This window comes from Podarcis raffonei, chromosome 4 (assembly GCF_027172205.1).
Source record: "Podarcis raffonei isolate rPodRaf1 chromosome 4, rPodRaf1.pri, whole genome shotgun sequence".
Classification (NCBI taxonomy): domain Eukaryota; kingdom Metazoa; phylum Chordata; class Lepidosauria; order Squamata; family Lacertidae; genus Podarcis; species Podarcis raffonei.
The window spans coordinates 79,041,455-79,282,223 of NC_070605.1; the positions used below are offsets into that span (position 1 = coordinate 79,041,455).

A 240,769-nucleotide genomic window follows, 5' to 3' on the forward strand; every position below is an offset into this window, starting at 1 on the left:
ACCTCTCAGGTGGGTGCCGTTGCCATTCTGTTTTTTTATTTTTATTCTAAGACAACAAGCCAGGTGTTCACAGTGAGTTCCAGCACCTCTTTTTCTAGAAAAATAGCACTGGGGAGGACCAAAATATTTCCTCTTCATGCATGGTCTGAAACACAGAGGGGAAACTTAAGGAAAGTTATTAAATTAGTGAAGGCCTTCAGATCTATATGCTGTATCTTCCATTAGCAAGGTTCTGTTGTTGTAACAAGATTGTATTTTTTAATATATACAGTGGAACCTTGGTTCCTGGGCAGCTTAGCTGCCGAACAAATCAACTCCCAAACGCCGCAAACCCAGAAGTAAGTGTTCCGGTTTGCAAAGGTTTTTCAGAAGCCGAATGTCTGGTACAGCTTCCGCTTGAGTGCAGGAAGTTCCTGCAGCCAATTGGAAGCCGTGCCTTGGTTTTTGAATTGTTTCGGGAGTTGAACGGACTCCCAGAACGGATTAAGTTCGAGCACCAAGGTACCACTGTATAATAGAAAAAAACCCAGCTGAGTTTATGGCCCAATGCTTCATATCAGTGTAGTGTATGCATGAATCCATATAAAACCACGCAAGTAAACTCATTATCTGCTTTGAAGCAACCCACAGAGTCTGAGGATATTCCATTGTTTATGAAACTGTGGTATTGAAATAATTGCTGGGCACCTTTATTGCTGTAAAGTGCAAGTAAGATGTTTATTAGAACAATTGCCTGTCATCAGGGTTTTTGAATACAGTGCTGTGCAGATCTATGGGGAAATGCATGTGACAGAAGTGCCTGGTATAAGTTTACTAAGAATGTCAGCCATTAATTATGGCAGGCTGCCTTTTCAGCGCTCCTCATTGTTGGTTCAACAATATTGGGAGTCACCTGTCCTGTTGAGCACAGAACCTGATTGTTTACCCCTTGATCTTTCCTTGGAGAGCCGGCTTTGTAGCTATTTTTAAAACTTCACAAGAGACCAATCACTTTAACCCACCGCAGTTTTTTACTGCTTTCAGCTCTACGTTCAGAATGTACTGTGTGTGATCAATGGGAAAGTAAAAACCATTGTGCTTCATGTTTCAATCTTAGCTTGATTTTGCTTGGGTGGAAGAACAACGGGGATGGTGGGGAGACGAATTCTTCACATTTCTAACAAGACTAAAGGTGGACAGCTGTTTGCTTTGTGGCTTCCCAGAAGCCCACCGAATTTATATGTGGATAACACTGCTTTGTTTTGTTTTTATTGTGTGCTCTCATCTGGGACAGTGGTTTCCAACTGGTGGTCCATAACCCCAGCCAGGGGGTTCATGGCACCATTCACATAACAAAAACTACCATAGAGATAAAAAAAAATTCAGAAGTATCATTCCCCCTGTCCCTCTTTAACTTTCTGTTTACCTCCCTCCCTCTTTCTCTTTCTTCTTCGCTTCCAAGTGAAAATCACGCTGCCATACCCGCCAACATTCCTCCAATGAAAACAGGGACAACCTATTCCATAATATTATTAATTAAAAATTCATTATTTATACCCCACCCATCTGACTAGGTTGCTCCGAACACTCTGGGTGGCTTCCAACATATATGAAAACATAAACATTAAATAACTTCCCTATACAGGGCTGCCTTCAGATGTCTTCAAAAGGTTATATAGTTAGTTATCTCCATGGCTCAGGAGTTGCATTAACTCCATACCCTCCAACATTTCTCTGATGAAAATAGGGACATCCTAAGGAAAAGTGGGACATTCTGGGATCAAATCAGAAACAAGGATGCCTTCTGTAAATCTGGGACTGTCCCTGGAAAATAGGAACACTTGGGGGGCGGGTCTGAGAAACTGTCCTAGGTGACACACAGACACACATACTGCAGCTTGTTCAATTGGCTCCAATAAAGCGCTTCTCTCGAGCCTAATTTCAGTGGGGAAAGTGAACTCTGTGGGCACCAAGAAAGGCTTCTGTGGGTGCATGGACGCCATGTTGGTGACCCCTGACCTACAAGGACCTCTCCAACTTTATGATCACATGGCAAGTGCTAAAAAAGCACATCCAACTGCTAAAATTAGAGCCATCTAGATATGCCCAAAGCTATGTAGCAACGACAAAAGTTAAGTGCTGGTTGTCCAGCTTCAGAGAAGCCAAACAGCAGCCATTAACAGTATGCTTCAAGAATAAAAGGAAATAAATGTGCCCCCTTTGTGGGAGCAAGAAAGAAAATATCACGGGGGGGATCTGAATAAATTAATGAAATGAAGATTTAATTTGGAATGGGTAGCTTGGTATATATAATGCATAAGCCACATGATTGTCAAGATGTTCGTAGCCTGCAAAGCAAACATTTTGAAAAGTGCATTTTATCTTGTGAATGGAGGCTGCCTTTCTTTCTTTTGTATGACATTGGATTTCCTAAGGCACTTTCGGCCTTTTTACACTGAACTTCTAAATTGCCTTTCAGAGAAGGCAATGCTGTTGAAAGCGTGTGATGAAGCAAATAGTAACAGGGTCCAAACCAAGAGAAAGACCATGTAGAAAGAAATGTACTGAAAATGTTAGGTTTTTTTAAGTTTAAGCTGACCTTAAACTACTTAGTATTGAAAAACTGGCAACCCTTTACACACACACACACACACACACACACACACACCACACCCTCCAAATGTCCCTATTTCCAGGGACAACCCCAAATTTACATAAGCTGTCCTGGTTTCTGATTTGATCTCGGAATGTCCCACTTTCCCTTACAAGGTCCCTATTTTCATCGGAAAAACGTTGGAGGGTATGGCACACACACACACATTGGACAGTATCCAATAAAGTAGTTCTGTTGGTGCAAGGACTTCTCTTTGTGCAACAGAACTTCCATTCCCTCCCCAATCCCCCGATACACCTCTCAAAACTGCTCTGGAGGGCAGGGGTAAACCGCAAAACAGATTTAGGAGGTGTGGAGGGCACAGAGAGAGGAGAGGGACCAGAAGGTCCATTGCAAAGCCAGGAGACCTTGAGCTAAGGGGACTCCCTTATTGGATGCTGCTCTTTGCCTCTCTGCAATAATACTAATGATCAGCTGCTTTAGACTAGCCTCCCTGAAGTTGGTAATCTCCAAAGGTTGTTGAAGTACAGCCACCATCATCCCTGCCCATTGCCCTCACTGGCTAGCACTGATTGGAGATGTAGTCCAAAACATTGAAGGGTACTGGGTTGGAAAAGGCTGCTACTGCAAAGCAGTGACTCCCAAACTGTCAAGTGGGTCCCACTTATGCATAGCAAAGCAGAGATCTAGAACTGCTGGTCCTTCGACATGTGGAACATTCTTGGCTATGAACTCATTATTCCATGTTGAATTTGCGGAGGTTATATCACACTCACCACTCTGCTCCTGTGCTCTAATGATGTTTCCCTCATCTGTGGATTTGGGAGAAGATTAGAGATATCCTGTTCTATAACCCTTTTGCATTCACACAAAATATGGTGTTTACAGGCATGGCTGCAGCTATCAGCCTAAGAAAGAAACTGGTTTGACCAGTTCAGCAAGTTCCCTCCACTAAAGGTAAAGGGACCCCTGACCATTAGGTCCAGTCGTGACCGACTCTGGGGTTGCAGCGCTCATCTTGCTTTATTGGCTGAGGGAGCCGGCGTACAGCTTCTGGGTCATGTGGCCAGCATGACTAAGCCGCTTCTGGCGAACCAGAGCAGCGCATGGAAACGCCGTTTACCTTCCCAACAGAGCAGTACCTATTTATCTACTTGCACTTTGACGTGCTTTCGAACGGCTAGGTTGGCAGGAGCAGGGACCAAGCAACGGGAGCTCACCCCATCATGGGGATTCGAACCACCGAACTTCTGATTAGCAAGTCCTAGGCTCTGTAGTTTAACCCACAGCGCCACCCACGTCCCATTCTTCCCTCCACTACTAGATTCTAAACTCACAGATACAGAAGGGACCCACAGCTATCATTCGGATCAACCATCCAGTCCTGTAATAGTAACGGTATTATACAGCAGCTTGATCCTATTGCAAGAATCAGCATGCATGCATAAGCCCACTGACTTCAATTAGGCATATCTAATTTTACATAGAATCAGGCTGCAAAGGTACACAGCTGTAGCTTCCGACTTGGCTACAGAACTGAAGAAAGCGTTATTTAAAAGGCAAAAGACTTTAAGACAGTCACAGCTATCCAGAGAACAATGCTGGAACTTTATGTCACACCTTAACTGTGTAACCCTTGACAGAGTACAAAAGAACTGAGCTGAGAATATACAGAGTTTTTTCTTTTACCTTGAATAACGAGCATACTTGGGATTAAGAGGATTAATGCACAGATCCTATTGTTGTGAAAAGACAAATTAAAAATTCTAAATCACTTTTAAAAATAGAGATTCCTCCTTTACGGCAGTCATTTTTTAGTATTCCCCTCAGTCATTTCAAAGGGTGTGATAACTCACATTTTTAGAAGTCCAAAGCTATAAGTTTCTAACCTTTAAAACTTCCCAGAAAACCAATCTTTGGCATTTCAGTTTGCACACAATGACCTGCCAAGTTTCTAACACACCAAGACAGGTACAGGGCAGCTCTGCATATCATGGTACCCTCCTCGCCTGGAGTCTTGAATTAATTGTGGCAAGTGGGCTCTGCCAAATAAAAAATGAGAGGTTTCGACAGCAGGGTCCAGGCAGGGGGCATAACTGGTGCCAATTGTGAGTCCACTAAGAAGAAACTGTGTGATCTGTAGCACAAACTGGTGTGAGCTACGTGCACAGTTGCGTCACTGTGGTGCACTGAAATTGCCCCACATAACATAATTTGTTTTTAAAGATGTGCATTCTGTCCCTGAACTGTTCATCTTGGCTCAGGGACAATGTCTACACACAGACTTGGCTTGGGGATTCAAGTGTGCTCATTCCACTCAATGTACAACATGGTACACATCCATGTGTCTCTGAAACTGGTCTCTTGCTAGTGTTGCATTGCAGGTGTGGCAAAGAATAGGCTCTGCATAGATGGAGATATTTAAACACCTGTGGGTGCCACAATATAAAGGTAGGTTTTTAGCTTCATTGTGGGAAGAACTTGGCATTAGCCCGGTCACGGTGCTGAGCAAGAGTTTAACAATTAAGAGCTGGTTGTGAGATTTTATGCAGAACATTGAGCTTTCCTTCATCACTGCAAGATCCCTATATCTCCCACTACTTGTTTGTATTGTATGCGACCATCATCATCCAAGGTTAAAACAAAAGTGGATTGGCTCCTAAAGATGTTCCCATCCCTCATTTGGTGCCTAATAACAGGAGGGACATCATGTTGAGTGCAGTGCTAACATGTGTGTGTGTTTCCTTTCTTTTCACTGTATTACTATTAATATTCAATGACATCCAGCTAAGTCATACTCAGAGTGGACCCACTAGAATCAATGGATTTAAGTCCATTGATTTCTATGTATCTACCCTAAGTACAATTAACTTGGAAATCACCCATTAGTTTTTATTGTGTAGATTATTATATTCCAATTTAACCTTGTTATAATATCAGAATTAGCTTATTTTTTAATATTTGGAGGGGCAAAGGGAAGAATTGTTACAGGGCACAAACAAAGAAGACATATGAAGACAAACAATAACCCCCCAAAAATGCTTTTTGCAACTTGCCGTAATATTAGTAATAAAAAATTGCATCCTGGTTTTGATGTATCCTGAAGGTGGAGGTGCCACTAAGATGGTGAAGACAGAGGACATCTGCAATACCCTCAAATCACGAAGCAGGCTTACAGTTTAACCTGGGGAAACACAGCTGAATTTTCATTTGTGCAGGGTAACAGGTATCGCAAGCTTGACTGAAGTTGTTTAGTTTTCCTTCATTTAACTTGTACGCCCTCTGCTGATTCTCTTGCAATAAAGCAACGGAGGAAGTGCAGGGTTTATATAAACAGCAAATAGAGCCTTCAAACAGAATGTGAAAACATATCACCAGTTCCACATTGTGCTATATCAATCAGAGCTTTTTTTCAGCTGAAACTCGTTGGAACTCAGTTCTGGCACTTCTCAGCTGGGCGCCACTGCCATTATAAGAGAACAAGGGAGGCGTTCATGGTGAGTTCCGTGAACTCTTTTCTAGAAAGATAGTGACGCCCTGTGAGTATTTTTTCAGTAGAAAGTCCTTTGTCCTCAGTGGAGATTCCTCCCTAGTAAATACGTTTAGGATCACTTGCTGCCCTAACTGTATATGTACTAAAGGAAAAAGGAAAAGAAGTATGTGTTTGCTTTAGGCAGAAAATTAGCCTTTGAATATGCAGAAAAACAGCCTTTTGTATAACTACATCACATTTGATTATGATACCAGATCACCACTTGTTATTTTGAAAAGAAAAAAAGGTTAATATTTGTATAATCTAAGGTTGCATCCAGACTGTATCTTGTGCAAAGGATTCAACTGTGTGACTTTTGCACAGTTAAAGTGGATTAAAGTGCTCTGTCTCAGCATGTTCATTTTTAAAAATACTGGCTTTTTGCAGATAGGTGAATGGCAGGGGAATTAAGTAGAAAATGTGTGGGATAAACAAGTGATTAATAGGAAGATGTATTAACTGCCCCACAAGCAACTCCAGATGAATTCTCACTGTGGAATAACCTCCCTGCAAAGGAATCGGAACAAATGATTGACACTGCCTCGTAAGCTTTGTACATGCAAATCAGGATAAATGCTTTATAAACAGATCATCTGGAGGAACCCTAAGTTGGATATCACGGCATGTATTAGTCAAAGATGTAGATACACAGTGCACTCTTTGGCCATGACCCAGGGGTGCATATGTGTTATGTACTGAGTTGAATAGGATCCAAACTGCAGCAGTCTGATTGGTCCTAGAACAATAGGATCCAAAAGGCAGCAGTCTGATTGGTCCTAGAACAATAGGATTCAGAATGCAGCAGTCTGATTGGTCCTAGAACAATGCAGCAGTATGATTGGTTGGCAGGAACTACCCAATCATGCTCCAGATAGAAGTGAATCCACAACCTGATTGGCTTACAGTAGAATTCCGGAATTAGCCAATCATGTGCAGCCCATTGTGTAAATAATGTATATAAAGCAGATACTTTGAGGGGACTTTCATTCATTCCTCCTCACCACTATGAGCTGAATAAAGAGCATGAAATCACTTTGCGACTCTGAGTATATTTCAATATGGATCTGTCCGCATGTGCTTTGATGTTTATGGGGCTGTTTCTTCCAAGTGAACTTCTGGGCTTTCTCAAAGCAGGGAATGGCATAAGAAGCTGATGGATGACAACTAACTTCCATAAACAATGACGCACTATTGCTTGTGGATCTACACAGCACCCTGTCGGTTTGGGGAGGCCTGACTGCTCAACAGTGTTGTCGGAAATGACTGAAACCTTGATCTCAGCCTCAGGCTGTCAATGGCAAGAAGATATTTATATTCTGCAGGTTAAATGGCAAGTGTCATGTATTCCGCATAGCTTTAGGAATTCAGTATCTGAGCCAGGAGTCTTCTCCCATTGATTGATGGCCCTTTGTCACTCCGTTTTCTGGGTTGTGACCCCTAGAGACTCCAAAATGAACTTAGCCAAACGTAACAGCATCCCTTGCTCAGTGAAGCAGGGATGCAGGGCTGGGAAAACCAAGCGGCTCTGTCAAATATAAAGTGCTTTGCTCAGAATGATCTGTCAGAGTTTCAAAGCTTCTGACAGGTTCCATATTCAAACCATAAGCGAGAACTGTTGATGAATGCTGACAAAGCTATCTGGGGGCACTTCTTCAGCATTAGAAAACAAATTTACATATTAATACTCTTAAACGCTATTTTATAATAAGCCTCCATCTTCTGAAGTGAACAAAAAGGAAATCCACGAAGCAGCCATATTATCATTACAAGGGAAGGCTAGATAAGTGTACTCTTATAAGCTTAGTGCCTGCTGTCCTCTGAGCAGCTTTAAAAGAGCGGTTTTAATTGTATATAAATTGCTGCCACGTTGATACAGGATATGATAGCAGCAAAGAATGATGCGGGTTGCATTTCTTAGTATACGTTAAACCCATTTCATATGCCAAAATGATTCATTTATGCAGTATGGGTTCACTGACCTCCTCTGAGGATACACAAAGTGCTACCGTGACATAGTGGTCCCATAAGAAACCTAAGGTACCTAAGGAATAAAGCAAATAGCTAGTTAGAAGATCTCTTTATTAACCATGTTTGTTTTCTGGCCTTTCTCCAAAGAGCTTGGTGTATTATTAGCTCCCATTAATATAGCATCCGAACTGGCAACTAAAAAGGCAGGCTTGCTCAAAGGCGAAGGAAAACATGTTGCACTGGTTGAGGAGAAACTGTCAGAAAAAGAGAAAACTGGGTAGTGGACATGAACCCAGAGGAGATGACTGATGTGTGGGATACTGTTAACACAGTGCTAAGAGTCACATCTCTTTGGAGCATCCATTGTTTTGAGGAAGTGGAGATGTGTAAAAGCAGTGTGCTCTGCTCATTTATGTACTTCCACCTGAACTGTCCAGTTCCACATGTAAGGATTGGTGAATGAATGATCACTGAATGACTCCCTGCCCCAAAGTGCTGCCCTGACAGCACCACTGCACTCCTGAAATTTCATCCATATATGCAAACCACCACATAATGGTGCGCATTAAGTGGTGGTCCGTGTGGGTGAATGAACCATTTCAGATCTGAGAAGTAATTTCACCCAGATTTATTTTCAGGCAAGTGTGTACAGGATTGCAACCTTAAATGTTATGAATCGTTGATCTGATACCACAGATAAGCTTGCATATGGCCCAAAGTCACTTTTCCATTCACATATTCAGCTATCTGTCATCGAGTGTTAAAAAATCAAGAGAAGAGGAGGCATGTGCAAACAAGCCTCAACCCATAACAAGCCCAACCTAACTTGGAAAATCCCAATGTTCCTTTTACAAGCCATACTCATGCTACTCTGATATTTTTGCTCCCAGCTGGAACCCCATTAATATATTTTACGACTAGGTAAACTACTTGGGTTGCTGACTTGTTACACTGTTTTGCTATGTGCTCAAGTCTCTTTGAAAACACATTAATCACAATACTGGAACTGTTGCAGCAAAACTCACACAATATCTTGAGCCCAAGGATGCCATAGTAGGCAATGAACAACACTTCAGCACACATACAAAGAATTCATCAACCTTGACCCACTCAAAATAACTTTCCGTGGAATTTCTCGATTACTTCTCTAGAACACAAAAACCTTGCAGGGATGCAGACCCCATCTTTAACCACGTATTTCTTGATTTAAACTCTGCAGCCTGCCATGCTGTACTGTATATACAAATCTTGACACTTGGTGTCAGTTTTTCTTGTACAGTGGTACCTTGGTTTACAATCATAATCCGTTCCGGAGGTCCGGTTGTAAACCAAAACAGGTTGTAACCCAAGGCTAGCACTTTCACCAATGGGGCCTCCCCCCAAAAATTGGTTGTAATCCCTCCAAAAATGGGTTGTAATCCAAAAAATGGGACACACATAACCAAGGTACCCCTGTATTTGAAAAATGTAGTCAGGAAAATGAACTCTGGCATCTATACTTTAATCCAGAAAGACTTATTTCAGTAAAGCATTTTCGTTCATCTCTTCTGACACACAATAGCAGCATGCTGAACTTTCTGTGAGATTCTGAAAATGTTTATTAGCATGTTATTGTTCTACAATAATATGGCATTGAAGCCTTTGATAATTTATCCCTTCTAATCCAGATTGATTTGGGGACAGAAACAGCCTTGGTCACTGTTGGATGGATGACATTCTTGGACAGCCTTTCTCAACCTTGAGTTCCCAGATGTTGTTGAACTACCATTTCCATCATCCCTGACTGCTGCCCCTGCTGTCTATGGATATTGGACTTGCAGTCCAACAATATCTGGGAACCCAAGGTTGAGAAAGGCTATTCTACGAATAGGAGGAACACAACACTGTTGGTTCACCTGGATCTCTCAGCAGCTTCAGTACTGTTGGCCATGGTATCCAACTGAATCATCTCTCTGGGAGGGCACTTAGAGGTTTTGTATTACCATAGGTCTGGACCATCCTGGGGGGAAATAGATCAAGAAGGATGGGACCTTTGTTCTACCACATGGCCTTTCGGTCCTGCTTTCTACTTAAGCCAGAGCCCAAAAGTTACGTTAGTGAGATTGTTTGAACTTGATCTGTGATCTTCATTGGTTAGAAGTGCCACACAAACTATCATTGCCTCATTTGCTTCACTTCACCAGAGAGTTCACGCTTCAACACATGATGCTAAAACAAAAGCTGGCACAGCTCTTGGTTGGGTAAGCAAATGGCTTCCCTATAGAAGCTGGAAGTTTTCATGCAGCGATACAGGAGTATTCCATAAGGAATAACAGATGTGTTTCTTTTTTTAAAGGGGCATTTAACTGTTCCAGATGAAGTAACAATGTTTGCTAAATAGAGATAATGGAGAAGTCTCATCCAGAATGCTAGGAGCAGGGGGAAACAAATAAATTCCTATTTTATCCATGCGCTTGCTCTTTGCCTGTGCATGGATGAGAAACTTGGATACCAAACAGCCATAATTAGTCACAGTGCATACTGTGAATGTATATCTGGAAAAAGAGAGAGAAGTTTTGGAGGGCATTAAGCTATGCTTTCTGGCTGACAGCCAAATAGCCCATTAATCTGGATCCTTTATTTGGAGCGTTTTTAAGCACCTGTTCCAACTAAAGATCAGCATCTGGCATGGAACCTAAAAACAGCAGAGATCTTAATTATGATGGGGGGAGTGGTGTGATTTGTGTCCCTACCACTGAGAGAGCAGTATGAAGCAATTCTGCCCCATCTAATTGTATTTGTGAGGCTGGGGGCAGGTGGACAATGACTAGATACATTTAGAGAATATTCTTCCCCTTTCACTTAATTTTTTTCTGATTAGGACATTCACAAATATAGATGTTTCTCATATATATATATATATATATATATATATATATATATATATATATGTGTGTGTGTGTGTAAAAAAAAATACAGAGAGTGGACACTAGTTAGAAAAAGGTTGAGTTCACTTTTGTGAGGGGTAAGTGGAACTAAAATGTACAGCACATATAATGATCAACCGAAAATCTCTGATCACCTTTTGTTAGTATTCAGATGGGAATATAAAAGGTAAAGGGACCCCTGACCATTAGGTCCAGTCGTGGCCGACTCTGGGGTTGCGGCGCTCATCTTGCTTTAGTAGCCGAGGGAGCCGGCATACAGCTTCCGGGTCATGTGGCCAGCATGACTAAGCCGCTTCTGGTGAACCAGAACAGCGCATGGAAACGCCGTTTACCTTCCCCCCCAGAGCGGTACCTATTTATCTACTTGCACTTTGACGTGCTTTCGAACTGCTAGGTTGGCAGGAGCAGGGACCGAGCAACGGGAGCTCAACCCATCACGGGGATTCGAACCACCGACCCTCTGATCGGCAAGTCCTAGGTTCAGTGGTTTAACCCACAGCACTACCCACGTCCCTTAGATGGGAATATAAACGGACATAAATATATGGAGACATTGGTGACTTATTAACTGTGCATTGCATACTAAATGTTATAAATCTGATCCAGATTTTGTGCTCCGCAATGTTTGGCTCATGGTGAAGGAATGGAAACAGGCAGATTATTTTCACCTATTCCTCCTTTTATTCAGCCCCCTGTGCCCTTCAAAAATCTGCTCCTGAAACTGCAAGACTCTCCAGAATAGTATGAGCATGGGTGGGAGGCAGAAGTGGGGTGAGATCACCATTAAAAATTACTTCCCTTCCTGCAAAAGAAAGCAACCACTGGATTTCAGTGGCTTCCATGAATGGGAGGAGTATTTCCAATTGCAGGAGAGTCACTTTGGACCCAAAACTTTATATTTATAATGTAGTATTTATATATCTATGTAGATGTATATTATGCATGCTACTAATAATAAAATACTTCAATTAAAGTATTTTTAAGAGATGGGAAATCCAGATACCCATATATTTTTTGCAGGGGGGAGTATATTTTTATATTTAAAAAATGAAATGTGTTATTTTTTAAAAGCATTTAAATGCCTTCCACATTAGATGAAAGAAAAATTGCATATTTGCCTCTATTTTAGCTATCATCTGCTAGTTCTGAGTATGTTATACACACTTTTTATTACATAAACTAATCAGAAGCTTTGCATAATCTGCATTGACCAGTATTTTGTTTCCCTCTTTTATTCCTGAACAATTCTATAATTAAGGTGGAAGGGTTTATGCAACTTTCACACAACCACCAGTGAGCAAAACCATTAATAAGTATGTTGAAGATATAAGACATGTTATTCCTGTTGTTATTTGATAGTGCTTAGGTTCCTGGGAAACTGAGAAGAACACCTGCTGTGAAAAACCAGCTTTCTCTTCCTTTATATGAGCTTACCGTGCTTCTGCTGGCTTTAAATCTACTTCACGGGCTGAAAACCACAAAAGTACAGTGGTACCTCGGGTTACATACGCTTCAGGTTACATACGCTTCAGGTTACAGACTCCGCTAACCCAGAAATAGTACCTCAGGTTAAGAACTTTGCTTAACTTTGCTGCTGGCGGGGCGGCAGCAGCAGGAGGCCCCATTAGCTAAAGTGGTGCTTCAGGTTAAGAACAGTTTCAGGTTAAGTACGGACCTCCGGAACGAATTAAGTACTTAACCTGAGGTACCACTGTAGTTTGGGTTCATCAAGGACCTGTGCATGCCCAGTAGGATTTTAGACTCTTTCCCCCTGCCCTTTCTTTTAACAATTTATACTCATGCCTGACCACTATCTGCTTTTGAAGGTCCCCTCACCTTTCTCTGTGATGATGGCCAGTTGCTGTCTGAGAAGCATAATCTCAAATAACTTTGGTGCATAGAACTATGTGCACGGCTCATCGTATCTCAACAGTGCTATGTGTGTGTGTGATACTCATATCTTGAGGAAAGTTTTGTGAGTGGCAGCACAAAATGGCTGCCATGGGCAGCAAAAAAAGGTGTGATGGTACTCCGTACCAATGAGTACTGCCACACACAAAAGCACTGGGTCTTAGTCATGATCTCTTCCCACTTAGTGGTTTCATTTGTATTTGTTATACGTTAATTTGGACTTTTGCATTTGTATTTGTGGGGCTAGGGGATTGTTTAGGGGGCTTTTGTTGGGGAGTGTATTCTTTATTAGTTGGTATACGTTAGAATTGTTAATCATTTTAATTCTTTTTATTATGCGTTTTGTGCTTTTATATTGAAACTTTATATTGTGACCCACCCTGAAACCTGCAGGTATATGGCGGCATACAAATTTAATTTCTTATTCTTATTCTTATGCCAAGCTTATGCACTTATTTATTTATACATACATACATACATACATACATACATACATACATACCCTGCCCATCTGGCACTCTGAGCAGCTCCCAACAGAATATTAAAAACACGATAAAACATCAAACATTAAAAACTTCCCTAAACAGGGCTGCCTTCAGATGTCTTCTAAAAGTAGTTGCTTATTTCCTTGACCTCTGATGGGAGGGCGTTCCACAGGGCAGGTGCCACCACTGAGAAGGCCCTCTGCCTGGTTCCCTGTAACCTCACGTCTCGCAATGAGGGAACCACCAGAAGGCCCTCGGAGCTGAACGATGGGGGTGGAGACGCTCCTTCATGTATACTGGGCCGAGGCCATTTAGGGCTTTAAAGGTCAGCACCAGGTAGGGTGCCAGGTAGGGATGCATCAGCACCCCATGCTTACCTAGTGCTCTATGTGCTCTATGTGCATTCCAAGTGAATGCTTGCAAAGACTGGCAGGTGCTTTAAAAGTGTCCACTCTGATGCTACGTACCACCTGCCCCTGCCCCAAGGCAAAACTGGAGGCAACAGCTGCTGGGGTGTTTCCTAGGTAAACAATTCTCTCTCCCTCTCATACACACACACACACAGCCTCAATTCACTCATCTGCAACAAGGCTGACCTACCTTCAGGGCTGTTGTAAGGATAGCAATGCCATAATTGACATGATAAACTTTGGATGTCTGAAAATCTTCTATAAATGATCAGTATCATGATCATTCAAGGGACCTTCCGTGGCATAGCTGTGAAGTAAAAGACTATTGGGCTGTTTAATCACCTACAGTGTACTACATCCACCTTTTTAGTCCTTTGCCATGGTACAAAGGAACCAAAATACCACCTCAATTAAATCCTTAATTGTGAGGGGCAACCTAAGGGAATAATTTTGTAAAACCACAGCCTGGAACCTCCAGGCAGATGGTGGTGTTTAGAGGATTGCTGGAGGTGGGGAGCTAACTTTAGGCAAAATAATTCCTCTCTCTCTCTCTCTCTCTCTCTCTCTCTCTCTCTCTGTGTGTGTGTGTGTGTGTGTGTGTGATATACACACACACTCAACCTGACCAGCTGCAACTGCTGCAGGCCACCAGGGGCAACAGGATTCCTGAGAGGGCTTTGAGGAAAGTGGAAAGGAATAATCTCATCGCCGTAATGTTTTCCCACATAACGATCCTGGAGGTTTACATGAAAAACTGCTGGGCAGGGAGGAAGTGAGACTACCTTCCTTCTCCCTCATCTCTTGGCCCAGAAGCCCTTCAAGTTCTGCATCCATCGCTTCCATTCCACTCAGTGCTGGCAAAATTTGCTTCTGTCCTCTCAAGCTCCAGCACATAACGGGGGCCTGTCACACGAGGGCTCCCCCGCCCCTCTTGGGGAGGGCACCATATTTGTTACTTTATTAAGGCCATCGCGTTCTCGTGAATGTTTTATTACAAACACTCTTTCATTCCCACCCCCGTCTTCCCAGGTTTCAGAAACAAATTTCATTTTGCTAATGGAAAACTGTTCTCCTACCTGCTGAAGGCCTGACCTTTTGTTTGGATTGTACATTTTTCAAGTAACAATACATTACGGAGGCCGTGTACCGCTGAAGGGAGTGTGATGGGCTGCCACGTTTCACATGCTTAAGTCCTCAGAGAAAGCATTTGGGAAAGCTGTAGGAGCCTAATGAGGTTTATATCACCTGACCACCATGCCACCACCCCTGTTGACTGGAAAGATTGTGTTTTAATGAAGCAGCGCCTCCAACACCTGCAGAGCCTGAGTGAGATTTATTGTGAGTTCTGAGCGCTGACTCTTTATCCTGGCCTAGGGAGGTTGCAGGAGGAAAAAGCCTTGGCAGGAGCACATAGAAAAGGCTAAAACAACTGCCATCACCACCAGCGGTGCTGTCAAGGCAGAATGCGGGGGGGGGGGGTAGTGTGTGTGTAAAAAATTTTTGATTATATATAAAGTAACAGAGTAGTTTAGGGGACATGGGTGGCGCTGTGGGTTAAACCACAGAGCCTAGGGCTTGCCGATCAGAAGGTCAGTGGTTCAAATCCCCACGACAGGGTGAGCTCCCATTGCTTGGTCCCTGCTCCTGCCAGCCTAGCAGTTCGAAAGTACGTCAAAGTGCAAGTAGATAAATAGGTACCACTCCGGCGGGAAGGTAAACGGTGTTTCCGTGCGCTGCTCTGGTTCGCCAGAAGCGTCTTAGTCATGCTGGCCACATGACCTGGAAGCTGTACGCCGGCTCCCTCGGTCAATAAAGCGAGATGAGTGCCGCAACCCCAGAGTCAGTCACGACTGGACCTAATGGTCAGGGGTCCCTTTACCTTTAGCTTTAACAGAGTAGTTTACAGCTAGGAAGCTAAATAACTCTTCTAGGTGAGTTATAACTTCTTTGTAAAGACTATACAATGTCCAGACACTTTATATTCAGAAGAATGTAACTTTCATACACATAACTGAGAAGAATATATTTGCAAACCTCATGCTTATTTACTTCATTCCTTATAGAGAGCTCCTGCACAGGTTTAGGAATGTTCCTCTGTCTGTTTCACCTCAGACAAACCATGACACAACACCATCCTCAGCAGCATCCAGAGAAACCTCTCTCAATAGCCATTCTCCCTCTCTCTCTCTCTCTCTCTCTCACACACACACACACACACAGAGAGAGAGAGAGAGAGAGGAGAGAAAAACAGTTTAAAATGGCAGTTATTGGAATAAGAGTCAAAACAGAATGGAATGCCTAATTAATTAATGTCCTTCACCTCAGGCTGCAAAATGTCCTGGGCCAGCCATGCCACTGCCCACTATCCATGTCCCAACATTTCCTCAAAAGTAGCTCCTCTGTCCTCCAACTGCAACTCAAAAGCCATCTTGTCCTGAGAGAAGAGGGACCGTAGAATGGATTTTCAAAGGTATCCCCCTGCTCTGGCTCATCTTTTCCAATGTATAATTTTTACTGATGCTTGGAAAGCAGTATATACACGCATAAAATAAATGTGTTGGCTCAGCTCGGTTCATCTTCATATGGAGCTGGGAAATTGCATTTAAAGCGATTAAGGCTGCAATCCTATATAAACTTTACATAGGAGTAAGTCTCTTTGAACTAAATGGGAATTGACTAAATAGACATGCCAAGGATTGTCTGTGAGCCAGTCAATAAGGTAAGGAAATGTTAAAAAGAATCAATGGGGATTTCGGGCTGGTCAACTTGGTCAACCTTGCCCTAAACCCACAACTCTCCATTGCACACCCTGGCTTGCCTGTGCATAGGGGAAAATCTTGGTTCATTTGAGTGGCTTTGAGCAGGTCTTAATCTTTTAGTCTAACCTACCTCACAGGCGTGTTGTGAGGATAAATTGACACAATGCCCCATGAGTACTCTGAGCTGTTTGGAAGAAAGTTTGGTACCTCGGGTTACATACGCTTCAGGTTATATACGCTTCAGGTTACAGACTCCGCTAACCCAGAAATATTACCTCAGGTTAAGAACTTTGCTTCAGGGTGAGAACAGAAATCGTGCTCCGGCGGCGCGGCAGCAGGAGTCCCCATTAGCTAAAGTGGTGCTTCAGGTTAAGAACAGTTACAGGTTAAGAATGGACCTCCAGAATGAATTAAGTACTTAACCCGAGGCACCACTGTACAGATGAAGCGTTGATAACTTAAAATGTCACCACTACCTGGTGCTAACAAGTAGTTTAGTTGTGTGATTCCTTCACTGACAATTAATCATGCTTGGCAGTGAAATTCTAGGCAGGTCTACTCAGAAATAAGTGCCACTAATTTCAGCGGGGCTTACTCCTAGAAAAGGTTTTGATTCCAGGAAAGTGAGGAGTTCTGCCGCCGAAATCAACAGAGTGCTTTCAGAAACAGCCACTAGAGGGAGATTGGATAAGTACAGTACAAAACACTGGGTTTGTAAGAAATACATCTCAACGTTTTAAACAAAGTAGATTCTCTTACGCACTGCATATTGGTGAAATTTAATAAAGCAATACAACAAAAACAAAACCAGGTAAATGAAGTTTGGCGGCTGACCAATCTATAAAGAGGGCAACTCTTTTTTCAAATCAATCCCACGGTTTTAATTTTTTTTGTTTGCCGAGATCAGAGAATTAAAACTACAAGATCCTGATTTCCCGATACTTCATAAATTGGAAGCCTGCCCAAGAACATTTTAATTGAATTCATTTAATAAAGAAATAGAAGGTTCTAAGGTCACCTTTTCCCAGTATGTATTACTTTAAAAAGCTAAATATAGCATTCAGAAATGCTGAAACGACATACATACATGTATATATATAGCAGTTTATCAACTTAAACACTGAAAATCAATAGATCTAATTAAAGTAAAAGCTTGCCATGGACGTGATGAGAGCTTTTTGGCATGACAGCACCATCAGTGGCATAAATTTTTACTGCTCTTTCCTTCTCCCTCTGTTTCCATTATATTTATTGCACTTTTGTACTGACTGTTCTGTACAGCCTCTTCTTTGACTATCTAGCTAAAATCCCTGTCAAGCTGTTCTTGTACTTCCACAGAGGTCAACCTGTGCTCAGAATAGCACTGTCAGGGATCCAGGGTACCAGAGCCTGTTAGTGAATGGTAGAAATTACGGTAATAAATGGTAGTATTTAGATAAATTTGGGATATGAGGGGGAAATACAAGCTACAGAACTGAGCCAGGCAATAAATTTCTAGTTTAGCTTGTGTTAGCTATGCTTACATTGTTGAAGCCTTCTGCTATATTTACTGCGATGAAACTGAAAAAATGAGATACTAGATGACAGACTGAAAATCTACAGAAAAAGACAGTCCCATTTCTTAAGTTGGCAAGCACTCCAAAGTTCACAACTTTCATTGAGCACATGTGCAAATATTTACATCTCACTATTGCAGTTTGTATCAAACACTCAGGTTAATTTTGATGAAATTGAACAGCAAGCAAAATTTACTTGGGGTATAAAACTGTCAAAAGAAAGCAGTATGAAAAAACAAAACAATAATAAGACAGGAACTGAGGTCATAGACGAACTTTCTCCAAGAGACAAATTTAGGGTAAATTAATTTACCCCCGTCATGGATATTCTTGCAGCCAACGTAGACAGAAAAGCAACAGCATATAGAAGTGTCGTTGGCAATTTGTCTTTTTGCTGAACCTGCAAGCAACCAAGGAACAGATTCACAATGGCGTCAAGATGTTCATGTAAGAGTTTTCCAAAGGATGTTGAGCTTAGTTTAGTTGATGAACTTTTACACTTCCACCTGTACGTCAAACAAGCTCACCCTGAAAAAGAAAATTTCAGCCACCAAGATATGTACCAAATAATATTCCAGGAGAAAATTCAGATAACTTTTTCAAATGTGGACACAATTTTCAGATAGTCCTTGTGTTTAATGGTTACAAACGGTTTAATGGTTACAAACTGTTCCTGTATTTAATGGTTACAAACTGTACTGATGAAAGATCATTTTTCTAGACTAAAAAGGATAAAGAATGTTCTATGGTCAACAATGTCCCAAGATCAATTGTCTTTATCTAAGCATTCTCAGCACAGAAAATGATTAACTGTGACTTATTGATTTTAATGATACAATTGATAAGTTCACATCCAAAAAGAGTCCAAAAGAAACTGTTCTGACTTTGTATTCAGTCGTACCTTGGAAGTCAACTTCCAAAGCGTTTGTCTTCCAAGGCACGGCTTCTGATTGGCTACAGGAAGTTTCTGCAGCCAATCAGAAGCCACAGAAGCCCCATCAGATGTTCAGCTTCTGAAAGAACATTTGAAAACCAGAACAGTCACTTCTGGGTTTTGATTGTTCAGGAGCCAAAATGTTCAACTAGGCTGTTCGAAAACCAAGGTAAGATTGTAGTGTATAGTGAATGTTATAAGAGAGCTATGTCTCCTGTGAATGTTCTCTGTGAATATCTTTATTAATTCCATACTTTTGTAAACTTATTAAAGGTTATAAATTTATAAACAATCTTTTTATCTATGCTAAAAATTCATCAATGTCATACAGTGGTACCTTGGGTTACAGACGCTTCAGGTTACAGACTTCGCTAACCCAGAAATAGTACCTCGGGTTAAGAACTTTGCTTCAGGATAAGAACAGAAATCGTGAAGCAGCGGCAGCGGGAAGCCCCATTAGCTAAAGTGGTACCTCAGGTTAAGAACAGTTTCAGGTTAAGAACGGACCTCCAGAACGAATTAAGTTCTTAACCCGAGGTACCACTGTACTTTCACTGAGAAGATAAAAAATAGAATGAGGCTTTCTTTCTCGTGATCAGGTGCTATCAAGTCTGGGCTTCCCAAAGTCTCCTAGCTCAGGGTTTCCATTTGCCTTAATCCAGACCTGCTCCCAGGGTATGTGGGGTCTGGTGTGCCTTTCCTCAACAATGAGCAAACAAGGATATCAAACATTATCTTTCTCTTATATTCACGCATTTCCATTCTGTTTAAACTAGGGATTAACGTATTATCTTGATGGTTGCATAACCAAGTATTGGATTTCCTCTTGAAGGTTCCAGGTAGAGAGAGGCAGACTGGCATGTAAAGAGGAAAGGTTTTGTGAAGAAGCAAAATCTGTTTCACCCATAGCACAGGCATTTCATTAGCACAAGCCCTATTTAACTCAATGGAGCTTCATGCTTATTATTCTCTCTCCTCTTTACCCCAGTTCCTTCCCTAATACCTTGGATATCCAACTAACTCTCCATTAGTTAATCATTACACTGTGTAAACACTTTATTTGAGCACAGTATTTCGGTTATCCAGATTAAGTGTTAGGTAAGCAATATACAAGAGGGTCAATGCAAAATGCTGGAGGTCAATATTCACTGAAAATCTCGACAACTTTCTGAACAGAAGGCTCTTAGAGGAATTCTTATACTGAAATGAGATCCTTTTGCTCAAAATGTTTGTGTGTGTGTGGAGTTTCTAAGGGTGCTTCCTCACAACAGTTTATTGAAGCTTGGTGACACTCATACATGCAGTAGCCCACAGAAATTGTATTTTCTGCCCAATCATAACCAGTTTAACTCAAGAAGTTTTGCCACATTCAGTGGGACTTACAGTGCAATCCAGCCAAACATAATAATTTTTAAATGGCATTAATTTCAGAGGAAAAATTCTGCACGTGCTTAAATCTCCCTTGCTGAAATCAACCAAACATTAAGGCTGCAGTCTTGATCTCCCTTATTGGTTAGTTCAGACCATTTAACTTATTGGGATGTCTGAATGAATATTGCTTAGGATTTTGCTGCACAGTGATTGACTTTTGCTGCATCATGCTCTAACTGCCTGCTAAGCAGATTTAGGGTTGCCGTTTTTAGTTAAGAGCACATAAGTTTAAGATCAGTAGTTATATGCTTAAGATGAGAGTGTAAGTTAATTTGAAATTTGCACTATTAGCAATAATTCAATTTGAAATGAAATACTGGCAAGAAATGGAGAGGAGTCTGAAGTCACCATTTGTGTGAAATATTTCCATTTGGGGCGTTAACCCATGAAGATGAAGAGCAAGGTTCAAAAAGCTACAGGACACAACACCTCTGTTGCTATTGGCTCTTTCTGAAACACCTTCTTCTCCACCTCCTGTTCCACCTCCTTTTATTTCCCCATTCGCAAGAGAAATTTAAGTTCTATCCAAATCCTCACACTACTCCTGTGTCCCTGTTGGGAGGTAAGAGTACTGTACTCTATCCCACAGTTGTGCCACCAACAGGCAGTTTCCAAGGACGTGGATTTTTCTTGTAGCTCCAAGGTTCAGAGCAATACCTCGCTTTGAGAAGAAGACTACATCCCCTTTACAGTGCCAAGACATCCAGCTGAGAGGAAAGTGTACAAGGTATTTAAGAGAAACTCCCAGTCCCTCTTCCAATTTGTGTTGTGAGTATCTGGCTGTGGCAGAGACGAGGGGCCATAACGCAGTCTCAGAGAATATGTCTTGTGCGTAGAATGTTTGCTAGGTTCAATATTTGGCATCTCCAGTTAAAGGGATTAAATACTAGATGATGGGAGAGATGCACTGTCTCATTCTCTGGAGGGATGCTGCCAGTCAGATCAGGAAATGCTGGGTTCAATGGACCAACAGTTTGGCGTAAGGCAGTTTCATATATTGTATTTATGCTGTTTCTACCTATGAGGGGAATTCATCTTCATCATACTATTTCTGTTGCTCCATCAACACAACCATTTCTGCATTCCAGGTGGAACAATCCACCTCTCCTCCCCTTGTGTGTTGTTCTGGAGGTTCTCCCAGCCCCCCCAGAGTGAATAAGAGGGAGGCGCTGGGAGGTTAAAGGCCCCATTGCACTAACAGGAGGCATTGGATTGGCTTCACCTAGCACACTGGTTTAGTTAAATCCAGCCCAATGCCTCTGAGTTCTGTGAAGAAACAAACAATGTTCTATATCCACTACTGTCAGAAATGCCCTGGTCTGTTTGATTGGAAAATTAGAAGCATGGTGCTTTGAGGCCCAGGGTATGGCTTGAACTTAGTTGGTGTGGTCTTGGGCAATTTACTTGAGCCTCAGCATTATTCTGCAAAACTGATGTTATACTGCAGTATCAGATGCAGGTGCAAAGGAGTAATTCAGGGGATAAGTCCCGCATGTCTCCACATTAGCCAGCCAATTGACTCAAGCAAAGCACAAAGGCCTGGCCCTGCGCATTGTCCCCAGTGTCTGGTACTCAGCAATATGTTGCCTCAGAGCATGGAGCTCCATTTAATGATCATGGAGGACAGGTGGACTTTGAGGCACAGAATACCAAGGAGCAAGCAGGAGGAGCTTTGAAGGAGTGGAGCTACAGACAGGTGTAGCTACAGACAGGCTAAATAAGGATGGATGGTATTGTAGGAGGAGCTTAAGTGAGGAAGTTGATGCAGCCACACTTCTTGGTGGTTTTGGCTGCCACTTCAGCTGGTTCTTGGCCCAGGTCCCAGGTTTAAAGTAATATTCTTCTTTAAAGGAAAGGAAAGCAATTGCTGAAGTGTGCCTTCTCCATGCCCTTGGAAAAGATGGAAGAACTGAAGCTGGACTGGGTTGTGAAACGATCTGAAGTTGGTGAGGTGGAAGGGATTCCTCTTACAAAGGAGATCTGTGAAAAGTGGCATAAAATCTGGGCTTTCCAAGCCAAGCCTGATGACCTGCTTATAGCAACCTATGCAAAGGCAGGTGAGTATGCAAGCAGGAAAGATAGGGGGTGCTACTTAGGCACCTTTGACTTACCAGGCACATAATGTGACCCAAGACTTGCAGTTGTTTCCACTAGACCTTTGCATCGATTGGATTCAACACACCAGAAAATTATCTTGCTCAAGAAGACCCATAAACATTTTCAAGGAGTTCAGAACCTTCTGGTGGATTGTTCCCATTGTACCATATTTTAAAATCTCTGTTAATGCATTTGTGACTCATGGATTGGCAAACAGGACCTATTGATTATAACGAATGTGGATGTTGCCCATGAAATGCCTGCTTTCAGTAGATGGTAGTATGGTTCATAGTGATACGCCTTGTGATTGCTTGTCACTGAAAGCACATGTTGGACCAACAAACGGTTCAAAAGATAACATTTAATGACCCAAACAAATTCAGGCTGAATATGAAAGAGTTGAGGGTCTGTAAGCCAATGCATAATGCGGAAGCTTTCAAACTTTATAGCCTATACTATTTTTGCAAATGCATGTTTCAGATCCCAACAAAAATCTTCCTCTGCTGCTTTTCCTTCCTCCACCCCATAACCTCTCCCATATAACCTTTTCAACTTTAAAATGGGGGCGTTGGACTGCTGTTATAAATGCAAGTGTGAAATGTGTAGTCTGTCCCTCATGAAGGATATGTGTACATTACATGGACAATATACACAGGAAAATAGCCAGAACTGGATACCAATGGCCGCTACAAGCAGCAGGCATGTGAGGAAGGTCACACCTTCCTGGTGGTAGGTCATAATGTTCATAAGGCTTTTTTTGCATTATAGGGTGGGGGACATAGCTTTAAAGTTAATTTATATTCCTTATGTGTTCTTCACTCTCAGTTAACAAATGTATCCTTGATGCCCCCTGATTTATATTTATCTAAAAGCAACACTTGTTGTTATTTGCTCAACAAAGGTCCATATAGTTAAAGCTATGGTTTTCCCAGTAGTGATGTATGGAAGTGAGAGCTGGACCATAAAGAAGGCCGATTGCCAAAGAACTGATGCTTTTGAATTACGGTGCTGGAGGAGACTCTTGAGAGTCCCATGGACTGCAAGAAGATCATATCTATCCATTCTGAAGGAAATCAGCCCTGAGTGCTCACTGGAAGGACAGATCCTGAAGCTGAGGCTCCAAGACTTTGGCCACCTCATGAGAAGAGAAGACTCCCTGGAAAAGACCCTGATGTTGGGAAAGATCCCACAAGGAGAAGGGAACGGCAGAGGACGAGATGGTTGGACAGTGTTCTCAAAAGTACTAACATGAATTTGACCAAGCTGCGGGAGGCAGTGGAAGACAGGAGTGCCTGGCATGAACTGGTCCATGGGGTCACGGCTAAATGACTAAACAACAACAACAATCAGCATTGAGCTAGCCAAACCATCCGTTGCTTTTAGATGAGAGATGTGTGTAATGTGGACTCTAATATTTTCTGGCTCCAGTCCATGAAAAATTATGAACTCGTAAATCTTTTGCCACAAGACCAAACTCTTCTTTTGTTTCTTATTATGAGGTACAACATGGACACAGGAGATTGTAGACATGATCCAATGTGACGGCGACATTGAGAAATGCCAGCGTGCTTCCACTTACGATCGGCAACCTTTTATCGAATGGGTGCTGCACAAGGATTTGCCCACTGGTAAGCTACAGATCTGCAGGTCAACTTGTGTAAAGTTATCAGATAAAATATTGCTAAGAAATTCAAAATAATATCCATATTATGAAAGTGTTCCTAAAGAAAATGGAGAGGCTAATATGATCTAGGATTATTTACTGGAATGACCGCTCCCTGCATAAAACGGGGGGCGACCTTTGCGTGGACGCGCGCAGCCCCTGGATCTGGAGCAGCTCCATCAGCATAGGCTTGGCTTTGCCTTCCCTCAGGTGGGATACCTGGAGGTCTCTGCCTACCCCAGTCAGTTGTCCAATCCCACCTGGGGGAAGCGTTGCCAAGGAGATCAGGCCAGGTGGGGGAGGGATTACCTGCCCACACAATAGAGGGAGGATCTTACCTGGCAATCGTCACTTGGCTCCAGAGCTTCTCCCACCCTACCCACCCTCAATTAATGCCTTATTTTGCAGGTTAACTTTTCTTCACAGGTTTTGCAGGTTAACTTTCCTTCACAGGTATGCGGGTGCTGCTACGTTAAGGTCGCTGTCAAAGGGCCGGAAAAGAATTTCCCTGCATTGGCAGGTTTCGCCTTTCCCGTAGCTAAACGTCACAACTTTGGCGGTATCAGGCCTTGGGCGGAATCCTTTTGTCCATCTTCCTCTTTGCAGCGGCGATACCAGGGTTCCCTGTTAAAGGGGTTTCTGAAGGGAGGCTTTGACCGTACACCGAAAGGTCATCATTGCTCTCCCCTGCGGCGGCGGCGTAACGGGGGCGGCTATCTCTGCTTGAACATATGTTCTCCATAGCCGGCCCATCCCCCACACAAACACTGGATAACCCTGATGCTCCCTAGGTCCCCAGCTGGGGGCTAGGGAGGGAGAACGCCCAATGCCTGAGCCAAGGTCTACCCACATTTGAAATTTAATAAAGTTGTGGCCAATTTAATCCCATAGCACGTTGTCTTGAGTTGTTATTCCACATGACAGGGGGGGCCGCTCAGGACCTGGGGACTCCGCCTGTCCACGCAATGTCATATTTCATTCTGAAAAAGGCAAAGTGAGTGTCAGAAAAGGACTGTTAGGAAGTCAATGCTTATTTTATTTCATTTTCTTGTCACTCGTCTTAACTGCCAAAAGCAGAAAATTGCTCCATATTCTCCTTCCCAAAGCCGTACTGTTGTTTTTTTGCCTTGAAAAAATTATCAAAAAACAAAATCACCTAAAATATATCATGAAATAGAATAAAAATATGAATGAAAAGAGAAAAATAGAAAAGCATTGAACAAATTGTCCTAAGAGGAGGGTCAAATTAGCCATGAAGTCATCAGTGGCTAGGATGACTCTGAATGTTCCAGACAACATTCTGAGACTATGTGAAGATATGAGATCATTTTTTTTCAAAGCCCCTGAAGGCAAAGCCCCAAGGACACTGAAAGCAGATAAACATTTATGTTTTCCACTAGGCTAAGATCTAGCAACGCATTAGCATTGCACGTGGGTCTTGGAAAGTCTGGTCTGCAGCCCTACAAAATGGTATTGGATGGATAATGTTAAAGCATACTGTTGAATAACAACGGCTTGTTTCTCAGGCTTGGATAAAGCTGAAGCCATGCCCTCACCAAGAACACTGAAAACTCATCTTCCTGTACAACTGGTGCCTCCGTCGTTCTGGGAACAAAACTGTAAGGTAATGGGTTGGGCAGGAAGCTTGGCAAGCAGGTTAGCGTCATACTAGGGTTGGGTTCAGAGATCTCCACACAGTCGTGACGCTTACTGAGTGACCTTGGGGGCAGCTACTGTATCTCAGCCTAACTTACCTCCACAGGGTTGTGTGAGGATAAAATGGAGGAAGAACCACAGATGTCTCCTTGACTTCCTTGGAATTGCAGTGTCCAGTTGAATTGCAGCTGAATAGAATACTGGCAGGTTTCTAGAATATTGTATCCCAATCTATGAGTAGGGAGAGCTTTCAGGGATTCCAGTGCATGCCCTGGAGTCGGTTTCCTTTGAATGAAGTCACTGGACACTGATGCCGTTTCTGTAAAATCAGAATTTATTTACAGATATATACAGAGGCCGAGCATAATTAACACTCCAACATATCCTACTTCTCTGTTAGGTTTTCCAGTACGGCTCCCCAATGCCATAGCACTGGATTCTCATAGAGAGCAGGTCAGGTCTCTGTGTCCCTTTCAATCTCAGTGCTATTGTCCTCTTTTCCTTTCTTTCTTTTTCTTTCTCACATACCCTCCAACATTTCTCCAATGAAAACAGGGATGCCCTATTCAATAACAGCAACAATAACAAGAATAATATTATTTATACCCTGCGCATCTGACTGGGTTGCCCCAGCCATTCTGGGCAGCTTTCAACATACAGTGGTACCTCAGGTTACAAACGCTTCTGGTTACAAACGCTTCAAGTTACAGACTCCGCTAACCCGGAAGTAGTACCTCGTGTTAAGAACTTTACCTCAGGATGAGAACAGAAATTGTGTGGCAGTGGCGCAGAAGCAGCAGCAGTGGGAGGCCACATTAGCTAAAGTGGTACCTCAGGTTAAGAACGGACCTCTGGAACGAATTAAGTTCTTAACCAGAGGTACCACTGTATATAAAACATAATTAAGCATTTAAAAAAAATAAACTTACCTATACAGGGCTGCCTTCACATGTCTTTTAAAGGTTGTATAGTTACTTATCTCCTTGGCTCGGGGGCTGCATACCCTCTGATGAAAATAGGGATGTCCTAAGGAAAAGCAGGACATTCCAGGACCAAATAAGAAATTGGGATGGCTTCTGTAAATCCAGAACTGTCCCTGGAAAATAGGGACACTTGGAGGCAATATAGGGGAACATGAGACAGATACCAGTAAAATGATCTAATTCATGTTTAAGAACATAAGAAGAGCCATGTTGGATCAAACCAAAGGCCTATCTGGTCTAGCATCCTGTTCTCATCCAGATGCCTACAGAAGCCCGAGAACAGGAAATAATAACAATAGTCCTCTCCTGCTGTTGTTCCCCAGAGACAAGTATTCAGAGACATACAGCCTCTAATATGGGATACCATCCATTGATAGCCTAAACCTCCATGAATTTGTCTAGACCCCTTTTAAAGTTGTCAAAGCTGGTGGCCATCACTGCACCTGGTGGGAGCAACTGCCATCATTTAACTATGCACGGTTGTGAAGAGGCATTTTCTTCTGCCTGTCCTCCTGAGTCTTCCAAAATCGAACTTCACTGGACGGTCCTGTGTTCTAGTATTATGAAAGTGCACTTGCACTTTCTCCACTGGCGAATAATGGTCTCTTCTCACTTCTATGCCCACCGCAGGTCATCTACGTGGCAAGAAATGCCAAAGACAATCTAGTGTCTTTTTATCACTTCCACAGAATGAATCAAATGATGCCTGAGCCAGGAACATGGGAGGAATTTTTTCAGAAATACATGGATGGAAAAGGTGAACGGAATGCTTTGTGCCATGATTTCTACATTTCTTTTTTCAAAGAGCTCAATCATTTATTTATGTATTTTAAATTCAAGTAGCAAACTGATAATGGGAAGTTAAAAACTTTTTGCCAAACACTGCACATGGCTCCTTTCTAGTTAGAAGGGGGAAAACAGACTCAAGCTTCGTTCAGACAAGATGCAGCTGCTGCTGCTGCTGCTGCATATAAGACCAGCTTCTGATCTGGGAATAAGAGTGCAATCTGTTTTAGATGGGATTGATTTATGAGCCAAGGGAGGAAGCTGGGATGAGTGGAGCATAAGGCATCCTGTTTAGGAAATCTCCTGCCTGTTCCTCATTCCGGAAGGGAATGTGCCCCTTGGTCCATTTTGCTACAGTCTTGATGTTAAGGCAATTATCTTTTTTATTTAGGAAAAAGTTGCCAAGCTTGAGCACGCTAAATGTTCTGAGTTTGGGTGTGATTTGAGAGTTGTTCCATCACAACAAACTCTGATCATAGCGGTTATCCAGCTTAGTCCCCTGAATCGGTGTTGTCTAACCACAACCTGGGAATAAATTAATTTTTATTTTTTTAAAAATGTATTTCCTGTCATTGTAGTCATGGCCCCAGTGAATTTTCTTCTGTCGTGAACAAGCTGACATATACCGTATTTTTTGCACCATAACACTCACTTTTTTCCTCCTAGAAAGTAAGGGGAAATGTCTGTGCGTGTTATGGAGCGAATGCCTGCGGGCGGCAGGGGGGATCTGCTGCAGTCGTGAGCAGAGGATCCATGGTTCCCCTTCCTTCCCTCCTCCATGGTTACAAAGCATGGATCCACATGGATCCTCAGGATTTTTGCATTGGGCTACTCCAAACTCACTGTCAGATGACATGTCTGTGGCCACAGCATGAACCACAAAAATCATATATCCACTATTTCGTTTAGAATATTTTTTTTCTTGTTTTCCTCCTCTAAAAACTACGTGCGTGTTATGGTTGGGTGCGTGTTATAGAGCGAAAAATACGGTATTTTGTAAATCCGTAACATGGCCTTGTTTAAGTTTATAGTCTCTTTAGTCTGTGATATGAAATTCTTCCTTAAGCTGTTTAATTCATTTTTATCCCTTAGTGCTCTGGGGTTCCTGGTATGATCATGTAAAAGGCTGGTGGGAGGCGAAAAATAAGTACCGGATTCTTTACCTCTTCTATGAAGATATAAAAGAAGTGAGTGTTTGTTTTTAGGCTTCAGACCACAACGAGTTAACACTAGACTACAAGGATTTAAAGCTAAAATTGACTTAGTATAGTAAACATGTGCAGGATTGCATTGTTGGTTAACAATCGGTTTATTTTCCTATTCCTGGTTAATTCCTGGATTTAATTCCCTCCCTTTCCACAGAATCCAAGGTGTGAAATTCAGAAGATCCTGAACTTCCTGGAAAAGGACCTGGAAAAGGAGGTTCTAGATAAAATAATCCATTACACACAATTTGAAGTCATGAAAAATAATCCCATGGCAAACTACACCTTTTTGCCTCCAGAGATTCTGGACCATTCAATCTCCCCATTCATGAGAAAAGGTGCTACTGGGGGCAGGGGTCATTGTTTTTTCTACAGGGGTGCCGCTCAGGGAGCAGAAGGCCTGAGTCTTTTGCACTATGGTCCTGATCTCCTGCCCTTTCCCCTCCTTTTGAAAAACCTTTTTTGGAACGCTTGGCTGGGTGCAGTTCAGTGGGACTCCAATCACAGGTCAGCCTTATCTGTTCTCTAGTGGTGTGTTGATCTGTGCTTGCTGGATATTGTGTATACAGGCAATCCTCTTTTTGCAGGGGGCTTCTGCTCCAGACATCAGCAGAGCATGTGTAAGCCCGTTCCGCCATGCTCCAACCTGTTCTGCCTCTTTTAATTACATCTTTCTGACGTTTGGGGGATACTTTCGGGTTTGGTGCCGTGCAAGTGTTTGTGATCGCCCATCATTTGGACGCTCCTAAATTGAGAGTTTCCTGTGCTGATGGTATTGAATGGGGACAGAAGACTTGTAAGCACATGCAATAGTAGCTAGATGGTGTGGGGAGGCAAGAACTGCACATGAGAGAGCGGAGGCTGTATTCGATGTCTGACAAGACTTGCTTTAGTTTTAATATGTACATAAGCAGCAGTTCTCTCCAAGCATATGAAGATGTGTGTTGGGGACTGTGCCCCGAGTTTTTTTAAAGGCCTAGTAATACTCCTGTTTTCCAGGATTAAATCATTTTTCCTATATGGCGCTGTGGTCTAAACCACTGAGCCTAGGGCTTGCCAATGAGAAGGTCGGCGGTTCGAATCCCCGCGACAGGGTGAGCTCCCATTGCTCGGTCCCTGCTCCTGCCCACCTAGCAGTTCGAAAGCATGTCAAAATGCAAGTGGATAAATAGGTACCGCTCCGGCGGGAAGGTAAACGGCGTTTCTGTGCGCTGCTCTGGTTTTTCCACATAATCCGGAAAAACTGTCTGTGGACAAACACCAGCTCCCTTGGCCAGTAAAGCAAGATGAGCGCTGCAACCCCAAAGTGGTTCGAGACTGGACTTAACTGTCAGGGGACCTTTACCTTTACCTTTAATGGTAGTTTGTTCCCAATAGTTGTGGGGTTTTTTGCTAGTATCTTTCAAATTTGTGACCTTTGAACAGTAGAATTAATTTTTTTAACTGAAACTGAATATTGTCTGTCTTTGGCTTTCTCTGCTCTAGGAACTGTTGGGGACTGGAAGAACCATTTTACTGTGGCACAAAATGAGAAATTCGATGCAGAGTATAAAAAGAACATGGCAGGAACTTCTCTGACTTTCCGCATGGAACTTTAAGCAGGAACAGTGTAAACTCTATTATCCTCTTAGTACGTTACATTATTAAAAACACAACCTTATAGAATACACATTTGCCTGATTAAACTCGGTATAGCTTAATTCTGAGAAGACATGCATAGGATTGCACCGCAAAAGTCTTAATCCATCACACTTTCTTGTACAATTCCTTTTATACTTGCTGGTCTTCATTATCTTCTTCAATATAAAGTATATTGTGGCAATCATTTCAACCTAAAATGTGAATTGAAGATGGAGCTATGTTGATTGACAAAAGGGGCTTCTGCTTGCCTAGTGCCAGTTCCCACCCCACCCTCTCAGTCTCTAACACAGAATTTGGGGAGTAAATTGTGTGTGTGTGTAAAGCAGAAGTTTGGAAAGGTTTGTCCTTGGGGTGAAAAGAGGATCCTTTCATCCCTTCATTCTTTTTCATATTCAAAGTGATTTCTTGCGCCAATTCCTAGGGTTCCCAACTGGTTTATTTCAGGGGAGGGCAGGTAGGGGACTGTCCTGGAGGCAGAATGAAAAACAACGCTGGAATGGGATTGAGAGTTTCCAAATCCAGCATTTTCTTCTCTTCTGCCTCTGAGGCAGCCTTACCTCACCCGTTTCTCCTTGAAATGATCCATTCATTCTCCACTCCACTTCAATGAAATATAGTGGTACCTCGGGTTACATACACTTCAGGTTACAGACTCCGCTAACCCAGAAATAATACCCCGGGTTAAGAACTTTGCTTCAGGATGAGAACAGAAATCGTGCGGCGGCAGCAGGAGGCCCCATTAGCTAAAGTGGTGCTTCAGGTTAAGAACAGTTTCAGGTTAAGAACGGACCTCCGGAATGAATTAAGTATGTAACCAGAGGTACCACTGTAAATATATCCTATGTCCAGTATTCACTCCTGTCTCTCAGCACCCCTGTCTCCCTTGGCCAGTTTTTGTCCTCTCCTCCTCGGACTTGCTCAGGAAGAACAAAAGGTCATACAGGAGTTGCTCCTTGTGGCAGAGATGGCAGGACATGCTCTGTCTGCTCACTTCTGCAGCCCCACATCTCGTGCCAGGTGCACATGAACACTCATAACCCCCTCTCCTCTTGAGCCCCGTCCAGTTCTTTCCCTTTATCTGCACTACCAACACTGAATCCTGGAGATGGAGGTTAAATAGAAGAGGGGAGAACACCCACCACCACCAGTGTCTACACTAAGGTTACCAGATTTTTTTCAATGAATCTGGGGACACTTTTCAACTTCAATGGATTTTGTATGGGTACAGATTTGTAAATCCGGGGACTGTCCCCGGGAAAATCTTGTAACCTTAGTCTACACAAACATTTGCTGAGACATGTGTGGGAGAGGGGAGCTCGACAGGCACATTTGCAGGACATTGTGGGAACCAGGACATTTGCAGGGACCATGTCGGCAAAGCCTAGGGGTAGGCAATGCTGAGCTGTTGTTGTTGTTTAGTCGTTTAGCCGTGTCCGACTCTTCGTGACCCCATGGACCAGAGCACGCCAGGCACTCCTGTCTTCCACTGCCTCCTGCAGTTTGGTCAAACTCATGCTGGTAGCTTCAAGAACACTGTCCAACCATCTCGTCCTCTGTCGTCCCCTTCTTCTTGTGCCCTCCATCTTTCCCAACATCAGGAGGTGGCCAAAGTATTGGAGCCTCAGCTTCAGGAGCTGTCCTTCCAGTGAGCACTCAGGGCTGATTTCCTTAAGAATGGATAGCTTTGATCTTCTTGCAGTCCATGGGACTCTCAAGAGTCTCCTCCAGCACCATAATTCAAAAGCATCAATTCTTCAGTGATCAGCCTTCTTTATGGTCCAGCTCTCACTTCCATACATCACTACTGGGAAAACCATAGCTTTTACTATACGGACCTTAAAAATGCTGAGCTAGGGTACCACAAAAGTCTGTTGAGGTGTGAGGCAGCATCCTGCATTCCTGGCACAAGGCAGCAGGTTTTATCATCATCAACAATCAATACACGGAAGAGAAGATATGCTCAGGATGCGAGCAAGCATTAATATTATACAGTAAAGGTAAAGGGACCCCTGACCGTTAGATCCAGTCATGACTGACTCTGGGGTTGTGGTGCTCATCTCGCTTTATTGGCCAAGGGAGCCGGCGTACAGCTTCCAGGTCATGTGGCCAGCATAACTAAGCCGCTTCTGGCGAACCAGAGCAGCGCACGGAAACGCCGTTTACCTTCCCACCAGCGCGCTACCTATTTATCTACTTGCACTTTGATGTGCTTTCGAACTGCTAGGCTGGCAGGAGCAGGGACTGAGAAACAGGAGCGCACCCCGTTGCACGGATTCGAACCACCAACCTTCTGATCAGCAAGTCCTAGGCTCTGTGGTTTAACCCACAGCGCCACCCATGTCCCTAATAATATATTATACAGTACTGTGGGACAAAGCTCCTTGTAACCCTTTGACCCTTCAAGCTGCGCTTTGACCCTTCTGTGGTCCCATATCCCGCCCCCCGCCCATTATACGCTTTTTAATCTACTGTGCTGTACACTTAACTTGGGCTTTTTTTTTTTTGTTAAGGCGATCATTGCTTCATCTTGTTCCACGGTATGACTGCAACAGCTCATTGTTTATTTTCCACCCGCTTTTACCCAAAGAGCAAGCACGGGCAGCGCACATGTGAACGAACTGCGGGAAAGACTCTAGGAGACGAAAGATGTACCACTTTCCCCCGCTTATTTGTTTGTTTTGCAGCACAGGAAAATCTTTACTAAAAACTTAATAAATTAATTAATAATTGTGTCGCGGTTCTGAGCCATTCCAAGAATCTAAAGGACTTTGAAATAAGCAAATATGAGCAACTGAAGAGGTTGGTGGGAGATTTATTTATTCTTTTAAAAACTGTACAGCCAAGTCTTTCAGGAACGGTGTTGACGCTGCCTTTCCGGCCGCCCTCCTCCTCTCCCCCTGGTATTTCCTCTCCACTCTCATGAAAGAGAAAAAGAACTCGTGGGGGAAAGGGGCGTGGCTTGCGGGCCGGTTGCCAAGGCGACTCAAGAAGAGGCGGGGAGCCGTCATTCTGGTCAAGCCCTTCCTCGTTTCGCTGACGTCAGAAGCGCGCGCGGTGGGAGAGCCGGTGACGAAGGCGGAAGTGCTGCCAGCTGAGGCGCTGAGGGAGCAAACGAGCCTGGCTTTCCCTCCGCCGCAATGGAGGTAAACCGGGGAGAAGGACTCGAGGGGTGGGGGGAAACGGCGGACGTGGGCTCTGGGCTTCCCCCTCCTCAGCCCTCATTCATAGAGGGGCCTCCGCCACTTGTGGGTTCTCCCCGTTTCCCAAGTGAAGGGTTAGCGAGGGGATGAGGCTAACCCGGGGTTTGTGGTTTGGCTTCGTCTCCTGCTTTTACCAGGGGCACGGAATCTCATAGAACCGTAGAATTGGAAGGGACTCCCGAGGGTCATCTAGTCCAACCCTCCTCAGCTAGATCGTGCATGATAGGTGGGCATCTTCCCCAAAACATCCCTGTTCAGACGGGTCTCTTCCCCAACCTCAACACAGGAGTTGCACTAATAATAATAATAATTTATTTATACCCCGCCCATCTGGTTGGGTTTCCCCAGCCACTCTGGACGACTCCCAACAGAATATTAAAAACACAATAAAACACCAAACATTAAAAACTTCCCTAAACAGGGTTGCCTTCAGACGTCTTCTAAAAGTCAGGTACAGTGGACATTCGGGTTGCAAACGTGATCCGTGTGGGAAGCACGTCCACGTCTGCGCCGGTCGTGATTTGGTGCTTATGTGCATGCGCAAAGGGCTATTTAGTGCTTCTGCACAAGTGCCAAAGTTCGCGCAAGTTCGGCATGCTGCGCAACCCAAAGCATCTGTAACCCGAGATATGACTGTAGTTGTTTATTTCCTTGACATCTAATGGGAGGGCGTTCCACAGGGTTGGCACCACTACTGAGAAGGCCCTGTGCCTGGTTCCCTGTAACCTCACTTCTCGCAGTGAGGGAACTGCCAGAAGGTCCTCGGAGCTGGACCTTCAAAAGCTAACAATATTGGTCGGCTGCTAGGACCGGAATCCTGGGAATTCCAGGAATAAGTTCTATTGAACTGCATGGGACTTACCTCTAAGCACACCTGAGTAGAATTGCACCTCTTAATCAGGTTTGATCCCCCCTCCCCCAAATAATAATAATAATAATAATAAATTTTATTTATATCCCGCCCTCCCCAGCCGAAGCCGGGCTCAGGGCGGCTAACAACAATCAAATAATCAAACAATCAAATAAACCAACATTCTAAAAATATTTCATTATAAAAATTAATTAAAATCAAGTTAATGGCAACCATTAAACAAAGCTCTGTGCAGGTTGCCAGAGGAGGGAGTCAGGCTGCGCCCTGACCAAAGGCCTGGTGGAACAACTCTGTCTTGCAGGCCCTGCGGAAAGATGTCAAGTCCCGCAGGGCCCTAGTCTCTTCTGACAGAGCGTTCCACCAGATTGGAGCCGCAGCCGAGAAGGCCCTGGCTCTAGTTGAGGCCAGCCTAACCTCTCTGAGGCCTGGGACCTTCAGGATGTTTTTATTTGCAGACCGTAGGTTTCTTTGTGGGGCATACCAGGAGAGGCGGTCCCGTAGGTACGAGGGTCCTAGGCCGTATAGGGCTTTAAAGGTTAAAACCAGCACCTTAAACCTGATCCTGTACTCCACCGGGAGCCAGTGCAGCTGATATAGCACCGGATGAATGTGGTCTCGCAGCGAAGACCCCATAAGGAGTCTCGCCGCGGCATTCTGCACCCGCTGGAGTTTCTGGGTCAGTCTCAAGGGCAGCCCCACGTAGAGCGAGTTACAATAATCCAGTCTGGAGGTGACCGTCGCATGGATCACAGTGGCTAGGTCAGGGCGAGAGAGATAAGGGGCCAACTGCTTAGCTTGGCGGAGATGAAAAAATGCCGCCTTTGTTATAGCTGTAATCTGCGCCTCCATAGAGAGGGAGGTATCGAAGATTACACCCAAACTCTTAACGGACGGTGCTGGCACTAACTGCACCCCCGCAAGAGATGGGAGTTGCCCCCTCAATCCCATATCGTCCCGTCCCAGCCAGAGGACCTCTGTCTTCGAAGGATTTAACTTCAACCGGCTCCCACGTAACCATCCAGCCACAGCCTCCAGGCATCTGGTCAGTGTGTCTGGGGCCGAGTCAGGATGGCCATCCATCAACAGATAGAGTTGGGTGTCATCGGCATACTGATGGCAACCCAGCCCAAAACTCCGAACAAGCTGGGCGAGGGGGCGCATAAAGATGTTAAAAAGCATCGGGGAGAGAATCGCACCCTGAGGCACTCCACACACCAAGGAGTGGCGCGATGACAATTCCCCCCCAAGCGCCACCCTCTGTCCCCGACCAGAGAGAAACGAGCGCAGCCATTGGAGGACTGTGCCCTGGATCCCCACGTCGGCAAGGCGGTGGTCTAGGAGTTCGTGATCGACCATGTCGAAGGCTGCTGACAGGTCTAAAAGAATCAGCAGCCCTGACCCGCCTCGATCCAGCTGCCTGCGGAGATCATCTGTTAGGGCGACCAGAGCCGTCTCGGTCCCATGACCAGCGCGGAAGCCGGACTGGAATGGATCGAGAGCCGATGTTTCATCCAGAAACCTACCAAGCTGTTCAGCAACCGCTCTCTCAATCACCTTACCCAGGAATGGGAGATTCGAAACCGGGCGGTAATTGGACAGATCTAAGGGATCTAATGATGTTCTCTTTAAGAGCGGACGCACCACTGCCTCCTTCAGTTCCCCTGGGAATATCCCGGTGCCAAGGGACAAATTGATGATATCCCCCAGGGGTATATGTGGTATATGTAAGGCTATGAACTTCGTATTGGCCTTTGCTGCTTCACTTTTAAAGCAGCAGTCTGATATACGCGGAAGTCAAATTGGTCAAGCTGTTACCTGTATGGTACAGCGTCTCAGAGAGTGCAAGTAGAGGAACTTGGTTTAGTGTGTGGTGGTTTTTAAAAATTATTTTGAACCTTAGGTGATTTTAGGTAAGTGTAAAGGCTCTCTTAGCAACAAACAAACACACTCCTATAGATCCACAGTATGGAGAAAAGATTACTGAGGAGATGTGTATGAAGCACAGTGAACACCATAAAGCACTGTATGGATGCTGAGTGTAATTCCCATCACTTTACGTCTGTGCTAGGAACATTTATTTGGTAAGCCTCAGTGTGCCAGACTGCTGTTAAAAGACACAGAATGAGGGCTGAAAAGAGATGGCAGCCCTAAACCAGTGTTGGAAAGTGAGATATGAAAGCTAGGAGCTAAATTCAACCTTAAACCTAGGTTATGGGTGCAGCAACGGAATGTCTAGGCGTGCTTCTTTATAACAAGAATACAAAGCTGAAAATGAATGAACAGCAGCTGAAATATTATGTTCATTTTCCACATAGGCTCGTCCTTCCCTTGCCCACCCCCCTAATATTCTTAAGAGAGTCTCTTCTCCAGTCTTCAGAGAGTAGCTGGAAGTGGGGAGACAGAAAAAGTTCCTTTCCTTCCAGTCCGCAGGTTTAGTCTGAACTCTTAGGCTCAGAAACTGCTTGCACCAATTAAATTCCTGTCACAAAACGCACCTAGAACAATGGGAGTTTCGAACATTGCCCTAAACATCTGCTGGCACTATGAATTCAGCTTTCGAACACTGGAATGAAACAGGGTGGATAAACTACATCTTCTTTTAGCAAAGGTAGCTTTGCAATTGTAGTGACTAGGCCTTGGAAACATTTTTATTCTTCACGTTGTCGTGAAGTATTAGAAAATATGAATGCCATGTTTATATACTGAATGGTTGTTAGTGGTTAGCATAAACGCACAACTATCTGTTTATTCCTGATATTACAAATAAAAAGTATCCCTTTGTGTATGCAAAAATGGATGTTTGTATGCTTTGGAAACATCAATGGTACTGATTACAAGGTAACAAGATTGGCTGGCGATGAAGTGGATGAAAACTAGTAGAAGGTTGAGAAGGTGATCAAAGAAGAATGAAGTGGTAAAATCAGGAATGTAATGGACATATGCTTGCAACAGGAGTGGGAAACTTAATTATTTTTTGAAAAAATGTATTAAATTTAAATAATTTGGATGGATTTGTTAAAATTTGAAAGCTAATAAAAATACTTTTAAAAAGAAATAAAAAGTATCCCTTTAGATTAAGTTGTAAACTATTCTACACATTTTTGCTAATAATCCCAAGCTGTTTAACCTGAACATGAAGCCCCGTGTTGTTAGTCATCTGGCAATTTAGGGTGGTGTTCCATTAACATACTTTTGACACCCACCCAACTCGCCTCCTTTTTACTTGATCCAGGTGAGGCAGAATACCACACTCCCTGTCATCTAGCCTGTCATCAAGAGACGCCTGTCATCTAGCCAATAGCTTATCAGGGCCCAGAAAACTACTAAACACTTAGAAAGGAGTAAGCTCCACTGAAGACTTAATACTTAATGAATTAAGGTATTGAATTGCTCTTTAGGCAATTCTGTGTGTGCTAACCCGGGATTGTCCAGTAGTGGCCTTTTTATTTGCCTATTATGTTCTGCTTTTTTTTATTAATAGCCATTGTATCTGCTTTAATAGTGTTATTGATTTAAATGGTCTCTTTATTGCTGTAAGCTTCTTTGAATACACTTTGGGGGTGGAATAGTAGTGTAGGGATGGAGAAACAAATAACAAAATGGTCTGCATGCATCAGGCTTTTATCTGTAATTTTGTTTGTTTCAGCTGCAAGATAGCGGTCAAGAAATGGCAGCTTCGCCTGCCACATCCACAACAGGCAAGTCAAAGGTAAGGTTTCCTTATAAATATAATTTGTTCCAGTAGTAATAGATCGACAAAAGGAGGTCTGTCTGTAGGTGGCATTAAAAAACGTTGCATTTTCAAATGTAAGAACTGGCTCTACTTTATTTGCAGAAAGTGAAGTCATTGCAGCCATTAAAAAGTAATCTTTGTATGCAGCAAAGGTTTATTTAGCAAGTACAGCTGGCAGTTATTGCAGGAAACAAATGTACCTACCAGCCCTCTGAAAAATGCTTCAAATATTTGGTTTTCATTTCCTCCTTATTGCTCATTTATGTAACAAACCTTTTTAAAGTGTTCTTTCTATAGTGTTCAGCAATTTAGTCTATAGTTCCTCCTGAGCTTCATCTGTTTGGCAAGCCTAATATTTTGGTGTGTCTGAACATGGTCAGCCATTTTTTTATTTGGCATGCCTCCAATATGTTTATATGTAGACTCCTTTTGAAATTACTTCAGATAAACTGAAAATGTGTTTGGAAATCATTGTTCTGCAGTAATTCAGGTTGCGTCTTCCTAACCTTGAGCCTATGAGAGCTGGCATCTCCCCTTGGCTAAAGTGGACTAGTTTTTTTCTTAGCAAATGAGTGCAGGTGATTCTATTGTCACTGCTTTTCGAGCTGTAAAAAGCCAGAATAGTAATTTGAGATACCATCTTTACAGAATAACATAGCAAGTGCACAGTTATTGTGGTACTGTAGGCTGTGTTGCCTAGTGCTTTTCAGGGCTGAGTGCCTAATTCTCTTTTACTGCTTCTGTTCTGAAAGACCACTTTGTAGGTCTGGTGGAGACAAATACATTCAGCCCCTGCTAACGTTGAATCAAACATTTGCAGGATGCTTTGCAAACTGCAGCATATTTCTCCAGAGTTCTATGTGAAGCTTCGTCTGGTGGAATGAAATAGGGCAAGCATTAAAAGTTAGCTTGGTGTTCTGAAGTTCAATACCCTTAACTGCTATTTAGAACATTATTTATTAATTTTGCAGCTGGATACTTTACCCAGAGAAGATCTTATCAAATTTGCAAAGAAGCAAATGATGCATGTACAGAAAGTGAAATCCCGATGTTCAGGTACCTCCCTACCGATGTTGGTTTTCATTTTCATTTATTTTAAAACAGCATAGCAGACTGCATGAAGCATATAGTCCAAAAAAAGGCCCACCAGTACCATTAGCTTCAACAAATAAGAGTCATGAGACCAAAAAAAAGCTTTCAGAAATCCTGGGGAAATGGCGTGAATATCTGCCGGGCTTGGATCTGTTCCTTCTGATGTTAGGCATAATAACGACCATGAATAAACCAAATTAGCTGTATAGAAGAAACTTTGGGGTTGCAGAAAAGTAGAATAGTATATGAAATGAATGAATAATCCTTATTCAGAGAAAACACTGTTTCCCCTTAGAACTGGAGAAAGAGATTGAAGAAATGAAAACAAAACCTGCTGCTGGAGGAACTGATGATATTCTTCAGGTGGGAACGCATAACTTACCAAACAATCCTGAGGCCGGTAGGGTGGCAGAACTGTTGCAGCTTCCCAAGCCCTGCCAGCTCATACCAGTTTGAGTGGAATATGGGGGCAGTTTATTGTAACTTTTTTCACTTAGCCAGCTCCAGGCTGCTGTAATTGGGGAGGAAGCTGAGGACCAGGCCGTTGGGGAATCTGCAGTGCTTTCGATCCTGAAAATGGAACACTTTCTTGGGGCTTTCCATTTGCTACCACTGGCAGGAGGATCCCCAGCAGTAGTTTTCTTCATGTCTGGGTGAAGCTAAGGCAGAGCCTCCATTGGCAGCAGAGAGACAACTACACACAGTTCTTAATGCCCCCAGCCATCAACACAGACTGGCGGTGGTAGGATTGTACTCTTAACGCATCATATATTGTGCAAGGGCTTTTCATTTCCAATAAATACATGTTTTGGTTAAAAGGAAATAAGCTCTGCCTGTGTCATACCACTGAGACTCCTTTTCTCAGCTGTCTGGCAGGTCATTGACCTACGAGTTAAAATGCAGGGCATTGTGTTTTATTGAAAATTATCTTTTTTTGGACTTCCTCCTAAAGTGGGCTGCTTCTCATCTCATGAGATTTGAAAATCAATTTGCTACAAGTGTTCCTCAAACTATAATTGCCTGTTGCAGCATTTACTGGTCATCTTAATGATAGTGAGCAACTGAAAGCTTGGTTTGATCGTAAGCTTAACTGTGGTTTAGCATTACATTCATAAGCCTTGGACTTGTGCACTCCCATCTCCCCTGACCCACACCAGAGGAAATTAGAAGCTTTCAGTTCCATTCCATTAACCACAGTTTAGTGCAATGCTTGAAACCAAACTCTTTCAAGCTGGCTTATTTCAGTAAAGTACCGTTAAGATTAACCACAGTTTAGGGTTTGGACGTACCACTAAACTGTAATTAGCTGAAAATGACAGTGAAAACTTTTAAGTCTTCTCGTGGTTACACCTGAGAAGAGGGGGAAATGGCGAATCTGATGCTCAGTCACATGACTGTAAGCATTAAGCATAGCCAATAAGTAATTACATGATTGTTATAATAATCTCATACCCATGTCTGTTCCCCTCTCCTAGATCAGTGCAGTAAATTCATTAGTTAAGCTTCAGATAAAGGAAATTTCAGAGCATAGTTAGGTTAACCATGTTGTGTATTCAGATATGGATGTGTTTTCAAACAATGTTGTTACTAGATTTTACCAGACTTCTTAGTAGCCCCAGAACTGCCCCAGACAGAACCATGAGCATATCTCTGGTCAGGTTCTGATTGATTTAACAATGCTTTCTGTCTAAGGATGACTTTCCAGACAAGAAATTATATCTCAGTTAACTTTAGAGTGAATATCTCTGTGTGGTTTTAATGTAAATGGAGCCTGAGGATCAAGCCCATGATTCTGACACATGATCAAACTGGGTTTGGTGCTGAAGTGGGTTAATAACTCAGCCCATTGAGTGCAGCTGAAGAACTCTCAGTCTCCATTTATTCTGTGGCACAGGAAGCAAGTGTCAATTAAAAAATGAGACACCTTTCAGCATCTTAAAGAAATACAATTCCTCTTGTGTTTTTGTTTATAGTGAAGTGGGTTCTTCCTTCATGCTCTGTCCTTCTTAAAATTAGGCCCTCACAGAGAGGCTGGATGTTGTTCTTCTGGAGAAAGCTGAAGTCCAGCAGCAGTGTCTAGCTCTGAAAAAAGAAAATGTGAAAAGGCAACAAGAAGCAGAGGTACTCCCTAATTCTAGCTTATTTAATATATTTCTGTCAAAGAGAGCCTTTCCTGTCTTTTAATCCCTTTGGCTCTATTCCAAGTTCACAAGTGCACTGCCCCTTTCCTTGATCCTAAAACAGGGAGGTACAGCAGATACGAGTGTATTCTCTAGGGAAGAGATATTCAATAGACTAGGGATATCTAATGTGGTGCCCTCCAGACGTTGCAGGACTACAACACCCATCAGCCCCAGCCATCACAACCAGTGGCCAGGGATGATAAAGTTGTAGTCCAGCAACTGGAGAGCATCACATTAGCTATCTGTGGGCCAATGGTTCTGTTGCAGTAAGGCTTACTAATCTATCAACCTTTTATTGGAAATTGCTTTAAACATCTTTTTTTTAAAAAAAAACCAACCAGAGCTCTTGCCAGTGCCTAGACATGTGAGGTGGCACAAGTGTTATTTCCAGCAGATGGAGTATTAAGACATTGCCAAAACATTAAACAATTGAAACACTTCTCATTTATCTGGCCTTTCCCATTTTAGAAATCTCTCAGAAGTATATCTTGCCAAAATATGGTTTAAATTCTTTTCGTCTGTAAAATGTGTTCTGCTTTTTCTGGTACGTATGTCAGTTAAGAGATGACAATGATGGGAGACATGAATGGAGTAGTTTCAACAAATATGGACAAAGCACAAAGACAGGTAGTAACAAAAGATGGAAGACTACCAAAGACCTTTTTCGAAATGACTGACAATATGGACTTGATAGATATTTGGAGAACAAAACACCCACTAGAAAGAGAGGGAACCTTCTTCTCTGAAGCCAAAATGACATGGACAAGGATCGACCAAATTTGGGTGACTAGCAGTATGGCGCAGAACATAAAGAGAGTGGAAATCTGCCCAAAAACTTTCTCCGACCACAATGCAGTAAAGATGGTGATGAGACAAACAACAACTGGCTCCTTTAGATGGAGAATGAATGACACTTTACTTAGAGATGAGGAGATTTGCAAGAAGGCCCAAAAAACTCTGAAAGATTATTTTGAAATCAATTTAAGGACTAAAGTAGAAAAAAGAATAGTATGGGACGCAAGCAAAGCCGTGATGAGAGGGTTTTTGATACAACAAAACACATTAAAGAAAAGAAAACAAAAGGAGAGGAAGGAAAAAATTCTGGAAAAGATAAAAGAAGGGGAAAAGAAACTAAGATTGAAGCCAAAATCACAAGAGATTTTAAGAGAAATCAAATTTTATCAAACACAATATATGGAACTGACGAATCAAGAATTAGAGTGGAAAATTAAGCAAATGAGACAAAAGACCTTTGAATCTGCTGACAAATGTGGCAAGTTATTGGCTTGGCAAATAAAGAAGAGACAAAAACTCAACACGGTAACAAACATAGAAGTGGAAGGAAAGAATATAAGCAACCCAGCTGAAATCAGGAACTGTTTTCAGAACTACTTTAGACAACTTTACACACAAGGGCCGCAGAAGGAAATGGACATACAACAATTCCTCGAGGAAAATGGGCTGAAAAAGGTCTCGCAGGAAAGTAAGATGATTTTGAACCAGGAGATATCAGCACAAGAAATAGAAGATGCCATTCAAGGCATGGCGTTGGGCAAATCCCCAGGACCGGATGGACTGACTTCCAAATATTATAAAGTTCTGAAGGAAGGGTTGATACAACCTTTGAAGGAAGTCTGTAACGAGATTATGGAGGGGAAAAGGGCACCCGATACGTGGAGAGAGGCCTACATTACACTTATACCAAAGACAGAGACTGAAAAGACCCAACTTAAAAACTACCGACCCATCTCGTTATTGAATGTGGATTACAAAATCTTTGCTGACATTTTAGCAAAGAGACTGAAAAGAGTTTTGATGGAGGAGATTCATGGGGACCAAGCAGGCTTTCTCCCGAAAAGGCATTTGTCGGATAATGTAAGGAATATAATTGACATTTTGGAAAAGTTGGAAGTGAACATAAACACTAAGGCTGTTTTGATATTTGTGGACGCCGAGAAAGCCTTTGACAACATTTCTTGGAGCTTTATGTTGAAGAACCTCCGGGGGATGGGGGTAGGCCAAGGGTTTGAGAATGGTATAGGTGCAATTTATTCTGAACAGAAAGCAAAATTAATTGTAAATAATGTGGTTACAGAAGAGTTCAAGATTGAAAAAGGGACACGACAGGGGTGCCCTATCTCCCCATTACTTTTTATATCGGTCCTGGAGGTTTTGCTTAATATGATTAGGAGGGACCAGTTGGTTAAAGGGATTCAGGTCGGAGCTAAACAATACAAACTGAGAGCATTTGCAGATGACCTAGTACTTACATTGCAAGAGCCAGAAGCTAGTACGAAAAGAGTTTTGGAAATAATCCAAGAGTTTGGTCAATTGGCAGGATTTAAATTGAATAAGTTAAAAACAAAGGTATTGGAGAAAAATCTAACACAGGTTGAAAAAGAAAGGTTTCAGAATGAGACAGGGTTGACTGTGGTTAAAAAAGTGAAATATTTGGGTATAAACATGACAGCTAAGAATGTGAATTTATTTAAAGATAATTATGAAAAAACTTGGACAGAAGTGAAAAAAGACTTGGAGATTTGGTCAAATTTAAAGCTTTCCTTGTTAGGTCGAATTGCAGTTATAAAGATGAATGTATTGCCAATAATGTTGTTTTTGTTTCAAGCATTGCAAATAATGGACAAAGTGGACTGTTTCAAGAAGTGGCAAAAAGACATATCTAAATTTGTCTGGCAGGGCAAAAAGCCCAGAATTAAATTTAAGATATTAACGGATTCAAAGGAAAGAGGGGGGTTTGCCCTGCCAGACTTCAAACTGTACTATGAAGCGGCAGCTTTCTGCTGGCTGAAAGAATGGCTGCTTCTTGAAAACACAGACATTTTGGATTTGGAAGGTTTTAACAATATTTTTGGGTGGCATGCATATCTGTGGTATGACAAGGTTAAAGCACATAAAAGTTTTAAAAACCATATTGTCAGAAAAGCACTATTAAATGTCTGGGTCAGATATAAAGACTTGCTGGAAAACAAAACTCCAAGGTGGCTATCGCCAATGGAAGCAAAGGCTGTTAAAAAGTCTAATATGGAGTCAAAGTGGCCAAGATACTGGGAAATCTTGGAAAAGGAAGGGGACAAATTGAGATTGCAGAGTTTTGAGAAATTAAAAGGGAAGGTGAGAGATTGGTTGCACTATCATCAAATAAATGAAGTGTTTAAAATGGACAGTAAAATTGGCTTCCAGGTGGAAAAATCAAAATTGGAGACAGAATTGTTAGAACCCAGTACCAAGAATTTGTCAAAAATGTATAATCTGCTGCTGAAATGGAATACACAAGATGAAACGGTTAAATCAGCTATGATTAAATGGGCTCAGGACATTGGTCATAATATTTTGTTTGCTGATTGGGAAAAGTTGTGGACCACCGGGATGAAATTTACGGCATGTAATGCCTTAAGAGAAAATATTATGAAAATGATATATAGGTGGTACATAACCCCAGTCAAGCTTGCAAAGATTTACCATTTGCCTGACAATAAATGTTGGAAATGTAAAGAAAAGGAAGGTACATTTTTTCACCTTTGGTGGACGTGCCCGAAGATTAAGGCATTCTGGGAAATGATCTATAATGAACTTAAAAAGGTATTTAAATATACTTTCACCAAGAAACCAGAGGCCTTTCTCTTGGGTATTGTCGGCCAGGGGGTGTTAAAGACAGATATAACTTTCTTTATGTATGCTACAACAGCAGCTAGAATACTCATTGCGAAGTACTGGAAGACGCAAGACTTACCCACACTGGAAGAATGGCAGATGAAGGTGATAGACTACATGGGCTTGGCAGAAATGACGAGCAGAATCCGAAACCAGGGAAGAGAAGCAGCGCAAGAAGATTGGAAAAAGTTTAAGGACTATTTAAAGAAATACTACAAAATTAATGAGAGTTAGAATGATGTTGGATTGGAAAGTAAATGGTTACTATTAGTAATGGTTAAGACAAGGAGAATAAGGAAGATTAGTTTGAATTTTTATTAAAATAAGGGAAGATTTGCTGAGTAATTGATAAGAACTTGGAATACAGAGAAGGGAGGCATGAGGAAGTCGGGGAAGAAAGGTGTAAGAAACTAAGATTTGAAATGGTACATGTTTTTTGTTTTGATTGTGTTTTTTTGTTTGTTTATGTATTTGTTATATGTTTGTGTTGTTATAAAAATCTGTAATAAAAAATTATTATTTAAAAAAAAACAGTTAAGAGATGACAACTGCCATTAGATATAAGGCACACAGTTACTTAAGTTGGAAGTTGCATGCTCAGTTTTGTGAGTGGAATGGAGAGCAATAAAGTAGATTAAATATATATTATTTAAGAAGACTGAGAGTAAACCTTGGGCAACCTTTGAAATCCTATTTTGTAATAGGTCAGATTTGTATTTTGCCTTTAATTGAAGAAATATGTTTTCAGCTTGGATGGGAAGGCAGATGTTGATGAAGTAACGCCAGTTGTGCAGATCTTCTATACATGTTTTTGTGTCTGTCTTTATTCCTAGATTGTTCCCTCTGTCAGATAGGGTTGGGGAGTGAGGATGGGTATTCGGTGGGTTTCTGTTTGATTTTGATATTTTAAGTGCTGTAAATTGGGCATACACTTACAAAATGATTAAACTATGCATATATGCTCTGAATATTTTATCATTAGGCTGCTCTCGCTAAGGAAGGAGAATTGCAGAAGAAGTTTGCACAGTTGAACACTGACCACCTGAAAGAAATCGAAGGTCTTAAGAATGAAACCATAGCAACACAGTCCAAATATGATGAAACTATTGCCACGTTGCAAAAGGAACTGCTTGCAGAAAGGAGCAAACAAGAGCAGCTCACAGAACAGCTTAATTGTCAGAGTAATAACCACGAAGAAATTAAAAGGCTACAGGAAGAGGTCCATCAAACTAAGGCTGCCTATGAGGAACAAATATTGAATCTGAAGAAACAGTTGGAAGCTTCCATTGAGGGTAAGAAGGAGGAAACTGCCAAACTGCAAGATGTCATTGAAAGTAATTCTCAGTGTTACCAAAGGGAAATGGATAGATTAGATGAAGAGCTAGGCAAACAGAGGACTGCTCACCAAAAGGAGGTGTCTGAGTTGACATGTCAACTTGAAACCGCTGTCAAAGCATGTGAAGAGGAGCAAAATAAGGTAGATCAGCTAAAGCAGAACTTAATAGAGCAATACAGGGTAAAAGAGAAGGACATGCAGGATGAATTGCGTGCTTGTAAAGAGAAATATGAGCGTGAACTGGAATACATAAGGCAAACTCTAACGAAAGATGTAGACAGCCTAGAATCTGGAAATGTGCAGTTGGAAACGGAAATGGCAGAAAAGACCAGACATTTAGAAAATGCTTTAAAAGAACTGGAATCTCAACACAGTATATTACAAGATGAGTTAACCTACATGAACAATGTTAAGATGAAACTGGAAGTGGAAATCCAGCATGCACAGGTTGAATTCTTCCACGAAAAAGAAGATCTGGAGTTCAAAATTAACGAACTGCAGCTTGCCAAAGAGGATCACTGTGGCGTAGTTGAAAAACTAAAATCGGAGTTGAAGGCAGTAACAGAACAACACGAGAAGACTATAAAAGAAAATAGTCTGGAAATTGAAGAACTGTTAGAAAAGCATAGAAGGGAAATTTGTGATCTTAAACAATCAGTATCATTAAGTTTAGAGAGAGAAAATCAGTCATTGGCTCTTGAGATAGTGGATCTTAAAGAACAATGTCAGAAGCACCTACAGGAGAAAGAAGATGCAATTGCTAGTTATGAGAGCTTGCGTGAAACGATGGAAACCTTTCAAACAGAATTGGGGGAATCAGCTGGGAAGATAAGCAGAGAATTTGCATCCATGAAGCAGCAGCAGGCTTCAGATGTTGATGAACTACAGAAAAAGCTTAGAGCTGCTTTCAGTGAAAAGGATGTTCTCCTTGAGACTGTAAATCAGCTCCGGGAACATACAGAACAACTTTCCTCCAAACTTGAGGAGCTGGAAGAACTAAGGCATAAAATAGGGACTCTCCAGGAAGAGAATGAGAAACTTGTTGCTTCTCTTCATCAAAGAGAGGCTGCAGTGAAAGAACTGGAAGAGAAGGAGAGTGAGCTTTCATCACAGAACGATAGCATCCTAGACAAACTGAAATGCTCTGCTGAGACGATAGAAAGCCTCCAGGGGAAATGCAAAGAGGAGAAGGCAGCGGCTGAGGAACATCAGCAACGGGTTGAGGCTCTTAGCCTTTGCAACAGTGAATTGGAGCAACAGGTAGAGGAGTTGATGGCGAAACTGAAAGTGGAAAAAGAAGAGAAGCAAGTGAAGCTGGGGGAATTGGAACAGCAGGTTGAAGTTCTTCGGCAAGATAAAGTGCACCTCTCATCTGAAGTAGCAAGTCTACATGACGAAAATAACAAGCTCAAGGAAGACAGGGACCAAGCAGGGAAAGAGCTGGAAAGCATTGCATCTGAAAAGCGGGGCTGGATTGTGTCTCGAGAGAAAGCAGATAATTTAGAAACGAAATTGCAAATAGTCTGTGAAGAGAAAGACCATTTGACTAAGGTACTTGAGGAAGAAAAGGCTTTCAGATCTCTTGTCATGAGTCAGCTCTGTAGCCTCCTTGAGCAGATGGGCTCCAGAAACCCAGAAGAAAATGAAGGCGAAGATGTAGCCGGTCTGCTGCAAGCTGCGAATGAATTATTTGCAAAAATGAAGCAAGAGATACGAAGTCTGAAAACACAAAAGGATGAAAACGTGCTTCTACAGGAGGAAATGCAGAGGCTGCAGGAAGAAAATGCGGCTCGTTGCATGGAACTCAGATCTCTTTTGGACGATTATGAAAATGAAAAACTCCTGTTAAGAGAAGAGTTGGAAGGGGCTGCTTCTGAAAAAGAAGCCTTGCAGCTAGATATTCAGGAGCTGAAACACGCCAGTGAAAAACTCCGGAATGAGAACCAAGACATTTTAGTTTGTATGGAAGATCTATCTGAAAAGCATGCACTCTGTGAAAGCAAAATAAAAGAGCAAGAAGAGGAGCGGAAAAAATTAAGCTTAATCCTTGAGCAAAAAGAAACGGAAGTGAGAAACGTGCAGGCTGAGCTTTCTTTGCTAAAGGTTAGGGTTTTATTATTGAATTGCTCCCATTTATCCCCCAAGCCTCTTTAGAACAGAATTTGGGAAAGTAGTGGGAATTGTGAAATTCTTTGGTTACAGTCTTTTGCTCTTACATGCAAAAGAAATACCACAAAACATGAACTCTTCATAGCTCTTGTGAGGTTGGTGAGGATGATTTCATACTTTGCGTGATAGACGTATCTACTGCCTGTACAACAGTGTTGTGGTACATGCAGTAAGCACAACTCTTGCGTGAAAGCGTGCTTCCTCCTTTCATCCCCAGATAGAAGCATTTATAGATTTGGAACCTGGGTTACGGGTTGGATTTGTGCTCTGGAGATTAATTATCCCTGAGTTCACAATAACTCTTGAAAACCATTCTTTTAGAGTGGCTGCTAATTTGGTCTTGTTTGAGTGCCACTAAATGCATTTTAAGATTGTGTTAAGTGGTCAGGGGTGAAAATTCTATGTTCTTTATTGATTTCCCCCCCAAAATTCTAGAAAATGAAATTGAGTTAGGGTCTTCAAGACTTTTAGTATTCTTCACTTTGAGACACTTTAGAGGTGATAAAGCAATGAAGCTAGATGGTTGTTGCAAGTGAATAATGCTTCAGGGATGTTCTGTCATTGCCTTATCAAGAAGAAACTTGTTGCCCAAAGAGTTCTGCTCATAGGGCAGTAAAGAAATATTAATAGTAAATAAATAAAATAGCTAGTCTGAGGAGGAAAAGGATCAGGGAGAAACCAATGGTGCCATTTTTAATTAGAAAATACATGTACTGCTGGATCTTAGAAAGTGATATCATTCTTACTGGAGCCTTTCCTAGTTTTATCTGCTTGTCTTTATCCTATAGAAACAAATAGCAGATGTAACTAGGAACTCCTGTTAACACTTAGGAGTCCAGTGTTACACCGAGCAAAGCAGAATGAAGGAATCGGCCTCAACAGCTTCCATTGTGATGTCACAGTGAGACCACAGGTCACTTTGCTTTGTCTCTGGGAACCCCACCACCAAGCAGCAGCAGACACCAGTGTCGCTGCTCTACTGTTTGGAGAGAAAATTGCATCAATAAGTGCTTCTCAGAGGGCATTTCCGGGACAAGCTCAGTCTCTCTTACTTTAGATGAGTTACATTCAGTGATAGGATCAAGCTATCCATCTAATTTATTGTGTTTGCAATGCAGGCCTCTGTCGAGGAGTCTTCTGCTAAAGATGACCAGCAGTTATCAGAAGCAGAAAAAATGGGTATATGTATATATTTCTTTACCAGGTTTGCTGCTGTGTAAATAATTACTGAGTATTTAATGTTTGTTTCCGTCTCATCTCACAAATCTGCAACCTGAGTAAGTTGCATCTTCTGGAGATACTTTGCTCTGATAAAGACAAAATAGGGTGTTCAGTCTGTGAGTCCTCGATTTCCAGGCTGCTTTCGAATCCTGAAATGTATGGCTTCCATTTTAAAAAAGAAAAGAAAACATATGAATGATGTGTGGGTTAATTTGCATGAGGTGGTGTGTAAATAGATCTTGCTATGGGATGTGACCATTTTTATTGTGGTTTTAAAGCATTTCTTAATTGCTTAGTGAATATAATGAAGCTGATACTTATTAATGAATTATTTCTTATTTCCGAAAGATGTTTTTGCCTTCACATTTTAAAATAGGGTTTGTTTGTTCATTCAGTAAATTTGGAAAGACAACTGAAAGAGAAAGAAGAAAAAGGAAATAAAATTAAAGCTGTTGCCGTGAAATTAAGGAAAGAACTGGAATGCAGCAGGAAAGAGGTAACTGGAATTAAGTTCCATATGTTTTGTACCAATTCCTTGTGAGATGTTTGGTAATGTGTTTCTGGGGCCACACAGGTCTTTTTAGGCCTACTTTTAAGTTGTTCCAAGTAGGATGGTTCCAAAGTTTTCTCATTTGTGATTGTTAATGGGTTGGTGGCACTTTGGTAGCCTCCATTTTCATCTAACCACAGTCTTTAGTTTCAGTTTTGACAAAATGTCTGCCTACTATAGAGGACTGGATGCATATGAGCCGGAGAAGATGGAAGTTATAAAGATCAGGGCAGGTAGATTCAGCGTTGACTTGAGAGGTTTTGGTCTTTGACAAATGGTTGTTTCATACATCTCATTTTTTCCTGCATGGCAGTACTGTACTTACATGGGGAAAAGGGGCATGGACACAATTCTACATATGGAGTTGCCATGTCTTTTACAGTGAATACACATGTTTGGAAGCCAATACAACCCACACATTTGGAATTTCTTGTCTGTTCAGTTCTTCCTTGAAAGACAAGCTGCAAGGAAGGTTGGATTTGCTGTTCATCATTCTCTTTATAGCACGAATGACTAACCCACGACCTATGAACTGTATCTTGTCTGCCAAGCCACAGGAAGTGGCCTGATTTAAGCCCCCACTGCTTTATCTCCTGATCTGAGAGGGTTTTATCTCCTGAGATCTATTCAGGATATAAACTACTCTGTCTGATCTCTAAAGAGCAGTGAGTATACCTTTAAGAGTGAAAGGCAGCATTTCCCCCCTCACTGAGTTAAAAAAAGTAGAGTTTCCAGCCACCCCAGCAAAGGGTCAGGAATGCTGGAAGTGCCGATTCTGTATACGTGTGTGTGAAATAATATATCTATGACTAAAGAGACGAATGCTCAGTGGCTGCCACTCTGATGTTTATACAGTGGTACCCCGGGTTAAGAACTTAATTCATTCTGAGTTAATTCAAGTTCGTTCTTAACTTGAAACTGTTCTTAACCTGAAGCACCAATTTAGCTAATGGGACCTCCTGCTACTGCTGCGCCGCCGTGCAATTTCTGTTCTTATCCTGCAGCAAAGTTCTTAACTATTTCTGGGTTAGCGGAGTCTGTAACCTGAAGCGTCTGTAACCCGAGGTACCACTGTATGTGGTAAATGTCCATGTGTGCAGAGTGTATGTTTGTGTATTCATGCAGCAGCCATGCTCATGGCTGCCATATTGCCCTCAGGGGAGTGGCTGACTGAGGGTCAATATAGTCCTCATCGCTGAATAGGGTTGGTCAATGCTTCTCTGTGACAAAGAGCTTCAAATCTACAGTACATGGAACTCAATAGCTTGCTAATGAGGGCTGGAATTTGGTGTTTGGTGAGCTCAGGGAGTGGGTCGCTCTTGGGTCCTGGCTTCACTGCACACTGAAAATCTGCTCCAGAGGCAACAAGGTAGGAGGTAGCGTGGGAAGTTTCAGGGGCGGTGAGAGTTAGTGAAATCCCCCCCCCCTTTTCATTCACAGAAGGTTGTCTTCGGGTCCAATCACTGGTAGAAGTAACAAGACTTCATATCTTTCTTTGCACTTAGGCACAGTCACTTAGAGAAGAGGTGAAGTTATTGCAGTCAGAGAGACAGCAGCTGTCAACTTCAATGGGAGACATCATTCAGACAGCAGAGAGCTATAAGGTAAAGGACAAGTACTTTATCTTCATCACTTCCTGCTGTGCTTGAAGCGCTTAGGGCTTCTCTGAGCTTGTGCCCACATTGTTCCCAAGCACCTGCATTTCAGCTGCTGGGGAGTTATAAGCAGGGGCTGTGTTTGCAGTGGATAGCACTGTGCCCAAAAACCCTCTGCTTACAGCTTTGTTAGTGTGGATTTTTCTAAGGTGTTTCCCTCTTACATCATTTCTTTATTTTTAAATATTTGTTTTAATCCCCTTAAAAATTGCACAAAACTCACAGAGGGATCCTGTAGAACCTATTGTTGCTGTTTATAAGCAGGGCAGTTGAAAAATGGTCAGGATTTGTATCCCAAACTCCATTCTATCTAACAGAGGCAAGGACTCAGTTATAGATCTGGCTACCCATTGCATGCTAACCCTAGTTTCTGTGTGTGAATTGACTCAGCTGTTAGTCCCCACGTGCTTTTGTGCTTTGTTTTACCAGCAACATTTTGCTCTTTTCAAAAAAGGTTTTAGAATATAAGTATGCATCTACTTCCATCTCTTGGATGTTAACCTATTACATTAAATACATAATTCCTTCTCAGATTTTGTTCAAATGATCTTGTTGGACTCACAAGGTCCATGTGATTTTGCTCAATAGGACCAACTCCCAAAATTTCATACACCATTTTCAAAATTAATGGAGTTTTTACTTTGGTTCCCCCATTTGGCATATGTAAGGCACAGTAATGACAGTAGATTATCTTTATTTGAGAGAGTGGAGTCATTAAAATAGGTTACTAAATAAACGCCTGGGTCAGACAGTATATTCACTTGCAGGATATTAAGTATTACTGTTATTTTTCTCTAAAATCTTTTTTATCTTGTAAAGAAACCATTAACAGTGATAAGAATCAGCCCTCTCTACCCCGGCTTCCCACAAAGATCTGTCATCATCTTTATACATTTTAGCCAGTCTAATTGTACAGCGGCATCTAACATTTTAATAGTTTTCTAGTAAGTCGGCTGAAAGGGTATATATTTGAATCTTTGACCAGGTATATATATATATTTTAAAAAAACTTAAGTAGTAGTTATTTCACTTTGCCTGTTTTTAAAGCAGTACGATTCCATGTTAGAACACAACTTCCCAGATATTTTCAGCAAGGATGCTGAAGATTGGCTGCTTGTTGGGCCAGCCCAAGTTCATGTCATAGAGATAAACATAATGTGAACTTTTAATGCCTTCATCTAGCATGCCATTTTGCTTTGCGGTATATAACAGTATAGTTGCAGTCAGATGCACCAGGGCAGATCTTTCAGACAGGTATCCAGGAAGTAAAATCTAGGTTTATTTCCATGTTAAGAAGTAGCTCTGTTTCCTGGTGCTACCCTGACAAAGAATGTGGCTGCTTATGCATATAGAGCATTGTAGGTTCATAAATAAAGGCTTAATAGAATGTGTATGTGCTCCAAGAATCTTTTAACAGAGTTTGACAAGCAAGCAGAGCAGCTGGACATTGAAAAAGAGCGAGCTCGTAAATTTGAACACCAAATAGATGACCTGACGAGACAACTGGAAAACTCTACTAAGCAGGTGCTGGTTATATAAAATCTATACGAATGGAATTTGTTCTTGTTTGGGGGGAGGAGAGCAAAAGTGGGAATTAATGGGAGGAGATTGGGGAGTGAGCAGTCTTGAGACTAGAAAATGAATTTTGCTTTTGCAGGGCTTGAGCCCCTGTTTGTGATCTTGGGCACTTCACTTGTTTTCTAGTTGAGCACTGTTTCTTTCCAAGAGTGGCCAGCCACATGACTCTGAGAAACCTACTGCAGGTCTTGAGAGTAACAGCATCCCCACTCTTCCCCCTGCCCACACCATTTTTAGTTCGCAGCAGTGCTGCCTGCTTTATTTCACTATCATAGCTGATTGCTACCAATCCAAAAGACCGATTTTTTTTGAAATACAAAGGTAGAAAAAGTCTATAACGAAATCTGGCTCTTTATTTTCACAGAGGAACATAAAGGTTTAATCTTGAGTTTCATAAAAAAAAATATTGTTTAGATAGTTTTTAGTGCCTCTGAAGGTGGCACAGATTTATTTTTTAAAGTGGAAATAAGTTTTGTTAGAGACAGGTGATTCTCTATCCCACCCCAATGTATTCTTAAATAATGCAGTTCTTTAAGTATATTATGCAGGTAAGAAATGAGCCAACTTATATTAGATATCTTTGTCCTTCAGGGGGAACTATGAGAAAGTTGCTCTGATCATTAATATCTGTTCCAGCTGACGGAGATTTTATATCATGCAGGGTTGTCTGCAGTAGTTTTCTTGTGCTGTATCATTACCACTAGGGACAATTTGCAGAAAGGAACCAGTTGAATCATACATTTGCTTAGAATCAGGCATATTTAAGCTCTCCTGAGATCAATGTATCCAGGACTCAGGCCATTAAAGTAACAAAAGTGGGTTAAGAGCAATTAATATTTTTCAAGTATGTTTATGTTGGGGGGGGCGTGTTTTGGTAAGAATTCCAGTGCAGTTCAACGTAGAAAATACCAGAATGGTGTATGCCGTAATACTGTAATGCATATACAAAATAAAATTCAGAAAAACAGTATCATATATTTAGTGGCATACAAAGTATGGCTGTTCACACTACATGGCAAGCCTGTGTGAACTGAAGGCTTTTAAGCAAGTTATTGTAAGCCTCACACTGGGGGGGGGGGTCTGGCTTTTGAAAATGGTATCTGGGTGAAATCCCCAGTGTTTTAAGTGGTGTAGCTGAATATTTCCCATCCTGATTTTGCTAATGCTGCTGCTATCCTTTTTAGCAAGACCAGTGGCGTTCTGCTAATGAAGACCTCTTGACTCGTGTTCAGACTTTGCATACTAACACTAAGCTGCTAGAAACACAGCTACTGGAAACTCAGAGGGCCAAAGCAAAAGTCGATAAAGAACTCGAAGCTGAAAAGCTTCTAAAAGAACAAAAGATAAAGGTGAGTGACATGTGTTAGGAGAGCAGAAAGTAGAACAGAGTAAGATAGCTATTTCTGAATGAGTAGCCCTTGCGCTATTTTCTCTGCAGGACCACACTAATGCTGCAAAAGAAGTTGAAGAACTTCAAACACAACTTCAGAAAGAAAAGAAGCATCTCCAGAAAATTCTAGAAGAGCTGGAGTTGGCAAAGAAGGTAGCCTGGTAGTTTATATCTACCTCTCTCTTTTCCCCCCTGTCTTTTCTTTGCATATTTACCATCTTTTCACTCAGAGCCAGCGTGGTGTAGTGGTTAAGAGCAGTAGACTCGTAATCTGGGGAACCGGGTTCGCGTCTCCGCTCCTCCACATGCAGCTGCTGGGTGACCTTGGGCCAGTCACACTTCTCTGAAGTCTCTCAGCCCCACTCACCTCACAGAGTGTTTGTTGCGGGGGAGGAAGGGAAAGAAGATTGTTAGCAGCTTTGAGCCTCCTTATGGTAGTGATAAAGCAGGATATCAAATCCAAACTGTTCTTCTTCTTCTTCTTCAGAAGGTAGAATCCATAAAAGAGCATGCAGAACTACAGAATAGGTCTTTGCTGGGTTTTCCCCCTCCTCCAAGTCTCTTCTAAAGGCCCAAGGGACCTTCTGATTCAGCATGGGGACTCCAGGCCAATTCACGAGTATGTTGGTGATTTATATATAGCAGGGATATCCAACCAGTCGATCGCGATTGACAGGTAGATCGCCACACGATCTTGGTCGATTGCGGACAAGTAATGTCCTCGCCTCCGTCACCTGGCGCTAGTTTCCTGCGTTGGTTCCACAGCATTTGTGAACGTTTTGAAATGCGGAATGCTAAAGCAAACTTATTTGTAGCGCTTTGTGAAAAAAAACTGAACAATTCTGGCCACCCCCACCCCCCAAAAAGTTTGACAACTTTGGCTACCCCCCCCCCCCAAAGCTCAACAGTGGGTAGATCACTGCCATTTATTTTATACTGGGAGTAGATTGCAGTCTCTTTGGAGTTGGATGTGCCTGATATATAGAATCTTGTTTTTTATTTGGGTATTCCACGGCATATTAAACGGGGCTAAAGAATAAATGTTTGGCAGGAATGTTAGGTCTACGGGACCAGCCAAAGCAGCGGTAGAAGTTAAAACTTGCAGGTGCCGTGTGTTTGTAAACCTACAGGATGCACATAAGAGTACAATGATGGACATGGAAATGGCTGATTATGAGCGTTGTGTAAAAGAACTTAATCAAAAGATTACTGACAAAAGCAGCAGAATTGAAGACCTTGAGCAAGAGATTAAAATTCAGAAGCAGAAGCAAGAGACTCTGCAGGAAGAAATCAGTGAGTAGCAGCGCACTAAACTCCTTGTGTCTAAATAACTTTTTGTGGATGTTTCAGTACAGTAAGAGGGTTTTTTATAGGTATGCCTCAGAATAGCAGAGAAGCTACACCCTCCAAACAGAGGTCAATGGCCTCTTATCCAGTAGATAGGAATAACTTTGCAAGAAATTTATTTTGTTAGGATTAACGAAGTGCCATAGTATTTACAAATCAGTGGCAGTATATGCCGCTTCACAAATGTTTAAAGTTCAGTAGGCTGGAAAAGCCAACACCCCTTATTTTTTTCACGTCGATGATAAATCTGTACAGCTGTTCATTCACTCTATTTCTTCTAAGAGGATGTCTAGATTTTTAGTTGTGTTTAAAGCATTTCTTATCTGAAAATAGTATTTTAAAGTGAAAATTGCAACATTCTGGTATAGTTTTAATTCTAGTAAAAAGTTTAAATCAAGGAGCAAGAAGGAAACTTCATTTCTTCTTTCCAAGCCTTTATAGAAAAATCTGGAAGAATTTCATTGAAAGTTCTGCTGCTTGCTTTCTGAATAAATTACCTTCAACGTTTACTTTGTTCACTAGAATCATTCCAGAATACTGTACAAGAGTATGAGGGGAAAAACATGAAGATCAAACAGCTGCTGGTGAAAACGAAAAAGGAATTGGCTGACTCAAAGCAAGCAGTAAGTCCCTGTGCTTTCTAATAATTTGTTCTCTCTTCTGACAAAGTAATAATGATGCTGCTTCATTTCACTCTTCTGCAGCATAGTGCTAAATTATTCAAGATGCTCTTGTTTTGCAGGGAAATGAACTTCTGAGGCTTCAAGCATCTTTAAAAGGGGAGTTGGAAGCAAGTCAGCAGCAAGTCGAAGTTTATAAGGCAAGATCTCCCTCCCCCAATAAAAAGTAGTGAGATGCACAGTCTTGCACCTCCCCAGAGTGGTAGCTAAAGCTGTATGTTAAAAACCGTAACTGCAATCAGTTGCTATCATACATTCTATCTCCTTGAAATACTACATTTTTCAAGATGATATTCTGCTGTTACGTATTTACAAATAAGTTGCATTGAAATCAATAAAACCTTACTAAGTAAGAATGCACTCTTAGACTCAGTTTCCAGAATAAGCACCATTGAGTTCGGTGGTGTTACTTTGGAGTAAAGGTAAAGGGATCCCTGACCGTTAAGTTCAGTCGCGGATGACTTTGGGGTTACGGCAATCATCTCGCTTTACTGGCCGAGGGAGCCGGCGTACAGCTTCTGGGTCATGTGGCCAGCATGACTAAGCTGCTTCTGGCGAACCAGAGCAGCATACGGAAACGCCGTTTACCTTCCCGCCTGAGTGGTACCTATTTATCTACTTGCACTTTGATGTGCTTTCTAACTGCTAGGTTGGCAGGAGCAGGGACCAAGCAACAGGAGCTCACCCCGTCACGGGGATTCAAACCGCTGACCACCTGATCAGCAAGCCCTAGGCTCTGTGGTTTAGACCACAGCGCCACCCGCGTCCCTTTACTTTGGAGTAGTTGTGTACATACTGCTATTACATGCTTTTGGATCTGGATGTCATTGTAGTCACTTTCTGTACCCAGTCCCTCCCCAAAGCCCAGGATAGATTTCAAGTCTGAGAATAAAGAAACTGGGCACAATCCAATCAAAACTGAGCCTTTTTAAGTCCTGTTGATTTCAGTGAAGAGAGTTAGGCGTGTGCGGACAACTCCTATTGAAATCAGTGTGGGGCCCGAAATGCTTGACGGGATTGTTCCAAATATATTCTTCTTAATAAAATTAAAAGCAGCTTGTAAATTGGATTGCCAACGCCAAGCTGCATCCGTTCTCCACTCATGCCACGCCGCTATGTTTTGCGGTCAATGTTATATTCATTTCACGTTTTTCCTACATGAGTGCAGTGAGAAATATACAATGTCACATATGACTAAAGTCTTTGGCCAAAATGGTGTGTCTCATTTTTTCTCCACTTGAATACTTTTTTTGGGAAGCTGCAGGAATTCCAGGCTATAAAGTCCATGACAAAATAGACATACACAGTTTTTACATGCAACTTTATGTGTAAGGATGTTTTTATATCAAGTAGCTCTTGGTTAATTGCAACTACTTGAATTCATCGCTTCATGCCACTTGTTAAACATTTGACCATTTACATATCTTTGAATTTAGCAACAAAACAGTATCCTCTTTCACAACAACCAGACCTAAGCCACTAAGTGGAGCACTTTTGCTATGGAAAAGAGTGAAAAGGCAAAGTAAAGGTATTCCTGTGCCACCCAAATTGTTCCAGAGGGTTCTTGCAAGCTTCAGATTTTGTCAATCCAATATTCCTTATTACTGTCCAATCCAAAATGGAAACTTGTAGCAATAACTTTTCATTTAATGAGAAAACACCATTGGCAACAGCTAAATTCAAATCTTTTGGATCTGTGAATGTCCTTTTACAGATTCAGTTGGCCGATATAACCTCGGAAAAACACAGGATACAGGAACACCTGCGGACTTCACTAGAGCAACACCAAAGGGTGCAGAGTACTTATCAGCAGAAATTAGCAGCTCTTCAAGAAGAATGTAGTACAGCAAAGGTATTTTCTTGTGGGGGAGGGATTCCAAGTCCTAAGGAATGGCTCCTCTATGAAAACGTCCAGTAAGCATCTTAACAGTTGCTTAGAGGTTGGGAGATGCTGCCTGACATTCAGTACTTTGGAAAAATGAATTATTCAGTTGCCTAGCTTTGTGCGCCTCTCAGATCTCCAAGGGGCTTGTGAAGAGCAAATGTTTTTATTAAAGTCAGTCTTAGTTCTAAAGACCAAATGCTCACCATGGCATGCAACAGTTCTTTTAGGAGAATTAATTCGTCATCTTTCCCTATGAGCAAAACTGGTTGGCATCTTAATTTTCTTTCGGTTTTGCCGTATATCCATGACTGGTTGACTTTCCCGGTGTTGCTATGTTGTAGATACAAATGCAGCATAAAAGAGAAAAGTCTGACTTATTGCAAGGAGGTTACAGTTAGAGATGCTAAGCACCACAGTATGTATGTAGATATTATTTTAGGCTTTGCGATATACAGGTTAAATTAATCTGATTGTATAGAAGGTAATTCAGCTGCTTTTAGAACACACGAACTGGCAAAAGTTGGGATTTGTACTTAGTAACAGACTGAGTGGAGTGGAAAAAGCTGTATTTCCCATAAGGATATTTTGGGGAGCAGGAAGGGGAATCAAGTTACAAAGAGTTTTCAATCAGTTGCAAAGAACGTTTGTACTGCTTGAACCTCCCAACCCTTTGTGTTTACTGCACAAAGATAAATGATTGCTGTTTTTGCTTTCTGGGCAGTGTTTTTTTGCATGCTCTTCAGCAGACTTCCAAACTGAACATAGATTTATCTATCTTCTTGGTTGCTTTTACAAAGCAGAATGACTCAGAATCCGTGACAGTTATAACTAGGCGTGTGATTGATGTGTGTGTAGGAGGGGACTGGCTTGTGATGGCAGGATGTGTCATGGAAGAGAAGCGTGGCTTGTGAGGTTTCCGCCCCTGGCTTGCATTGTAATTGTTATTGGTTGTCGTTGGTTACACTTAGATGACAAAATAGCATTGTATTTGGTCATGCATTAAATGTGTGCATTGAAGCTACAAATGATGTGCCTTTGAAACAAAGGTGTTTTGTTTTTTTACTGTCATCATTTAAGAGCAGATTATCCTGTGAAGCTCAAGGGAGGGGTGTAATATTTCTCTAATTAAAAAAAGAAGAAGTGTGTGAATGGATGTGTATATCTACATGGGCACCACAAGTAACTCTTTAGGTTTTGTTCCTTATGCAAATTGAAATAACCTTCTGCCCCCATATGTCATTGCAGGCAGAATACTCCGCTGTAACCTCTGAATTTGAAAGCTACAAAGTCCGCGTTCATAATGTTTTAAAACAGAAGAACAAGTCTTCTCACTCTGAAGCGGATGTGACCAAGCAGGAAAGGTAAGTGTTGCATGGTTGGAAGGTTTTGGTGGATGCTGGTTTAAATCAAAATTCCATTCTCAGTGTGTTTGTTAATATTAGGGCTCAAAGTTTCTCAGTTCACAGATTGCCTCAATGTATTTGCAAAGTAGATCTAGAATCTTACTTAGTCCCAAGTGGAAATAGAGACGAAAAAGGTTCATAGTACACTTAATATTTGTCTGATTCAGATGTAACACTAAAATATACCTCTATTTAACTTCCCTCTCCTCTGATGCAGTCATTGTGATCCTGCCTGTATTTCTCCAGTCCATTCAGCATGCAGCAGCCATACAATGTGGCAAACTTCCACGCTCTTGTTTGTGGAGTTCCGCTTGTTCCAAAGTACAAAAGTTTGATTTGCTTTGGATGTGTATGATGAAATTCAGATCCATTCATCACTTCTTTCATCCTTACATTCTTCAATACTATTATGGATTTGGAACCATGTAGATGCAGTCATGGAAGACTAACAAAGCACAGAAGAATTCCATTTTTTGTGATTTAGGAAGGTACACTTGAAGGTTCAGGAAAAGGTACACGCTTGCCGTGTTTAGTAGTGTGTTTTTCTTTTCTTTAGAGAACACATGGAAAATATAATAGACCAATTGAAGATCAAATTGCAAGACACTCAGCATAACTTACAAATGAATATAACCGAGCTTCAGTCACTGCAGTCTGAACATGACACTCTGCTGGAAAGGCACAATAAAATTCTTCAAGAGACTGTGGCAAAGGAAGCAGAGCTCCGAGAAAAGTACGTTAATACACCTTGTAAATTACATTGTGCTGACAACTAGTGTTTCATCTTTGAATTTTGTGCCCAAGTGGATCTTTGGAGCTAAAAGCCTCCATGCCTTCGGTGTTCCTATGGTGGGAAGATGTTTCAATAAATCTCTATTTTTCTGTCCCCCCCCCTCCCTAAGTTGAAACATCATTAACAGTTCCTTGTTTAACTAACATGGACATTCTTTGGCTGGGTGGAAATACTTTCCAGGCTCTGCACAATCCAGTCTGAGAACATGGTGATGAAGTCGGAGCACGCGCAGATTGTCAGCCAGCTGACAGCCCAGAATGAAGCTCTTCGCAACAGTTTCCGCGATCAAGTCCGGCACCTGCAAGAAGAGCACAGGAAGACTGTGGAGACCTTGCAGCAGCAGCTGTCCAAAGTAGAAGCCCAGCTTTTTCAACTCAAAAGCGAGCCAAACACCAGAAGTAAGTTATCTGATACTCACTGAAGGAATAATGCTGAGCTGAGCTCACCTAGCAACTGTTTCTGTGCTTGTCGAATAAACTCCACTTAGGACTCTATTCCCCAGCTTCATGTAAGGTGAATTGCCAATTCTGTCACAGATCCGAATCTCCTATTACATAATGTCCTGTGGCAGGACTAGTTTTCCTGTTAGGCAGGATGGTAGCAGAGGTTTTTTTTTGAGGGGAGGTGCACCTCTGCAGAGCCAAGCAGTTTTACTCTTACTACTATCAGGGGCGGACTTTGATATTACGGCACCCTGAGCTAGTCCAAAATTTGCCCCTCGCCCAGGTCTCATGCTGTGCGGAGGTGTGAGGGTGCCCACCTCCTTCCTATAGCTGAGCAAGTGCTTGCCGGAGCTTCCCTAAAACCACCTCTGTTACTGTTTTTATAACCAGGTGGTTAGGGATTAGATCATGGGTAGGCAAACTAAGGCCCAGGGGCCGGATCCAGCCCAGTCGCCTTCTCAATCCGGCCCGCGGGCGGTCCGAGGATCAGCGTGTTTTTACATGAGTAGAATGTGTCCTTTTATCTAAAATGCATCTCTGGGTCATTTGTGGGGCCCGCCTGCTGTTTTTACATGAGTAGAATGTATGCTTTTATTTAAGATGCATCTCTGGGTTCTTTGTGGGGCATAGGAATTCGTTCTCCCCCCCCACACACAAAAAATATAGTCCGGCCCCACACAAGGTCTGAAGGACAGTGGACTGGCCCCTGCTGAAAAGGTTTGCTGATCCCTATTCTGCTTCAGGAATGAATCAATGTTTCATTCCTATGTTGTACAGCAGTATGTCTTTTGGTACTTTAAAAAAATATAGGCTGTTAACAATGTTTAGGTAATTCCCTTCCAGATGTTTTGTTTTGTTTTGTTTTGTTTTGTTTTGTCTCGGAATTGCTTTATAATGGCTTATTTTTCCAGGTTCTGCTACGTCCAACCTACCAGCAAAGAACTTGCGAGAGCGGAGGAGCACTGACCTTCCTCTTCTCGATGTGCACACTATAACCAGGGAGGAGGGCGAAGGAATGGAAACCACTGACACAGAGTCTGTATCTTCTGCCAGTACTTACATGCCGTCGTTGGAACAGCTTCTTAATACCCCTGATGCAAAATTTGGTAAGGAAGGCTTGGCCGTGCATTGATGCAGTTCATATTTTAAAGTTCTGTTTTTGGCACAGTGCAGAACTTGGCACAAATTGTAGAACTTCTTTATTGTTGCATTGAGGTCTGTCATACTTTCTTCATGTTTAGCCCTCATGATGATGCACATATGGCCTAGAGAATGTCAAATTCAGCCTAGAGATGCACATTCTTCAAAGCCTGTTGAAGATTCTGTGTATTGTGACAGGATCCCAGGGCAGCAGGTTTACGGAAAACGTACGTGCATGTTCTTCACCGGTTGCCATGCACATAACCTGCTAAACCTGCATTCCCCTTAATATATACACACCTTGCAGCCGTAAGAAATAGTAGAAACATCAATCACATTTGAAACTGGCTTATTGTGAACCATTTTAGAAGCTCCACACTGGGAAGCTGAACTCACCAAAGAAGAGTTGGTGCAGAAGCTGAACACCACGTCGAAGAGTGCGGATCACTTAAATGGACTGCTGCGTGAATCGGAAGCTACCAACGTAATCCTCATGGAACAAATAAAGGTTAGCAGGCATACCCTTCCCAAGCTCTGGTGAACTGCATGGTGCATCAGTTTTTGTTTGCAAAGTCTAAAAATCCTTTTGTGGTTATGTGAGGTCAGTGCTATTCTCGCTCCCACAACTTGCCAGCTTCTCCCCATCAGCTCACAGAAATACTGTCTTCCCCACCTTTGTGATCGTGAGGACTAACAAATCCTCACAGAGTGGAATCTCCTATTGAGGTTTTGGTTCTTCCCTAGGAAAAGGAGTCAGGCAGTGTCAGGAAATGTAAATGAATGTGGGCTAATAGAGTGTTAAAAAGGCAGAATGTGAAGTAATAGGGAAGTCTCCCCAGAGGTCTAGGAAAATCAGGAACTGGAAATTAGCTGAATAGATTTTTGACGGCTAAGAATGTCAGTTGCCTGTCAGTGAGAATACAGTGAAATGTGAAGCAATTGGGACGAGGCGAGGAGACTCCATCACTGTCACCAGAGGAAAGCATTTTTACACAGTCAGTTTCCTGGTGCACAGTCCCATAAGTGATTAGAAAGAGTCGGAAATGGGGCGAGCTTGAGTCAAGCTCCGCTTGCAAGCAGAAGCTTGAGAGCTTCAGTGACTGCTTTTGACTCAGTGGTGAGAAGTGTGAAAGACCAAAGAGGACCTTGTGGTCTCGCATGGGGATGCATCACTGCATGGGAAAAAGTTAATCTGAAATAGGCTGTGCGCATTATTGCCACTGCTAGACAGCTAGACTGGTGACAGGGAGTGGCCACTGAGACTATATAACACCTGAAAGACCTACATTGGCTCCCAGTACGTTTCTGAGCACAATTCAAAATGTTGGTGTTGACCTTTAAAGTCCTAAACAGCCTTGGTTCTGTATACCTGAAGGAGCGTCTCCATCCCTGTTGTTCAGCCCTAACACTGAGGTCCAGCGCCGAGGGTCCCCTCCCTCCCGGCGAGAAGTGAGGTTACAGGGAACCAGGCAGAGGGCCTTCTCAGTAGTGGCACCGGCCCTGTGGAACGCCCTCCCATCAGATGTCAAGGAAATAAACAACTATCTGACTTTTTGAAGTATAGGGAAGTTTTTAATGTTTGATGTTTTATCGTGTTTTTAATATTCTGTTGGGAGCCGCCCAAATCCAGCCAGATGGGCGGAGTATAAATAATATGATGTTGTTGTTGTTGTTGTTGTTATATTATATAGACAAACATGCAGGGGTTGTTCACTCAACCACTTTGCATGACCCTATCTGTTTGTTTTTATTGCGTTGGTTAGTTGCTTTTCTTAAGAATGTAACTCAAAGTGATTTTCACTGAACCAATTAAAAACGACGATAAAAACCTAAGAGTGCAACAGTTCAAATAAAATACTAGAAAGCACTGGTAATAAAAAGGCAGGTCTGCAAATCCCACCCAGCTACGAGGCCACTTGTGTTACCACCCTCCAAACCCCCTGTGGAGGGTGCACCGAAAGAAGGGCCTCGCAAGGTTCAGGGTGGTTCATAAGGTAAGGAAAGTTTATCCTTTCCTTCATTCACTGGTGTATCTGCATATGTGATCATGTTGAAGCAATTTAGCAGTGTGAACTGGCACAAGTTCTATTCTGTTCAATGTATCACAGCATGCTTTCATGCCACGTTCAGTCTGCCCGGGAACTTGGGCCGGTGCAGAAGTGCGCATACCTTTTCCTCGTGCCATTTGTCTTAACATTTGTCACAACGGTGCCCTGTTGGGCTTCTTCACGTCCATGTGTGGTTATCTTAAGAGACCTTTCTTTGATTTTCACCTCCAGCTTCTTAAAAGTGAAATAAGGCGATTGGAAAGGAACCAAGAGCGAGAGAAATCTGTTGCTAATCTGGAATATCTGAAGAATGTTCTGCTCCAGTTTATATTCCTAAAATCGGGCAGTGAAAGAGAGAGGCTTCTGCCAGTCATTGACACCATGCTGCAGCTGAGTCCAGAAGAAAAAGGAAGGCTAGTTGCAATAGCTCAAGGTACATGAAGCTTTTATTTTCATTTTGCTACTGGTGTTATCAGAGAAAGGGAACTGGGACAGTTGCTGTTGGTGGTGAACTTTGCAGCAAGATAGAAATTGAGAGAAATCTGGCTCTCTTCCCATCTGCAAGGGCATGCATACAGTCAGAACTGCAAGGACAGAGAGCGGCTATCTACAGTTTAAACTTCCAACATCTAAGAAACAAGTTACCAGTGACAATTTTAATGTAAACTATAACACGTAACTATAAAATCTGAGTTATTTTTCTTCCTAGAGCAGGGGGTGTGGTTTTTTTGGGGGGGTGCATGTTCAGCAATGTGCTTAATACGACTTTTAATCTGAAAATAATACTAACATGGCTATACTATACATGGCTGAGTCGGTAGAACTTAAACTCAGGGTTGTGGGCTTGATTCCTGCATTCCCTTCCAACTCTACAATTCTGTGATTCTGCATCTATGATTCTGTCATTCCTAGATCCTGCAACAAAGTGTTCCATGGCCGATTCTTGCTTAACTATACTTTTTGTACGGGTAGCTTCTGACTCAAGTCAGGTTCAATATCCACATTTTAAGGCACAATTAATATACTGGCCATTTGGATCATGCTTTTAGTTATGCGATTGAAAACCTGTATTGGCTCGTATTTAAAGGATTTATGTGTGTTTTTCTTAAGGTGAGGAAGAGAGCACATCGCAACCTTCAGGCTGGGCGTCGTACTTGCACAGCTGGTCAGGACTGCGATAAGACTGTGATAAGACTTCTCGTTTGTTCAAACGTTCAGAGTTTGCAATTGCACTGGGAAGAATCTCAGCACTGAAGAATGAAGCATATATATGTGTAGCCCCAGGGTAGCTTGTATCGTTTTCTCTTTTGGCCATTTTAAGCAGGTAACTTGATTTTTGACTAAGGATTGTAGAAGACATGTGGACAACGAATTCTGCTTTCAGGTTTGGGTCCCCTTTACTGCCTTTGGCTACAGGTATGCGAGGTCTTGTACATCTGTTAAGCTCTCCAATCTGAAAGAGCTACTCCACATTTGTGTGTATGTGTCTGTCTGGAGCTGCCCTCTCCCATCACTTGGAGAAATACCTTATGTACACTGGAACTCCGGTTTGGGGTGTCCAACTTCAGCAGACATCTTCATTTTTTATTTATCTGGGGAAAAATGCACTATACAAGTTGGTGAGTATCAGTAAGACTCAAGTTGACAGGTCTGACCATGTGTTTTCCAGTTTTGTTGTTCAAATCGCCATCTCCTTATGACCAGCAGCATCAGAAGCATGCTTTTTCTCGTCAAAGTACTTTAAGACATAGCTTATGAATTGCTTATGTCTTTCAAAAGGAAAGAGGTGCATACAGAAATAATTTTAAAAAAAATCTGGCTGTCTGCCCTACATTCAATTTATTCAATTCTAGGAATCTTGCCAAACTCATTTAGTGATTTCTCAAGCTTAATAAGGTAATATCTAGTGTTCGGGATTTTGCTGTGTGTCATATACCCTCTTGAATTGTGCATTAAAGTCATTAGCTAATGAGCATCAAGAACGAGACGCTTTAGAAAGTGACATTTCAAAAATGAAACGGAAAAAAACTTCATGAAATTAAAAGATTGGGAAATGCATTGTACCGGTTCTTAAGTAGCCCCTGACGTCGATGATTATGCTACTCACGAATTTACTGAGAGGGAAGATCCTAAAATAGGATTGAGTTTGCTGAAGGTTGTGAATTCTAAATATAATTGTCAGTGGTCATCGAAGATGAAGGCTCTCTGGAAAGGGTCAGGTCTGTGTAATTTCTAGCTAGGCTGCTCTTCCAAAGAAAGATGCATTTTTACCACTTAATAATGGGTCCATACTTCACGTTTCCTTGCACATCTGCTTAACACAATTCTAGAAGCAGAACAATTACTTTCTAAAACTAGTCTTGGTAATTGTGAGAATTTGGGTAACTTGTTCTCCCGCAGTGTTTCTACCCTTCTTCTTTTTTTGCCTTTTTTATTTTTGGCCTTCAAATGCTTTCGGCTATTTCGGTTTCTTACAGAACAGCCATGCCAATCTTTGGGGTCCATTTCTTGGTACGTGAGCCCTGCTTCATTATTCATCTGCTCAACCGTCCACTATATGCTACAAGTCCAGTTATTCCCTCTGCTACTAATAAGTGAGAGATGATTTGTGACTTAACTGTGGAAGGAGGTCTGGAGAAGGTTGCTGCATAAGTTCGTCTAAGTTCGTTTCAAACTGCTTTGATGTGTGTGCGATGCGTTCAATATTCATTGATTATGTGCCAACTCATTCAGGCGCTACAAAGAATAGAAGTGGCTGACTTCTTAAGGTAGCTAGCTGCTTCTCTCTCAAGTGTAATTGAAGTTAAAAGAAGACTTCCCGTTTTGTGTTCCAGCCTGCACAAAGGGAAATGTGAAGGGGCTGTGTGCATGGACAAAAGACCCATCCATATTTCAGTTTGTTGAGCCAAGATATGGTTGCCCAAATGTTGTTATGTTCTGTAAAGATAGTAACATGCATTTTCAGACATAGGAGTAAAACAGATGAATGCACCTGTTCTTAAAGGGTAATATGAGAACACAGCTACTCTGCTTAGCTGAAGATATTTTACCACCTACACTGACTACCATCTTTAATGCAGAAAGCAGTTCGACGGCCAGCTCTGTTGTTAGGTATATGAAACACTTGAACCGTTTCTCACCAATAATTACACATAGTTTTCATTCACTATGGCTAATTAGAAATACCTTTGCACCGCTTTAGTAACAGTCTGTTTTCAGAGCACAGCCATGCCTTAATTTTTTAAGTTTTAAATCTGTGGGTGTTAATTTATTTCACTGCAGCAGTGTAAGTGGTACATCATTTCCCCCCTAATGTGAGCTCCTACAGCGATAGTTAAGAGTTGGATGTCTTGTTTTATGTTCTGCCGTGTACGTTCAGATATTTAAACTGAGCAGGAAATTGTCTTTGCATTTTCTGCACCGTTTTCACATTAGCTTGACTGAATGCTCGCTACTGATTGCAGGTAGGAATACAATTTTCAATGTTATTAACAGCTGTGACAAAACACTTTTCCTCATTTTTGAAGTCATTTGAAATTCTGTTTTTATTGTTTCAGACTGTGAATAAATTATGCATATAGTTCATTATTTTTGAAAATTTCAATTGTATGTTAATTAAAATGCTATACTCATGAATGTAACATACTGTTTTCCTGCTCTCAATGTATCAATGTAACCTTTTGCTACAAAGAAAGATTGTGGAGGGTGAACACTGATTAAAATAAGAATTACAAAACATGACGTTTCAGTGTAAATGTGTGTAGTGATTGTGTTTTTATAACCCTTACACAGTCGTATCTTGGTTTTTGAACAGAATGCGTTCCGGAAGTCCATTTGACTTCCGAAACGTTCAGAAACCAAGGCGCGGCTTCCAATTGGCTGCAGGAGCCTCGGAAGCCACATCGGACATTCAGCTTCCAAGGAAAAGTTTGCAAACCTGAACACCTACTTCCGGGTTTGTGAAATTTGAGTTCCAAGTTGTTCTTGAACTAAGCTGTTCGAAAATCAAGGTACAGTGGTACCTCGGGTTAAGAACTTAATTCATTCTGGAGGTCCATTCTTAACCTGAAACTGTTCTTAACCTGAAGCACCACTTTAGCTAATGGGCCTCCTGCTGCTTCTGCGCCGCCACCACACAATTTCTGTTCCCATCCTGAAGCAAAGTTCTTAACCTGAAGCACTATTTCTGGGTTAGCAGAGTCTGTAACCTGAAGTGTCTGTAACCTGAAGCATCTGTAACCCGAGGTACCACTGTACGACTGTATTTAAAGCCACTTCAAGAGAGAGGCGGGAATTAAAATTACATAGATTTATTAAATGCAACTTTTTCCTATTCCATTGTATTTCCTCTATGGCTAACTAGCAACATTTCTACATCATCTTCAGTAATAGTTACACTTCTAAAGCAAGATGTGGGAAATCTCTTGTCCTCTAAATGTTGTTTGTTACAGTTAATTTGGCTGCTGGTACTTCTGGGTCATTCTACACATGTGTGTTCTGTTCTTCCTTCTGCAAGTGAGGAGGAAGCTATCCTTTACCTTCAAAAAAAACCTTCAAAAGAGAATAAATATCACATGTTAAGTCAATGAGTCGTGTATCTAAACAAGATTTATTGCACGTTCTGGGTTCTTGCCTAGAATATATGAATATTTGCAAAAAGATTCCAGAACGACATCCTGATCCAGCAAGGAAACAAAATATTTTCATTGATGAAGGATGAAAGAAATTATGCATAACCTGCTGGTCCTAGGTGGCTGCAATGTCACTGAGGCTATCCTATAAACACTTATCTGAGAGTCCAATTAACCTCAGTAGTGCTTGCTTCTAGATATACATAGATATTGTATACAGAGATCACCAGTGTTGAAGCAATGATTCTTCAACATCAACTTCGCTGGACTGGTCATGTTATGTGGATGCCTGATTATCGTCTTCTAAAGCAACTACTCCATTCTGAACTTAAAAATGGAAAGCATAATGCTGGTGGTCAACAAAAAAGGTTTAACGACTGTCTCAAGGCAAATCTAAAAAAAATGTAGTATAAACACTGGCAACTGGGAAACACTGGCCTGCGAGTGCTCCAAATGGGGAACAGCCTTTACCAAAGGTGTCATGGGATTTGAAGACACTCTAACTCAGGACGCAAGGGAGAAAGGTGCTAAGAGGAAGGCACGCTTGGCAAATCCACACCGTGTACAATTCCTGCCCGGAAACCAATGTCCCCACTAAGGAAGTACGTGTGGATCCAGAATTGGCCTCCACAGTCACTTACGGACTCAATGTTAAAACCGTGTTTATGGAAGACAATCTTACTCAGCTACGAGTGATGGCCAAAGAAGATACTGCATTGTTGGCTGTGAGTGGGAGATAGCTGCCAAAAAGGCAGTTCCTAGGTACATTAGGTGTAGCTCAGTTGGTAGAGCTTGAGACTCACTCTCATGGTTGTAGGTTCAACCTTCACGTTGGGCAAAAGATCCCAGTGGTCCCTTACAATTCCATGAATTCAGCTACAGCCATGGAAGTATTATAATCTTATATAAGGCACCGATGAGGCTTTCACTGGAATGCTGTCTCCAGTTTCTAGTCACCAGCGATAAATCCAGAGTACAGCAGATGCAAAGAATATCAACTAGTGACTGCAGGAGCAGATAACTCATGAATGTTCAGAGCCTAAAAAGGATTAGCTTTGTAGCTAAGAGGGAATGTAGCATTTCTACAGTTAGATCAGAGGATATAAACCCAGTAAAGGACAAGACTTTTTTTATATATAAAGATATTTATTAAGTTTCCAATTTTATACAAACAAAAAGAAAAAAGCAAAAAAGTTTAAAAACACGTACAGTTCACAATACTTAATTTTCAATGACATATTTCCCTGACCTCCTCATACTTCCCCTTCTTGTATTCCAATTCAAATTATTTACTCAGCAAATCCTTATCTCAAAACATTGCAGCTAGAAACCCCTTAATTTCAATCCAACATCATTCAACATTCTTTAATTTTACAATATTTCTGTAAATAGTCCTTAAATTTCTTCCAGTCTTCTTCCGCCGACTCTTCTCCCTGGTCACGGATTCTGCCAGTCATTTCTGCCAATCCCATGCAGTCAATCATCTTCATCTGCCATTCTTCCAGAGTGGGTAAATCTTGCGTCTTCCAATACTTTGCAATAAGTATTCTTGCTGCTGTTGTAGCATACATAAAGAAAGTTCTATCCTTTTTTAACACCAACTGGCCGACCATGCCCAAGAGAAAGGCCTCTGGTTTCTTCAAGAAGGTATATTTAAATACCTTTTTCAATTCATTATATATCATTTCCCAGAAAGCCTTAATCTTAGGGCACGTCCACCAAAGGTGAAAGAATGTACCTTCAGTTTCCTTACATTTCCAACATTTATTATTGGGCAAATGATAGATTTTTGCAAGCTTGACTGGGGTCATGTACCACCTGTATATCATTTTCATAATATTCTCTCTTAAGGCATTACATGCCGTAAACTTCATACCTGTGGTCCATAACTGTTCCCAGTCAGCAAACATAATATTATGTCCAACATCTTGTGCCCATTTAATCATAGCAGATTTAACCGTCTCATCCTGAGTATTCCATTTCAACAGCAAATTATACATTTTTTACAAAGTCTTAGTTTTGGGTTCTAACAGTTCTGTTTCCAATTTAGATTTTTCCACCTGGAAGCCAACTTTCTTATCCAAATTGTAAGCCTCCATTATCTGATAATAATGAAGCCAGTCTCGCACTTTATCTTTTAATTTCTCAAAACTCTGCAATTTCAATTTGTCCCCTTCTTGCTCCAAAATTTCCCAATATTTTGGCCATTTGGCCTCCATGTTAAGTTTTTTCTGAGCCTTAGCCTCCATTGGTGACAACCACCTTGGGGTTTTATTTTCAAGTAAATCTTTGTATCTTATCCAGACATTAAACAATGCTTTCCTGACAATGTGGTTTTTAAATGCCTTATGTGCTTTAACCTTGTCGTACCACAAATATGCATGCCACCCAAACACATTATTAAAACCTTCTAAATCCAAAATGTCTGTGTTCTCAAGAAGCAGCCACTCTTTCAACCAGCAGAACGCTGCTGATTCATAGTAAAGTTTAAAGTCTGGCAGGGCAAATCCACCCCTTTCTTTCATATCCGTTAATATCTTAAATTTTATTCTGGGCTTCTTGCCCTGCCAGACAAATTTAGAAATGTCTTTCTGCCACTTCTTGAAACAGTCCATTTTGTCCAAAATTTGCAATGTTTGAAACAAGAACAACATTCTAGGCAATACATTCATCTTTATAACTGCAATTCGACCCAACAAGGAAAGCTTCAAATTTGACCAAATTTCTAAATCTTTTTTCACTTCCATCCAACATTTTTCATAGTTATCTTTAAACAAATTCCCATTTTTACCTGTCATATTAATCCCCAAGTATTTCACTTTCTTAACCACAGTCAGACCTGTTTCATTCTGAAACTTCTCTCTTTCAATCGGTGTTAAGTTTTTCTCAAGAACCTTAGTTTTTAACTTGTTCAATTTGAATCCTGCAACCTGACCAAATTCTTGAATTAATTCTAAAACTCTTTTAGTACTAGATTCTGGCTCCTGTAACGTCAAAACTAGGTCATCTGCAAATGCTCTCAATTTATACTGTTTAGCTCCGACCTGTATACCTTTAACCATCCGGTCCCTTCTAATCATATTCAACAAGACCTCCAGGACCGATATAAAAAGCAAAGGGGAAATTGGGCATCCCTGTCGTGTCCCTTTTTCTATCTTAAATTGTTCTGTAACCACATTATTTACAATTAATTTGGCCTTTTGTTCAGAATATATTGCACCTATACCATTCTCAAAGCCATGGCCTACCCCCATACCCTGTAAGTTCTTTTTCATAAAACTCCAAGAAATATTGTCAAAGGCCTTCTCCGCATCCACAAATATCAAAACTGCTTTAGTATTTATATTCACTTCTAACTTTTCCAAAATGTCAATTATATTCCTCAGATTATCAGATAAATGTCTTCCCGGTAGAAATCCCGCTTGGTCCTTATGAATCTCTTCAATCAATACTTTTTTCAATCTCTTAGCCAAAATATCAGCAAAAATTTTGTAATCCACATTTAATAAGGATATGGGACGGTAGTTCCTAAGTTGAGTCTTTTCAGTCTCTGTTTTTGGTATTAGTGTAATATAAGCCTCTTTCCACGATTCTGGTGCCCTTTTCCCTTCCATAATTTCATTACAGACTTCCTTCAAAGGTTGTAATAGCCACTCTTTCAAAGATCTGTAGTATCTGGAAGTCAACCCATCCGGTCCTGGAGACTTGCCTAGTTGCATATTTTGAATGGCACCTTCTATCTCCTGGTCAGATATTTTACAATTCAACATTAATTTACTTTCTTGTGAAATTTTTTGTAATCCATTTATCTTCAAAAATCGATCAATGTCCATTTCATTCTGTGGCCCTTGTGCATATAATTGTTTAAAATACTTCTGGAAGCAATTTCTAATCTCAGTTGGATTATGTATGTCTTTTCCTTCTACTTCTAAATTTGTAATAGTATTTAATTTTTGTCTTTTTTTCAATTGCCAAGCCAATAGTTTCCCACATTTATTCGCTGATTCAAATGTCTTTTGTCTCATTTGTTTAATTTTCCATTCTATTTCCTGATTCATCAATTCCATATATTGTACTTGATATAATTTTATTTCTTTCAAAATCTCCTGTGACTTTGGCTTTACTCTCAGTTTTTTCTCTCCTTCTTTTATTTTCTCCAAAATTTTATCTTTTTTCTCATTTCGGCTTCTCTTTTTTATTGCATTCTGTTGGATCAAGAACCCTCTCATCACAGCTTTACTTGCATCCCAGATTACTCTTTTTTCAACATTAGTAGTCATATTTATTTCAAAATAGTCTCTCAAAGTTTTTTGGGCCTTTTTATATCATCTCTTCATCTCTAAATAAGGTATCATTCATCCTCCATCTAAAGGAGCCGGGTGTTATTTGCTTCATCTCCATCTTTACAGCGTTATGGTCTGAGCAAGTTTTAGGGCAGATTTCCACTTTCTTTATCTTTGGTGCCATTCCTCTAGTAATCCAAATTTGGTCAATTCTAGTCCATGTCATCTTAGCTTCAGAGAAGAAAGTTCCCTCTCTCCCCAGGGGGTTCTTAGTTCTCCAGATGGCAATCAAGTCCATATTGTCAGTCAATTCAAATAAAGTTTTTGGTAGTCTACCATCTTTGGACAAGACTTGTTTGACTTGGGAGACAGTTGGGTACATAATGGCTTCAGGACAAATATGACTTTATGAAATGAGCGTTTTCTGCTCTGGTGTTTCAGTGGTGAGCCATTGGGTGGAGGTTTCCTACACAATTTATTCTGAATTCATACCCAACACCGGAACATTGGAGGCTGCCATCACGGGACAACTGCATAGCATTTATTTTTGCTTCCTGTACCAGTTTGCTGCCTTGAATAAATACTCTTAAAGCAAAAGTACTACATTGGAATAACAAAAGTGGTTTTTTGAGTACAGTTGTACCTCGGGCTAAGAACTTAATTCGTTCCGGAGGTCCGTTCTTAACCTGAAACTGTTCTTAACCTGAGACACCACTTTAGCTAATGGGGCCTCCTGCTGCCGCCGGAGCACGATTTCTGTTCTCATCCTGAAGCAAAGTTCTTAACCTGAGATACTATTTCTGGGTTAGCAGAGTCTGTAACCTGAAGCATCTGTAACCCGAGGTACCACCGTATGAGGAATTTGCTGTGCTTTACATAGCACATGGTCAGCAAGATAGTAATGTGATTATTTAGACACTAACCCAGCATTTAAAACAATTTGTTTGAAAATGCGAGTACAGGGGGGGGGGACATAGAAGAATATTTAATTACCAGGCTACTTTGGAGGATTCAATTTTCTGGGTAAACACATAATTTGAATGCATAGATCTTGGACTGTGGCATGATAAATCACATCTCTTATGTTCTGGCTATTTCTTAAGCCAGCTGGCTGAATTCAATACATAAGGTCGGTCTCTAATAAGGATCAGACAGAACCTTGGCAATGAATCAAAAAGGAAGTCGAACAGATCACTGACATAACTCTTGTCAATATACTAAATGTAATCTTGCCCTATTTTTGTACAGCCCATGATAATAAATCATTCTTCAGTACATAGCTTTTATGAGAGCTATTTTTGGGAACTCGCAGATGAGTCTGTCTGAAGAAATCAGTTGGTACATATACAATGAGAGACATTACACTAAATGTAAATAATGGCATGTCGAAATTTATAGCTAATTCTCTGGAGCTTTAGGTGCTGTTTTCATGCTTGCAAGGTTTTGCAGGAACCAGAAAAGTAACAAATATATGCTGGAATTTTTTTCATATGATTAAAAAACTCTTTAAAATCAAAGAGTGTGTCAGTATTATAGAAATGGGATGTGGATCATGCTCCAAATAAAATGTTTTTTCCCCCCAAAGAAATATTGGGGTTGTATATTTGTGGGGATGGGAGAAAATGATTTCTCCCCTCACCCTTTCAGGTTGGATTTTAATTTAAGCTGCAAAAGAGTTGAGGTGTCAGGACCAAAAAAAGAGAAAGCAGACAGCTACACAATGGATATTGCTCCCAATCTGATTTTTAAAAAAAGCTGTCAAGGGAAATTCTTAAAACTTTATTCATAAGAAGAACTTGGGACCTATTTCTGCTACAACTCTCCTAGAAAACCTGCCCCAATCACTTTTTATCAAATAGCATTTTTGTTACTGGGTTTTCCTATGTCTGTTTCTGTTCCTCTCTGTATTTGTGTAACTGTTAGGCAAAGGACCCCTGGATGGTTAAGTCCAGTCAAAAGTGACTACAGGGTGCGGCGCTCATCTCACTTTTCAGACCAAGGAAGCCATTTGTCCACAGACAGCTTTCCGGGTCATGTGGCCAGCATGACTAAACCACTACTGGTGCAACGGGACACCGTGACAAGTGCCAGAGCACACGGAAACACTGTTTACCTTCCCATCACAGCTGTACCTATTTATCTACTTGCGCTGGTGTACTTTCAAACTGCTAGGTTGGCAGGAGCTGGGATAGAGCAACAGTGGGGATTCGAACCGCCAACCTTCCAATCGGCAAGCCCAAGAGGCTCAGTGTAACTGTTTGAACCTACCATTTCAACTCTGTATCTGCACCAGAAATCTGAAGACTCCAGTGGCACCTGCATTCACTACATTACTCCTTGTAACTTTTATCTGTGTGTCAAGATCATTAGTTTTGAACCCTGATAGTTTTCTCGTGTATTTTGTATTTCTCATATTGCATTTTTTTGGTGTGAACCACCCTGGGCTCTTCAGACGAAGAGCGGTATACAAATTTAATAAATAATAATAAAAACATAAATAAATAAGTTGTGCCATCAGCCTCCCCCGGTATAGCTCCCTTCGCGGACGAGTGGCTTGGTTTCAGCTGAACCTTGCATAAACGCTAAGCATGAGTGAGCCAAGATCTCAGGCCTAGCCTAGCCTGTGCATGCCCTACTAGGAGGCACAGAAGGCTCCCATTGCAACACCCATCGCACAGGCATGCAATTGGCACGCTTCTGGTGCAGCAGGGAAACTCCATGTGTGGTGCAGCTCCCAGAGGCTGGTGGGAAATAGCCCTCGGGGTCCTGTTGTTTGTGTAGCAGTCTCTGCATGCAGGACAGTCATGCACATGGAGGGTACAAAAGTTTTAACTTGTAAATAATGCACACAGGAGCCTTTTGTGTGTTTGCACAGAGGAAAGCGAAACCTTCTATCTAATATGCTGGTCCTATTTTAAAGATTAACAAGTTCATGTGGCCAGCATGACTAAGCCGCTTCTGGCGAACCAGAGCAGCGCACGGAAACGCCGTTTACCTTCCCACCGGAGCGGTACCTATTTATCTACTTGCACTGCGTACTTTCAAACTGCTAGGTTGGCAGGAACAGGGACCGAGCAACGGGAGCTCACCCCGTCGCGGGGATTCAAACCACCGACCTTCTGATCGGGAAGTCCTAGGCTCTGTGGTTTAACCCACAGCGCCACCCGCGTCCATGACCCGGAAGCTGTACACCGGTTCCCTCGGCCAATAAAGCGAGATGAGCGCTGCAACCCTAGAGTCGGCCACGACTGGACCTAATGGTTAGGGGTCCCTTTACCTTTAGGCAAATAAGTGCAAAACCCAGTAGAGGGGAAATAAAGGTTGGGAGGGGAAAGAACTTCACCCTCCTCGCCTTATGCTGAATGTCTCACATTTTGACCCTGCCACCACCCGTCTTTGTTCTTTGATGCCATCTCCATCATCTGTTCTCCTGAACAGAACTGGTGACAGCCTGTATCTTTATACTTTGCCTGGCATCTCCTCTTACTGCCCCAAATATTAGCTAAATTTGACCATTTACGAAATCAAGAATTCATAGCGCTATTAAGGAGACGTGCTGGCTATGGGATATGGTGGAAGCCCTAATGTGCTTGCTGGTGGGACACCACTGTTGGTGCATCTGCTGTGTTGGTGAAAATGTGTCAATGGGATGGCCAAAGTGGGGAGCGCATGATGCAGGAAGGCTTGCTGGGTTGCAACTTGGGAGAACACAAAATACTCTCAAAATACTCCATGCTCCCTCTGTTTCCTGTCTGTTGTTGTGGCTGAGTGGATAGGGAATTGCTCTGTATAGTATATGCCATGTGGGTTTGAGTCCTGGGTGCTTCCTCTCTCCTCCTTGTCACATGGCTGTTTTTTGGGCAGGCATGCAAAAGGTGAAAGAGGCCATTTCCTCCTTTTCCCTTGAGGCTGGAACTTGTATCTCCTACTTCCCAACCCTAGGCCTTGTTTACACAGCAAAAAAAGCATTACGGATTCTGACAAGCAAACTGCCTAAATCACTGCAAAGGCTGGTTTAGGAAGCTGTGAATGCATTTACAGTATCCCCAAACTAAGAAATGCAAATTTGTTTTGTGTTCTGGGAAAATGCAATTCTTCCTCCAGAGAGCAAATTCATTATCATTGCAATTTCTATGCAGTAAGCATCTTATAGTGATCTGGATTCTTTCCAGCTGCTGGATTGGATTGTTCTTGTTTTTTATTTTTTTTAATATTGTTCTTGTTTTGATATGGTTTAAGTATGGATTTTATGTTTTTATATTTCTGTATCCTACCACCAACAATTTAATGTACTAAATGAAGGAAACAAAACGTAAAACATTTTGTTGCAGGAGTCATGCATATCCATTTGACATTAGCATGTGATTAGAGTGATGAGTGATTCAACTCCCTGACCAGATATCTTTCAGCATTTTTTGACAGGGCGTCTGACTTTCCAAATTGTGCCAGGAAGTTTTCAGGCTCTGCAATCAGTGCTGCGTATTTTATATTAATCTTGCTAAAAGCTTCATTTTCAGTAAAAATGTGAGCATTTACCAGAACACTACACAGTTCAGGTCCAAGTTTTAATATGGGATACAAATGAAATTTGGAAAACTCAGCAGTGGCCAGAAGATTGGAGAAGATCAGTCTACATCCCAATCCCAAAGAAGGGCAGTGCCAAAGAATGCTCCAACTACCGCACAATTGCACTCATTTCACACGCTAGCAAGGTTATGCTTAAAATTCTACAAGGAAGGCTCAAACAGTATGTGGATCGAGAACTCCCAGAAGTGCAAGCTGGATTTAGAAGAGGCAGAGGAACCAGAGACCAAATTGCAAACATGCGCTGGATTATGGAGAAAGCTAGAGAGTTCCAGAAAGACATCTACTTCTGCTTCATTGACTATGCAAAAGCCTTTGACTGTGTCGACCACAGCAAACTATGGCAAGTTCTTAAAGAAATGGGAGTGCCTGATCACCTCATCTGTCTCCTGAGAAATCTCTATGTGGGACAAGAAGCTACAGTTAGAACTGGATATGGAACAACTGATTGGTTCAAAATTGGGAAAGGCGTACGACAAGGCTGTATTTTGTCTCCCTGCTTATTTAATTTATACGCAGAATACATCATGCGAAAGGCTGGGCTGGATGAATCCCAAACTGGAATTAAGATTGCCGGAAGAAATATCAACAACCTCAGATATGCAGATGACACAACCTTGATGGCAGAAAGTGAGGAGGAATTAAAGAACCTTTTAATGAGGGTGAAAGAGGAGAGCGCAAAATATGGTCTGAGGCTCAACATCAAAAAACGAAGATCATGGCCACTGGTCCCATCACCTCCTGGCAAATAGAAGGGGAAGAAATGGAGGCAGTGAGAGATTTTACTTTCTTGGGCTCCATGATCACTGCAGATGGTGACAGCAGCCACGAAATTAAAAGACGCCTGCTTCTTGGGAGAAGGGCAATGACAGGCCTAGACAGCATCTTGAGAAGTAGAGACGTCACCTTGCCAACAAAGGTCCGTATAGTTAAAGCCATGGTTTTCCCAGTAGTGATGTATGGAAGTGAGAGCTGGACCATAAAGAAGGCTGATCGCCGAAGAATTGATGCTTTTGAATTATGGTGCTGGAGAAGACTCTTGAGAGTCCCATGGACTGCAAGAAGATCAAACGCATCCATTCTTAATGAAATCAGCCCTGAGTGCTCACTGGAAGGACAGATCGTGAAGCTGAGGCTCCAGTACTTTGGCTACCTCATGAGAAGAGAAGACTCCCTGGAGAAGACACTGATGCTGGGAAAGATGGAGGGCACAAGGAGAAGGGGGCGACAGAGGATGAGATGGTTGGATAGTGTTCTCGAAGCCACAAACATGAGTCTGACCAAACTGCGGGAGGTAGTGGAGGACAGGGGTGCCTGGCGTGCTCTGGTCCATGGGGTCACGAAGAGTCGGACACGACTAAACGACTAAACAACAACAACACAAATGAATAAAACATGCAGGAATTTCAACAAGAGGTTCCCCATTCAATTTGAAACCATATTAGACCCTGCTTAGCTTTGCAAATGTACAGCAGTTTTATAGCTGCACTACTAGTCGCAAAACATACACAGGTCATCCACTATTTATCCTCCCAATATTTTAAAAAATGCAAAAATGATTATGTAAAAAAATATTATGAGACCCACTGTTTCTTGCTTACACTGTTTTGCAATCTCTTTCTTAGCAAAGTCACAAAACAAATAAGAGTCGTACCTTGGATCCCGAACGCCTTGCGAGTTGAACGTTTTGGCTTCTGAACGCTGCAAACCCGGAAGTGAGTGTTCCAGTTTGCAAATGTTCTTTGGAACCTGAACATCCAACTGGGCGTCCACGGCTTCCGGTCGGCTGCAGGAGCTTCCTGCAGCCAATTGGAAGCTGTGCCTTGGTTTCTGAATGTTTTGGAAGCCGAACTGACTTCCGGAATGGATTCCATTTGACTTCCGAGGTACCACTGTACTAAAGAAAAAGAAGCTCCTTGGCCTTCGGAAAATAGCTCTGTGCATGTTCTAAACCAATACATGCTCTTGAAAGGCTAATGCTACCACACAGGGATGCTTTTGAAGCAGTCTTGACTCCTCCCACATCTGTTATATGCTAGTCAGACTTCTTAACAACAGATGGAGTAGGAGATTTCCTCCTAGGGTTGACATTCCAATTAGTCACATGGTTTTTTGGGTAGGACACACAAGGGGGATCTCTTTGCTGTAGCTACACATTTGGATTAGGACTGGCTGAGTGGTGCAGAGAGCCAATTCGCCGGACGAGACTGACAAAAAGTCTTCTGTAAATCCAAGCATAAAATGTGGAGGGGGCAGGAAAGAGCACGTGGCTTTGAGATTTTGAGAACAATTTTTTAAAACTGCATTACGTTTTCAGAAGGTGGGCTGGAGCTCAGGAATCCAGCCTCCACTGGGGTCAAGCCTGTCACAGTTAACAGGTCCAAAACCCAAACAGAGTCCAGAATGAATGTGTGAATAATCTGGGCAAGCAACTGCCAGAACATCTGCTGTCTTTGAAACACAGCTAAGAGGTAGGAAATGTGAACTGTAAAAGCAGTGGCGGGGGGGGGGGGGCGGTCATTCTCCAAGGACTAGAGCAGTGGTTCCCAAACTTTTTGGGCCACTGCCCCCCGGTTCCATAAACCCTATAAAACACATTATTCAGAGTAGCGGTTTCCATGACCCACTAAGGAAGATAACAACAGAATAAAACTCAAAATAATAACAATGAATAATTACACATTTACTCAAAATCCACTTAAAATGATTTAGTTTAATTCAAAAAGGTTTAGGGGTACTCTCATTTTGACTCAAGAAAACCACCATTTTATAGTTCAAAAAGGAAAAAATACAGTAAATGGACAAAAGTACAAAGCTTCACGAAATGTTTAGGGGTATGCGTCCCCCCAGACAAAAGCACTGGTTTAATTAAGTCAACAAAACTGATGAGCTGTCTAGTGATACCAGCTTTTCAAAGTTTGGTAGTCATTCACATCTCCAGCGCCCCCTTGCCTTGCCCCCCTAGGTTATCCCACCCCCCACAAGAGATAGTACCGCCCACTTTGGGTAACACTGGACTAGAGAATTGATGGTCACAAGGGGAGGCTACAGAACAGGGCTCAAGCAGTTGAGGAAAGGGCGCCCTTGAAGCGAGGGTCCTGAGAAAAAAAGTGGGGAGCGGGGGAGATTAGGACCAACCAACCTATGACTCAGGGGGAGGCACAGGAGCAGCGTGATGCCCATGTAGATATCCGCCCCCCCGCCTTGTTTCTGATTTCAATTTCCCCTCACCTTTTCCTCCCTGGCAGGGAGCCATTCTGGGGTCCTCCTCAGGTGCCCAAATGTATTGAGCCGGCCCTGAGGGGCGAGCAAAGTAAGGCGGCGGGATTGTCCTCCTCAACGCTAGCCTACCTTTCTTGTGTGTGGCCCGTCTCCAAAGCCATTCACCTCCCCCGTTTCTAAAAACTTATGGACCACACGGCGACTTCCAGCTGTTGCCCGTTGGGCGGTGCGCTCGCTTATATATATATATATATATTAAAAGCACACTGCTAAAAAGGGGGGTCACGTTGCAAAAGAAACTGGGCTTTTGGAATCGGAGCCTCTGGAGAGCCGGAAGCCCCGGGAAGTGGGGCCGAGCGAGCCCGTCCGCGAGCCACCCCCGGCGCGCACCTCTCCCTCTCCTTCCCCGCGGGAGGAAGCGGCGGCGGAGGGGGCTGGAGCAAAGGGTGCTTGGGCCGGTGACGCGCCATTGCCGCCGCTGCCTGGCTCTCTGGCTCCCTCCCTTTCCCCCCGCGTGGCCTTCCTGTGCTGCCTTGCGGGGGCGGCCCCGCCTGCAGCTGCTGCTGCTGCGCGGAACTCGCCAGCGAGAAGGAGGCAAGGAGTGGAGAGGAGAGGAGACGCGGCGCGCTTTCTGCGGGGCTCGCTCGGGGACTCCTCTGCCTCCTCCTCGCCGCCGCGATGTTGGGGGTGGCGGCCGGCGTGACGAACAGGTAAGCCGCCGCTGACAGCCAGCGAGCTCGTTCCCCATTCATTAATGCAAAAGGACTCGGCTGGGGGGCTCCGTGCGCCGCCTTCCCCAGTCTCCTTCCCGCTCTGCCTCCTCTCCCCGAACAACTTCCCCGCAGGCGGGCAAAAGGCATCCCCGCAGGCAGGAAGCCGGGGATGAGCCCGCCGCGCCCTCCTGCAGCAGCGGCGGCGTCGAGAGCGGGACTGTGCGCTCTCTCCAGAGGGCGCGCCGAGGTTGCGGTGGCGGCGGGCTGGCGGGCGCAATTTAAGGGACGGGAACTGGTCGGGGGGGGGGGAGGGGAGCCACGCGGGAAGAGATGCGGGGTGGGGTGGAGAAGAGGGGCTGTCTGGGAAAGAAGCCGCCTGGACTTCAGCGCATCTGGAAGGGAGCTGAGAAGAGTGTTTTGTTTTGTTTCTGGGCGCAAGGGATCATGGAGGAATGGCGGGATGTTGCAAACCGGGGTTGGCAGGACTTTTCCGCGCCGCAGTTGCAGGCGAGTCGAATGTGGGGGGGGGGGGACGCTTTTGCATTCGAAGAAGGAGCCTCCCGTCGGTCGCACGGGGTGGAGCGGGGACTTTCTAAAGTTGAAAAGCAGTTCGGTTAAGGTAGCCTTATCCTGGGAAGTGAGGCGAGGCGTTTCTGGGCTTGTTCTCCCCTCTCCCAATTCAGCGCGGATTGCAAGGCGACATCATTGAAGGCAGCCTTATTGGCTCAGGATTGTATCTATGTTAAGTGTCGAATTAATATGCTTAATTTCACATTGTGAAGATCTAAGGATGTTAATGTGCAAGTTAAATTTTATAAGAACTGTGATTTGGAAAACCGTTAAAAGGACATGCATGGAAATTCAACCAAGGGGAAGCGAGGAAGTCACTTAACAATGTTAACAAGTGTAATTTTCAATAAGGCTATGATTTATGTTTGTTTGTCTTACGCGTTTGTTTGTTTATAATGTTGTGAAAACCAATAAAATAAATTGAAAAAAAACAACATTGAAGGCAGCCTTGCAAGCAACTCCCTTAAAACAAGGACTAGCCTGCATAACTTTTTATCTGCTCACCTAAGCTGGGTGATGATGGTTGGCTTCTCAAGTGATTAGACTTGGAAGAAAGGAGGACATCTGACATGAGGACATTCCATCACAGACCTTCAGATTAGGGTTGGTGAACAACTGCACACTCATAGCTTATCTTGGTGCTTTACAAGTTTACCTTAAATGATACTTATATTTTTCCAAATGCACATTTGTGACACCAAAAAAAGTCCCAACTGCTTAGGTGTACACCTAGCCTTGAAGGGTGCCTCAAATAGTGTGCACCTCCCTCATAGATAATCTACTTCTAATATTTTTATTTTATTTATTACATTAAATGTTACCCATCCTGCCAAATTTCATTGGCTGTTTATCTAGACAATAAAATACAAGTAAACAGCCAAAAACACTTGAAAAAATGGACATAAAACTTTCCCTGCTTTCCAGTTAGTGTGGAGGCAGTTCCTTTTCAGGCAAGTGACTATTTACAAGCCTATTTTTCTGCATGTTGCTGCTAATAAGTGGAGAGTTTCACAAAGGGCTTTCTTGTGGAACTGTGGCATCTATTCCTTGAAATGTTCTGAAACAAGTGGGGTCTGTTGGAACTTGTGGGAAAGTTCATGGCTCAGTTGCTCTTTAAAATAAGGTCATCCTCACCCAGCAGACAGAGACTTCTGACAGTTGGTTCCCATTCCGCTGCTTCACATTTTGTGTAGCGCTCATGTTTGCAGTGGGCACACTGTGAGAAACATTGGTGCTCCCCGCTGCAAATGCCCGCTGTATGTTCTTAAAACATTTGTATGTCGTGGCCTAATCAGGTCTCCTAAGCACCTGCTACCCAGGTTGTCTTGTCTTAATAGTTTTCCATCGTGAAAGTGTGTATGACCCGTCTCCTTTTCCTCGTGAAGTTTACACTTCTGGAAGAAGCTGAAAGGATTGCATACTTTGTGCATTTCTGAATTCCAAAGTTCCCAGGATCCTAAGTAACAGCATTTCCTCTTCTGCAGATGTCATCTGGTCAGGATACTTTCCCATAACATCTGTTCCCGCAAATAATAATAATAACCACAGCTGCCTGTGGTGCATGAGGAAACTCTAGACTGCATGGATAGGGTGTGAAAAGTAGCCTGAAGTTTTCAATTCCCACTTTTGCCATTGCCCTACGCACATGCTCCGGGATTATCACACTAACTGGGTTGTTGCTGGTAAAGATTATTACAAAGTGCATTCTGTCTTGGTTCTGCAGGGCATAATCCAAGATTCTAATTCTTGGATCCTACCAAATTCTTTGGCCTCCTCTCCTAGGGGCCATAATCAGGGACACCAAAAAGTCTTAAAAGATTGGGGAATCAGTCCATAAACACATAATTACATGTGCAAATATGTACCTATAGATGCAGAGTTAGAATTTAAACGTCAAAGGAGGTAAGCCAATCAATTTCCAATCCAAATCAGTACGGTTCAGTTGTTAAATTAGTTTGCAACCTACCACAGGTCAGCCCAAATCAGTAACCTTCCATTGAAACCCTCAGTTCATTTCCTAACAGATCTTACTCCAAATCAGTTGTCCTTCAGTTATCCCCATTCATTACTCTTCAGATATAGTTACCTTAAATTAACTTTTACCTTCAAATTAATATCCTATCAGTAACCCCAATTCAACTTCCCTCAATTCCGTTTCACTCAAATACATTATGTTAACTATATTGTCAGGTGATCCTTTTCCTGTTGCTTGCTGAGGTTGAACTCAAACTGTGTGGCGAAGGAATGCCCCTCAAAGCATCAATGATTAGCTGATGCTTCCGTCATATGAAGCCCCTTGAAAAGTGCTCTGCAAGACCCAGTGACCACCTGACATATTAACCCCTTGCTCTTGTAATGCCGCGTGGTTCAGGTGCATAACGGGGAGTTCTGCTGTGGAGGAGACTGGGGTGGGGAGTATGCAATTCCATAGTCTTCTCTTGATCTCTAGCTGGTCAAAATATTGCCCTTGTTATTTTGGTAATAGCCTACTGAATGGGAGACACTGACTCCAGAGGCAATAATCTCAGTTTTAGTAACCCCAGAAGCTTGCTGTGGAAGCAAAACATTTACTGAAAGGAGAAAGACAGGATCTTCCCAAATATTGTCCTTGGGAAATATTGGTGGACTAACTTGGTTCATTTTCAGAGTGTGAATGACCACTGTATTTGGTATTGGCAAGACATTTCCATCCTAGTCAAATTGCTTACTCTGGACATGTGAGCTTCTTTCATTGCTGGAAAGATCAGTTACTCCTGCTATTGCATGGCACATCTACCATAGCAATTTTTTTTTGCTCTGTTGGTGACTGATCAAACATTTTGGATGTGCCAAGATGAGTAAGCTAGATTGCTTTTTGGTCCTCTAACATAGGGAGCTGCCTTGGATTCACATAATTGTAGAGTTGGAAGGGACCGCAAGGATCATCTAGCTGTCCAAACTTCTACAACGCAGGAATCTTTTGCCCAACGTGGGGCTCAAACACACAACCCGAAGAGTCTCATGATGTACCGACTGAGCTATCCTAGCTATCTTAGCCACTTTATATGGAGTCACACCACTGGTCCATCTCGCTCAATGTTGTCAGTACTGACTGACAGCTGCTCTCCAGGGTTTCGGACAGCAGGCTCCCCCAGACCCCTTACCTGGAGATGTTGACAATTGAATCTGGGGGCCTTCTGCATGCCAGTAGATGCTTTATATTACTAATCTATAGTCATATCCCTGTAATTCCTGGTGGAATTGCATTTCTGCAAGTGTGAGTACAATGGTGCTATACCAGCGCTGTGTAAGCATTCCTATAAAGTGATAATAGTAAAGGTTAATGAGCCAAAGCCTGGGACACAGTGATTAATTCATATTCTCCAGCAGCATTCTAAATTGCATCCTTCACTACTGGTAGAAGCTTGCTTTCTTGTGGGGAGAAAAATCTGGCGTACGGGTACTATGCACATGTTTTGAATGTGAATTGATTTGTTTAGAAATCACTGTCCCTTGAACTGCCCAGTTGAGTCCAGACTTACTTCTGTTTCTCCCCCTTTAAAGTTAGATCGACCCATATGGGGGGTGGGGACAGAGACTGTAGCACAAACCTATAGGAGTTCTGTGGCCCATAAGCTAAACACACTAGCTTTGTGTGGCTCACCTGGTAAAGCAGGGGTGGGAAAACCGCAGCCAGAGGGCCACATTGTCCTCTGAGCAGCCTTAGAGGGGCCACATGCCAAGTCCAGGGGCAAAAAGCGGGTGAATTGTATCTTTGTACAGGAGGCGAGTTTCTACACAAAGTCACATGCCCCTCGGCACAGTGAGTCAGTACATCTTGCTGTTAACCGGAAGGTTGGTGGTTCAAGCCCAACCAGGGATGCCTGTGGGCAGGATTGCTGCATTGCAGGTGGTTGGACTAGATGATCCTTGAGGTACCTCCCAACCCTACACTTCCTCTATGATTCTAAGTCATATTCTGTCTGTAGAATTTCAGAGGATGAGCTTCACTTGTGCAGACCGGTTACGTGTGATGTGTTCAGAATCCTGTGCAAAAATGTTCTTTGGTAAACACTCAGAACAGGCTATAATAAAGATATCTCAAAGAAGGGAGATTGCGTGCCGCCTTGTCTAACATCCAGTTAACAGGAATTAAATGTATGTTTGCCAGTTGCCAAGCCTTTTGCTTCAGTTCTTTGTCGGTTGTTTGTTTCACTTGAATTGAAAGTTGGGGGCAATGTAGGATGCCTCAAAGTGTTCAGCCAGCTTCAATCCACCAGGGTCATGTTGGGACCGTGAGAATGAACGTAAAGGGGGTGGGGATTCCTTGTCACTGATGTTGGAACTAAACATTTATCCCCCACTCCCCTCCCCAATTGGAGAACAGGCCAGTCCTCATGAATACAGTGGTTGTGAATTCAGGCAATGGGAACTCAATGGGTGGGAGAGCTGTTGTCTATTTACTGGAAAAAATAGAAGCTGTGATTTTATTTTATTTTGAAGAATGGAACTAGGAATATCTCCTGTGGAATTGCCTTCACAGAGCTGTAGTTCCTGGCCAATTCAGATGGCAACACCTGAGAGTTGGCCGTTCAGTGTTTGGATATGAGATTATATGGCCAATTTATGTGGTAATTTACCTGAGTGGGTGGCATCTGAAGCCACTGTCACAACTTTGGCTACCCTGGCCCCGAGACAACATATAGACCTTTAAATATAGTATGCAGTTCTCCTATCCAAATCAGTGCATATAGGGTGAAGGCAAGAAGATAACATTCCAAAATAATGAGTTCTATAGAATCTTCATGAATAACACATATATTGCGATTTTCCTTTCATAGCTTCAACACGTACATGCCGTCATCCCCTGCCCCCAGTGGATCTTGTCTGTTTTTATGAATTACAGTCATACCTTGGATCCCGAACGCCTTGCGAGTCAAATGTTTTGACTCCCGAACGCCGCAAACCTGGAAGTGAGTGTTCCAGTTTGCGAACGTTCTTTGGAAGCCGAATGTCCGACGCGGCTTCTGATTGGCTTCAGGAGCTTCCTGCAGCCAATCGGAAGCCGCGCCTTGGTTTCCAACCATTTTGGAAGTCGAACAGACTTCCAGAACAGATTCCGTTCGACTTCCGAGATACCACTGTACTTTGATTAGACTCTAAACTTAGAGGTTTTTGATCTGTTATCATTGAGATATTTATATATGAACAGCCATTTTCTGGTGATCGCAATTCTCAAAAGTACCTTTGGCAGGGAAGATACAATGGTACCTCGGGTTAAGTACTTAATTCGTTCCGGAGGTCCGTTCTTAACCTGAAACTGTTCTTAACCTGAAGCACCACTGTAGCTAATGGGGCCTCCTGCTGCCGCCGCGCTGCTGGAGCACAATTTCTGTTCTCATCCTGAAGCAAAGTTTTTGACCCAAGGTACTATTTATGGGTTAGCAGAGTCTGTAACCTGAAGCGTATGTAACCTGAGGCGTATGTAACCCGAGGTACCACTGTACCAGATAGTATTTGTCTAGTACCTTTCCTAGGCATGGAGAACCTTAACACTGATTCAGATGTTGATTGTTGATGAAGTAAGATTCCCCATGTCAGTGAACCAAGTCAATTAATGTTTGTGGGATAGCATATTTGAATGCATCTTCCTGAATGGGTGAAGCTGTACCGAAAGCTTTTCTGCCTTGGTGGTCTAAGTTCGTGCACACAAAGAGATTTTAATGTGCAGTGCCTTCACACTTGCAATCCTAACATGCGTGTTGGAGATGGTGAAGTCCAATGCCCATGTTGCTTAAAACCTTCCCTGCAAAAAACCATTGCACTTTTCTTAAATGCAGTGTTACTACATTGCCTAATTGGAAGGATGAAATATGGAGTCTCAGTCAGAAAATCTAACCCTGAGATGTCCCAAAATCGAAAAATCTAGAACTGTAAGTCAAACACAAAGGCTAGCTCATCATTGCTGAGTTGTGGTATGCGGCACTGGAGAATAGGTAAATAATGGATTTGAGGTTAGACGTCGCCAAAAGGAAGCCAGTAATAAAACAGTCTAATTGGTAACACATGGCACCCACATACTTGAGAGTTTTCCAGTTCTGATGCACAGCTATATTGGACCTATAGTAGATAATTGAGACTCCATTTTTCTCAGTATGGAAGTTTTCTAAGCATTTCGTATGGATCTATTGTGTAGTAAATATATGAAGAATTGCTGTGCCTCTGCCAATATAGCTATTGCGTTGGAAGGACACCAGAGTAAGAGAAACTTCCAGAGCAGCTGAGAAGGATATTCCTGCATGTTAGAAGAGCAAATATTAACACTGAAGTCTTGCAGCCACTATTGTTTTAAATGACGAAGTGGAAGTTCTTTATTTGGGGCTTGAAAAAGGATTTGTGAGTAGTGAAGTGTTAGCTGAGATTGGATCGCTGCAACCTGGCATTTGCAGAGGAATTCGTTTTAAAACAGCACTTTTCATTCTTTATGTGCTTGTGCTTCGTTTCTTGATTACCTCATCCTTGTCTGGTTTACACCATTTATGGTGACTATTGGAAAGCAGTTGCAAGACTTGTTTGCAGCCTACTGATGGGAGGGTGTGTGTGTGTGTTGCGCACAGCTGGTGGGCAGAGATTGTATGCACTCATCCCTTGTTAGTCTTGCTTTTTCTCTCTGGATTGTAAACTCCTTGGGGCAGGGATCTATCTCCCTTCATGTAAGTTGAAAATAGCATTGCCAATGGCCAAATGAATGGGATGTTCCCATACTGCGTTCCCAGCTTGTTGGAATTCAGTTTGGGGAAAGGGGAGAGAAATAGATTCGGCCTTTACGTCTGTAAGACCAGGCTTGCCACTTCTTGCCCCCTTGAACAACAGTTTAGCTATACAGTGGTACCTCGAGTTAAGTACTTAATTCGTTCTGGAGGTCCGTTCTTAACCTGAAACTGTTCTTAACCTGAAGCACCACTTTAGCTAATGGGGCCTCCCACTGCTGCTGTGCTGCCAGAGCACGATTTCTGTTCTCATCCTGAAGCAAAGTTCTTAACCCGAGGTAATATTTCTGCGTTAGCGGAGTCTGTAACCTGAAGCGTATGTAACCTGAAGCGTACATAACCCGAGGTACCACTGTACGCAGGAATACAATGTTACTCCATTTTAATTGAATTGTACTTGCACAAGGGTGTTGGGGAGATCAATATATTGTTGTTACCACTCAGAAGATGGATAAACATTGTGGCTGAGAGCTGCCCCTTTGTGTTTGTGGTGCTCTTGGGAACACTTTTGCCGTTTACGCAGACACATTACCATACACTTAAAGCTAAGCTGAGAGCCGGGAAGAACAGTACTTTGTTCAAGGCTCAAGCTGCATGGTGATGTTTTTCTAAGATGCTTTTAAAATTTTTATTTCTGTTAGGCTTACCCGCTCCCCCCCCCCATGAGCTCTAAAGTTTGTAGAGTATATTGTCAGAAGAGTGCTGAGTACTGTGCTTAGAAAATGTTGCTGAGAAACCTCCTTGTTTAACTCATGTTAAACAGTTTGTGATTTTAGTGCCAATCTGTGGAGTTGGAACAATTCACTCCAGCATATTTGCCTCCTGTATTCAAGATTTAACTATGTACAGAACTCGGATGCACATAATCTGTGTTCAGGACCGTATCCAGGATCCTTTTTACCAGTTTGTTAAGTGAGAAACCTGGTTAGTTTTAAGCAGATCACAGCTAATGTAAGAACTGATGTGCTGCTTAACTGTAGCTAAGGTAGGAACAGTGAATTCACTCCAGGAAGGGGACAGACTGTGGGGAGGACACAGTCAAATCCAGTGGCTTACTTCCGGTTTCTTATTCAGAATTAAGAGATTAGCAACTGTGTTCCTGTGCTGGCCATTTCAGTAGTGGATCAATAGGTTGTGGGGTTTGTTTTTTTTGGTGCTATAGCCTTTTTAAAAAATGCAAATTGTTCTTAAGATATATTGAAAAGATAGGTAGTCATAAAGAACTTCCTTTTGAAAATTTAACTTGGTGTTCATGAGTCGCTGTGCAAAACTTGTTCCTTTCTAGTCCGCTGCGATTCCTCCTATCGCCCAAACACGCAGCAACAAAACAGGAACTTCTTAGCTGCAGGCCTTGCTCATTTTCAGCTCTTAAACCTCATGCAAATAGTTGATGTGGCAGCATCACAGCATGGTTTGGCTTATGACTAATGGGGGCGAGGTGATGGCGGACCTCTTGCAGACTTCCTTTTGGAAGTAGATCTGTCCTTTGCTAGGGTGGTGCTAGTTGCTATGGGTCTTCAGTGTTTTTATGTTTTAAAAGGGGAAATACAAGAAACATTCTCTGCCCTAGAATCCATTAGTGCAGGAATGAGTTATGCTTACTTAGTGATAAGAGATACCTTCTGCACTCACAGAAGCAATATCTTTTTGTTATTTGTTAACCTGTTTCGTAGCTGAAGTGGTAGCCCTGTGTCAAGACTATACCACTTCAGCCTGCTTGAATGCTTCTCCATACAACAAGAATTGCACACAGTAAAAGCTAAGCTAGAGCTCTTCTTCCTGACACCTAGTTTTCTCTGGAAGATTTTCCTTTTTTGTATGTGCGCTCAGTCAATGTGAACTCTTGCCTGAAGTGGTATGGCCCAGATACATCTTCACCTTGATGAAAACCAAGCTGGAGAGAGGTTTGAGGAATATGTCTAGGCTTAAGAACTACACAGTTTGCAGCACAAGAAGCTGGAAACTATGTTTTGATCTCCTGATCTCCAAAATGGCTTTTGCCACCGGTGTGGTGTTAGTTGCTGCTTAACTCTACTTTTATTGGAGACATTCTGTCTTCTGACTGCGAGGAAAGCTGTTTCATATTTAAATATAAGGATTCTAAGAACATGTTGTCTTTCTCCACCCTCTTCATTCAAGAATTCCTTCCATTGCTACTGTCCAGGGGCTGTTGCTAATACAATGCCAAAAAGAAGGGAGCAACAAAATAGGACCACTTCTTCCTTTTTCTGTTGGTTGTTTTTAAAGTATTCCTCTCCAGCAAATTCCAGAGTGGGTGTTCCCTTCAGGAATGGGATTTTTTTCTTCCAGTACTAGAAGCGATTTTTACACAGTGCCAACAGCCCTGGCTGCCTTCTGAAACACACTGCTGTCCTGAAACTGATCATGGGCAACGCTAGTAGGAGCAAACAGACTCATGGCTGACTGGCTTTAATTTCCAAATTCCAGACTATGTGATAATGATAGAAACAGATTTTGTTTGCTGCTGCTATTTGGCGTCAGATGTGGGTGTCAGGTGTTTCTCTTTTAAAACAAATAAATCACATGAAGCCATCTGGCATTGTAGTTTTTGCACAAGGCTCCCCGGGTGGTGCTGTGGGTTAAACCACAGAGCCTAGGACTTGCTGATCAGAAGGTCGGCGGTTCGAATCCCCGTGACGGGGTGAGCTCCCGTTGCTCGGTCCCTGCTCCTGCCAACCTAGCAGTTCAAAAGCATGTCAAAGTGCAAGTAGATAAATAGGTACCGCTCCGGTGGGAAGGTAAACAGCATTTCCGTGTGCTGCTCTGGTTCGCCAGAAGTGGCTTAGTCATGCTGGCTACGTGACCCAGAAGCTGTACGCCGGCTCCCTTGGCCAGTAAAGCCAGATGAGCGCCGCAACCCGAGTCTTCCGCGACTGGACCTAAAGGTCAGGGGTACCTTTACCTTTCCCTTTACACCAGAATTACTTGCTGTGAAAATTCTAATTCTTGGCCTTTTGTGACATCATCATTCCACAGAAACTGGACCTCTCAGGAGCTTTCGGGATGAAGCTCAGAGTTGCTAGTAAGCTTAGCCTCATTTCATGCACACCCTGCAAGCAGACAAGATACCCTCCCACATCTGAGCAAAGAGCCTAACACTCATGTTCTCATCTTGCATTGTTGCAGGATAGTGGGGTTTCCATTTGGATGAACCTAAGTTTTCATTTCATCCATTTATCTTGGGCCTGCACAATGTACCAACCCGCCAGCAAAATATGGCAGCCCACCAGGGTCTTTCCTGTTTACACTGTCTGCCTAGGGCTGCAAAGAGCAGCTGGTATAATATCATAATACTCTAGTGGTAGTTTGCATTTGACTTGGAAGGTTGCAAGTCTGCAGGCCTGATTTATCTGTCTGCAGCTCATCTTAAGGATTATCTCTTTGGAAGACACTTTGCAATTCATCCAGATGTCTTCATAGCCCTTCTCCATTGCCCAGAGGTGCCACGTCACTTTGAAACAAGTCATCTTTTGATTTTGACAAAAAGAATGTTAGTTTGCATGACGAAGCTGGGAAAGGTAGTTTTGGCTTAAGTATCCCTTCAGGGATGCGGGTGATGCTGTGGGTTAAACCACAGAGCCTAGGACTTGCTGATCAGAAGATCGGCAGTTCGAATCCCCATGATGGGGTGAGCTCCCGTTGTTCGGTCCCTGCTTCTGCCAACCTAGCAGTTCGAAAGCACGTCAAAGTGCAAGCAGATAAATAGGTAGCACTCCGGCGGGAAGGTAAACGGCGTTTCTGTATGCTGCTCTGGTTTGCCAGAAGTGGCTTAGTCATGCTGGCCACATGACCCAGAAGCTGTACGCCGGCTCCCTCGGCCAATAAAGCGAGATGAGCTCTGCAACCCCAGAGTCGGCCACGACTGGACCTAATGGTCAGGGGTCCCTTTACCTTAACCTTTATCCCTTCATCATTCCCCTTTTTTAGAAACAGATGCTGACAGCTCCTTCTCTTCATCTCCCAACTGGGAAAGTTGCTATGCAGAGCGCCAGACTACTTTACTGCTTTTAGGCAAATGTGCACTGTCAGTTAGATAGAATTTGAAAGAAATCCAAGCTACCAAATTGCTGCTTGGGTTACTGCCATGTTTTTTTTAATCTCTACCTGCCTATCTTAGAAGTACAAAGACACACTGACCGCAAAAGAGGTGGTATCTTCTTAGGAGGTTAACCACTGTAAAACATTTCTTGCATTTTTGTAGCAGCTGCTGAAGATGTCTCCTGCATCTATGCCCATTTCAAATCTGTTTGTTAATTCCCTTCCTTTTCAAGCTTTATCCTGTTCTCTTTCTTTTGATCGGTTGCTTTGTCCTTCATATTTTTGCTACTTGGTGGCAGTGCAGGCCTCAGCTTTGGAAAGCTTTCGTGATTTCTCTTGCTGGAGCTCATGGATGAAGAGTGCAGAAGGAATTGGTCCTCTGCATTGATGCTTGCTGTGTTGTGTAATGCAGCATTATAAAGGATATTCTTTCCAAAACCATATTTTAATGGAGACACAGTAGGTAGGACCTTCAATGGTTTTAGGGTTTTCTATACAGTATACCTGAAGGAGCGTCTCCTCCCCCATCGTTCTGCCCGGACACTGAGGTCCAGCTCCGAGGGCCTTCTGGCGGTTCCCTCACTGCGAGAGGCCAAGTTACAGGGAACAAGGCAGAGGGCCTTCTCGGTAGTGGCGCCCGCCATGTGGAATGCCCTCCAATCAGATGTCAAAGCGATAAACATCTACCTGACATTCAGAAGACATCTGAAGGCAGCCCTGTTCAGGGAAGTTTTTAATATGTGAAATTTTAGTGTATATTTCATCTTTGTTGGAAGCCGCCCATAGTGGCTGGGGAAACCCAGCCAGATGGGCGGGGTACAAATAATAAATTATTATTATTATTATTATTATTATTATTATTATTATTTCTTGAAAGGTTGATTAAGGTTACAGAACGATCTAGTGGATGCTGCAAAGACATCATAAGAGACCTTGCCTTTTGTACATGGTGTTTTCATATATTAAATATTTAAAATCTGTAACTGTACGACTTGTATAACAGGGGGGGGTGTGTGGAGAAGTAGCCTAGGAGGAAATGTGGCCTCCAAAGCTAATTCCCTACCCAAATTTCTTTTAAATTGTGACTGATCTTGAGCTGGGGGATTGGGCCAGTGTTTCCCAAGCTTGGGTTTCCAGTTGTTTTCAGACTACAATTCCCATCACCCCTGACCACTGGTCTTGCTAGCTAGGGATGATGGGGGTTGTAGTCCAAAACCAGCTGGAGACCCAAGTTAGGGAAACACTACTCTAGACCCAGTTTCTATTCTCAAGGACCCAAGGTTGAAGGGAAACAAGGGGCAAATGTTTTGCTTTTCTTTAGTTTCCCAGCCCTGGTAAACGCCCCCGTATATCCTGCAACCTGCCCTCCTTGCAATTTGAGGCTCTACACGTAACACACCCATTTTACGATCAGAAGAAGTGATGTACTACCAGATGTTGTTGCAGGTAGTGTAATCATATTGCATCTTTTAAAAAAATTAAAATTGTTGGGCATGTGCTTTCATAGGAGCAATGCTGTTTCCTTTCCACTGACACGATAACACTCTACTGCTATAACACGGTTCTGTCCACCAGCTAGTTAACAAATAACACAGCACTAGGTTGTATGTAGGCGTTTCAACAGTGTGTATGAGACTCTGGTGACATACCATTGACCTTATAGCTCCTAGGCACCCTGTGTGATGCTGGGGCAAGTAATTTCTTCCAACTTAATCTTGCTCTCTTGGGTACTTATGCAACTCCAGCTCAATTCAATACTTCTTGCATAAGATTTCGTATTTCTGAAATCACTTTGTTTCTCATCATTTGGGTTTATTCTCTGTACATTATAAACACAATTAATTCCAAACCCTGAAATAGTCTAGCATGTAATCTTGATTAATTAATTTTATTTACGTCAAACTGTATATCCTGTCCTTTTTGTTGCCTACATACCGCTCAATGCTAACAACAAATGAAATCAGCTATAACATACAGTACAGTGTGATACAGGAGTGTGGAGCAGATTGAAAGCATTGGATGAAAACCTATAAATCTATTAAAACAAGCACCTGCCCAAACATAAAAGAGGAAGCCAACTTGACTTCCCAGGGTAGAGTCCCACAATTTAGGTGCAACTACAGGGGCAACTTTTCTCTATTCCCTGACAACTGAGCCTCTACCGGCGATGAGAAACAGAGAAAGTCTTCTCCAGATATGGACAGGTGGTGGTCCCTAAACTATCCTGAACCTAAGGCTTTTAGGCCTTTAAAAGGTCTTCATCAACACCTTCAGTGATGCCCAGAAGCAAGTTGGTACCAAGTGTAACCCTTGCAGGACAGGTGTGATATGATTTCATTAGTCTTGCTCCTGCGTTCTGGATTAGTTCTGCTTTCTGAAGTCTCTTCAAAGGTGCTGTGTTACTCTGGGGATTTCACAGTGGCTTAAATGATGCTCCCAAGTACTCTCCCAGCCGGACTGACATCAGCTTAGCTATAACAGCATTGTGTGCACTTGGAGCCATTTAGGATTTTTCATCATGGGCATCTCAATAGCTCAGAAGCAGGATTGCAAGTTGTAACAAATGGAGAGTGGCAGGATCTGCACTGAGAACGCTCTCTTTAAAAGCCTTTGCCCCACCTTCTTTGTGCTTAGGGAGTTTTCTGCCAAGCTGGCATGTTGCTGGCATGGCTGTTCTGCTGTTATGATACCACACTGCTACTTGGGTGGGAACTTCAGTGAAATTGCATGTTTGGCTCAAGAAAACCACCAGCCTGTCATTGCCTTCCTACACGCCTGGAGTCCCAAAAACACTCTTATGCATTTTGTGGATTGGAGTAAATGTGGTTGTATTTTCTGCTTGGATTTATGATCGCATAAAGAGTCAGAAGTGTGCAAATAAAACCTTTCTCCCATGCTTTTATTTTTTTTTTTTTTTGGTAGTATTGGTAGTTAAATGCTATGTTCACAGAGAGAGAAATGCTTTGCGGATTATCTTTCCTGTAGTAATTAACTTTCCTTTCCTTTTTGCAATTAGCTTTCAGTGCACAGGAAACAGCTTCCCATAAAGGGATAAAAAGGGAAAAAAAACTGATGTGGAAATGCATTTGTTAGGAATATTAGAATAAATGGGTGTGATTAAGGATGAAATATGTTATAGCCCAAAGGAACGGCATGACTAAGAGAGCATTTACTCATATTAAAGAACTAAATCTATTTTGTTTTGACATTGTAAAGTGAGAAAGGTTTGGGTAGCAGCAGTATAATAGAAGCAAGTTTTCAAGAATAATTGAGTCATACCATGAAGTTATAGTTGGTCATTCCAAATCTGTTATGGGCAGACGGCTTTGGATTCGTCTCTTTTCCATAGAAAATAACCCTTTACCACCACGGTGGTGTTTTAAAAAGGAGATTACTAAGGTTTACAGCCCGCAAAAGAACTCTTCATTTCTAAGTTAAAACCAATTGATTGATTGATTGATTAAATCTCACATAACACTTTTGTCCTACAAAATAGTTCTGCACAAATGGTTATTTGGGAGAGAATTTCTGGCTTTATAGGGATGCGGGCGGCGCTGTGGGTTAAACCACTGAGCCTCTTGGACTTGCCGATCAGAAGGTCAGCAGTTCGAATCCCCGTGATGGGGTGAACTCCCGTTGCTTGGTCCCTGCTCCTGCCAACCTAGCAGTTCGAAAGCACATCAAAGTGCAAGTAGATAAATAGGTACCACTCCGGCGGCATTTCTGTGCGCTGCTCTGGTTCGCCAGAAAGTGGATTAGTCATGCTGGCCACATGACCCAGAAGCTGTCTGCGGACAAACACCGGCTCCCTCGGCCTATAGAGTAAGATGAGCGCCGCAACCCCAGAGTCATCCACGACTCAATCTAACGGTCAGGGGTCCCTTTACCTTTTCCTTTTCTGACTTTATAGATGTATAAGGCAAGGAAAGTGTTCCTTGTTTCCTTTTTTTGGTGGTATATTGTATGAAGCCACTTCTTCTGTAAATACTAGGCAGGTAAACAAAGTGAAGACTGACTCTTGATAACAAAATATTGTTATGCACAGGATGCAATCAGGGTAACTTTGTCAGAGCTACAGGTATAACTTTGCACAGAGAAAAGGCTGACTCCTGGGCAACATCATTTGACACCTCAATGTCTGCCATATACCTTACCTGATGGCAGTTGTGGACAGCTGAGAAGCTGCCAAATCCTAAGACTGGACCTTCAGAGACCGCATCTCTTGAGTTCTAGGCTCTCGCAAATCCTTTTAACTGCAATATCCCCATAGGAAATGGGGCAGTCCTAAAATCACAGAATTGCAAAGTTGGACGGGATCCTGAGAGTCATCTAGTCCAATTTCCTGCAATGCAGGAATCTCAACTAAAGCATCCATGACAGATGACCATCCAGCCTCCGCTTAAAAACCATCTTCCAAGGGAGGCCATTCCACTGCTGAACAGCTCTTGCCACCAGAAAGTCCTTGCTGATATTTAGAAGGAGGCTGGGCGTCCAACTGAGTGCAGTGTGGCTTCAGCGGCCGGCTCCTCCTGAGTGCAAGAGAGGAGGAGCCGCCAGACATGCTGGGCCCCATGCTCAGCCTCTTCCTGATGACACACATGTGCTGCATGCATGACATCCCATGCATTTGACAGCTGTGTGATGTCACGTGTGTGCCACACATGTCAAACCGCACTAACTGCCAGAAAGTTCTCCCCGTTTGTGGAATGCTCTCCCCAGGGAGCTTTGCCTGGTGCCTTCATTATATATATTTTAGGCGCCAGGCCTAAAATATCTTCCACCAGGCCTTGGGCTGATTCATATCCTACAGCTTTTTAAATGTGTCTGTGAGTGAGGTGTGGTGGGGTGTTATTGTTTCGTTGTTTTGGTTTAATGATTTGCTTGTGTTTTATTCTGCGAACCACCCTGTGAGGAAGGGAAGAATATAAAATAAATAAATGCTCAGAATCTCCTTTCTTGTTCTAAGTTTGTGAGAATGGAGAGCACCCCGTGCTATACCTCAGCTGTAAGCTCTCTCCCCTACCCTGACAGAGGCTGTGAGAGGCTTTGATGGCCCAGATATTAGCCAGAGCTGCAGTGAAGCTGCCTCAGGAGAAGTAGTCAGGAGATAAAGAAATGGGGAGAGTGTAGGCTGCCAAGCTAGTGGGAAGAGTGTTGGACTCGGAGGCTGTGTGTCTGGGCTCTGGGAGTCCAGCCAGGAAGCCTTTGGGCACAAGGAAGGAAAGCCTCTAGTGAACCAACTAATCTACTCTTGGCATGACAGTAAGGAAAAGGGGCAAAGGGGATTATTATTGTCTTCCATGAGGTGAAGCTTTTTAAGGTTTAATGTTTTTATAAATGCTGGAAGCTGCCCAGAGTGGCTGGGGCAACCCAGCCGGATAGGCAGGGTACAGATAATAAATTATTGTTCTTGTTGTTGCTGCTGTTATTATATAATCTTGGATGGGGAAGAATTGGGACTAGGAGAGAGGGAGCACTTTGCCTATGCTGCAAACCCATCTGTGGGGGACAAAGTATTCCAGTGAAGTTAACCCCTCCCCTCCCCTCCCCTGCTGTTGCCCTGACAAAAATCACCCTCCTGCAGCTGCTGTTGTCCCTGGAAGGGAAACTCCCATTTGTGCCAGTGGACACTTCCATTAGCAGGGAGGTTGGGATCTGCGGTTTTGGTCACGTCTGTGGTGGAGGAGGAAGGGGTTAACTTGTTGTATTGGGTTCCTTCATTCCCCTTTAAAAGGGTAAATAAATGCCCTCATTTCTGTCATTAGGAAAAGTAGGGATTCTGCAATGTGTTGTTCTAATGAGAGGCTTCCTTTTTATTTAGAAAGAGAGAAACAGCACAAAATTGAGAGGGGGGAGGTGAGTGTGGGTCTCTTCTTTCCAAAAACGCCACCAATCTAGAGAACAGAAAAGGAAACGCTGATTTTGTACTCCACAAATGAATTGTTTCTTATTTTGAAATCTTAAAAGTGACAAAATGGGTATGACATTGATGGGGAGAAGGAGCTTAACATCAAACTATATAAACCACACACTATATAAAGCTCCCACTTTTTGTAGCTTAAATAAAACAGTAATGTACTTGCTAGAAAATTCAGTTCATTTTAAACTTCCTATTGAATGCTGAAAAGAAGTGATTCTGTCTGTGGTGGGATATATAGTCATCCTAGACTGGCAACACTTCTCCTTTCTGCTATGATTCTGTCAGTGACTTCAATGGTTTTCTTAAAAAATTGCTTCTGGAAAGATGATGGTGACGTAATTTAATTTTGCTTTGTTATATGGGTGTCTAGACTTCCAACTATGTGTCTGTTGAGCAAACGTGCTTTGCCTTAAGGCATGCACATATTATTGTTCTTAAAATAGGTTGATCAGCTGGAAAAAAAATATGACAAGCTACATTTGCTGAAATTCCCTTTCTCCTCATGTTGGAGCCCTGCCCTCTTGTGTAATTTGGCCACAGTACCTTAAAGAACTGCAAGGCGAAAATAAAAAAGGGACCCAGATTTGAGAATCAGATTATTAGATAGCATGATCTTAAGCATGTAAATTCAGAAGTAAGCCCCATTCAGTGAGATTTACACTCTAGCATAGGCTTCCTCAACCTTGGCCCTCCAGATGTTTTTGGTCTATAACTCCCATGATCCCTAGCTAGCAGGACCAGTAGTCAGAGATGATGGGAGGACCGAGGTTGAGGAAGCCTGCTTTAGCAAGTGTGTTTAAGATTGCAGACTAAATTTCTGAAATAGTATAAAGGCAACAGATATGATAGACCTCTGGTTCCATCTGCTGGAGAGAGAAGTGCTAGCAAGAAGTAATAGGTTTTCCTTGTTTTGATGTAGAGATCTGCTGCCCCGTTTGACCCCAGAGAAGCTCATTTCTACTCACACATAACAATTTCCTACACAGATACCATTCCCAAGAAAGCCAGGTGTAACCCCAGGCCCAGCATCAGAATTTGGCACCACTGGGCAGCTGGTTATGGCTTGAACATGCTCTGAATAAGTCATGAACGATACCTTATTTCTGACCTGAACAAAATAGGATTTGGAAATTGCCACTTTCCAGGGATGGCAATTAAAAAGGGGAAATTGAGCCTGACCAGACTTTAGCAATGAGGCCAATATAATATGCATTCTTCACACACCAGGTAAGACAGTGTCTTTGTCCTGGCTAACATCTCTTTGTAACAGACAGTTTCTGCAACCTTTTGAATCGTTAAGGCAGAACAGGAAGATGGTTGCAAATGCCGCTCATCATTAGGGAATATACAAGTTATTAATGTATATTTGTTTTGATACATACATTTAGCGTTTACAACACACATGTCATACTTATTGACAGATATTACAAACTAGCATGACAGATCACTATTCATTATGCTTCCTTCCCATTTAGCAAGGTTATAATCTTAAAATTCCCAGGCCTATAGAAGAGATGCTAATTCTGAGCCACATGCAGAACTTGGCTATTCAACAAATGCATATAGTTGCAGTCAATGCAGGTAGTGTCTTAATCAACTAGCATTTAATTCATTCTATACTGTTTGATACGGGATGCGGGTTGTGCTGTGGGTTAATCCACAGAGCCTAGGACTTGCTGATCAGAAGGTCAGTGGTTCGAATCCCCGCGACGGGGTGAGCTGCTGTTGCTTGGTCCCTGCTCCTGCCAACCTAGCAGTTCGAAAGCATGTCAAAGTGCAAGTAGATAAACAGGTACCGCTCCCGCGGGAAGGTAAACGGCATTTCTATGTGCTGCTCTGGTTTGCCAGAAGCGGCTTAGTCATGCTGGCCACATGACCCGGAAGCTGTATGCCAGCTCCCTCGGCCAATAAAGCGAGATGAGCTCTGCAACCCCAGAGTCAGTCACGACTGGACCTAATGGTCAGGGGTCCCTTTACCTTTATACAGTTTGATGTCTAGATTCTTGTAAGAACTTACAAAGCTGAGGCTATTATTTATCTCATTGCTCTTTGTATTTTGTAAGGTTAGTCAGCTTTAATTTACATTTGCATCTTTCGAAAGCGTTAACAGTATTTTCCTTTTAGACTAGAACTAAAAGGTGATACATAATGCTTTTTGAATGTATGAGTCTTTTGTTTTATCCTCTACATTTGCAAAAGTGCAAATAAGCGATCTACAGCTTTGTGCCTCGTAACACAGTTTCAAAGGGAATTTAGAAATATACACAGGAAGTAGATAAGATTTCTAAGTTCTTGTAGACTTCAGCCATGTTTCTGAATGCAGCTGGTTCATTACAAAATACCAAGGCTTTAATCTGCCTCAGAGAGCTGTTGTTGATATATGATGAACAGATAGCATTTGTGTGGCATGGAATTAACTAGGCCGTGATCTGAGTAACACATATTATGCTTGTTGATTCACCAGACCTTAGGATGGCATCAGAGACCTGTGACATTCTCAGTCAGGTCTGTTTCCGTTGCATTCCTTTTCATAGCTTCTGCTGTGATGGCACCCAGTGGCAGGATTGTGGAAGCTACAGTAAAAGTGGATCTATCTGGCATCACAGATTATTTTACCTGTACCTGTGGAAAGACAGCTTTGTTGCAGCAATGCCTTACCATACATCTGGGGTGATTCTCACTTTCCCTTTCATTCTTGGGCGTGCGTACCTCAGTAGTACAAAATATTCAAATATATTGGGAGGGGAAATCTGTGTTAGAATTGGCCACGTATCTCTTTTAGAAACTCAGGAGTAACATCTGAGAAAGGATCGGGCCATTGCTTCCAAGGGAAGCTTTTAAAAGGGAGGGGTGCCTTTCACATTATCGGGGGATGCCTGAATTTTATTTTTTACGAAAAGTAAAGTAAGAATTGGCCCTTGCCTATCGACATGTGGCTTTCTCCCAAGATTCTGTTTATTGAATAGTACAAATCTTTTTCCTGTTGACCTCCGAGCTCTATCTGCTCATCATCCGTATGTGTTTATGGGCTGTAAAAGATACTATATTTCATAACAAAGAGGCAGTTCTATAGTAGGGCAATCCTTATAACCTACATAATCAGAGCTCTTCAGCAAATGTACAGAAGATACCACAGACTGGGCTGGCCACACAATCAAAAGTATGTAGTTGGTGTGAGATTCCTCAGGCTGAAATGTACAGTGGTACCTCGGGTTAAGTACTTAATTCATTCCAGAGGTCCGTTCTTAACCTGAAACTGTTCTTAACCTGAAGCACCACTTAAGCTAATGGGGCCTCCCACTGCTGCCGCGCCGCCGGAGCACGATTTCTGTTCTCATCCTGAAGCAAAGTTCTTAACCTGAAGCACTATTTCTGGGTTAGCGGAGTCTGTAACCTGAAGCGTATGTAACCCGAGGTACCACTGTATATTGTAGTGGTAGTTTCAGAGCTTTGCCAAGCATCCCCCACCAGCCACATCATGGCACCCAAATGAGACACATGATGTCAGGAGTGCGTGCAGGAGCCAGGCCCTGTGACCAGTAGGGCTTCGCAGGACTGGGGCCTTCCTGAGTTTGTTCTGTGGAGGCAAGGCACGGCCACACTGGTGAGGCCGCATGGTAACTCACTGCACCTGCTGGCAAGAGCCGGGAAGGGATATAAAGTCAGCATTTCCCTTCGGCTCTTTGTCACAGCAACTTGTTTCCTGCCTTGCTGCGTTTGGCTTCTTGCGTCCTGATCCTCGGACCTCGGGTTCTTGACTCCTTGCTTCTCGACCCTCGGACCCTTGACTTAATGACTCCCTGCTTCCTGACCCTCGGACCCCTGGCTTCTGGACTCTCGTTCCTGCTCCCACCCCACCATCTTGCCCCTGGTCCCGACGTCCTCAGCCGGGACTTCGACCGCCCGTAAACCGGACTGTGACACATGACTTGCCACATCCTTTGTGTGTCTAAAACTCCACCGCCACACCCGTTTGCATCTTCAGCACAGCTCTTGCAGATGCCATTGTGGATGGCTTAAAAGTGTTTCAGCAGTACAGCGCTCCAAAAGAGTGTTAAAATTAAGCAAATAATTTTGATTCAAGTGGTGGCTGACTATGTGGCCTCACCCTTCTCTGGGTGATAAGGACAGGAATTCATGTCCTTAAGGCAAAGAAAATTTCCTGCATAGGTTGAGTAAGAGGACTATGTCTTTACCGAGAAGAAATATGCTAGCGCAGCCAAGCATGTAATTGAGGGACGGTGTTGCGAAATATGGCTCTTTCCAGTTCTCAGAACAATGTTTTGACAGACTCCTGTTATAAGGAAAAGAGACACGAGTGAGAGCCCGTGTTTGCTGCTGATTTCGCTGCATAAGGCCCTGCTGTGGAAGAAACAAGCTGCTTTTTCAGTTGAGTGGTGGCTTGTCTCTTCAGCAGAGGGAACTCCTGAGGTGAAAACCACAAGTTGCTAGAGTTCTCCTTTGGGTTCTGCTTCAGGCTATGTTGTGTACTGGTCTGATGCTGGAACTCATGGGGTTTGGGGGCAGGCAACTCCCAAAGCTGGACCTCTGGCATCTCTTGAGTGAGCAAGTAGCTTAAACAAAAGCAGGCACAGGTGTTTAATGCATCTGTGTCCAAGGTAATGCCTCTCCTTTGATAAAACTTGGGGAGTTCTTGTCCAACCACCGCATGAGCAGTGGGCCTGGGCCCCACAGTCCTCTCCTTGGCCCAATTCCTTTGCAGCCTCCAATTCTGTATCCAGATCCCTGCTAGATGCAGGGGTCATGACAGGCTGTGGATGATGGGAATTGTAGTTCAGCAACATCTGGAGGGCTAAAGGCCACACCTGCCTTAAGCCAACATAGCAATGCCAATATGCCCTGTGCGAGCTGCTTCATTCGTGCATTTTTGGCAAAGAGATATTCTGAGGCAGAGTTGAGGCAGCCGGACTTTGTACTGTCTTACCAGGCTAAATATTTGCCCTTTCCTGTCTCATACCGCAAAACCAGTCTCGGAGAGCTTGACTTTGTTAGTCTGCATAATCAGCACTGTGATCCTTGAACTTCTTACCGATTATTCCACTGGCTTTAAGGGTGACTCCAAAGCAAATGGCTTGAAGGCTGCCACCTATGAAGCTTTGCAGAACTTGCTCCAGACAGGGTGGGTAAAAATTAATAATAAATAAAATTTAACGGCACTGGTGCCATAGTTGCCTTGCAGTGTAAGTTTGTCTTCATTTTCCTTGAAACCACAAAAATTTGTAGTGTCATTGTGAAGCAACATCCTGTCTTTCTTGCCTGCTTCTGTTGAAACAATTAGAATGGGGCTGGCTTATGAAATTTAGGCACAACAGAACTTTGTATTTTAAAGGAATAGGCTTTTAATAAGCAGCATGTTTGTAAAATTGCGTCTTATGAATTGTGTGGGGAATGCAACCAAAGTAAGGCTGCTTTTAGTCTTGCTGATATCAAAAGTGAAAAGCATATAATTAATTATCCCATGAAAACTAATAAGATTATATGATTTTTTTTAAAAAAGCTACATCATGCTCAAAGATTTTAAAAGTATTGAGTGTTTCATTGAGGGACTGTTCAAGTCCTTATTTAATTAATATTCAGTTAACTTTGTTATTCTGAGGGTAGAAGAGCAATGCAATTCAAAAAGCAAGCTTTTTAACAAACTTAACAAATAAACACATTCCCTGTTTCCTCCACCTAAAAAAAACCCCAAACCCTTTAAAGCACCTCATAATCTTAAATTAAAAGAGTGACATTTCTGCTGTGAAATCCAGCAGAAGCATGATCTATGAAGGACCTTACAGAGGAGTGCCACTATAATTGTTGTGTTTTGGTGTTGCCAACAAGGTCCTATGCTTGCAGTAGTGCCCGCGGGGACTTTCCCTGATGCTTGTGAGAAGCCTCAATTGCTCCCTAGCCATTGCTGCCTTTATCATGACTGTTGCTACCCTCTCTCCCCCTCTCCTTGAAAAGAACATAGAGCTGGAAGAGGAAGTGGGAAGACTGTTGCTCTTTTCCATATCCTCTTTCAGCTCTGTGGTTTACAAGACTCATATCTGCACCTGAGCAGAAAGCAGAATAACCAAGAGTGGAGAAAAGGAGGGAGAGAGGGGTTATCTGGGAGACTAGAGGAAGGAAAACAGAGTCACTGGGGAGAGGGAGATAAGAGGGGAAGAAACTGATGGATCCTTCTGAATTGTTGTAATTCTTACAAGGGATCCCTTCAAAACCACCATCAAACTATAGGTCATATATTTGATGCATAACTACCAGCTCTCACCTGTAGAAAGTTGTCTTTGGGATCTTCTCATAATGAAATATCTGATAGAAAATAGTCTTGTGGATGTTGGTTTCCTCCACTTGGTCAGTCTCAAGAATTAGGCTTGATGGGATATTCTGAGGAGTGGACTTAAAAAAAAAAAAGCTGCCTCACTCAGCTGCAATGCATAGTCAAAAGAAATGTGCCCCCTTCATTGCAAAAGATGTAGGGGACTTAAGATATGAGAACATCCACCGAGACCCGCGTTTAGGGTCACATGTGGCTTCAGTGGAGCTGACCTTGGCTCCCCCTGCCTTTGGGGCTTTGGTTCCTTCTGCCATATTACAGAAGCCACTACCACTTCAGGTTCAGGGGGACCATTTGCCACTGTTCATTTTACGTAACAACATCTATATCCTTCAAGGAACTTAGGGTGGGTGCTGTACATGAAGTTCTTACGTACAAGATGTGGATCTCCAAGCAAGAATACGAAGAAGGAGGCAAACGTTTCCGAGCACAATTCACAGTGTTGGTGCTGACCTTTAAAGCCCTAAACGGCCTCGGCCCACTATACCCGAAGGAGCATTTCCACCCTCATCGTTCAGCCCAGACACTGAGGTCCAGCGCTGAGGGCCTTCTGGCGGTTCCCTCCCTGCGAGAAGGGAACCAGGCAAAAGGCCTTCTCAGTAGTGGCGCCCGCCCTGTGAAACGCCCTCCCATCAGATGTCAAGGAAATAAACAACTATCTGACTTTTAGCAGACATCTGAAGGCAGCCTGTCTAATGTTTTTAATGTTTGATGTTTTATCGTGTTTTTAATATTCTGTTGGGAGCCACCCAGAGCGGCTGGGGAATGAATGAATGAATAAATAAATAAATAAATAAATTATTATTGTTATTGTTATTGTTATTGTTATTGAAAGGAAATGCCCATAAAACCCTGTGATAAAAAAAACATTGCTGCCTTTCCCAGCGCTTCTAATAATTGGATAGCTTTGGCACCAAAAATTTTGTGTTGCTTTTGTAGGAAATGAAGACATTTTTGTGCATTCTGCAATTTCCATTTGGTGTGTTTTAAAATATAATTTTGGTTGGTGGGGGAGGTTTTTTTGTGTGTAGAGAGAAAGAAAAGGCCCATTTTCGTGGAGGAGGAGGCTTTCCTTTGCTCTGGACACGGGGTTTGAAACTAAAGTTTGAAACGTTTCCAATACTACAATAGACGTATTTTGCATCTTTCTTCTAAGGAAAGAAGCTTTCGATGCATATCCATGTTAAAAAAATAATAGGAAGTGGTTTGTCAAGTCATGCTGCCTTTTATCACCACTGCCAGTAATGACCACAGAGAAGCTGTGGAACACAGAATATTCGGCACAAAACTATATGTGGCATTGGTCCAGTTGACAGGTCTTGTGCTGCTGGCAGAGCGACAGCGTGAGTATTGTCGCATTTTATTTATTTCTTTTCATTCAGGGGTGCCATCAGTTTGCTTGCAAACTCTGTACTTGTAAGCTAAATCTTCTTTCAGTTTGCATGCCTGGTGTGTCGTTTAATAATTTCAGAAATAACCGTTAATGAGGCTACACAGGCACACAGTTCTAGACAGAAGTGAGACTAGTTGAATAATGTCCCATTTGAGAGACTTGCTGCCGTTAAGCCCTTTGGGGACTGGAAAGGGAGCTGTTCAACTGCTTTTGTTGGATCTTGTGTCGCTTAGGAATATTATTCAGTTTGCAGGATAGCTTGGGGGGTTGGGATTACTTGGGCTGCCCATAGGCCATCACTTCTGAAAAGCAATGGTATTTACATCCCCTTCCACACCATGCTGGCCATGGGCTTCCATTCAGCCAGTGGTGTGTTGATACCTACAAATGCAATTGGGAGGTAGAGGAGCAGAGGATGCTGTTAGGGTAGCATTAAGTCTTGTGTACAGTGGTACCTCAGGTTAAGAACTTAATTCGTTCTGGAGGTCCGTTCTTAACCTGAAACTGTTCTTAACCTGAGGTATCACTTTAGCTAATGGGGTCTCCCGCTGCCGCCGCGCGATTTCTGTTCTCATCCTGAGGTAAAGTTGTTAACCTGAGGTACTATTTCTGGGTTAGCAGAGTCTGTAACATGAAATCTCTGTAACCTGAAGCGTCTGTAACCCAAGGTACCACTGTACAGCCCTTTCTAGTCCCGCACAAGTTTATTCAGTTTCAATAACAAGGGAAACTAAAACTGGCTGTTTTTCACAGAGCGGGGATTGGGGAAGTATCTATGCACTTCTTTTCGGTGTAGTTCCTTTTTTTTAAGGGCTCCATGCACAGATATATGGACACATGCTTTTCTCCCCCATGTACTTCTGAAGTTTTTTTAATTATTATTTTTTAAAAACCATATTCAAAACTACTCCAGGCATTGGGGATGTGCTACCTGCCCTGGGCATGTGAGCCATTGTCCACTCTAGGCCTCTGAATCATGCCATATATGCATGATTATTTCAGCAGCGTGGTTTGTTTCTTTTAGGAAGCCAGTTTTGGCTTTTCTCTAGTACTGCTTGAAATAATCTTGTGCCCACAGATATGTGTGTTTAAGTCACTGTAACTTCGGTGGAACTTTTAGTGTAAGTTTAGTGTAATTTCCTTGTGACTTTGAGGACACAGCAGATTCAGGATAGTAGGGACTTGCCGCTAAGATAAATTCTCACAGGCAGCAGCTTGTGAAGCGAAAGAAAGTCCTTTCCCGGAGCAATTGCAAAAGGGCATAAATTAAACCGGTTTGGCTTTTCCATGCTGTTGAAAATAGCTTTCTTCCACCCTTGCCTCTGTGTTACCATTTTAATCCTTTTTCGCTAGGCAGTTGTTGCTTACAATGACTTTTTCAAACAAACCACACGTCTACGTTTTTCATCTATTGCAAGAATGGTGTTGTCCTTGCTTGTGAATATTTTATAAAACTTGTCTTAGGTCTTGTACTAAGTTGATTAGTAAGGAACAGAGCCCTACCAAACAGACAATTTTGGGTTTCCAAGGGCTCCTCCACTGCTGCCCTCTACTTTGGATTTACAGCTGAGTGTCCTTTTGACTTTCCTGCTATAATAATAATAATATAATAATAATTTATTATTTGTACCCCGCCCATCTGGCTGGGCTTCCCCAGCCACTCTGGGCGGCTTCAAAAAATATATATTAAAATACTGTAATGCATCAAACATTAAAAGCTTCCCTAAACAGGGCTGCCTTCAGATGTCTTCTAAAAGTCTGGTAGTTGTTGTTCTCTTTGACATCTGGTGGGAGGGCATTCCACAGGGAGGGTGCCACTACCGAGAAGGCCCTCTGCCTGGTTCCCTGTAACTTGGCTTCTCACAGTGAGGGAACTGCCAGAAGGCCCACGGTGCTGGACCTCAGTGTCCGGGTAGAACGATGGGGGTGGAGACGCTCCTTCAGATATACTGGACTGAGGCCGTTTAGGGCTTTAAAGGTCAGCACCAACACTTTGAATTGTGCTCGGAAACATACTGGGAGCCAGTGTAGGTCTTTCAAGACCGGTGTTATATGGTCTCGGCAGCTGCTCCCAGTCACCAGTCTAGCTGCCACATTCTGGATTAGTTGTAGTTTCTGGGTCACCTTCAAAGGTAGCCCCATGTAGAGCGCATAACCTTCCCAGGCCTCTCATCTGTCCTAGGAAGAATCGCTCCCCGTTTCACCCCAAACTTACCCCAGGGGGGGGGCAGAATGTTGTTCACATTAAACAAAATAGACCAGTTTTCCCCTCAAATTTACTCTTGGGGAGATGAGTAAACGTAGACCAACAAAGCAGCCTCTCTGCCCCTCGGTACTGCAAACTTAAATCATTAGTGCAAAAAGTCTCCCTTTGTTAGTGCAGGAGCATTTTGGATCAGGGATGAGAACCTATGGCCACCTAGAAAATGTGGCGGGACTGCAACTCCCCCCAGCAGCCCCAGCCAGCATGCCCAATGGTCAGGGATGATGGGAGATTAATTTGTTTAATCTCTACTGTGTTGTTCTTGCTTGTATATGTTAAACTTGTTTTTTTATAATTGTATATAAACTCTTTTTCTTGTTTTTATTTTGTTTATGCAAATATTTATAAACTACTTTCATTAAAAAAAAATACAGCAAGGAGGTGTGTACTTCACTTAAAATTGCACAAAGTGCAATAAAAATGGTCTGGTTATATTGCTGCCACCCTTCCTGGGACCTTAAAGTGGGCAAGATATCTTATAGATAGCTATTAATTTATAAATGTATCTTATCTGTCCCTGGCAAGGCTTGCATGCAGATCTATGCTAGAAAGAAAGCAACTTTTAATGGGAGGAGGGAAATGGCAAGCTTACATTTCCCTCATTCCCTGGTAATTCCCTTGGGTTAAGTACTTAATTCGTTCCGGAGGTCCGTACTTAACCTGAAACTGTTCTTAACCTGAAGCACCACTTTAGCTAATGGGGCCTCCTGCTGCTGCCGCGACGCTGGAGCACGATTTCTGTTCTCATCCTGAAGCAAAGTGCTTAACCTGAAGCACTATTTCTAGGTTAGCGGAGTCTGTAACCCGAAGCGTATGTAACCCGAGGTACCACTGTATACAGAAATAGTAGTTCTGTGAGCGAATGAATCTCTTAGTCTGTATTCCTACCTCCTCAACCTGTCAGAGTTAAAATTAAGGTTGTCTAATACTCAACAACGTTATATTTATAAAAATAGCAGTAGGCCTCTGCTGGCCAGTTCCTAAATATACACATGGAATAAACCTGTATTCAAAGATGACCAACATGCAAGGTTTTATACAGGCTGGTGAGAATAAGAAAGGAAGCAAATCAGACTAATGTGTTGAATAACCAGAGGATACAGCATATACAGCGTTGACACAGAAAGACAGCACATTAGGCACTCTATCAGCAGAGGGAGATGTTGCAAAACTGATTGCCTGATAGGTAACAGCATGAGCTTTTATTGCAAGTAAAAAAAAAACAACACAAAACCTGGATGGGCTGGAGTCTGCATCTGTGTCCAGCCTTTATGCCAGGGGTCAGCAAAGCTTTTCAGCAGGGGGCTGATCCACTGTCCCTCAGACCTTTTGGGGGGGCGGACTATATTGGGGGGGGGGGAATGAACGAATTCCTATGCCCCACAAATAACCCAGAGATGCATTTTAAATAAAAGGACACATTCTACTCACGTAAAAACACGCTGATTCCCGGACCCAAGGCGATTGGGCCAGATCCAGCCCCTGGGCCTTAGTTTGCCTACCCATGCTTTATGCAGTGGTAAAATCCTATTCAGTTATAGTTCTAGCATAGAAGAAGTCACATGGGAGAATTTATGTGCACTGCTTTATAAGGGAAGTAGAATTTCCAGTAGTTTTTTGGCAAACATGGGTTTTTGAACCACGCATGGGAGAGGAAGTCATATGAGAGGATGATTTGGGGTGGGGAAATGGTTCCGTTTCACCACACCCTACAGACATCTCTGCTCTAAATTCCCCTCTCTCACCACGCCCTGCTCTATATTTCTCTTTCCAAAAGAGACTGGGTTAAATTAAAAAAAAACCATAGACACTATGCCAGGGCATTATAACATATGTTAGAGTATAACATGCAGGTAGCCTGTTAGTCTACAACTGTAAGGAAGAAATACAGCAGCTTGAAATGAGAAATCTCCACTATGAGGACCAAATTTAGTTAATCTTTGTTTTAAAGCCTTTTGCTGATTTTGTTGTTGTGTTTTATTAATAATTACCTTATCTATACAGTGGTATCTCAGGTTAAGTACTTAATTCGTTCCGGAGGTCCGTTCTTAACCTGAAACTGTTCTTAACCTGAAGCACCACTTTAGCTAATGGGGCCTCCTGCTGCTGCCACGCCGCCAGAGCACGATTTCTGTTCTCATCCTGAAGCAAAGTTCTTAACCTGAAGCACTGTTTCTGGGTTAGCGGAGTATGTAACCTGAAGCGTATGTAACCTGAAGTGTATGTAACCCAAGGTACCACTGTACTTGTGTTTGGACCGTTCTGTGTATTTTTGCTTTTTTAAAAATTAATAATGATATTGTCTATGCTGCTTGGAGAGTTTTATTATTAAGCGGTCTATAAATCTTTTTAAAAATAAATTCCTACGTTACCTGGAGGGAAAGTCCCTGTTTACAGCCAGGATAGTGTCCTAATACAACAGTTGACGTGCAAGGGTGGAAATATATCTCTAGTGTGTATTCTCTAACTGTCCTGAATATGAGAGCCAGATAAGGACAAAAGGTTGGGTCTTTCAGATTAGGCTATGCTGGAGCATACAGTTGTACCTTGGTTGTCGAACACCCTGGAACTCAGACGTCTTGGCTCCCAAACGATTGAAAACCGGAAGTGATTGTTTCAGTTTTCAAACTTTTTTTGGAAGCCGAACATCTGACAGGCCTTCTGCAGCTTCCAGTTGGCTGCAGGAGCTTCCTGCAGCCAATCGGAAGCTGCGATTTGGAGGTCGAATGCTTTGGAAGTCGAATGGACTTCCGGAACGGATTCCGTTTGACTTCTGAAGTACGACTGTACAATGAAAACTATGACAGGGTATTCTGTAGTTACTGTTTTTACCCTGGGTGTTTTTTTGTTTTGTTTTGTTTTGTTTTTGTTTGTTTTGCCACACACCAATGCTGTCATCTCTAGAGATTTGGCTAATGGTAGTACAGTGGTACCTCGGGTTAAGAACTTAATTTGTTCTGGAGGTCCATTCTTAACCTGAAACTGTTCTTAACCTGAAGCACCACTTTAGCTAATGGGGCCTCCTGCTGCCACTGCACTGCCGCCGTGCAATTTCTGTTCTCATCCTGAAGCAAAGTTCTTAACCCGAGGTACTATTTCTGGGTTAGCAGACTCTGTAACCTGAAGTGTCTGTAACCCAAGGTACCACCGTAAAATAATTTCAACGGGACACATTTCTTCCTTCCCATACCTACCACATTGGACATATCTGAGCCCTTCCCAATGGTGATTTAATTTGGGTCAAATGGGAGATCGGACAATAGATGGAAGTTATTAGAGGCCTCTGGGCCAATAGATGGAAGTTATTAGAGGCCTCTGGGCTCCTGAGTTCTTTACCCAAGGTAACAAGAGGAGAGAAGGTGGACTAAGGTCTGTGTCAACTGGTTTTTCCAGTAGGCCACTTGGAGATGTAATCCTTGCCAGGTGTGGCACATGAGGAGGACAGAGTGGCAGTGGCACTTCAGTGGTGGTGGGGTGAAGCTGGGGGAGCCCTGGGTTGGTTGCTGCAGCCCCTCAGGATGCTACTGCCAACCTGTTCCTCCTCCAATCTCATCCTAGCAAACATGGTACTGCCAGGAGGGCGCTGTTGCCATTCTACTTCTCACATGCTTCTGCTTGTACTTGCCTTGCTTTCGTAAAATGTATTCTAAGTTGTTGGTTTTTTTGTGGCGGAGGGGAGGGATTCTATTAAGTAATTTGACAGTTCTGTTTCAGATTCATCCAGTATGAGTCAATGAGAACCTATTTTACTACTGCAATTTCTTGTTTACATATGTATTATTTGTATATTTATAGTACCCCCTCCCCAACAGAAGGATTGTTCTAAAATGTGTCAGGCCTGAAATAAATCTTCATTCAAGCAACGGGAGTTTCCTTCTCTTTTTTCCCTCCCACCCGCTTTCCTAGCTTTGTGGTAAAAAACTATTTACTGACCACTGCATCTTGCCGGTTCCTTTTATTAAAATTATATGCTGACGTGTGATCATACAATGTTTTCTATAAATAGGGAAGTAGCCTACACTGACTAGAATTTGTTTGCTGAATCACTATTTCCTTGGGCACAGCCAGGTGGTACAAGTTGTGTGCTTTGTTTTGTTTGTTTGTTTTGGCTTTCAGAGGGAGAGAAGTAACTCTGTTTTCTAGGTAAAATCTCTTGATCTTTGTTATAACAAATGAGTATTCGCTCCCACCTCTTCCCTGTATGGTAAACATGTTCTTCTTAAATTCACTAACTGCCTACCAACTCTTCCCATGTCACTCCCTTCTGCAGCTTAAGAGATGCAGAAATTACTCTGAGGATAAAGGTAAAGGGACCCCTGACCGTTAGGTCCAGTTGCGGACGACTCTGGGGTTGCGGAGCTCATCTTGCTTTACTGGCCGAGGGAGCCAGCGTACAGCTTCCTGGTCATGTGGCCAGTATGACGTAAGTCGCTTCTGGCGAACCAGAGCAGCGCACAGAAACGCCGTTTACCTTCCCACCGGAGCTGTACCTATTTATCTACTTGCACTTTGACGTGCTTTTGAACTGCTAGGTGGGCAGGAGCAGGGACCGAGCAACGGGAGCTCACCCTGTCACGGGGATTCATACCCCTAGGCTCTGTGGTTTAACCCTGTTGTAAGCACAACCCACAACCCACAGCACCACTCACGTCCCTATACTCTGAGGATAGGGAAGTATTATTAGGAAGCCTTCTAGTTTGGCCAGAAAGAGACCCAATTTGAACCATAGTTTTGTGTACAGGAGGGAAATTCCTCAGACTTGCCTTGTTCTCTTTTTGGTGATGGAGTAGGTAGTATCACAGTTGAGACAGAGTGACTTAAAAGGGGGAGGGGAATGAAGATTCTGTTTTAACTACAGGAACATTTTGTATCAAAAGGGGAGAGCACATGATGCACAGACTACCATTTTCACTTTGTTTTTGTTTACAAGAATTATGTTTAAGATTTCCAAAGCGAGTCTTCACTTTTGTTGAATGGCTGTGTCACTGGACGCTCAGAAGCTTTTGCTTAGCTCCACAACGGATTCTAGCTACTTAAACATGCAATTTGAATGCATAGGAAAAGTGAATGGTAGTTTGAAAAGCCGCCTTTTTATTTATTCCAGCTTGAAGAGCCTCTTTCTGCTTGGATGTCACAAAAGTAACTGGGTGCTGTCAGTGGAGATTCTACTTAGTCCCCATTCATGAGTCACCCCAAAAGCAGGAGGACAAGTGTTTGGGTCACCTGGAGAAATTTCTAAGATGGTGACAGGGAGGGGTGTTATGTTTAGCCAAGGTGCTAGTGCATTATGAATGCTGGCTAAGCCAGTGTTTCTGGTCGTGTCCCAGTGTCTCATAACAAGACCCAGCTGCTGTCACATCTGATTTGGTAGTTGACGCTAAGCTAGCAAGTCTTTCCCTGAAGCCAAGGAAAGCAGTCTGTTCTGGATTATATTTCCTTCTGTTGAACATTGCCCTTCTCACCTGGATGCTAAACTTCCCGGCTGTTGCATCCTGTACACACCAAGCTGGCTGTAAAAAACATTTGGGCTGGCTCTGAAAAGTTCTAGCTATACTTCTGTGTAGTGATTGAAATGTGCGGACGCGGATAGTGTGGTATCCATGTCTATCTATACATTTCAGGCACTAGGTGGAAGTTCACTGAAAGCTGACTAGGGAAAAGACAAGTTAAATATTACTGCCGTGTAAGTGTTGCCTGATACCCAGAATTTCTCACAAATCGAGCAAGCGTTGACGATTTTCATCCAGGGCGAAGGAATCTTGATCTGTTCATCAGGTTTATTTTGAAACTGCTTGACAAAGTGGCCAGTCATTTTAGTGATTGTTTCGTATTTCTTTTAAATGTTTTTTGTTGCTGTGCATTCCCCTGATGTTTTGCGAGAGGGTGGTATATTCTGTAAACAATATAAGGTAGCTGAACCACTACAAGTCTGCTAAAGATGGTTTGTACGAAATGCTCATTTACACAACCAGTAATTTTTATAATAACACCCTCACTCCAGTCTCTGACTTGTTTACACACTTAAGAGGTGGTGAATCCCCAGGCTGAAGTGAAATGAAAGTCAGCAAATCTCCCCCTATGTAATTAAGCGGCTATGGATCATTTCTCTATCATTTCAGAATATATGGCCATTTAAACAATAGCACAATCATCATCTTGTGGATATGCAGAGGTGGGCACAAGCAAAGAACTAGCTGGGACTATGCGCAAGAGAGCTTAAAAATAATGAGATTTCCTGTCTGTGTTTACAAGGATTGTTGGCTCAGGAGAACAAGCCTGACTAAATAGCCTCAGGTCCCTAGTTTATATAAACAAACCAAGGGTTAAGAGGCTTATTCACCTACAGTTAGGTGTTACAGGAAAGGAGAAGAAAACCTTTTGCAGAGAATTACAAAGCTGCAGAATTTAGACGTAAAGAGCAACCTATTTATTCAGGGTTCTAAACTGAAGAACATATTGCAAAACTTACCTTGGAAGTAACTAAATCTTCCGTAAAGAGTTGTGCTCCCTCTCCCCCTGCCGGCTCCTCAAGTGTGCATTTCTGGCCTACATTATTTAATTGTTTTAGTTTTCCAAACCAATCTTGCTGTATGATAAATAAATCTCCCATCAGTTGTAACTTCTCCCTGTGACTAGCTGACCTGCCCCACAGGTGAGAGACAGTCTTATGGTTTTCTGGCTGCTATTGAGATGCTACAGAAGAGAAGAGCCTATGAGAAGAGAAATCAAAGAGCAGGGGCCTAGAAAACAAATTGGCTGAGGCCTGAGGAGGTAGCAGGCTAGGGCAGTGGCTTTCCATCAGTGTGCTGTGGCACCCTGGGGTGCCTTGAATGATGGTCAGGTGTCCAACACTGGCCTCTGTCCCTCTCCTTCCCTCCCTCCTCTGATGCCATCCTGCGTCTCTGCTTCCCGAAGGCTTGCACAGCTGTTCATTGCAGCAGCCCTGGCTATAAGCTCCGCAGGCCAATGGTGCCTCTGGGAAACACCTCTCTTTGGGGCGAGGGTGGTGTGCAGTTCAGAGACCAGGGACGGAAGCAGCAGCTGCCCGGAGGACCCCCAAGGGGAGTGGAAAGAAGAGGTGAGGAGGCTGAGGGAACACTCCACAAGGGAGGGTGTTCGAAGAAGGGTGAGGGGCCATGACTCCATATTGAATTTGTGGGGCGGGAACCCAAGATGCTTGTAAGTCAGCAATTGTGGCGTTTGCCTGTTCATTTAGAAAATGTCTGTACAGGGGGGAGAGAAAGGGTTAAAATGTAGACCAATAGGAAAGCTGGAGGCGGAGCCTACCTGTTTATAAAAGGGCTTAGCCCAAGGTTTGAGTTAGTTGTTGGTGGGTAGTTGGTTGGTTTTAGTGGGTTCATTTGTTGGGAAAGGCAGTTGGAAAAGCAGTTGGCAATAGAGGCAGTTAGTGCAGTGGGTTCTTGTGTGAGGGGAGGTAGAAGACATAGAGACAGGATAAAATAAGAATAAGAAGGTAAAGAGTAACAACGTTTGGAATGCAGTTAAAGTTTGTTTCTGTCTGCAATAAACTACACTCTTCTTTGTTAACTTGAGAACCTGACTGAGACTAAGTGATTTACCGGGGAGGACCTGGTTGGTGGCAGCAGATTAGTGGTGTACGGGTCAATAGTCCATAAGACGACTGGGGGCTCCGTACGAACTCCACAGCAATATTACTACTACTGATAGCGCAATACTATACATATATACTCAGGAGTAAGTCCAGTTGATTTCACTGAGGCGTACTATCAAAAGAGTATAGGATTGCACCCTAAGTCTGTGTGTGTGTGTGTGTGTGTGAGAGAGAGAGAGAGACAGACACATATATAGAATAGGACCCGCCCCCCCGCAAGAAAAGCTACTAGCATTTCATTTATCTCTGATTGGGAAATCCTTTCCCAGTTCCATTTAAGCCTTCATAAATTTAGTTGTTAAAATAAAGCCGCTGAAAAGATGGCTGAATGGGTGGAATGGCTTTAGGAACCGTACAAAATGTGCGGTGTTGTGGCAAAATGAGATTGTGCCATGTTGATTGTCATCCGGAGATTAGGCTTCAAAGAAGTTCATGCCTGGATCTGTTTGTGAATTCTTCTACAAGTGCATTACAACCAGGATTCTGACCTTGGAAGAAGCCGTGCTTGATTGGGGCAGATATGGCTACACAAACATCTGCTGACCTCCATTTGGCAGCCATTCATGCAAACAAGCTGTAGGTTCACATCATGTACTTTGGAGCTAGCAAAATACGCTCTCATTTGCAGCAGAAAGGGTGTGTGGTAGCATTTCTCTTGTTTGGATTTTGCCTTATTAGTTTTAAATAGCAAACATTGAAGGATAACCGCAAACAACTCTATTTGAGCAAAACCTCTCTATTTCTCCCTTTACACCCACAGCTTTCAAATGCTGCCCTAGTTTTCTCTTTAATAGATATCTCCTGTGCGTTCACTTTTTTCCTATGACAGAAATGGCAATGCTGACACGTGTACCGATTATGTTCTTGTAAGAGTTACTCCTGCTGATTTCTTTAAGAACAAAACAAAACCCAACAGCCCTGCCACATGAATTGTTAACTGCGAGAGAGTACTAATTGCCTCTTAAAGACCGCTAATGAAAGATTTTAGGAAGCTGTTGCTTACTTATTTTTCACCTGCTGCATGTTGGGAGAGTTAGCTGAAGCTCTCCCACTTGAAAAATGGAATGTTGCATGTTTAGGCAAATATCAGGATCTTCCTCTCGCCCCCCCCAACCCAAATTTCTTACTCTCCAGATGTGCATTCTAAATGAGGGCTGATTTCGAATTTGTCTCTACTTCTTAAAGTGGGTGTGAACATAATCCTGCCCCTTCCAAGCAGGTGTGCAAGGACACACTGCGTAGAAAATTGGTTTCTAAAGCACAGTGGGAGCCATGCTTGGGCAATACGTGGGTTTGTCAGCACACAGCAATTGGACACAGGACCAGCAGCTCTCCGCATGTTCAGTGAATCAGCCCCACCACATGCAATGTTCTTAGCAGAAGCGGATTCTTCATGGCTGGGTCCAAGAAGTCATAACCTACTTACTGGAAACTGAGAAAAGGGAAGGGTTGGGTGGTTTGAAGAGGCCCTTACAGTGCATAGTGTCTTGGTTGCTGGTTATAGTGCTGCCATGTTCCACCTTTGGGTAAGCACACAAGGCCTCCTGTTTAACAAAGACAGTAGAGACCAGCAGTGATGCACTCCCAGTAGCTGTGAACCTGACCTCCGTAATGAAAGGATCCAACAAAAGGACTGTGCCTCATCTCTTTGCAAATTGTATAAAATATAATTCTTAAATACTTGTTTATATCATGGGGTTGCATTCAATCTTCCATGAGCTTAAAGATTTCTGCTTGTGCAATGGAACATAGGGGAGGAGAGCGGGGAAACTCCCATCACACAAGCATTTACCAAGAATAAGGCTGCAATCATAGCCCCACTTACCTGGGATTTAGGTAAAGGTAAAGGGACCCCTGACCATTAGGTCCAGTCGTGGCCGACTCTGGGGTTGCGGCGCTCATCTCACTTTATTGGCTGAGGGAGCCGGCGTACATGTGGCCAGCATGACTAAGCCACTTCTGGCGGACCAGAGCAGTGCCAGGAAACACTGTTTACCTTCCCGCCCGAGCGGTACCTATTTATCTACTTGCACTTTGACGTGCTTTCGAACTGCTAGGTTGGCAAGAGCTGGAACCAAGCAACAAGAGCTCACCCCATCGTGGGGATTCGAACCTCTGACCTTCGGCAAGCCCTAGGCTCTGTGGTTTAACCCACAGCGCCACCTGCGTCCCTTACCTGGGATTTACTCTTATTTAATTCAGTAGGATTTCTAAATAGGCATAGTTGGAATTATTCTGGATCAATTCTCATTAACCTGGATTGCTGAATTGAACCTCCATGTTCAGCCACTGTGTATCTCTTGCATGCCAGTTGGGTAGCTATTGGTGGTGGCTACTAGTAGTTATGGTGGCTACGCTCTGCCTCTGTGGTGGGAGGCAGTAGTACTTCTCAGCACCCACTGCTGGAAACTGCAAGAGGGCAGAATGCTCTTGTGTCTTGATTTTGCTCGTTCGTTTCCCCTAGGCATCTTGGTTGGCTACTGTAAGAACAGAATGCTGGACTAGATGGGCCAGTGGCCAGTTCCAGCAGACTCTTGTGTTCATGTGAAAAAGTGGAGAGAGCAGTTGCTGTTGTGCCTTGTCCGTGGGCTTCCTAGAAACAGCTAGCTGGCCACTGGAAGGAAACCTGATCCCGAATTAGACAGAACTTTGCTTTGATTCCACAGGACTACTGTTCTGTTCTTAATGCTATTCTTAATGGGATGTTCTTCACAAAGCATATGAGCATTACGGATACAGTTGTCTTGTTATCATTTAGTACAATTACAGTGGTACCTCTAGTTAAGAACTTAATTCGTTCCGGAGGTCCGTTCTTAACCTGAAACTGTTCTTAACTTGAAGCACCACTTTAGCTAATGGGGCCTCCCGCTGCTGCCGCGCCACCAGAGCACAATTTGTGTTCTCAACCTGAAGCAAAGTTCTTAACCCGAGGTAATATTTCTGGGTTAGCGGAGTCTGTAACCTGAAGCGTCTGTAACCCAAGGTACCACTGTATCTCCTTGGAGCTCAAGGTGGTTACCACAGTTTTATCTTCACAACAACCTGTGAAGTCGGTTAGGTGGAGAAAGAGAGAGAGCTACTGGCCCAAGATCACCCAACTGAGCTTCATAGCAAGTGGGGTCTTTAACTCTGGTCTCCCAGGTCCTAGTGCAACAGCCTTCCCACTACATTACACCGGCTCTCAACTAAGATACTTTTAAACAAAACCTCAGTCAACATAAATGTAAAAGATCAACCATCACAGACACATTTTCTTTGTGTTATATATGTGTTCATTTTGTTGTTTCTTGTCCTTATTTTAATTCCTGTGGGTGCTATGATACGTGATCGGTTTTTTGGTTATAATGCGAATCATTTTATTCTGCCTAATGCAAATCACACTAGGCTTTTATCACAAGGTTAAATGAGGCATGCATGACTTAGAAATCTCCGGTTTGCCAGCTTCCTCTTTTGCAGGAAAGCCTTTTATATACCCTCCTTGTTTCCCTAGTTTCCAGTGGACCTTGTCCCAAAGCACATTGGAAAGGTGATGAGTGATGAATGACGTAGCCTTTGGTGTTTGCAACCTGGACAGAAAAAATACTCACAATTTTGGACTTTTCTATTTTTGCTCCTCCTACAGCATTGTGTTTCAAAGTTAAGGGAAACTTTCGTGTATTTTTCCTGTCTTACTGTCTTCCACTACTTTTCATTTTTTTGATATATATATATATATATATATATATATATATATATATATATATAGACCACCTTAAACACCGAATTAATTCTTAGGTAGAAAGCCACAGGCCTTCCTTCCCTCATCAACGAAGTGCTAATAGGTTTTGCTTTTGTTAGACTTCATGGTGGTGTAACCGTTTAGTTGGTCCTTAGCTGAAGATTTTCAGCTTCTTGAAACTGGCAGGAAGAGGTTTCTTGTTGTTTGTGGCAGTTTTGTTGCACAGTGAATGGTTCCATTTGCTTCTGGGCGCAGAAACAGCTGAAGCCCTAGCTTCTCACAGAAGCATCCCTTAGGTAGGAGGCTTAACTCGCTAAAGGAAACACAGTGCCGTCGTTCTGGAGGGTGTGTACCTATCTGAAACAGGAAGCAGAGCAGCAAACTGCCTGTGAGGAGAGAGACTTGCAATTCCGTTCAGCGCAGGTGTGCAGTCTCTCTGTGAGAGACGTCTTCCCTCCGAGCATCTTGGCAGTTGTGCTGTTCAACAGGAGCTCTTGTGTGCTCTGGGAGGGGAGCAACTGTTGTGGGTAGAGCAAAAATGACTGCGTTACAGCTGAAAGAATTATCACATTCAGGTCTGTACAGGAGGCGACGGGACCGTCCAGATAGCCTGGGTCTTCAAGGGTTACCTGAGCAGAAGCTGAGGTGAGTGGTGGTGAGGAAATTAATGGTTAACTTAAGACAGCTCTGGGTGTCTTTTGAGTTTAACACTGACGACTGACAGAATCAGTTGCAGAAACAGAATGCGGGGTGGTGGAATTGTAATAACGCTAATTATAAAATGTGCCCAATTGGAAATAGTCCAGAGTTGCCAGGATAATCTAGGAGGAGTTGAGAGGAAGCAGCTGTTTTCCATTTACTTCAATTTCTCAGTGTCACTTACTATCCTAAATGCTGTAATAGCACAAAGAGTGACTGTAAGAAGTGTCAATAATTCCCCTTCCCCAATATTTTTGATCACTACTTAATTTCCCCCAGAACTAACCAATCTCCAGATTACATCTTAAAAATAAGTTTTAGTTTCCAGCACACTTGCATTCAAATAGAACCCCATTGCCTTATAGGAGTCCTGGGCTGTTATATTTGGTTTTTCTGTTCATTTAAAAAAAAGTTGTGATGTGAGACTTGTCAGATCTTGATTTACTCCCCACCCCCCATAGATTTCTACTTATTATTATTGAAATGCCTTGCAACAAAAGAATGCAGTAGAACCACTTTATATGACCTTATGAAGGGAAAGTAACCAAAGAAAAATCTTAAACATTAATGACACTGGTTAGTTTCCAAAAGTTGAGCTCCTTTTAAAATATTGATTTTATAAAAGTGCAGGTCAGTAGATTTTGTGTTGCTTTTCAAAAAAAGGAATGAATGGTGTAATGATAATAGTGATTAATGTAGATCTGGTAACAAATAACTTGCTGTGAAAAATTGCATTTTTGTACGGAACTGTTAAAAAAAAATCCCTGAGCAAATGTCAAAAGTGTTAGTGAAGGGGAAGAGTTTCCTGTCATGCTATGACTAGTGAATGACTAGCTGTTTTAACATAACAATGTAAACCTCCTGTGGAACTCTGGGCTGCTTGCTAGCTGGTGCTGCTGGATAAGAATCTCAGAAATAAGAGAGCAGAAATAAGCATGCCTGCCCCTGGGTATCTGGATCTCTTGGCAGATCTTTGGATAATCTGTAGTAGATGGGCAAGGACTTCTCAATTGTTTAACAATAGCACCAGCAAAAACGTCTCTTCTCCCTGAAAGTGGGGTAGTAGTAAACCAGGAGCATATTTTTGTTTGTAAGGACTGTGAGCTGTGTTCAGTTCTGATTTTCAGAAACTTGATTCCTGGCTCAGAGTACTTCAAATTCATAAGTGTGTATCTTTTTGGCAGCAGAGTCTGGCTTTCAATTAAAAAAGAAACCAAGGAGAAATCTTGCAAGCCTGCCCACCTCTGCTCTGGAACAGTCAACACCCTTTGAAAACAAAGCATACTCTCTATGAAAAAAGGGCCCCTGCCAATTCAGATAAAGGGTAGAAAAGAACAGTTTGCTACCAGTGAAGTCTTGCTCTGTATTCTTCATAATTCCTGGTTTGCTCAAGAAGTGGGCAATAGTCATTTCCTCTGTTAAAGCAATGGACCTCACCTGTTAACTTAATGGTCCATTGGCCCAGTGTTGTTGCTGAAATTTTGTTAGAACAGTGACCAAAATCCCTGATCCCTTCAAGCTTTTATAGCTAACCTCTAAAGAAATTACCATGAGACCGCTTTGCTTTCCTATTCCTGATAATACCATCCTAATGTCATGCCGGGATGCGGGTGACGCTGTGGGTTAAACCACAGAGCCTAGGACTTGCTGATCAGAAGGTCGGCGGTTTGAACCCCCGCGACGGGGTGAGCTCCCGTTGCTCGGTCCCTGCTCCTGCCAACCTAGCAGTTCAAAAGCATGTCAAAGTGCAAGTAGATAAATAGGTACCGCTCCGGCGGGAAGGTAAACGGCGTTTCCGTGCGCTGCTCTGGTTCGCCAGAAGCAGCTTAGTCATGCTGGCCACGTGACCCGGAAGCTGTATGCCGGCTCCCTCGGCCAATAAAGCGAGATGAGCGCCGCAACCCCAGAGTCGGCCACGACTGGACCTAATGGTCAGGGGTCCCCTTTAATGTCATGCCATCCTTTGGGGGGGAGATGCAGCTCAGGACTTTTATATGTTTACAGCCAGCATAATGCAGTTGTCAAGAGTGCTGCACCAAACAGAATTCAAATTGCCACTCAGCTGTGAAGCTCACGAGGTGACTTTGAGGCCATCACTCCTTTTCAGCCTACTCAACCTACCCTTGCTTTAGGAGTATTAGGATAAAACTGTGCTGCCCCAAGTTCTTTAGTGGGACATGGGATTAAAAAAAAAAAGGAACTACTTAAATCTGGGGCCGCCAAGACATGTCACCCCCAAGGTATGTGTGTGCCCACAGAAGCTTTCCCCTGATGCATGCAGGTTCCCTTCTCCCTGCTGAAATCAAGGCTTGGAAGAAAGATGTCATTGGAGCCAATAGAACAGGTTGCGGTGTCTGCTTCGTTACAGTGCTTGGGGGTGCCCATGACAGCTTCTCTAGCTTGAAAATGTGCCAACAGGCAGGTGACCCCTGGCATCAATAAAGAAAACGTGTAGAAGGTGAGCGAAAATCAAACTATAATTTTTGACTGCTAATCAAAATTCTCAGTTGCTGGTGATATTTAAGAGTTCCCATTCCTGGTGCATCTCGGAAGTCGTCTCTAGTCATATTGGCAAGATTTTTATTACTTTGGGACTGCCTTTCCAAGCTCTCTTCGCTTTGCATTATAGGTAAAATGTCAAAGAAAGTTGAAAGTCAGTACTGGACGAGGTATTCACCTTACCCTTTCCACTGCTTAAAGGTCTAAGTTCAGTTTCTAATCCAGATAGCCTGTGTGCTTTCAGATTTCTTACACCCTTGTTCATAAAGAGATTTGTTTGGACCTAGGTCTTGTTGGGTAAAATGCTTTCCAAATAAGACTGGGGCTTCAATCCTGTGCAGACTCTGCTTTGAGTAACCTTATTCAGCTGTGGGCCGATCCACCATCCCTCAGACCATGTGGTGGGCTGGACTATATTTGGGGGGGGGGAATGAACAAATTCCTATACCCCACAAATAACCCAGAGATGCATTTTAAATAAAAAGAACACATTCAACTCATGTAAAAACACGCTGATTCCCGGACTGTCCATGGGCCGGATTGAGAAGGCAATTGGGCCGCATCTGGCCCCCAGGCCTTAGGTTGCCTACTCCTGATTTAGAAGGAAGAGTTTCAAGGGATGGATTTGGGGCATCATTATAGGAATGCCACTTATTTAATTTCGGCTGCTTTAAAAAAAAATGCTGTTGGGGGTGCCATTGACATGAGGCAACTATCTCTCTTAAGCTAAAAGATCTTCAAGATGATGCTTCATAGATGACAGCTGTCAAAATGTCCCCACCCATCTCCAGCCAGCATATATTCTGCAGTCATTCTGGCTTTGTCCAGAAAGCTTTTGAGCAGCTGTGCATTGCAGTGGGGGGTCTATGTAGCTCGGTAGTGCCAACAGGGACAGCTGCTTTGGTACATCATCCCATGCCTTGTTTCTGCACTTCCAGGCAGCGCTTGGAAGTCACCATCTCTGCACCCTAGGCGCTTTGAAGTCTCTAGAATGGATCTGTTGGTGCATCATCCTCAAACTCTTCAGTTTCAAAGTAGCCTCACTAATGGCTTTGGGCCTGAGTTTCAGTAAATGGCTGGTTTTGTTCAGATTCTTTTTTTTAAAAAGAGAAAGCTTTAATGAGATCTTTAATATTACATATTTCCTCTTATCTCATAAGAAGAACTCTTGTACCTCCCCTTCTGACATACATTTATGGCACAACATGAAGGCATTAGATCTCATTTTCCGCCCCCCTCAATAATGTTGCTGCGCTGCAAATTGAATGATCCCTTTTTGAAGTTCCAATACGAGTTGCCACTAGCTCTGGAGTTCAAAGTTAAGACAGTTTTAATGTAGCTTCACCCTGTTATTATTCTTTGAATTATAGCAGTGCCTTCGGGGCCCCAGCCAAGGCGCCTCCATTTTAGATTGTATATGTTCGAAAAAGATAGTTACTACTGTTGTGGATTTTTCTTCCTCTCCATTTCGGGGGTGGGGTGGGGGTGGCGTGGAATAATTGCCACCTCTTATTATATTCAGAAACTATTACTCACATTTTGTCGAACTGTGATATTGCATAAGATGCGGGATATTTCCATTGCTCAAAGCTTTGAATATCTTCAGCACGGCACACCCTGCCCTCTCTCTCCCATTGCCCTCGCCTTTACCCTTAACGCTTTTTTTTGGCGTGCGTGTTGCTTAATCATCCTTCAAGAAATGCCTTTTGATTTACTCACTAGCCCTAGAGTGCAGAATTACTGGATGGGAATGTGCAACAGGCATTGCAAACTCTGGCTACGGGCGCTGCTGTGTACCAGCAACAGATTCTCTGGCTTGTGTTTTGTTTGGCCACGCTTAATGGGGGAAAGTAAGCAGGCAATAACTCACTTTTTTTATTGCAGATGTGAGAGCATATAAGTAAATGTGTGGCAATAACCATTTGATTGGAACCTGCTTATCTCTTCTGTTACATCTAGCTAGTACATTCCATGCGGAGAGCAAAGAGTGACAGGTAGATCAAGCCAAAGACAACTTTTCAGTACAGGGTAGGAATAAGTACATACATACCTGCCTGGCAACGACTTACATAATTGTTCGAGTATTGCCCCCCATAGAAGCAACTCTGTGCCAGATTCTGGTTTTGAGTTCTATATATCAAAGACAACATCTCACTGGCAGGAGCTCAACATATTTAGACCAGCACTGCTAATTTTTTTCGAAAGGAAATAAGGGTTTGCCCATTAACATCTCTCTGCATCTTTATCTTGTCCCCATCCCTCCCAGAGAACAAGTCTCTTGCTGTTCCCACTGTCCTTGAAAGAGTTTAACCTGTTATCTGTCATCTGTATCTGATAAGAATAGTTCTCAACCGGCCTTTTTACATCTTGTTCCTGTAAACAGTTGAGTTTCCCCATTTATTTCAGCCTGATCAATGGGGCATCTCCCATCCTTGCTCTCATTTCAGTAGTTGACATGATGTTAAAAGTACAATGCAAATTCTTTAGTCATTTTTTGTAGGTGCAGAGGCTGATCTTTTAGGTTACAATCCTAATCCCATTTACCTGCAAGTAAGCTACATTGTGTTCTGCGGAATTTACCTCTGGCTAGACATGGTTCGGATTGCAGCCTTAGTATGTCATGATGAAGAATACCTGGTGCATTGAAATAACAACTACTACTAAATTCTGTTATTGGGTGAATGTATTTCAACGTCTTCATTTTGAAATTTTGTGCCAGCAGTACAAGGGTAGACCTGCAGCTTGTGATCATGGTTCAGCAGATTTCCAGTATTGTATGTGAGTGGGGCTGACATTTTAAAAATGCTTACATTTTTTAAAAATATATATCTCTGCAAACAGTAATTTAGCACATCAAGAGTAAGATGAAGCCTTTGATCTGATTGTTTTCTACATACGGGATGTTTTTACATACTGAACATTTATACATTCATAAATGGAATGCACCCCGTAAACCGAAATCTGCTGATTTTGTAAATTTGCTGTAGATTTGACTAGAGTCGATAAATGAACCTACTCAGGGTTTATCTTTCTACTAGGGACAATGGCTAAAGGGACTGTCACATCCCTACTGAATGCAGAAAGAAGCTGCATCACATGGCACCTCTGAAACGGAAGAGGTGCATACATAATATGCATTCAATTACAGGGACCAAGCACTTGTGCACAGTCACCCTTGCTACTCATATATATGAAGTGTTTTTCATCTTGAAATTGGTGCAGAGATTAAAAATCCGGTGCTGTGCTGCCCAATCCCAAACATTCCAGTAGGATGCAAGTTCCTTAGACTTCAGTAAGTTTTGCTCTCTTGTAAGAACATAAAGAATGGCAGCTGTGCAGTGCACTCCTATGCATGTCTACTCGGAAGTAAGCTCTGCTGCGTTCAGTGGGGGCTTATGCCCTAGTGAATATTGAGGATTGCACACTTAGTGTATCTTTGAACACACTAAAATAGGTGACAGTTGGCCCTAACTTCCAGAGTGGCTGGGTACCCATCTTAGTATTTCTCAACAAAACAACAAAAGTCTTGCAGTGCAATACGTGCTAACTGGTGTATTTTGGTACAAATTTCTGCATTTATCTGATGCAGTGGATTAGTTTTCAGGAGTTTTTGCCATAATGCATTTGTTGGACTTTATAAAATGCTACAAAACTCTTAAGATGGGCACCATGTCTCAGAAAAGAGTCTTCAACTGTCCATTCTCCTAAGACTACTTTTTAATGATGAAGCCTTTCAGATCTAATTTTACCAGCAGGGTTGTGCAATTTTTATTTTTTGAAGAAAGGAAAAATCTAAAATTGCAATAAGATGGAAGTGGTGCTCTGCTCCCTGTCTCCGTGTCATTAAAAATGTGCTAAATTCAGATAAATCACAGTCTTTAATCCTGTTAATATAAATGTGAACCTCTTTGTTTACTTGAGAATGGAACTCTGTGGGACTGACATGCGGCCTAGCACAGAAATCCACACCAGTTCCGCCACCTTAGCTGAAGGTCAGTCTTCAGTGTGGTATCTGTGATGGAGTCGTTACTATAATAAGAATGTAGTTTCGAGCCAGAAAGTCTGCTGTTGACAGTTACCCTAACCGTATAAGGAACTTCATGAACATACGAGAAGTCTTTCGTGGCAGTCTGGATGTTTGGTTTGGTCTGGTCAGGGTATTAATTATAGCTACTGCTCGGCTCATTGTCTTAACGTAATAATGAAAAGTTAATATAGTCAGCTGAAGCAGAGTCACTTCTACAGTTTCTTCATGTTTATGAACAAACCGTTATTACAGCAAGTGTGGGAAGTATATTTAGATGTGAGGAACGTTTGCCCTCTAGTTATGGCTGAACTACAACTCCCATGTTCCCTGGCCATTGGCCATTATGGCTGGGGCTGATGGGATTTATAGTTCAGCAACATCTGGATGGACATCTGATTTAGTGTGAGGGTCCCTGTAATCTCTCTTTGAGACTTCTTCTACCTTATAAAGCTTCAGCAGTGCTGCAATATTGAACCTCCCAAGACCTTTCAGTGGACTCACAAAGTTCATGACTGAACTGCATATTATGTTAGCTACTTAACAATATGATTAGGGCCTGCTACTTACCTTAAGAAGTGAGAGCTGGACCATAAAGAAGGCTGATCGCCGAAGGATTGATGCTTTTGAATTATGGTGTTGGAGAAGACTCTTGAGAGTCCCAAGAAGATCAAACCTCTCCATTCTGAAGGAAATCAGCCCTGGGTGCTCACTGGAAGGACAGGTCGTGAAGCTGAGGCTCCAATACTCTGGCCACCTCATGAGAAGAGAAGACTCCCTGGAAAAGACCCTGATGTTGGGAAAGATGGAGGGCACAAGGAGAAGGGGACAGCAGAGGACAAGATGGTTGGACAGTGTTCTCAAAGCTACCAGCATGAGTTTGACCAAACTGCGGGAGGCAGTGGAAGACAGGAGTGCCTGGCGTGCTCTGGTCCATGGGGTTACGAAGAGTCGGACAGGACTAAAGGACTAAACAACAACAACTTACCTTAATGAAAGCAAAAGAGGGTAAGAGCCTGATTGGGACAGAAGGAAGGGAATTAACCCTCTCCATGCCCCCAATGTCTTTTTTCCTGCTGACAATCACCTTGAAAATGCAGTTCCCCCCTGTCAATAGTGTTATTGTATACAGTATTTGCCCCATCGCTTTCTACACAACGTCTCAAAGCAACTTACAAATATTTTAAAATGTGATACAACATATCAGATATTTATAATCCAAAATGCCATGGAATACACACGCCACGTAAACACCTTGAAAGTGTTCACCTACCAACAAGAATGAAAAGGGTGAACCCTGCCCCCAAGCCCACTAAAAATGAACACTGAAACAAGCTATAAATCATACCACACTGTAATCTACACTAAGATGAAAAGCCTGAGTAAACAGAAATGTATCTACACTAAGATGAAAAGCCTGAGTAAACAGAAATGTTTTTGTCTGGCACCTGAAAGTTGATCGTGTTGGCACCAGGCAAGTTTCCCTCAGCAGGGAGTTCCACAATTAGGAAGTGATGTGTTCCACTGAAAAGTATGTGTTTCTTTGCCTCTCTCCCCACTTCCTTCAGAGAAGGGACATGGAGAAAGCCTTTTGATGATAATTGTAGGGTGTGGGTAGGTTCATAGGGGTAGAGGCAGTCCCTGATGTAGTTGAGTCCCAAGCCCTGTAAAGCTTTCTAGATCAAAACGAACACTTTGAATTGAGTCTGCGGCCAACGTGGTTGGGGATTTTCAGGGAATGGGGAAAAAGGTTCCAGGGAATGGGTTGAATTGGCTCACCCTTGCACCACAATCCTAATTCAGATTCCTCCCACAGTGTGGCTGCTTTTGCTTCAACGTGGAGAACCTAAATCACGTTTTCATTTAGAGTGCTTATTAACATCATGTGTTGGTTGGCCACAGTGTAGCAGACGTAAAAATAAATGCATAAACCCCTGTTTGGGCTTTCAGCCAAATGTGTGAGTGAGTGCACAAATTGTGTTTGGGGGCATGGTGCCACACATGCTGGCTCATGCCACCCCCGCCACTGTGCCAACTTTCATGCATTTAGAGTGAAGGTCTAGCAGCAGTTCTCAACCTGTGGGTCCCCAGATGTTGTTGGACTACAACTCCCATCATCCCTGAGCTCTGGCCTTGCTAGCTAGGGGTGATGGGAGTTGTAGTTCAACAACATCTGGGGACCCACAGGTTGAGATAGGCTGGTCTAGGGGATCTTCTAAGCAATCTCTGCACATGCTCCTCTTGGGCATTCACACTGAAGTTCAGGAGTGGAGAAGCGAAGTGCCCTGGTGTGGCGGTGGTGGTGACGACACCCAGGGCCCTGTACACAATTTGTGCCATTAGGCATTCGGCTGAATAAATAACTATTGCAAGAAGGGCTGTCTTAAGCATATCCGGCGCCATGGTGCAAAGCTCCCTCCAGCGTCGGCGTGTCCCCCCCCCCCCCCCGTTTGCCAGAGTTTTTTAGGGAGGCCGGAGGGTCTGGAGGAGGCAGGCAGCGGCTGGAGGGCAGCTCCTCCAGCGGGGAAGAGGTGGAGGCTGAATGCGGCGGCGCCTCCCAGCTCAGCTAGCCACTTCATGCCGCAGTGGCCACGGCAGACAGAGGCTCTGGGCGCAGCGCTGCTTCGGCACGGCATGGCGGAGGCAGGCGAGAGCTGCGAGCTGATGCCGGGAGGCGCCGCCTCCAGCCTCCGACTCTTCCCTGGCACCCTCCAGAACTTGGAGCCCCGGCGCCCCGCGCCACTAGCCTCTATGGGTAAGATGCCCCTGATTGCAAGCAAAGTTTAAATATGGGACGTGGATCAAGGCAGTGGAGTACATCTTGTACTTGCCGGTGAAAAGAAACATCTGTCAACATCATCTAGTCACATCTCTCATTTCTTTTCAAGTCTTGGAATATCCCTGGCACAAACAACCATGCCAGCTTTGCTTTATCTGTGGAAAGATACCTTTGTGCTAGGAACAGTGTGTTGAGAAGGCACTTCCTATGCGGACATATGCATGAGAAGGGGCTCGGATTCCCATAATTTGGGCAACAGCAAATAGATTTTTTTTTTTTAATAAAAACAAATCCAGGATTTTAACATGTTGTTTGCCTTTCTTCTGGGTGATGTGATTTTCACCTCATATCTAAATGTATTGGCCTCAATCCATGTGAGTGTGCATCTAATGTTCCCTATGGGAAGGAAACACTGTGAGAATTAGGGAATGCATTGTCCATATTGGTTTGCAGGCTAGCGCTGGGATTTGCTGTGAGTTTCCTTCCTCCTAGGACCTGTGGACGTGCCTTGAGAGCAAAGCAAGATGTTCCACTGAAAATGATTCACTTGAATACGTGTAATTGAATTCCATAGCATAGTTTCAAACAGCAGCTCCTTCTGTATAAGGAGATTTTAAGAAGCTTGCAAAGCTCCTTTGGGAGCAAGAGCCTTCTCTATTCCCCAGAGTCTGGGGTTCGGTGTATAAGAAGCTGTAGATTATGTGAAGTACCATGAAGACATTTGAATTTGGGTGGGGATTTGGATTGCTCTAGAGCCCTATTACCAGGCACACAATTACCAGGCACCCGATTACCAGGCACACAAAAGGGAGGGAGACCTTAATCCTGCTGGCCCTTTTATCCCAACTGTGCTGCCCCTCTCCACTGTACAGAGGACATCTGTAGAGAGGAACGTGCTTTATGTACATATGCTTCCCCGCCGCCCCCCCATTGCACCAGTGTTCAAAATTTGCCAGGCACATTTTGCCTCTGGTAGGGACGCGAGTGGCGCTGTGTTCTAAACCACAGAGCCTAGGACTTGCCGATCAGAAGGTCAGCGGTTCGAATCCCCGCGACGGGGTGAGCTCCCGTTGTTCGGTCCCTGCTCCTGCCAACCTAGCAGTTCGAAAGCACGTCAAAGTGCAAATAGATAAATAGGCACCACTCCGGCGGGAAAGTAAACGGCGTTTCCATGCGCTGCTCTGGTTTCGCCAGAAGCGGCTTAGTCATGCTGGCCACATGACCTGGAAAAACTGTCTGCGGACAAACGCCGGCTCCCTCGGACAGTAAAGCAAGATGAGCGCCGCAACCCCAGAGTCGTCCGCGACTGGACCTAAAGGTCAGGGGTACCTTTACCTTTACCTTTATAGGCCACTTGCGACCAAGTGAAGATGCCCAGGTTCCAGGACGGCACCTGACGTGTCCACCATCTGGAGGTACATGCCTGGGGATCTGGACTGTTTTCACACATTTAGCAACACACCCTTTAGAATTCGATCCGTTATATTTTATCCGCACAATCAGAATGAATTCCAAGAATCAAAAAGTTGCATCGGGAAAGTATGACTTTTGAGCTGCTGGTCCCAAAAATGGCAACTTAAGGCATTCCATTGTGCCGACTGGTTTTGCCAAGCAGAACAGCCCAGTCAGCTATGGAAGTGTCCATTCTTGAGTGTGTGTGTTCATCAGCCGCTCCAAATTCCATGACATAGGAAACAAATTGGGAGCATTATTTGTAAAAGGGCATTCTTACTATTTTTACAGTTTGGGTTTTTGTGTGAACAAGATGTTCCTAACAGGGTATTTCCTTGTTATCTTTGCAAAGGCGTTAACGTGTTGTTTTATACACACACACACACAGACACACACACATGGCACAGTAAGTTTTTCCATATTAAACCCCTTGTGACAGCTAGCCTGCCCTAGCTTACATTTATCTAAGAGAACACGGCTTCAGTGGAACTCTTGCTAAGGACAGCAGATAGCAGAGATCGCATGTTCCACCCAAGTTGGCGTTACCACCTAGCTGTGGAATGTGTTGCTTTGCTTCCAGTGAATCTCTCCCAGCCTGGCTCTGACATTCAAGCTGCTCTGTGGCTGACGCTTTTAAACTCGGAAGCTCTTTACCCAGCGCACAGCTAAAGTCCTGCGGATTGTTTTTTCTCTCCTTACTGATACTCCCTGGAGCGTTCTGTCGCTGCTGCTGGCTTGTTGTGTTCATATATATATATATAATGGAATTCCAAAGCAGGGGGCACTCCTATGCCATTCCAGAGAACGAAGAGATCTCGCACACCCACCAGAACGTGCACAACGACCACGAAAATGAAGGCGAGAGAGCCGTGTCAAAATTGCAACGCAGGCACAGTGACGTTAAAGTATACAAAGAAATATGTGACTTTTATGCAAGATTGTAAGTTCACTCCACCGGAGTCGGTTTGTTACTTGGTCGGCTTGCCTTACTCTAACACGATCCTGCTTGCTGTTCTCATGACTGGGGACCCTGCAATTTATTATGATCTGCACAATAACAGGATGCTTTGTAGTTAACTGCATTTTAATCATGGAATGTGTGCATGTGTTAGTTAATGTCTGCATTAGTTTCTGGTTCTAGAGCACAATAAATGCTTTGTGGGATTTCTGACCGTGGATTCCACATTCTTCCAATACTTTGTGGTACCTAAGTATAAAAGGCAACACCTCCGTTTCACCTGTTGACATGAAATGCTTGTTTGCCACGCAGAAGGCATTTAAAAATTACTTTTCTTAAGTTCCATCAATATAAGCTTGGAGACATTTTTTATTTTATTAGCTGATATCTCAGCTGGAATTCTGATGTAGGCAGCACATCCATATTTGCCCAGACATAAGTCCCAAAGATTTCAGTTGGGCTTACTTCCAAGTAATTGTACATCGGCTTGCATCCCAACAGCATTATCCTGTACATAGCTATTAAAAAAAAAAGTCATGTTTAATTCAGTAGGACTTCCAAGTGTGTAGCTTTAAACTGCAGTCTTGAACACATTTAACATAGTGGGACTTACTTGAGTAAAAATAGATAGGATTGCTCTTTTGAGTGCTGTCGTTTGCAGATAATATATTTGGGGACGTGCACACCAATATAGCGTTCAGAGCTTGATTCTTAGACTTTTCTGTTGCAATAAAAAGTGACTTGGTTGCAGGGTGCATCTTGGTGGTTGTTGGCACATTTCTTTGGCTTTGCAGTAGTGGGGGGTGAAAGAGACCTGGCTGCTTTCTGTATCATGGCGGCAATCCCTTACTTCGCTTGTAAAATACCTATCATGGGTTTGCAGCTGCTCAGAAGAGTGTAGCCTGAGGGGAGTGGATGTCCGCGTCCCATTGCAGAATGTAGTCTGCTGCCATGTTCTTCTTGCAAGCAGAGCTGTTACTTTGGACTGAGACCCATGTGCACAGAACAAGATTAAGGAGAAAGGTCACTTGAACTGTCATGCCTTGTACGCTTTGTATGACCGAGTGGAAACTGGTGAGGCAGAGGATTCTGCCTCTTCATTCTGAACTGCTAAGAGATACTCATGCAATTGTCTCCTGGGGGGGGCGGAGTTATATTGGGAGCTACTCACCACAATCCAAAGCAAATGAGGAGCTGCTTCATGCGAGACACTGAAATTGAATCTGACAACACGTACTCTAACCCATGAAAGCTTATGCTCAAATCAATGTGTTAGGCTTCAGTGTGACATAGGATTTCTGTTGCGATGGACTGATGTGGCTTTCCCTCTCTAAAATGCCTAGAATTAAAGGAGACTTCTGGCTACTTCAAATTTGACACTCCTCTTACCGATTTTTGGCTGATTCATATACAGTGGTACCTCAGGTTAAGAACTTAATTCGTTCTGGAGGTCCGTTCTTAACCTGAAACTGTTCTTAACCTGAGACACCACTTTAGCTAATGGGGCCTCCTGCTGCCGCTGCGCCGCAGCCGCGCGATTTCTGTTCTCACCCTGAAGCAAAGTTCTTAACCCGAGGTGTTATTTCTGGGTTAGCAGAGTCTGTAACCTGAAGCATCTGTAACCTGAAGCGTCTGTAACCCGACATACCACTGTACTCTGTGGAGGTCTGGGTCCTACATATAATGGAGTGTGAGAGTGTTTCAGGCTCGTGCATGCACTTCTACACCCCCACTCACCCACCAAATGTACAAAAGCTGTAGGTGTCCAGGTCATAAATGCAACCCTGTTTTCACCCCAGAAGAGATCAGCTGCTCTCTTGCCAGGTATACTGTGATGTTCCATAAGAGGAAAGGGGGCATGTAGTCACATGACCTCCCAGCATTCTGTTGCATCCTCCTGCCTGCTGAGTCTTACATGTTGTGGGATGATGTGAACCAGGCCAGTGTCTCACACGTCACATTGAAATAAATGCATCTGGGATGGGGAACCCATGGCCTTCCAAATGTTGTTGCTCCAGCTCCCATCAGCCTCAGCCACCATGACCCATGGAGTTGGAAGTCCAGCAATATCTGGAAGGCTCCACAAAGATGGAGGGTGCCCAATAGCAGAGTGGACAGAGGTGCTTTGGGTGATCCCACCTGAGAGTGTGGGGGCAGAGACATTTGCCTGGGCCCTGAGGCGAGAGTAGCATCCTCGCCGGCTTCCCCTCTGCCTCCACCCAAGCTACTCATAAAAAAAAAACTGGGAAGTTGGGTCACCCACAATAAACCACAAAGCCCCCAAGAGTCTCTTTAGAGAAGGGGAAGCTTCCCTTCAGCCAGAGTCCCTTACTGGAGGCAAAGTATCTCTTCACCTGCTTGGAAGATGGTTGTGGCAAATCTTGTCCACTGCTGCCACTGCTATTCCTTTCACTTTTCCTCTTCCACCTCATCCCAGAAACTTCCCACAATAGGAAACAGGCTTGATTGACAGGGGTGATATTTCCTGCCTCTCTTTCTCAATCTAACCCACCTCACAGGGTTGTTGTGAGAATAAAATGAAAGTGGGGGGCAAGCGTGTACACCGCTATGAGCTCCTTGGAGGAAAGATGGGATATAAATTAAATAAATAACTACATTCCGGAATGGGACGCGGGTGGCGCTGTGGGTAAAACCTCAGTGCCTGCCGATCGTATGGTCGGCGGTTCGAATCCCCGCGGCGGGGTGAGTTCCCGTCGTTCGGTCCCAGCTCCTGCCCAGCTAGCAGTTCGAAAGCACCCCTAAGTGCAAGTAGATAAATGGGTACCGCTTTATAGCGGGAAGGTAAACGGCGTTTCTGTGCGCTGGTGCTGGCTCGCCAGAGCAGCTTCGTCACGCTGGCCACGTGACCCGGAAGTGTCTCCGGACAGCGCTGGCCCCCGGCCTCTTAAGCGAGATGAGCACGCAACCCCAGAGTCGGTCACGACTGGCCCGTACGGGCAGGGGTACCTTTACATTCCGGAAGTGGGAGCTGCATTTTCCACTGGTCCCTGAACAGGAAGGCAGTAAAGTAAGTAGGAAAAAGTTGTGTGTTTTCCTGCTGAATTGGAACAGCTGCCTATTGAAAAAGAAGCGCGGTTGGCAAAGCTACCTTATTTGTGTGCTTAACCCCTTTGCTCTTTGTTATTGTTACAGCAACATGGCCAACGCTCTGGCCAACGCCATGTGTGAGCGCTGCCGGGGAGGTTTTGCACCTGCGGAGAAGATTGTGAACAGCAATGGCGAGCTGTATCACGAACAGTGTTTCGTGTGTGCCCAGTGCTTCCAGCAGTTCCCCGAAGGGCTTTTTTATGAGGTTGGTTCCCCGTGGTCTTTTCACTTTTATATTAACTATTCCCAAACCCGTACTGCGCCAGGTTGTGTATGTTGGTCAAGGACTTGCCACAGATATTGCTTCCTTTCCTGCAGTGTCGTTTGAGAGGTAGTTAACACAGGGTCATTTTTCTTTACGACTGATTCCAGGCCACTGGCATGCTTGACTTGGGATCAACTTCTCTCCTTTAACCTGTTTTTTAAGTGCCAGGACCTACCTCCAGCACATTTGAAATGAAAATACAGAAGATAGCCTATTTTGAGCACCTGCAGAGTTCAGCATAACTACAGACTCCACAGTAGTGTGGGGGACCTTTGGCCCTAGCCGTCAGCCACGCTTGCTGTAGTTCCTCAACATCTGGATGGCCACAGCTCCCCTACAGCATAACCACAAGCTGATCCAATACAGCAGTTATTAGGAAACAAAGCTTTTCAATCAGCCCTAACATACATGTTTAGACATTAAGCACCAGGCAACAGAATTCAACTTTAAAAAGCAGCAGTGTGTCGGGTAAATAAAGATGTCCATCTGTGGAGTGATGACTTACCTATCTATGGTTTTAACTTTCTGTTTTATTTATGAACGAGAGTTTTGCCCTATGCTTTCTCCAGAGAGCTAAATGTTGCCTCTCTGTTTAACCTTGTTAGCAACCCTTTGAGTTCAATTAGACCGAGAGATTGTGACTGACTCGGTGAGGGTTCGTGGCGGAGTAGGCACCAGAACTCATGGTCTACAAGGCCCATGTTTGGCAATCTTATCTGCTTGGGCTTAGAACTCAGTCACCTGTAGCTTCCAGTTGTTTGCCATAGCATGCTGCAACACAGAGAGTTAGCAACACTCGTAAGAGCTTGCTAAAATTAGGAGTGCCAGTGCCAAGATGTCCAGAGGAGTAATGAAACCAAATACGTATTTGCTAGATGTAAATGAGGAAGTCCACGGAAATGTTGGCACATGTTTAAGAGGTGCCCGTCATCACGATTAGATTTAAGGCAGGGAGCTGACCACACTGGTCAAATATAGTTTGTGATGGGCTTTACTACCAGAGGTGCTGCATAGTTAAATGATCAGAAAACTTTAGCCTGCAAGAGAAGAGTGAGGTGATGATGGGTGAAGTTAGCAATCTGGAAGGCATATGCAGGACAGTAGATATTTTTAATAAGGGGGCACACTTTTTAAAGAAGTGTATCAACTTTGCATGCATCTGTTCTCTATGAAGTCATTGCTTTAGTGGTGCATTCACAAAGTACCTGCTTTGCAAAGAACTCAGTTCGGGCACCTCTCAGTTGGGCGCCATTGCCATTATAGGAGAACAAGGGAGGCGTTCATGGAGAGTTCTAGCACCTCTTTTTCCAGAAAAATAGCACGGATCACAACTTTCCTTAAAGCAGTGTTCTGGCATCCTCCAGAGGTTGTTGGTCTTCTAACTCCCACAAGCCCCCGTCAGCACAGCCAACAGTTGGGAATGATGGGAGTTGTAGTTCAGGAGCATCTGTAGGGCACCACATTGGCTCCCTCCATTGTGGGTTCAATCCTTGGGGATTTTACAGCTCATTTTTCTAACGCTGAGGCAATGATTTTGAATCTGAGTTTGGTTGAATAGCATCTTTCTTTTGACTTACCCCTCACCCCTTGCCTTATCTTGTGTATAAGTATCATTACTATCTTATGTTGATACCCCAACACATTATAATTTGAAAGGCTGCCTATTTCACTGTAGGAAGCTACCATATATCTTAGTCCAACTATTGGTCCATCTAGCTTTGTACTGTCTACACAGAGGCAGCGGCTCTCCATTCACTGCCCTATCTGGGACCCCAGTGATTTAACCTGGAAGTTTTTACATGCAAACCAGGTGCTCTGTTACATTTTCGATGAATGCCATTATCTGTCGTTTTGTACTATTTTGATCTCCTTTCTCATCCATGAGACTGAAGAAGCAAGTGAGCTCGCTTTATGAGTGAACCCATATTTATTTCGTGTTCGACTTTAGCAAACCAAGATCTCAATCCTGAAGGCTCTTACCAGGAAGTAAATTCTGCTAAAATCCATTGGACTTGCTTCTGAGCAAATCTTGGTAGGGTGTAATTATTTGCTGCTTCTATGAATACTGTCAGTGTATTTGTTTTATCTGTTGGAATAATAGTCCCCAAGATGCCCCCAAGGAATCGTTCAACACATTCAGCTAGGGAGGGTGGGAATTTCCAAAAAGTTAGCAAAATGCATAGATATTAGCAACTAGCTTACGGGCCACTTGAGACAAAATTCCCCCCTGGAAGCCTTTAATACTAGGAACTTAGGCATACGTCACCCTCAAACAAACTTCACTTCAAAGTATGGATTTGTTACAGGTCTTTGAAGCTTTCACCGATAGATCAAGAGGAAGATGAAAGTAGACTTGGCCAGAAAATCAGGCATAATGAGCCAGAAAAACTAGAATGTAATCATAAAAGTTATTGAGAATAACTGGGCTCTATTTTCCATTGAGCAGCTGGATGAACTTGTTCAGTCTATGCCTTGTGTCACACGGTGCTACGAATCTGCAGGGCCCAGCATAATATTTAGACCCCTGATTGGAGGAACTCCTGTGATCCCAGACTAGATTAATAGTATATGGCAGGCATGGAGAAATTTCAGCCTGTGGGCCAAATTAAGCAAACCAGGGTTCCCTGTTCATTTTGGGCAATCCACACTCACTTGCCTTACACTTGGTGTTATGTATGATGTCAGCTATGAGTTAGCTGAAGACACCTTTGGGCCTCATGGAGTTTGTATGTGGAGCTAATAATAATAATAATAATAATAATATCTTTATTGTCATTTCCCCCTCTCAGGGACAACGAAATTACTTGACTGCTCCATAAAAACACTAATTAAAACAATACAGTATAGTACAGCAAGGAAGATTAGATGACTTTCAAAGTCCAGGCTTCCCATTCAGGGCTGAGATCGCTCTGGAGAAGAAGCTGTTCTTAAGACTGCTCGTTCTTGTCTTCATCGTCCTGTATCTCCGTCCCGACGGCAGGAGCTCGAAGAGACAGTGACCAGGATGCGATGGATCCTTCACTATGTCCAGTGCCTTCCTATGGCACCTTGTGGCATAAATCTGCTCTAAGGTGGAGAGTGGGCAGCCAACAATGCTCTCTGCTGCCTTAACAACTCTGCACAACCCCATCCTGTCCTGGGTAGTACAGCTTCCGTACCACACACATAAGCCATAAGTGAGCATGCTCTCAATGGCACAGTGATAGAAGGCAAGCAGCAGTTTCTGCGGAAGATGGTTTTTCCTTAGAATTCTCAAAAAGTACAGTCTCTGCTGCGCCTTCTTCACAAGCCCCCTTGTGTTGACACTCCAGGACAGATCCTCTTGTAATTCAATGCCCAAAAATCTGAACGTTGTTACCCTCTCCACACAGACCCCATCAATCAAAAGTGGCTGGATATTGCTCTTCTGTCTCCTGAAGTCCACCACAAGCTCCTTTGTCTTCCTTGTATTTATGAGCAAGTTGTTAGCTCTGCACCACTCTGGCAGCCGCTCCACCTCATCTCTATAGTCCGTTTCACCCTCCCTTTCAGGGATGAGCCCAATCACGGTTGTGTCATCTGCAAATTTGACAACCCTATTACTAGGGTGAGCAGCGACACAATCGTACGTGTAGAGAATATAAAGGAGCGGACTGAGTACGCATCCCTGTGGTGTTCCTATGTTAGTCTTAAGCATTTTAGAGGTATAAGGGCCCAACCGAACCCTCTGGGAGCGGTCTGACAAAAAGTCCAATATCCACCCACAAAGTGATAACGGAAGCCCCAGCTCTTCCAGTTTAGACATCAGACGCTGTGGTAGAATGGTATTAAATGCCGAGCTGAAATCTAAAAAAAGCAGTCTGGCATAACCCCCCCGCTGCTCCAAATGTGCAAGGACGGCATGGAGGGCAATCGCCACAGCGTCCTCTGTCGATCTTTTCGTTTTATAAGCAAATTGGAATGTGTCCAGTCCCTCTGGTAGGCAGGCAATGACATGATTTCGTACCAGCTTTTCAAAGCACTTCATGATTATAGGTGTGAGTGCTACTGGACGAAAGTCATTCAGATCTTCCGGGTTAGGTTTTTTTGCTATTGGAACGATAATAGAGGACTATGTGAGTCCATTGATCAGCTGATTGCCCATGCAAACAAAAGGAGGTCACCTGACCTTTAAAGCCCTAAACGGCCTCGGCCCAGTATACCTGAAGGAGAGTCTCCACCCCCATCGTTCTGCCCGGACGCTGAGGTCCAGCGCCAAGGGCCTTCTGGCGGTTCCCTCACTGTGGGAAGCAAAGCTACAGGAAACCAGGCAGAGGGCCTTCTCGGTAGTGGCACCCGCCCTGTAGAACGCCCTCCCATCAAAGAAATAAACAACTTCCTGACATTTAGAAGACATCTGAAGGCAGCTCTGTGTGATATTTTAATGTATTTTTAATCTGTGTTGGAAGCCGCCCAGAGTGGCTGGGGAAACCCAGCTAGATGGGTGGGGTACAAATAAATTATGATTATGATTATGATTAGTTGTTGTTGTTGTTGTTGTGACACCAGGGGGTTGGCTGCGACCACCTGGCAAACTTTGCCCGCACACTCTTCTGCATCTCCTAAAACATTTTTACCATCTTCTTTCTTAGTCCAGTCACCTTTGCAGGTCTACCTGGGTCTACAGTACTAAGTTGTTTAGTGCTTTAACCTTCTCTTTCCCTGGGAGCAGGATCCAGATCCACCCGGGGTCCTGATCTGGCTGCAGTTTTGTCACAGAGAGAAACCTGAAATATTTAAATTTCTGTAATAAACAGTGCAGTCTGCCTACCACCCCACGCACATACTTGGAAGTTAATCTGATTGACATAATAAGTACATTGCCGCATACGCTGAAGTGGGGGTTGCAGTCTCTGGAATCATGATTTGTATGCCCATTTATAGAGATGGTGGGTATGAATATTCCCGTCTTTACAGACGTGTTTCCTGCAATACAGTAGAGTGCGGTTTCAGGAAATGTAGAGGACAGAAAGGATCTAATGAGCCAGCAGAAAGTGCTTCCTGTTCTGAATACCAGCACAGGTGTTTATTATTTTGATCCAGTAAAGCAAATGTGACTACGAGCTGATTCCGTGCCCAGATTTTTTTAGCATCCTGTCAGAATCCAGCCATCTAACATAAACTCCACCGCAGCCTCCCAGATTTCTTGTGCAAATCATTCCCTGTGGCATAATAATATACAAGCAGAACTTGTTAAACAATCCGATGGATTAGCAGAGCTTCAGTTCCTTTCTGCCATAAAATCAGGCTGGATCCTGATTGAAAGAACCCGGAAATTGTACGGCCATTTATATGTATGAAACATGAAATGCTATACTCTTCAGTATTCATCTTAATTCCTCTATGTCTTACTTTTTCTAGTTTGAAGGAAGGAAATATTGCGAACATGACTTTCAGATGCTTTTTGCTCCTTGCTGTCATCAGTGTGGTAAGTTCCAGAAAATATTTATATCTATAAATTTTTAAAATATTTTATAAAGATAATGTGGACATCCAAACGTGGGAGGAGAGGCACATATGCTGTTTAAAGAAAACAAAGCAGGTCTGGAACACAAGGAAGATTTTGTTACATATCTGCCAGGAAGATGACTGTCTACGCCCAGATGGTATTCATCTGAACATAAGCCTGCTTTAGGCATTTGTTTGTTTCTCCCCATGATTAACACAGAGAAGGAAGCATCGGCAAAGGCGCTTGTTCTCCACCATCCTCCATGAGTTGGGAGGCGAAAGTTTGTAGTGGAAAGACTGCTCTACTCCTGTAGGGCTCAGTGTCTGATTTAGAAGCTACCACGTAACCTCAGTGGTAGTATGTTTGTTTTGAGTGCAGAAGGTCCCAGATTCAATCCCTAGCACTGGCATCCCCAACCTTCGGCCCTCCAGATGTTTTGGACTACAATTCCCACCATCCCTGACCACTGGTCCTGTTAGCTAGGGATCATGGGAGTTGTAGGCCAAAACATCTGGAGGGCCGCAGGTTGGAGATGCCTGCCCTAGCATCTCAAGTAGGGTTGACTCAAATCCTAGAGAGACCCAGACAGTGAGTGCAAATAATCCTGACCTAGATAGACTAATGGTCTGACTTAAGGCAGATTCCTGTTATGTGTATAAATAAAATTTTGATGATATGCAAAGGAGCAGAGTAGCTTACAGCTAGAAAGCTAAATAACTCTTCTAGGTGATTGATAGCTTCTTTGTAAAGACTATATAGTCGTATCTTGGATCTCGAACACCTTGTCTCCCGAACAAATCGACTCCCGAATGATCGAAACCCAGAAGTGAGTGTTCCGGTTTTTTAATGTTCTTTTGGAAGCTGAACATCCGATGGGGCTTCCGGGGCTTCCGATTGGCTGCAGGAGCTTCTTTTGTTTACAAGAAACTCATGTGGCAAGAAAACATAGAAGAGTATTGATTAATAAAAAATTGGGAAATGAATTTGTTTCATCAGACAGAAGCAGGAAAAGAGGAGTGGTTTTGTATATAAAAAATAAATTTGAGGCTCGGCAAATATTTAAAGATGAAGAAGGTAGGATAACTGCGGTACAAGTCACATGGCAAGGCGAAAAATTGATAATAGTCGGAGTGTATGCACCAAATGGAAGTGAAACTGAATTTTATAAATATATAGTTTCAGGAAATTGCATCATTATCCTTAACACTTCCTTAGTTCCGAAACACTTTTCAAATCTACAGCCTATTGAATACTCAAAAGAAAATGCTTTTAACCGTGGTATTTTTTGTGGCATCTGTGCCTGAGAGCCTCCTTACTATTCCACAGACAATTAAGGCCCCATGGCAGGCTAAACTGGGTCTCTAGATTGTGGCATGTACCGAATCCCACTTAAGCCTCCCTAAGTTTGTTTCACTTAAAAGCAAAGTGAGTGTTATTAAATAGGAATTTCAACCTTCAAAAGTAACCAGACCAAAATATCTTGTTTCCCCCACTTGCTGTGCCCTTTGGCAAGAGACTCAGGTCAAATAACTTAATTAGAATGAGATAATATTCTGTTTATCAGGCACAGGAATGCTATTTCTGGAACTAACTGGGAGATTCCTGAAGTAACCTATCTTAAAAAAAAAAAAAAAGGTCAGCAGAAAGAAAACGAGAGTTGTCTCAGTAATGTTGTAGGCAGAATTGAGTAGGATTTTTCCAGGAGTGTCAGAGCTCTGCCTTAATGTGAGGGGTGGAATTAGATAGGAAGTAGGAGCTTGGATCTCGCTTTCCATACTGCACTGAGGCAGCTGCATGTTCCAAGTGGATCTTGGTTCTTGCCCATTTTGGAAGGAGAAAGTGTTCCATATACTCACAAGTCTCCTTCTTCCACACCCAATAAAGCCCCCTGGATTATGGCAATTGTGTTTAGATGCCTAGAAGGAGGAATCTCCAGGTCAGTTCACCCCCAGGGAGAAACCCGATATGAATTGCCTGCAGGCAGCATTGAAATCTGGAAAGGTAAAAGGAAGTTTTATGTCAGAGCTAGAAGAGGAGAGGTGGCTCCCAAACTGAGGGAAATTGCAGCATCTTAAAAATATATGAGAACTATAGTTCTAAGACACTTCATTTATTTTTATTATTATTTTGTTATCCATTCCAATCCAGTCCTTTCTGCACATGTCCATTATCATCTTGTTGTCAGCCCTCTTAATGGCTTTATTGGCATCCTGTTTTTGAGTGGCAGGAGCATTAAACTATTGGAAGCCCAAATTACAAGACACTGTATTTAGACAGAGTTTTCCACAGTACTTAGGTTTCCAGATTAAGAGCTTCTTTAGCAGCCATTGACTGATCTCCAGTGTTAGCCACATTTGGAAAAGACACATTGAAATTAATGAGCTGAAGTCTGCTCTTAAGTATGACAGACACTCATTGTTTTTCTGTGTTTCATTTTTGCTTTGTACGCTATTATTTCAGGAACTCTGCTTGACCAAAATTTCATTGGGTAACATAAATGTCATTGGGTAAAATTATCTGAATTTGCTTGTTGAGGTTGAAACATGGCAGAAGACAGGGATATAAAAATATTGTTGCCGTTTTGCTTTGTTTACTTCCAGGAGGACACAGATATTTTGGGAGGAATTCAGTGAAGCGCTAAGCAGATCCTGGTGGAACGATCTGCCCTCTCTTTAGTTATATCCCTCACCATATTATTATCTCCAGCACCTTAGCATTTAAAATTAAATCTCTTTTTTTTTAACATCCTGGTATGTTATTGACTTGCAGGGGAGTTCATTATTGGTCGTGTTATTAAAGCTATGAACAACAGCTGGCACCCGGAATGTTTCTGCTGTGATATCTGCCAACAGGTATTGGCAGACATTGGGTTTGTGAAGAATGCTGGCAGGTATTGTTCAACTTCTTTTGTCTTGACTCTTGACACTGAGCATTGTAAATTGATGGCAGGGTCATAACGATTTCAGGATTTTGTCCTATCAAATATAACGCAATAGCTGCTAAAATGGTGGCCGACCTTTGGCATTCTGAAAGCATAGCATTAAACATATTTCAAAACTAACCAAGACAGCAGTTGCAAACGGGTTTCATAGAATCATGGCTGTTGTAGTTGCATTCAACTTTGTGGAGATGAAACATGCTAGGCCCTACCACCTTTCGTTGAGGGAGCGGCTGTCAATGAGTGACATTTGTATCCTGGAAGTACAGGGCTGGAACCAAAGAACCATGCATGGAAGGATAATTGCCACGGTTGCTCTGCAAATTTTTGCAGTGCTATAAGTAAGTCCCATGATTCCGTGTGTGCAAGAGGTTGCGCAAGCAGAACCTTGTCCTTGGATTTAGTTTTGCTTTTCTTAAGTAATAGTTTTGCTTGAGATATGAAACAGCTCTTGGGTAAGAAGATCACTTTGGCATGTGGAAGATCAGAACCCAGCTTTTATGCTGCCTCCATTCTAAAGGTTCTGCAACCAGCAGCCCTAAGGAGATGCTCACATAATATCCAAGAGCTACAATATACTTTTATGGTATGCGGGTGGCACTGTGGGTTAAACCACAGAGCCTAGGGCTTGCCAATCAGAAGGTCACCGGTTCGAATCTCCGCGACAGGGTGAGCTCCTGTTGCTCAGTCCCTGCTCCTTCCAACCTAGCAGTTCGAAATCACAAAGTGCAAGTAGATAAATAGGTACCGCTCCGGCGGGAAAGAAAACGGCGTTTCCGTGCACTGCTCTGGTTCGCCAGAAGCGGCTTAGTCATGCTGGCCACATGACCCGGAAGCTGTACGCCGGCTCCCTCGGCCAGTAAAGCAAGATGAGTGCCACAACCCCAGAGTCGTCCATGACTAGAACTAATGGTCAGGGGTCCCTTTAACTTTACCTTACAATATACTTTTAATATATTTAATCTGATCATGATATTAGAAGACCCTAACTCACTGCAGGCTATAAGCCTTATTGACCTTCTGCTCTATAATGGCATTCTGAGACAATTTTCATAGGCTATAATACCAGGTCAGAGCCTACATCATTGTTTTGCACCAAAAGCAGTTTTTTATTGGCAAAAAGTATCCTTTCACATGTTATATTTGAGAAATTTAAAGGCAGAAAATGACTTTCTGCCAGAAGACCAGTAAAATAACTGTTTTATGGTAAAATAACTGTTTTTTTGTGTGTGTTTTTTGTTATGGATTATTGCTAGTTTATTTTCTACAAAACTGAAGCAAAAGCCCTTGTTACATTTTTGTGGGTTAAAAATAAAATAAAACCCAGTTATAGGAACCTGGTTCCTTTTCATTGCTGTTTCTCCTTTGCTCTCTCTTAGACACCTTTGCCGTCCTTGCCACAATCGGGAGAAAGCCAGGGGCATGGGCAAATACATTTGCCAAAAGTGCCATGCTATCATCGAAGAACAACCCCTCATCTTCAAGAATGACCCTTACCACCCCGATCACTTCAACTGTGCCAATTGCGGGTAAGAGGAACTGGGTGTTTTTGTTTTTTAAATCTTTAGAATGGAAACTTTAGTATCAAAGTGGTTGATAATTAAGCATGAATGCAAATACACAGTCTTACCACACATTTACCAGTGAATAAGATATTTATAAACCTCTTGCAGCCTGGTCCCAAATAATTTCCATTGTGTTCAGTTGGGGTGAGTGTGTGTAGAACCCATTCTGCACATACTTTCGCAGAAGTAAGTCCCAGGTCATATGTATGCATATGATCACTTGACTTTCCTCAGTAAGGCCTTTTTAGCTGGGAAGAACTTGGTCTAGCTGAGGCTCTGGCTAGTATAAACTATTCAGGTTTTTACACTCAACTTGTAAAATAGCCTATTGAGATGAGAGGAATTTGGCTGAGGCACGGCACAGTTTATAGGCCCTGCTTCTTTAATTCTCTAAGCAGGATGTTACTTTTACTTTTGAGAAGGCTTGTATTCATTTTGCCCCAGATGTATTTTACCTCAGCAGGAGTTCTGTGATACCACTTTGAACAGCCTGCCTTCTGTTGAGTGGACCGTCTACAGATTTTCACTGGTGCTCCTACAGACCAAAAGCATTATTCGCTATCACTTTTTGGCGATTCTCATTTTGTGCAACAGGAATCCCCACTTGAAATGGATGCCATGGGGTTTAAATCTGAAAAATGGTTTGTTTTCCCAAGGATCATTTCATATGGTAGCTTTCATGCTGTTGTATTTGGTTTTCAGCTGCTGGCTCAACAGTAACCAGATATTTTGCTGCGGGTATTCATTCCAGTTTGTAACCAAATATATAATAATAATAAGAAGAAAATCATGTTTTCTTTTGCCACTGTATCCACCAGCTGAAATGTATCCCTGTGTTTTCCTTCGCTGTGTCTTCACATTTCTTTTGGTACCTCCTGAACAGAAAGGAACTTACTGCTGATGCCCGAGAACTGAAGGGGGAGCTGTACTGCTTGCCTTGCCATGACAAAATGGGTGTCCCCATCTGTGGAGCATGCAGGAGGCCAATTGAAGGACGAGTGGTGAATGCTATGGGCAAACAGTGGCATGTGGAGGTGAGCCTTGCATGTTGCTTGCTACTGTAAGGATGGGTGCAACAACCTAGATAATAATAGGTCAGAGAAAGGAGTCCTCAAAATAGGGAATTCTGTGTAATTTCGTAGGTTGTGGTAGTTTACTTTTAAAAACATTCTTTAAGGAGCACAAAAGGGACGCGAGTGGCGCTGTGGGTTAAACCACAGAGCCTAGGACTTGCCGATCAGAAGGTTGGCGGTTCGAATCCCCACAATGGAGTGAACTCCCATTGCTCGGTCCCTGCTCCTGCCAACCTAGCAGTTCAAAAGCACATCAAAGTGCAAGTAGATAAATAGGTACCACTCTGGTGGTAAGGTAAACGGCGTTTCTCTACGCTGCTCTGGTTTGCCAGAAGTGGCTTAGCCATGCTGGTCACATGACCCGGAAGCTGTACGCCGGCTCCCTCAGCCAATAAAGAGAGATGAGCGCCGCAACCCCAGAGTTGGCCACGACTGGACCTAATGGTCAGGGGTCCCTTTACCTTAAGGAGCACAAAAGAGAACAACAACAAAGGAAGTACAAAGGAAAATACCAGAATAACCCTCTTGTAATCATTTTAAGAGTTTTACTTAAGGTTTTATCCAGAGTTCAGCTTTGTGCAATGTGACTCTCCTTCCTTTCATTTCCTCACATGCCCTCAGAATTAGCTGCAATGTTCTAGAGCAAACACTTAACTTGCTCCAGTACAGTGAGTTAAGAAGCAAAAATTAAATTATTTGCTCAAGATCACATAGGGATGAATGCAGATGAATTATCACTACATAAAACTGAAGGTAATCCATACTTCTTCCCGCCCCCCTTGCAGCATTTTGTTTGTGCGAAGTGTGAGAAGCCATTCCTAGGCCACCGTCACTATGAGAGGAAGGGGCTGGCTTACTGTGAGACCCATTACAACCAGGTATGGCTGCGTCTTGCATTTTGTACATTCGGCCAGAGACTTTTAGTATGTTAACTCTGAAACTTCGCTTCGTCCACATTTGTTGTCTCGTAGCAAGCGCTGGTATGTGTCAAACCATGTAGATTTGACATTCAATGGATATACAGCATTTTATGAGGCAAAAAAAAAAATAATTGAACAACAATTTGCTTGTAAAGCTTCTAATTCCATGATAGCCTACCTTTAATAGGCAAACTTTTAGATTGGAATATCTCCCCCTTTGTTTTATTTGGTTCTTCAGCTCAAAAACACATTTGGAGACCTGGTTTAAATTTGAGGTTGGAAAACTATATTGCACATTTGCAATATTTTGCAGTGTGGCAATCCAATCTGTGAATTCAAATGTGTGTGTGTGTGTTTATTTCAGCTTTCATTACACATAGAAATCATTTTTTTCTGTTTAATTACCATATTAGAAGAATCATTTAAAATATGGACTAAAATATTCAGAATATAGTCATTTCTTTATTTCAGCTTGTTTAAAACTTTCCCATCTGAGGTTTGTGTGTGTGTGTTTATCGTGTTCATAGGTCCTATTGATCCTTTCGCATCTCCAGTGATCTCTAATAAATTATTACTGAGTCGTTGAAGTTTAAAGACTCCTTTCCCTATTAATAGCTATTTGTGTGTGTGCTTGTTTTTAACAGCTGCCATCGTACAGATGTGGAGTACTGCATGAGAACCTATTGTGAAATCCTAGACTGTGCATTGTGCTCACTTTAAACTGGGCACTGTTTAAGAGTGCACCGCCAAGTGGTCACTTGGGGTTATAGCTCAGACCACACACTGCACGCAGAAGGTGCCAGGTCCAACCTTTGCCATCTCCAGATAAAGGCTCGGAAAGACGCCTGTCTTGTTGGAGAGCCAATGGCAGTCAGTATAGCAGACAGCACTGAGCTAGAGGTCTGACTTGATGTAAAACAGCATCTTGTATTCCCAGCTCAGTTGGTAGAGCAGGAGACTCTTAATCTCAAGGTTATGGGTTCAAGCCCCACGATGGTCAAAAGATCATGCATTGCAGGGGGTTTGAGCAGATGACCCTTGTTGTCCCTTCCAACTCTACAGTTCTATTTCTATATCTGAATGTGTTGGCTCCAGTTCCTGGCCCCCTTCTTCCCCAGCTCCCCTGGGGGTTGAGGGATCCTGCTGAATGGGGCGGGCCATGACACAAGGGCCCAAGAGGAGCCCCAAATATCTGGTAGAGGGGGAAATGGGGATTTCACCTTCGCCTCCTGTACCACGGCCCACTTCACTCATCAGGGTCCCTCAAGGGAGCATTTTTTTGAGGGGGGCTGCAGGAGGGAGGAGGAAAGTCAGCTTCCACAAACACCATTAAATGCATATTTCTCTCAATCCAAACTAGTGTGTGTAGCTTCTTTTTTTAAAAAAAATCAACTCATAATTACTTAAGAGATTTCCCCTCCCCCTACTTAATCTGTTCTGCTAGTGAGAAAACACATGTTTTTAATATGTCCCAACTGCTGATTTTCATTTTCTAAAGTTCTGTGAATACTTGCATGACTATGGAATATTTCCCCCATTTCCGCAGCTCTTTGGTGATGTTTGCTTCCACTGTAATCGTGTGATTGAAGGAGATGGTGAGTCTCTGTGCAGATGCGCTTGTGTCTTAATTTCAGGGTGTGTTTCTTTAAATAAAAAAATAACCCACTTAATACAAGTGATTTAACAAAGGAGAAGCACACTGCGGGATAACATTTGAAGTTGAGTTCAAAATAAAATACTCAAAATGCACATGAAATACTCACGATGCTAAGCATGAGCCTGAAATATTATTTCACGAAACTGTTTAGGGATTGATAGCGTGTTTCCAAGTCAGCTTCTAGTAAAAAAAAGAGCAATCACAAAATATAGTGAGGCAAATGAAAGTGGACTTGATTTGAAAGTTCTCAGATTGATTGATTGATTAGATTTCTTATACTGCCCTTCATCCAAAGCTCGCGGGTGGTTTACAATTTAGCAACACAAAAATACATACCATAATAACAAACAAAAGCACAGTTTGTGGTTTAGACCACAGAGCCACCCGCAGCCATATTGTGTACCTAATACACAGTTTCAGAATAGTGATTTCAAAGACTTTGTGTAACTCTCTTAAACATTGCTGTGGAATATATATGTAGGGACACGGGTGGCTCTGACCACTGAGCCTCTTGGGCTTGCCAGTCGGAAGGTCGGCGGTTCGAATCTGCATGATGTGGTGAGCTCCCATTGCTCGGTCCCAGCTCCTGCCAACCTAGCAGTTCAAAAGCACGCCAGTGCAAGTAGATAAATAGGTACCACTGTGGCGGGAAGGTAAACAGCATTTCCGTGAACTCTGGTTTCCATCACAGTGTCCCGTTGTACCAGAAGCGATTTAGTCATGCTGGCCACATGGCCCAGAAAACTCTCTGCGGACAAAGGCTGACTCCCTTGGCCTGAAAGCGAGAAGAGCGCCGCAACCCCATAGTCGCCTTTGACTGGACTTAACTGTCCAGGGCTCCTTTACCTTTTTTACCCTACCTGCCATGGAATTCCGATGATAAATATAATCTACTCTGCCGCTGGTAAACAGACGGCTAATCCTGTCATTTCTCCTCTTTCTCAGTTGTGTCGGCATTGAACAAGGCATGGTGCGTGAACTGCTTCGCGTGCTCTACTTGCAACACTAAGTTAACACTCAAGTAAGTTTATCAGATGTTCATGATAATACATGAAGCGGTGATGTGGCCACGTTTGTACATGATGTCAAACCATGGTTGGTTTAGCCGCAGCATGGCTTGTTTCTGCAGGTTAACACACCCTGGATAACCATTGTTTGTTTGCTGCCTGCGATGTTGCTGAACTCCCATCATCCCTGAACATTGGCTATGTTAGCTGGGCCTGTTGGAAACTGGAACACAGGGTTCCTTCATTGTAGAAGTGTGCTTTTTGTCTTTTGTGAGTTGCCCTTAGAGACTTCGGCTGTGTGTGGAAATGGGGAAGCACTTGTTGGTTTCTCACACCTGCATTGATGAAGCCATTAACGAGGCAGCCTCTGCCAAGTGACAAAAAACATCATTTCCTATTAGTATATTTACTACTTTAACTCTGTTTCCGTTTCCTGCTGAATTCTCCTTGGTTTTGCTTCACCTGTATCTTGATTCTACCCTGTTCTCTCCTCTATTCCTTCTTTTCCCCACCCGTGAAGGGACAAGTTTGTTGAAATCGATCTCAAACCTGTCTGCAAACACTGTTACGAGAGAATGCCGGAAGAATTTAAGAGGAGGCTCGCCAAACGGGAGCGAGAAGCAAAGGATAAAGACAAGCACAAAAAGAAAAAGCCTGTCTGCCTGTAAACATGCTTTCTTCCTACCTCCCAGCAACTGCGCTCCTTCCTTTCTTCCTTTCGGTCAGTTTTAGGGAGTTCTCTTCTTTTTAGCTTTCAGGGGCAAGAAACCTTTTGCTGCCCCCTTGCCTTCTGGGCAGTTTTCCAAGGGGCGCATATCAGTAGTGGGCGGCCCAAGAGGCAAAAGTAGGTGGGACTATGAATGTCTAATTTACTTTTCTGTAGCAGGCGTGGTCCTCTGATGAGCACCACACAAAAGGGCAACTTCGTTCTGAGTAACTGGACTAATTTACATGCACATCCTTTGTCCCCAAAACACATATGGAGCTCTCTAGGTGAGCTACTCTTCTAGCGCTGATGTTTGTTTTGTATTTGCGTCTATTAGAACATAGCTATTGAGGCTGAGGTGAGAGGCAACTTGAACATATCTATCCCAAGGCATTTGAAAATATTTATCCCAAGGAAGTTCCCTGGGAACAAAGATAGTGGGTGGTAGTCAACAAAGTTTTACTTAGAGTAGACCTCTGGAAAGTAATGGACCTAACTCAGTCATATTCCTTAATTCCAGTGAGCCTGCTCTGAGTAAAATTTAGTTGAATACCACCCTGTGCACCCACAAAGCAAAGTTTTGCCACCCCTTTCATAGGATACTGTTAGACCGGGGAACTTCTTGCAGAAGCACCTCTACAGTGTGTACACCAAGACTGGAAAAGAGTCTTCTGTCATTGTGACCAGCTCTGAACCTGATAAGAAATAATGGCAATCTGTGGATTCAAGATTTCCCCAACAACATTTTAAATGAATTCATAATAATGGTTTTTTAAAAAAAAACAAAAACCAAGGTTCATCCTTAAGAGTGACTTTGGGTGTGCATTTTGGGGCTCAGAGCCATAGCCTTTACAAGCAACATAACATGTATTTTTTTTAAAAAAAATCACTTTTTAAAGACACCATCTGTGTGAATGCTGCAGAGCACTATTCTGTGAGGTGGCGATCACTCTTTTTGTCTGCACTTCTTTCCTTATGGGGGGAGCATGACGCCCAGAAGCATAAACTAATAAAGATATCTGTTAAACTGCCCTAAGACACCCACTTTCCCCTCAGATGTGGGAATTTAAATTATGATTCCTTAGAGGACTAGTACAAATCCTTGTCTTTATAAAAAAATTTCAAAAAAATAGTGTAACCTACACTCAGTTTGGGGTGGTGGTAATTTATATATAAAATTAGTTTCCAGCGAAACCTATGAAAAGGTTATTATTTGCATTAAGACTTTGTTCTTTCCCCACTACCCCCCCTTTTTTTTGCTCATTTTAGAAACAAGTTTGTGGAATTTGATATGAAGCCTGTCTGCAAGAAGTGCTATGAGAAGTTCCCACTGGAGCTCAAGAAGCGACTGAAGAAATTGGCTGAGACGTTGGGAAGAAAGTGAGGTCCTCCTCTCCAGATCTCATCTTGCTGTGCAAAGTTTAGGAAGTGCTATTACAGACTTATTTTTGTTGAGTCTATGAAACCCAAGTGCAAAAAAAGGAGAGTATTCCTCTGCATGACTAGCTTCATATTAAAATGTTTGCCTCGCTACCTTGACAGTATACCTCTAAAAACTCTTTACATGTTATGTAACCTCATATCCAACCATTTAAATTCTGAATTTTACACGTATATAAATTTGTAGATATATACATTGTATATTTGCTTAGTAAGGGGCAACTGGAAAAGGTCCCAGTCGGTGCTGAATAGCCTAATTTAACATATCTAGCAGATCCCCTCAACAAATAGACCAAACCTCATTTTACACTAAACTCCGGCGTAGTTTGTTTTGCCATGCAAGCAAAGCACATGGTTCAAGCAAATACCCTGAAGCTGCAATTCTATACAGACTTAACCCAGGAGTATGTACCATTGAATTATGTGGGACTTCTGAGTAGACATATGTAGGATTGCACAGCTAAACCCCAACCAGAGTGCTTGGCTGGATCGTGGTAGTAGAATTGAATTGCTCCCGACACACAGACATTCTTGGACTTGAGCTGAATGTCTTCTACTAGTGTTCTTGTGGCATAAGTGAGGGATTAGAGGATTCTAGCTGATGAAGTACCTTTTCCTTTGCTGTGAGCCCTCATATACATTAAAAATTATGAGTCTAATGCACACACTTCATGTTTTTGAGGCAAGGAGTTATAGTTGCTTGAAGTCTGTTTGCGAACTAATGAGAAATGACATTCACATTTGCTGATGCCCTGAGGAAAGCTTTAAAAAACAAAACGAACTAGCATTCTCAGCCTTAGAAGTCCATATTCTGCCAGGAAGCCTTGTTGATCATGCCTGCTAACTTACCAGAAAGAACTCTAAATATCCAAGACTGCAGCCTTAGATCCACTCATCAGGAAGTAAGCCCTAGTGAACTGAGTGGGTCTTACTTTTGCATTGTAAATTACAAAGATTCCATTCTCCACAGCTCCTTGGATGTGAACCATAACGAAGCCTATACAACAAATGCTTTGTTTGGAGATTAATAGCGTTTGTAATTAATTGGTGTGAGCAGAGTCTTGGCTGTAGTTCTCAAAGAAAGATAACTCTGGAATGCGTCATTTGAAGACTGCAGCTCAGAGCTGGAAACGGCAGCATAATAGTTCTATATCGCAAGAAATATGTCTACTTGAATTTTGTGGAGTCCTATGTAACAGAAATATTCCTCTGTGCTTTTGTATTTCATTTCCTCGTTGTGCCTTATTCCGCCATACTTAAGCAATATTAGTCAAAATATGTACCCTTTGTATACTGTTATTTTGTATTTTTATGCAGAAAATATATGCCCAGTATTTGAAAAGGTTAAGCATTTTTAAGATTTTGTTTTTTCTAATGATGGAAGATGCTTGAGTTTTTCAAAAACACATTTTCCGACTCAGCTTAGTTATTTTAAAATAGTATCTGAAATAGAAATCTGAAAGCATCCCGGTCCCAACTGAATGCCTGTTGTGCCACTAGGTCAATAAAATACACTGTTAACTACTTGCAATTTCTAGCCTCTATGCTATGAGCTGCCTCTGGCACACCTCCCTGCATCCCACTGCCACAGTGTCCATTAGCCCCAGCAGCACAGACAGCTGCATCTGCACACCTGCCAGAGCCCAGGTATCCTTACCAGCACTGGTTAGCAGGAGCAAAGCCTATATAAAGAAGAGGAAGGTCAAGTTCACAGCTCCTGAGGATTGCAGCCTTCTTGGAACAAAGGTTTGAGGTCCCCCTAGGGAGAAAAGGACTCCATCCGTGTGGGGCAGCCTGTGATCATTGTGGTGCCACAGTCCCAGGGATACTGGAGTATGTCTGCAATTTTTCTGCTTTTTTGTTTGTAAGCTTATCTTCTTCCCTCCTGGGCTAAGTAAACATTGGAAACTGTTCCATGGTCATGGGCTCTGAGACAACACTCCCACTCCTGTTTCCTCGGTAGGATTGCCCTGCCTGTTAGAAAAATCATATTTAGCAGAGAAAAGGACATTGTCAATAAACTAGGTCACGCATGCTGTGGAATTAACAGGTTTGGTGGAACCCTGTTTTTGACCCATTTACAAAAAAGACACCTTTTTAAAAAACTTCATCATATTCTCTTATCTCACACCCCATTCCTATTGGTAACAGATGTGACCAGGTCTTTTTGTCACCTTGTAGCTCAGCCTGAAAATGGACCCTAGAACTTCACCCTTCTATACATGCCCCAACTCTTCCTGGAATAAGGAGAGAACTGACTTCCCTCAAATCCACCTTTGCCTTCCAGTAACTTAGTCACGTTTCTTATCAGCATACTTTCAAAAACAACCAAAGTATGTTACTGTTTCACTATCTGCTGTGTTGCCTGGTTATGTTCTTCTCTGATTAGGACTGTTTTTGTCATCCTTATCGTCGGTCCAGCTGCCAAGGTCTCACACCAGCTGCCCCCCTTTACTTCTGTGAGAGATGAAATCTGCTTGCACAAAGCTGGACCTTTTCATTGCTGTCATCTATTTTATTATATCACAGCTGTTCTAGTTGCTGAATTCAGTGGTCCTTAGTCCCATTTTATTCATTCAAATATTTTAAAAAACACACTTCCATATAAAATACCACAAGGCAGTACACAACCTAAAAACAGTGTTACAGCAAAAACAATAGAAATGTCAAACACATCAGTAAAAGCTGGTTGGCAAAGAATCTGGGGTTTGAAAGAGAAGAATAAGTTTTTAGAAGACATCTAAAAACCAGCAGGGGTGACTCCTGCTGAACCGCTATTGGCCAGCAGGGCCTGCCACACTAAAAGCTCAGTCCCTGGTAATGGCCAGCTGAACCCCGGGGGCATGTGGAAGCACTAAAGGGCCCCATCAGAAGGTATCGGTGATTGTGGCAGAGCATACGGAATAAGGCAGTCCATAAGTTACTTTGGCTCCAGATTTTTGGCTCTCTGAATTTACACAAGAACCATGAACCTGGCTGGATAGCAAATTGGTAACAAATGCCGCTCTCCCAGCGGCAGAGTAACATGGTACTAAGAGCTTGCTCCTGTGAACAGCCTGGCTGCTACATTACGCTCTAGTTGCACCTTCTGGACCAGATGCAAGGAAAGCCCCACATAAAACGTGTTACAGTCATCGGGTCTTGAGGTTGCCAGTGTGCTCAGGCTCTCCTGGCCCAGGAATGTTCGCAGCTGCTTTACCAGCTAAAGCTGATAGAAGGCGCTCCTAGCCAGAGAGGTCACTTGGGCCTCTTAGCGACAAAGATGGATGGAGTACCCCCAAGCTGTGAAGCTCTTTCTTCAGAGGGAATGCGATCCTGTTGAGAACAGGCAGCAGACGCTGGATTCGCCCACCCACAAGGCCTCCATCTTTCTAGGATTCCAGGTCAGCTGGTTGGCTTGCACCTGGTCCAGTAGCCTAGGGCTTGGACAGCCACTCCTGACTCTCATGTTGTAGAGATATGGAAGAGAACATCACAAGCAATCTCATGACACTTTGTAGTGGAACTCCTCATGAGGGGTGAGCCTCTCTCATGGTCTATATGGAACAGGGGGTATGGAATGGATTCCGTACGTGTTGGAACCAGGATGCACAACAGATGTAAGAGAAGAGGTGTATGAGCCATTCCTCACCTGGGGAGAGTGTGCAGTGCCAGATTTACGTATAAGCCAAACAAGCTATAGCTTAAGGCCCCACTCTCTTGGGGGGCCCAAAAAAATTAAAGGAAAAAAATCTGGATGTACATTTCCAAAATATAAGATAAAAAACCGATAAAATAAAACCTACATGCAGCAACAGTGTTTTGTGTTGTGTAGGCTCCTATGATGTAAGTAATAGGCCCTGCCTGCTAGCTTGCTCACTAAAATATCACTGCTTTGCTCATTTCTATATACAGGGTGCCTACATTCTGCATGGACTGGTTGCACGGCAACATACAGCATTCAGCTGCAGTGCAGCACAGTTGAAGTAGGTCAAGCTGTTGTACCTGTTATCTAATATTAAAGAGTGCTTGCAGACTGATGATCAGGCAGCATAGACTAAGGGCATGAGCATATATTCAACACAAAAAACCGACAATTTGTTGTTGACAAAGGACAGCTGGACATATAAAGGGCCCCATTACCTTCAGTAGCTTAGGGCCTCATCAAACCTAAATCCGGCCCTGGCTGTGTGCACAGGGGGAGCTTGTCTTTCTCCACGCATCTTAGAATCATAGCACTGTAGAGCTGGAAGGGACCCCGAGGGTCATGTAGCCCAACCCCCTGCAACGCAGGAAAATCTGCTAAAGGTGGCCATCCAACCTCTCTTTAAAAAATCTCCAGAGAAGGAGAGTACGCCTCTTTTTGTTGCAGCTCGTTTTCACGAAGATTCCCACTGGTTGCCCTGCATTTAGCCCCTCTCGTCTATTAGTAGCTCTCTTGTCTATAGCGGCGGAATGGGGGGGAGATATTCCGGCCGCTACGCGCTGAGGTGGTATCACTCTCTCACTTTTCGTATCTCTACGAAGCGAAGCTGAGCTTTCATTCCCCAGTTCGCAGCTCTAGGGTTGACAGGACGTCACTTCCGATCTCTCCCTTCCCCCCCCTCGCTATTTCCGTCACGAGGCCGCCGACGCCACAGCGGCGGCTGTTCCCTCTGCGCGAGCCGGCGCGTCGGCTAGCACATCATTTCTCCTCGAGCGGCGTCGCCTCCTCGGACCGGCGCAGGCTTTGGGCTCCGCGCTCTCGTCCTCCCTCTTCGAGCCTGGGGAAGGAGCCTGAGGGGCCCGTTGGCGGGCCCTCCTTCGCCCGCCACCATGTTGAGGCGCAGCAGGGCGGAAGTGGACCGTTATGTCTCCTCGCTGCAGGCCTCGGCCTCTTCGCCCAGGGAGGTGAGGAGCCTTCGTTTCGTTTCCCTTCCTTCCTCTTCCCCCCTCAAACCGATTTTGAAGGGAGTTCAGAGGCGACCCGCCATTGGCCCTCTTGGCTGTTTGTTTTGAGACTCTCCTCCAATGACTGGACGTGAGCCGGCGTCGGTTAAGGAGGGGAGGGAGTTAGTTGGGATTGGCAGCCGCCTCTCTCGCGTGAGGGACACGCGCCTCTCGGGGTTCGGGGGGGGGGGGCTGGCCGGCTGGGATTAGGGCAGCGCCTGCTCGCGCGTTGGGCCTCCTGTTCCTTGGCTCCAGTGTAACAGAGGAGCATGTGGGATTGTGCCATGATGATTCTAAGGGGGCGGGGCTGCGCTAGGTGATGCAGCTTCACGAGTGGGGGGCTGGGGGGGGAACCACCTTCCAGCCAAAGGGTCTTTACTTCAAAGCCAGGCTCTGGTGGGGCCAGATGCAAAAGTGGGCAGGGCATCTTCTGTCTGGGCGTAGTCAAAGGGGGCGTGTTCAGCTCAAATCAAGTATGAATCGAAAGCGGAGGTAATAGTAACGTTCCCTGTTTATTTGTTTGCTTTGTAACACAAAAACCCCCAATAAGAACTAATTTTTTTTAAAGTAAATCAATAAAAATACTTAACTGAGGTACTGCCCCCTGGCAACATAAATGCTGCCCCTTGTAACATAAATCCTGGCTATGTCCATGTTCTAACTAACAAAGTTACATCCCAGTCATGCAAAAGTAAGGGGTTTCTGTAGCCTGCTAAACACACAAATATACACTCAGCCCTCCTAGGCAAGCAAGATGTAAGAGCAGAGTTGAAGGGCCTATTCCTGCCAGGTGAAAGCACTCAAGTGGCTTGGAAAGGGGTGTGGCCTGGGATGGTCCTGAGTGCCTGGAAGCGTTTCGTGCCTGCACAAATTCTGGAATTCACTCTACGCGGGGCTGCCCTTAAAGCTGTCCCAGAAACTCCAGCGGGTGCAGAATGCTGCAGCAAGGCTCCTCACAGGGAGCATATTCACCCAGTGCTTTTCCAGCTGCACTGGCTCTTGGTGGAGTACAGGGTCAGGTTTAAGGTGCTGGTTTTGACCTTTAAAGCCCTTCACGGCCTAGGACCCTCGTACCTATGGGACCGTCTCTCCCGCTATGCTCCACGGAGGACCTTAAGGTCCATAAATAGCAACACTCTAGAGGTCCCAGGCCCTAAGGAAGTCAGATTAGCCTCAACCAGAGCCAGGGCCTTCTCAACACTCGCTCTGGCCTGGTGGAATGCTCTGTCTCATGAGACCAGGGCTCTGCGGCATCTGATTTCTTTCTGCAGGGCCTGTAAGACAAGAGTTGTTCCACCTGGCCTTTGGCTTAGAATCAGTTTGATTCCCTCCCCCTCTTTCTTTTTCCTTTCTCCCCCTGGGAAGAGGCTGCATCCTAATGTTTTAATGTTGTATTTTAATCTTGTTTTTTAAATTTTGTTTTAATCAACTTGTTTTTATTATTGGTTGTTAGCCGCCCTGAGCCCAGTCTTGGCTGGGGAGGGCAGGGTATAAATAAAATTTATTATGATGATGATGATGATGAAGAAGAAGAAGAAAAGCCAGTGTCTAATGCAAATTCTTCTGCTTTTTCTATTCGTAAAAAGACAGGCGCCATCTCCAGGCTTGTGCTTGGTAATCTTAATGTATGGTGGCTTTTCCATCTGACTTTCCTCCAGCTAATATATTGTGAACTTTCCAATGTAAACAGGCAGTTGTGGTTCGTGATCTGTCTGTGAACCAATATCTTAGGTGGAACCTCCTTCTGAGAAGACATATATAGGACTGCCCTCTTAACCCTGTAATCTTTTCACTGTGCCATCATATAGCACTCTTGCCAGCTGCCTCTGGGTGTGGTATAAACTTTATAAATGCTGGTTTAAAAATAGTTGGCATAAGGTTACCTTCTTAATGTTTTTTGCTTTAAAAATCCATTCACAATTACAGTGGCCAGTGGTTATTGTCCTCATTAAAAACAATGTTTTTTTCTTCCAACATATTTCATGTGAAGTAGCATTTGGTAATTCAACACTTAACCATGTGTTTGTTTATTTTAAAAATATTTCCTGCAGTTTTTAGGTGCTACATCATGGATAATTTGATATTCCTATACTGAACTGTATAGTTTTTTTCCTCTCCCCCTCAAAAAAAAAACCCCTAATGTTGCTTTGGTTAAGTTTCACTTCCCATTCTTCTTAGCAGTTGTGAGTTATGTCCTGGCAGGAATTGGAAGTTGTCCTTCCTAAATTCTAATTAAAAATCATTGCCTTTTCTTACTTGAGGTTTGTGGGATTATTATGGTAAAAAGCTTGAGATAGTCTAGTTTGTTTTTGTATTTTTTGATCTCTTGTCTCTCTGATAAAAGTATTTCTGCCTGAGATGGACATAAAACTAATTAATTTAGGACAAGGCACAGAAATAACTTTTTTTCATCAGGCAAATGGGGTATTCCCCTGATGGTACATATAAATGACAAGTTGCAGAAACTATTGAGCAGTTCTTCATATAGGTAGGCAATGCTATGGACAATTCAACTAAAGGGAATAAAAAAGAATCCCTGACCTAACATGAAAGTTGCATTTTGTTGTCTTGACTGTCTTAATGAAAGCATAGTTTCTGAGTATAGGGAGCTGCCATACATTTTGCTGTCACTCCCTTCTCTGAAACACCAAATTGACAGTTGTTACTATTCAGCTTTGAATAATTCACATGGTGGTATCTATATGATAGATTTTATGCTTATACAGAAAAAGGCTGTTACTGGGCCTTAGCAGATAATGGGTGCACTCTGCACTTAAAGTATTGAGCATACTGCAGGAAGAAAATACAGGGTGACATTAGATGATCTCTTTTTCCTCCCCTGTGTACCCCCAAAATCTCCAGATGATCCACTAATCCCTAGAGCAGATTTTGAGGGCCAACAGAGAGCATAACCCTTGTTACATAAGTGGATACCCAGCATTGTTTTGACTCCAGGGTTCTGCTGCATTTGGCACAAAGCGTTAAGTTTTGCTCTAAATGCAAATTGCAGGAGGGACTACATTTCTGCCCTGGGTCCTGGCAGTTTGCAGCTCTGCTGGTTAGTGCTGCAAAGTTCACAATTTCTGCAAAGCCTAGTGTTTATCACTGGTGCCATTAGCTGAAAGTTACTTTCAATATGAGGACCTCTTTCTTTGCCTTCCACTATAAATAGCCACCATTGAAAACAGCAACAAGTAGATACTCAGAATTAACAAGAGGTAAGGAAGCAAATGAGACGTGGGTGGCACTGTGGGTAAAAGCCTCAGCGCCTAGGGCTTGCCGATCGAAAGGTCGGCGGTTCGAATCCCCGCGGCGGGGTGCGCTCCCGTTGCTCGGTCCCAGCGCCTGCCAACCTAGCAGTTCGAAAGCACCCCCGGGTGCAAGTAGATAAATAGGGACCGCTTACTAGCAGGAAGGTAAACGGCGTTTCCGTGTGCTGCGCTGGCTCGCCAGATGCAGCTTTGTCACGCTGGCCACGTGACCCGGAAGTGTCTCCGGACAGCGCTGGCCCCCGGCCTCTTAAGTGAGATGGGCGCACAACCCCAGAGTCTGTCAAGACTGGCCCATACGGGCAGGGGTACCTTTACCTTTAAGGAAGCAAATGAACACCTCAATCTTAGTCATTGATTAGGCCTTGGCATCTACATATGGTGCTATTGAATAGGCCTTTGTCCTCAAAAGGCAATCAGTATGACTTATACTTGGCTATTTCATGGCTGCAAACCTTTTTTTTTTTATAACCATTATTTAAGCATAGATTAGGTTAATTTGATTAGGCTGGTAATGGAGATGTAGTTGGCACATAACTTCCATCTTGGATCAGTGAATGTTCTTTGTCAGAGGACATCCAACCACCCAGGCCTTGACTGGTGAGGGAGGCAGTTTCAGGAACCCTCTTTGAACTTATTTTTTAAGAAATACTTTAGCATCTAGCTCAGCTCATTACAGTTGTTAAACAGCAGGTAGAACAATCATTATTGCATGGTCTTCAAGATCCTCAGCAATTTTCAAGTGGTCTGAGGGGTAGGAGTTTGGGAATCACTGATCTAGAGGCTTGCTGTGGTTCATTCCTGTCACTGGACAATAACTTACTGTGATGAATTAAATGCTTAGATAGAGGCTTGGAAACAGCTCTTTCTCATTCCAGCATTGTAAATACTTAGGATAGAGTTATGCAGATAAAATTCTGGCTCTTCAATGACCAAACTGTAAGTGAATTACTATCAGCATTAACAAAAGTATTTTTCTCTCTAGAAATCCATGAAAGGATTCTTTTTTGCTAAGCTGTATTATGAAACAAAGGAATATGAATTGGCTAAAAGGTAATACAAAATATTATTCTTTAATTATTCCAATGATTTATTTTACTCTGATTCAGAATAACTTGTGTTTGGTTAATTGTTTGAGAGAACTCTGCATGATGAGTGTTGGTAGGCTTATACCAACCATCCCCAACTTGCTGTTCTCCAGATGTTTTGGCTGCAGCTGATAAGGCTGAAGATCAAAACATCCAGAAGGCCCCAGGTTGGAGAACGCTGGCTTTTATTAATCATATATAATTATTTTCAGGTTTTATATTGTTCCATGTAGAACTAACACTGGCAGTTGCTTCATAACCAAGTACTGTGGTTTTTCTATTGTTAAATTAAATATGCCAATCTTGGGGCTCCTAATTCACATTTATAGCATGACTATCAAATGCATTGACATCACCTACGTCTATTCTGGAGTGATATCATTAGTCATTGATGGCTGCTATGTTAACTTGCTGTGCTGTTTTTTAAAGGTACATATCTACATATCTCAGTGTCCAAGAAAGAGATCCCAAGGCACACAAATTCTTGGGACAACTCTATGAAGCTGAAGAAAACATAGAGAAAGCTGTAGGTTGTTATAAGGTAAAAAAAATGCTTCTACATTTTGCCTACATTATTGTTTCTAGAGGCTGTTGTATATGAAATATTTACTCAGATATATTTTATTTTGCTAGAGCATATTTTGGAATGCTATGAAATATTTTTAAAGTGTTGCTGCCTTGGCTATAATTAAACAATAGAATTACCAAATGTCAGTCCCACAAAAACTTCTGTTGCCTCCCAAAAAGTATTTGTTTTGAGCATGGGTAAAGCATGGTTGTAGAGCAGCCACCAAGACTGTCCCTTACAAGATGTAATTCTATAGTATTCCATGGGGGAGGGAGGGTTCCTAGGGTAACAATATTCCCACCTCAGATTGCCACACAGAGAGTTGGCAAAATAATTTGAGTGATTCTGAAACACTTAACAGGTCATTTAGGTTGCTACATTATGTTCAGTGGTATCGAAAGATAGTCCAATTGGGTCTGTCAGGTCAATATAGTGAGGGGAACTTCCTGTTGATTCCTGAAGCATGAAATGTTGACCAGATGACTGTTGGTTATAATGCTGAGCTTCTCTTTGTTCTTGATTCATAATTCTGCTATCTTTTAAATAGACCTTAGAGTTTCATAAACTTTCTTTTTTCTGGAAAGCACAGAACCAAACAGAAGAAATATTTTACACACACACACACACACACACACACACACACACACACACGGCATATCATCTGAGCTGGGCTGTCAAGCAGCAGGAAGTTATAGCAATCAACTTCTCATGTAAGTTTCAGGGAATATTAGCTCTTCCATAATCTGAGCTAGGATCTCAACCTGATTTTTTCCTATCCCACATTGGCACATAGGCTACTATGCCTTACTATGTGTTATAAGCTTAATAAAAATTCTACTTTAATAATGAAGTTTGGAGTAGGTGACAGGAATCCTGCTCAGCTGGCCTTTTGTGATGGGTTCCCCTATAGCTTTCAGAACTAATGAAAGGAATTCAGTGCTGTCTTCTAAGTGATAGAATCACAGTATGGAATTTAGCCACATCTTGACTTGTCAGCTTGGGAAATGCTCAGACTGTGTTGTGGTACAGGGCAACTTGGCAAGGAAAAACAACACTTCTGTGAATCATGTTTCTGTTCTGTACAAATACTTAATGCTCTTGTGATATTTCATAAGCATAGCATCATTCTCTAATGCTAAAGCATGCCACACCTGTCTAGAAGGCTTTCCCTTTCTTGGTCCTTTGTGAATGCTGTGTTTATGAAGTGGGGAAGGCTGCACTAATCTACAGAAGTGTGGTAACAAAGTAGTCACCTCCATCTCTTCCATCATTCTTCTGCACCTGAGTAGCATTGCAAATAAGGCAATGAAGTGATCTTCTTAAACAGCTGTATAAGCCTCTTTAACTTGGTTTATGTGTTCTGGTAGTCTATATTGCAACATTTTGTGTCACAGAAAAACAGAATTAAACTATATATACGGTACTTCTTCCTTTCAATTGTGGCTTTAGCGTTCAGTGGAGTTGAATCCAACACAGAAAGACCTTGTATTGAAGATTGCAGAGCTGCTGTGCAGTAATGATATTACCGATGGAAGAGCAAAATACTGGGTTGACAGAGCAGCCAAGCTTTTTCCTGGAAGCCCTTCAGTTTTTCGACTAAAGGTAACCTTCACCTCTCCCTCTCCACCTTGAGTTGTCACAGCTTACAGAATAAACCTGGGCACAATTTGGAAACAATCTTTACATGAAATTGCCAGTATGAAAAGTTTGGGAATAACTTAGTAGTTGTAACTTTGTTAATACCTGCTGTTTTCTTTTTTCTTTTTTTAAATAATATTTATTACTTTTAAAGATTACAGAAAAGGGAAAAAAAGAAAAGGACAAAAAAGAAAGAACAAAGGAAAAAAGAAACAATACAATACAATATATGAACAATACAAAACACAACCTAAACCCATTAAACACAATAAACTAAACAAAACCCTAACCCACCCTAACCCTAAACAAAACAAAACAAAAACCATTTCAAAACATACATCACACCTTTTCCATATCTATCTTTCATTCCCTTATTTCCTCGACCTCCTCTCACCTCTGTTAATTGTTTCAGCAAATCCTTTCCATCTTTCTCTATTTTCTATCATAATATAGATATCTTAACATATTTTTAACCTTATTTTCCATTAAAGATAAAATACTTATATATGCTTTACTCCTTATAACATTTCTGCTAAGGCCATAAAAATTCATTCCATCATTTTTCTATCACTCATTAATTTTACAATATTTCTATATATAAACTTTAAATTTTCCAATCTTCTTCCACCATCTCCTCTCCCTGGTTTCGGGTTCTGCCAGTCCTTTCCGTCAATTCCATATAGTCCATCAGCCTGGCGATCTTCTATCCGAGGCTCTTAACTCTCTTCCAAGTCCCTTCTGCAGGTGGTCTTCATATTCTTTAATGCTAAAGAGCAGGTCTCAGGAAGACTCCAACCCAACAATACTTTTATTCCTTCTGGACAGGTCAGCCAAATTTCCATAGTTGAAGCTAAGGTCCATAAAGTGTTTCAGGACATGTTTCAAGATTCCTCCAAATCCAAAGGCCCCCAGAACTTCAGTCTCCTCCAAACCCAAGTCCATGTCCCAGAAGTCAGTTGATCCCTGCATAGAGGGATCTTTCCAACTTTCCTTCTTCAATCCAAGCCGGGATCCGATCCTCAAAATCTGACTTTTCCTAGATTCAATCATAAAAGGCCTCAACCTATAGTCCTCAATTTGCTTCTGTAAAACTAAGGATCCCTCTTGTATTACTTTAGATTCAACAACCACAGCTTTCTCCTTCTCCTCCACAGTTTGTCCTGCCAAAGTGGATTCCTGTACCAAGTCCTGAATTATTTCTGTGTTGGTGCTCACTTTTTGTTTCAAATTATTCACTTTTTGTCCCAAGCTATCAATTTTAATAGTCATATCATCCGTCTTGTTGTGAAGCTGTTCCAGCGAATAGCTTATCTTGCATAGTACGGTCACTATGGCTTCTGTCAACATTCTTAAATGGTCCAAGGTCAATTCCCTGTTCTCACAATTTCTTATCTTGCAGCTGGAGATTCCCTAGTTCCACTCCTGTAACAATTTCAAAAGCTCCCTCTAGAGGGAAACAGTCTCCACTTGTATCAATCCTTTCAAAAACAACTCAAGCAATAAAGATAGTTTCAATTTTCAGTTACTTTTCCTCCTTTTTAAACGCAGAAAAGGACAATGGAAACAGTATACTTCTCTTATTTAGTTAGCTGTCAAATACGTTCTGTTCTGTTCACAGTCAATGAACTCTCCCAAAACATCACTTTTTCTAGCAGCCCTTTTCCAGGTTCAGAGCAGTGGTAATTTGGTTTTTCACTCTCTCCTGCAGGCTCACTAGGTTCAAAAGTTTCCCCCTCTTCTCCTGCTTCTAAGGGGGATTTGGTGTTTTTATCCGATGGAAATTTAATCCTTTACCAAAGATTTTCCATGACTTTAGCTTGTGACGTCTTTGCTTCAAAATATTTACAAAAGAGGAAGGCGGACTTCCTGTTTAAAACCTTCCCGTTTCGATGCCAAATTAAGATATTTGAAGATCCAATTTTCCGTTCTACTCACGGGTAGTTGTTTAAAGTCCAATTGTCCACAGGAAAAAGTCAGCGCTCTCCGGCAACAGCAATGCGGCTTCACTCCGTGAAAAAAGCAGTCGATTCGAAGCACCGCGCCACTCACCCCACGTCGCTCCGGATCCCCAAAACAGGGTTTCCCCGTGAGTAGGGGAGGTGCAAAAGGTGCCAGCCGAATCCCAAGTTCACAAGCTTCTCCCGCCTGTGATTTCTGTGGGTCTCCACCTTCGCCGTGGCGGTCATACCCTGGTTTTCACGGAGCTAGTTCCTCCCGATCGGAGGAGCTCCGCCATTGCCGGAGGCGCCAACCCAGAAGCAATACCTGCTGTTTTCTGAGGCTTCTCAAAAAAAGTAGAAACCTGATAACATGTAACACTTCCTTTCATAGTTAAGAAGCTCCTGATTATTATTTTTAAAGCCCCCCTCAAAGAAACTGCAATGCATTTCCAGATATGTAGTGGATTCAGATGTTTATTGCTATATTGTCTCAAAACTAGCTTGCTTATGCAGTGCAGTTTTATATAAAGAAGCAATAAGAATGATGTTATTCCTTGAGAATGATTGAAAGCCTTCTGTTTAAATAAATAAATATAAAATGTCAACCCTTTTATCTTTACTGTAGGAGAGTCTGGTGGATTGCAAGAGTGAGACTGGGTGGAACCAGCTTCTTGATTTGATCCAGTCAGAATTGTGTGCCAGACCTGATGATGTTTATGTTAACATTCGATTAGTGAAGCTGTACTTATCAAACAAAAACCTTGCAGCTGCTGTGGCACACTGTCAGGAAGCAGAGAAAAAAATACCATTGCAGTCAAGCTTGGAATGGTGTTCGTGTGTTGTACTTACACTTAAGGTTTGTTTAATTATATTTGTCTTGTAAAAATACTTATTTTTGTAATTTCCTATAGAAACTGGTATAGCAACTTCATGTGAAGACTAAACTTGCTTTATTAATTGGATCCAGTTGCATGACAGAACTTACTTTTGATCAGAGTTTGAGCAAGCAAATAACATTATAACAAGCAGGTCTACAAAGGCCTACAATATGCTTTTACTGGGTTTTATCTACAAATACCCCTCGTGTGTAAGGTGTCTTCAGCCCCTAGAAAAGCCATTTCACATTTGACTAAGCATTTATAAGAAACATTGAGACAAAGTCAAAAGCTGTTCTTTCAAGTGCACAACCTTGTGAGAAGCCTGAGAACTACACTAGAATCTACCTATGGTAGGACTGCATGAACTCATGCAAGTACCTGTGGAACAGCCCTAAAAAAGCTTCCTTCTGCTCATGATTTTGCCTTGCTAAAATATAGTGAGTCACCCCAGTGATCTAGAACATGGACAACACATGGAGGTGTTCAGGGCCTTCTGCAGTGCATGAAGCAGACTGGCATATTTTTGTCCTGCCACTCAAACCTCACTCTTCGGAGGGCATGTGCAAAATCCTGAAAAGTTCTTCCTTCTCAGCATTTTGCACAGACCCTCAGCTCTTTCATTGCTACTTTTGGAGTCCACTGAAGTAATGATGCTCAGTTGGTGTCTTAAAAGATAGCTTAAAATATCACTGATAAAGCTGCTAAAAATAAAATCCTCACAGTCTACACGGAATAAGATTTTTGCTTTATATAATTTTGGGCTGCTGAATTTCAGTAGAGAATGAGTTAACAAAGTAGGGTCTGATCTTGCTTAATAAAACACATTAGAGATCTGGTGGCTGACTAAACAAAATATTTTTTTAATTTTAATTTTTTCCCTAGGAATATCTTGACTCTCCACAGGAGTTGGAATCCAATAAACCTAACGAGCAAAAGACTAGATCCCGTCGGGATCTTTTGTTGGCTTATTCAAATCTGGTCGTAATGACACTTTCGAACAGAGGTGTAGAAGAAAGCAGAGAATCCCTTCAAAGGTATCTTGATTTGTTCAATTCAGAATGTTTCTAAATGATAGCCTCTTGATGAAATGCCCCCATTTTTGTATTGTGAAATGTCCTTGCTTTTGTATTGTGTCCGCATGAAAGCCCCTTATTTCAGTTGAATGTTTTATTAGTTGCTTTCATGTGCTGCTTTTTGCACATTTGCAGTGTATATATGTGTCATGTATGGCAGAGGAACAATAAGCAGGAGCCACTAGTAAAGAAACCAGTCAAAAGTATTTACTGGTGTTGCTGTTTCTGAAACAGTACTTTGTTGAGCCATGAAACTACTGTTATTAATGAACACTTGTCTTGTAGCTTTGATCATGCACTCCATTCAGTGAAACCTCATGCAGCTGGAGGTGATGAACTTTCTGTAACTTTCCTGGAAATGAAAGGCCACTTCTACATGCATGCTGGAACTCTGCTGTTGAAAATGGCCCAGGAAAGTGAAATGCAGTGGAGAGCTGTTTCGGAATTGGCAGCTTTATGTTACCTTCTAGCTTTTCAGGTAAGTTCTTCTCAAGTAACATGTTGCCCTCAATCATTTATAGTATTTGTGCTGTAGATTTCAATGTTAAAGGTGCCAAGGTGTATTTGTATATGCATGATACTGCAGGCGGGTGAAATTTGTTCTGTTTGTGCTTTTTAATTTTTTTAAAAAAGTACAAAAAGTACAAACTCAAAATTGAATGCTTTTCAGTAGAATCTAGAGGTAAAAGGAAATAAGTATTTGTGAAATCAGGAGGAATCTCTGTCTACAGATAATTTAGCCCAGGCAATTAGTTTTGCTGTCCACCTTTGGCTTTCGTGGGATGCCAGCACATTGTATCCCAGTATACCGTACTATTGCCTCATTCTTGCTTGGAGAATAGTGTGGTTCAATGTGGCTGCTGCCTGGATGTACACACATCCTCTTCTGGCCCCTTTACTAAACTAGCTGCATTGTGTGCCATTATGGCAATGCACTAATGGAAGTTTTAAATGTTTGATATTTTATTCTGTTTAATATTCTGTTGGGAGCCACCCAGAGTGGCTGGGGATACCCAGCCAGATGGGCGCTGTATAAATAATAAATAATTATTTATTATTATTTTTTATTTAGACATACAAATATATATCTGTGATAATTAGGATGCTTTTCATTGCTTTGACAGATTCTATCATCCTCTTATGCTAGTTTTCTCTCGAGCCAAAGGGTAGAGTCCCTAACCCTGCCTTCCCAAATCTGGTGCCCATCAGATTTTTTATTTTATTACAATTTGCATCACAATTTGTGATCACTGGCCATGTCTAGGACTGATAGGAATTGTAGTCCAAAACATTTGGAGGCCAACAGATTGGGTGAGTCTACTCTGGACTCTCTAAAAGTTAGCCCTATCAAATAATTACTATTGGATTGTTCTTAAATGACCTTCCACCACCATATTTTGATGAGTAAAAGCAAGACTTGCAGTTCAAAATACTATTCCTTTCCCTTCATTTTTTGAGAAAGAAGCAATAAGTCTGTATTCATTCAACTTGTCCTTGGCATAGAGTAATATAGAGTCAAAAAATGTTCAGCTTGGCACTTTGGACAGAAATGTAATGTAAAATTTATGATTGTACTAGACATGATTTCTACACTTCACAGAAATGGATTTTATTCTTAAGCTTAGTATTGTTATAATATATTTCACTGCAGAGCGAATTCTTTACACTTGTCTAATCTCTACCAGGTTCCTAGACCAAAGTCAAAACTAATAAAAGGCGATCAAGCTGAACAAGAGAAGTTGGAAATGTTAGCCTGTGATCGACAGAGCCAGTCTGGTAATAATATTAAAAATCAGATTTCATTTTAAAATCAAAGCTGTGGACATCTAGTAGCAATTCTAAAGCAGCGTGTAAAGACTTCACTCAGTTGAAATTAAAAGTATCAAACCTTTAACAGGCAATGCTAAGAATTCAAAGCATAATGTGGGTTTGTAAAGAATGGCAGCGCTAGAGGCCTCAGCATAACTTTTCATTTTGTCCTCTTGACTAAGATTCATTTTCTGCCTTCTGAGTCTTCAAACCTACAGTTATTTCCCCTTTGAGCAGAATGTTTTAAATTTAAGAACTTAACTCTTTGGGTGGTATTCAACAAAGTACTTTTCCTAGCACAAGGATTTCTGCTTGTACTGTACAACGCAACTTCCCCTCTTTCTCCCCCCATATGCCTCACACCCTCCCCAGATCTGCCCTAGAAGGTTGAAGGAATCCCAGAACAGATTTAGCAGGGCATGGAAGGGAAGTTCTGTTGTGTGGCCAAAGTTCTTGTACCAGCGGAACTACTTCATTCAGTACTGCCCTCTGAACTCAAGTTATGGACTTGACAAATTTATTCAAGGGGTTGTATCTTCCAAAGTATTTTCATTTGCACAAGGACTTTCATTTGCTCAGTGGAGTGTTGCCGCCTCCTCCTCTCCCTAGATGCTCCCCAAATTTGTTCTGGGGGTTCCTACAACACTGGAGCAGATTTTATGTGGGGGGGGGGTGTCCCGGGGGGTGACTTTCATTGTGCAGGCTGAAGTCCTTGCATAAATTGAACAACTTCATTGGATACATGATATTTGGTGTATATTTGCCAAATAGAAACTTGACTTTTGGTTAATCATGTATCTTTTACCTTTTCAGGACATATGCTGCTAAACCTAAGCCGTAGGAAGCAGGATTTTTTCAAGGAGATTGTTGAATCATTTGCAAACAAGAGTGGACAGTCTGCCTTAATTGATGCACTATTTGGGAGTGGTTCTTCTACAGAGAATTCCTTTCTTGGCACAGATGATATCAGAAATGTTGGTGTGCAAGTACCAGAATATGGAGAACTAGCTAGATACGATATTGGTAAGATGATTGGTTTATTTATTTATTTTATATTATAAATTAATTGCATATTATGAAATAGATACACATACAGCATGATACTTCAAGATTAAAAACACTGGAAGAAGCAGGTGAATTTAAATACTAGCTCATGAAAAGATATTAAAGTGGACTGGGGAACATTTTTTGCACCAGTGACCATATCTTAATCTGCCCCCCCCAGACCAAATTTGACAGGAGGGGAAGTATTCTACCTGCCAGTAATGGGGGGGTCACATGATTGGCAGATAAGTTGCCCTGGCCATATGTCTAAATTCCTTGCAGTCTCTGCTGTCCTGTTTGAGCATGGGAGAGCAGGAAATTCATTTGGAAGCAAGTGCCTATTTCTTTGTTGTGTAATCGAGAGGTCTGTCCAAGCCAGTGTCTATAAAGCAGGCATTAGCTCTAGCAGGGATTGCTGCATTCTGCAGCAACAAAGAAAAAAGCAGGGTATTCTAGCTTTTGCTGCTCCACACAAAAGCAAGGAGACTTGTTTGTTTGTTTGTTTGTTTGCTTGTTTGTTTTGGAAAGCCCAGGTCATGATGATACTTTTTGGAGGTTGAAGAGATCAGTGCAGTTTGGGTTTTCCAAGAGGGTCTCACCCATCAGTTTATATCACCAGTTATGTCAGCTGATTGATGGATGAGCACGGTTTGGAAAGATGACCTCGCAGGCCAAATGGAACCCCCTGATGGGTCCAGATTGACTCATGGACTGGAGTTCCCCCACCCCTCATTGAAACGAACTCACTTTTTCAAGTGTACCATTTTACATATAAGGGTATGCTTTGATTATCAAAGCAGTTTGCATAACTTAAGATGCTAAATACTCTGACTAGTTGTATTTAGAAGCGGTAATGAATAATGGCTTATGTACCATAGTAGATGGCGTTTATGTTTCTGTCATTCTAAACAGAATACTTGTGGACAGGTCTGTAGAAATCTAAATAGCCAGTGGAGCCTCAGTAACTGGCGAAACTGCATTGGAAACTGCTACTGAGCTATGTTTTGAACACCTGCTTTGTACAGGATGTAAGCTGAGGCATTGATTCACATTTTTAACTGTTTTGGAATTAACATGAGATGATATTAGCATGAGATGATGGCTTGCTTGCTGTCTTCTGCTGTCGTATCACACAGTTGCATCTTTAGAAATGAACCAGCACTTTCTTGTTGTTAGGTGCCATTAGAGCCCACAATGGTAGTCTCCAACACCTCATATGGCTTGGTCTGCGGTGGAAATCCATATCACCCCTGCAAACCTTTCGCAAATGGTTGAAGCAACTTTTCCACTTGCCTCAGGAAACATCCAGACTTGAGACCAATGCTCCTGAATCGATTTGCATGTTGGACCTTGAAGTAAGGAAATGCTTCCAGCATTAATTTCTACCACAATTTGAGTTAATAAAACAATTTATTGTATAACTTAAAATATGTGTGTTTGCAAAACAGGTATTTCTGCTTGGGGTGATATTTACCTGTCATTTGCAATTGGAAGAGAAATTTAATACCAAGTACACTGTGCACCAGCCTCAATTCTTACCACTACCAGTATGCAAGCAACTTTGCACCGAGAGGCAGAGGGCCTGGTGGGATGCTGTTTATGCTCTTGTTCACAAACAGACTGTGTAAGTATGACTTTTTTTGGTTATGGTAGTCATCCTTACAATAGACATGTGGCTGTCGACTACATATAGCAACTTTTAATGCCCATTTCTCATGCTGAAGGATTATATATATGACAGCTTGTGTGAAATGGCTGGCTTTTATATATTTACAAGAAAACTTTTTTGATCCTTTGTCTTTTGGGTTAAGAATGGACTTTATAACTTTTAGTCTATAGATAATCAAGCAGAAACTGGTAATTAAGAACTACATTATGCAGCTGACTCATTTCTGTTGCACACGTTACTTTTCAGGTCCGGGACAGCAGCAAAAGTGAGGCTTCTAGTCCAACATGAAATAAGCATCCTCAGAGCCTTAGGTAAACATGGTCTTCAGCCAGCTCTGATCGTGCACTGGGCAAAAAGTCTCCTTAAAACAGTAAGTAAGAAGATGCCATTTTCAATAAATTTGAAGCCTTGTATGATCCATGCAGCCTATTGCAGGTATTTAGATTATATGTGGGGAGAGAAGTCTGGAATGTAATTGCCACCACCTTTTAAAACACCAGTGGAAAACCTCTGGCCCTGCCTAAGTGACTTAAGCTCCAGATATCTGAAAGACCATCTCCATCTCTACTAACTTTCTCTAGTGTTAAGGTCTCCAGGGGAGAATCTCTTGGTAATGGTTGCCTTCAGAGGTTTAGGGAATGGTGGCCCAAGAGAGGGCTTTCTCTGTGGCAGACCCTAAATTATGGGACTTCCTCCCCATCATTGTGTCTAGTATCTTCATTGTATAGTTTTTGCTGTATGCTGAAGATACAGCTCTTTACCCTGGCCTTTGGCAGTTAAGGTATTTTGTTTTGTAAATTATTCAATGAATTGTTTCATTTGTCTTATAATTGTGACTGTTTTACCAGCTTTTATAATTGTATATTCTGTTGTCATAATCCACCCTGTAACCTTCCAGTGATGGGTGGGTATGAAATCTAATAAATCATAAATAAATACAACACTTGCATGTACAACTGGAATTCTGAACGTTAATAGAGAAATGTGAAATAGTGTCATCAGGGTTATCATTGATATATACAAATGATTTACTGAGCTTAACATTAAAAATAACTCAAATTATGTTACTTCACAGGGTTGCAGTCTTAATTCTTTCTATGACCAAAGAGAGTACATTGGACGAAGTGTTTATTACTGGAAGAAAGTTTTGCCAATGCTTGAGACAATCAAGAAGAAGAGAAGTATTCCTGAACCAATTAACCCATTGTTCAATCACTTTCATAGTGAAGATATTCAGGTAATAAGGCAGCTCAAATCTTCCTATGGTAGTCTTTATATTTCTAAATGCTTTTGGGGTCTTATTTGCAGTTTCTTACTTTGATGTATAATTCTTGTTGCAGCTTCTCCTCTAACTCAACCCCACCTCCATAAGCGGTTACTGTTTACATTCCAACTCTGGCAACAACAAAAAAGCTACTTGCCAACTTTTGAACCAACAGCAGATCTGTCTGCTTCCACCATTAGCGTACTTTGAGACCCACACATTTGGAATTGGTCCAGTCTTCCTTCATAGACCACAAATGTGCTGGTAACATAATTTGTCTGCTAGCTAGGTGTTGCTCAAAATTTTATTTTCTTTTATTTGGAAAGTGGAACTTAACTGATCTCCCTATTTGACTTGGATGTCATGCAGTCATCAAACACAGCACATGATGGGTCTTAACATAATGAAATATGAGAGGTTACTGAGGTATGGATCATAGCAGTTAATTCTCCAGAAGAGTGGAAACACCTAGGTCACAGTTGCTATCTGAACCTACAAGAAGAACATAATAGCCCTGCTGAATCAGACCAAAGACCCATCTTATCCAACATCCTGTTCTCACGGTGGCCAACTAGATGCCTATGGGAAGCATGCAAGCAGCGCCTGAGTGTAACATCACTCACTCCATTTATGATACCCAGCCGCTGATATTCAGGGACATACTGCCTCCAGCAGTGGTGGTAGAACATCTCCATTGTGGCTAGTAGCCATTGGTAGCCGTTTTCTCCATATATAGAAGCTAGATGGTGTCCAGGAACTCAGCCCTTGGCTGGAAACATGATTATTCAGAGAAATTTTGACCCCATTCAGAATGAGCAGAATCTTCTTTCCCAGGTCCTCAGAGTTGCCTCTCTTGTTGTCTGAATTCAACTTAAGTTTCTTAGTGCTTCCAGGCACTGATGTACAGTTTTTATACCAATCCTGGGTTAATTTTTCTAAGTTGAGTTACTGGCATATTGATAGCACTGCTTTGAACTGTGGCTTTGTATAGGCATCTGTGACAAGAAAAAACTTGTTGAGGACATTAACTCTTTCAGTATATAAACTCTTAATTCTACTACATGCTTTTCCAGTGTTTTCATTAGGGCTATATCAAATGGCATCAAGATTTTTGCTGCTAATCATGAGAAGGTGGAAGACCTATGCAAGTTGCTGAAGCGTCTCCCTTCCCCATGGAAAACTTAACCCACCACACACTAAGCCAACTGGGGGCGGGGGGCAAATGCTTGTAATGCTTATTTTAAAAATTTTACAGTGGGAAACGGCAGGCCTTTTGGGTGGGACTGTAAGGGATTCACAACACTTCCTTTGCAAATGTGGAAATAAGTTCCCCTTACATGCATGGTTGAAAATGATGATTGAAAAATAGACCATGACTATGAATTACCTTATGTAGCTAGACACATAAACTTAATCTGTTACAAGTATCTGTTAGAACATATCCTATGTTTATCTACATGCATACTATTATTATAAATATAAAAGCACGTGTATTGTAGAAACAGTTTGTCAGATATTACATATGTGTTCCATACACACGTTTCAGTATGTTTTCTGCAAACGTATTTCTGTCACTGGAATTGTATAACTTGAAAATCTGGATATCATCTTGGACAAAGTAAGTAGTAGTTCCTCCCTTGAAAAGGGCAAAACTTATACACAATTGTAAATCATTAAATTGTGTAAAATATTTTGTACCAAAACATTTCTTTATATAAAACTAATTAATAAACCTTCTTTTTAAGGTTTCCCAGGTTGGTGTATATCAAGAAGAGGCACACATAGCTTTTGCTATTTTGGATTCTGTGGATGGAAAAACAGACGATGCTATGCAAGCATTTGAAGCTATTAAAAATGTTGTCTCATATTGGAATCTTGCTCTAGTAAGTGTTACATTCCTTCAGGGGATTCCCCTGCCCTAACTGCATGCACACTTAATAAGCTGAATTCTCAACTGACTCCTTCTTCTCTTGGATAGATTTTCCAGAGGAAAGCTGAAGAGATAGAGAATGATGGTCTGTCATTAGAAGAGCAAGAAGAATACAGAAATCTTCTGAAAAAGAGTAGAGACTACCTCATAAAAATTATAGATGAAAGCAGCAGCGATACTTCAGTCACTGAAAAGGTTTAAAATGTGTTTTTTTTAAAAAAAAAACTGCTAGGAAAATCTATACAGGAAAAAAGCATTTGTCAGATTATATGTCTAGATATATAATACTTGGTTTAATAGTAAATCTACTAGAAATGTAGAATTTAGGGGCTCTAAAGCAAACATTTGAGTATGGGTAGCTAAGAATTAAAACTTGTTCAGATGCAAAAATTCTATGCAGACTTTTTGGTGCTGGTGACCATTTTCTGTTTAAATAGCGAAATACAGAGAGTTGTATGCAATGATGCTTGAGCAGAGTTTTACTTGCACACTAGGACTTTGTCCTGTCACAAAAATTTGCTCTGGAGGGAGAGGTAGAACTCTGCCGAAAGAGCAGAATAGCAGCACTAGATGCAGCCCAAACTTCTGAAGCCAATAATTTGTAAACCTGGGAAGAATATGCAGTTCATTAATGTAACCATGTATATATTTAAACTCACCCTAAATTCACACACTCTTTAATTTTCGTCCTAGTTACCTGTATCCATAGAGACAGTTAAGGAGATGCTGGAAAGTATAATTCAAGAACTTGGAATCAATGGTGAAGAAAGGAGTCTTATCCTAAACAATGATTTGAGCCAACCAGTGGAGACGGAAATTAAACATTCTACCCCATCGCCCACAAAATTCTCTCTGTCTCCAAGTAAAAGCTACAAGGTATAGCAAACGAATATGTTTTTGTTTTTAAAATCTCTATTAGGTTTCAGTTGGTCTAATCACCTAACTATTGTTCTTTCAGTTCTCGCCCAAAACTCCTCCTCGCTGGGCAGAGGATCAAAAATCACTACTTAAGATGATCTGTCAGCAAGTAGAATCCATAAAGGTAAATAAGAGCACTGCTGTGTATGTTCTGTACCTCACTCTGGGGATAGATGTGATTTATTCAGCTTAGATAATCGAAGTCAGGATGGATAAGTCAAGTGTTCAAGAAGATCCTATCCAAATAATTATACTTCCAGAGTAATCATGCTTATGAGCAGTGTGATTAATTTAAGACAAAGTGCTGATTTTAACGTTGGCAATCTAGACTGTCTTTTACTTTGAGTTATTCAGTAGGGTGCAAACAAATGCATTCATAGAAGTAGTCATTCTTGCATAGGCAGGTTTACCGTATTTTTCGCTCTATAGGACGCACTTTTTCCCCTCCAAAAATGAAGGGGAAATGTGTGTGCGTCCTATGGAGCGAATGCAGGCTCCCTGGCTTCAGCGATAGCAAGGCAAAGCCTCCGAAGCCTGCGCTCCGGAGGCTTTGCGTTGCTTCCGCTGAAGCCAGGAGAGTCTGCTCTTTGAGGCTGGCGGTGGGGAAAGCAGCGCTTCCCCCATCGCCAGCCCCAGAGATTGGGGGGCAGCGGGAAGGCGTGCGACGCCTTCCCGCTACTCTCCAACCCGGGTTTGAGGCTGGCGGTGGGGAAAGCAGCGCTTCCCCCATCGCCAGCCCCAGAGATTGGGGGGCAGCGGGAAGGCAGCGATGCCTTCCCGCTACTCTCCAACCCGGGTTGGAGGCTGGCGGTGGGGAAAGCAGCGCTTCCCCCATCGCCAGCCCCAGAGATTGGGGGGCAGCGGGAAGGCAGCGATGCCTTCCCGCTACTCTCCAACCCGGGTTGGAGGCTGGCGGTGGGGAAAGCAGCGCTTCCCCCATCGCCAGCCCCAGAGATTGGGGGGCAGCGGGAAGGCAGCGATGCCTTCCCGCTACTCTCCAACCCGGGTTGGAGGCTGGCGGTGGGGAAAGCAGCACTTCCCCCATCGCCAGCCCCAGAGATTGGGGGGCAGCGGGAAGGCAGCGATGCCTTCCCGCTACTCTCCAACCCGGGTTGGAGGCTGGCGGTGGGGAAAGCAGCGCTTCCCCCATCGCCAGCCCCAGAGATTGGGGGGCAGCGGGAAGGCAGCGATGCCTTCCCGCTACTCTCCAACCCGGGTTGGAGGCTGGCGGTGGGGAAAGCAGCGCTTCCCCCATCGCCAGCCCCAGAGATTGGGGGGCAGCGGGAAGGCAGCGATGCCTTCCCGCTACTCTCCAACCCGGGTTGGAGGCTGGCGGTGGGGAAAGCAGCGCTTCCCCCATCGCCAGCCCCAGAGATTGGGGGGCAGCGGGAAGGCAGCGATGCCTTCCCGCTACTCTCCAACCCGGGTTGGAGGCTGGCGGTGGGGAAAGCAGCGCTTCCCCCATCGCCAGCCCCAGAGATTGGGGGGCAGCGGGAAGGCAGCGATGCCTTCCCGCTACTCTCCAACCCGGGTTGGAGGCTGGCGGTGGGGAAAGCAGCGCTTCCCCCATCGCCAGCCCCAGAGATTGGGGGGCAGCGGGAAGGCAGCGATGCCTTCCCGCTACTCTCCAACCCGGGTTTGAGGCTGGCGGTGGGGAAAGCAGCGCTTCCCCCATCGCCAGCCCCAGAGATTGGGGGGCAGCGGGAAGGCGTGCGACGCCTTCCCGCTACTCTCCAACCCTCCTGTGGGCTTTTGGGGGAGATGGGGGAATTCCCCCACCTCCCGCAAAAGCAGGCAAAAGCCAGGCGCTCTTTAAAGGGGCTCCGTGGCTTCTGCTGGCTTTTCTAGGAGGTGGGGGAATTCCCCCACCTCCTAGAAAAGCCCGCAGGAGCCGCGCACCCTTTAAAGAGCGAGCGGCTCTTGGGGGCTTTTCCCCAAGGAGGGAGAAGGGACTGACTGGCCGAGTCAGTCCCTTCTCCCTCCTGCGAGCTTTTGCGGGAGATGGGGGAATTCCCCCACCTCCCGCAAAAGCAGGCAAAAGCCGTGCGCTCTTTAAAGGGGCTGCAGGGCTTTGCTGGCTTTTCTAGGAATTCCCCCACCTCCTAGAAAAGCCCGCAGGAGCCGCACAGCCTTTAAAGAGCGAGCGGTTCTTGGGGGCTTTTCCCCAAGGAGGGAGAAGGGACTGACGGGCCGTTTCAGTCCCTTCTCCCTCCTGGTCGAAAAGCCCGCAGGAGTCACGCGGGGCTCCTGTGGGCTTTTGCGGGAGGTGGGGGAATTCTGCCACCTCCCGCAAAAGCAGGGAGAAGGTCTTGGAGTAGCGCACAGGCTGCGTGCAGCCTGTCCACTGCTCCCAGAGCTGGGGGGGGGAATCATATTTTTTCCTTGATTTCCCCCCCTGAAAACTACGTGCGTCCTATGGTCCGGTGCGTCCAATCGTGCGAAAAATACGGTAATTTCTATTGCTGAAAATACAATTACTATAAAAATGACTGATGTATGATTATTTTCTGAAAGGTGGTATATGCAAGTTCAAAAATAAAAAAATAAAACTTAACAGCAATCTACAAATATGTGAAATGATGTCCAGATTTCCCTTCTCCCACCCTGTGACCCACCCCCTAAAATTCTTCTTTGGTGGGTTTGGGGGACCCCCTGAAGTTCAGGGGCTGCAAGGGGAAGGGAAGAAGGGGAAATTCCATTGTGTCTGCTGGCATGACTTTTTCCCATGTGCATGTATCAGAACAGAATTAACCCTAACGCTAAAGCAAAGTAAATTGTAGTAGAAACAACGCAATAAGCTTATGGCAGCAGCAGCAGCAGACTAGAAAGGTCTTGCTAGTTTGATTCAAGTTAGCTGAAGTACAGTTGTGGAATCTTGTTGCAAAGCAGCCTATTGTGACATCGTAAGTTTCCTCTACTAGAGAGGGGAAAGACTCCTGGCCATTTTTGATTGAAAGAGAAAAGACTGATAATTTGTACAAATTTTCATTAACACTAAAATACTAAACTCATTAAGGAATAAAAACATGGTTATGTGTGTGCTGTAAGAAATAAGTAATAGCAAAGACTATACTTCATGGCTTTTTATACTCCAGAAGGTTTTAAGACTAAAAGAGCAATAAAATCAAAATTTGGACTGTTCGGAATATATTTGATTTCTGTAACTGCCTTACTTTGCACACAACTGTTCCTTGCTCAGTTAACCTTTCAGCAGTAGTCAGTTCATGGTTCATTTTCAGTCATTGCCATCATCACTGCTACTAACTCAGAACCCATTCCCCAAATGCTAATAACACCATCCTCACACAAGAGGGAGGTACTAGCGTACTTGCAGAAGTGCAAAAAATCTTTAGGGAAAAAATCCTAAAGGGAATATTGAGAATGCTTAGTAGCCAGAGAATATTGAATCATTGCGGGGACGGAAAATAGAGGAAGGGGCTGAGACTGACCTCACTGGCAGTGAAGGTGTGTGTTGCTGTGGTGGCCCTAGAGGTATCAAAACACTGTTGATCAGTGGATAAGACAGGCTAACAGAAAAGCAAAGGACAAAGAGCTGGTAAGGAGGAGAGTGAAAAGGTTGGCTGTGCTTTTTCTTCCCTTATACCTTGGAAGTTGAACAGCTTAATTCCCGAACGTTTTGGCTCCCTAACGTCGCAAACCTGGAAGTGACTGTTCCGGTTTACGGACTATTTTTGGAAGCCAAATGTCAGACAGGGCTTCTGCAGCTTCCGATTGGCTGTGCTTTGGTTTCTGAACGTTTTGGAAGTCGAATGGACTTCCAGAACGGATTCCGTCTGACTTCCAAGGTACAACTGTACTTTGATCCTTAACTTTCATCTTGAAGAAACAAGCAAAGGATAGAGAAAGATATAAAGAGGTTGGAGGAAACAATCTTTTATTGCCTGGATTGGTCACTTTCTGGCTCACTCTGAGTAACTGTTCTTAAATGCCTTCATGGTGGAAGTCCAATTAAAAAAATTGAGAATTCCAAGGCTTCAATGTAGCCAGGACTTATGCAAGCATATTCACCCCTAACTGTTTTAGATTCTTTAACTCTTTGGTTCTGTAGATGCAAAAGAAACAGCATGGAGTTGGCAAAAAACGTTTTTAATGACCATGCTTGTCTTTTTGATAGAATGAGATGCAAGAGATGAAACTTAACAATTCTAATACAACCATGTCTCAGCGGTGGCCTGCCGAAAGCTATGCAGCAGATACCATGCCAGATGGCTATCAAGGCACACAGAGCTTTCATGGAGCACCGTTAACTGGTAATTACATGCGGAGGTGGAGAGTCCTAGAGAAATTTAAGTGCAGTTTCTGATGTGACGTCTGATTATAATTAAAAAGCATTGAAGGGATCACAAGCTGCCTTGAGGAGGATGTTATTAAAAAGATATAAAGTATTTTTGTTTACTGGCTTCATAATCTTAAGGCTTTATTTAAAACTTGCCATGAGTGCTGAGGGGAGGGTGCGTTTTCACACTTTTTAAATAATTGATTTTGATAATGACCATACAATTTTTAAAACTGCACGAGAATATTCCACAAATAACACATTGTATCATTATAGAAAGAAGTAAATCACTAAAGCTGTATCTTCACACTTGCATATAAAATGATGGAATACTAGAAGTGGCGGAAAACCTGAGTCTTTAGATGGTTATATGTGGGATTGTGTGTTGGATTATAAACCACCTTGAGGTTTCTTGTTTTTAAAGGCGGGGTATACATATTTAAGATAAAGATTTAGGGTTCTTGTCAATTTCAGGACTCTCACTGTTTTTATCTCTTGTGTGTCCAGTTGCTACAACAGGTCCATCTGTCTACTACAACCCATCACCAGCTTACAATTCTCAATATCTCCTACGGACAGCAGCCACGAACGTGACCCCCACAAAGGTAATTATTTGCTGTTTCTCTGATACAACTCATAACTTGTAAAGAGATGGAAAACTGAGAACTGTGTTACTTTCTGTTAAATATTCAAAAGGCAGGTTTCTCATCACATAGTGGGGGTGGGTAGGAGAGCAGGAACCAGCAGTTGTTTTTGAATGCATTTTAAACAGTTATTGGAAATTTAAATTTATAACCTATGTTCAATTACTAAGGCTTTAAAACTAAGTTTGATCATTTTTGTGTTTATAGGCTCCTGTCTATGCCATGAACAGGCTTACTCCTCAGCAGCACATATATACATATCAACAGCCAATGCATACTCCTCCACTGCAGAACACTTCTGCTTGCATGTTTTCACAAGAAATGTATGGTACTCCCCTGCATTTTGATTCTCCAGCAACCGGAATGTTGTCTCCTCGTGGCAATGAGGACTACTACAACTACAGCGTTCCACCAACAACTACAAATCCGCCACTTCCCGAGCCAGGCTATTTTACAAAACCTTCTGCAGCACCCCCGGTCTCCCGGTCTGCCGAGTCAAAAGTGATAGAATTTGGGAAGCCTACCTTTGGGCAGCCTGTACCACCAGCAGAGGGAGCAAAACCTTCCTTGATAACTTCTGCTCAGTCGACACAGCCAACCACTTTCAAATTTAATTCCAATTTCAAATCCAACGATGGAGATTTTACTTTTTCATCACCTCAGGTTGCAGCACAGCCACATAGTACCCCCTATAGCAACAGCGACAGTCTTTTGGGCCTTCTGACATCCGACAAGCCTATCAAAGAGGACCGATACACTGGACAAAAGCCGCTTACTGAATATCCCACTGGACAGCGAAACATCTTCAGTTTTGGTGGCAAGAATGCATCAGGCATTGCATTTACGGATAAAATAGTACAAAATCAACCCAGGCCCTCTGGTTTTAGTAAGGGTGATGCGTTCAGCTTTCAGGATCCTAGCAAGCCTGTATTTGGTACTCCACATTCAGATGTAGCAAACAGAAGTCACGAAACAGATGGAGGAAGTGTCCATGGTGGTGGTGAAGAAGAAGATGATGGCCCTCATTTCGAACCTGTTGTGCCACTACCTGACAAAATTGAAGTAAAAACAGGTGAAGAAGATGAAGAGGAGATGTTTTGCAATAGAGCAAAACTTTTCCGCTTTGATGCTGAACACAAAGAATGGAAAGAGAGAGGTGTTGGTAATGTGAAAATTCTGAGGCATAAAATAACTGGCAAAATCAGACTACTTATGAGACGGGAGCAAGTGCTGAAAATTTGTGCAAATCACTATATAAATCCTGATATGACTCTGAACCCAAATGCTGGATCAGACAAATCTTTTGTGTGGCATGCCTTGGACTATGCAGATGAATCGGCAAAACCTGAGCAACTTGCAATCAGGTTTAAAACTCCAGAGGAAGCGAAGCTTTTCAAGCGGAAATTTGAAGAGGCACAAAATATTTTGAGAGTATCTGGATCAAGTGATAGTCAGCAGGCTTCTCAGGGTATTGTGTCATCAAGAGAAGCTACTGCTCAAGATGCAAAAGATTCTGGTAAATCTGACTCAGGACTCATGAGCTCTGGATTTAACTTCAAGAGTGGGACGTCATCTGTCAGTGGTAGCTATCAGGTTCCTGTTCCCAATGTGAGCAGTTCAGCTAAAAACACTAATGCCAAAAGTACTTTTACAATTGCATCCAGTGCAGCTACACCTGCATCCTTCTCTTTTGCTAAAGAAGGGTTGGGAGGAAATGCTACATACGGATTTGGTGAACAGTTCATGTTAAAGAACGATCAGTGGGAATGCAACACATGCCTCGTTCGAAATAAAATAACTGCACAGAGTTGTGTAGCATGCCAGACTCCAAATCCAGCTAATCGGGAAGCGCAGGCTGTGCTTCCTCCGACAGAATCGACTGTACCTTTCAAACCCAACACTGAAGGTGCACACTCTACATTTGGACCAATTCCTCCAAAAAAGGAAAACCAGTGGGAATGCAGGACCTGTCTTGTGAGAAATGAAACCAGCGCATCGCATTGTATTAGCTGCAAGAATCCCAGCGGTACAAATTTACCAGTGTTTGGTTCCCAAACCACATTCAAATTTGGTCATGCAGAGGCTCCAAAAGTGCCCCAAAGTGGTTTTGGGGCTGCTTTTCAGAAAAAGGAGGGCCAGTGGGATTGCAGCATATGCTTAGTAAGAAATGAAGGCTCCTCACGAACTTGTGCTGCTTGTCAGGCTGCAAACCCATCTAGCGATTCCCAAACCACATTCAAATTTGGTCATGCAGAGGCTCCAAAAGTGCCCCAAAGTGGTTTTGGGGCTGCTTTTCAGAAAAAGGAGGGCCAGTGGGATTGCAGCATATGCTTAGTAAGAAATGAAGGCTCCTCACAAACTTGTGCTGCTTGTCAGGCTGCAAACCCATCTAGCGATTCCCAAACCACATTCAAATTTGGTCATGCAGAGGCTCCAAAAGTGCCCCAAAGTGGTTTTGGGGCTGCTTTTCAGAAAAAGGAGGGCCAGTGGGATTGCAGCATGTGCTTAGTAAGAAATGAAGGCTCCTCACAAACTTGTGCTGCTTGTCAGGCTGCAAACCCATCTAGCAATGCTCCAGCTTTACCAGCTAGTGATGCTCAACTGCCTGTGTTTGGCTTCAAAAGCAAGTTATCCGAACCCACCGGAGGACCACAGGGGACGGGTTTTAAATGTGACATAACAGAGAAGGGTTTTAAATTTGGCCTTTCTACAGATCAAGGGAAGTCGTCTTCCTTCACATTTCAGGTTCCTGCTAGCAGTGAAACTAAGCCTATGAAAGGAGGGTTTAATTTTTCAATGCCGGTACCTCCAGGTGAATTTAAATTTGGTATACAAGAGCCTAGCAAAGATGTTGCAAACGACCAACAGAATAAAGAAGGTGGTACTGATGAAAAAGAGGAGGTGTCGGAGGAAGAAACTGCAATGAAATCTCATGATAGATCTAGCAAACAAAGCGGTGATTTGGTGTTTGGTCAACACAGCAGCACATTCACTTTTGCTGACCTTGCAAAAACAACCGCAGGTGAAGGATTTCAGTTTGGTCGGAAAGATCCAAATTTCAAGGGCTTTACAGGTGCAGGTGAAAAGCTGTTTTCTTCTCAGGCTGCTAAATCTTCATTCAAAGGAAATACTTCTGCTGATCTTGAGAAGGAAGATGAGTCATATAAAACAGAAGACAACGATGATATTCATTTTGACCCTGTTGTCCAGATGCCCGAGAAAGTCGAACTGGTGACTGGCGAAGAAGATGATACAGTGTTGTATTCCCAAAGAGTAAAACTGTTCAGGTTTGATGCAGAAACAAGCCAGTGGAAAGAACGTGGTGTGGGCAACTTGAAAATCCTTAAGAATGAAGTTAATGGCAAGCCACGAATCATCATGCGACGTGAGCAGGTATTTAAGGTTTGTGCAAACCACTGGATCACAACTACCATGAACTTGAAGCCCCTCTCTGGCTCGGACAAAGCATGGATGTGGTTAGCCAACGACTTCTCTGATGGTGATGCAAAGCTGGAGCAATTGGCAGCTAAATTCAAAAGCCCAGAGCAAGCTGAGGAATTTAAATTGAAATTCGAAGAATGTCAAAGGCTATTGCTGGATATACCACTCCAGACCCCACATAAACTAATAGATTCTGGGAAAACAGCTGAGCTGATACAAAAAGCAGAAGAAATGAAAAGTGGTTTGAAAGATCTCAAAACCTTCCTGACAGACGATAAAACTAAACTTGCAGATGAAGAGAGTAAAACCTCTGTGTCTGCTACAAAGGCCTCTGATTTGGTTATTAAGCCACACGCTGAAAGCACTGGGCCTACATTAGAGTGGGACAACTATGACTTGCGTGGGGAAGCCCTGGATGATAGTACAGACAGTTCTGTGTATGCTTTGCCTCGGGCCAGTAGCCCTGTGAGGAAAAATCTATTTAGGTTTGGAGAGTCCACCACAGGGTTTAACTTCAGCTTCAAATCTGCATTAAGTCCCTCTAAGTCTCCTTCCAAACAGAACCAAAGTAGGACTTCTGTAGGCACAGATGAGGAATCTGACGTTACACAAGAAGATGAAAGAGATGGTCAGTATTTTGAACCAGTAGTACCTTTACCTGACCTCGTAGAAATAACAAGTGGTGAAGAAAATGAGCAGGTTGTCTTCAGCCATCGTGCTAAACTTTATAGATATGATAAAGATGCTAATCAGTGGAAGGAGAGGGGTATCGGAGACATAAAGATCTTGCAAAACTATGACACTAAACAAGTTCGTGTAGTCATGCGAAGGGACCAGGTATTAAAGCTTTGTGCCAATCACAGAATAACCTCAGACATGAACATCCAGCCAATGAAAGGCACAGAGCGAGCCTGGGTATGGACCGCATGTGACTTTGCTGAAGGGGAACGGAAAGTAGAGCACTTGGCTGTGCGATTTAAGCTGCAAGATGTTGCTGACTCATTTAAGCAGATCTTTGAGGAAGCAAAACATGCTCAAGAAAAAGACACCTTAATCACACCACTCTCTTCGCGGGCCAATACTCCAAAGGAATCGCCATGTGGAAAGATTGCTGTTGCAGTACTTGAAGAAACCACCAGGGAGAGAACTGATTTAAAGCAGGATGAAGAAATAGTTACACAAACTGCAGAGACTTCACCAACGGCAGGCACTTCTGAGACGCCGACGAAAGCAGTGGTTTCGCCACCCAAATTTGTCTTTGGCTCAGAATCTGTCAAAAGTATTTTTAGCAATGAAAAATCAAAGCCTTTCACATTTGGAAACACGTCAGCAACGGGATCTCTCTTTGGCTTCAGCTTTAACGCTTCTCCCAAGAGTAAAAGCGATAGCTCAGTGTGTCATAGCACAAAACAGCGAGAAGCAGATGGCACATATGATGCCTGCAAAGGTGCTGAGCATCAGGAAAGTGATGCTACTGTTTGGAAACACTCTGATGGCAAAGGAGAAAGTCAAGTGGCTACCTCCAAGGCAGAAGGACTTCCTAATTTTTCATTTAAAACACTAGAAAAAGGTGAGCATTTACATAATTTTTACTTAATAAATTCAAGTTGTTATAAATGTACTTAGGTTCCACCTTGTCCGTCTTCGTGAGTTTAAGTTGCCTACTGATGTATAGTTTCAAAATCTATAATGCTTAATCCTAGCTAAGAAGAAAAAATGATACTGAAAAATCTTTAAACGAATGTATCCTGGGTTATCATAAACGTTCTTGAGGAAGATAAAAAAAAAATCTGGTATGCAGGACCCAAGCTATTTAGCACTTTAGAGATCAGAAGTATCTCTTTAAATTACAGATAAATACATAACTGGTAGGTAGCAAAGTTACCGAGGAGTTGGTGTTGTTGTTTTTTAATTATTTTATTAATATTTTTATTAAGTACAAATTAGAAAACATACATATTCACAACAAAAGAAAATACATCTAACCAAGGAAAAAGAATTAGAGAATATTTTGTCAACCGAGGAGTTGTTCTAAGTTCTGACTTTACCCATTCAGAAGTGGGCAACAGCACACTGCAGTTCAACTAGCAGGCCCATGCAGGCCAAGTTGCAGGAGGCTGCCAAAGTGTCGTGGAGGATGAAAATTTGAGGGGAACTTGATCAGAATAAATATTGGCACTAAAAGGTCAATAAAAGGAAAACATGGTTCATGTTTTCTTTCCTTCTCTTTAAAACTTTGAAATGTAAAATCTTGAGTTAGAAGAGAATCTTAGCAGTTATTTGCCAGATTGACTCCCCATGTTCAGAGATTGTATTTCTGAATGCCAGTTGTCGCAACAGAGTGAGGGTAATTCTTGCCTTTGTGTCCTGCTTGTGTTTCTTAGAAACTGGTTGGCCACTTTGAAAAATGGGGTAATGAACCTTTGTTCTAATCCAGCAGGGTTTTTTTTGTTGTTTTTTGTTTTTAGGTATCTTGCGTTGAACGCCTAGCCATGTCAGCTAAGAAGTAGGCTCTACAGTTGTACCTCGGGTTACAAACACCTCAGGTTACAAACACTTCGGGTTACAGACTCCACTAACCCAGAAGTAGTACTGTATTTTTCGCACCATAGGGCGCACCGGACCATAGGGCGCACCCAGTTTTTAGGGGGGGGAAATCAAGAAAAAAAATGCCGCAAAACCGGCAGAAGCCGCGCAACTCCTTTAAAGAGATCGCGGCTTCTCCTGGCTTTTCTGGGAGGTGGGAGAAGGGACTGATGCGGCCAGTCAGTCCCTTCTCCCTCCTGTGGAAAAGCCCTCCAGAGCGCACGGAGCTTGTGTGCAGCTCTTGGGGGCTTTTCCTGCCTGCCTCCCCCCTGCATTCGCTCCATAGGACGCACACACATTTTCCCTTGCTTTTTAGGAGGGGAAAAGTGCGTCCTATGGTGCGAAAAATAAGGTACCTCGGGTTACAAACTTTGCCCCAGGATGAGAACAGAAATCGTGTGCCAGCGGAAGCGGGAGGCCCCTTTAGCTAAAGTGGTACCTCAGGTTAAGAACGGTTTCGGGTTAAGAACGGACCTCCAGAACAAATCAAGTTCATAACCCGAGGTACCACTGTATTGAAACCAATGGACTTACTCCCAAAAGAGTAGGGTTAGGATTGCAACATTACTTCCTGTATTGATAAAATTGTTTTGCTAGTTGAAAGCTAACGTCTTAATTTTTGCAGCTAGAAAGATCACTGTTCCAGATTACATTAGTATAATAAGTTATGTAAAATCATAGACAAGTCTGTGTGTCTGTGACTGTGTGCCTGTGACTGTGTGTGTGTTTGGTAGCGCCCCTTGACCCTTTAATGAAGTTAATTAAATACTTAAATCCACACACTTTATTTTCTAGGATTTAATTTTAGCCTTTTTAAATCTAACCCAATGGCCTTTTGGACCAGCGCATCTCCCCCTCAACCCAATAGTAAAGGTATTTACATACTGCACTGAATGTTGTGTTGTATCACTTTTGGGAAGACACTGACAGCTCCCCAACTTTAGCAGGCTATTGGCTAATGGAATTATAGAAAAATTAACATGCATGTTAAAAGAGAATAGTAATGACTGAATTTGCTTTACAGCTGTTGTGGTAAGAGACTGGTTATTTAAATCCTTGGATGTGATTGCCTGATTGCTATGTTTTCTGCGTGCCCAGTTATTGACTTTTTAAAATTTTGCTTGATGGATGGTAGGTAGGCAAGGACAAAAGGCTAGACATGGAATAAGTATGTTTCAGGTGTCCTTATTGTCCCCCAGTCTCGATACTAGGATTTTTGTTCTTGAACCATCCTACAAAGCAAAATATTTTCCTTCTTTGAAGGGGGAGTTTTATGCTAATTCATGGAACGTTTTCTGAACTACTCTCCAGCCTCATATTTTTTTGTTTTTGTTTCACTTCATAATCAGTGTCCCTCCATCTGATTAGTTTTTTAAAATATTTTTAAAGAACCTAGGAACATCCTGGGGAAAGACCATTTTTCATTAAGAGAAAATGGCTGCAGATGTTGGGTTCTATCTAGAGAAGTTTTCCCACTAGTGCAAGGCCTTCTGCATGTGCCATGGGACTTTCACACTTCCTCTTCCTCCCATGCACCCATCCCCCAACCCTCTGAAGCAGATTGGAAGAGGTGCATAAGGAAATGAGAAATTCCAAGGCTTGTGTTTTACTAAAGGTGAACCTAACACAACTATCTGTGGTGGTGGTTTTTCTAAATTGTGCATTCTGAAGGAGACTAGAAGTCTGGAACATTTAATTTTAACTGTTTAGGATATGGCTTGCATTCTTGTGTGAGACAGTGCACACTGATAATAAGCATGCATGAAAATGTTTTGTGTACTTGGCATGTATTCTTTTAATATGTATTTGTCAATCGACATACAGACTTTGCCTTGGAGATGATTGTCTGAGCTTCAGACATAGCTTCAGAAATAGTTTTTTTAGTCAAATGGTAAGGTGTTATAGGATGACGCTTTTGAGGAGCAGTTTAACCATTGTGGTGTTGGCGCTTAAAGGAATATAATTCTTTTTAAGTGGTCTGAAACTATTTGATTTTGTTGCATCTGTACTTCATACTTAGATTTACCAATTTGTGACTTAATAATTGATTCCTACTTCTGGGAATCTGGGAATTCCTACTTCTGGGACTGATATTTGCTTTTCTTTATGAAATCACATGAGTAGGTTTTATGTTCTGATCACATTCTAAGTGTTATACAGGGCTTACTGCTGTACTGAGATAGATTTAGCAAACGATGATCAGCTAGACAAAATCAGATTGCTTCTGATTTTGAACGCCTCATGTTGAAACACCTGAACACCTCATGATGAAAAGAATAGCGGCAAATTGCTAGGACTTAGTGAGCTCTTTCTACTCTGCTTCTTTTCCAGTACTGTGTAAGCAGAATAGTTAACTCGGTATTGATGAACCTATTTAAAAATACACTTTGGAAAGAGAACTTCAGCACAACAAAAGTAATCCTAACAATGATAAATGAAATAGCTGAAGCCATTATTATGGCTAAATAAAAATTGATGGCAGTGGTATACAGTGTTACTATTGATGCTTACTATCTAGTCATCTACCTTGTGCTATGTTGTGCAATAAACATTGTGTCTCATTCAGTGAGAAGAACTTAATGCCATGTGCTCAACTCTCACTGAAATCACGTTTTAGCTTTGTCAAAATCTTGTGATTCAAAGTCAAAGTTTGGGGCCATGCACACTTGCCAAGCTCCTGCTTGATATATATAATTTGAATAATTTGAAAGAGCCTGACTTTATTGTTACTACAACTGTTTAAAGTAAAATTGAATTCTCAGCTTCCAAATGAATAAAAACAGATCTGTTTCACAGCCTATCAATTTATTCCCACTGTTAAGTCACCTTAACGAAAGATAAATTCATATTTTAATATATCAATAAAACCCAACCTAAATCAGGTCTAAGATAAAATGGAATTAAAGTGCTATCCAAAGTATATTTTCTTCTGCTTTACAAGTTTTTAACTTAAAATGTTTCTATGCCATTTCACTGAACATCCCAGAAGTATCTTTTTTCTAAACACAATACATGCGCAGTGTAAGTTCTACTTAAAAGACAATAGATGGATGGAAGATTTGTTGTGTCTGGAAGCAGCTATCTTAGGAGAAGCATGGCATGAGTTTGGCTTTATGGAAAGGAAACCCATCTCATAGTGGCTAAACTCTTCTTATTGGTTTGACTTTAAATCTTGCTTGTTTTCTGGTTGAAAGTATATCTTGCCTGCTTTGTGAATGTGTTAGTATTCAAGTGCAGCTGCTGCTTTCAGACTTGCTCAGACAATTCACTTCTTTCCCCAGCAGTTGAGATTAAGAAGGAGCCAGATGATACTGCCACTTCAGACGATGTTTTGATTGTATATGAGTTAACACCCACGCCTGAGCAAAGAGCTCTTGCAGACTCCCTTAAGTTACCTCCAACATTCTTCTGCTACCAGAATGAACCTGGGTATCTGAGTGAAGATGATGATGATGGTAAGACGCATTCCTTGAAAATTCTTCTTCTTTAAGTTACAGAACACTATTAAGGAATGAAGGAAGCATTGGTCCAGAAGAACATCATTTCTGGAAATGTATTTGTCTTCATGAATTAAGAGCGGTTTGGGAGGGGGGGGGAGTATCTCGTGCACAGTGCAGTAGATCATTTCTCAGGGATCACAAAGCCTCCTGTTTCTGGCCCTAGTCAGTCATATAGAGCAGGATGAAACTTTATAGCACTCTTCATCTAAGCAACACTGACTTCCCCCTGCATCAGCTGATGCAATGGGAGATCAGGCCAGCTTGATTTGGATGCACATGAGAGCCCCCTGAGCACTCAGATGTGGTGCTGTTTAGCTGAACTTCAAAGTCCTGGTGTCAGGACTTCAAAATATCTTGCAGGCTTTTTTTTGCTGCTAAAAAAAAGGAAGGTGAAAACGTTGCTTTCAGCAATGTGTTGCTGCCTGCAAAGTGCCTTGATGTCCCAACACCTGATGTCATTTGTGACCTGCAAGACAGATCCTGATATGAATTTGGCTTGTGGAGCCAAAAAGGTTCCCCACCCTATTCTGTGGTACTCCCTCACTTGGGACACTTGCCTGGCACTCAGTTTATCAAAATATTCATACCAGGTAAATATACTCAGGGACGCGGGTGGCGCTGTGGGTAAAAGCCTCAGCGCCTAGGGCTTGCCGATCGAAAGGTTGGCGGTTCGAATCCCCGTGGTGGGGTGCGCTCCCGCTCCTCGGTCCCAGCGCCTGCCAACCTAGCAGTTTGAAAGCACCCCCGGGTGCAAGTAGATAAATAGGGACCGCTTACTGGCGGGAAGGTAAATGGCGTTTCCGTGTGCTGCGCTGGCTCGCCAGATGCAGCTTTGTCACACTGGCCACATGACCTGGAAGTGTCTCCGGACAGCGCTGGCCCCCAGCCTCTTGAGTGAGATGGGCGCACAACCCCAGAGTCTGTCAAGACTGGCCCGTACGGGCAGGGGTACCTTTACCTTTACCTTTAAATATACTCAATATACTCATACCAGGCAAAACCCAGGTATTTTCAAGCTCCGTAGTTGTCTAAGTGCTGCATTTTACTGTTTAAGCTATTTTGCATCTTTTGCATTTTGTCCATGCTCAAGGTTGTTTCTCCCTTTAAAGTATAGCAGGGCATACAAACCCAAAGACTTACTAGCTAGTGGCATAACAGATATGCAGTGTAAACAAACTTTCATTTTCATATTTCAGATGAGGACTATGAAACAGCCGTGAAGAAGCTCAATGGAAAGTTGTATCCTGATAAACCTAAAAAACATGCACAGCTGAAAGAAACTGATACAAGTAAATTTTCTTGGGAAGAAGATTGTAACTTAGCAAGCACAGGGCTATAATTTGGAATTTGGGGGGAATGAAAATACATTCTGACTCACAATTGTTTGCCATGCCATTTATTACATGGTTCCATAACTTGAAAAACATCATAAAAGAATGGGGAACTGTGTAGGGAAATGATAATTTCAAGTTTGTAATGAATTTGCTTGCTATAATGAGATAAAAGCTGAAATAATTAAAGTGTTCCCTGTAGTACTAAACACTATTAGAAGAAGAAGAATAGATTTAATAAGAATATGTTACAACCCCATGCATATGGGGTGAAATCCCATCAAATGCACTTTGAGATACCTTGCTAGAAACTTGGCCATTTTAGCTTCAGTTTTACAATTAAAGGCTGAGAAAATAAGTGAAAATACCAAGTGGTATAATGAGAAATTTGTTACAGCAAAAAAATGAGAAATTTGTTACAGTTGAGATTTCTAAAGATGCAGAAACCAGCAGAGCTCCTCTGCTCCTTCTCTTTTACTAAAACCTAGATTCAGGTAGGTAGCCGTGTTGGTCTGATGCAGTAGAAATTAAAAAATTGTGCAGTAGCACCTTAGAGACCAACTAAGTTTGTTCTGGGTATAAGCTTTCGTGTGCATACACACTTCCTCAGATAATAATAATAATAATAATAAATTTTATTTATATCCCGCCCTCCCCAGCCGAAGCTGGGCTCAGGGCGGCTAACAACAATAAAACAATACAAAAGTACAACACAAACAACACTCTAAAATCATTCATTATAAAATTAATTAAAGATACCTATCTGAAGAAGTCTGCATGCACACGAAAGCTTATACTGGAAATTTTTTTATTTTTTATTTTTATTTTTATTTTTTACTAAAACCTCTTATCCCTAGGCTTCATTGTTTGAGATTTTAAGTTTAACATTGGAGTATTTTGAGGTTTTACTGTATTCTAGTTTTTTTCAATAAAATCTTAAAATATTCTCTGTTTAGCTGTTGAAGGAGAAAATGAAGCAGAATGTGGGAGCGAGTGTTTTCTTGTGTGGGAGAAGAAACCAACTCCTGAAGAAAAGGCTAAAGCAGAAACCCTGAAGCTTCCTCCAACCTTTCTGTGTGGTATTGGCAGTGACACTGATGAAGACAATAACTTAGAAGACTTTCAAACAGAACTTAGAAAAGTCCAAGAAAGGAATGTAAGTAACAAAAGAATGGGACTTTAAGCACCAATTCAGCTGGACTTGCTATGGTCCAAATGTGTGATTCTTGAAAATTAGCATAACAGGAAGACTTCCTTCTTCCTGACATGCTATATTTCTAAGTGCAAAGATGCTGTTCCTTTTTGTTTGTTATTGGGGCGGAGAGTTGGGTGGGGTATATTCCACATTGTCTGCACCCTAGTGCCATTTTGTTACTAGAAGTTCATGGAAGAGATCTAGAACACAATATACATCAGGAAGCTTAGTTTGGTCAGAATCGAGTTTACACTTCCAGAGTTAACACTAAATACATTACTTCTGGTAAATGAGCCACCATAGCTGCTAGAGGACCGTGAAAATTTGTGTCCTGGGCTTTTTAGACTCTTCTACCCATGTACTATCTGGCATTGGTTGCCAGATGTGAAATAGATTGGCATTATTTTCAGCTCTCCTACCCCACTACAGATTCGTTGGACAACTTCAGCTTCATAAATTTTTGAGGGCTGAGGGATTCTGTCTGCCTCCTTTATTCCAATAGGATCTTTATAAGAGACTTCATGGACAGTGGGTTGGATAACATAGACTTCTGGTTCCTTTTAATTCCCAATTCTAAAACAAGCATTTGATAGTATGATGTGAAACCATTTTGAAAGTGCAGAGGTGTTTGGGAGTTTTAGTTTCCTCCACTTTTCCTGCCAGGAAGATACCTGTTCTAGAAATCAGCTAGTTCTGTCAGATACTGTCTGGTACTTTACGTATGCATTTACATAAAGAGCCTATGAAGACTTGGCACCAATTTAAAAAATACGGTAACTCAGTTCGTTTCTTTTCAGGAAGCTCAAGTAGAAGAAGTAACCAGTTCAACTGATGATGTGTGCTCCATTAAGAAAGAACAGCCTGCTGAAGCAGTCAGTAGAGCTGAAGAACCAGATTCTACCACTGAACCTATATACACTATACAGACGTTATTAGCAGCAGATGACAAACCTGTTGACTTGTCAACAAAAAAAGAAAGTGATGCCAGTTCTACAAACCAAGGTATACACATTTGATGTGTGAAAGACGCGTATACTAGGGAAACTAACATTGCAAAGTCTAATAATGCATACAGAGAATCTCCAGCTAATTAAAACTTCTATTCCTCTGGACTAAACAACAACAAATTCCTCTGGACATGTATTTTAAGTACACATAATTAGTATTTTGATTGTTAAACCCCATATTGATCATTTTATTGTTCATGTAGGAAATTATGCAGAAATTTTGGTTTAATATGCTGGCTGTTTGCTGTAAGAAACATTCACTGACTGATTGTATAGAATACAAAGGGTTAAAAGTTTAACAGAAAGGGGCCTTGACTAGTGGGCAACACTCATTGTATCTCCAGTGGACTGACTAATGCCTTGCTAGTGTCCTTTCAGAGGTTACAAAAGACTTGTTCACTTTCTCCTTCTACCTGAGCTTATGTCCGGAGCTATGATAGTGGGGGAATGTGACCTATTATGCAATGTAAAATGGACCACAGAATGATATGAACACTTTTCCTCCCTTTATATAGAAAGCAAACCTTTCTCATTTGCCCTTGGCAACATACCTGGCTTGTCTTTTGCTGATCTGGCTTCAAATAATTCTGGAGATTTTGCTTTTGGTTCTAAAGGTAAGATGCACATATTGTCTAATTTCTGTTCTGTGACCATAATAAATCCATTCATTCATTCACATATTATCTCCTTAACTATTTATAGAAACTGCTTGCTGCTAAGAGAGTTATTGTGTGTGAAATCACATTGTTTTTTTGTGAGGGTGGGATAAGAAAATGTAATCTCAGAAATATTTTTCTATAGTATTAAGATTCTGTCTTCCCATCTAAGCAGACAAAAACTTCAAGTGGGCAAATACAGGAGCAACTGTGTTTGGCGGACAAGTGGCCACTAAAGGTGACAATGAAGATGATGGAAGTGATGAAGAAGTTGTACATAGCGATGATATTCATTTTGAACCAATTGTATCACTACCTGAGGTAAGATATGAATCTGTTAAATAAAATAAGAGTTGGTTCTTTCCTCTAACACATGTGAGGACAGTGAGCTGCACAATTTCTCTTGTGTGCAAAATAGGGTTGTTGTTGTTTTTACTTACTCTAAAATGGAAGAAGTATGCAGGTCATTTATTTTTTTAAAAAAAGCTCCCATAATTCAAGAATGTACTACTTTAAGAATGTGATCCTTTGCTCACTAGCATGAGATTAAGACCCACTGTACACAGTGGAATTTACTCCTTTGTAAACATGCACAGAATTTATAACTCAGGAGTAGTGATCTGAGTAAATATGACTACTTATCCCTGCTAGGTTGAGGTGAAGTCAGGAGAAGAAGATGAAGAAATTCTCTTCAAAGAGAGGGCAAAACTCTACAGATGGGACAGAGACGTCAATCAGTGGAAAGAACGTGGTGTGGGAGAAATAAAGATCCTCTACCATACACAGAATAAATGGTATAGAATCTTAATGAGAAGGGACCAAGTTTTCAAAGTCTGTGCAAATCATATGATTACAAAAATGATGGATCTAAAGCCCTTGAATACTTCAAACAATGCTATGGTTTGGACTGCAACAGATTATGCCGGTGAGTATTTGTAAAGATATTCTATAACTTTATTTCCCATCCATTATATATAACATATTCCCTTACTAACCCTTTGTGGTTTTGCTGGTTCCCATGCTGCCGCAAGGAGTGGGACTTCACCAAGTAGCTTGCCCCTGATAATGGATGCTCCATTGGGCCCTTTCCCTGGCTGCTGCAGAAAGCAGGCATTAGCGTGAAGGTTGCCACAGAATCTAGAACCTAGAACCTTTCTGCATACAGCAAGTAAATGAAGAGCCCCCTCAGTACAGATGCTTGCACAAATGTTGGGAGAAGGGCTGAATGATGTTTGCTATGTCTGGGGCAGGGCTACTCAGCACAACCCCACTGCTAGCTTCCATGTTGCTGTACATAGGATCAAATGTTGAAAGAAGGCTACATTCTGATCATGACATCATGAATAACACTTGCAATCTTAATTTCAGATGGTGAAGCTAAGATAGAACAGCTTGCTGTCAGATTTAAAAGCCAAGAGCTGGCTGATTCCTTCAAGAGGAAATTTGAAGAATGTCAACAAAGCTTGTCAGAGTTACAGAAGGGTCATGTTTCTCTGGCGGCAGAATTGTCAAAGGAATCTAACCCTATAGTATATCTTGAAGTTTCAGCTGATGACGAACCTCTAGGTCATGTAACCATAGAATTGTTTTCTAATATTGTTCCGCGAACTGCTGAGAACTTCAGGGCGTTATGCACAGGAGAAAAAGGATTTGGATTCCGAAATTCCATATTTCATAGAATAATTCCAGATTTTATCTGTCAAGTAAGTGAAAATGCTAAGATTGAACATACATTTCATACTACACATGGATTAACAGGAATATATTTTAAGGCTCGGTGGAAAAGTTCTAGTTTGCAAGCAAATTAGTAGAAACATGAAACATGATATGAGCCTTTCATATCATGAAAGTCTGGAAGTTAATCTGGGGCCTTGCTTCTCAATTTATATTCCATTACTTCTGTAGTTTCTCTAGTGCCAGATTAGCTTCTCATTTTCTCTTATCTACTTCATTTGTATCCAGTAGATGTACACCTACACAGAGAATGTAAATGGACACTAAACCCTGGGGTAGAAAATGTTTTTGCCCAGTGAGTTAGGCTAAATATGGTGATCATATTTGACATGTAGGCAGAGCTGCACTTCTGTCTAACTCATAACAATGACATCAGCTTTCCTGTTTTGCTTGTGGGGTGTTCAGATGCCCCTTTGAAAGCAAAACACCTTTTTGACTGAGTCAGGTGGGCACTGCAGGACAAATTGGGAGCTCTGGCAGGACCAGTTAGGCCCCACAGTCTGGAGGTACCCCACCCCTGCCTTAGAAAAATCAGAATACATTTCTAGGCTCACTCTTCCCCTTCATTAATTCTGATCAGTGACAGCATGAAGGAACAAGTGTATTTATGCTAGCCTCGGAAGCTAGTGGGACATCACACCTTACCGTCTTATATATGAAAATGAATGTGTGTGAGTGGTGGTGAGCTTTGCGCTCAAATGACATCTACCTGAGACTTGCTGCTGCTTGTGTACATAATATAATGACTCACTATGGTTTGCTGCAATAGCTGAACACAGGAGCTGAGTGAAACCACTATTGATTTAACAGTTGAGAACACCAGATGGGACACCACATTGTGCTGGTAAAATGTATTTCTACACACATTTCAGATGTTTCAACGTGTACTATAACCAAGTGAATTTTCTCTATTTGTTTACATTCTAGGGAGGTGATATCACCAGACAAGATGGTACGGGTGGCCAGTCCATTTATGGAGAAGCATTTGAAGATGAAAACTTTGAAATAAAACACACTGGCCCTGGCTTACTGTCGATGGCAAATCGTGGCAGAGACACCAATAATTCCCAATTCTTTATCACTCTCAAAAAAGCAGAGCACTTGGACTTTAAACATGTTGTTTTTGGGTTTGTAAAGGATGGGATGGATGTCGTGAAAAAAATAGAATCTTTTGGCTCACCTAAAGGAGTAGTGTCAAAAAGAATTTCGATTACAGACTGTGGTCAGATATAAAATCATTGCTATTACCTGTATGTGGATTAAAATAAATGTTCAGATTTAGACAAAATTATGTTCAGCTTCTTTTAAAATGAACATTTCTGATGTATAAATGTAAAGTTACAGCTTATAGCTGAGTCCTTTTTTAGTGTTTCAATTGACTGCATGTTGTGAAATAAAAGTTCAGACACTGGTAAATTTTAGGTGTATTTTTGTTTCATCCCCATTTTTGTATTAAATGATTTAAAATTAAATACGAGTCTGAAGTTCTATTACTCTGATTTGTGCAATTTCCTAGTTTAACTGAATGGTTTAAATAAAATTACAAACTAGTGTGTGATTACTACTTTCCTCTCTTGACTTCCTTGAACAACAGACATCCGCAAAACATTTATGTTGACTTGCCTGCCTGCATGTGTAAATTGAAGTGTGTGGCTTTGGGCAGTCTGCAGTGGTTCATTCACATGAGCCATAATTGTATATTAGTGAACAAATCATAGAATTGGAATCTGCTGATCTCTGTTCAGTACTTTTGGACACCATTTATTTATTATTATTTTATTATCTATTTCATAAAATGTATATACCACTTGATTGTAAAAAAAAAAAAACCCCGAGAGGATAAAATAAAATTGAGAAAGAATTGCAACCATACTTTAAAACAGATTAAAATTGTCTCAACTTTCTAGCATCTGGATAAGCTTGTTTAAACAATGTATTAGCAGGTGCTAAAAAGAGCACAATGAAGACACATCTACTTGATCTCAATAGGCAAGGGGTTCCAAAGTGCAGGTACTGCCACACTATACAGTGCAGTTCTTACAAATGCAAAATGGGTAGTCTGTTAATTCTGCCAGTGGAATAGACATGGGGTAAAGTGATCTTGTAGGTAAACTGGTCCCAAGTTGCTACTTGAACTTGGCCCAGTAGCAAATTAGCAACCAGTGCAGATCTCTGAGCAGATGTTATATGCTGAAACGGCCTGCCTCCTGGATCAAGTGAAAGGGAAGCCCCACATAGAGCGCATTGCACCAATCCTATATTGGAAGTAATCTGTGCATGAGCTACTGTTCATGGTCCTGAAATAGCTGTAGCTGTCAAACCAACCAGAGTTGGTAAGAGAGCCACTTGAGCCACCAGTGACAGCGCTGGACCCAGAAACACCCACAAACTTACACTCCCTGTGAAGGCAGCTCTTCAAGGTTAACTCCATATTGAGTAGTAACTGATCAATTTCTTGGGCGCTGAAACTACTTGCCCATTGTGCCTCCATCTTGCCAGGATTCAAGCTCAGCTTGTTTTTCCTCATCCATCTCACCACTGTCCAGGCAATGGCACAGGGACTGCATGGCCTCTCCTGATTCATTTGAGCAGGAGAAATAGAGCTGAGTGCCATCAGCATACTGACGGCACCTCACCCTGTAATGCCTAATGACCACTTCCAACGGCTTCATGTAGATATTAAATACCACTAGAGACAAGATAGTCCCCATAACATAAGGCACTCTCTGGATTTGAGCCTGAAGGTAGGATCAGAACCACTGTAATAATACTGTGGGAGGAGGACAAGGAGCAGCTACTCTTAATTTTGTGTTACAACCACACAGTCCAAAAAGCATTGGCAACCCCTAAGACACAGGAGGCAGCTGACGGAATTACAATTTATGTCTCTTAATTACATTGAACAATTTCATTTTATTTTCTAACCCACCCGAGGATTGCCTGGCGGCAAAAGGTGGATTAAAAATGATATAAGTAAATACTGCCATGGTGATCATTCTTTGCTAATTGTGGTGGTGGTACCTCATGACCTGGTCTAGCTATGGAGAATTTTGAAGGAGAAATAGATCTTGCTCTTAATCTCTCCCCACCTGGCCCCTGCTCCTATGCACTGAACTGAAAAAGCACCGATCTTCTGTGTTTGCTTGGAAGGGACTCCCAAGGAGTTCATTGCTGAAGGCTGCAAACACGGAGACTTATGGTTAACACTGATTACTGGTTTTTATAGCATCCAAGTCACCAGCCAGCAAGAGCCAAGTATGGAATCTACAAAAGGTTTGCTGGTGGCTTTTTGCATTCTGAACGATTGAAGCATGCCAAGCGCCATTTCACTGTGTTGGGTGCACATGGTGAATAATAGGATCTTGAAAAGAGCTGGACTATTTATTTATTTTTTAAAATAATTTTTATTGAATTTTATGTTACAAAAAACAATACAGCCATACTACCACTAAATATAATTAATAAAAATTACATACATCAATATATAGTTTGTTATTTGTTATTTACCGTCTTATTTCCTCCCAAACATTCCATACAAAAGCACACATATGTGCAAACACCCACACACAAAATGATAACGAAAGTAGATTCCCCCCCCCCTTTTATCTTCCAAAATCTTTTCTTCAACTTTGACTTCCTGTCAAGTCCCTTTGCATATATTTTATCTGACAATCGGATGTACACAAAACAGTAAACCTTTCTATATAAATTTTCCAATACATTCTGAAAACATAATAAATCCTTAATTGTTGTCCGCCTACTTTAAGTTCCTTTATCACTCGAATGCTAGAACGGAATCAAAACTATTACTGTATTTTTGAACACATCTTCTATAACCATTCCATTTCCCCGCAAATTTTTGCTTTGAGTTCCCTCTGAGTTTACTAGTCAGTTGAGTCGTCTCCACCAATTCCTGCAATTTGATTTGCCAATCTGTTATTTTTGGAGCCTCGTGATCTTTCCATCCCTTGGCCACAAGTATACGAGCCACTGCGGTTGCATACAAGAATACCTCTCTTAGATTTTTGGGGATCTCTTTATCTAAAATACTTCCGCTTTTTAGTAAAAGTTATTTGAAAAGAGTTGGACTAGACGACTCCCCCCCCCCAGGGTCATCTAGCCTAACCCCCTGCAATGCCATCTCAGCCAAAAAGCATGCAAAGCAAATAGCCATGCAACATATGCTCAAAAAACTTCCAGGTCATAGAGCAGAGAAAGCGGAGAAGAAGTTCTGCCGTGTATGATCTAGTGGAGAATCCTGCTGCGTGGCGGGTGGGGGGTTGAGCTAGATGACCTCAGGGGGTCCCTTCCAGCAATACAATCCCAAAGCAGGCAGCTCCTCTCTTCTACATAGAAATGGGACTACCCTCCAGGGAGTTCACTCCCCTTCCTGCGGCTTCAAAGAGAAACAAGCTGATTTCCCCTCCCGCGGAGGCGGGTGAGGAAAGGAGGGTCTTAGGTCGAGCGCGGCCTTCGCAACAGGGCCGCGCGGCCTCCCGCTCCTCGTTGTCCCTGGCAACCGCGGTAATGAGCATTTTCGCGCAGGCGCCCTTCGGCCTCCCCTTTCGGGCCGTTGCTGTGAGTGGCGGAGGCGGCCGCGGGCTGCTTGACTGTCTCTGCCCTTCCTCCAATGGCGGCTTCCGCCGAGCTGAGCCCCTCAGTCGAGCGCTGGAGGAGACGCTACCTAGTCGGACAGGTGGGGCTCCTGCGGGCGGGAATGCGTGAGGGAGGGTGGGCTTGCGTGTGTGGAACAGCTGCCTGGACAGGAGGGCAAACTGCAAATGCGTGTTCTTCCATTCCCACGAGACGCAGGGTGGGCCAGAAGTGCTGCCGGCTTCACCCCGTTCTCGTGTAGCACTTTAATTCCGGCCGCTCACCTGTTCGGTTCTTCAGGTGCTGGGGGCTCCCGTCCTCCGGAAAAGCCTTCAGCCCTCAGACCTAAATGTATGTTTGTCTTGGGTTGGGAAGCCACTCTGCACATGCCCAGAGGCATACTCAGGCCCAGAGGGGACCCCTGGCTACTTCCAGCTGTTGAGGGGCCCCTGTCATTAAACAAACAAACAAAAAGATGCACAAGACGTAATAAAACACTTAAACAAAGAGTGAGACTTAATTCGATTTCTTTGTTTGTTTGACAAAGGCTTTCCTAGCCTTTTTCCGTGCACATGCACTAATTGGCAGCTCTAAACTGAGTGTGTGTGTGTCACATTTGGTCCGCTAAAAACAAGTTGTGGAACTTTCTGACAGATACTTGCCCCTTTGTGTGAAGACCAGTATTAGAAATGTCTGTCTGTATTTACTCCCCCTTCTTCTTAATGTTCTCTTGCTATTTTGTGTGTGTGTGTGTGTGTGTGTGTGTACACACACACACAGTTGGTTAAATGTTTTGTTTAAGGGCTGGCTTAAGGAAAACACTTTTGATTTCTTGTAAAGTTTTAATGGAAAACCCTTTCCTGTTTAAAGGTGAAATGTCACTTCAAAACAATCAAATAAACACACATTGTGTAGATGTAACAGGCCAGCATATTTTTGATGTTAGTAATTATAGAACAAAATTCTTCTTTTAGAATAATTCTCTGGATGCATCACAGGCCAAATGCAAAAGTAGAAGGTCCCTAATATCTACAGGTAAGGCATTTTAAAAGGTGTTTGATCTATTTGTTTAAAAGAATTCTTAATTTTTGATATGAAAAAGTTAGGAAAATAGAATGGGAATGCAGTCTCTTAGCGCAAGGACGCATTTCTTTTCTTTGGCCTTTTCTGTATGACGTTTCCATGCCTTTTAATCTCTTATTCTTTCCTAATTCGTATTATCTTTAGTTTGCAGCCTACAAACAAGTACCCATGCTACTGAACCTAGGAGTTTTAGGTGCAGTAGAAAGTTAATAATTTGGGAGTTTTAAACTGGAAGTAAGTCCCACTGAGAAGATATGGTTAGTGCTCCTATTCTAGCTTCTTAACAAACCTGGGAATACCTTTAAGAGCAGGTGGCCTCGACGTTTAAGTCAGAGAGTAGCTCTTCTATTGTGTCAAAGTCTTGCGTTCCCAGTCATTGCGCACATCCCTTCCGGGGCTGAAAGTGGTGCATGTTTCAGTGGTCGCTCATCAGTTGGATGCTTGCAAAATGGTCGCCGCCTGTATACAAAATAAGAGCTGCTGATAAGCATTTCTCAAACTCATTCACTCTGTTGCATTTCCTATATCAAGTGCTTCTGTCCAACATGCCCAACACAAAAACTCTTTATCTTCAATTCTCTATGAATTGTGGAGGTTGGAGGTGTTTTTCCCCCTTTCCGCTGGCTTTATAAATGCAGCAAAGTGCCTTTTTTGAAGTGGGGAGTGGACATGTTGCTAATCATTATAATGGCTACATATTAAACCAGTTGCCAATGCTGAAGACATCCTAGGATTTGCTCCTTTACGCAGAGTTCGCTCTCCCTAGTCCCAGATTTGTGGGGACTAGCTCTTGCGATTAGATGCATGTTTTAAGGTATTAGCAGGGTTTTCAGGTACTCGTGCTGGGTACATTAGCAGGCTGGCTCTGTTTTTCTAATTAGCACAATCCTATATTATTTCCTTGCAGAGAAAATGGACAGCTCACTTGATGATACAATTGCATCGTTACTCAAATGCTCCTCACAGTTAGAATATACTGGCAATAGAAGAAAGCAAAATACAAAGCATTTTTCAGACACTTCAAAGAATGTTAAAAGCTTAAGTCGGTAAGAAAACCATTTTACTCTTTGAGCCAGTCTTTTCTTGTTGCTGTAAAGCATACTGCTGAGTCTCATCATTGTACTCTGGAATAATATATTTTAAGATCTGAAAGTTTTATTGGATATCTTTCCCACTGTACAAGGAATGTGAACGAACATTGTTTTATACAGTGTGTAGCTTAATGCAATCATTTTGTGTCTATTAGGCAGGGTGATGAGTTGGATTCTCTATATGGCTCAAGTCAGCGTGACATACAGCCTGAGTTCGTTGGAGATTTTCCCAGAGACACGTATTCAGAATCAGGTAATCACATTCTTATGAATTCTAATACAACTCAAAGGAAATCTCATTTGATAGCCCATTCGCAGCTTGAAATTAAATGAAATATGTAACTGGCAGCTCAGCTGACTTACTGCATGATTTTTTTCTAGCACATTTACTCCAGGATTGGTAGTGACATCTTATACGAGGTAGTAAGTTACAGTTCAGACTATGCCCCCTCTCTTAATTCACATCTTCACAGGTGAAGTTTTGTGTTAAATTAGTTGGAAAGCATGGTGGGTAATTTACCCTCCCCCCCCCCATTACATGGATGCAACAGTGGCAATGATTGCTGTGCCAATGGGGGAGGCATCTCTTCCGAATTTCAGACAGGTGGGTGAGTATCCCTTTGTTCTACTATTGGAAGTGTCTTGCCTGGCTGGCCTGTGATCTTCTACACATGGGCAGCGGAACATAACCCTGTGTTGCTAGCTACATAACAGCTCTTTATATGCAACAAAGCAATGTATTGGAAGCATTTCTAGTTAACTGCATTTTTTTATGTCCAAAATTTACAACAGTAAGCATTGCTCTCAGAGGAAGCTTTTTCCCCATTTGAGATGAACCAAAGTATACCTCTAGACTGGAGATCCACTTAGACTTCTGTTCTGACCAAGGCAGAATAGTGCAGGACTCTTACTTCTCTTGACTGGGACACTATACATCTGTTGTTGCAGCCTAGATTAACATTAGCTTTTTTGTTGCCGCATCACACTGTTGACTCGTGTTAAGCTTGTAGTCTACTGTGGCCCCAATATGCTTTTTGCATGTACTGCTGGCAAGCCAGACGTTCCCCACCTTATATTTGTGCGGCTGGATGTTCCTGCTTAAGTGTAGAGCCTTACATTTGTCCCTATTTAAAGTCATTTTGTTAGTTTGGGCCCAGTTCTCCAATTTGTTGAGGTCATCTTGAATCCCATTTCTGTCTTCGGTGACATTTGCTACCTATCCCAGTGTGGTGTCATCTGCAAATGTGATGAGCACCCCCTCGATACCTTCATCCAAGACAGAACCTTGCGGCACCCCTCTTGTCACTTTTTTCTAGGATAAAGAGGAACTATTATTGAGCACTCTTTGGGTTCGGTCAGTCAACCAGCTACAAATCCAGCTACACCAATACGAAACAAAAACCTAAAAAACAGCATAGAGCACACAATTCCAATAATCAACTGCAGTCTAAAATGCCTTTGCATAGTAGCTGTGATAGCTTTTCAGAGTCTAAAGAGGTAGCTAGACATCTGTCTGCCAAGTAATATGACATTACAACTTCAGGATGAGATTACAATGAGTATCATGACACTGCTCATTCTGGACTTCTCAACAACATTCAGTAGCTATGGTATCCTGGGCAGGCTCTGCAAGTAGTAGTTTTGTTCTTACACTGGAGAATTGACTGCAAAAGAAGGTCTTGGGGCTGCTTGGCCCCTAGAGCATTTGTGCAATGGAGGCAACACGCCTTTCAACATGAGAGTGATCATCTGGGGATTGGGAGGGGAGTGTTATCAGTATATTGGTGACACCCAGCTACAGTTCCCCATTACATCTGATTTAAATGAGGCAGAGAACATGCTAAATTGGTGTGTGGGATTAGAAACACTAATGAAAGCCAAGAAACGGAAGCTCAGTCTAGGCAAGGTGGATGATTTGATGGTGGGTGCATTGGTCAACTCGGGGGGGGGGTCATCCTTTTCTAGGACAGATTCACATTTTTCAGGGTGCTCCTAGATATGGCTAGTAAACCTGTAGATGAGGGCTTTGAAGGTCACTTCAGACTGGTTCACACATTATGTTGATTACTTGATGTATTCTCAACAGAAGTAGAATGGTAGAGTTGGAAGGGACCACAAGGGTCTTCTGGTCCAACCGCCCTGCAATACAGGAATCGTTTGCCCAATGCAGGGCTCAAACCCATGACCCTGAGATTAACAGTCTCCTGCTCTAAACAGAGGAATGGTACACTGAGCTTCTGAGCATGTCTGCGTCTGTTTTCACCCATTAGACATTACTCTGCCATCCAGTTTGACAGTGACCACATCTTGTGATTACGATAGTGGTGGTGAACCAGCAAGAGAGAGTGTGAGAATTCTTGAAACCCAAGAACTAAATGGGAAAAACTTGATACCATCTCATTTCAATCAAATCTATCGTGAATTATCTATCATACATCAGAAGCTGCAGGTAAAAATCAATAATGATCTATCGGTAGATTTAAAATAAAAATAAAAATAGTGATTTTAATTTAATGTACATCATGTATGTTTTCTTACTGTTCTCTGTCCTGCAGTGGCATGACCTTATTGTTAATATCATGTTTCTGTTTTTCTACTCAACAAATTTTCCTGAATTATTTGATTGTTTAGATGTTGCAGTGCTATAAACATCAGTTTTAACCGTTTCCAGTTTTTTATTATTGAATTTTACATCTGTATTAAATTCCATCTATAATGTGAATATTAAAGTATGTAAAATACTACTTCAAACTGAGGAAATTCAATTTTTTAACTAAAGTTTGATCTAGGCTGTCATATAGAAATGAGTAACCTTCAGTACCATATGCAGCTAATGTGGTTATGACTGAGTTACTTTAATTGCTTACTTCAGTCTTCTTTGCTATATATGAGCTTATTTAAGCTACCTTCATTGTTACCAGTGATCAGAAAAGATTCAGCTCTGCCCTTTCAGGCCAAAGGTACGTTAAGGAAGGAAGAAAGGCAGACTAGCACATCTTTTGTTGAGTAGTCATTTGTTCTGACACTTAAATGCAGGGACACTTAATTGCAGGAAGAAAATGCTGGATTTTATGAAAATTTACTCACAGTACCACAGTTTGTCCTTCTCTTCTATTCTGATGCAGCAAGAAAAATTAGCCCAGGAGGAATATGCTTTAAAACTTGAAAGACGTGAGCACTGTTTAGCAGAACGAGAGACCCTGCTTTGTAGACATGAAGCTGCTTTGACCAAGATAAGAAGCGTTGAGGAGGAAGTTCACACAAAATTTCAAATTATGAAAGAGGTATGGTTACTTCTAAAAATGCTTCTTTACCAGGGGGAAATGTTTCTGGCTAAAATATTCACAAGGGTGGGAACTATGCTCACATCTCAGCTAAGAAACTCTCATTACTTGATACGTAGAAATGTAGAGTTAGAAGAGACCCCAAGGGGCATCTGGTCCAACTTCCTGCAATGCAGGAATCTCCACCAAAACATACATACCGTATTTTTCACTCTATAAGACGCACCAGACCATAAGATGCACCTAGTTTTTGGAGGAGAAAAACAAGAAAAAAAATATTCTGAATCCCAGAAGCCAGAACAGCAAGAGGGATCGCTGCGCAGCGAAAACAGTGATCCCTCTTGCTGTTCTGGCTTCTGGGATAGCTGCGCAGCCTGCATTCACTCCATAAGATGCACACACATTTCCCCTTACTTTTAAGGAGGGAAAAAGTGAGTCTTACGGAGCAAAAAATACAGTAAGCCTTGCTCTAGAGGCTGATGTATATTTTGCTCTAGGAGGCTTAGTTTGGTCAGAATCAAATATACACTTCCAGAGTTAATGCTAAATACATTACTTTGGATAATTGAGCCGCCATGGCCATGGGTGTGTGTGTCTGTGTGTGTGTGAAAATTGGTGTCCCAGGCTTTTCGGACTTTTCTACCTATGTACTATCTGAAACCAAAGGGACACATTGGTTGCCAGATGTGTGTTGCTGTTTTTTTTATATATCCTACCCCACTAACAGTGCACCAGAGGAAAATATTCCTTTTTAGGTTACCGCTCTGTAATATTCTGTATGCTGTAGTGCCGCAAGTAAAATTTCCCCCAGATAATTTATGCGATCATACAAGTTTATACTAAAGAAACAATCTAAATTAAAATAATTGCGCTCCTTTATCGCTTACAAGCCACATTCAATCATATCACAGGGTGATAAGTCAAGATATGAACAAGCTTTGCACACCCACAAGCAGTCACTTTGCTCCTCTTATTCTTGTCAGGCAGAAGACAAGCCTGCCCCCCCCCCAGCTCTTGTGAAGGGATGTGTAAAGTGACTGGTTATGGGGTCAAGAAGCTCACACAATCATCCAGATGTAGCCATAGCAGCTAATTATGAAAAGGCATAAGGAAGAGAACTGGAAAACATAACAAGTAGCATTTTGGATGATCAAGAGACATAATGTCTGGATATTTAGGAGGGTGTTCTGAGGAGGGTGACTAGAAAAACAGAAGAATGAGAGGGATTGTATGGCCAAAGCTTAGTCACGGGTAGTATGGTGCGTAGACATTATCCAGAGAACTGGACAGGAGGTAACTGAAGAGCTTATATCAGAATTTGGACATTCAATATATATGCTTTCATACAATTGGGGATCGATTTCTTTATATTTCACTTGGCACTCCTAAGTGAATCTGTACCTGTCTCCTAAGTCTGGCCTGTTCCACTGAGCAGGGTACTTATGTGAGAAGCACAATGACAGATAAGTTCCAGTTTTATCTTCTTTTATATTTTTCTTTTCTTTTCTACCTTGCTCATCTTAAGAGTCTTGGATTCACATTATGTTAAGAATGTGACAGGGTGTCTCATAGTTTCAATGTGATTTTGGACCCTTTAAATGCTTTCAAAAACACAAAACTGCCAATCCTTTTCTTTACAAGTTCTTCATTTTGTTTCTAGCAACATGAAGCTGAAATTCAGCAGTTGTCTGAAGCTTTGAAAGAAAAAGCAAAGGAAAACAAAAGGCTTAAATCATCATTCGAAACTTTGAAGGAACTGAATGATGCGTTAAGACAACAGGCAAGTGTTTTTTATATTGTATTTTTATGTTGTGAACCGCCCTGAGATCTACAGATGAAGGGTGGTAAGCAAATTTAATAAATTAAAAAATAATAAATAATAATATACACACAAATCAGGCATTTTAAATGTTATAAACAGAATGTTTTTTGTAAAGTGGTCTAATACTAAATGGTTATTACAGTTTCTGTTAGCTTTATGGTGTATGGGTGATGCTGGGTAAGAAATATAGTTACCAGAATAGTTAAACGTAATTCACATGTTACCTTATACTAGCCTAGTGTAATACTATCTTCTTGAAGAGGTCTTGCAATTATTTTAAAAGCATAGCTGCTGCACCAGAGTATTCACACCTAATGTAGTTGCTTTGCTTTTGAGTTCAAGTGGTTCTCTCTCTGTCAGCTGTGCATTCCAACGCTTCTGGGTCTCTTAGAGCTTCAACAAACTATAGGGTACCCATCTTCCTACTGCAGGTTGGCTACATCTGTTCCGTTTCAGGAGCCTTTGTCCATTTGGGGGAGCCTTGGCCCATTGTGGCTCTTACAAATATTGACCACACTTTTTAAAAAAAAACAACGTACTAGTGCCTCTCAGGCACCCAGAATTTTTAATGACATGAAGTCGAGGGCTCAGAAAGGGCAGGAGCCCCAGATGTGCTTCCACCAGATGAGCCTGTGGCACTGCTGTCCTCAAATTCTGAGACCCAGTGAGACCAGATGCTCCCCAATTCTTATCGCAGTAGGAGGCTACTGCTGCAGGATGCACCTCTAAGCACCTTCCAGTGCAAGCAGGGCTGACAATTGGAAGGCAGCTGTTGCCACTCTATAGTTCCCAGTCTCATTTTGTTTGTTGCTGAAGTTCTGCATTCTGATAGCACAGCCTGAGCCTTGTGTTGTTGTTTAGGCGTTTAGTCGTGTCCGACTCTTCGTGACCCCATGGACCAGAGCATGCCAGGCACTCCTGTCTTCCACTGCCTCCCGCAGTTTGGTCAAACTCATGCTGGTAGCTTCGAGAACACTGTCCAACCATCTCGTCCTCTGTCGCCCTCTTCTCCTTGTGCCCTCCATCTTTCCCATCAGGGTCTTTTCCAGGGAGTCTTCTCTTCTCATGAGGTGGCCAAAGTATTGGAGCCTCAGCTTCAGGATCTGTCCTTCCAGTGAGCACTCAGGGCTGATTTCCTTCAGAATGGATAGGTTTGATCTTCTTGCAGTCCATGGGACTCTCAAGAGTCTCCTCCAGCACCATAATTCAAAAGCATCAATTCTTCGGCGATCAGCCTTCATTATGGTCCAGCTCTCACTTCCATACATCACTACTGAGCCTTGTACCCAGCTGGAATTTTGCCTCGCCTCACCACGGAGCAGGACACTGCTTTTCAAAAATGCCACAGAAAGGATGCAGTCACCGTGAAGTGGTTCATGTGTCTTTCATCTCGGCACTAAAAAAATGATGTGAAAGCATGTTCCTTGGTTTTCAGCAAAACTGACTTCTCCATAAATGTGTTTAGAATTGCAGCTGCAAACTCCTGGCAGCTTGTTCTTTGCATATGTAAAGGAGGATAAAGGGGTGACTCTAGTTCTCTTCATTCTTACAAGCCGTGAAGGGTGGGGAGGACTTACCCAGACAGTTTTATGAGCAAGAGAGGAATTATTTGTGAACCGCCCACTACATAACAGAAAAGTTTTATCTATAAGGCTTGGCTCAACATCTTCCATTTCTTCTTTTTTAGCTAAATGACGTAAGTGAGCAAAACAAGAAGTTGGAAGGCCAGTCTCGAAAGGTGCAAGCTCGTTTAGAGAATTTGCAGGTAATATTTCAATATGCTTTGTATTGTTTGTCAGCTTTGCAGGGAAAAAAGCCTAATGTAATTTCTTTTCATTCTGTCCCGTTACAGCGGAAGCATGAATTTTTATCCATACAAAAATCTAAAGAAGCTTTCCACACAGCCCAGGAACGAAAGGTTATCAAGCCAGAAAAAACAATAACTTCAAAAAGTTACAAAGTAAGCTGCACACTATTCATTCCCCCCTATAGTGTATCTATATCTATATTGATACTTGTATCTATATCTATATCTATATTTATTGACACTTGTCCAAAGATATACAAAAGTTCATACTCAATACAAAGTAAAAGAAATGCTTAATCTATAAATGAATGGAGGCAGAAAGAAGGAATAGGGGAAATGAAGGAAGGAAAAGTGAAAGGGGAGAGAAAGAGAGCTGATGATGATGATGGTGATCATCATCATCATCATCATCTTTTATTTGTATCCCGCCCTCCCCGGCTGGAACTGGGCTTAGGGCGGCTAACATCAAATATAAACACTGATATAAAATCAAACAATAATTAAATCACCTCTTAAAAACAAGTCAGGATAAAATTAAAATCTGAATTAGATGGCTTTCCACAGGATTTGGGTTGGGAACAGTAAATGCTCATCAGGCCCAACTGTGTATGCTGATCTTACATGGACCTGTGAGAATGCTGGGAGGCCTCTTTCATACTAATTCTTATACAAAAAGGGAAGGGGAGTCAGGCTGAGCCCTGACCAAAGATAAAAAGACTTCTGGTTCTGTCCTGCACCTTTGATGTTTTTTATAGTGCTTTTAATTCTGTTGGGAACCGCCCAGAGTGACTTTTAATTCTGTTGGGAACCCAGCCAGATCCGCGGAGTATAAATAATAAATTATCATCATCTTCATCATCATCATCTAATTATAGAATTCACTCATCAACACCCAACCATTTTATTTTCTCTAAGTCTGTAAGTCAATATTTTTTCAGTAATCAGTTCCAGATTTTACAAGTTCATTTTCTCTTTCTCTTGCATGCACAAGGACATGTTGGTTTGGAACTGCTATAGTTTATTGAGAGGGGAGTTGTAGGATAAATAGTACAGTGGTACCTCGGGTTACATACGCTTCAGGCTACAGATGCTTCAGGTTACAGACTCCGCTAACCCAGAAATAGTGCTTCAGGTTAAGAGCTTTGCTTCAGGATGAGAACAGAAATCGTGCTCCGATGGCGCGGCAGCAGCAGGAGGCCCCATTAGCTAAAGTGGTGCTTCAGGTTAAGAACAGTTTCAGGTTAAGTATGGACATACGGAACGAATTAAGTTCTTAACCCGAGGTACCACTGTACTCTTGAAAATATTATTTCCAAATATGTCTCCCATTTCAATAAGCTTGGGTTATATTTAGTTTCTGAGAGGACACTGGCTGGGGTTAATTGAAACTGAAAAGGCAAAAAAAGCATTTCTGAAAAGAAGGAACTTGTAACAAGAAGAATCCCCGCTCCCCAAAAAAGAATAATGACATACCTCAACAGAGGAAGGTACCAGAAATGTGTTTAGAAATGTAATAAGAAATAAAAAATACCTGTCCCCCCAGTGTCAATCCTGTAGGAATTCTCATCCATATATATGATGCTGAAATGGAGTAACTTTCCCCTTCTTCAAAACAGTACATCACCATTATCCGCAGGCAGATTTGCATATGCTCTCAGTGCCCTTGATGCAAGTCAGATGTGTGTTGCAGTGCAGACGGCACAAGTCAATGCATGCTTTAGATAGCTATCTCATGGTAAAGAACTTCTTCAAATTGTGCCCTAAGAGATTCACTTTTATGTTTGCAGATACCAATTAATTCACACATATATGACCTTTTAACGGTGTTAATGGACTGGATCTCAGATCAGCACCTGAGCAAATTGGTAGCAGAGGAAGAGAAAGCTTCTGAATGTCTTCTGACAGGCGTGCTTGCTTCCAGCAGAAACTACACACAGGAGAAGTGTATCAGGGTAGTGTTCCTCCTTCCTACATCTTGTTTTACAGTAAAACTGCTTGTATTATATTTGGATGTGTGTCTAACAACGCTGTAGGCCCCAGAATTCGTGTTCATTTTCATAATACTGAGCCATGTGCTCTCCAAACCTGAGCTATTCAGGTTCGCAGGGTGTAGTCTGTGATATAACCTTATGTATGATTGCAGCATTTCCATATATACAAACGTTGCTTATCTTGATTTGGATGCTATCCAGGCCACTCTGATTAATGCTTTCATATCATTGTATAAAGCTATAAAGGTTGTATCCAAAGTTAGTCATCCTAAGAGTAGTTAGTCACACACATTAATTACAGGGGGCCTTTAGTGAGTATGGCTAATGTTGAATATAATACTTTTTTTTCCAAGTAGAAGGTGATATAAAATTACAAAACAAAGGTATTTTGTGTATCTTTAAGCTCCAATCCTAAACACTTACCTAGAGTTAGCCTTAATGGACATAGTGTGACTGACATCTAACGTAGGATTTCCCTGTTAATTCTGTACACATGTGGGACATGTGTTCTATCTACCAGGTTTCATACAGAAACTATTTAAAGCCTATTAATGTCGAAACAACTTCAGACATACTGTTTGTCAGAGGAACACATTTGTGAGCATGTGGAATGTTGGGGCCTTCCGTTGTAGTTGGAAAAATCTTAACTGCAATAAATACTTCATTAACTGGCTTTTGCAATCTCCATTATAATAAACATTAGCATCTGATCCAGCAATCTGTTCCAGATACAGTAGTTCAAATGCATGCATAGAGATCTGCTGCCCAGAATAGAATCCCCATTCCCTGCATTAGTGTTACTCTATCAATCACTTCCTATAATCCCAGATTAATTAGATTTCTATACCACCCTTCATCCGAGCATCACAGGGCAGTTTACAATATACAGTAAAAACACAAAAATACCTACCATAGTAACAAACAGAAGCACCCCACCCCAAACACAGTTTAAAAGGTTATAGGCCTTTTAAATTAGCCAGTGGCCTGGGAGAAGAGGAATGCCTGGTGCCTAAAGGTATAATGAAGGCACCAGGCGAGCCTCCCTGGGGAGAGCATTCCACATATGGGGAGCCACCACAGAAAAGGACCACTCTTGTGTTGCCATCCTCTGGACCTTGTGGAGAAGGCACACAAAGAAGGGCCTCCAGTAGTTGTTGCTGTTATTGTTATTGTTGATTGAATTTATAATAAATAAGGGCCTCCAATTATTATTATTATTATTTATTGAATTTATATACCGCCCTATACCTGGAGGTTATGACTGCATGGTCCAGGTGGGTTTATATGGGGAGAGGCACTCCTGAACTGTTAAAGGCTTTATAGATCAAATCCAGCTCTTTGAATTGGGCCTGGAAACTAACTGGCAGCCAGTGCATTCGGGCCAGAATTGGCATTATTATATACTTAAACTGTCTTGCCCTGGTGAGCAACCTGGCCACTGAATTCTGCACCAGCTGAAGCTTCTGAACTGTCTTCAGAGGTAGCCCCATGTATAACGCATTGCCGTAATCTAACCTAGAGGTTAGAATATCCCCTCGATGGGCTATTAAAAAGCAATCCAAGCACAAGTGTTATGATTTATCATGGCAAAGTAGTGATTAGATGTGGCATGAATACACCTACGATGTAGTGTGTGATCCTAGAATTCTGTCTGATGTAGCTGTTGTTGAACTTGTTCCTACTTGCTTTGGGTAGGTGCCTACAAGGCTCCTATTCCAACAGCTGTTGGCTGACATGTTGTTCCTTGTTCACACCTCGGCATGGAGAAAACACCTGGAGTCAGTAGCACCCACACTCTGGAACTGATGGTGCTTTTTCTTCCCTAGTTGTGCTTTGGAAACATCACCTAAGATAACACAGTTGCTCAATTGCTCCCAGTTGTTGCCCTTGCTGGTGGTGCCTAACAGAAGCCCATAAGAGCTGTCCTTGAGCTCTCCCATGTAAATAAATGCTGCCTACAAGAGTTTCTGTATGCTTCTGTTGCTCACTGGGCCCCTCCAGATGGCACTCTCCAACAACATTGGGTAGTGTGTTGCCACAATAGCCTAAACATGCCATTTGACTACACCATCTCCTTCAACCTGTGCAGCTTTTCCCTACATTGCTAATGTACTCAAATGCCTTACATTGTGATATTAATGATAGCTAACTGATACTTCTGTGTTCAGAGGCATGTAAGATGCTGGGGACAAACAGCAGCTGCTGCTTGCATGCCATGTTTGTGCACTCCAAGGAGTATAGAGGGAAAAATTGGAAGTTTTGCAAAAAAAAAGTTTTATAGTATTGTCTCTTTCAGAATTCCAGAATTTAAAGGTAGCAATATTAGCATTGACAATAGCATTGAATTTGTCTGAATTACTGAGCAAGGCACGCTCTTGGAAGTAAAGAAACATTCATGGTGCTAGTAAGCCAACCATGTTGCTGGTTTTGTCTTTTTTTGCTTAGGTAATTTTCATGTGAAATTACGAAGCATCACAGGAAAAATATCCACTGGGAATAGCTTGCAAATAGGATCTATCGGTAGGACCCAAATTTTGGAAAGAGAAAAAAAGACAGTAATGCTATGTTTGTGTTTTCCAGTTTTTGCCTCTAGTTGCTGAACAGTTTCAGTGGATGCCCTTTGTGAATCCTGACTTGCACATGCATGTGGTTAAATTCATTTACTGGGCTATCAGGCAGTTAGATGGAGGCACACAGGTAAGAAGTATTCATGCAAAGTAGTTCATTTGCATTTAACACTGCTTCTCTGCGGAAGGTTCCATGTTTTACTTGACCTGAATTTGACCCGGAGTTGTTATTTATATCATTTATATGTTGGATAAATTGCTTCCAGTACTAATGTACTTGCGTTCGCAATTCTTTTGCTAGGTAGAAGATAGTTATTTTATTGTGAATAGGATGCCAAAATCAAGAACTTGATACTGCAGGAAAAGCTAGAATTCTAGATTTAACCACATAACCTTTTCCGGGTTTTAATGTACCTTACTTCCGTGAAATGCATTCGTGGCCAGGATAAAGCACATTCCACTGAAGTCAGTTATAACATGTTATTAATTCTTTTATATAGCAGGCTTTTTTATACACCTATTTGAATTTTTGTTGGAGTCTCAAAAGTGCTGCTTTATAGATCATCTGCGAGTGTTCTTCTCTTGGTGCTCTTGCTATCTGAAGTGAGTGTCAGTCAGGACGAGACAGCCTTCTGCATAGTGGCTTATAATATGGTGCTCACATATTGCTTGGTGTACTTTGATATTCCTTTTTTCCATCTGGACAATACATCTCAAATGTAAAGCATTTGAAACATGAATAATGTTGATGAGACTTGTTCAGAGTAAATTAAATGACATTTGCATTTACCTAGTAGAATGCTATGTTCACTTCATACAGTTTTATTGCTTGTATAACAGTATGCAACAATGACATCAACGATGAGAAGACTGGGTGAAGACCTGTTTAAAGGTGTTGTGCCGAAGGGATGTCAATATATTTCTCCTGAACATACTACCGATCCCAAGCCAAAGTCCGCAGCATTCTTTAAAAGCTCCAGTTTGCCTTTAAGACTTGTATCAACCTTAATTATAATCAAAACAGTGACACAAGGTAAGTTCTACCAATACTTTTGAGGTCTGCATGCAGCATATGGTGTCTCCAACCACTCTTAAACAGCAAACTACAGAAAGATCCCTGTTCCGACTGACTGACCCGTGAAGTAAATTTGATTTATTTATTGAGATATTTCTGTACCACCCTCCATCAACTTGGTTACAGGGCTGTTTATGTTAGAATAAGGCGGTTCAAAACATCAAAGCCATTCTCACAAACATATGGCCTAACCAGCAGTGTCAAAACTCAGAAATCACTTCACCCATCATTCTTTAAAAGCCTGGCAAAAAAAGGTAGGTTAAAGAAACTTGATTTTTTAAAATGGGGTGGGGGCTAAAGTATTTCAATATGTATTTTAAGGGGTAATGGCTGCAGAACTTCTAGATTTTTGCATGTTTGGCAGCCCAAGAGGGCCACAAACATAAACATACAGTATAAGGGCAGTTCTGCTAGATCAGGCCAAAGGTCATTTAGTCCAGAATCTGGTTTTCCACCATATGCCTCTGGGAAGGCCTCCAAGTGGAGCTTGAACAGTAAAAGCTGTTGTTTCCCAGCAAGCAACATTTAGCAAGATAGTGCCTCTGAACAGGGAAGATCTGATGAATATTCATTGTTAGATCTGTCCTCCAAGAGTTTATTTTATCTCCCATTTTTTAAAGCCATTGGCTATCATCCCATCTTGCCGCAGTCAAAGGCATTGTGTTTGTGCAAATTGGTACTGTATGTAAAAGGTAAAGGGACCCCTGACAATTAAGTCCAGTCGTGAATGACTCTGGGGTTGTCGCACTCATCTCGCTTTACAGGCCAAGGGAGCCGGCGTTTGTCCGCTTCCGCAGACAGTTTTTCCGGGTCATGTGGCCAGCATGACTAAGCCGCTTCTGGCGAAACCAGAGCAGCGCATGAAAACGCCATTTACCTTCCCAGCAGAGTGGTACCTATTTATCTACTTGCACTGCGTGCTTTCGAACTGCTAAGTTAGCAGAAGCTGGGGCCGAACAACAGGAGCTCACCCCGTCACAGGGATTCAAACCGCCGACCTTTTGATCGGCAAGCCCAAGCGGCACAGTGGTTTAACCCACAGCGCCACTGTATGCAGGCGTGATTAAATTTCAATGATCACCCATCACATTAGTATTAAATAGAATTTGGATTTTAAAAAAAGTTTTGGAAGAAGCAAGCAAATGATGGGTGGGAGGGAGATCAGGGTAAGATAGTGGATAAGCAGTTGGCGCAAGTGATCTTGGAGATGTGGTTAGAGGCACTGAGTGGTGCTTCTGTATGGAATGGAGAAGCTTCATCCTTTGAATACTGGAATATTTTGGTAGTCACTGTCTGCATGTGTTTGAACTTACTTCCATAACCAGGAAACGATAGAACAGGAGTGGGGAAGCTCTGGCTTGTGTGCCTAATTAGATCTGGCATAGGTCCCAGTTTGGCCTGAGAGGTCATTTTCCCCAGACCATTGCCCACCTGCTCCACACCTGACATCAGGTGTGGGGCAGATGGGGACATGGCTGCCGGTGCCCCGTTGGGAGCCTTCAATTGCATTCCTGATTAGGCAGAAAGCCTCTTCTGCTAATGCACCATCTACTGATAGTCCAATCCTAGTTGACTTGCCCTCTCCACCAATCACCTGATAGGAACTCAGTTTAAGTGCCCTGGGATTGACCACACAATTGAGTTTCCCCATGTGGAACTCCATAGCCAGCTGGTCCGTGAAAGGGCTTGCAAAGAACTGATCAGCACTGCACTGCTCTTTGAAGCACCAATAACCAGCTGATCAGCAGTGCTTCAAAGCACCACACAGAGGTCCTTGAAAGGGCCCTCCTTTCAAATTTGGCCTGTGAGGTAGGGCCATATCCATCTCTCCACCCCCTGTGCTAGATCCTTAGGGCATGGAAAGTAACAGTCCCCACACCTAGAATCTGTAAATATTCTTTAGTTCAGCTTGCCATTCTGAAGCCACTGAAAACTATTTGCCACAAACATATTACTGATAACGTACCGGTGATCTGTAGGTCACTGATTTTTCCCTAGGTATACTCAAGACAAGGGATGGCGAACCTGTAGCTTTCCGGGCGGTGTTGGACTACAACTCCCATAAGCCCTGGCCAATGGCTAGCTGGGACTGATGGGAACTGGGTGTTGAACAACATATGGAGGGCTACAGATTCTGCACTCCTGTTCAAGGACAAAATGACGTTTTGGCCAGGAATACTCCCACCCCTCTTCACCTTTCTACAAAAATAAAACTTGGTTTCTAAGATGGTTATAGTTATACCTAAAATATTTAATATACAGGAACAATTCTCTGCCATCTTACTTTAGTGTAGAATCTGTAGATAAAGTAAGAATGAATATACAATATAAAAATGCCAGCATAGATTGGTACATAATTCTAGATGGTTTGTAAGTAATGTTTTGCTTTAAAGTCACAATGCAGTAGGGGGCATCCTAATTAAGGTTTTGTAAGTTCAGGCATGATTCAGTTTATGTAATCCTTCAACGCAGCAGAATAAGTGTTACTGTGGTTTATTATCATTACCTGAAATCTCCGATATTTACTTTTGATGGAATGCCAACATACCAAAAATAGCAAAGGAAACCTTTTCTCAGTCAAATCTTTGGGAAATTAAAAGGGGCTTAAAATGTTTTTAAACTCAGTCAGTAGTGTTTGAACATGAATGCAATAATTGATTACCAAAAGAAAAATGTGGTTGGGATTTATGTAGCTAGTTAATAAATGCATCTTTGTTCTTATTTCACTAAAATTTGGGGCCATCCAGCACAAAGCAATGCTATTCCTTGAACTGTTGAATAAAAGCTGCACAGCAGCAGATATTCAGAGGAAATTAATGCCACTAACACCTTGTTTATAACTGAATGTTACTAAAGTTAGCATTTAACCTTTAAATTTGGAGAAATCATTTCTTTGTGTAGGTTTAGGTTCCAAGCACAGTGAGAAGCGTTCAGCACTGTGAATGCTAGGCAAGGTCAAGGCTTTATGAACTTTGGCTTCATAAACAACAACAACTCGGCTTCTGTTACATAAATCTAAATAGGTAAATCCAAAAAGGGCATGAAATGGGTACTATAGGACCTTCTGGCTTCACTGACAACAAGTGTTTCCTGTATGTGCTGCTATTGTTTTCTATCAGAGTAGATAGAAACCGATTTTATTTTTGAAACCTAGGGGTGGTTTGGTTTTTGTAATTGGATTCTTAAAATTTATAGAATGTTTTTCCTTTTTAAAAAATAACCTGGTTAAAATTAAATCTGAATACAAACCATGTTACAAGTCCATGGAGATCTCTGGGCCCTAGGTTGTGTCTAAAACGGTCAAGAGGGATAGTCAGGAATGAGCAAAAGTTTTTGATTCTAATGATTCTCCCCACCCCTCTTTTTCTCTCTGTTTTTATTTTATTTAGATTAATTTTGGATTTAAAAAAAGATATTTGGCATTAAGTTTTGAATCTCTTTTTATAAACTAATAACATTTATTTAAAATAATAATAAACATTGTAAGGACAGCAAATGTGAAAAATGGAACATTTTATGGTGATTTGATTTAATAAAATATGAGTTGTAAATATGATTTCCTTCTAGTAAAAAAAAAGAATGAATGAGGCTAGGCATTAAATAAGCAACACACTATAAAGACATTTTGTTTTTGATATCTCATTATGTCAGTATTGTATAGCATCCTCTTTTGCCTTGCTTGTTTGACCAGTGACCCAAAATAGTGGTGCGGTTTTACTGTTTTCAATTCTAATGCATATTCTAGCTGATTACCTGGCTCAAGCCTTTGATTCCCTTTGCGTGGATCTGAAGACGGATGAAGGAAAGGCCTTGTTTTTGGACTACCAAGCTGTGCCTGTTATCTTGAGTCATATAAGAATATCGAGTAAAGGTGTTCTTTCCAACGCCGTTGACAGCTTGCTTCAGATGACAACGCAATCCAGTAAGTGTGCTAAGTGATGATCAACGTTTTCATACTGCTTTGCTCAGCTTTTCTAAATGGCAGGTTTCCTTTGAATTGGCCGTTTGCTTGGTTGTCTTATTTCAAGTAAGAATCGCTTCCAAGTAAAACAGGCTTTACGCCCCCCCCCAAAAAAGTGTCTTATTTTAATGTTTTCATTAATGTTTGGTGCAGGCAAGCTAGTAAAGGGGAAGGGGGATTATTTTCTGTAGATTTACTGTATTTTTCGCCCTATAGGGCGCACCGGCCCATAGGGCGCACCTAGTTTTTTTGTGGGGGGGGGAATAAAGGGGAAAAAAATTATTTTCCCCCCAGGTACGGGGCTGGAGCGGGGAAAGCCCAAGCTTCCCCCGACCCCAGCCCCCAGAACAGGCTGCTATCCGCAAGCCTTGGGAGCCTGGCGGGAACTCCCGCGGGCTCCCAAGGCTTGCGGATAGATTCCTGAAGCCTGGAGAGTGAGAGGGGTCGGTGTGCACCGACCCCTCTCGCTCTCCAGGCTTCAGCAAAAGCCTGCATTCGCCCCATAGGACGCACATACATTTCCCCTTCATTTTTGGAGGGGAAAAAGTGTGTCCTATAGGGTGAAAAATACGGTAATGCTTAGCTTTCTACTTTTCACACTGAGAGAGGAATCAAAGCGAGGAAGAAACCAGTAAGTAGACTTCTCTTTAAAATGCAACAATCCCCTGTTTCACTTAGCCTGTTTGGTAAAACATGATATGAGTAGGGTAAAGCCCATTCTTCTCCTTTCCCAGAAGACATCTGTCCAACGTGCACAGTAACTTGCCGTAGGAAACGGTCTAGAAAAATAACTGCAAATGATTCACCCATTAATTTAGTGGGAGGATACAATGTTTTATCTTCTTCCTCTTGAAACATCTGTGACTCTACAAAAGGAGTGTATACCGGCCTGAATAACATCTTTGAGACGCCTGATATAAACTCCATGTGTGTTTCTAACAATTTGTGAGGGAGAGGAGTAATCAAGGTTTCACTTGCTGTCCCCAACATCTACCATGCTTCCATGTCCATGCATTGGATATTGTGTTTGAATAGGGATCATGCATTGTGCTAGTCTCGAATTGCATAGTCTCCACTCCCCTATTCAGTGCTTTCCTAAAAGAAAAAAATGGTGTTGGTACTCACCATGAAGTTGTTACAGTAAAGGCCACACTTTTAACCCTTGAGTACCCTGTAAATTCTTCATTAGGAGGTTAGACATGCATATATCTGCATGGAGGGGTGTTTTGTATACAAGATTACTTTGTACAGCATATCTCATACAGTGGTACCTCGGGTTAAGTACTTAATTCGTTCCGGAGGTCTGTTCTTAACCTGAAACTGTTCTTAACCTGAAGCGCCACTTGAGCTAATGGGGCCTCGTGCTGCTGCTGTGCCGCCGGAGCACGATTTCTGTTCTTATCCTGAAGAAAAGTTCTTAACCTGAAGCACTATTTCTGGGTTAGTGGAGTCTGTAACCTGAAGCGTATGTAACCTGAAGCGTATGTAACCCGAGGTACCACTGTATAACTGTCTTAATTTGTGAGATATTTACATTGTTACCTGAAAGAATGGGCTATATGATACCCTTCAGTTTTAAGTGGCACCTAACTTTGAAACTGTTGCCTCGAGTCTATTAGAATTCAGTCGTTTCAGTCTCTCGAACTGCCTGCTCCTGGATAGACTCTTGCACAGAACTAAGTCAGATCCCCAGATGTGCCTCCAACCACATAGAATAATCCTTCTGCATTAAAGACCTGCAGCTAGTTGAGCTAAGAAATGGAGAGCTCTTATGCATTCCTATGCAAACCAGCCTGCTTGATCTTCCACTCAGATAAATCACAGCTTAGGACTCATCCCACGCTTTCTGCCTAGGGTGATTATGCTGTTTTATCTTAACCAGGAAGTATTACTCCTTTTTATCTTCAGCCCCCTACAAACTAATGTCAGGAGAGCAATATTTGTGCACATTATATGTTGTTGGGTGTACTTTACTTTTATTTCAATCGCACAAAATGCCCGGAAGGCGTGATAGCTTAGGACCAGCTCAGAAGCTGGTCTCCTCCTAGGAATACAGCTCAGAAGCAAGTCTCCTCGCAGGTAACCAGGACTTCTGACATCACCCATTACCTGGTTTTGTACTGAGTGTTCACTTGATAGGGGGCGGAAGTGAATTCCCCCCCACCATCTCTAACTAATGTGCCCTCATGATGCATGTGGTTGTTAACCCTGACAGTTTTTAGCATTACAGTGGTACCTCAGGTTAAGTACTTAATTCGTTCCGGAGGTCCGTTCTTAACCTGAAACTGTTCTTAACCTGAGGTACCACTTTAGTTAATGGGGCCTCCTGCTGCTGCCGCGCCCCCGGAGCACGATTTCTGTTCTCATCCTGAAGCAAAGTTCTTAACCCAAGGTACTATTTCTGGGTTAGTGGAGTCTGTAACCTGAAGCGTATGTAATCCGAGGTACCACTGTATTTTAATGGTTTATTTAGTGTTCTGATGGTCGAATGCATTGCAAGCTGTCCTGGTGTTTTAATGCATAATTAATTAAATAAATGATTTTATACTTTGTAGTTAAGTGCACACGTGAAACCTCTTGCACGCACACCAAAAACATAGAATGTGGCTTATAGCAAAAATAAAGATCATTAGTGAATGAGTGTGGCGTTCGCCCTGCATTTTGTAGCAAAGTGTGAGTGTTACACATTCAGTAACAAAAACCTACTATAGCTTTTATTGTTTCCCATGGCTGGAAAACAGCTTGGAGATGCAGAGAGGAGCAGAGTCATGCAGAGCGAACTAGATTGGAAAGCGGAGAGACTGGGTGGGCTGTGGAGGATGGAGCTGTCGAAATTTAGGGAACATAAGATTAACTCCACCAACCATGGCTTCTGGGGCAAGCAGTGTGAGAGGCAGAGAAGAAAGGCTATTGCAGCAATTATGAAAGGCGAGCGGGGCAACAGCCACAAGACCAGGATCAAGCAGGTTGAAGAGTCATGGAGGGTAGATGGCTGCTGTCTGGGTGAGAGAGTGGCAGGTGGAACAGGAGAGACAGTGAATGGCACTGGAAGAGAGGAAACCAGAGGGTGCTCTAATGCCACAAGCCACCAATGGGATGCTGAGGACAATGTAGGGATCAGTAAACTAGACTCTTCAAGGAATAACAAGGGGCTCTGAGTAACAGAGGACTTGACCTTGGCAGAGCAAGGCCTAAGGTACTGTGCAGTCAATCTCGTGGAGCATCAGGCTTCTTATTTCTTGCAGAAGGGCATCAATGAGGACATTTAAAAGAGCTACCTAGCTAGATGGAACTACACAGCATCACCTACAAATTAAATCCCACCTTCTTCTTAATTTTTATTTTTATTATGTATTTCGTGTTTTTATATTGCAATTTCATCTTGCAAACTGCCCTGAGGGTGGTTTTCAAACTTAATAAATAATAATAATTCTTAATGCCTTCCCACCGCAGAGCTCCAGATCCGAAAAGGTCACAAACAGCTGAGACCCTTTGGTGCCATCCGTCAAGGTCCCTGGATATAGTCCAGGTGGTTTTGTGCCGGGAAGACTCCTCAACTAAATGTAGCAGATGGAAAGGCCTATATACCTATTTTGGAGAGTCCTTTATTGGACCTGCTGTGTGCTAATGCAGCTGCCCTCGCCCTGCCCTTTTACTTGCAGCCCCGCAATGCAGTGTGGAATTTCGGGGTTGTTTCTTAAGGCTCTAAAATATATCCCTTTTTCATACAGTCGAAACACCCTCCATTTTTTAGAAGAGTATTGTTATACTTGTGTCAAAAGTTCTCCCAGCAGCCAGAGCCACTAGAGGGAGTGTGCTTGTTTTGAAGCTGCTCATGGCCGGAGTTATTAGCTTCTTCAGCTTTTAAAGATCTACTCCACCTGTTGGTATTTCTTTCTACTCTAAATCCCAGTAAAAGGGGTTCTTGGTGGAGGTTAGCAAGAAAATCAGGGCAATGCTTTGCCTTGGGCTTGTTGTGTACACTCCCCCTGCTTCAAGAAGAACACAGTGCCAGGCTCATGCTTCAGGCTGTTTAAAAACATGCACCTGCACAGGGCTTTAGCTGTTTCAAGTTGCCACACATGTGAGCAATTGAGCACATTACAGGAATTTTGACCGCTGCCTCTTGTTTGGCATGGCTCTTGCACCAGACTCTTGTTAAAAGGTTATAAAGGGCTCAGATCTGTGTAATGGTCTACTAGAACCAAGCGTGGCTTTCCCTGCACAGAACATGGGTGCTAGCCTTGCTTGTTCTGGAATATTGAGCTTCTGGCATTTTTAAAGAACAGTTACCGCTTTTGTTTGTACGATAAAGTGGAAACATGCCTGTTCTTAGCCAGATACTTTTCTTCCAAAAGGGTCACATTTTTATTCTTGACTTTGCCAAGGTTGTAGGCGGATGGCTTCTGCTTAGACCAACTTCTGCGTAGCATTAACTTTGTTTCAAGAGTCTAAATGACAGTACAGACAGCGCTGCAAGGGTTAATCCATCACATCCTTTACTCTTCTAAAGGGCAGGTGCAAATTTATCTTGAAGAGAAACATTTGAAGCGGGAGCAGAAGAAATAATTTATAGCTTATGTGGGATAAGCAGTGAAACATCTCTTTAAAGGATTCCCTTCCTTTCCCATCCTGTCTCCCTTTGTAGTCTTCCTTCCGATTATTCATCTAGGATTCTCTTTCTCTTCTAGAAGCTGAGCTCGGCATTCAGCCAATGCAGTGCTGCTCTGTGTAGTGAAAGGCATTGCTGAGCTGTCTGAACTCATGGCTGGGGGTTTTCATCTGTCTTGGAGCCTTAAAGAGCTGTTTTCTCTGAATAAAATCTCTCTTCCATGAGAAGCCTGTTTAGTATCTTCCATCCTTTCTGTTGTTGTTGTTAATGGCCTTCAATTACTGATGCTGCTTCTTCCTGCTGTACTGTGCTGCTTTAGATTTTGCTGTCTTTATTAGGATTTGCATTCCTATAGCATCAAAAAAACAAAGATCATGGCCACTGGGCCCATCACCTCCTGGCAAATAGAAGGGGAAGAAATGGAGGCAGTGAGAGATTTTACTTTCTTGGGCTCCATGATCACTGCAGATGGTGACAGCAGCCATGAAATTAAAAGACGCCTGCTTCTTGGGAGAAAAGCAACGACAAACCTAGACAGCATCTTAAAAAGCAGAGACATCACCTTTCCAACAAAGGTCCGTATAGTTAAAGCTATGGTTTTCCCAGTAGTGATGTATGGAAGTGAGAGCTGGACCATAAAGAAGGCTGATCGCCAAAGAATTGATGTTTTTGAATTATGGTGCTGGAGGAGACTCTTGAGAGTCCCATGGACTGCAAGAAGATCAAACCTATCCATTCTGAAGGAAATCAGCCCTGAGTGCTCACTGGAAGGACAGATCCTGAAGCTGAGGCTCCAATACTTTGGCCACCTCATGAGAAGAGAAGACTCCCTGGAAAAGACCCTGATGTTGGGAAAGATGGAGGGCACAAGGAGAAGGGGACAGCAGAGGACGAGATGGCTGGACAGTGTTCTCGAAGCTACCAGCATGAGTTTGACCAAACTGCGGGAGCCAGTGGAAGATAGGAGTGCCTGGCGTGCTCTGGTCCATGGGGTCACGAAGAGTCGGACACGACTAAACGACTAAACAACAACAGCTGCTAAAATTCCTTACACCAAGACTTTTGTTTTGCCCAGATTTGTTATCCCAAGGTTGCTCTACCATGAAAAACCTGGCCTTTGAGTAAGCTATCCTGGCTACAGCCAATTTTACCCTTCACCACTGCAATTTGAGCATCAAATGCTGCATTGTAGGTGGAGCTGGGTGGGTCAAGTTGGTAGCAGGACATGTTCCAATAACAAACTTTGAAGCAGACCATCCCTCTAGAGAGGAAGACGGCTCAAACCATGTCAAGATGTCAACTGATCTCAGCTAAACTGAAGATCAGGGTTTCCATGGTAGACTACCTTGCCACAAGTCTGGAAAGTAGACTGGCTGCTCTTCTGGTGTTAAAATTAAAGCATTTGGGCCAAAATAATTTCCAAAAGATGCTTGAGTAGATGTGCTGGCCTATTCACGAGACTAGCCAAGAGCATTTAGAATCCAGTTCCTACACTTTCAAACTAAGGAAGATTTACTTTCTTGCACTAGAGAAACGAGAACATATGTAGACGCTTGTTCAGGCTGTTTCCTAACCAAACTAAGAAAATAATCAACCAGAGGTACATCTTAACAATGCCAAGCATCTGTCCAGAAACAAGAAAACCTATTTTCACAGCTATTACCCAGCAATCTTTGCTGCTAGATACTAGTGAATCAACCAATCTTTCAGAGAAACGAGTGAGATGGTACATTTCGAAGAAGCCAGTAAGGGCACTACAGATGTAGAATAATTCTACACCTGTCTACACACATTATAATTGATTCTATAATGATTATCGAATCAGTTCATTTTTTCAGCTCCCTCTGCTATGCCAGGATATGTGATGTTCTCATGTTCTGTACTTAAGGGCTGCAGGGTGCCTGTGCTTGAATCTGAATTTAAGAGTATTCTTCTAAAGTTGGAAGCTGTGCAATATGCTTTACATGACTAGTTTTATTAATTTGTTTTAAAAACCTTTTTCTTCCTTTTTTCAACTAATTATAATTATTGGTCACTTTATTCTACAGGGTTTTTGCATCCGTTTCTGGAAGCTTGCAGTAATGAGACCTTTTTTCGCACTTGTTCACTGTTGCTTCGAAACTCTAAGCTAGATACACAGATACTGGAAAAACTTAGTATTCTGCTGCAAAAGCTCTCAAAAATTAAGTAAGTTTTGTAAACTTTTTCTTATTATCCAGTTTTATTATCCTCTCTTTGTCATCTTTTTCAACCCATTGTCAGGTTCTTGCATTGTGTAATAGGCACATTAACTTTATTTTCCCCTCAGCATCATACTAATATTTAAGAGGAAATGATGACAAATGAATTGTGATCTCCACTTGAAAATAATAACTGTAGGTAAAAGTGAGTGGGGTAGGGGAAAGTTCCCAAACTTTCAAATGTAAGCCTTAAAAATCTTTATTTAAGCTAAAGAAATATTTTTAATTATGGTTTTTGAGACAGTATTACCTTAACCACAATTCCACAGTTCATGCTTTGTTAAAATATAATAATCGGTAAACATTTTTGTTAGTTTCAACAACCTGCCTTCAGACTATGGTCTGAAGTTGGTTTTTCTGAAGTGAGCCATAGTTAGTATTAACCATAGTTACTGTTAATCACAGACGAAGCCACAGACTGACTGATCAAAGAGCTAAAAGCTTCTAAACTCTTCCTGGCTGTGTGTGTAGGCAGAGCATATGAGCAATGGTTTACACATGTTTCGCTAAACCAGTGGTTGGTAATCCTTGCACCTAGGGGCCAAATGTAGTCCTCTATTCCCCTCTGTCTGGCCCTTAGGATTCTCCTCAGACCATGGCCCATTGCTCAGGCCACATCCCTCACTTCCCTTAATGCTGTTGAGTGCTTTTCCCTCACTGCAATGTGTCTTTGAACTATGATAACATCTGTTGTTTGCGTGGATGGGAGGGTGTGTGTGAGGATAAACCTCTAGCTTTTCTGTGGCTGGAATTTTGCCTACAGTACAACTGTTGCTCCACCCACATTTGCCTCTGGCCACGCCCACTTTTTGCCTCTCACCCTGCTCGCTACTGGCATGTGGCCCTCAGAAGTTTGGCTGTGAGGAAATACAGGCCTCACGTTTAAAGTTTCCTCAACCCCTACTCTAAACCATGATCTAGCACAATGTGCAAATTTGACTGCTGTTGGCAGATGCCATTGTGGGATACTTTGTAGACACCTTTATTTAACAAAAAGTTTTCTGTGGCTTTACACTGCTGTTAAGTCCCTTTATCTTACAAAGCTTCATAACGAAAACCAAACACATCTCAAATCTACTACAATATCCGTTAATACTAAGAAAGGCATTTATTTTTACTTCAAACATTTTTCAGATGCTATGTAACTTGTAGTGTTCAGATATAATTGAAATTCTTCCCGTCCTTCAGAGTGATCAAAATGATGTTCCTTCACCGCATAACATTCTTGGAAAATAATCTTACAGGGGCAATAAGAAGATGTTTGAGCTGTTCACGATTCACCTGATGATTCAAGAGCTACAGAGGACAACGCATCCAGATCATGCTTTCTTATGTATTAACCTCAACTCAATTCTCTTCAATTTGGGACTGACAAAAAGCAACCCCAAAAGCAATAGTCTAAATGGGAGCCAGTAACAGTTTGCATTTTATTAAGACGTTTTCTGAAGCGTGTTGATTCTAAACAAATAAATGAAGGGAAAAAATGTCACAATGGACATAATCTTTTATGCCAATATGCTCCTCAAAATAGGCCAAGGACAGTTTGCCATTTTACTGAATACTTGATTTACCCACCCCCTTTAAATATTGTAAGTTTTACAGTGGCCATGATCCAGAGGGATGTGCACTTTCCCCCTTTCAATAGGTAATCTGTGCAGCCAAAGCTGACGGTGATCTTTGTGTGCAGCCCTAACTCTCATGATATGCAGCCCCTTTTGGAAGCAGTTCCTCGTCCATCAATGGCCAAATTATTTAACCTGTGGGGGGTGTCAGATCCTCCCAGGCCATAAAGTTGTTCCTCCCCACTCCCACCCCGTTGAAAACGCTTGCTGCCAAATGTGAGGGTCACCAACTCCTGACCCTCATCCCAGCCACATAGTGAGAAGATATCCCAGAGATATCTTTTGATGTTGCAGAGGCTTCTAGGATTCTTCTCATTGAGAGAAGATGGTTGCCAGTAGAGAGAAAGAGAGCCTTTGAGTGGTGTTGGTTAATCAAGAAGCATCTTTGGTCTCTGGCCTACTTTCCAGCTGCCTGACACTTCTTTCAGTAAACTGGGATGGGGAAGTTGATGGAAGTTGGGAGTCCCAACATCATCTGGAGGACCACAAGTTCCCCACCCTTAAGACAGAACTTCATAACCACACAGAACTCAGACATGGCTGACTTGTGCACCACCTGCTATAGTAGAGAATGCCCTGATCCCATCCTCAAAGTCACACCTGTGAGTTATCCTCTTGTAGAAATATAGTTCCTTTTGTACAGGAATTTTTAAAATGTTGGTTTGCTAATTTCTGTGTTGGGGGGGATTTCAGTTACTGAAGTCAAGCTTGGCACTGATTTGCGCTTTGACTGATGCCTTCTATATGTTTGGTAACTCAGAGTTCAAAGGCATAGTTGCCTGTCACTTTTATACGTATTTATTGGCTATTACTGTGCCTTACTGATACATGATTATTCTGGAGTGCTCTATTTGTATTCAGCAGCTTAAGATTAAAAAGAAGTCCACAAAATTAAACTACACCAAGAACCTAATTCTTCAACAAAAAGAAATTGCTTTTCAGTTTTACTTCATACTAAAAGTAAGCCATCCCCCTCCCCCAATTCCCCCTTTGGGTTCATACCTTATTTGACTATGAAGGATGCAATGCTAAATATGTCTACACAGAACTAAGTCTTACTTAATTCAGTGGGGAGGATGAAACTCTTGATTAATCTGCTCACACAACCCACTTGTTCGCTATCTCATAGAGAGAGAGAGAGCGTAGACAGGAAAGATTTCACATACACGAGCACTTTTCTTTTTTAAAAAATCGCGCTATCCTAACTGGAAATAAGGAAATAAATATTTGAGCACCTGCTTAAATTGTCCATGAAACCTCATAACAAGATTCCTGCCAGGAACAAGATATTAAAGTCACCCCTCTGTACCCTGTTTCTTTGGCAATGGCTGTGCCAGGAACCTTGACAAAAAAAGAAGTAGAAACCAGCACCTTAGTTTCTCAAAGCAAATTATTATAAGGAAGGTGGGTATACCTTTGTCTCCCTTGGGGCAAAGAAGAGATTACAGGGGAAGATACTGGCTTGGCTAGCAATGATTAGCCTGCATGTACAGCTTCCTAGTGATTCTGTACCCCAGATGACTTCCCTTTGGCAAGCTGGTGATGCCAGTAAGAGGGTGAGTGGCAGATGGGTAAATACTTTCCTTCTCCAAGAGCTTGCTGCCTGCCCTTGTGTCACTGGTCAGCTGGTTTCACTCCTTTTGACAGTTCTGTTGGGCCGTGCTTAGCTGGCAAACTGGTCTGGGGAAATGCAAGGAAGGACCTTTACCCTGGCATGTCACTAAAGCAAGGCTGGATCACTGCCATCTTCCCGTTGCAAAAAAAGTTGTCGTTTGCTATCAACTCAATAGGTCCAGCCACTCTGCAGAGGCCTTTATGGGATTGTTACCTTTAGGTGGAAAACAAGGAGGCGTTTGCTTATTCAAGTGCTTCGGTTTTCCACGTTAAGAGCTTGTGGGTAACTTGTGGGTAACAATTACTTTGTGTGCTCACAGCTAAATGTTTCCATTCCCTTACATTTTATGAGACTGGTGGCCTTCATTATGAGCACAAGTTAATTACGCCACCCACGGTCTAAAGCAGAGGTGCGCAGGCATGATTTTCCTATATTGCAAACATACAGCTTGCAACAAAGAGCAACAGTTCCACGCAGTTCTGTGGCTGGAGTTTGCCTATATTTGTGTTTAAAATACTTGGTTGAAAAGCTGTAGCACGGGTGGCTTTTTACCACATGTTTATGACTTTGCCTACTGTGCATGCCTGTTACATACAATTCTCATTTGCGTGCACATAAAGGCAAGTTGTAATTTGAAGAAAGGGAACCAAATGTTAGCTTTTATAGAAGCACATGTTAATTTGATAAATGGGGTAGTGGACTCCCCGCTTCCATTTCCTTCCCTTTCTTTATCCCTAGCTTCCACCCTCTCCATCCCCCTGTTTCTGCCCAGGGAAGAAATACCCACCAATACACAGCAGTGCTGGTTGGGGAGAACACTTGAGGCCAGCAGTAGCAGGCAAAGGGAGTTATTGAAGCAGGCCAGTAAGCTTTGTAATTTGCATTAATGTACCTCCCACAAATCCTGCCAACCTAGCAGTTCGAAAGCACGTCAAAGTGCAAGTAGATAAATTGGTACCACTCCGGCAGGAAGGTAAACGGCGTTTCCGTGCACTGCTCTGGTTCGCCAGAAGTGGCTTAGTCATGCTGGCCACATGACCCGGACGCTGTACGCCAGCTCCCTCGGCCAGTAAAGTGAGATGAGTGCCGCAACCCCAGAGTCGGTCATGACTGGGCCTAATGGTCATGGGTCCCTTTACCTTTACCTTTTACCGCCCACAAAAGAAAAGAGAACCACCTATACTGGATTTGGTAAACTCGTGAAACCAACACAAGAAAGAAAAAACATTGTAGGGAAGGGGTGGCAACTCTATTCCCTCTATAGATCAGGGTTTCCCAAACTTGGGTCACCAGCTGTTTGTTGGACTACAACTCCCATCATCCCTAGCTAGCAGGACGTGTAGTCAGAGATGATGGGAATTGTAGTCCAAAACCAGCTGTAGACCCAAGTTTGGGAAACACTGGTGTAGATCCTTTACTCTTTCCAGTTTGTTGTCTCCAGTATGGTGGAATGTGAGAGAAGTGGAGAAATAGCTCTTATATGTATACGATGACTAAATTAGACAAGTGCCTGAACAATTTGTCACATGGGGTTGAAAGAGAGAGACTTAAGCTCTGTTCCTTTGCCTCTCAGTTTGATGGAGTGGTGATCTGAGAGGTAAGAGGTCCTGTCTGGCATCTTCACTTCTCTTGGTTCCAGCTCCTCCCCGTCTTGCTGCTGACCCATTTCAATACTACCTTGTTCTGGGCAAAGGTCTTTAAGGTGGCACCATGTCCTAGAACATCCAATTTGCTTTCTCTATGGCAGTGCCATATTGCCCAGACAACAAAAGGAAAAATGAACACTTATGAACACTTAGTTTAAGTGTTTCTGAACACTTAGCAGGTGGCAAATCTACAGCTGCGTTTTGTAAACTGCATTGAAGTTTTGTTCTTACAATCAAGCAGCAATGTCATGAACTGGCAGGACGATGGAGAGGAGGAAGAGGAAGAGGATAGCCGGGACACACTGGGACAATCGGGATGGGGAAGGAAGTACAGAGTGACAGAGGATGGCAAGGGAGTTGGGGGTGAGTGCACAGGAATCAGAGCAGCAGGACCCTGAGCCAGAGGGACCCCTGTCTCGATAAAAACAGTGGGCTCTGAGGCATAGGGAGGAGTGGTAGGGGAGCTCTAGGAAGCTGAGGCAGGCAAGGTCCCACAGCCCAGCTCCTTAGCTGGCCAGGTGGGGCTCGCTAGCTCTGGGAGAAGATTCTTCAGCTGAAGGAGGCTCAGGACAGGTGAGGGTCATATACCTCATTAAGCCCAGATACTGCAATCAGCATGCAGAGCACAAAAGGGAAGCAGAGCTGAGGGGCTATGTCTGCTCAACTGCCCATCTTGATCAACTTTGGCTTGGATAATCTTGAACTTCTATGGGACTGTGTTTTGGATTTGACTCTGAACTGTATCCTGACTGCCGGACTTCAGACTTTGCTTACTTGGATTGACCCTGGACTTTGAACCTGGGACTTGACTTACTGACTCGCCGCCAGGTAGGCCAGGGGTTCAGGGCAAGTATATAAGTTCCATGAAATATGAAATAAATTGCGGTAGCATTGCACCCATGTTTCCCTTAACGTTGCAGGCATTAGCCAATGTTTAAGAGTAAGGTGGCAGTCTTTGAAACGCAGTTTTCGTCCCTTGCAATTTCGTTTCCTGTTTGAGAGTGGTGGTGCAGGTGAAAACAAGAGCAGATGATGTAAAAAAAACACACACAAAAAGGCTTTTATGTGCTCTTGTTTTCTGGATTGTGTTTCAGTGCTTTAAAGTGCTTGCTGATCATTAATGGCACTGCTTCAAAAGGAGCAGCAAGGGCATCTGATAAGAAGGAACTGGTGTCCTGCTCAGAACAAGTTGCTGCAGGACCACTTGTGGTTGTGTCCTGAACAGAAGTTTCTTTGATTCCCAAATGAATGGGATATATTTTTATTTTATTTTTAAGCAAGCCTGTAACAGTATTTCTAAAACTACATCAAGGGTGGGTGTACAACTCCCTTCAATTCCAGCTAGCGTGGCTTAATGGTCCAGCTGTAGTCCAGTAATATCAGGAGGGTCACAGGTTTCACATCCCTGTGGTATAGCATGAGGGCACCAGAGATTGGCATCATTGGGCACCGGCTGAGGTCCATGCCTCATTATGCAACCCAGTGACAATTCATGGAGCCTCGTGGCCACCTTGCTGTCGCTGCATAGCCACCTGCTCTCTTCAAGCGAGGAAGAGAAGAAGAGGAGGAGGAGTTTGGATTTGATATCCCGCTTTATCACTACCCTAAGGAGTCTCAAAGCGGCTAACATTCTCCTTTCCCTTCCTCCCCCACAACAAACACTCTGTGAGGTGAGTGGGGCTGAGAGACTTCAGAGAAGTGTGACTGGCCCAAGGTCACCCAGCAGCTGCATGTGGAGGAGCGGAGACGCGAACCCGGTTCACCAGATTACGAGTCCACCGCTCTTAACCACTACACCACACTGGCTCTCAGCAAGTAGGGACACTGAGGGGAAACAGAAACCATTGTATGATTTTCTCTCTCTGGGAAATGAAATGAGTTACGACAAGGAGGGAGGAGGGAGGCCACATGTGAAGGGCTCCTTCCAAGAATATATTTCCCAAAGCCTTCCGAAAACCTGGCGCTGTACAGGATCTGGCGTTGAGTCGCAGCAAAATATGGCCTCTCCGGGTTATGAATAGGTGGTTGTGGCACTGAGATACACTTTCTACGTTAAAAGATATTTCATCCATATTTGTAGTTATGCTATCCTCTAAAATATATACAGTAGGTATAAAAATATACCTTCAATAAAATAGTTTACTTTAAAAAAAAGTTTTGTTTTTTTGTAAATCGGAATTCAATCCCCCCCCCCCCAATCAGATTTTGCAGGTATGTTATTTAGGTCAATGTATTTTGTCTCCTTACACATCTTGTGTAAGGAAACAAAGGGAAGACATTGGAAACTGGGTGGGTGTGGGAGTCCAGAATTAATTAGTTTTAATTTATGTTATGTTGAAAATTTTGAATATATATATATTTTAAAAGTCAATAAATTTTGTCATCAGGGGATTTGAAGAGTTTGCTCGAGAGCACTGCTCATTCTGGAACCTGTACAGGAAGAATCACCAGCCTTCAGATATGTCCTTTCATAGTTTCATAGCAATTCCTCTTTTAGGTATGCTTTAGTTTTACTTAAATGCATTCTGTGGTGTGTGTGTTTTTAACAATAAATTAATGGAAAACGTTTTAGCAGATGCATTTAACTGAAACTTAAGAAATGCCCTTGGCTATAGTAGCCCCCCTCCCCTTTTAGAACTTTCATTCACAATGGATGTCACTGTTCTGTATGGTTTAATTTATCAGATCAAATTAAAGAAGAGCTGTGAGCAAAACTCAGTAATTCATAGCTGTCACAAGTGTAGCCTTTATAAGCTGAGCAGGCTTTTTCACCCTTAGGATTTGATTTGTTCAGGAAACTGACGATCTCATGCAGATCCTTTCATCTTCTATTCAGTGTCTGCCTGGGCAGGTAGTTTCTAACATTTTGGTGAGTTACGTGGAGCATGCTGATAGTTTTTCCTCCAAATTTGTGGCAGCGAGATGAGAGAACCATTTGCTGTTCTCTGGACAGCAGCATTTCAGGCTACAGCTGCAGAGCTCACAGGACTGAATACTTTTCTCTATGCATAGAATGTGAATATATTAAGGAGCAAGCTGGGCTGGAGCCCTTTTACTTAACACCTCATTTTCTTTGTGTAGTGAACTGTGCTTGGAGGATCAGGCTACCCTGTGAGACCCACCCCCCACCCCCCACAAAAAATCTCCAGTTATCACATGCAGAAGACAGTTTGCCTCCTTGCCTACTGTTCATAATGGAGGTACTTAGAATGCCAGTTTTATTATGGGAACATCCATTAATTCTGACACTTTGAATCTCAGCCTTGGATCTTTATTGGTCCAAGCCAATACCTGATTTGTGCCCAGAAAACTAAAGAGGGCCAATTCAGGAACTGGGAAATACGTGTAACATACTGTTAGTGTCTCATCTCTGATTTCGGTTCCCATTAAAACATCACAGTGCTATCCAAACCATGCCTACTCATAAGTAAGTCCTGTTGGATTCAGTAGGATTACTTCCAGATATGTGGAGTTAGGATTGCAGCTCTGGGCGTCAAAGGCACAAAAATGACAACTGATAGTTGCCAGAGTTCACAATTTTGGACATATACAGTGGTGCCTTGGTTTACGAACTTAATCTGTTCTGGAAGTCTGTTCTTAAACCAAAGCATTCTTAAACCGAGGCGTGCTTTCCCATAGCAGCGAGGGGATTCAATTGACAAATGGAACACACTCAACAGGCAGCGAAACATGTTCTTATTCCAAGGCAAAGTTCACAAACCAAAACACCTACTTCTGGGTTAGCAGTGTTCTTAATCCAAGTGGTTCATAAACTAAGCTGTTCTTAAACCAAGGTAACACTCTACTAGCTTCTTCAGGGCTTCAGTACAAGTATGTCTGGATAACATGTTATTCAGATTAAAAGTAGATTTATCGTTCAAGAAAACATTTAACATGTAAGCTTCATGTTATGTTAGTAGAAGACACATGCCTTCTACTGTTTCTTGAGGGAAACATCTGAGGCATGAATAATGTTCTTTTTAGGAACTTTCTTTGGGTTAAGTTAAATCCAGTAGGAGCAGATGTGCCTGGATTTAGAATTCGATGTCTCAGAAATATGTATCCCAGTCCCACTGTGTGTGGGCTAAGATAAAAATCAACTGGATGGGAGCAGGGGGGTGGGAAGCTATTTTGTTCCCGAGGAGAGATTTAGAAGGCTGTATGGAATATATTCAAAGAAAAGTTAGTTTGTTTCGAGCCAACAAAGGCTCATTAAACATCCTCCTCATTTCACAGGAGTTTGGTGATTAGAGATAAATACATAATGGGAAGATCCACTTCTCTCAAGCGGAGACAGCCGCAAAGGAAGTGGGCACCTTTCCCACAGGTTATTTCGTTAATAAGATAACCCGCTCTCTTTATGATGTAAGCATGGCAACTTACCGGCTGGCAGAATGGGAGTTTATTTAATTGGTGCTTTTCCTTTAAAATCACCTCCCAGGAACAGAACAATGACAAAGAATTAGATTAATCTGTTGAAAAGTCTGGTGCCTGGTAAGATGTGAATAGTATACCTCTTGTCTGTATAGGGAGGTGTACCTCGCTTTCGGTGTGGCCCAGAAAATATGTGAACATTTCCCCCTTCTTTTAGACAAATGAGGTCTATAAGGAGGGATTAGAGGACCTATGGAGGCATTTAAGTCACTTTGCATGAGCCCAAAGCTCCTCAATTCTTTTGGAATGGCTTCCTTCGCAGAACAGAAGGAATGGAGGGAGCCCTGCCTGATAATAGCGATGGCTTAAGCGGCATGATGTGTTTTACGCACATGTAAAATGTTTATAAGTGGAGGTTGTCGGTCTGCTGTTGTGCTTCTGACCCCCTAGAAGCAAACCCTTAAGTTTGCTTAAGTAAACTGGTACCCAATGCCTGGATACTGTTACTGGCAGTACAAATCTTCATCCAGGATTCAGGGCAGCAACATTGGGGGCAACAGAACATTGTCGGCCTGTTTTATTATGTTCATGTGGTAAATAGATCCAGCACTAAGAATCATGAAAAACATGAACAAAATTAAAAATGGGAAGGGCCGTCAGCATTGGTTAGCAACAATATAGCTGCCCATGTTGCAGTGATGAAAGAAAGGAGGAAACAGAATACTGCTCTGAGGTGGTGTATTTCTGCAGAGAGGAAGGCCCTCAGAGCACTTCTCTGGTGGATTTTAGAAGGATTTGCTGTTCAAGAGGGAAAGTTTAGGTTAAGTTAGTTAAAAAAGAAGAAGAAACACCACCCCATGGGACTAGTGCACAGTCTCTGGGCGTGCCTTAATTAACTTTGGATCCTGGTCCTTAAAATATAGGAGTTTGAAACTGGTTAATAGTCCTGGAGGAGAAGGTGAGAAGCGATGTGAATATAAAAAGTAAACTGTATAACCTTTTTTTAAAAAAATTATCGCCACACATGTAGCATTGCTTTATCTTAATACCTTATTTATTTTTTGCATAATGTACAACAATAATAAGTTATATATACAAAATTGCTACAATAGAAACATTTTGGCAGAAGTGCAGAATTTGTCTTCGTTTCCCCCCAACTCTTTTATTTAGGGGTTTAATACAAGAAAACAATTTTTGTATGCAAAATGAAATAATCTGAACCAGGCCTGTGTTCACGCTGGGACTGCACAAGGCCCTATTGTTCCCAAAGCTTTGAGGGAGGTGGGAAATAATTACTGTACTTTTTTGTGAAGTAGGTGGAAGAATAACCAAAGCAAGACTACCTTTCTAAGTTGTAAAATAATAGCGTTCCTCTGAGCTTTACAATTGAAAGCTAAACCTGTGCACTAGACTCCAGACCAGGGTTTCCTTAACTTGGGTCCCCAGCTGTTTTTGGACTAGAACTCCCATCATCCCTAGCTAGCAGGACTCTAGCTAGCTAGTCAGGGATGATGGGAACTGTAGTCCAAAAACATGGGGAAATGGCGAGATCCAACAGTCTGACCAGTGCTCAACATGAACTAAGACAGCACTGGAGAATGTATTTCAGAATCCTTTAGGATTCTATTACAGATGTCTGATCTAGACCATGTTGCATCGTTTCAGAGCTACTGACTCAAGCTGATAGTTGTGGGTCAGTGCGGCTTCTCTTTATGTGGTAGAATGTCTAAAAGTTACAGGGAGCTGCACTGGGCAGGAAGGAATGAACTATAATCAAAGTATGCATTTGCAAATTAATTACACAAGGTATTCTTCATCATTATTCAGAGGGGAAAGGACATTTTGGAGATAGTAAAATATAGTTAGAAATCCAAAGCTCACAGGCTAACAAATTGGGTACCACACATGGGAAAACTAAATGACAATATTAAATATTCATCACATTGAACCCATTAGAGTGGAGTCTTTCGACTGCCATTTGTTTGCAGCTGAAGAGGCAGGGGGCAGGGCTGGTTACAATTTTAAAGAATATGAGTTATCGTTTTATATCGCTTTTGCTCAGTCATGCAACTTGTAATTAAAAAAACATTGCTTTTTAAGACATGGTGTTTCCTTTAATAATAATAATAACTTACTGAAATCTGTCAACACAGCACTTTGTGGAGAACTGAACGATAAATTAATAAACTTGCTAATTAAACTGCCCCTGGCTCCTGGACTCTGTAATTATGAGTTCACGAGGAGCCCCATGCCAAGAAAAGTAAGGATTTCCTTGAGAGGAGATAGCCCTCATCTGAGCTCTAGGCCAAACTACCTGCTCATGGACAGTCTGCCAGCAACATTAGGTAGTTCTTGTGATCATTTCATAAAGCCGTTTAAAAAAAAATGTATTGATATTTAGAAATGTGTTGTTTCTTTTCTACTTTTCAAATGAGAGGAAAAAACCATATTGCTTATTTTAAACATCTATTACATTGAATGGGGTAATTTAAATGGTGAGACCACACCTCACCCTAACTTTTGTAAGTAGTTATTTAATTATCACATTAATACGGTTCACACTGACCTCTTCTGAGAAGCTTCAGACATCTGCAATAGAATCCCAAAGGATTCTGAAATACATTCTCCAATGCTTTTAGTTCATGTTGAGCACTGGTCACACTGTTGGATCTCGCTATTGCCCCATATGAACTGAGGGCACACTCAAATACATGTTCAAAATTCCCCTGCACATTGACACATACTGGGAAATTCTGGTAACAGCAAACATGTTGACCCACTTCAATGACAAACAGTGGCTCATCATGTGCTCCCTATTCCATCTTCTTCTCCTTTCTCCAATTGCAGAAAGAGATAAATCACCTATTTTTAGAGTAACCAAAGTTCATTGCTACATCTATCTGAATTCAAGGTACACAGGTCATTAAAACAAACCAGCACCAAATCAGAGTTTGATATTCTGGTTTGTATTCATCGAGATTAGAATGAACAATAAGTCCCAGAGTTCAGGCAGAACAATGAACTGTGGTTAGTTCAAAAGCAAGAGATTTCAGTCTCTTCATGCCTTGGGCAGGGGAGGGGGAGCAGAAGCAATGGGGCTCACACAGACTCATTCTTGTAATGACAAACCATGAAAATGAACCAGAGAAACCTGTCCATCAGTATCGATCTGATTAGCCAGTGCCTTGAAATCATAACGGTTGTAGCCACTACAGAAGTAGCATTTCAAAATACCCTCTCTAAACGGGTTGCGATGGTAAAGAATTTCATTAAATCTAAAGATGACTTGAACAAATAAATGAACAGCATTGACTGAGGCATTAATATTTCCTACCTCGGTTGTGATCTAGTTGAAGATAGAATAAATGTCACCATATACTTCTATGCTTAGGTCTATTTTTTTCCTTCTGTAGCATAAAAGATGGTTGAAATAAT

General features: G+C 42.5%; 5 protein-coding genes across 16 annotated transcripts; all 5 read left to right on the forward strand.

The window, feature by feature from the left end:
- The first annotated feature begins 20,785 nt into the window (after window positions 1-20,785).
- On the forward strand, window positions 20,786-30,745 carry LOC128411826 (sulfotransferase 1C1-like). Its single transcript, XM_053384290.1, has 8 exons — window positions 20,786-21,233; window positions 22,358-22,563; window positions 24,103-24,231; window positions 25,793-25,890; window positions 27,536-27,662; window positions 28,784-28,878; window positions 29,054-29,234; window positions 30,382-30,745. The coding sequence occupies exons 2-8, from the start codon at window positions 22,392-22,394 to the stop codon at window positions 30,492-30,494; spliced, it is 915 nt and encodes a 304-aa protein (XP_053240265.1). The 5' UTR covers window positions 20,786-21,233; window positions 22,358-22,391; the 3' UTR covers window positions 30,495-30,745.
- Window positions 30,746-33,571: 2,826 nt separating this feature from the next.
- GCC2 (GRIP and coiled-coil domain containing 2) lies at window positions 33,572-66,726 on the forward strand. Its single transcript, XM_053384291.1, has 23 exons — window positions 33,572-33,680; window positions 38,255-38,317; window positions 39,313-39,397; window positions 39,729-39,796; window positions 41,450-41,554; window positions 46,271-48,727; window positions 49,912-49,972; window positions 50,410-50,510; window positions 52,070-52,168; window positions 53,624-53,743; window positions 54,982-55,146; window positions 55,236-55,340; window positions 56,318-56,480; window positions 57,057-57,157; window positions 57,277-57,354; window positions 58,929-59,066; window positions 60,345-60,460; window positions 61,059-61,235; window positions 61,476-61,693; window positions 62,650-62,844; window positions 63,247-63,386; window positions 65,158-65,359; window positions 66,037-66,726. The coding sequence occupies exons 1-23, from the start codon at window positions 33,675-33,677 to the stop codon at window positions 66,105-66,107; spliced, it is 5,034 nt and encodes a 1,677-aa protein (XP_053240266.1). The 5' UTR covers window positions 33,572-33,674; the 3' UTR covers window positions 66,108-66,726.
- Window positions 66,727-82,064: 15,338 nt separating this feature from the next.
- On the forward strand, window positions 82,065-154,432 carry LIMS1 (LIM zinc finger domain containing 1). 4 transcript variants are annotated; one of them, XM_053384289.1, is made up of 10 exons: window positions 82,065-82,356; window positions 136,572-136,731; window positions 142,171-142,237; window positions 145,028-145,148; window positions 146,576-146,725; window positions 147,645-147,795; window positions 148,620-148,712; window positions 150,301-150,349; window positions 151,357-151,432; window positions 151,939-152,139. In XM_053384289.1, the coding sequence occupies exons 1-10, from the start codon at window positions 82,325-82,327 to the stop codon at window positions 152,084-152,086; spliced, it is 1,047 nt and encodes a 348-aa protein (XP_053240264.1). In that variant the 5' UTR covers window positions 82,065-82,324; the 3' UTR covers window positions 152,087-152,139. The 4 variants fall into 4 exon arrangements, with proteins under 4 accessions (XP_053240264.1, XP_053240263.1, XP_053240262.1 ...); XM_053384288.1 differs by lacking the exons at window positions 82,065-82,356; window positions 151,939-152,139 and adding exons at window positions 121,531-121,652; window positions 153,394-154,432; XM_053384287.1 differs by lacking the exon at window positions 82,065-82,356 and adding an exon at window positions 121,531-121,652.
- A 3,708-nt stretch (window positions 154,433-158,140) lies between these two features.
- On the forward strand, window positions 158,141-199,423 carry LOC128411829 (E3 SUMO-protein ligase RanBP2-like). 5 transcript variants are annotated; one of them, XM_053384292.1, is made up of 29 exons: window positions 158,141-158,433; window positions 162,727-162,794; window positions 163,259-163,370; window positions 164,847-164,999; window positions 167,601-167,831; window positions 168,736-168,887; window positions 169,212-169,404; window positions 170,612-170,702; window positions 171,549-171,758; window positions 172,956-173,134; window positions 173,228-173,403; window positions 173,695-173,818; window positions 174,524-174,685; window positions 176,458-176,595; window positions 176,691-176,837; window positions 177,336-177,518; window positions 177,601-177,684; window positions 181,696-181,831; window positions 182,365-182,462; window positions 182,709-187,512; window positions 191,810-191,983; window positions 193,225-193,317; window positions 194,316-194,515; window positions 195,352-195,556; window positions 196,077-196,175; window positions 196,390-196,538; window positions 196,869-197,142; window positions 197,586-197,920; window positions 198,879-199,423. In XM_053384292.1, exons 1-29 carry the CDS (start codon window positions 158,359-158,361, stop codon window positions 199,182-199,184), a joined length of 9,351 nt encoding a protein of 3,116 aa, XP_053240267.1. In that variant the 5' UTR covers window positions 158,141-158,358; the 3' UTR covers window positions 199,185-199,423. The 5 variants fall into 5 exon arrangements, with proteins under 5 accessions (XP_053240267.1, XP_053240268.1, XP_053240269.1 ...); XM_053384293.1 differs by having other exon boundaries at window positions 196,393-196,538; XM_053384294.1 differs by having other exon boundaries at window positions 191,813-191,983.
- A 2,981-nt stretch (window positions 199,424-202,404) lies between these two features.
- On the forward strand, window positions 202,405-230,595 carry CCDC138 (coiled-coil domain containing 138). Of its 5 annotated transcripts, none has more exons than XM_053384298.1 (16): window positions 202,411-202,647; window positions 203,519-203,579; window positions 204,535-204,673; window positions 204,874-204,971; window positions 205,270-205,326; window positions 206,989-207,167; window positions 207,844-208,002; window positions 209,663-209,782; window positions 211,512-211,589; window positions 211,677-211,784; window positions 213,419-213,583; window positions 216,203-216,319; window positions 217,030-217,222; window positions 221,010-221,186; window positions 227,886-228,024; window positions 229,322-230,595. In XM_053384298.1, exons 1-16 carry the CDS (start codon window positions 202,582-202,584, stop codon window positions 229,491-229,493), a joined length of 2,028 nt encoding a protein of 675 aa, XP_053240273.1. In that variant the 5' UTR covers window positions 202,411-202,581; the 3' UTR covers window positions 229,494-230,595. The 5 variants fall into 5 exon arrangements, with proteins under 5 accessions (XP_053240275.1, XP_053240277.1, XP_053240273.1 ...); XM_053384301.1 differs by lacking the exon at window positions 202,411-202,647 and adding an exon at window positions 202,660-202,895; XM_053384300.1 differs by lacking the exon at window positions 216,203-216,319 and having other exon boundaries at window positions 202,405-202,647.
- Window positions 230,596-240,769: the final 10,174 nt, after the last annotated feature.

Coding starts and splice junctions, on each gene's coding strand:
- LOC128411826 (XM_053384290.1), top strand. CDS start 22,392: ATGCCCTTGGAAAAGATGGAAGAACTGAAGCTGGACTGGGTTGTGAAA. Junction 28,879..29,053: donor TCTATGAAGATATAAAAGAA/GTGAGTGTTTGT, acceptor CCCTTTCCACAG/AATCCAAGGTGTGAAATTCA. Junction 29,235..30,381: donor CTCCCCATTCATGAGAAAAG/GTGCTACTGGGG, acceptor TCTCTGCTCTAG/GAACTGTTGGGGACTGGAAG.
- GCC2 (XM_053384291.1), top strand. Junction 50,511..52,069: donor TGGAATGCAGCAGGAAAGAG/GTAACTGGAATT, acceptor CTTTGCACTTAG/GCACAGTCACTTAGAGAAGA. Junction 52,169..53,623: donor AGACAGCAGAGAGCTATAAG/GTAAAGGACAAG, acceptor ATGTGCTCCAAG/AATCTTTTAACAGAGTTTGA.
- LIMS1 (XM_053384287.1), top strand. CDS start 121,546: ATGACTGCGTTACAGCTGAAAGAATTATCACATTCAGGTCTGTACAGG. Junction 150,350..151,356: donor TCGTGTGATTGAAGGAGATG/GTGAGTCTCTGT, acceptor CCTCTTTCTCAG/TTGTGTCGGCATTGAACAAG. Junction 151,433..151,938: donor AACACTAAGTTAACACTCAA/GTAAGTTTATCA, acceptor CCACCCGTGAAG/GGACAAGTTTGTTGAAATCG.
- LOC128411829 (XM_053384292.1), top strand. CDS start 158,359: ATGTTGAGGCGCAGCAGGGCGGAAGTGGACCGTTATGTCTCCTCGCTG. Junction 168,888..169,211: donor AGCAGAGAATCCCTTCAAAG/GTATCTTGATTT, acceptor CTTGTCTTGTAG/CTTTGATCATGCACTCCATT. Junction 173,135..173,227: donor TTTGCATGTTGGACCTTGAA/GTAAGGAAATGC, acceptor TTTGCAAAACAG/GTATTTCTGCTTGGGGTGAT.
- CCDC138 (XM_053384298.1), top strand. CDS start 202,582: ATGGCGGCTTCCGCCGAGCTGAGCCCCTCAGTCGAGCGCTGGAGGAGA. Junction 203,580..204,534: donor AAGGTCCCTAATATCTACAG/GTAAGGCATTTT, acceptor ATTTCCTTGCAG/AGAAAATGGACAGCTCACTT. Junction 213,584..216,202: donor CACAGGAGAAGTGTATCAGG/GTAGTGTTCCTC, acceptor TGTGTTTTCCAG/TTTTTGCCTCTAGTTGCTGA.